The sequence below is a fragment of the Trematomus bernacchii genome, unplaced genomic scaffold (genome assembly GCF_902827165.1).
Source record: "Trematomus bernacchii unplaced genomic scaffold, fTreBer1.1, whole genome shotgun sequence".
NCBI classification, from domain to species: Eukaryota; Metazoa; Chordata; class Actinopteri; order Perciformes; family Nototheniidae; genus Trematomus; species Trematomus bernacchii.
In genome coordinates, this window is record NW_022987698.1 from 13,912,527 (window position 1) to 14,156,319 (window position 243,793).

Consider the following 243,793-nt stretch of genomic DNA (forward strand, 5'->3'; position numbering starts at 1 on the left):
TCTGCACAATGAATACTTTTACTGTCGCTACTTTCACTATATTTTGATAATACTTTTCTAATTTTACTTGAGTAACATTTTGAATGCAGGACTTTTACTGTAACAGAGTATTCCTACACAAGATCTGAGTACTTCTTCCACCTCTGTCTGATTTCAAACTCTTCCATAACACCCTGAGTAAGTTTGCAGCTGTGTGTTTCACTCCACTTTGGTGTAAATAAAACTGCAGCAGCTTGACCACAGAGCGTGAACGTTGTGATCAGATGATTTTGCGCAGTTCTCCAGTGTGTGCGCGGGGCACAGAATGTGCACAGGGGAGTCTCCCACCGCAGCCAGTTGGCGGACTTTTGGCACAATTCTGTTGTTCATACCGACGTTAACCCTGTCTGTGCACACGGCGACCAACTCTGTCGGTTATGTCCTGCGCGGCTCACCCAGCTCCAGTTCAATCAGTCATAGAAAGATTTTTTGCAGGGAGCGAAACGGCAACGTAGCTGCTTAATGTCTTTGGGTTTTTTGACATGCCTAGTAGTTTACTCCATTGAGTGTTGACAAGAAACACGTGTAGACGAAATATGTGTTTTGTTTTGAGGTACGCAAAGGCGCGTAGTGACACAAGTGACGTTACGCAATTCAGATTTGTGCCGCGCATGCGTACCTGCGTACCAGTTATGTGCACCCCTGTTTATATAGCACCTTTCAACACAAGGCAATTCAAGGTGCTTTACAAAAATGAAAGACATTCAGTCGAAGGCATTTAAATGCAGTCATTAAAAAGAAAAGATAATAAAAGAAACATTTAAAGAAAAAATACATTAATAAAAAGTACATGAATAAAAAAGTACATGAATAAAAAGTTACAGTGCAGTTTAAGATATGAATAGTTCACACAGAAGTTCCATTTTACTGATGCCATTCTTTATGGTTACACAACCGCTCAGTTTCAATTAAAAGCAGCGGCAAAAAGAAAAGTCTTCAGCCTGGATTTAAAAGTAGTAAGAGTTGCAGCGGACCTGCAGGTTTCTGGGAGTTTGTTCCAGATATTTGGAGCATAATAACTGAACGCTGCTTTACCATGTTTAGTTCTGGCTCTGGGGACAGAAAGCTGACCAGTCCCTGAAGACCTGAGAGTTCTGGATGGTTCATAATTTAGCAGGAGATCAGAAATGTATTTTGGGCCTAAACCATTCAGTGCTTTATAAACCAGCAGCAGTATTTTGAAATCTATTCTTTGACACACAGGAAGCCAGTGTAAAGACTTCAGAACAGGATTGATGTGATCCACTTTCTTAGTGTTAGTGAGGACTCGAGCAGCGGCGTTCTGAATCAGCTGCAGCTTTCTAATAGATTTTTTAGTGAAACCTGTAAAGACACCATTAGTCCAGTCTACTGAAGATAAAAGCATGGACAAGTTTTTCCAAATCCTGCTGTGACATTAGTCTTTTAATCCTAGATATGTTCTTTAGGTCAGGGGTTCCCAACCCCCGGTCCGCGGACCGGTACCGGGCCGCGGAGGTGTTACTGCCGGGCCGCGAAATAGCTGTGAGTTTATCGTAATATTTGCAGAATTATAAATATATAAAAATATTTTATCATAATATTTTTTTTCAAAAAGTGTTTAATTTTCGCACCTATGCCACCAGTCATATTATCAAATCAAATCAAATCAAATCAAGTTTTATTTATAAAGCACATTTAAAAGCGATTTTTGGTCGAGCCAAAGTGCTGTACATGTAATAAAAACACATTACTACAATCACAATAAAAGACAATAAATTACAACAGATATATATAAAAAATTAAAAAATAAAACACAGGGAATAGTCAGGAGTCGTGCTCCGCTCTGACTAGAAGGCCAGAGAGAAGAAGTGTGTTTTTAGTGTAGATTTAAAAACCCCTAGGGTCTGGGCCGACCTCACATGGAGGGGCAGAGTGTTCCAGAGCCTAGGGCCAGCTGCTGCGAAGGCTCGGTGCCCTCGGGTTTTAAGCCTGGTCTTGGGCACTACCAGCAGCAGCTGGTCAGCAGACCTTAAAGCTCTGGCTGGGGTGTAGCGCTGGAGGAGTTCGGCTATATAGGCCGGAGCCAGCCCATTTAGTGCTTTGAAAACAAATAAAAGGATTTTAAAATCAATTCTGAACCGAACTGGAAGCCAGTGTAGTGAGGCCAGAATTGGGGTGATGTGGTCACGCTTTTTGTGGCCAGTCAGCAAACGTGCAGCTGCGTTTTGGACTAGCTGCAGGCGTTTAATTGAGGCCTGGTCCATACCCACATACAGAGCGTTGCAATAGTCCAGTCTTGAGGTTACAAAGGCGTTAATAACCCTTTCTAAGTCATTAAAAGATAAATACGACTTGGTTTTGGCCAATAGTCTTATTTTAAAAAAGCAGGATTTGACTACGGTGCTGACCTGCTTGTCGAATTTAAAAGTGCTAGTGAAGGTCACTCCAAGGTTCATGACCGAGGGGAGGATGTTTTTTTTGAGAGAGCCCAGAATATCAACCGGAGAGGCTGGAGGTTGGGGTCCAAAAAAGATGACCTCAGTCTTGCTCTCGTTGAGGTTGAGAAAGTTTTTGCTCAGCCAGGATTTTATCTCTGTTAACCTGTTCCACTCTGAGCCTGTTTTTCAGGTCTCAGGCTCGAAAATGACATTCCCAGAACAAATGACCATATCTTCCCTTCTAAAAGGGTTAAATTAATAATCTTTTCTCAAAGTAATGATAAACCTGTGAGTTGGATGTAGAAGTGTCAGAATCAATATAAATGTTTTTTATTTTAAAGAAAATTCAGATTTTACATAGTAAAAAACTGTAAATTATAGTGTCCGTCCAAAAATTATTTTTTACAGATAGTGAAAACTACCCTTGGATGATGGGTTAGTGGACTAAAAGCTTTAGGAATCCAAAGTACAACATATAATAACTACCCTGTATCAAGATTGATGCAAAACAAGTGAAATTTGAACTTTTTAGAGAGATTTAGCCAAAAACTGGGCCATCTGGGGTCATTTGGGTGGATTTGACCTATCTCTGGCCCCCCTTGCTCGATCTGGTTGGTTGACATACCCTTGTGACCGTTAGAGCCAATAGAATCGAAGGAGGAGACTCACATAGACACACATTATAAAGAAAAAATGTTGCCGCTTCGCGTGTGGAAAGCGAAACTAAACTGGAGGAATGTCTCCTTCTGGAGTTTGGAAACTAAAACGCAGTTGTATTGCTTATGGATTATCAGAAATAATTTCAAAGAAGGCACAGACACATAGGATGAACCTATGGATTAACTGCAGCATCGTTTTTTTTATCGTTTTAATGCCATTGAAGACCACTTTTGACCAAGGTGAGCCATATTTACATGTTTAGCTTCTTGGCTCCACATGTGATGATGTACGCTTTCGTTGATAGCGTCGCGAATGTTTATCACTGAGTGTTGAGGTGGGCACCGTTAGATTCAGTGTCTCCAGGACACCAAAAAATAGTGTTTGGTTGTGCATCTAGGATAAGTAATAAGGGAGTTCTGAGTGAGTTTATGTGCCTTTGTCGGTCCCGTTTTTTCGATCGAGGCTAATTCAGAGGCTGAGTGCTAGCATTGTGGGTTTTTTTTGAAAAAAAAAATTAAAAAGATCAGTTAGTTGAGTTTCTTCCCGTTACATGGATATAACACATTCATAGTTTTATTCAATATTAAGATTCCTTAGACGTTGTTTCCTGCAAATGACGCGTTTATCCGCCCGGTACCGGGGGGAAGGCGTGAAACAGGTTAAGCAGTCCATCAACTGCTGTAGTGAGTGTTTGACATTTGCTTTGAGAGGCAGATATATCTGTACATCGTCGGCGTAGCAGTGGAAGGGAATATTATGTTTAGTGAGAATTGAACCTAGGGGCAGTATGTACAGTAGAAAAAGGATGGGGCCCAGAATCAAGCCTTGGGGAACCCCACAGGTAAGAGGGGCTTTAGCAGAGGAGAAGGCACCTAGCTGTACTGAGAAGGTACGGTCTGTCAGGTCGGACCTGAACCATGCAAGGGCAGAGCCTGTGATGCCAGCGGACTGTTCAAGCCGTGACAACAGGATGCTATGGTCCACAGTGTCAAAGGCAGCTGTCAGGTCTAACAGCACCAAGACAGCTGGGCTACCTGAGTCGGCGGCTAGGAGCAGATAATTAAAAACTCTTAAAAGGGCTGTTTCAGTGCTGTGCATGGGTTTGAAGCCAGACTGAAACTTTTCATGGATGCCATGCATGGTTAAAAAAGACTGCAGCTGGGCGTAGACTACTCGCTCCAGGGCTTTAGATAAAAAAGGTAGCTGGGAGATGGGCCTAAAATTTGCGAGAATGGAGGGGTCGAGATTTTTCTTTTTAAGTAGTAGCTTAACCACGGCATGTTTGAAGGCAGCTGGCACACATCCTGAGCTAAGAGAGGTGTTTAAAAGTAATAAAATACTTGCTCCAACTGAATCAAAAACATCTCTGAGAAGGCGAGAGGGAATGCTGTCTGAGGTGCAGTTTGTCGGCCGCAGGTGCTTGACTACATCCGAGAGAGAAGAGAGGGATACAGGCTCAAAGTGGTCGAGGACAGCAGGGCACAGAAAAGGAGCAGGATCTGGGGTAGCACTAGTGTGGGCTAGCCTAAGAGCAGATACTTTTTCAATAAAATTGAAATAAAATAAATGTAAGAAACTTATCACAGAGAGTAGTCGATGGCACAATAGAAGAAACATCACAGGGATTAATGATAGAGTTGAGGACATTAAAAAGAACCTGAGGTTTATGGCTGTTTTTGGAGATTAACAGAGAAATGTGCTCTGTTTTGGTTGCTTTGACTGCCGTCTGGTAGTCAGAAAGGCAAGCACGAAGGATTTCTAGGGAGACATGGAGTTTATCCTTTTTCCATTTTCTCTCTGCACGCCTGCAAGCGCGTCTGAGAGCACGAGTACAGTCATTGAGCCACGGCTCTGATAGAACTTTGGTGCGTCTAAGCGTAAAAGGAGCAACAGAATCCAGTATTAGTGTGCATGTCGAGTCAAACATGGAGATAAGCTCATCAGCATTAAAAGCACAGTTCACATCTAATTTACAGATCGGAGAAGCATTAAAAACATCAGAGAACTGTGAGGCAGTCAAGGGGTTAATCGAACGCAGACGACACGCAGGGGCACGTGATTCGACTCCTGCGGAAGGGATGGGGGTTGTAAACAGAACCGGTAAATGGTCTGAGATACGCGTTGCTGCACATATTTCATCCACAGATACAGACAGTCCAAACGATAATACTAAGTCCAAAGTGTGTCCTTTTTCGTGTGTTGGGCCAGCCACGGACTGAACAAGACCAAAAAAATCAAGGAGATTTAAAAAGTCCCTAACCAGAGGTTTGGACTCGCAACACACATGGACATTGAAGTCTCCGGAGATCAAAACACGATCATATTTCACCATGATCCCGGACAGAAAGTCAGAAAAGTCATTTATGAAATCCTTATTGCACTTTGGCGGACGATACACGACTGCGCAGAGTATAGGCGAGGCCGGGTTCAGTTCAAAAAGCTGAAACTCAAAGCTAGCATAGCTAGTTACAGGGTGAAGCAATCGGGTTTTCGCTCCGGGATTGCCGAAGGTGTAGTGCGTCTCAGCTGACGAAGATGTGCGTGTTGAACGCCGCGCGGGCCGGGAGCAGTCAGTCGGGCAGGAGGAGCTGTCAGCGGGCCCAGCAGAGGCCGCAGCTCCGGAAAAACAGGGCGAATCCATCGATCCCTCACATGGCGTGCAGCGGGAGGGCCATGACATCCGAGGCGTGGATAAGTCCCAGAAGAAGCCGTCAGGTATGCTTTTTGATGGACCAGTGCACCACCACGCTTTCCCCGTCGTCTAAAGCGCTTTCGGCGAGGCAGGATGTAGGGCAACCGGCGCAGGTAGGTGGGTATATCCAACAGTAGAGGGGGGGGGGGACGATTTATGGTTGCCAGATGTAGGTTTGGGCAGCAATATAAACTCCAGTGAGAGTCTGAGGTGGAGGAGAGCTTGGCGATCGTAGACGAGCAGAGCAGAGACATTCTGACAAACATAAAACAAAAACAGGATAGCTAAAGGCAGAGAGCTGAGGGAGCGGCGAGCCGACACAGGCGCCATCTTCCCACACAGTGGTCACAGCTGTACGGGGGATATTATTTCATCCAGTAGCTAGTTAATCTTTCACCAGAAAACCGTTGAAAATGGCTTTTATGATGTTCCGAGGGATTTCCCGCGGCTCAGCCTAAGGTCACAAGCGCACAGGAGACAACCGTTTGATTGCAGACTGTTATGTTTATGTGGGGAAATGGTGGTGCATACATTATTTGAGATATATTTCAAACTCGGACTTCATTTTAAGTCTGGGCATGTCGGCCAGGGGTGTAGAGCTATTTGTTTAAGCACCGGATTGGCAAAACAGGAGAGTAAACCAGTCTGCCTTGATATATGAATTAATGTCCGGGACTCTCACGGTATCTGCTGTCCGCAGCTGTTTTATAGAAGGAAAACCTCCTTCACTTCATGAAATGGCTGCAGCATCAGGAGGCAGCGGGACGTATACTCCGCCTCTGAGAAGTGCAGCACCAGCGCGTAAAGAGCTGTGCCTTTTTACGCACCGCATTCGCTGTGTTTAACTTCATCAGAACAGCTTAAGAGTGACTGCAGGCTGCTACGTGTTAACCACACACACCTCTACACGCATCGAACTGCCCGATTACTCCCCCTTTTATTAGTTTTATGAAGGAGATGTCCAGTCAGTCACCAAGGCGCATGATGTGTGTGTGTATGTGCTCTGCTCAGCTCAGCTCTGTGTGTTCGGTGTGTTTGTGTCTGTCCGACACCGGCATTTGTTTTCAAATGTTTATGAACAGTAATTTACACACATATGGCTAACTCCATATATGCGGCTGTTCCCAAAATAAATTAGTTTAATCTTTAATGCTAAATGCTGTCGGAGTGCACCGGAACGAACAACACTATCATAATATCTTCTGAAAACAAATGCCAGTGTCACACACACACACACACACACACACACACACACACTGAAGTAAGAAGATATGATTCTACACTGTATTGAAGTAAACATATATTGTTTGAACGGGTTTTGATAATCACTTAGAAAAAGAATGTTATTCTCACTTTTAAATTCACTGACTTAGAGATTCTGTGTTTCACACACCAACATTGATCCTTATCATCCCTAAAAGCCAGATGCGGTCATTAAGTCGTTAAAGACACATCATTAAATAGGTGAGGAAGAGTTTAAATGTCGGAAGGAGGGAAGGTTAGGTGAAAATATCCCCTGGGAAAGGAATGTAGAGTAAGATAAGGTAAAGATAAACATTGACTTTTGACCTAGTGTGGTTTGGGGTCTCACTCTGTTCGAAACTCTGATTGACCTCGGCCAGAAGCGAATCCAGCCAATCAGGACACTTGGAGGAGGTGGTCAGTTTAAACAGCTCCTCCCCAGGGGTTCTCTAATTCGCTTGGGAGAAAAGTGGGAAGGAAGAATCGACAAATCTCCGCCCCAAAGACAGATAGAAATACTGACGTTTGTGTGTGTAAAATTGCTTTTTGGGTTTGGTGAGTTGGTTTGATCCCGATATCTGTGTCCGAATCGCATCACAGACCTGAAGTCCAATTTCTTTTTGGTTTGATGAGTTGGTTTGATCCCGATGCATTTATCCGAATCGCATCACAAATCTAAAAGCCCGGGGTACCCGGAGTACTCTGTATAACTTGTATATGTGTTTGGTTTCCTACTAGAAGTAAACTCAGATAATTTGTTATAACTTTGATTCCGGTGTTTTCAATTCCTTTCTTAATTTAATAGAGATCCAGCCTCATCCAACGAACGGCGCGTAGCAGAGGTATTCTACTCCAACAAGTGGTGACTCCCGACGTTTGTGAGCGGATCTCTAGAAAGGAACACCGACAGCCAGGGGACAGAATCCAGTCCAGGGGGAGGACACAGAGATACTGGTGACAACTAAACCAATGGCCATATACAAAAGGTGAGCAGACACCTGTTTTGATTATCGAAAATCTGTGATTGATTATACTAAAAATGTAGAGTTGTCAGCAGCGTTCTCAGTGTTTTTAGTCACGGTGGGAAATACAATACATATTCTAGTTAAATTAGATTATTAGTCCTTAGAGAAGGGTATTCAGTCCTGGATCTAGAGCAAAAATAGTGTTTGAGTGTGGCGGGTAGATCCCAGCCCTTCACTCACTAAATACGAAGGCTGCAAGGCTAGAAAAAGAGGGTTAAATTCCCCGCAGATCATGATAAGATTGATTAATGCGGTTACCTTGCAAGCGCTTTAATTAAAGACTATACGAAGGTGTCAAAATAGGGTTAAATTCCCCGTAGGTCAATATAACATTGATGAATACGGTTACCTTACAGTGCTTTCATTAAAGACTGTAAGGCTGTAAAAGAAGGGTTACATTCCCCGCAGGTCATGATCAGATTGATTAATGCGGTTACCTTTCGTGGTGCTTTAAATGTATAAAATGTCTGTAATTGTTATATGGTGGGTGATAGAGGAGGAGAGAGACGCGACCTCCAACTAATTATTTGGAACGACCGTATCTCATCACAAAACTGTTGTGGGGATAATCAGGCTCATTAAACGTGACGATAAAGAGATTTTGTTGACTGAGTTTTTAACTCTTGACCTGAAGTCGCAATCACCGTGAGGAGATTGTAGAAGCCTACTTCTGGAAGTCACGCTATCTGTTGAAATAAACATCGCACAATAAAAATTTGCCTGAATGTGATATGATAAGGTATGAGAAGCTCTGTGTGATTTTTTTAAAGTCAAATCTGTGTAATACTTGAGAGACAGAGAGCAACGAGAAGGTGGTATAATGTCTGAGACCCTACCTCCACCCTAAGGAGATAAGGGCTCACAAATGCCACTTATGAGTATCCCATCTAATACTCCTAAAGGAAAACACATTGTTAGACCTGATATTCAGGGATAAGGAATGTTGGAAATAGTAATGGAAGATATTGAAAATCTTAAACTGGATCAACCAACCATGTTAGTGAACCCTGCTAATATGGAGCTAAAACATGTAGAAAGAGTAGCAGCAGCTCTGGCAAAGACAATAGGTCCTAGCATGCAAGCACAGAGCGATAATATGATAAGGGCTATTAAACTGACCCTTTTTGGAAATGGGATTTTCCGTTACATAACGGAAGACTCAATTCAGGCCTTAAAGAACGCTTTACAAACAAGTCAGGGAGTGTTAAATGTGGAGCTATGTTGCTCAAAAGGAAGCTTACACTTTTGGGAAGAGATCTCCACTTTCTCTGTCCTGAGGTGCTGCAGTCTCAAAGCAGCATACAGGGTCAAAGACAGGCGTGACCTCTGGAGAGGAAGAAAATCTAAATCTGAACAGACCACAGAGCCCATTAAAAGGTTTTATGGCCTCTACACTGAGAGGAAGATCTGGAGATTGTAAGGAACTCTCCCTAAATATCCACCCCCACACCATTGAGGGGAAGAGTGTTCCTTTCACCGATAAACAAATCATCTCTTAACCAAGTCATATTTCAAAATAGCCATACCTCAAGTTGTTAAGAAAAGAGGGAGATTCAAAAAGTTATCAATAATTGCCCAGTATATTAAATAAATACAAACGGACACGTATCAATATAAGTCAGATAATATAGACGAGGTCAATCATGGAAGAAGGCTGACATTTAATGCCTGATATATAAGTAATAGTAATAATAAATATATAGCTGATATTAAATAACTGATGTATAAGGCTCGATGTTTCTGAAAATAAGAACACCGTTAACGGCGTTCTATTTCAGAAAAAGGGGGAAAAGGATAGGATATACATCAGACAATATGTATGTGAGATTATTACGTTTTTAGGAGAAATTTATCAATTTAAAATACTAGTTATGGTATTTTTTGTTTTGTTTAATTTGTTGCTTTTAAGAGAAATTGATACAGTTAAAATAATCTAGCTTTGGTTATTTTTTGTTTTGTTAGTTTGTTCCTTTTTGTTTTATTTTTTATTTTTGTTCTATTTTTAATTTAATTTTTAATTTTTAATTTTTAATTTTTTAATTTTAATTTTTAATTTTTAATTTTTGTTTATTATTTTCTGCATAGTCTCTTGTCCACACTCCAGTCTAGTTGGTGCCGCCAATAAACACTAAAGAAGTAGAAAAGATGATTTCAAAACCATATTTCCAGCAACTTAAGGGCTTGGTATGAGACTTCTCCACACAGGCTGCTGACGTCAAAAGGGGGACCCGAGAAACACAAGGCCAACACAGCAGATTACGTCTGGTTGGAGGGGACCTCCCATGCCGTCCGCCTAGATGGAAAGGGAGACAACTGGTACCACTGGAGCCAGTGTGCGGTCGGGAAAAACACCTGCGAGGACCCTGGACGACATCAGAACAGATCTGGCTCTCGTCAAGGCAGTCGACCCAGGAGGCGCCATCAGCAGTCCGGAGGAGGAGGATCAGGACATCTCTCCAGCAGTCGACCCAGGAGGCGCCATCAGCGGGCCGGAGGAGAACAATCAGGCCACATCTCTCTAGCAAGCACCCCAGAAGCCGCCGTCAGCGGGCTGGGGGGACGAAGATATGGCAAACCAAGACGGCACAGGGAACTCCATTTCCCGCTGAAACAGGTTGATATAGCCGGTGTGGAACTTTGTCTGAACAATCCATTTTTTTTTTTTGAGGAACTTTCAACTTTATTTTTATATCCCACAATATAAGGGATTGGTATTTTTATTCTACAGAACTATGTGTTACCAAAAGAGGGAAAAGTATGATAATGTCTTTTCTAATTTCTGTGGCTACTTTTATTGCCATTTTAGTGACATGTGGTTGTTGTTGTGTGCCTTGTATCTGCTCATTGTGTGTTAAGACTCATCAGTTCCACCATTGAGGGAAGAGTAAAGATGACTCAGCTGACAAGGACTTTGCTTTTTAGAGATATTTTATTCTCCCTCCACTGTCATAATAAGTTGTTGTTGTGGACTGTTCCTAAAGGTTTAAAGTGCTCTATATCCCAACTTCTGATGGGTTTATATAAATGTTGGGACAGACACAGTAAGAAGAAAATTGACAGTGGTAATGTTTCAAGTGCTATATGTTGATCTCGTGAGGTGAGATCAAAAGAGGGATTGAAGTAAGAAGATATGATTCTACACTGTATTGAAGTAAACATATATTGTTTGAACGGGTTTTGATAATCACTTAGAAAAAGAATGTTATTCTCACTTTTAAATTCACTGACTTAGAGATTCTGTGTTTCACACACCAACATTGATCCTTATCATCCCTAAAAGCCAGATGCGGTCATTAAGTCGTTAAAGACACATCATTAAATAGGTGAGGAAGAGTTTAAATGTCGGAAGGAGGGAAGGTTAGGTGAAAATATCCCCTGGGAAAGGAATGTAGAGTAAGATAAGGTAAAGATAAACATTGACTTTTGACCTAGTGTGGTTTGGGGTCTCACTCTGTTCGAAACTCTGATTGACCTCGGCCAGAAGCGAATCCAGCCAATCAGGACACTTGGAGGAGGTGGTCAGTTTAAACAGCTCCTCCCCAGGGGTTCTCTAATTCGCTTGGGAGAAAAGTGGGAAGGAAGAATCGACAAATCTCCGCCCCAAAGACAGATAGAAATACTGACGTTTGTGTGTGTAAAATTGCTTTTGGGTTTGGTGAGTTGGTTTGATCCCGATATCTGTGTCCGAATCGCATCACAGACCTGAAGTCCAATTTCTTTTTGGTTTGATGAGTTGGTTTGATCCCGATGCATTTATCCGAATCGCATCACAAATCTAAAAGCCCGGGGTACCCGGAGTACTCTGTATAACTTGTATATGTGTTTGGTTTCCTACTAGAAGTAAACTCAGATAATTTGTTATAACTTTGATTCCGGTGTTTTCAATTCCTTTCTTAATTTAATAGAGATCCAGCCTCATCCAACGAACGGCGCGTAGCAGAGGTATTCTACCCCAACAACACACACACACACACACACACACACACACACACACACACACACACACACACACACACACACACACACACACACACACACACACACACACACACACACACACACACACACACACACACACACACACACACACACACACACACACACACACACACACACACACACACACACACACACACACACACACACACACCCTGGCGACCGGACATCTCCTTCATAATGCGCCTTCTCCTCGTTTTCCCAGCATTCACTGGATTATCCGTAAATCATACAAACAAAACCAAAACGTTGATTTATCTGTTTTCCCGTTTTGGTTTAAAAACGGAATAACGTCGGTTTTTTGGTTTTCCGAAAAACCAAAAAACGACACCGGTTCTTTTTTAAACTTTGTTAATATGTTTTGGATGCATATTGTTCTAGTATTTGTTCAGGCTGTTACATACAATTAGCCTCTGTTGCTACCTGCTGGTGGTGAGTAAATATTAAAGGGCCCATGTCATGGCCATTTCCACTGATCATAATTACATTGTTGAGGTATACTAAAATAGATTTATACTGTGCAATTTTCCAAACTCACATTGGTTTCGCATACAGCATCTCTGTAAAGTATGTGTATTCAGCAGTATTCACTCTCTCCACTAAACGACTCGTTGGAGCTCTTGCCCCCCCCTCCCTGTGAGCCTAGTGTGCTCCGATTGGTCAGCTCGGCCACTCTGTTCTGATTAGTCAACCACCAGAGAGGCTCCGCCCATGTCTAACAGTGAGTTTTTCGGCTCGCTCTCTCGGAACATCAGTCTTATAATGGCGTCGGTACAGCCGTATACGCTAACTAACCGAACTGTACCTACAACTGTTGTTATAGAAGAGTGTGACGGCCCCAGGGCCTTTGTGCAGGTGTGTTGCAGGTCTTACGATGGGGTGGAGCTGAAGAGGCTAATCAGCGCGATCACGGACACCTGGCCGGAGCCGAGGTGCTATTAAGCCCAGCTGCCCGGAGTCACACGGCGGCCCCTGTCTCTCTCCAAAGCGGTTGCAGAAGGACGAACTCGGCGATCCTCTCCCCTCGACCACCTATCTCTGCATTTACCACAATAAATGTGCCGTGGTTTTGTAAACTCGTGTATGTCTCCTTGTCTTTCCGTTGTGGCCTACGAGCCGGTCATAACAAAGAGTAAGTTATTTTTACCTGTAATAAACTACTACTGTTTGATGAGAAATCAAATCATGGTTTGCTATATATCAATGATAAGTTATAGGAGCAAATAATTCAGGGAAGAAAGGATAGGCCTACTAAGTATTTCCATTAATCCATAAATATACATATATACACGGTATATCATCAATTCCTCCCCGTTGTCGGCATCTTGCCTATTGCAGCTGGGGCTTTTTAGGACGATGCATCAGTGTGGTAGTCCCGTCATGTATTGTCCGGCAGGATCTGGCTGGACGAAATCAAATGCAAATCACAAAATATTAGAGAAACTTAGTTGTTTTAGATTCGTTAGTAGTAGTTGTGGTAGGAGTGTGGATCTATCTAATCCATCTATCTAATGAACACAGTAAGCTTGCCAGCTAATATGCTAACCTAGCTTTGTTTACTTTGGTAGCTAACACGATATGAACGCTAGCTCGGAGGAACGGCAACTATAATGTAGTGTAATAAAACTACTATGAACAAAAGCTAGTGGTTCATATTAGGCTAGCAATAACGTGTTTATAATTGCAATCTTATACGGGTAGTCTGCTACGTTCGGTCATTCATTGTAACTGGCATGAATACATTGTTTTGCACTAGCATGTATAGCTAGCCTCGTTAGCTATACATGCAGTATGTACATGTACTGTCACAATGTACGGTAAATCACCCGGAGTATACTGTATGAGTATTCCGTGTGTGACTGCAGACATTCTCCTGCCATGACAAACATGTAAGGCCATCTGCTGACATTGTAGTTGATATATTTAAACGCTAGCAATGTCGTTAGCCCAGTAAGCTGGGCTTGTTTAGTGTAATAAAACCACTATGAACAAAAGCTAGTGATTCATATTAGGCTAGCAAGAACGTGTTTACAATTGCAATCTTATACGGGTAGTCTGCTACATTCATTGTAGCTGGCATAACAAAAAAAAATTCCCGAGCAAACCCATGTCTAGCTCCGTTGGTTAGCTCGGTAGCATACACGCTACGCCAGCTATAATGTAATTACGTTTCGCGACTGACCGTACGGCAAATCACCCGGAGTATACTGTCTATGAGTATTTCGTGTGTGAATGCAGACATTCTCCTGCTATGAGATACATGTATGCAAGGCCATCTGCTGATATTAGAGTTGATATATGGAAATGCTAGCAACTTAGTTAGCACAGTTAGCACTGTGTCAATGGCTTAGCAGTCCGACACAGTTTACACATTTAAACAGTCTTGTTTGATAAATACACAAATAACAATGCAAACTTACAGGTTGTGTACCCGAATCTTCCCCTGCTCCAAACGGTCCAAACAAACTAGGAATAGCATCGTCCTTCAGTTTCAAATGCTGTGCATATCCGGCCTCAAACTGGGCAATGTTTTGGAAGTTTTCGTCTGTGAAATGCCGCGCACACAGTAACGTTCTTCGAACCTCTGAAGGAACAGTGTTAAAAAGACATTTCAACCACTGACTTCGTCGTGGTTCTTCCGTCGGTAGGACAAACAGCTCAGATTTCTCCTCACATTTCAGGAAACAGGTCCTTGGCATTGGCATGACTGGATCGATTGTGAACTGAACCAGAGCTTCCATCAGTAAATGTTAGGCTGGCAGAGGGTGCGGCCAGCGCCGCTGGGTGTGGCCATAGCTCTTCGGGATTGGTCCATTTCGTTCCGGGTACCGCATGACATCATGCCATACCCGGAACTAAATGGAAGACTCAAATGGGCAGTGACGTATCTCCAACGAGGCGTTTTGGGGAGGTATTTTCTGTGTTAGAGTTTTACTCGCTACAGGGTGTACTTTGAGGGTTTTGACTCTGCACACCGTTTACATGCATAAAAACCTTCATAACACACAAGGGGACGGGTAATAACCGGAAAAGCATGACATGGGAGCTTTAAAATCAGTTAAAATTGACAACCGGTCCACGATTTTTTTTTTATGTATCTGCCGGTCCTTGGCACAATAAAGGTTGGGAACCCCTGCTTTAGGTGATAGTAGGCTGATTTAGTAATTGTTTTAATGTGACTGTTGAAACTCAGGTCAGAGTCCATGACTACACCTAGATTTCTGGCTTTATCTGTTGTTTTGAACATTGCAGACTGAAGCTCAGCGCTAACTTTTATACATTCTGCCTTGGCTCCAAAAACCATTACCTCAGTTTTGTCTTTGTTTAATTGGAGAAAGTTCTGACACATCCAGTCATTGATTTGTTCAATGCACTTACTCAGTGTTTTAACTGGAGAATAGTCTCCTGGTGAAATGGTTATGTAAATGTGTGTGTCATCCGCATAACTATGGTAACTTATTTTGTTGTTTTTCATTATCTGAGCCAGTGGTAGCATGTAGACATTAAAGAGAAGAGGCCCCAAGATGGAGCCTTGAGGAACCCCACATGTCATATTTGTCAACTCAGATTTGTATTTACCTATATAAACAAAGTTGTTTCTGTCCTTTAAGTAGGATTCAAACCAATTTAGAACTGTTGATGAAAGTCCCACCCGGTTTTCCAGTCGGTCTTGTAATATGTTGTGGTCAACAGTGTCAAACGCAGCGCTGAGATCTAATAATACTAACACTGAAGTTCTACCACTGTCTGTGGTTAAGTGGATGTCATTGAAGACCTTTGCAAAAGCAGTCTCAGTGCTGTGGTTTGGACGAAAGCCTGACTGGAACACATCAAAACAGTTATTTAAATGCAAGAAATTACTCAACTGTTGAAAAACAACTTTTTCTATGATTTTACCTCGAAATGGGAGGTTTGATATTGGCTTGTAATTGTTCATTACTGAAGCGTCTAGATTATGCTTTTTTAAGAGCGGTTTAATGACTGCAGTTTTCAGGGCCTGTGGAAAAACACCTGAGTGAAGAGACTTGTTTACTATATGAAGTAGATCTGAGGCCATGCAAGGAAAAACATTTTTGAAAAACCCTGTTGGAATAATATCAAGGCAGCAGGAGGAGGATTTCAGAAGTTGAATAATGTCCTCTAGGTTTTTATCATTAATCTAATGGAATTGTGTCATGGTGTTTGAATTGATTTTAAGTGGACATAGAGACAACACATTTGCTGTACCTGATACAGAGGCACTGACTGCTTGTCTGATTTTCTGAATTTTGTCAGTGAAGAAGGAGGCAAATTCATTGCACGCCCTGGTGGATAGAAATTCAGAGGCTACTGACACTGGGGGGTTACAGTAGTTAGTCTGTCGACGGTAGCAAACAAGGCACGTGCGTTGTTTTTGTTTTTGGCAATGATATCAGTGAAGAAAGACTGTTGGGCAAATTTCAATTCCAAATTATAAAGGCCAAGTCTCTCTTTATAGATTTCAAAGTGAACCTGGAGATTAGTTTTTCGCCACCTGCGTTCAGCTTTTCGACACTCTTTTTTCTCTGTTCTCACGGTCATGGCCTTTCTCCATGGAGCCCTGGATCTTGAGTCGTGGCTGTGCCTGCTGCTCTGGTCCTGGATCATAAGTCCTGGATGGATATCCTCGTGGATTCGTCTTCTTATTATAGACACATGCATTTCCCAACATTTGGACTACCTATGTTGCAAATGTATTGTCTTTTCAATTTACACACTGCATCTATTGCACGTCTGTCCGTCCTGGGAGAGGGATCCCTCCTATGTTGCTCTCCCTGAGGTTTCTCCCATTTCCCCCTTTAAACTGTGGGTTTTCTCCAGAAGTTTTTCCTTGTACGATGTGAGGGTCTAAGGACAGAGGGTGTCGTATTGTCATACTGATATTCTGTACAAACTGTGAAGTCCACTGAGACAAATGTAACATTTGTGATATTGGGCTATATAAATAAACATTGATTGATTGATTGATTGATTGATTGATTGATAATTTCTTGCCAGTCACTTCCTTTACCTTAGTTGGAGCAATGGCATCTATAACATTTTTAATTTTTGAATGAAAATGATCTACTAGCTCATTTACTGAGATGTTAGCAGGGGCAAGTGTGGAAGAAAACTTCTGAGTAAACATTTCCCTAGTATTTTCAGTTAAATATCACTTTGTGGTGAAGGAAGAGTATCCTCAAAGGTGATAGGGGGGGGTGAAGGGTGGTGGAGACTCCTCCATTTGTGTCCTAGGTCTCCCATAATCAAAACATTCCTCAGGCGGGTGCAGTGATACTTCTTCAAGGTTTTCTGCATGATGTGTTGTGTCTTTCTCCTGTTTTGATTCCTCTTGCCGTTTGTCCTTGGCAGAGGGAACAGATTGATGATGCAGGCAGTTGAATATGTCAGAGATAAACAATTTTACTCCTGACTTGTTCAGGCAAACTCCATCTGCCTTAAAAAGATGTCTGCGGTCCCAGAAAAAGTTAAAATTGTCAATAAAATGGACAGAATGGTCAGTATAGGCAGTTGAAAGCCACGTGTTCAGTGCAAACAATCTGCTGAATCTCTCCACTCCTCTTCTGACTGGCAGTAGAGGGCCACTGAGGAACACCTCCGCATTTATGGTGCATTTCCACTACACGGCCTCGCTCGGTATGGCTAGGCCTCATTAGGACTTGCTCACTTTATGGCGCATTTCCATTACAGTTTAGGAACTGGGGTAGTATCTATAGTAACGCAGTGTAGGCAGAGCCGTGACGTCATCTTCAATGAGAACCCCAGAAAAACAACATCAGCCGTTAGCTGTTAGCACTCACAGCTCACAGCTCCTCATATCTGTTCAGAAACTAGACAAAAGTTAAACAAGTACAAACCACAGACTGTCTGTGTCATGGCGAATACAGTCGCTGGTTTATTTATGTCTGTATAGGCCGTTATTGTAAGTGTGGACGGTCGGAGCATATATTGCGTTAGCTTAGCCAATCTCCATTTAGAAAACACGTATTTTAAAAGGTTTTTCGCCTGCCGTCTGTCTGCAGACTTGTCAAAGCATTAATTCATGGTTTTTACTAACCGGTATCAGTATGTTGTTACTTCGGCATCATTTTGAAACGTGTATTACAATTAAATCACGGTCAAATATGTTCATCTTGTTGTAGTTGTAGCCCCCTTGCCAGCGATTCTCTCTCTAGTTTAGCAAACTCAGCCCGACTCAGCCCTGTTTGTTGGCACCGATAGAACCACGATTTTGTCGGGCCAGAAAAGAGGTGAAAAAGTACCCCCGGGCCGGAACTAGGCATAGTGGAAACGCAACCAAAAACGGGCCCAGCACGACACGGCACACTTAAACCGCGCTCCGCGCCATGGTGGAAATGCGTCATTAGAGAGCTGACAGTTTCCAACAAACATTTAAAGTCTTTTTTCAGCCCTTCTGACTGTTGTTTCACAACATCATTTGTTCCAATGTGCAGTACCACATTCTTCACAGTCGGATGTTCAGTCCCAATATTCAGGATCTTCTCAGCCAAGTCAGAGACCATATCCTTGGGAAAACAGAGTACTTTGGTGTTGTTCTTACTACACAGACTTTTTACATCTCTTACAGCAGAGTCACCCACAATCAGAGTTTCAGGCCCAGTCGTTAGCTTTCCCTCTAGCCTTTTACTTTTGGAGTAGCTATTGGTCCTTACCCTGCTGTGTGAAGAGGACAGGTTATCCAGCTCATCAGAAAGAGATCTCCGGTTCTGGGTCAGCAGAGCGTATCTGTTCTGGATTGGCACAGTTGGTGGTTTAGGAGGATTGTTTGTAGTTCTCCCTTTAGCAGCTGTCCACGACTGTTTCCTAGTATGAAGAGGGGTTGAAGAGGCGCTGTTCCTGGGTGATAACAATGCAGGCCAGCCGGTCGCTTCACAGATTTCAGAGTGCTGGGCTCTGCCTGTTATTCGTTCTCCCAAATCCCATGGAAATGATTTACTCTTAGGTTTTGCATCCAGAAGTTCCAGGGAGGACTACCACTTGTACATTTATTACCCGGTACACAGCCCTCCTGTTCCTTGGAATCCTTGTAGCTGCTAACTAGCTGTAAGTTAGCATGCCCTTTTCCATTCTTTTGCAGCACTGGTAAAGTGGTGTCATTCCAACCTAGTCCATTCACTTCCACGTTAGCTTCCAACCGTTGCATTTTAATTTCCAACACTGCCATCTTCTGTAGAAGTTTGTGGAAGTCATCTGTAGAGAACGGAGGCATTTTGCTGCTAACTAGCTAAATAGCATGCAGTACCAGGCTTTAGCTGTTGCTAGGCCACGCTACTGTAGGAGTCAGGTCGTCGTAAAAATATTGAAATATGGCTGAAACCCTTCATCTATTTACGAATAGTCCCAGTGATAAGTTAATGTCCAGGAGCCGCTGCTCGAAGTTATCAGAAAAGAAAAATAGGAAAATCAGCATAAAAAAGTAAGCAGAGGCAAGAGCAAGCAGAAAAGCGTCTGCACTGTAAGAAGCAGGAAGCAAGAAAGTGGCAGACCATTTACATGCACACAAACCTGTATAACACACTGCATGAAAAGGAAAACCATAAAAAGCACAAGCCCCTTTGAGAAGGCAGCAAGGGAAGACAATATCCTTGAAATTATAATCATTTTTGGATACCAGGCTTAAAAACTGAGGTTTAGCATTATGTCTTATCTCATGATAAAAGGTGAAGATCCTGAAGTCTCAAGTGGAAGTAACAGCTGCTGACTCGATTCTTCTGAAATAAACCGTATTTTTTATGTGTAATTACTTTCAGTCATCTTAAAGGTTGTACGCTGCGTGTATCCTCTTTCTTCTGCTTCTCTCTTCCGCTCTGTTTTTTGTCTCGGGCTCTGGGAAAACATTCGTTGCTGATCATCTATTATAGAGCAGACTCAGCATTTAATTATAAATGACTGCATCCCTTTGAGAGTGCTAATGAATCCCATCTCACACAGCATATTCCCACCGGCCAGCTTCGCTTCCTGTCACTCAATTTGCGTGCTGCCAATCCAAAGAGAGAGAGAATTTAATGTAGATTCCGATTTGCATTCAAAAGATGTGTTGTTTAATTTGAGGAATTTACAATATGTTAAAAAGTTAAGTTAAGGTAGAATATATTAGGGTCAGGGTCATGGGAAAGAAATCTCTGCAGTGGAACTACAAACTTGAAAGTTCTGAGGATTTTAAAGGGGCCCTTTTATGCTCTTTTTCAGGTTTCATCCTTGTATTTTGTGCCTCTACTGTGAGATGTTTACAGGCTTTAATGTTCAGAAAGTGATACATTTCTGTAATACTGCCTGTGCACTCTTCATAATTTGTGTGAAACGAGAGCCTAGTCTGCTCTGATTGGTAATCTGGCCAGTTCTGTTGTGATTGGTCAACCCCTTAGACATCTCCCGCCCCATAGCCATCACGGACAACGTGTTGGAGTGATAGCCAATAGAAGTACGAGTGTTACATATTAATGTCACTATGTTACAGAACAAAGGACAACAATGGAGATGTTTCAGCCAAGTCTCACCAAAATGAGACTTGGCTGAAAACACGGATATTTTAGATAAGGTGAAATTAACATGTTTTAAATGGTAAAAAAAAAAAAAAAAAATAAAAGGTATCTCCATAGCAGGAAACCAAGGGGGCTGGAACCTGTAGGCACATTGGAAGGGAGAGAGGCCCGAGGCCCCCCGGCAGAACTGGTCAGAATGTTGTGGGCATAGTTGACCCACAGGAGCTGTTGAGACCAGGACGACGGGTTCTTGGAGACCATGCATCGAGAGCCGTCTCCATCTCCTGGGATGGAACCCAGACAGACTGACCGTGGCCCGATGCATGCAGGACTCTCTCCAGAAGATTGAAGAGAACTGGGGACCCTGGTCAGAGACGACGTCAAAAGGGAGTCGGTGTAGCCGGAAAATGTGATTTAACATGAATTCAGCAGTCTCTTTGGCAGAGGGCAGCTTAGGCAGGGGCACAAAGTGAGCCATCTTACTGAAACGGTCTACCAGCGTCAGGATAGTAGTGTGACCTTGGGACAGTGGCAGCCCGGTGACAAAGTCCAGGGAGACGTGGGACCAGGGACAGTGAGGCACAGGTAACGGCTGTAGAAGAAGTGGGGAGGGTTTGTACTGATGCAGACAGGACAGGCTCCAACAAACTCCCGATTGTCCTCTTTGGACAATAACTTGTATATAGACTTGAACTGCACTATTCCACATCATCACTTTATTTTATAACTATTTTTCTTTTTGTATTGCTCTTGCTCTTATTGTTATGGTATTATGTTGCATTGTTGGAGAAGCCTGTGACATAAGATTTTCAACTACATAATTACTCTGTAGCTATGTCAGATTGACAATAAAGAACCTTGAACCTTTAAGGGAAATTCCTCAGGGAGTCAGATATGTTTGTCTCCATGGCCTGTCTCTGGGGACCAGCCAGGGAGAAGAGACGGCCACGAGGAGGACCAGGGAGTAAGTATATCGCACAATCATACGGGTGGTTCTGGTGGCAGGTAGGTCGCTTTAGTTTTGCTGAATACCTCGCTGAAGTCGTGATAATCCGGCAGCACCCGCGAAAGATCTAACGGAACGCTGGAACAAGGAACTGAAGACAGCTGGGGAGCGACGGCTTGCTTCAGGCAGACTTGATGGCAAGAAGAACTCCATCCTAGGATTGTCCCCATAGCCCGGTCGATATTGGGGTTGTAGCGATGGAGCCAGGATTATCCCAGTATAAGAGGAATGTGTGGAGATCGCAGGATGTAAAACTGTATAGTTTTGTGTCGATGCCTGCAGCGACCCTTTAGCGGTTGGATTTTGAGGGAAAGAATAGACCACGTGAGGAGGTAGAATTGCAAACCATGGTGACTTTATTTCAAAAACACCACAAGAGAACAGTAGCCAGCATGTAGGTGTTCACCCTTCTCTGTACAGGTTCACCGCCCTGTCTCTGACTGAAGACTGGCTCATTTATAGAGGTTCTTCAGATGACTTGATCGGGAGAAACCATTCACAGGTACACTTAATAAATAAACGCGTCATTATAATTATTATAAAGAAGATCCATAATATAATTTACATAGCATTATTAGTTGTTTATAGCCATCTGTTAATTGAACCCAAGAACAACATTATAACTGTCCATAATAAATATAACTATATTCCCAACTAAGACAGAAACCCCTGCGCCTATCTCGCCACCTGGTTCGTCCCGGAACCTTCTTTGGTCAGTGTTTGTTCCCCCCCGAGGACACTTTGGCCGAACACACTGTAGCGGACACCGGATGAGACAGCATGGGTAAGTGATAGATGTAAACTTTACACAGTGTTCACTTATACAAGTAATGCAACTTTAACGTCATGATATATACACATGCTCAAACATATTATTGCACACAATTATTATTCTCAACCGCTGTCATCCTTACACAAGCATAAACACTTTCGGAGCTCCCACTAACCCCCTCTCCTTTCAGGTGGAGCCGAGTACCCGACCAGCATCTTGCCAATTAATACGGTTTAATCATTTAATACTACATCAATAACTAATATAAATTATATAAAAATGTGCAAATATGCAATGCCAAACTGTACTGTGCAAATCACGCTAATAAAGTGCAAACTGTTCACTACTAAAGTGCTGAGTGACATTATTACTGTGCAAAAGGAAGTTGTTATATAAAGTGCATTCCCACATGTCCAATATTACAAGGGCCCAAAGCCATCAGTCCCAGAGTTCCCGTTAGAATATGTTTTTGCCGGTCAAAATGTCCGTTAAAGTTTAAATCTTCCGGACAAAATTAGAAAAGTGCCGGTCAAAGGTCTTCTTTGTTATTTATTGAGCTTCAAAACAAATTGATATGATTAGATATTAAACAAACTAATTATAGTAGATTAACTACATGTCACTGCTAGGCAAACCAGTATGAACCCAAAAGCACGACTCGACAAACAAAGTACAAAAGAAAGTCTTTACTGAAAAAAGTGGCACTGTGAGCTCTCCGTAGGGGTAACAAGTTATGGTAACAAAAAACACTCTTATGAGGAAAAGGTTAACATAGTATCAAAAATGCAAAGGATAAAGTAAATTCCAAAACTCGGTTCTTAGCAGAAAAAACATGGTCTTCACGCTGGCAGTCAGGCACATGGGACGAAACGAACTGGCAACAAGACAAGGGAGACTGAATCTATATATAGGCAGGCTAAGGGGGAACAGGTGCAGACAATTAGGGAGGAGTCGACAATCACAGTGGAGGGAAAACACACAAAGGGAGGAAGTGAGGTAATCTGCAACAAGAAGGAAAGGTTACTACAAAATAAAACAGGATACAAGACTGAACTAAAAACATTAACTTAACAGATTTTACGAGACATAAAACTACATTATTCAAAAGTGTACAGTAACTTACAATAACACGGGAATAATAAACGGAGCGCGCTCTCCTTCTCCTGACAGCCCGCCAGTATCATGCAGCTCGCAGATCCAGTAATGAGTGACCGGACAGTAAAACTAAACATATCTATAACTAGTTTAGGTAGTTTGAGAGGTAATTAAAATAGCTACGTGTGATATTCTAACCTGAAGTGTGTGTTTTGCTCAGCTCACCGCTGCAGGTGATCATGCAGAGCTGCGTGTCGACTCGTCAGCAGCAGCTGATCTCTCTATTCCGTCAGATTAGACTTTACTCGCGTTTATGTCCATATCGATCAGATCTAGCTCGTTCTTCTAGCTAATGATATGACGACCTGCTTATCAAAAGAGACCTAAACAATAAGCGTCGCTATGCAACCGGGTGAGGCCACAATGTATAGCGCAGCATTATGCATTTGTTTACATGCCCACCGGAACCCCGAGGCATTACCAACAGATCAACGCACAATCAACCCATACAGGACATCTCTTTCTCCACATTAAGTGTTAGACATTAGAATTGACTATTCTTGTCTGTCACGTACTCTTTTGTCTCTCACATACTATTCTTGTCTGTCACATAAGTGGCGCAACTGATGCGGTATTGCGCTAAGGGGAAATTATTTTGACCGGACATTTTGACCCGGAGAGATTTAGATTTGCCGGTCTTCAGCATATTTTACCGGTCAAAGTCCGGTAATTACCGGCTAACGGGAACTCTGGTCAGTCCATAGAAACGAAGTTACCTTCGTTACAATGCCGGACAGGTGCATGCGTACTGTTGTCGTCTGATGAGTGACCCTCCCCAATAAATGTCCATCCAGAGCACTGGCCGGCATAAAATCAGGCAGAGGTACCTGCCCGATCCCCAGTTGGCATGCTAGTTCCTCGTCCATGATCATCGGACCCAGAGTCAAACAGTAGTTCAGGCTTCATTAGTACAAAATGCTTCTTCCTGATGCAAACTCATGATTCAGGGGAGAGTTTTACATAACAAATTCAAACTTTAATCCATCCGCAGCGATGGCACACAGAATAAGTATGTCTGGAAGGGCCCTTCTTTTCTTTTTTTCAATGCTTTTTATTCACTCCCTCCCCTCTCCTCACCCCTTCAGCTCCCTTGATCTCTCTTTAGTCTCTCCTTCCTTCATCCACAGAGAATCATTAAAGCTCAGATATGATAGTCGGGATACATCATAGGGAAGCTGTACCCCCACGTTCTGCTGCTTCACCTCCTCTTTTCAACTCTCCCTCTGCCTTGTCTAATCTCATTAACATTTGACATTTACATTCCCACTTCATCCTCCATCAGATCACTCTGTCTCTGCAGAAAGGCTGTAAAGGGTCGGTGGATCCGATATAGAAGAAACCTGGACAGACTTTAAAAATACAGCTCAAAATACAGCATTAATTTCCACTCAGCTTTGATACTAATATTGTATTCTTTTCACTGGGCATGTGGAGAATACAATATATCAGGTTGAAAAGTTTGTATATGACTTTGTAGGGTTTCTAGCCCATTAAAAGTCATCTGTTAAATGACACAATCATATTTGTTAGTAGAATATGAGCTCATGACTGTTTTCATACACTAAATAATCTTTAATGCTCTTATCTACAAATGTTTCTTACCTTAACACGTTTAAACTGTCTCTTCTACAGAATGGTGCAGTGACGACGTGGTCAATTCATGTTTATGCAACTCAACTGGTTTAGTAGAATTAAATACTGTTCAGTGGAGAAAAAAAGGGCATTATGTTAATATCTGTAAAGTCAAACGGAGCCTAAGGCTTTAATAAATATAAAATAAAAAACAGATTACAAGTAGTCGAAAAATAATATATACGGATACATTTCAATAACAAAATACCTTAATTTTAATCAGAAATTAAATCATTATCCAGTGGAATGCCCTTACCTACTGGCCTAGTTAAATCAAAGTGGTTACTTTTTTTTGGCTGGGCAGTGTAGTTTTACACGCCGTCTTATTTGACTTTCTCAGGACTTAAAACTGTTTTTTGGGGGCAGACCCCCAAAAGAAAAAAATATATTTACACACGTAAGGTCAACATCTTAACAGTTTTTTATGCTCATCGAGTCATCCGTGAGCAGAGCATCAAGTTGGCATGCCTATTACAGCTGAATGTGGCGATTACCATCTTGTTCAGCAAAACGCCTCACAAACTTATTAAGATCTAAAGCTTTAGTGCGTTTTGATTCAATGCTGAGTACAGCCAAACTTGACAGTCTCTTCTCTGTCATTGTAGACCGCAAATACCTCATTCCTTCCGTCTACTTGGGTCCGAATCAAGCGGCAAACTCCGGGAGGCCAATAAGGAAGTGCCTCAAACTGCAGTTCATATAGTGGCCAGTAGGAGCAGTCTGCAGAAGGGAGCAATTTCAGAAACAAACATGTTTACATCATGGTTCAAAAAACCATATTCTCTGTATAGATCAGGGGTGGGCAATTATTTTTTCCATGGGGCCACATGAGAAACTGAAAATATTGTGGAGGGCCGGGCCAAAAGGCTGAACTCAATTCTGCATAATATTAATTGTATTTCTTTATAAAAAGCAGTAAATAGCATTGTTTTGACAAGCTGGTAAGAGTATATGTTATAGTTAAGCAATGAAAAAGTGAGGTTGCCTTACAAAAAAATTTCATTTATTAAATCAAATTTCCCAAAACAATGGCAAACAAAATGAACGTTTTTCACCATTTGTGACTCATATTAGTGAACATTTTCAGTCACATTCACTCAAACACATTTTGAGTTTCATTTACTGTTGGAAAGAGGTTCTTAGCATTCTAAAGACATCACAATATTGTCTTTGTACTCCAAATATTAAGCAAGATACATCATATTGAACTGTCACTAAACATCACTGAACTGTGATTTTGAGAAAAAGGCTTCCAAAGAAAGTTTCCCAGTTCACTGCTAGTTGGTGCCTTTACATGCCAACATTTGTAGTCTAACCACCTCATTTGGTGTTTTTAAGTTCTCTTTTCTTGTTCAGTGAGAGAAATCTAGTCTCTGCTGGGCTTTAACGAGTGCATCAAAGTCAGGTTGAATGTCTGAGGTGGAGATGCGAAGCACAGCTGACAGATGATCATCAGTGAGAGAGGATCTATACCTGGATTTCGTAAACTTCATAATTGAAAATGTTTGTTCACATATGTAGGTCGAGCCAAAGAGAACCAACATCTTCTGAGCATGTCTCCTCATGTTTGGAAAGTTCTCCTCCTTGAGAGAAGAGTAGAAATCCAGCAGAGATCCTGACTTAAAGTGCTCTGCCAGTACTGCATCAGACTGCAGGTCGATGAGTTCCAGCTGAACATCACTGGGTGCATTATCCACACTGCAGGTAAAGGGAGAGGAAATCAGGTGCATTTCATCCTCGATTTTTCTGAGATCTTCAAATCGCCTTGAAAACTCACCATGCAATGCTCCCAACATGGATGAGTACCTGCGGAGGTGATCAGCTGATGGTGTGACTCAGGGGCGTCGCCTGGACCTGAAAACATTCGGGGCTTAGCCCACAGTGGCGGCGGCACTACAGTGGCATTTTTCACTGCAACACTCCCCACACGCACACACACAGTACACCCGCGACTGTTACAATGAAGGCTCGATAATCAGCTCACGGCATATAGGCAGGGGTAAAGTGGTATTTTTTATGAGTGGGGGGCTCACCTCCTCTAGGGGGGTCCGGGGGGATGCTCCCCCGGGAAGATTTTTTTTAAAATATTGAAGTTAAATGCATCAATCTGGTGCACTTTGAGAGCAAAATGAAGAGATCTATGGATACCTCTCTCAACACCCATATGAAGCAGAACTGTAAACAGATGTACTTTTTCTTTATGGATACTTTACTAATCACTCCCCTTTTAAACTCTATTCTTGTTTTACTGCCATATAGTATTTCATAACTGTTTTTCCTTTATTCTCTTATTTTTTTTATAACTATAATGATCATGTGAAGGTGTGCCGCGGAAATAATCTTTTGAATAATTTGTGACCAAACCGTTTGAGACCCACTGAGATAACTTAGACTAAAGTTAACTATCTAAACACTCAGAGAGTCCTTTAGCTCACCTGAGTCTCTCACTCTGAGAGGAGAGGACTCTCCTCCAGCTTCTTGTGGAACAAACAGCTCCTTATGTCCGTTAGTGCAGCTAGCTAACCAGATGCTAACAACACGGTCCATGCCGGTCCCTCCCTCCCCCTCTCTCCCTCTCTCTCTCTATCACACTAAATGCGCTATTGCCACACACACACACAGAGCCGAGCTTGAATGACACAAGCACACGTTTATTTCCATGCAACTCTCTGATTGGTCTGGTGTCATGCCTCTGTTGCATTCACTGAACACGGGAAATTACAGTGCTAACGTCCTTTCTTGTGTCATGATGAGGTTCACGTAAAGCACGGTTAATGTATTATATTATTGAGGGAGAATTGTCCGGGGCTACAGAAAAAACATTCGGGGCTAAAGCCCCGGATGCCCAGGCCAGGCGACGCCACTGGTGTGACTTCTTTCAGGGTTTGCATGTGAGTGAGATTGTTGCTCTCCAGTTGGCTTGAAAGAAACTGCATCTTTGTCATGAAAGCCTTCACCAGGCTGTGCATTTCATGAACAAAAAGGCCCTTGCCTTGCAGTTTGGTATTCAGTTCATTCATCAGTGCAGTCACATCAACAGCAAATGCAAAATCTGCCATCCAGTCCTCATCTGAGAGCTCTGGGAAGTCTTTGCCTTTCTTCTCACAAAACTCTCGAATCTCTGCTTTCAGGTCCCAAACTCTTTTTAGCACTTTGCCCAGGCTGAGCCATCTGATAGCTGTGTGGTAGCCGATGTCACGATGCTCAGTCTCATGCTCCTCCAAAAGTGGTTCAAAGCTCTTGCCCTGATGAAGTTTACTATTTTAGTAACAACATCAATAACATGGTTAATTTTTAGCACTGACTTGCACAACACATGTTGGTGTATAATACAATGCAAAAATACCAGTTTCTGATCCGCGTCGATTTCAGTCACTTTATCTTGCATACGTTTCAAAAGTCCGACATTTTTTCCGGTAAGATTTGGACAACCGTCCGTTGTGACACCTGCCAGTCTGTCCCATTTCAGTCCCAGCGTGTCCATGCACTCGTTTACCTCCGTGAACAGATCGCTCCCTGTCGTCGTCCCTTTCATCGACCGCATTGCTGCCAGCTCCTCCGTAATCTTGAAGTCCGGTGTTATCCCGCGGACGAATACGAGTAACTGGGCTGTGTCGCGGACATCACAGCTCTCGTCCAAAGCCAAGGAGAAAAAGTCGTAACTTGCCACTTCACGTTGCAGCTGAAGCTCCAGATTCCCCGCAATGTCCTCGATCCTTCTAGTCACGGTTCGCCTGGACAGCGGGACTTGCTCAAATGCGGCTTTTTTTTCAGGGCATATTATGGCGCAGTTCCACTGCAGCGCGGAGCTCGCTTTAAGCGTGCCGTGTCGTGCCGTCCCCTTTTTTGGTTGTGCTTCCACTAGGCCAATTACCGGCGCGGCACGGCGCGGGGCCACTTTTTCACCTCTTTTCTGGCCCTAGAAAATGGTGGTTCTATCGGGGCCAACAAACAGGGCTGAGTCGGGCTGAGTATGCTAAACTAGAGAGAGGAGCGCTGGCAAGAGGGCTAGAACTACAACAAGATGGACATATTTGACCGTGATTTAATTGTAATACACGTTTCAAAATGATGCCGAAGTAACAACATACTGATACCGGTTAGTAAAAACCATGAATTAATGCTTTGTCAAGTCTGCAGACAGACGGCAGGCGAAAAACCTTTTAAAATTCGTGTTTTTCTAGATGGAGATTGGCTAAGCTAACGCAGTATATGCCCCGACCGTCCACACTCACAACAACGGCCTATACAGACATAAATAAAGCAGCGACTGTATTCACCATGACACAGGCAGTCTGTGGTGTGTACTTGTTTAACTTTTGTCGAGTTTCTGAACATATATAAGGAGCTGTGAGCTCTGATTGCTAACAGCTAACGGCTGTGTTGTGTTTCTGGATTTCTCATTGAAGATGACGTCACGGCTCCGCCTACACTGCGTTACTATAGTAACTACCCCAGTTCCTAAACTGTAATGGAAGCGCAGCATGAAGTGAGTCGGCCCTGTTAAGGCCCAACGCGGCCAAGCCGTACCGAGCCGTACCGAGTGTGGCCGAGGCCGACCGTGTAGTGGAAATGCGCCATTAGTGCTGCAGAGTCCACCAAGCACTCTTTGACAAACTCCCCCTCCGAGAACGGCTTACTGTTTTTAGCGATTTTGTGGGATATCACAAAGCTGGTCATGGTTGCTGCATCACTGGATGTGTGAAGCTTGGTAAAAAAGCCTTGCTGCTTTTGCAGCTTAGCTAGCAAAGCTTCCGATGTCCGCGCCCTTTCAGCGTCAGTCAAGTTTTTATATTTCTCCGCGTGTTTCGTCTCGTAATGCCGACTCACATTGTACTCCTTAAACACGGCGATCTGCTCCCCGCAAACTAAACACACGGTTTTACCTCCGACTTCAGTAAATAAATACTTAGCAGTCCAATTTTTGTTGAAAACCCTGCATTCAGCATCTACCTTTCTTTTTTTAGCGGACATTTTTTTGAGGGCTAAAGTCGTCTTGTGACAAGGATCCAATAATGTGCACGTCTTGATATACGTATTGCGTCATTATGCACGTGAATAAAAAACAACTTCAAAATAAAAGCAATGCAGCTTTAGTCCATGCATGAGGTAAAGTTAGAAAATATGTTTATTTTGTAATTTCCAATTAGCCTTACACGGGCCGGTCAGAGTCAACCAAAGGGCCGTATGTGGCCCGGGGGCCGTATGTGGCCCGGGGGCCGTACAATGCCCAGGTCTGGTATAGATTGTTAGATTCCCCCTTCATGACTACTGTGTGGGGGGTGAATTGTTTTATAACGCAACCCTTTTAGTTATATTAGGTCTTAAAGTTTTTGCATAAATTAGGGCGTGGTCACCTTGAGTGACAGGTCTCTGCAGTGACTGCTGCTTCTAGCTTTCTGTCTCTCTGCTAGCAGCTCCGTTAGCTCAGTAATCTCCAGGATGCTACAGGGGCTCAACTGCTCGGCTGATCCCGGAAACACAACTTGAACCCGGACGTGTTTGTGCCTGGTGGAGTATTCTTCATTTAAATATCGGACTTATCTTCTGGCTCTGCGGCAGGGACGTGCACAGACATTTTGGGGGGCATGTGCTCAAGTGAGAAAAAGGGCACTTCCCATATTCATTTATAAAAAAAAATGTAAAACAAAAAGTTAAATATAGTTGCACATCTCTGACTTACTGACCAATTTATTTTAATACCCTCACACTCGCGCAATTGTTTAATACTACTGAACAGAATTCTACAAAATAATCAGCTAACACAGAGACAATGGTCTTCTTTAGTATTCACAATGTACAAGAGCAGACAACAAACTAGTACATTTAATAGTTATTAAATGAGCAGCCAACAATCAAAATTATGAAGTTACTGTTTAAGGACATTACAGGCAAACATATCGTTTTTTCATGTACTTGTTATTTTGGTCTATTTTGCTTCCATGTTTTCTTTCACATTTGTTTTACTACAAAGTCTGAATTCATCTATAGGCTAGATTTAAAGCTAATCTGCATTTAAACATAACATTTCAGGGGAAAATACTGACTTGACGTAAGTAACTATCTGGGGAAGTTGTGAGGTGATGTGTTTTTTTGTTTTCTCCTTTTCACCTGCAATGCCTTCGTAACTGCATGCAAATTAGCGCATTTTAATTAGGCCTAGTTAACGCCTAATTTGCATATCAATGTGGGGATTGTGATGACGTTATTAGATACCCCCTTAAGTACAGTACATTAGCCTGTATGCCCATGATAAATTGCCTTAGCTAAACCTTGAGCTAACTTATCCATTAGCAAGTAGCCTACCTTAGTTAACTATATTTGTTATTGTCTTTTAGCTAATTAGCTGTAAACTTGAGGCACTGGCAGTTTAGTCATTTGTTCATCACCCCTCACCTTCAAAATAAGCCAAGAAAAGCCGGCATAACATGGGACAGTAAAGTGGGAGGTGCTGCTACCTGCCTGTCTGAAGGGACTGCCGATGTCCGCATCGCTGTGCAGGAGACGTGGAGGGAGGGCTACGGAACTTCTAATCTCCCGACCTGATAGTTAAATTTTGTATTCAATCAATATATTTTTGGAAAGGGAAACTGTGCGCAAACAGCAGTAGATATATATTCATTTATAAAAAATAAAAAAAAGGGGGGAAAAAGGGCACTTTCTCTGGAGGAAGAAAAAGGGCAGGGGCTCAAGCCCACTTTGATGTCTATGTGTGCACGTGCCTGCTCTGCGGTTAAAACAGACCGTCCCTGAATGCAGTTTCTTCGGTAAGTGAAATTCAAGCACTTTATTTCTTACTGGTCTTTTTATTCAGCTAACGAGCGAGAGGAAGCTACATCTTTGCTAACGATGCTATCCGTAGCATACAAGTTAAAACATATTAGAGAAGTGTAAAACATTAACCTGTTGAACCCCTTCGACCCGCCCCCGGGCGGAAACACGCATAATCTGCAGGAAACAGCATCTGAGGGCTTCTTAATATTTAATAAACTATGAATGTTTCATATCCATGTAACGGGAAGAAACTCAGCTAACTGATGATATTAACCATTTTTAGCAACAAAAAAACACAAGGCTAACGCTGAGCCTCTGAATTAGTCCTGGGCGAAAAAATGCTAACGCCGTTAGCACAGAAAACACGGTATAACACCCTTATTACTTATCGTAAATGCAAATCCAACCCATCGATTAGCATCGTGAGAGTACACAGAATCAATAGGTATATATATCATCACTCCATGATAAGAACTCGCGACTTTATAAACAAAATCAGACATCAAAACACGTGGCGCTAGGTAGTCAAAACGAGAATATGTCTTACCTTGGTCATTGTCTGATAAAAAGTTGTCTTCAATGGCATTAAAACGATAGAAACGCTGCTGAAGGTTAATCCATAGGTTAATCCAATGTGTCTGTGTCACTTTGAAATGATTTCTGTCCATAAGCAATAAACCTACTTTTCCATTTTCAGATTTCAGAGCGTGAGACAGGTTTCGATTTTGGGAAACTGCATGCGCATAGCCCCCACTTGTTTTTGGTAACGTTGGTGTTTATGTGGAAATTCCCCTTCGATTCTATTGGCTCTAATGGTTAAAAAGAGATGTCAATCATCAAAATCGACCAATGGGTTCCAGAGAAACGGCAACAACGCCCATTTCCACCCAAATCACCCCAGAGCTGGAGTTTTTTTTGCTAAACCTCTCTAAAAAGCTCAAATGTCACTTGTTTTGCATCAATCTTGATACAGGGTATACTATTATATGTTGTACTTTGGATTCCTAAAGCTTTTAGTCTACCATCCCATCATTCAAGGGTGGTTTTTACTATAAGTAAAAAAGAATCTTTGGACGGACACTATAATTTACAGTTTTTTACTATGTTCAATCTGAATTTTCTTTAAAATAAAAAACATCTATATTGATTCTGACTTTTCTACATCCAACTCACAGGTTTATCATTACTTTGAGAAAAAAGTTTATTAATTTTCCCCTTTTAGAAGTGAAGATATGGTCATTTGTTCTGGGAATGTCATTTTCGAGCCTGAGACCTGAAAAACAGGCTCGGGGCAGAACAGATTAAGAAGGATTATACTATAGAACAAACAGCTTCTGTGTGAGGTTGGTAAAATGAGGTCATCCTCGTACATTAGTTAGTTTGCTAGTAGATAACTGTATGCATTGTTATTGTTGATTTAAATGTGTAATGCTCGACGATGCAGACAGCTAACGTCACAGTAGTGTTGAAGTCCAGCGTACTGTATAGGAGATTAACCTCACTATAAGATCTGTGTATCTGAAAAATATGAATCTCACATTTCCAGATGGTTCCAGAAATAACGTTAACGTAGATATTGCAATATGGTTTGTTGAGCTGGAGTTGATTATTGAAGCTTACTGGTTAACGTTACCATCATAATAAACGAACGAACCCAAACGTTGTTGTTTTTATTAATATAATTACCAATACTTACTAGGCATTTTATTATCATTACACCGGAGAAACCGACTGATTGCGGCAGCAGAACGTGAACATGTAACTTAATGCCTGCATTTAAGGACGAACAATTGTGTAGTCAATGCTTTAGGGACAAGAAAATGATTTGTTTAAATATTATATATGACGTTATGTGTGCTTCTGTGACAATTAAGCGTATTCATTGCATTACATTTGTTAAAGAAGTTCGTCTTTTACCCTTACGTGTGTGTTACAAATGAATGTGAATATGGCATAGGACAAATATTTAATTTGACTGTCTCATGAAAAACGATTCCAAAATAACAGTAAAATAAAAAGAATCCCAACTATACAATAATACACAATCCAACTGATAAGATACAGTGAGGGCTGTGATATCCAGCACTTTATTTTAAGGATAACCAAAAAGATTATGACATGACGTTTGCATGTAAAAAAGTCTGTGACTTGTTACTTTACTATCTGTTTGTTTAAAGTTTCCAGGTGATGCAGACAGACCAGAGGATGCTGACCACGAGAGACAGACCTATTCCTAACATCAGTGAACTTCAGCATGGAGTGAAATGTACAAAGACTCCTTTCATACTGTACAAAGAATTGAGAAACGTTTTAAGGCAAGGCAAGGCAAGGCAAGGCAAGGCAAGTTTATTTATATAGCACCTTTCAACACAAGGTAATTCAAAGTGCTTTACAAAAATGGAAGACATTTTAAAAATGGCATTTAAAAACAGTCATTAAAAAGAAAAGATAATAAAATAAACATTAAAAGAAAAAATACATGGATAAAAGTTAAAAGTTACAGTGCAGTTTAAGATGTGAATAGTTCAATTAAAAGCAGCGGCAAAAAGAAAAGTCTTCAGCCTGGATTTAAAAGTAGTAAGAGTTGCAGCGGACCTGCAGGTTTCTGGGAGTTTGTTCCAGATATTTGGAGCATAATAACTGAATGCTGCTTTACCATGTTTAGTTCTGACTCTGGGGACAGAAAGCTGACCAGTCCCTGAAGACCTGAGAGTTCTGGATGGTTCATAATTTAGCAGTAGGTCAGACATGTATTTTGGGCCTAAACCATTCAAAGCTTTATAAACCAGCAACAATATTTTGAAATCTATTCTTTGACACACAGGAAGCCAGTGTAAGGACTTCAGAACAGGAGTGATGTGATCCACTTTCTTAGTGTTAGTGAGGACTCGAGCAGCGGCGTTCTGAATTAGCTGCAGCTTTCTAATAGATTTTTTAGTGAGGCCTGTAAAGACACCATTGCAGTAGTCGAGTCTACTGAAGATAAAAGCATGGACAAGTTTTTCCAAATCCTGCTGTGACATTAGTCCTTTAATCCTAGATATGTTCTTTAGGTGATAGTAGGCTGATTTAGTAACTGTTTTAATGTGACTGTTGAAACTCAGGTCAGAGTCCATGACTACACCTAGATTTCTGGCTTTATCTGTTGTTTTGAACATTGCAGACTGAAGCTCAGCGCTAACTTTTATACGTTCTGCCTTGGCTCCAAAAACCATTACCTCAGTTTTATCTTTGTTTAATTGGAGAAAGTTCTGACACATCCAGTCATTGATTTGTTCAATGCACTTACTCAGTGTTTGAATTGGAGCATAATCTCCTGGTGAAATTGTTACGTAAATTTGTGTGTCATCCGCATAGCTATGGTAACTTATTTTGTTGTTTTTCATTATCTGAGCCAGTGGTAGCATGTAGATGTTAAAGAGAAGAGGCCCCAAGATGGAGCCTTGAGGTACCCCACATGTCATATTTGTCAACTCAGATGTGTATTTACCTATAGAAACAAAGTTTTTTCTGTCCTTTAAGTAGGACTCAAACCAATTTAGAACTGTTGCCGAAAGTCCCACCCAGTTTTCTAGTCGGTCTAGTAATATGTTGTGGTCAACAGTGTCAAACGCAGCACTGAGATCTAATAATACTAACACTGAAGTTCTGCCACTGTCTGTGTTTAAGTGGATGTCATTGAAGACCTTTACAAGAGCAGTCTCAGTGCTGTGGTTTGGACGAAATCCTGACTGGAACACATCCAAACAGTTATTTAAATGCAAGAAGTTACTCAACTGTTGAAATACAACTTTTTCAATGATTTTACCTAGAAATGGCAGGTTTGATATTGGCCTGTAATTGTTCATTACTGAGGCATCTAGATTATTCTTTTTTAAGAGCGGTTTAATGACTGCAGTTTTCAGGGCCTCTGGAAAAATACCTGAGTGAAGAGATGTGTTTACTATATGAAGTAGATCTGAGGCCATGCAAGGAAAAACATCTTTGAAAGATCCTGTTGGAATAATATCAAGGCAGCAGGAGGAGGATTTCAGAAGTTGAATAATGTCCTCTAAGTTTTTACCATTAATCTGATGGAATTGTGTCATGGTGTTTGAATTGATATTAGGTGGACATAGGGACAAAACATTTGCTGTACCTGATGTAGAGGCACTGACTGCTTGTCTAATTTTCTGAATTTTGTCAGTGAAGAAGGAGGCAAAATCATTGCACGCCCTGGTGGATAGAAATTCAGAGGCTACTGACACTGGGGGGTTAGTTAGTCTGTCGACGGTAGCAAACAAGGCACGTGCGTTGTTTTTGTTTTTGGTAATGATGTCAGAGAAGAAAGACTGTCGTGCGTTTTTCAATTCCAAATTATAAAGGCCAAGTCTCTCTTTATAGATTTCAAAGTGAACCTGGAGATTTGTTTTTCGCCACCTACGTTCAGCTTTTCGACACTCTCTTTTTTCTGTTCTCACGGTCATGGCCTTTCTCCATGGAGATATTTTCTTGCTAATCACTTCCTTTAGTTGGAGCAATGGTATCTATAACATTTTTAATTTTTGAATTAAAATGATCTACTAGCTCATTTACTGAGATGTTAGCAGGGGCAAGTGTGGATGAAAAATTCTGAGTAAACATTTCCCTAGTATTTTCAGTTAAATATCGCTTTGTGGTTACCTCTTTCTGAACATTTTTGTGAACAGAAATAGAGCTCTCAAAGAAAACACAGGAATGATCAGAGAGTGCAACATCAGTCACCACAACCTTTGAGATATTCAGACCCTTTGAGATAATTAAGTCCAGAGTGTGCCCCTTATTGTGCGTGGGCTCCGCCACATGCTGAGTCCGTCCATAGTTATCAAGAACACAAAACAGTTCTTTAGCCCCTCTGTCCTGGGGGTTGTCAACATGGATGTTAAAATCACCAACAATGACTAAACGGTCAAAGTCAATACACACTATAGACAGCAGTTCAGTAAAATCATCAAAAAAGCTTGCACAGTATTTGGGTGGTCTATAGATATTTAGGAACAGAGCTCGAGAGGAGCATTTCAGCTGAAGGGCCACATATTCAAAAGAAGCAAAGTCCCCATAAGATGTCTTCCTGCATTGAATGGAATCATTGAACAAAATAGCAACTCCACCCCCTTTCTTATGCATTCTTTCCTGACTCATAAAACTAAAGTTGGGAGGGGTTGATTCGATAAGAACAGCTGCACTGTTATTTTGTTCAATCCAAGTTTCCGTTAAAAACATAAAATCGAGATTGTGCTCAGTGATAAAATCATTGATTAAAAATGTTTTTCCTGCCAAAGACCTGACATTTAATAAAGCTAGTTTAAGTTTGTTAAATACACTATCAGTAAAAAATGTTGTGACAAGCTGTGGCTGACATGGAATCACTGCTAAATTTGATAACCTCACACAAACGTTTGAGCACTTCCTGTTTCTAAGCTGATTTACCGCTCTTAATCTATTACCTATCAACACAGATATCGGCAAAGCTACTGGCAGGCAGGGCCCCGGCATGTGCTGGAAAGAGTTGAGAGTGCCATATGCCCTTGAGCCTGGACCCAGCACATATCAGTAAAAGTTTGTTGCGTTTTGTACACACACATCCTTATCAGGCTTCGGAGACTGCAGATGCTTTCTTGAAGGGATGGGAGGTGGTTGACGTAGGCACGGTGATGAAGACGGGGGAGATGGTGCGCGTCTCTGCTTCTGTGATTTTGGTGGGCGTTGTGGAAGGGCGGGGGTAAAGGAGATGCTGCCAGGGGGGGGAGGTGGTTGACGTAGGCTTGTCTTCGGTGATTTTGGTGGGCGTCGTTGAGGGGCGGGGGTAAAGGACATGCTGCCAACCCTGCATCTCGCCTTCATGCGGTCATCGAACTCCAGGGGGGAGGGCGAGGGTGAAAGGGTGAGCGGAGAGTAGAGAGAGCTGGGGGATGAATGAAGAGTATCCTCAAAGGCGTTGACAGGGGGGGTGACGGGCAGTGGAGACTCCTCCATTTGTGTCATAGGTCTCCCATAATCAGAACATTCCTCAGGCGGGTGCAGTGATACTTCTTCAGGGTTTTCTGCGCAATGTGTTGTGTCTTTCTCCTGTTTTGATTCCTCTTGCCGCTTGTCCTTGGCAGAGGGAACAGATTGCTGACGCAGGCAGTTGAATATGTTAGAGATAAACAATTTCACTCCTGACTTGTTCAGGCAAACTCCATCTGCCTTAAAAAGATGTCTGCGATCCCAGAAAAAGTTAAAATTGTCAATAAAATGGACAGAATGGTCAGTGCAGGCAGCTGAAAGCCACATGTTCAATGCAAACAGTCTGCTGAATCTCTCCACTCCTCTTCTGACTGGCGGTAGAGGGCCACTGATGAACACCTCCGCATTTAGAGAGCTGACAGTTTCCAACAGACATTTAAAGTCTTCTTTCAGCGCTTCTGACTGTTGTTTCACAACATCATTTGTTCCAATATGTAGTACCACATTCTTCACAGTCGGATGTTCAGCCCCAATATGCAGGATCTTCTCAGCCAAGTCGGAGACCATATCCTTGGGAAAACAGAGTACTTTGGTGTTGTTCTTACTACACAGACCTTTTACATCTCTTACAGCAGAGTCACCCACAATCAGAGTTTCAGGCCCAGTCGTTAGCTTTCCCTCTAGCCTTTTACTTTTGGAGTAGCTATTGGTCCTTACCCTGCTGTGTGAAGTGGACAGGTTATCCAGGTCATCAGAAAGAGATCTCCGGTTCTCGGTCAGCGGAGCGTATCTGTTCTGGATTGGCACACTTGGTGGTTTAGGAGGATTGTTTGTAGTTCTCCCTTTAGCAGCTGTCCACGGCTGTTTCCTAGTATGAATAGGGGTTGAAGAGGCACTCTTCCTGGGTGATAACAATGCAGGCCAGCCGGTCGCATCACAGATTTCAGAGCGCTGGGCTCTGCCTGTTATTCGTCCTCCCAAATCCCATGGAAATGATTTACTCTTAGGCTTTGCACCCAGAGAGTTCCAGGGAGGACTACCACTTGTAGATTTATTACCCAGTACACAGCCCTCCTGTTCCTTGGAAACCTTGTAGCTGCTAACTAGCTGTGAGTTAGCATACCCTTTTCCATTATCTTGCAACACTGGTAAAGTGGTGTTATTCCCACAACATAGTCCATTCACTTCCACGTTAACTTCCAACCGTTGCATTTTCATTTCCAACACAGCCATCTTCTGTTGAAGTTTGTGGAAGTCATCTGTAGAGAACGGAGGCATTTTGCTACCAACTAGCTTAAGCTAAATAGCATGCAGTAGCCTACCAGGCTTTAGCTGTTGCTAGGCCACGCTACTGTAAGACTAAGGTCGTCGTAAAAATGTTGAAATGTGGCTGAAACCCTCCGTCTATTTACGATGAATAACTGTCCCAGTGATAAGTTAATGTCCAGGAGCCGCTGCTCGAAGTTTTCAGAGAATAAGAATAGGAAAATCAGCATAAAAAGTAAGCAGAGGCAAGAGCAAGAAGAAAAGCGTCTGCACTGTAAGAAAGATTTTTAGTTTAAATAGATAAAGTAACAACTATAATACACTGATATACATTCCATTAAACATGACTAAATACTGACATCAGGGAAGTTGACTGTTCCTTCCTAAAAGTTACATTTAGATTTTAACAAGCAACAAGCAACATGATTTTGTTGTCAGCTTTCACATGTCAATGTATTTAAGGCAATTATTATTTTACTTTGTGAAAATTACTACCATTTGTCTCTACATATTGTCTGTAGAAACGTGGTAAAAGTGGTTCTTGCAGTGAGACAACCGAACAGCATGACACTACATTTACACTAAGTTCTGATAACAGCTGAATATTCTTTTAATAATAACATATTTTAATGTTGATTAACTGCAGACTGTTCATTCATAATCTGATTATCTTTGTAGTACAAAGTGATGAATTTCAAAAACACATTCAAATAATTTTGTATTTCTACAGCCCTCTAACACACCTCTTTCATAAATAACACACTTACTCTGCAATAATGTAATATGTTTTATGTTTCTTGTCATTTCTGTTAGGAAAGGACATACCTGAAGGACACAACTGCCTCACCGTTTTCTCCGAGGGGCAAGAAGAAAATGAAAAGCTGATATGAGATTAAAGACCAATACAAGCAGGGACGTTTTTTGGCATACATGTAGGCGACATAGGCGGTCGCCTATGGGCGCCAGATATGGGGGGGCGCTGCGCTGGTAGTTCTGGGAGGGAAAAAAACATTTTTGACTGTTTGGCTCATCCTAATTTTCAGCCTTGATGTAACAACATTCATAATTAAGTCAAGGTAATACCCTTTTCACCCCGGTTACACTTTTCAGGACCATCATTTGTTTGCAACCTGGTCTCACCAGAATGAGTGACTCCACCACGACTCCTTAACACCGCAGTGCGTGGTGGAGTCACGAACTTTGCTACATTTACGTGTCTGCACCACGCAAACAACCCCAATGTAAAGTGAATGAGGCTCCTTTGTCGTGGTGCACACACGCATTTCTACGACGTCCAACATTGAGCTTTTATTCTATAAAACGTTTTTAAAATCTACTTTATAGCTTGTAGTAACTCACGGGAGGCTTCTTTTATTTTATTTGTATTCATAATAATTTTTATTTTTCGTCAGAATGTATTATGGTGCATTATTCACCAATTTTTGTTCTCAAAAAACAGTGCATTGTGTGTAATACAACTGTGATTTTTATTAAATTAGTTAGTTTTTAAGGAAGGCCAGAGCTTCAGCTGTGTCAAATAGATTGTTCCTTTTAGTTAACGTTATTTAAAAGATAATTATATTCCTATTTGATCAAGTCCCCTTTATTGTATTACGGAGAGCAATGTGAGCGTCCATTCCCATTGGATAACGGAGGATTTTACACCCGGAAGTAAGTATTCTCCTTACTGTCGATTGATTTTATTTACAGTGATATCTGCACTACTCATCAACTCAAAAACACCAGATTATCGTTGTTAATTACACAACATTGATTGGTTTAAATTGTGTACAATGCTTTTGGATTTTCCCCTTTCGATTCGGAGAAACAAATATTTTTTCGTAGTGTGTGGATGGCAGAAGACACTACACTACCCAGAATCCTCAGCTATTGTTCCGCTTTGCCTCAAGCTCTGTGATTGGTTGACCTCCAACTGCATTCCATATGAAAAAAAAAACGTTTCGTAAAAGATAAAATCATACTTTATTCAGCAGTGCTTGCTTTACTCTTTGAAAGTCATCACATGAATGCATTGTAATGAATGGTTTGGCTGCATTAAACATTACACATCTGTCGTAGTTCTTTATTTATCTACAGAGATCGGGCCTCAGAATAGACCGGAAACTATTCTTTTACCGTTCTGTTTTAATTTCACAATAAAGTTAGTAGTAATAATTTGTTTTGATATTATTGTTTTTTATTAACTACTAGACCGCTGAATCATGTTAAGACCATCTTTTCTGTGTTGCTGTGGGTTTTTTACATCGCTTTTGTGTTACAAATATCAAAACAATAACAGAATATATCCGTCGTAAACTAAACCAGAAACAGCAGTATATTTTATTTTGTTAACACTGTAAACTTGACAGCTTTTTAACCCGCACCTCCTACTGGTTAAAGCACGTTATTACACGTTTAGAGTAATTGCAATGCAGGTAGATTGTGTTGCTTTTTAATGACTGTTTTAAAATGCCTTTTTCTTAATGTCTTTCATTTTTGTAAAGCACTTTTGAATGTGTTATATTTGATGGAAACATTTAAATATTAAGAGTACATACTCTTAATATAGTGGGACAGTGGAAGGTCAATGATATAAATAATATAGAATAGAAAATATCAAGAAGATACTGTAAGTGATCTCTACAATAAAACAGTTTAGTGCCTGATAGGAGGATGTGCAAAACAGACAAACTAATAAGGCTTTATTTAAACATTAAAGAATACTTTAGGTTAAGGTCTTCTTTTAAAAAGCTTTGGGGGTATCTACAGATATTAAGCCTGACAAAGTACTTAACGTCTAATATATCGCATGGTTTGTTTTGGAACTTGACAATCAACTTTCCTGCAATGTTAACTATGTTGAAACACTTATTTTAACTGATATTATACATATTAATTATACTCTTATAAGATGTATGTAGATAGTATAAGAAATGTGCAGAATATGTTTAATGGTGGAGGTACACAGATATCGATAGATGTCTTGTAATGCACTGTTGAGGAACCTGTGACCCAAGTTTTTCATTCATTGCATAACCACACCGTAGTTGTGTATATGATATGTCAATAAACCTTAGAAAATCTTGAAATCTTGAAAGGGATGTGCAAAATAGCCATTATATACAGTTTTTAATTAACTATTAGTAGAGAATAACGAGTAATGAATATGCTTTATAGGGATCTGCAGATAAATATTTAGTCTTCTCAAGCACCCACTACCAAATATCTCGCCTGATTGTTGGCTGAATTGACTGAATTTTACTCAGGTGTAACTAAAGTCTGATTTAAGGGTTGTTTATATTTCACATCATTAATCCAAATCTGTAAAGTAACTAAAATCAATGTAGTGGAGTAAAAATACCAGGTTAACCTTAAAGAAAGCCCTCAGGATTATAAAAGACCCCCATCACCCCAGCCACAAACTGTTCTGTCTGCTGCCGTCTGGCAGGCGGTACCGCAGCATCCGGACTAAAACCACCAGACTCAGGGACAGTTTCATCCCACAGGCCAGAAGACTATTAAACACCTGAACTTTGAAACAACATCCATAACATTCATCTGGCTGCTACTTAGAAATTATTTATCTAATATATCATATTCCAATCATTTGAATATAGACTCTTATTGCACTCTTTCACTTTTTACTATTTTACTATTTTTCTTTTTGTATTTACTTTATCTGTTTTATTGTGTTGCACTGTTGGAGGAGCCTGTGACCTAAGGGGGGTGGGGGGTAGGACACGTTCTAAGCACATGGTGTAGTCCCATAGCTGAGGATTCTGGGTAGTGTAGTGTCTTCTGCCATCCACACACTACGAAAAAATATTTGTTTCTCTGAATCGAAAGGGGAAAATCCAAAAGCATTGTACACAATTTAAACCAATCAATGTTGTGTAATTAACAAGGATAATCTGGTGTTTTTGAGTTGATGAGTAGTGCAGATATCACTGTAAATAAAATCAATCGACAGTAAGGAGAATACTTACTTCCGGGTGTAAAATCCTCCGTTATCCAATGGGAATGGACGCTCACATTGCTCTCCGTAATACAATGAAGGGGACTTGATCAAATAGGAATATAATTATCTTTTAAATAACGTTAACTAAAAGGAACAATCTATTTGACACAGCTGACGCTCTGGCCTTCCTTAAAAACTAACTCATTTAATAAAAATCACAGTTGTATTACACATGTTGGAGTAGAATACCTCTGCTACGCGCCGTTCGTTGGATGAGGCTGGATCTCTATTAAATTAAGAAAGGAATTGAAAACACCGGAATCAAAGTTATAACAAATTATCTGAGTTTACTTCTAGTAGGAAACCAAACACATATACAAGTTATACAGAGTACTCGAGTACCCCGGACTTTTTAGATTCGTGATGCGATGCGGCCAAAATGTATCGGGATCAAACCACCCATCGAACGAGAAGAGAGTGCCTTCTGTCAATGGTGCGATGCGGATACAGATTAACGGAGTCAACCAACTCACCAAACCCAAAAAGCAATTTTACACACACAAACGTCAGTATTTCTATCTGTCTTTGGGGCGGAGATTTGTCGATTCTTCCTTCCCACTTTTCTCCCAAGCGAATCAGAGAAGCCCTGGGGAGGAGCTGTTTAAACTGACCACCTCCTCCAAGTGTCCTGATTGGCTGGATTCGCTTCTGGCCGAGTTCAATAGTTCTCTCCAGGACTTGAAATTCCAAAGTCCCCTAAGGTCAAAAGTCAATTCTTATCTCCGTCCCGATCTCCCCTCCCTACCTTTTCCAGGGGATCTTTTCCTATTTTACGATGTCTTTAACGACTTAGAAACAGCATCTGGCTCTTAGTGGTGATAAGGATCAATGTTGGTGTGTGAAACACAGAATCTCTAAGTCAGTGAGTTTGAAAGTGAGAATAACATTCCTATTCTATATATAATTACCCAAACCGTTGTGATTACATAAAACAGTTCAAACAATACATGTTTACTTCAATACAGTGTAGAATCATATCTTCTTACTTCAATCCCTCTTTTGATCTCACCTCACGAGATCAACATATAGCATTTGAAACATTACCACTGTCAATTTTCTTCTTACTGTGTCTGTCCCAACATTTATATAAACCCATCAGAAGTTGGGATATAGAGCACTTTAAACCTTTAGGAACAGTCCACAACAACAACTTATTATGACAGTGGAGGGAGAATAAAATATGTCTAAAAAGCAAAGTCCTTGTCAGCTGAGTCATCTTTACTCTTCCCTCAATGGTGGAACTGATGAGTCTAACACACAGTGAGCAGATACAAGGCACACAACAACAACCACATGTCACCAAAATGGCAATAAAAGTAGCCACAGAAATCAGAAAAGACATTATCATACTTTTCCCTCTTTTGGTAACACATAGTTCTGTAGAATAAAAAAATACAAATCCCTTACATTATGGGATATAAAAATAAAGTTGAAAGTTCCTCAAAAAAAAATGGATTGTTCAGACAAAGTTCCACACCGGCTATATCAACCTGTTTCAGCGGGAAATGGAGTTCCCTGTGCCGTCTTGGTTTGCCATATCTTCGTCCCCCCAGCCCGCTGACGGCGGCTTCTGGGGTGCCTGCTAGAGAGATGTGGCCTGATTGTCCTCCCCCGGCCCGCTGATGGCGGCTTCCGGGTCGACTGTTGGAGAGATGTCCTCCCGATCCTCCTCCTCCGGTCTGCTGATGGCGCCTCCTGGGTCGACTGCTGGAGAGATGTCCTGATCCTCCTCCTCCGGCCCGCTGATGGCGCCTCCTGGGTCGACTGCCTTGACGAGAGCCAGATCTGTTCTGATGTCGTCCAGGGTCCTCGCGACGAGGGCCAACTCTGTCCTGATGTCGTCCAGGGTCCTCGCAGGTGTTTTTCCCGACCGCACACTGGCTCCAGTGGTACCAGTTGTCTCCCTTTCCATCTAGGCGAACGGCATGGGAGGTCCCCTCCAACCAGACGTAATCTGCTGTGTTGGCCTTGTGTTTCTCGGGTCCCCCTTTTGACGTCAGCAGCCTGTGTGGAGAAGTCTCATACCAAGCCCTTAAGTTGCTGGAAATATGGTTTTGAAATCATCTCAAAAAATAAAAATCAAAAATCAAAATCAAAAATCAAAATAAAAATAAAAAATAGAACAAAAATAAAAATAAAACAAAAAAAGGAACAAACTAACAAAACAAAAAATAACCAAAGCTAGATTATTTTAAATGTATCAATTTCTCTTAAAAGCAACAAATAAAACAAAACAAAAAATACCATAACTAGTATTTTAAATTGATAAATTTCTCCTCAAAACGTAATAATCTCACATACATATTGTCTGATGTATATCCCATCCTTTTCCCCCTTTTACTGAAATAGAACGCCGTTAACGGTGTTCCTATTTTCAGAAATATCGAGCCTTATACATCAGTTATTTAATATCAGCTATATATTTATTATTACTATTACTTATATATCAGGCATTAAATGTCAGCCTTCTTCCATGATTGACCTCGTCTACATTATCTGACTTATATTGATACGTGTCTGTTTGTATTTATTTAATATACTGGGCAATTATTGATAACTTTTTGAATCTCCCTCTTTTCTTAACAACTTGAGGTATGGCTATTTTGAAATCTGACTTGGTTAAGAGATGATTTGTTTATTGGTGAAAGGAACACTCTTCCCCTCAATGGTGTGGGGGTGGATATTCAGGGAGAGTTCCTTACAATCTCCAGATCTTCCTCTCAGTGTAGAGGCCATAAAACCTTTTAATGGGCTCTGTGGTCTGTTCAGATTTAGATTTTCTTCCTCTCCAGAGGTCACGCCTGTCTTTGACCCTGTATGCTGCTTTGAGTCAGCAGCACCTCACGACAGAGAAAGTGTGAGATCTCTTCCCAAAAGTGTAAGTTCCCTTTTGAGCAACATAGCTCCACATTTAACACTCCCTGACTTGTTTGTAAAGCGTTCTTTAAGGCCTGAATCGAGTCTTCCGTTATGTAACGGAAAATCCCATTTCCAAAAAGGGTCAGTTCAATAGCCCTTATCATATTACCGCTCTGTGCTTGCATGCTAGGACCTATTGTCTTTGCCAGAGCTGCTGCTAGTCTTTCTACATGTATTAGCTCCATATTAGCAGGGTTCACTAACATGGTTGGTTGATCCAGTTTAAGATTTTCAATATCTTCCATTACTATTTCCAACATTCCTTATCCCTGAATAACAGGTCTAACAATGTGTTTTCCTTTAGGAGTATTAGATGGGATACTCATAAGTGGCATTTGTGAGCCCTTATCTCCTTAGGGTGGAGGTAGGGTCTCAGACATTATACCACCTTCTCGTTGCTCTCTGTCTCTCAAGTATTACACAGATTTGACTTTAAAAAAAATCACACAGAGCTTCTCATACCTTATCATATCACATTCAGGCAAATTTTTATTGTGCGATGTTTATTTCAACAGATAGCGTGACTTCCAGAAGTAGGCTTCTACAATCTCCTCACGGTGATTGCGACTTCAGGTCAAGAGTTAAAAACTCAGTCAACAAAATCTCTTTATCGTCACGTTTAATGAGCCTGATTATCCCCACAACAGTTTTGTGATGAGATACGGTCGTTCCAAATAATTAGTTGGAGGTCGCGTCTCTCTCCTCCTCTATCACCCACCATATAACAATTACAGACATTTTATACATTTAAAGCACCACGAAAGGTAACCGCATTAATCAATCTTATCATGATCTGCGGGGAATGTAACCCTTCTTTTATAGCCTTACAGTCTTTAATGAAAGCACTGCAAGGTAACCGTATTCATCAATGTTATATTGACCTACGGGGAATTTAACCCTATTTTGACACCTTCGTTAGTCTTTAATTAAAGCGCTTGCAAGGTAACCGCATTAATCAATCTTATCATGATCTGCGGGGAATTTAACCCTCTTTTTCTAGCCTTGCAGCCTTCGTTTTTGCTCTAGATCCAGGACTCAAATACCCTTCTCTAAGCACTATTAATCTAATTTAACTAGAATATGTATTGTATTTCCCACCGTGACTAAGAACACTGAGAACGCTGCTGACAACTCTACATTTTTTAGTATAATCAATCACAGATTTTTGATAATCAAAACAGGTGTCTGCTCACCTTTTGTATATGGCGCCTTGGTGTAGTTGTCAACAGTATCTCTGTGCCCTCCCCCTGGACTGGATTCTGTCCCCTGGCTGTCGGTGTCCCTTTCTAGAGATCAGCTCACAAACGTCGGGAGTCACCACTTGTTGGAGTAGAATACCTCTGCTACGCGCCGTTCGTTGGATGAGGCTGGATCTCTATTAAATTAAGAAAGGAATTGAAAACACCGGAATCAAAGTTATAACAAATTATCTGAGTTTACTTCTAGTAGGAAACCAAACACATATACAAGTTATACAGAGTACTCGAGTACCCCGGACTTTTTAGATTCGTGATGCGATGCGGCCAAAATGTATCGGGATCAAACCACCCATCGAACGAGAAGAGAGTGCCTTCTGTCAATGGTGCGATGCGGATACAGATTAACGGAGTCAACCAACTCACCAAACCCAAAAAGCATTTTTACACACACAAACGTCAGTATTTCTATCTGTCTTTGGGGCGGAGATTTGTCGATTCTTCCTTCCCACTTTTCTCCCAAGCGAATCAGAGAAGCCCTGGGGAGGAGCTGTTTAAACTGACCACCTCCTCCAAGTGTCCTGATTGGCTGGATTCGCTTCTGGCCGAGTTCAATAGTTCTCTCCAGGACTTGAAATTCCAAAGTCCCCTAAGGTCAAAAGTCAATTCTTATCTCCGTCCCGATCTCCCCTCCCTACCTTTTCCAGGGGATCTTTTCCTATTTTACGATGTCTTTAACGACTTAGAAACAGCATCTGGCTCTTAGTGGTGATAAGGATCAATGTTGGTGTGTGAAACACAGAATCTCTAAGTCAGTGAGTTTGAAAGTGAGAATAACATTCCTATTCTATATATAATTACCCAAACCGTTGTGATTACATAAAACAGTTCAAACAATACATGTTTACTTCAATACAGTGTAGAATCATATCTTCTTACTTCACACACAATGCACTGTTTTTTGAGAACAAAAATTGGTGAATAATGCACCATAATACATTCTGACGAAAAATAAAAATTATTATGAATACAAATAAAATAAAAGAAGCCTCCCGTGAGTTACTACAAGCTATAAAGTAGATTTTAAAAACGTTTTATAGAATAAAAGCTCAATGTTGGATGTTGTAGAAATGCGTGTGTGCACCACGACAAAGGAGCCTCATTCACTTTACATTGGGGTTGTTTGCGTGGTGCAGACACGTAAATGTAGCAAAGTTCGTGACTCCACCACGCACTGCGGTGTTAAGGAGTTGTGGTGGAGTCACGCATTCTGGTGAGACCAGGTTGTTTGTTTGTGACAGCTGTGCCCAGTATGGGCTCACAGATGCAGTTAGGTGGTTTCTTCATCAGGCCTGGTCCTCCTCCCAGAGAAAGACCGCTCTACCTCAGTCCTCTCCGGCCAAACCCACAGACAGGACATCCGTCACGCTGAGGTTTCTCCCAAAGTCTCTGCAGCTCTCTGGACACCACGCTGTCTCAATTGATCCACACTGTGAATATGAGAGGGGAACATGTGTGTAATAAATGCTTTAGACATTAAGAAATATGAAGTTAACTGTAAGGAGTGGCTCAGTTTTTTAAAATAAACAATACTATTACTGTATTTCAATATCTCACGTCTGAAAGTTTAATTTAAAAGAAGAAGAGGCACCTAAAATGAAGATTGTTATTTCAATACATTTAGTTTATTTTGTCTTTTTAATTGTTTAAAGTAAAGTAGATATAACTGGTACTTAAGAGTTGTAATACAGTCTGGTTATGGGTGAGGCACACAGGTAAGAGCACTAACTAGCTACCATCACATGTTACTAATGTCACGATCTGTCTGTGTTGTGTTTTGTCTTGTCTTTTTCTGGTTTCCTGTTTTGTTTTGAAATGTTTTCCTCGTGTCTTCTCTGTTCCTTCTTCCTGTGTTTGCCTTCCTGTCTTAGTTTCCCTGGTGTGTCTGATTGTTTGATTGTGTTCACCTGTTGCCCTTGTGTTTCTGCCTCCCTTACCCCAGCTGTGTCTCGTCTTGTGATTACCCCTCTCTGTATTTAGTCTTGTCTCTTCCTGTGTTCCCCTGTCGGTTCATTGTTTGTTTCTCCTGTCTCCCACCATGTTGGTCACGGTCAGTTTTCTATAGAACCTATGTGTTTCATGCCATGCTATTGTTCAGCTTTAGAATAAAGCTCGTTTTTGTTTCGAGACCGTTTACCTTTTCTGATAGTCTGCATTTGGGTCCTACCCTTCCACGCATCCTTACAGAATGAACCGACCAAATATGGACCCAGCGGATTTTGAAGATTTTAAGGTAGATCTGTTCGATCTAGACTTTACCCTTCAATGTTACTATGTCGAGTGGAGTGGAACCTCGTCAAGACAGGACAAAGAGGCTATCCTCAAGAAGGCACAGATGGCGATGTCTAACATGCCATGGCTGAGGAGCTCGTTGCCTGAATGGCTCAGAGTTTTTGCACGTAGCCCCGAGTGCCAGTCTCCATTCTCTGACCCTTTTTTGGGATCCCGTCTGGCGTTTGGAGGTCCACGGAGCCTCCAAAAGACCTCAAAGAAACGCAAGGTCAGGAAGCCAGCTCATAATCCAGTACCGGCCCACACAGCCATGGATCCGTGCACCAGTACTCGCCCACACAGCCATGCTTCCGTGTTCGATTACCTGGCTCACACAGTCAGGTTCCAGGCTTCTGTTCCATGCCCAGCAGCCAGGGTGCCTGCTCCAGTACCGGCCCACACAGTCATGGTTCCGTGCACCAGTACAGCCCCACACAGTCATGGTACCGTGCTCCAGTACCATCCCACACAGCCATGGTTCCGTGTTCCGGTTCCGTGCCCAGCAGCCAGGGTGCCTGCTCCTGTACCGGCCCACACAGCCATGGTTCCAGCCCCAGTTCTGGCCCCAGCAGCCATGGTTCCGGCCCCAGCAGCCATGGTTCCGGCCCCAGTTCCGGCCCCAGCAGCCATGGTTCCGGCCCCAGTTCCGGCCCCAGCAGCCATGGTTCCGGCCCCAGTTCCGGCCCCAGCAGCCATGGTTCCGGCTTCAGTTTCGGCTCCAGTACTGGCTCCCCGGCCGACGCCAGCCCCCCGTGTCCTGTCGGGGGTCCGGCCGACTCCAGCACCTCGTGTCCTGTCGGTGGTCCGGCCGACTCCAGCACCTCGTGTCCTGTCGGTGGTCCGGCCGACTCCAGCACCCCGTCTCCTGTCGGTGGTCCGGCCGACTCCAGCACCTCGTGTCCTGTCGGTGGTCCGGCCGACTCCAGCACCCCGTCTCCTGTCGGTGGTCCGGCCGACTCCAGCACCTCGTGTCCTGTCGGTGGTCCGGCCGACTCCAGCACCTCGTGTCCTGTCGGTGGTCCGGCCGACTCCAGCACCTCGTGTCCTGTCGGTGGTCCGGCCGACTCCAGCACCTCGTGTCCTGTCGGTGGTCCGGCCGACTCCAGCACCTCGTGTCCTGTCGGTGGTCCGGCCGACTCCAGCACCCCGTCTCCTGTCGGTGGTCCGGCCGACTCCAGCACCTCGTGTCCTGTCGGTGGTCCGGCCGACTCCAGCACCTCGTGTCCTGTCGGTGGTCCGGCCGACTCCGGCCCCCCGTGTTTTGTCAGTGGTTCGGCCCACTCCAGCCCCTCGTGTTCTGTCGGTAGTCCGGCCGACTCCAGCACCCCGTGTCCTGTTGGCTCTATGGCCGACGCCTACCCCATGTCCTGTGATGTTGGAGGTCCCACCGACTACTCTTCTGCCGGGGGTCCTGCCAACCCTATGTCCTGTGATGTTGGAGGTCCCGCCGACTACTCTCCTGCCGGGGGTCCTGCCAACCCTATGTCCTGTGATGTTGGAGGTCCCGCCGACTACTCTCCTGCCGGGGGTCCTGCCAACCCTATGTCCTGTGATGTTGGAGGTCCCGCCGACTACTCTCCTGCCGGGGGTCCTGCCAACCCTATGTCCTGTGATGTTGGAGGTCCCGCCGACTACTCTCCTGCCGGGGGTCTTGCCAACTCCATGTCCTGTCCTGTTGGGGGTCCCGCCGACACCTGTCCTGCCAGGGGTCCTGCCAACCCTATGTCCTGTGATGTTGGAGGTACCGCCGACTACTCTCCTGCCGGGGGTCCTGCCAACCCTATGTCCTGTGATGTTGGAGGTCCCGCCGACTACTCTCCTGCCGGGGGTCCTGCCAACCCGATGTCCTGTGATGTTGGAGGTCCCGCCGACTACTCTCCTGCCGGGGGTCTTGCCAACTCCATGTCCTGTCCTGTTGGGGGTCCCGCCGACACCTGTCCTGCCAGGGGTCCTGCCAAATCCATGTCCTGTCCTGTTGGGGGTCCCGCCGACACCTGTCCTGCCAGGGGTCCTGCCAACTCTGTGTCCTGTCCTGTTGGAGGTCCCGCCGACACCTGTTCCACCGGGGGTCCTGCCAACTCTGTGTCCTGTTCCGTTGGGGGTCCAGTCGACACCAGCCCATGTCATGTTCAGGACCCCGTCTACGCCTGTCCCGTCGGCTCCGGTTCCTGTCCGGCCGATACTGGTTCCTGCTCGTCCTCCGGAGCTGTCCCGTCGGCGCCTTCCTGCCCGGCCTCCGGAGCTGTCCCGTCGGCGCCTTCCTGCCCGGCCTCCGGAGCTGTCCCGTCGGCGCCTTCCTGCCCGGCCTCCGGAGCTGTCCCGTCGGCGCCTTCCTGCCCGTCCTCCGGAGCTGTCCCGTCGGCGCCTTCCTGCCCGTCCTCCGGAGTTGTCCCGTCGGCGCCTTCCTGCCCGTCCTCCGGAGCTGTCTCCTCGCCGCCTTCTTGTTCGCCCTCGAGCCCGGCCTCCTGAGTTCTCCAGCCGCGGTCTTCGCCCTCGGGCTCGGCCTCCTGATTCTTCCAGCCGCTGCCTTCGCCCTCGAGCCCGGTCCCCTGAGAGCCGCTGCCTTTGCTCTCATGCCCGGCCCCCTGAGTTCGCCCGCTGTGGCCGTCGCCCCTTTTTGGACTCTGCCTTGCCCCCGGGCCGTCCGCCCGGGACCCCTTTCGGGCCCGTCCTCCGGACCCCCTCCACCCACCCTTTTTGAAGTGTTAGACTATGTTTTTTGGGACGTCTGGGATCCGTCCCTTGAGGAGGGGGTTATGTCACGATCTGTCTGTGTTGTGTTTTGTCTTGTCTTTTTCTGGTTTCCTGTTTTGTTTTGAAATGTTTTCCTCGTGTCTTCTCTGTTCCTTCTTCCTGTGTTTGCCTTCCTGTCTTAGTTTCCCTGGTGTGTCTGATTGTTTGATTGTGTTCACCTGTTGCCCTTGTGTTTCTGCCTCCCTTACCCCAGCTGTGTCTCGTCTTGTGATTACCCCTCTCTGTATTTAGTCTTGTCTCTTCCTGTGTTCCCCTGTCGGTTCATTGTTTGTTTCTCCTGTCTCCCACCATGTTGGTCACGGTCAGTTTTCTATAGAACCTATGTGTTTCATGCCATGCTATTGTTCAGCTTTAGAATAAAGCTCGTTTTTGTTTCGAGACCGTTTACCTTTTCTGATAGTCTGCATTTGGGTCCTACCCTTCCACGCATCCTTACAACTAAGCCTGAATTGAATTTATTAAAAGTATAATTAAGTAACAGCAAAAAAATCAATAACTAAAATCATGCACATATTTGAATCTTTGCTGGATCCACTGTTGAATTTACTGCAAGATATATATTTTAGAAAAATACAAAGATTTGTATGCAAGTATTATCCCAAAAACTCAATACCTTAGATTATTATTGAAAGTTCCGCCTCTTTGCCCTTATTTGGATCAGGCTGGAGCAGGCGGGAGTTACGGCCCCTACACACGGCGGCATGCGTTGACGCTTCAACGCTTCTGCCCATTCACTTTGAATGGGGTGACGTCACGATTCGCCGAACTGCATTCTGGGAGCAAAGCGTAACTTTTCTCGCGGTGCTCGCTGCAAAAGTAGAGCAATGTTCTACTTTTGAAGCTGAGGCGGAGGCGTCAGCCAATCAAATCCCGCATATGCAAATCTGCCAGTACAAGCGCTAGCCAATCAAACCGCGTGTATGCTGAGAGAGCCAGACCGCAGTTCATTTCCTCATATGCCAAAAAATGGAGGAGAAAATAATCGTAGCGGTAGGGAATCACCCGGTGCTTTCAGTCCCTGTTCACCTACCGGGATACAAACCGGAGGAGCCAGGCATGGAGGGAGGTGGCAGAGACAGTGGGTGAAACTGGTAGGTTTTCGCCTGTTTGGGGAGTTTATATCCAGTGTACTTTGTTTGAATGGACAGCAGGCATAGACAGTATATTTAGCCACCATGCAATGTTGCATAAAATAGCACAGACATGAATTAAAAATTGCTTTTTAGACATTAATGTCTATGGTGAGATTCATACACGGGAGCCTTTTTAAAGCCTTTTTACCCCGCTGCAAACAGAACCCCCCCCCCCCCCCTTCCCATCACAAACTTTACACAGACCCCCCCTTCCAATTATCAACTCCTGTCTTGTTTCCGCAAACTCTTGTGTCCTGCGGCAGCTAAAAGTTTTGCAAGCCCCCGTTCGTTTAGTACCTAAAATAATAGACATCGCTTTTTCCAGCTGACAAACCCGACTTTCTGGTCACTTCTTCAATTTTCCAGCCCTAGGGGGATGAAATGAGCCATCTTGGAGAACCGGTCCACCACTGTCAGGACCGTATTATTGCCTCTGGATGGTGGGAGTCCTGTCACAAAGTCCATGGAAATGTGTGACCAGGGACGTTGGGGAACAGGCAGCTGCTGAAGCAAGCCCATCTGGACCTGGGACGAAGTCTTATTACGAGCACACACAGGACAGGCCGCTACTTACTCCGCCACCAGAACCACTGTTTAATCATAAACATGGTTCGTTTAACACCAGGATGGCACGTGATCACAGACGTGTGAGCCCAGTGGATTATCTTGGAGCGAAGAGACACAGGGACAAACAACAGGTTGCTCGGACACTCGCTAGGTGCCGGGCTCACAACATTAGCTTGCTTCACGTCTGATTCTATTTGCCAAGAAAACGCTCCGATCACGAGGTTTAGTGGAAGGATGGTTTTGGGTTCTACGGCAAGTGGTTCTGGGTCGCAAAGGTGAGACAGAGCATCAGGCTTCCGATTCTGGGTCCCGGGGCGAAAAGAGAGCGTGAAGTGGAACCTACTAAAAAAGAATGTCCACCTGGCCTGGCAAGAGTTGAGGCGTTTAGCTTTTCTAATGTACTCCAGGTTCTTATGGTCTGTCCAGACTAAGAAGGGCTGCTCTGCCCCCTCTAACCAGTGCCTCCATTCCTCGAGAGCTGCTTTAACGGCTAACAGTTATTTATTTCCCACATCATAGTTCTTTTCAGCTGCTGACAACTTACGCGACAGGTAGGGACACGGGTGCATCTTGTTGTCTTCCACAGATCTTTGAGACAACACCCCTCCAATCCCCTTGTTGGAAGCGTCGACCTCGACCACAAACTGGCGCTGGGGATCCGGAATGGTGAGTAAGGAATGTCAAATGGACTCCACAGTGGGGTTAAGTGCAGGGGTTAAATTGGGCCGGGGCTGTCCGGGGCTGAGCCCCGGCATATAGGACGATGCTCTGACGTCATCACCCTCGCACATTTGTCATATGTTTACAAAAAACGATATATATGTTAAAACGTTTCTCGTTCTTAATATAGACTATATTTAGGGTCGATATGTGTTGACTTTACTTTAAAATAGCAGATCTCGGTGACCGGATATAGTTTTTTCTGCTTAGTGAACGTGTGTCTCTTCCTTGGAGGAGCAGCGTCGCCTGGACTCCGCGGCTCCTCCATGCAGAGAGTCTGCAGCGGTGTGTGTGTCAGCGACGTGCAGTCAGGGGAGGCAGGGGAGGCACAAATTGGCCATCGGAGAGTCGGGACTTAAACTTTTTCTTTCGTTACATTGGAGTATGACAGGGGAGGCTCTGCCTCTGCACGTCGCTGGTACATAGCTACAGTGTAGTTATGTCGATGAAAATCTTAGGTCACAGGCTCCACCAACAGTGCAACACAATAAAACTGAAAAACTGAAAAAATAGTGCAAGTAAATACAACGTCCCTCTGCAAGATATTGGGTTAAAAAGAACACAATGGTGCTCTAGGAGGAGATTCCGGTGATAAAGGGGGGGGTTACCTTGGTTGGTTATTGGCTAATGGTTACACAAGCCAAAAAATCGTTATGACATCATAAAGTGGCCAAAATCTGATCAGCTCATTTTCAGACAGGTTTTTATATAAATGGATCAGGACAAAAAGAGAGAGAATCTTTTTTCCTGAGACTTTCAGAATCTCTTTAGACAGAGGGGACACATTTTATGTATAAAATACATGAAAAAGTGGATTTTGCATAATAGGTGACCTTTAATGTTAAAAAAGGTGTTTTTATTTTCTCTAATACAGCCTGTGCTGCAGCACCTCTTTTCACCCTCTGTCTGAAACCAGAGCCCAGTCTGATCTGATTGGTTAGCTGGCTGGCTCTGTTGTGATTGGTCAACTGCTTAGAGATGTCCCTCCCCTTAGCCTATCCATACAATGTGTTAGAGCGCTAGCCAAAAAGCACAAGTGTTACGTAGTGATGTCACTATGTTGCGGAAGTAAATAAAGGAGTACAATCGAGGCGTTTCAGGACAAACTCCCTCTCGTGTCAACTTTGGGATTTCAGACTTTGCAGACCACTCACTTGCACATAAAGCTATACAACACACTCTCACTCCCTAAGCGTCCAGGAGTGACGCTTGGTCAGGGTCCCGTGGCGTCCAGTTGTGACGCGCCGAGGCTCCTTCAGCTTCATAAACGGACGCAAAGAGCTTTCAACTGATTGCAATGTATTCCCATCGGCGTCGGTATTTGACGCTTAGGGAAGCACGGCATTCGTTTGTGTCGGAGGCTGTTAAAGGCAATGTGAGCGTCCATTCCCATTGGATAACGGAGAATTGTACACCCGGAAGTAAGTATTCCCCTTACTGTCGATTGATTTGACAGTGATATCTCCACTACTCATCAACTCAAAAACACCAGATTACTGTATCCTTGTTAATTAAACGACATTGATAGGTTTTAGTGTGTGTACAATGCTTTTGTCACGTTTTCCCCTTCAATTCTGAGAAACAAGTCGTTTTCCATGAGTTTTGGATGGCTGAAGACATTACATTACCCACAATCCTCTGTAGCAACCATAGACTGTATAAACAAATTAAATAATACATTATTCCGAGTGTGCTTGCTTTTCTCTTCAAAAACACCAGATTATCCTTGTTAATTAAACGACATTGATAGGTTTTAGTGTGTGTACAATGCTTTTGTCACGTTTTCCCCTTCAATTCTGAGAAACAAGTCGTTTTCCATGAGTTTTGGATGGCCGAAGACATGACATTACCCACAATCCTCTGTAGCAACCATAGACTGTATAAAACAATTAAATAATACATTATTCCGAGTGTGCTTGCTTTTCTCTTTGAATGTCATCACATAACGGCATTGTAATACACGTTTCGGCTGCATTAAATATGACATATCTGCCGTAGTTAACTCTGCCCTGATGACAAGACTTCTAGACAAACAGGAACTGCCGCCAAAACGGAAAACTTGACGTGGATCTTAAATATATAAGCAATTAAACAACATCTTACATTTCTTTTCACACAATACGTCTCCTTGCAGTATCAACACTAATTCGGCTGACTTTTATATTTGATCCAATTGGTAGATAGGCTGTATTTACGCCATAACGGTGCACAGCTGATAGAAAGGGACACCTACTGGTTAAAGCACGTTATTGCATTTTATAATTTTATTATTAGATATTAATAGGATCCCTATAAAGTATATTCTTTACTCGTCATTATTCTCTACTAATAATTAATTAAAGACTGTATATAATGACTATTTTGCACATCCCATTCAAGATTTCAAGATTTTCTAAGGTTTATTGACATTAAAGACTGTATATAATGACTATTTTGCACATCCCTTTCAAGATTTCAAGATTTTCTAAGGTTTATTGACATATCATATTATACACAACTACGGTGTAGTTATGCAATGAATGAAAAACTTGGGTCGCAGGTTCCTCAACAGTGCATTACAAGACATCTATCAATATGTGTGTACCTCCACCATTACATTGTCATATTCTGCACATTTCTTATACTATCTACATACATCTTATAAGAGTATAATACATATGTATAATATCAGTTAAAATAAGTGCTTAAACATAGTTAACATTGCAGGAAAGCAATATATTAGACGTTAAGTACTTTGTCAGGCTTAATATTTATCTGTAGATACAAATTTCACTGTGTGTGCTGTGTGCTCTGCATGTGTGACCATCAAAGAGGGTTTCATCCCTCCATATTCATCTTCTATACCCCCAAAGCTTTTTTCTTATTCAAAAGAAGACCTTAACCTAAAGTATTCTTTAATGTTTAAATAAAGCCTTATTACTGTAGTTTGTCTGTTTTGCACATCCTCCTATTAATATCTAATAATACAATTATAAAATGCAATAACGTGCTTTAACCAGTAGGTGTCCCTTTCTATCAGCTGTGCACCGTTATGGCGTAAATACAGCCTATCTACCAATTGGATCAAATATAAAAGTCAGCCGAATTAGTGTTGATACTGCAAGGAGACGTATTGTGTGAAAAGAAATGTAAGATGTTGTTTAATTGCTTATATATTTAAGATCCACGTCAAGTTTTCAGTTTTGGCGGCAGTTCCTGTTTGTCTAGAAGTCTTGTCATCAGGGCAGAGTTAACTACGGCAGATATGTCATATTTAATGCAGCCGAAACGTGTATTACAATGCCGTTATGTGATGACTTTCAAAGAGAAAAGCAAGCACACTCGGAATAATGTATTATGTAATTGTTTTATACAGTCTATGGTTGCTACAGAGGATTGTGGGTAATGTCATGTCTTCGGCCATCCAAAACTCATAGAAAACGACTTGTTTCTCAGAATTGAAGGGGAAAACGTGACAAAAGCATTGTACACACACTAAAACCTATCAATGTCGTTTAATTAACAAGGATAATCTGGTGTTTTTGAAGAGAAAAGCAAGCACACTCGGAATAATGTATTATTTAATTTGTTTATACAGTCTATGGTTGCAACAGAGGATTGTGGGTAATGTAATGTCTTCGGCCATCCAAAACTCATAGAAAACGACTTGTTTCTCAGAATTGAAGGGGAAAACGTGACAAAAGCATTGTACACACACTAAAACCTATCAATGTCGTTTAATTAACAAGGATACAGTAATCTGGTGTTTTTGAGTTGATGAGTAGTGGAGATATCACTGTCAAATCAATCGACAGTAAGGGGAATACTTACTTGTGTACAATTCTCCGTTATCCAATGGGAATGGACGCTCACATTGCCTTTAACAGCCTCCGACACAAACGAATGCCGTCCTTCCCTAAGCGTCAAATACCGCCGCCGATGGGAATACATTGCAATCAGTTGAAAGCTCTTTGCGTCCGTTTATGAAGCTGAAGGAGCCTCGGCGCGTCACAACTGGACGCCACGGGACCCTGACCAAGCGTCGCTCCTGGACGCTTAGGGAGTGAGAGTGTGTTGAGCTATAACACACTACAGAAAAGGGAAGCCCCTGAAAAGCATGATAGGTCCCCTTTCATTTTAAGCAATTATTTCATAACTTTTATACACCTCCAGGGCCAGATCTTGGTGACCTCAATGGTGGGTAAGGCCTTGGGTGTGGACTGACGAAATGAAAAGCCGTTTCCTGTGTTTAAATCTGATGATTTGTTGACCCGTCTACTCCAACCTTTTGCTAGCGTTGACTTTAATACTCTATAATAATGTCAGCTTACTCTCCCCTTTGCAGCTGTCATAATTACTAGTAGGGTGCGCTGCCACCTGACTCTAAATATATATAATTTTTGGGGGAAATTGCTGATTTACTGACTTTTAGTAACCATGACGCTGCAGTATTAAAGTTTAGTTAAGGGCAGCAGTGAGACTTACGTAAAGAGCATGGAGCTGGCATTGTGTGATGGATAGATTTTTTTAAAGCATCTAAGTGAAATGCATTGACGCACCAGAACTGAATTTAAAATAGAGTGGAGTCACAGAGGTAAAGAGACAGAAAGCGCTCTAATCCTCTCCTCACCTCCTTTTGTCATTCACATCGTCTCCCAGTTTCAATCTCCAGTCTTCCTCCTCTTCCTCCTCTTCCTCATTCTCATTCTGCTTCCTGCTCCGTCCCGTCAGCTCTCTCTCTTTCAAAGTCATTGTTTTTCTCCCTCTCTCACCCAGGCCGGCCCTCTCTGGCCCTCTCTCCCCACTCCCGCCTCCCTGACAGGTAATCAATGAGCAGGCAGCTGAGGGGGAAGAGGCTTTCGGCTGCATGGATTTCCAATGGGACTGTGGACCTGGTAGTGAGAGGGGTACCGCTGGAGCATGCCACAGAATACTAAATGCACCACTTAATGTGTGTGCACAAACACACTCACACACACATGCACTGTGTTGGGCCTCTGACACGTACACAGGGTTCTGAGGGTTACTCTAAACATTTAATAAATCACAATTACTAGTTACCTTTAAAAAGATATAACATCAGTAACCTAATTTGAATTCACAATATAAAAGTAATTCATCCTGATTACTTTCCGTTATTTTTCGATTACTTCAATATCAAATACAAGAGAAAAGATACATCAATAAGGTGTTTTTGACTTAAGTGTATTATGTAAGTAAGACAATAGAAAAATGTTGACTTAATAAAGAAGAAACCATGTTATGTTGTATCAAAAATGCTGCTCAGTATTAATTTGTTTAAGAAACCTGCCTGCAAATGTATGTGGTAGTGTATAAAAAACAATGTTAAGCTCACACGATATTTTGTGAACCAATGGGCCATAAAAAAGAAAAGAATTATTTTAAATTAAGGCTGTGATTATGAACTGAAATAGTATCTATGGTTTCACTCGAGAATGTTTTCACTCGGTAAGACTCCTAATGTGCGAATTTCCTCAGTAATGTATATTTCTTTATTTTAAATTGTTTTAAATAACAATAACATTGTAATCCTTCTAGTAATCAGATTTTTTTTATAGATTCAACAGTAGCTGATTATGTATTTTTTACATGTAACTGTAAGGGAATTACCTTTTTTGTGTTTCTGATTATGTTATCCCGTTACATGTCGGGTCAGTTCATATGCCTGCATGTATGTGTGAACAATTATCTCTTCTGTTCTATTGCAAATATTCTTGAGGCCTCGTGCTTTGAAGTTTTGCGTATTCCAGCACAAAATTGTAGTGCTCTATCATATAAAAAAACGAATATATTGTACACATTAATAAGGTATCTAAACGTTTTGTCTGACTTTTGCAGTACTTTATTACAGTGGTTTTATTTGTATTATCCAAACATCCAAATATATTGTATTGCACCAAAAAGACTACGCAAAATCCTTATTATGTAAACAACTACTTGGCAATAAACCTGATTCTGAGAATAATATGTATTAATGTTGGATTCATTTGCACTTCTGCACTTCCTCATCATAATTATAAACTCTGTTTATATACAGATGGAGCATCTTATTTCAGACAGTTTGAAACGCGAGGGTCGTGATCGGCCCGTGATCGGTTCGTGATGAAGAGCCGGCCCCCAGTCTGACTTGATACCGCCCCCGTGATAAATAAATGTAATTATTGTGAAGCCAGCTGCAATGGATCATTGATCCACCAGGGGGTGCAGTGGGGTTCCACACTGGAGCTCATGTGAAATCAACTTCGATACAGTAAACTGGATGTACAGTATGTCTGGTACTAATGTATAGGGGATCTTTGTTGAGATCCATATGTCACGGATAGGATCATAGTCTGTGCTAAATAAGACATGTAATCATTTAAAAAACATCACCAAATTATTTAACAAAATAATGTTGTTTAGTCGAAAAAAACGAACGAGAGGAAATGCAGCCGGCTCTCGATTTTTAATCCTAATTTAATCATCATCTTCACCACGATCATTTATGTTTATGTTCGCCGAATTGACATGAAATCACTGACAAATATGAATATACTGTATTCAACTTCATTAAAATGTTATTAACGTGCCTAAACTCAGTAATTCACTAAAAATATTTATATTTTAATGGAGCCTTGTCAGGCAGATCAAGATCCGCGTAGCGGAGGGATCTTGATCCCTGGGTGTTATTTTTCCCCATAATGACCAAGTCGCTGCAAATTATCCCGCTTATTACATGGCCACATTCTCAACAAAGTAACGACATGACTCCCAATATTAATTGAAATGCTTTTATGGATTTAGAAAATGTTTTTATTGATTTAAAAAATAGTTGTATGTATTGATTTAAATTGACATGCATCCGCTAAGAAAAATAGTCCGTTGTTACCGTTTTTTAAACAGTCAGAATGAAACGGCAGCTCTCAGCTGTGTGTTTACACACCTAATGGCCCATCACCCACAGCTCTCTCCCCCCCCTGATCTTTCTTTTCCAACAGTTAAGTTAACTGTAGGTTACTCTGAGTGACAAGCTTACAGTTAGTGAAGTAACACTTTTTTTTTGTGAGTCACGACCTGGCTGTTTCATTCTAACATAACGCTCCAAATATGACTGTTTCCACTCGGACTTCAATACAGCAACACCATTGTTTGGTTTCCATGGTAGCGTGTCTCTTTAGTAGCGTGCACTCCTTTCCTGTAAATTACAGGTCCAGCCAGGCAAAACAGTGCACTTCTCTTTCCCGCACTACTGTGACAGACCATGGGGCTGGGTCAGCCACTAACATATTCATATTTCTCTTCTCAAAAAGAGAAATATGAATACTGAAATGATCAAATAAAGTCAAAATGTCACAGTGTTTACAAACATTGACCATACCGTTCACCAGCCCCCACCCCACTATGTTGAGTAGGCTATACTCTTTGTTTAAAACTAATTGGCCATCGGAATGTGTGTGTCCCAACCCCCCCCTGTGATATCTCTTCTCCAGCAGTCTGTAGGTTTGTGTTCGCATATTTATGCTGTCGCAGTTCCTGTTGTTTCTATCGCGCATTGCCGGTGTCACTACCCGAACGGTCCACCTGCCCGATCTGTACTGCGCATGTGCGAGATGGTCCGCCACTACATACGGCAACTGTACTAGGACACTTGACACAGTGGCTTTTGGCAAAGCAGAAAAAGAACTGATAGAGATGAGTTATTGTTATTACAACGTGACTTCACTATTATTTAACAACTCTTTTTATTGGGTTCTTTTATGTGGGGTTAAATACATTGTCAGAATAAGTGAGACATGGATTTAACTTCTGTTAGACAGCTATATGCCATACATTTTTGCATACATTCAGAGTAAATATTTATTCAGTATGATAGCTGTCTAACAGAAGTTAAATCCATTTCTCACTTATTCTAACCCCAAATAAAAGAACCCAATAAAAAGAGTTGTTAAATAATAGTGAAGTCACGTTGTAATAACAATAATCTCTCTCGGTTCTTTTTCTGCTTTGCCAAAAGCCACTGTGTCAAGTGTCCTAGTAGAGTTGCCGTATGTAGTTGTCCAATATGGCGGACCATGTCGCACATGCGCAGTACAGATCGGGCAGGTGGACCGATCGGGTAGTGACAGCCGGTATGAAAGGGTCTGTGCCGGAAATATCAAGATAACACGGCAGGGCCCGTTACAGTTTGTTTTCATCTGATTTCAAATAAACAAAGTCTTGGCTTTCAGAATATTAAACTTGTTTCGGCAAATTTAGATGATAAATACAACTATGAAGCTTGTAACGGCATAATTACTTAAGCGGAGAACGGAGTAATTTAACGTTACAGCAGGCATAACAACAGCCGGTGTTTATTTTATTATTATATATAGTCGTTATTCATTTGTTTTAAAGCTCAATAAGGAAGATTTAAACTTTCACACACGTTGACCGGCGAAAAACTCTGCCCGGTTCCCTCGGCCCCCACCACGTTGAATAAACAGAAGGCTGCTTTTGTGGAGGAAGTTACAGCGCTACGTAAAGGCTCGGCATATGCAGCTTTTTCCAGCAGTATCCATAAATCTCTTAATTTTGACCTCAAAGTGCACCAGATTGATGCATTTAACTTCAATATAAAGAAAAACATCTTCTGTTGTAACAACAATAACATTATAAATAGTAACATAGCTGAACATGGTATTGCACATTTAGCTTTCAGTGTTACTGGCCTGAGATGTTTTTATTACATGAATTAAGGTGACTGAGCCTTTTTAACATAGACTTTTCCAATGTCTGAGTGTAATATCTGCATTTTCTATTTTGGTTTGATAAGGACACATCCTGGGGATTGTGTTTACAAACATTGACCATACCGTTCACCATCCCCCACCCCCCTACTGCATGTTGATTTTGATTGCCTACATGTAAATGGATGGCATTTAGTACCTACCCCCCTCTGAGTGAATACCTGTTGTACCTGTCCGGGGCTAAGCCCATAGGACGATGCTCTGATGTCAACCCCCCCCCCGTTGACAATTCACGAGCGTCTAACTCTCTCCCCCCTCCCCCTTCGCACCTTCTAACAGAGCCCCCCCACATATCAAATCCCAATTTAACCCCTGGCCTCTGGAGCAGAAATGAAAGAGTTTTAAAAATGTTTACGTTTTGGTAAGTTTTTAGGGAAATGTTGTAATATTGCAATGTTGGCCTTAGGTGGGAGCAGAATTTCTGTATTTCTACTCACATTGTCTGAATAAATATATTGAACAACTAAGGGTTAATTTGCAGGATTGATTGCTTACTTAGCCCTATATCAGTATATAGCATGAATAATAATCACACATCACTCATATTTGTTATGAATAATCATTTATCCTTTATTAAATAGTAAGTCGCTTTGGATAAAAGCGTCAGCTAAATGCAATTTATGAAAGCCTCACTCAGGATTTTTTTAACAAGTGTTTTTATTGCTCTTGGGGCATTAAAAACAAGATTTTAACTTTAGTTTTTTATATAATATCTGCATTTTCTCTTGTGAAAAACTAAGTCTTAGTTTGGCCATAGTTATTTAATATATAGCGCCATCTCCTGGTTAAATCCTGAAATTGAAAATCTGGCAACGCCCTCTTGGAAAATAGTGGGAGGGCTTAACATTCCCAGATACTGGTCTTTGGCAGGTCTTAGGCAGGTAACTGGCTGGTAGTAGGCAGGAAGCAGTAAGCTGGAGTCTGAAATAAGATGCTCCATCTGTACCACCTGAAATTTACTGGAACATGTTTAATACACGCAGAGAATTAAATGGACCAAAAAAGTAACTGGAACATAAAGAAATACAGAGTCAAAAAAGTTAAAAGAAATACGAATCAATCAATTAAAAAAGAAAACCAGAAAAAGTTTTTGAAAGTGATTTAAAAGACCATACGGAGATTGCAGCCCTGCGCCTCTGAAGCTAAGTGTCAGTTTGGCATTTTCCTGACATGAAATGAGCTCTGCTTGTCTCTGTGGTGTTTAGTGCTTGGTACACTCTGCACAGGTGAGAGGTTCATTCAAATAAAGCAAAAACAATGTTTACATTAACAATCTGCAACAATTTCATTTAATTTCAAACCTTTATTTAACCAGATTGGTCCCATTGAGATCATAGATCTCTTTTTCAAGGGAGACCTGCAAAAGTAACAACATAACAATCTGCACTCAAGTGTTCATTAGAGCCTTAATAGTAAAGTGTTGGACTAAACAACTAAGACACTGATGACTTAGCTTTTCCCACAGACTGCAAGTATATTCATGTCAATCCCATTTGCTTTATTTGAAATGGTTAAAAGGGCAGCCCTGATTGAGCGAGGCTGTGTCAGTTTCACCTGCTGAACGTTAATCAGAGTCAGCAGCTGCAGTTCATTTACACTAATTAGTGAGGAGAGTGAGGAGTGAGCCTTTCCCAGGTTCATGTCTGTTCTTCATCTTTCTCTGAGTTTTCAACATGCCTTTTTCTGCAGCTAAAAGTGAGTACCTGGTATTTAACGGCAGAATTAGCAGCTTTTATTTGTCAGCTTAGCATCATGTAATTTGAACTAATGATGGCTAGATTAAGCCTTATGAAGCTTTGAAGCTTTACAGCCAATTGGTTCGCAAAAGGGTTCATCTCATGAGGCTTCATTTGAACACAAACCCCCCTGTTGGTCAAAGTGTGTAAAACAGGCAGATTTGACATCTCAACAGTGTGCTCTATCTCATACCGAGTTCCCAATGAGTGAAGCCTTAGAATAACTCAACGAACATAAAATCATATTTTCATGTTAACAATATTGTATTTATTCCAGTTTAATGATTGTGATTGAAAAGCCTGGGGTAAACATTGCAAAGAGGGATTTGTATTCCTTAATAATATTCGTAAACTTAACCATGTTGTAGCCTGAGAAAGGCTAAACCATATCAAAGAATACATTTATTAACTGCATTATCTAATTTAGCTGTAGCTTTTATAAACAAACAAAAAATACTTATTGACCAGTCGTTGAACCAGGGACCCTGCGGTAAAGAGTCAACTGCTTTCTAGCTGAGCCACAGCCCACACACTGATCTACTGTACCTGAAAACACTGTATACTACTTATTCCTGTATTTATTCATTTATTCATGTTTTTATTCCTACATTTATTTATGCTTTTATTTATTTACACTTATGACATGTTCCGACCTCTATATGGGTCTGAGTTCTCTTAAAGCTCCCATGTCATGCTTTTCCGGTTATTACCCGTCCCCTTGTGTGTTATGAAGGTTTTTATGCATGTAAACGGTGTGCAGAGTCAAAACCCTCAAAGTACACCCTGTAGCGAGTAAAACTCTAACACAGAAAATACCTCCCCAAAACGCCTCGTTGGAGATACGTCACTGCCCATTTGAGTCTTCCATTTAGTTCCGGGTACCGCCTGATGTCATGCGGTACCCGGAACGAAATGGACCAATCCCGAAGAGCTATGGCCACACCAGCAGCGGCGTGTTCCTCCTCCAGAGGTTCGAAGAACCGGCATTTCACAGACGAAAGCTTCCAAAACATTGCCCAGTTTGAGGCCGGATATGCACAGCTTGTTTGGACCGTTTGGAGCAGGGGAAGATCTGGGTATACAACCTGTAAGTTTGCATTGTTATTTGTGTATTTATCAAACAAGACTGTTTAAATGTGTAAACTGTGTTGGACTGCTAAGCCATTGACACAGTGCTAACTGTGCTAACTAAGTTGCTAGAGTTTCCATATATCAACTCTAATATCAGCAGATGGCCTTGCATACATGTATCTCATAGCAGGAGAATGTCTGCATTCACACACAAAATACCTATTGACAGTATACTGCGGGTGATTTGCCGGTCAGTCGCGAAACGTAATTACATTATAGCTGGCGTAGCGATCTAACACACGGAGCTTGAGCTAGTTTTGGTCAGAAAAAACATTTTTGTGATGCTACGTTGCTAGCGTTTAAATATATCAACTACAATGTCAGCAGATGGCCTTACATGTTTGTCATGGCAGGAGAATGTCTGCAGTCACACACGGAATACTCATACAGTATACTCCGGTTTACCGTACATTGTGACCGTACATATACTGCATGTAGCTAACGAGGCTAGCTGTATGCTAGCGCAAAACAATGTATTCATGCAAGTTACATTGTATGGTAGCAGAATACCCGTATACGATTGCAATTATAAACACGTTATTGCTAGCCTAATATGAACCACTAGCTTTTGTTCATAGTAGTTTTATTACACTGCATTATAGTTGCCTTTCCTCCAAGCTAACGTTCATATCGTGTTAGCTACCAAGGTAAACAAAGCTAGGTTAGCATATTAGCAGGCAAGCTGTTCATTACACAACTACTACTAACGAATCTAAAACAACTAAGTTTCTCTAATATTTTGTGATTTGCATTTGATTTCGTCCAGCCAGATCCTGGCGGACAATCCATGACGGGGAAGGGATTCTACTACTACTGAGGCGTCGTGCTAAAAGGCACCGCACCGCACCGGCTGTGCGCAGGCAAGAGGAGGAGGAATGGATGATATACCGTGTATATATGTATATTTATGTTCATTTGTACATTTCTAAAATAAAGTTTAATGGAAATACTTAGTAGGCCTATCCTTTCTTCCCTGAATTCATATATAGCAAACCATGATTTGATTTCTCATCAAACAGTAGTAGTTTATAACGGGTAAAAATAACTTACTCTTTGTTATGAGAGTAGCTCGTAGGCCACAACGGAAAGACAAGGAGACATACACGAGTTTACAAAACCACGGCACATTTATTGTGGTAAATGCAAAGATAGGTGGTTGAGAGGATCGCAGAGTTAGTCTTCCTGCAGCCGCTTTGGAGAGAGACTGGGGCCGTAGTGTCCGGAGGTGTCCGTGATCGCGCTGATTACCCTCTTCAGCTCCACCCCATCGTAAGACAAAGGCCCTGGGGCCGTCACACTCTTCTATAACAACAGTTAAAAATATATATGTATATAAAATATACCGCTGTACCGACGCCATGATAAGACTGATGTTACGCTGAGAGCAGCCGGGAAAAGCACTGACATGGGCGCAGCCTCTCTGGTGGTTGACTAATCAGAACGAGTGGCCGAGCTGACCAATCGGAGCACACTAGGCTCACAGGGAGGGGGGGGCAAGAGCTCCAACGAGTCGTTTAGTGGAGAAAGTGAATACTGCTGAATACACATGCTTGACAGAGATGCTGTATGCGAAACCAATGTGAGTTTGGAAAATTGCACAGTATAAATCTATTTTAGTATACCTCAACAATGTAATTATGATCAGTGGAAATGGCCATGACATGGGCCCTTTAAAGCTCCCATGTCATGCTTTTCCGGTTATTACCCGTCCCCTTGTGTGTTATGAAGGTTTTTATGCATGTAAACGGTGTGCAGAGTCAAAACCCTCAAAGTACACCCTGTAGCGAGTAAAACTCTAACACAGAAAATACCTCCCCAAAACGCCTCGTTGGAGATACGTCACTGCCCATTTGAGTCTTCCATTTAGTTCCGGGTACCGCCTGATGTCATGCGGTACCCGGAACGAAATGGACCAATCCCGAAGAGCTATGGCCACACCAGCAGCGGCGTGTTCCTCCAGAGGTTCGAAGAACCGGCATTTCACAGACGAAAGCTTCCAAAACATTGCCCAGTTTGAGGCCGGATATGCACAGCTTGTTTGGACCGTTTGGAGCAGGGGAAGATCCGGGTACACAACCTGTAAGTTTGCATTGTTATTTGTGTATTTATCAAACAAGACTGTTTAAATGTGTAAACTGTGTTGGACTGCTAAGCCATTGACACAGTGCTAACTGTGCTAACTAAGTTGCTAGAGTTTCCATATATCAACTCTAATATCAGCAGATGGCCTTGCATACATGTATCTCATAGCAGGAGAATGTCTGCATTCACACACAAAATACCTATTGACAGTATACTCCGGGTGATTTGCCGTGCGGTCAGTCGCGAAACGTAATTACATTATAGCTGGCGTAGCGTGTATGCAACCGATCTAACACACGGAGCTAGAGCTAGGTTTGGTCGGAAAAACATTTTTGTGATGCTACGTTGCTAGCGTTTAAATATATCAACTACAATGTCAGCAGATGGCCTTACATGTTTGTCATGGCAGGAGAATGTCTGCAGTCACACACACGGAATACTCATATAGTATACTCCGGGTGATTTACCGTACATTGTGACAGTACATATACTGCATGTATAGCTAACGAGGCTAGCTGTATGCTAGCGCAAAACAATGTATTCATGCAAGTTACATTGTATGACCGAACGTAGCAGAATACCCGTATACGATTGCAATTATAAACACGTTATTGCTAGCCTAATATGAACCACTAGCTTTTGTTCATAGTAGTTTTATTACACTGCATTATAGTTGCCTTTCCTCCAAGCTAACGTTCATATCGTGTTAGCTACCAAGGTAAACAAAGCTAGGTTAGCATATTAGCAGGCAAGCTGTTCATTACACTCCTACCACAACTACTACTAACGAATCTAAAACAACTAAGTTTCTCTAATATTTTGTGATTTGCATTTGATTTCGTCCAGCCAGATCCTGGCGGACAATCCATGACGGGGACGGGACTTCTACTACTACTGAGGCCTCGTGCTAAAAGGCACCGGCTGTGCGCAGGCAAGATGCGAGGAGGAATGGATGATATACCGTGTGTATCAGAGTTCCCGTTAGCCGGTAATTACCGGACTATGACCGGTAAAATATGCTGAAGACCGGCAAATCTAAATCTCTCCGGTCAAAATGTCCGGTCAAAAATAATTTTCCCTTAGCGCAATACCGCATCAGTTGCGCCACTTATGTGACAGACAAGAATAGTATGTGACAGACAAAAGAGTATGTGACAGACAAAAATAGTCAATTCTAATGTCTAACACAAGAAAGAGATGTCCTGTATGGGTTGATTGTGCGTTGATCTGTTGGTAATGCCTCGGGGTTCCGGTGGGAATGTAAACAAATGCATAATGCTGCGCTATACTTTGTGGCCTCACCCGGTTGCATAGCGACGCTTATTGTTTAGGTGTCTTTTAATAAGCAGGTAGTCATATCATTAGCTAGAACTAGCTAGATCTGATCGATATGGACATAAATGCGAGTAAAGTCTAATTTGACGGGAGAGAGAGATCGGCTGCTGCTGACGAGTCGACACGCAGCTCTGCATGATCCCCTGCAGCGGCGAGCGGAGCAAAACACACTTCAGGTTAGAACATCACACGTAGCTATTTGAATTACCTCTCAAACTACCTAAACTAGTTATAGATATGTTTAGTTTTACTGTCGGGTCACTCATTACTGGATCCGCGAGCTGCATGATACTGACGGGCTGTCAGGAGAAGGAGAGAGCGCTCCGTTTATTATTCCCGTGTTTTTGTAAATTACTGTACACTTTTGAATGATGTAGTTAATCTACTATAATTAGTTTGTTTAATATCGAATCATATCAATTTGTTTTAAAGCTCAATAAATAACAAAGAAGACCTTTGACCGGCACTTTTCTCATTTTGTCCGGAAGATTTCAACTTTAACGGACATGTTGACCGGCAAAAAAATATTCTAACGGGAACTCTGGTGTGTATATATGTATATTTATGTTCATTTTGTACATTTCTAAAAATAAAGTTGAATGGAAATACTTAATTACTTACTTAATTATTTGCTCCTATAACATATCATTCATATATAGCAAACCATGATTTGATTTCTCATCAAACAGTAGTAGTTTATTACAGGTAAAAATAACTTACTCTTTGTTATGACCGGCTCGTAGGCCACAACGGAAAGACAAGGAGACATACACGAGTTTACAAAACCACGGCACATTTATTGTGGTAAATGCAGAGATAGGTGGTCGAGGGGAGAGGATCGCTGAGTTCGTCCTTCTGCAGCCGCTTTGGAGAGAGACTCCGGGCCGCTGGGATTAATAGCACCGGCTACGGAGGTGTCCGTGATCGCGCTGATTACCCTCTTCAGCTCCACCCCACCGTAAGCCCTGCAACACACCTGCACAAAGGCCCTGGGGCCGTCACACTCTTCTATAACAACAGTTGTAGGTTCAGTTTGGTTAATTAGTATAAAATATCGGCTGTACCGACGCCATTATTACACTGATGTTCCCCGAAAAAAGCGGGCGGAGCCTCTCTGGTGGTTGACTAATCAGAACAGAGTGGCCGAGCTGACCAATCGGAGCACACTAGGCTCACAGGGAGGGGGGGGCAAGAGCTCCAACGAGTCGTTTAGTGGAGAAAGTGAATACTGCTGAATACACATGCTTGACAGAGATGCTGTATGCGAAACCAATGTGAGTTTGGAAAATTGCACAGTATAAATCTATTTTAGTATACCTCAACAATGTAATTATGGTCAGTGGAAATGGCCATGACATGGGCCCTTTAATTCCATCGTGTCACCGGGCCCGGGTACAGGAGGGGTAATATCATTCTTATTATACATCCATGGGTAATATGAGCGTTGTGGTTCAACCGATCTAAAGCCCTTTCTGAAGCAGTCACGTGGTATTGAGGGGCAGCGAGGCTTCGTTTGTCATCGGTGACGTCACTGGCCCAAAACGATACAAGCCTCGATACAAGCTTCACAAAAAACTTCCGGGATTACTCAACACACGCTCTGAAGCCTCTGCGCAATACGTAACATCACTCATTTGAACCCCCTTTCTGTAATCATTGTCTTCACTAATGCTATGACTATATGTGAGCTATTAGTGCTTTGGTTTATTTAATGGGGTGCTTCAACTCAAATGTGTTGAATCCACATGTAGCTGTAGTACAAGAAATAGTTTCGAAAATGCAGTATAGGTCTAAACTACTAGCGTTAGCATGCTAGGCTACCTGGCCTATAATCTGCAGTAGTATTTTATGATTCAGAAGAATTAAGAAAAGTCCCCCTTAAAGACAAGGACACAGTGGTACTTTTTGCTAACGTTAGCAGCTAATATGCTTAATAAAACAGGATTACCCTATTTACTTCAGCATAACTCTTCATTTAAAAATAATTCTGTTTCAATATCAGCATGTTTTGTGAATTTTATTTCGTGAATACTAAAGACTATGAATTTAGTCACACATATTCATTCCTTAGGAGTTTATTTGGATTATAAATCTAATTTGCACCGACTATGGACTGGTTGCTCACAAATGTGGCTTAAATTACATGTGTTATTTGGATATAGTCATCTAGTGGGCAGACTGAACTGTTTATAGTGTTCCTTCTAACTCAACTCTAAACAACCACATATTAACAAAAACAAATAGCAAAATCCCTCTCATTCTGGGAAGGCTTTTAATTTGAAACATGTGTTGAGTTGTGATTGAAAAAACAGCAACTGGTAGAGGGAAATTGAAAACATTTTATTTGCATGAAAACTAAAACGTAGGTATTAAAAGTATTGTTACAGAGCAGTCTATGAAAATAGCATGGATATAATGAGTCTATAACGCCAACATTTAGTGATTTCACGATGTAGACATGTAGACACTGAAGAGCAGGAACACACAGTCCTGCACTCGGTGATTTTGATTTGTTGTGGCACAGATTTTACCGCCGGTTGCCAGACAGATGTGGCAGGAAGTGGATCAGCTACACTTGTGAGCAGGAGGTGGAAACGAAGTTGCCCTTAACTGCACGCACTGTAAGACGTCCACATGATGAGTCTCTGAATGTAAGAAGATGCTGAGTCAGGTCTTATTAGTGTTTCAGGGTCCTGCGTGGCCTGCAGAGCCTGATGGAGGTCGAAAGGCTGTCTGATGTACCACATGTCAACACCTTCCTCATTTTTCTTTAAGTGTGATGACACATTGCTGACGGTGTTTTTATAAATATCTAGAAGAAGAAAGCCGAAGACAAACAGGATTTTCCAACAAGTCCTCCAACTCATACGACCAAATAGGTCGATTGTTCAGCAGCTTATTACGACCTATAGTCACGTTTTAAAGTTTAGCACATCTAGTGGTCGTGTAAGAAACAACAATTTGCGGCAATTGCAAACGCTCCGGAGGGTCGTATATTCACAAATAACCCTCTCTGGAAAATCCTAAATTGTAGAATAGTTTGGCCATTAAAATGCTATTTGATTTGATTTCTAGTGAGAAGTGTATATTGTACTTTTAGAATCCACGTCCAGTGGATGTGTAGGATCTATAGTTTGATAGATATCACGAAGATTATTTGAGGTCTCGCCAGGAGAACGTGTATTATCTTTCCCCCAATGTAAAGTTAGCGTCAACCCTTACGGGGTGAAAACAGTATTTCCGGTCTCGAAGTTTTCATAATAAAACCGTATTCCCCTCACTGTCAAATGATTTCACAGTGATATCTGCCGTACTCATCCACTAAAACACATCAGTTTATCCTTGTTAATTACACGACATTAATTGGTTTAAATTGTGTACAATGCTTTTGTGTTTTTCCCATAGATTTTTCCCTTTTGATTCTGAGAGACACATTTCTTTTTTCAGAGGTTTTGATAGGCTAAAACATCTACCTACCCATAATCCTCAGCTATCGTTGAAGCTCGGTGATTGGATGTTTTAGCCGCAATGCACGTTGGGATATGGTGTTTATGCGATGTGAAATCCGAAAACATTTAAAAAAAGAAATAATAATACTTTGTTCCGAGTGTGCTTGCTTTTTTCTTTGAAAGTTATCACATAACGGCATTGTAATACACGGTTCGAATGCATTAAATATTACACATCTGCCGTAGTTCTTTATTTATAGAGCCCTGATTAGAAGACCTTTGGACAAACTGTAAGAAATGCCGCCGAAACTGAATATGTGACGTGTATCATAAATATATCAGCAATTAAACAACATCTTCAATTTCTCTTCAGACAATACGTCTCCTTGCAGTATCAATACTAATTCGGCTGACTTTTATATTTGATCCAATTGGTAGATTATATTTACACCATCCCAGCTAGCGGGGAACGTTCTCACAACTTTGGCTAACATTACCTACAGGTTCTAATAATGTTTTAAAGAAACGTTTTAATCTGATGTTCAAAGAACCTTTTTAGGATGTTTATTATTTCAAATAATGTTCCTATAAGGTTTAAGGTTAACTAAGACATTACGTTTTAACTGCAACATTCAGAGGATGTTTTCAGTATGTTATTGAGGCCTGAGATGACAGAATCTTTTTTAATAAAACGTTCCTTTAATGTGATATGTTAACAAAGGTGGAACGTTTTGCCTGCAACATTCTAAGGATGTGTTTTGGACGTTGTTGGGGTAACACATTAAAGATGTTCTTTATAAAACGTTCCCTCAATGTTACATGATAACAAATGAAGAACATTCTCCAAGAAACATTCTGAAAATGTTTTCAGGATGTTATTCTTTTTTTTATAAAACGTTCCTGTGATGGCAAATATTAACACGGTCATGGTCAACGTCAGATTTATTTCTAGAGCGCTTTAAAAAACAAATGTGTTGCTTATGTTTGAAAAGGATGTTTTAAAAATAATCTGATGTCACCATATTTTCTTTTTGAGAAAAACAAACAAGCACGTAATTCATGATAAACTGTAAGCAGATATTGCATGTTTGCGGTGGCATGTGTGAATTCCCAGCTAGACATTTTTGGTTCTCAAAAAATTCTAAGAATGTTACCATTCATTGTTCTAGGAATGTTTTCAGCAGGACGTTTTATTTTGGTTCCCAGAATGTTCTTCTGAAAGGTAGGATAACGTTCTCTAAAAACATTCTTAAAATGTTAGGTGATAACCTTCTTAAGATGTTTTTGATAACCTTCTTAAGATGTGTTTGATAACCTTCTTAAGATGTTTTAGATAACATTGTTAGACATTATGCCCTATTGTTCTTAAAACGTGTTCAGCGGGACGTTTTATTTTGGTTCCCAGAATGTTCTTCTGAAAGGTAGGATAACGTTCTCTAAAAACATTCTTAACATTTTTGGTGATAACTTTCTTAAGATGTATGAGCGCATTGAGACAATGAATAGGACGTATAAAAACGAATGTGCATGCCAATATTCACTCACATGCACTTATAATCACACTAAGGTATGTAGGCCCACAGTATTCATAATATCATATGTGTAAAATATCAGAAAATAATCACACTTTTTTTCTGACTATAAAGGTTGTGTCTCGTATGTAGGTTCTAACTGTTAGATAAGCTATCTGGCCGTGTGTGGTTTGTGAGGGCTGCGTATAAACAGTGTCCGCTGTTTATGCATATTGGATACAAATCATTATTGCACCCTTTAGATTTGAGACCGACAGACATATAGAAGAACGGACCGACTGTCACTGCCCGTCCCTGAAACCCCTGTTAGTGTTTGTATGTGTTTGTTTCTACTGTGTGTCTCTCTCTCTGCCTGCTGGTCTGCTCGACACGGCTGGGAGCAATCTCCAATCAACCACACCTGAAACCTGCTCATCAGCCACACTATGAAAGCCTGCAGCCTGGACTCATTCCCTGCCGGATTGTTGCCGTGAACAGTTTGTTGCGTGCTGCTCTAGCTTTTTACCAGCATATTCTTTGACAACTTTGCCTGCTTTTGCCTCACACTCATTTTTATGTCTCTCCCAGGAGGAATCCAAGGCCTTCCACACTCCCAAGACCAGCCAGGCCTCTCCACCCTGGAACAACTGTTTACCACTGCTGCCATAACCAACCTCCACTCCCAGCTCCTCTTTTCTAATAAACAAATGTTACTTTCACCAGCTGATTCCGATTCATCCTTTTACATGTGTTAATAGTCAAATTCCAATAGTTAAGTAAACTATCAAAATCATCCTAATGACCACAGTGGTCAGTCCACTTACCCAGGAATTTTGAGTTGAACAATTACAGGAATATTATGTCTTTATGTTCTAATAATGTAAAAATATTTTAGTAAATTGTTACCACAGAACATTTGCATAATGTTTTAAACATAAAGCATGTTATCCTTCTCTAAAATAATAACATTCTGGCAACATAAAAAAATCTAACTTGCAGCTGAAAACATTTTAAGAACAGTAGGGCATAATGTTCTAACAATGTTATCAAAAACATGTTAAGAATGTTTTTAGAGAACGTTATCCTACCTTTCAGAAGAACATTCTGGGAACCAAAATAAAAGCTTCTGCTGAAAACGTTTTAAGAATAGTAGGGCATAATGTTCTAACAATGTTATCAAAAACGTTTTAGGAAGGTTATCACCAAACATTTTAAGAATGTTTTTAGAGAATGTTATCCTACCTTTCAGAAGAACATTCTGGGAACCAAACAAAAACTTCCTGCTGAAAACGTTTTAAGAATAGGAGGGCATAATGTTCTAACAATGTTATCACCAAACATTTTAAGAATGTTTTTAGAGAACGTTATCCTACCTTTCAGAAGAACGTTCTGGGAACCAAAAGAAAACTTCCCGCTGAAAACATTCCTAGAACAATGAATGTAACATTCTCAGAATGTTTTTAGAACCAAACATTTCTAGCTGGGTCACCAGTGGTGGAAGCTTTTCACTTTATTAGGTAAAAGAAGCAAAACTCTGATAGTGTTGTTGCTTTACCTGAATCACAGGCTGGAGGAGATGTTTGTGTGAATGAGACCCTGTAAAGAGGAAACTGAATAGTACTCAGTCCACAAAGCTCTCTCACACACACACACACACACACACACACACACACACACACACACACACACACACACACACACACATGCACACACACACACACACACACACAGTATCTCTGTCTGACTCTTGACAAAGCTCCTCGCTGCTGCAGAGTGCAGATATGATTTCTCGGCTTCACTGTCAGCTCCTCAGGCTGGAGATGTGTCTGGTGGGCGGTATTGATCGGAGGAGCATCATCACCCACACTCTGCAACATGTTCAGCAAAGGTCGCCAAAGGTCGCAGAGTCAGCTGTGAACCCTGAATACTTTCTGTTTATATTGACTTCAGACTCCTCTCTCTCACTGTTTCCACAGGTCAGCTCAGATAATAAAATGTTCTGCAGGACTCGTCAGGGAGGAATTGCTGCCGGCAGTATTGATAAAGTGATGATCTGAAATAATTTAACTATAACATATACAAACTCTTCTCACTTTAAAACTGCGCTGTCACGGTTCGGATTTCAGGGGAATTACCTCAAAGTAGTGGTGGACAAAGTAAATATTTTAAGCAAAAGTAGTAATACCAAAGAGTAGAAATACTTTGCTATGATTAAATCCTGCATTTACATTTTAGTTGAATACAAGAAAGGAAGACTTGTGTGATTGAAAAAAGCTTACATGGTAGAATTCACTGTGACACAGTGGACTAGTGCGTTGGTGTTCGGATCAGGGGGGTCACAGGTTCAAACCCCACTGCAGTCAACATGTCATTGTGTCCCTGGGCAAGACACTTCACCCCAAATTGCTCCTGTGGGGATTGCCCACAGTATTGAGTATGTAAGTCGCTTTGGATAAAAGCGTCTAACAAGTAACATGTAATGTAATGTAACATTCAAAAGACAGTAAAGGTCAAGGTCAACAGGTATCAGAACTCCAAACAAAGGATTGAAGAAAAACAACAAAGGAAGTTGGCAGGTACTTGTAAAGGCCATGTTATTTAAGGAGAGCCAACAGGTGAGCAAGAGGTTAGGTGACTGCAGGGCTAAAGTGTCCGAGGTGAAACTAACAAGGCTTGTGCAGAGAACTTCCTTTTAGCGAGTGTTTTGACTCAGACTTGACTTGTCGTTTGGGTTTTTTGGGAAAGGCTCCTCTCAGGGCTGTTTGGACTGACCTGTTCACCAGGACATGTCTCTGTTATGTTAGGTCTGACTAATCCTGTGCTGTGTCTCAATCTGGATTCTCTCCTTAGTACACTAGAAAGCATACACTGTTAACACTTGCGCTGTGTGTGAATTTCGATGATGTAGTGTTGTCTTAAATCTGCTGCCATGCCCTCACCGCAATTTACCATTCCCTCTGTTAGCTATAGCTAGCATTATCATTCATGGGAGCAATGCTTTACGGACTTCTCAAATAACCTATTGACAATTGTTCAACATCAGCACAGTGGTATGTGTATTGTGTATATATAACAAAAATTCACATGTATAACCTATTTTTGGAAAGTGTTGTGTTGACCGAAGCAACCATAATCACGGATGGTCGCGTAACTTTGGTAACGTAAGATGTTGAGTGCGACACACTTTGACCATTTTGAGTCATTTGGTGCGTTCACACCGGAGTACTTTGGTGTACTTTTCCCACAATAGTTCATCAGAACTACGATATATTTGCGTTCACACCAAAAAGCCCCAGGAACTAAAGTAGCTCAAATTAGTTCGTCAGACCCGCTTTTCAGTCCCTGCTAGAGAGCAGGGACTGTCGTGGGAGAAAGTAGTTCGTACGTCTGATTGGCTGTGCGGAATGCAAACCACGCCCGTTTGACTCTGAATTTTTTTTTGGAAGCGGCCATTGTATTTGCTCGCTTCGGCAGAAGCTTCTACTGAATGCAGTTTCCGTGGCTCAGCAAAGTTAGCAGACCTGGCAAAGTCATGTCGGGACGACTACGAAGGTAAAATAAAATACATGCACTGCACTGTTTTAATCTGCACAATACTGGTCTTAGATGTACTTTTATTTGCTCAGTAGATCGAGCTAGCCATGCTAGAACTTGCTAACGTTAGGTCCAAGCTGGCTAACAACATCTAGCTAGCTAGCTATTCTCAGCCGTGCCCGCTATGAACACGTTTTGACTTGTGAATAAGTGTGCAATGTTCTGTAATTTGCTTCACAAACTCATGGCACTAATCGTGTGTTTCAGGCGAGGTGTTTCTCTCAGGATTAGAAACTAGTTTTCCCCTCCGGGATAAAACGATAATATAACGTTAGCAATTAACATGCTAGCTGGACATAATGCTACCTCTGTATTCTTACCTCTAACAATACATTGTAGTTGCTATAATTTCAAGTAATTTGCAACATTCATTCTACATGTTAATGGTAAAAGCTTAAACAGTTGATTACCTGCATGCCACAAAGACTGATGTTCTAATATTTTTGCACATTTAAGTAGAAATGTAATTGAAATTCTATTTACTGCCTAAACATTGTTCCTTGTCATAGTATTATCCTAAATAGTTTGACCTTGTTTCCTCAGAAGGCTTCTCAGACTACATGGAGGATCCCTCAGAGAAACACAGTTTCCACGTTCAGTTCCCCCCCGCTGAGAGTAATCAGCTCCACACCCTGCGCCCGGTCAGCGGACACCATCAGGACTACTATCTGATCACAGAGGATCCCATCCTGACCGCTGCTGCCATACTGCAGCAAGCAGGAGGGAACGGAGGTGAAAACACACTTTATACATTTAGATATGTGGAGCACAAAGAAAAGCATTGCTAAAAAACATTTAGCAGCTAAACTGTGGATAACAAGTAAACCACATTGGTTTGTTATTCAATATGGCCGCCAAAAGCTTTTTGAATCATTACATGTCACTTGTTAGACGCTTTTATCCAAAGCTTACATACTCAATACTGTGGGAAATCCCCACAGGAGCACTTTGGGGTGAAGTCTCAGGGACACAACGACATGCTGACTGCAGTGGGGTTTGAACCTGTGCTCCCCTGATCCGAACACCAATGCACTTATCCACTGCGCCACACGCCTCCCTATCATGTCCTGAGAGCCCTCCATCCCCCAATTGCTAGTGCCTTCACCATTTAAAATGTTAATAGTCAAATCAAAGGTGTTCCCCGTGTTCCTCCTGTTGTGTGCCTGCAGAGACAGACTCAGAGGTGGAGATCGCCCACAGTGATGACTCTGACGTGGGGGGCTCTCTGTTATGGGCTGCTCCCCTTCCGGTATTTGGACAATGTTGTCTCGTTGTTGCGATTAAACTGATCTTGTATCTTGCATATTTCACCTTAGGAAAGTGGGCACGTGATGACAGCTTCCTTGACACCATCATGGCGATGGACCGCCGTGCCATGGTCAGCAAGGAGAATGAGGACCTGCGTGCCAAGGAGATGCACGACGAATGGCTGCTGCATTCACACAAGGCCCAGAAATCGAGGTGGAGCAACAAAATACCGTCGTTGATAAACTGTACAATGACTTGTTGGCAGGCGTGTGGTGCAGTGGTCTGGTGCGTTGGTGTTCGGATCAGGGGAGCACAGGTTCAAACCCCACTGCAGTCAGGATGTTGTTGTGTCCCTGGGCAAGACACTTCACCCCAAATTGCCTACACCTGGGACAGTTAATTTTGTATTATTGTGATTATATATATATGCCACTGTTATTAATACTGACACCTCATTTTGCACTAAGGTGTGTCTGCTGCTGAGCCTACCTATTGTTATTATATATATATATATATATATATATATTGCCACTGTTATTATATTGTTTTGATACTACTGACACTTATTGATCTGCTGCTGATAAATAAAAGAGAACCTACATGCACAGCACTAGCATCATGATTGTCTTTGTTTAAACCAGCAGCAGTGCAGCGGTACACAGACTAACCTGTGTGTGTGTAACGTAGTTCTTCAGGTGTGTATGCTTAACATGTATGTATTTATCACAGTAAAGATGGTATACAAAAGCTTTTTAAAGAGCTTTCAACCTCATCCCATTGTCTTTAACACACATTTAACATAATATACTCATATTAATATACAAATATACAGTATGAGTACTGTTTTGATTCTGACATTTCATCTTTGCACTAAGATGTGTCTGCACTATTGTAATTATGTCTGTTGACTGTGGTAAATAAAAGAGAGAACCAAATGCACTGTACAAAAGATCAGCTTTATTGTCAATTTACAATTTCCATGCTGTTCAGATGCCTCAAGGGCTGTGCGCGTGTCTTGCCCCGTGGCGATTTTTTTAGGTTGCGTCTCCCCAACGTTGCTTCCAGGCGAATACAGAGGAGTTGAAAAGATCCACTTTGATCCACTGCACATTGGTGTACGTTGGCAGTGCACCACCTTCTCCCACCAGGCCGAGGTTCTATTGTTCACCCAGAGAGAGCGTGGGACACGACGCGTTCCGTAGTATTCGCATATCTGGAATACATACAAAGACACAAATTAGCCCTACATAACTCCATAAATCCTACATTAGATAGTATTAATGTGATTTAATGAACGTACCATTGCTGTTCTTTGGGTGTGATAACGGTCATCATGCTCAGCTGTCCTACGGCGAAACATGTCCATAGCGTGTGCTTTTCGTGGTCCAATCCTTTTGTTAAGGCTTCTTAACCGCCTTCGCCTCCGACTCAGCATTTCTATTGCATTTTAAATGGTCGATCTGTATTTGTATTTGTGGCTGAGTTATTGGCTTAAATAACTCAGTTACGAAGCTGTATAACACGACCACCAAAACGTCAACTCCATACCGTGTCTGAGGTCGGAAGGTAAACAGAAGCATACAGCGGAAGCGGAAGTTTTTCTTCTTCTTCTCTCGGTTTTTTTGGCGAATTGCAACTTTAAGGTGCATACCGCCACCTACTGTACTCGCCGTGAAGTTGTTTGCGGCCTGCCAGTAAACCCAAAGCAGAAGAAGAATAAGTGACGTCAGCGGCTCATTTGCCTAATCCACCCCCAGGAACTCATTTTGGTGTGAACACGATATGCTTTAGTTCATCAGAACTAAAAGAACTCTCATGAACTAAAGTTCTCATGAACTACTGTGGGAAAAGTACTTGGTGTGAACGCGCCTATTAATACTCATAGTGAAATTTGCTATGTTTAATTTGGATGCACTCAAGTTAACACAAGTACTGTAAGTGCTTGAATTGAGACACAGTGAAATTATTGTAGATGTCTCTACTCTGACATTTTGCTGTCTCGTGGATGTTTTGCCACTGACTAGTCTCGGGCCTCACAAGTGTTTTGACATGTTATGTTAAAATGTTGATTCTGCCTTAGATGTAGTTAGATAAATGAAATTATGCAACAACTTTCATCTCGTAGGTGTAATGTTGGAATAATTGTTTCGAATCAGATATAAATTCATGGTAAAGGTCATGGTTACACTAGTAGGTGTTTTACCTCTGACTTTAATTGTTTTGTCACTAACCTCTAATGTAATCTTGGGCTGGATTTGTTTTGTCCTTCCAAAACTCTACGACTCCAAAAGTGCGCTTGACATGAGCCAGTTTTGTCTAAACACTTTCCTCCTTTCTCCTGTTAGTGTGTCAATTTTAAAAAGGCGGGATTGGAAAGAAGGAAAAAAAAAATAGAACACGTATTAGAATTGGAGGAAAGACTTATTCATATGCATATGCTATTATACAGCTGGAGCTAAATCCCAGAGGCAAAACAATGAATATATTTTCTTATTTTTCATTTTTGAGCAGAGCTTTGATAATTCAGCAGCAATGAACTCTGTTGGAGAATAGGAGATGTCTGTTTTAGCTCCGAGGGATGAAAAACATAATCCGGACGGCTATGGACTCCTGAGACGGTAGAAAGCGAGCGGCTGCAGATACTGCAGGGCAAAATGTTGTTCGTAAACAAGCAAACAGCATAATCAGGCCAGCTCCCAGGCTCCGCACACTGCAAAAGTGTTGCAGTGTTTTTGGAAAGAGTAAAATATTACTCGTAAGGTCTTTCCTGGAAGCAAGTGATTGTGTTTGGATACGTGCCCTGAAAAACTGGATTCGCATACAAATGTAGGAGTCAAACACCAGGTAAAGTATTACCATCTCAAATCCTAAATTCCTTTATGACGTATACTAAGACAGCCTTCAGTCTCTTTTGCCCTTTTTTTATATAGTTCCAGTTAGCGATTAACTTTAATTGAAACTACCTGTAATGTTGATACAAGTAACAAGCCCAAGCATTACAGTACATTACATCTTCAGTGGGTACTAAATATTGTTTTATGATGAATACAAGTCTAATGTTCATGCTTTTTAGCTCTGCTTTTGGTTTCCACCAACTACTGAGAAGATTATGTTTCTTAAAGGTCATCTATTATGCAAAATGCCATTTTTGATGTCTTTTATACATAAATATGTGTCCCGGTGTGTAAGAAGACTCACAAAGAGTCAAATACAACCCTCTCTTTTCCTCCTTACCCACAAATTATAAAAACGGGGGTACAAATACCTAATTGTCGTCATTATCTAGTGAAAATCTCCATAATTTGGGGTTGTTTGTCTTTGGGTCACAGCCTAAAAAACAAACAACCCATCAGATATGTGTCTGTTTTCTAACATTTAATTACATTTTGAGCAGTTAGTTAGTCCTCTCACTGTTCATGTGTATGGCTCATTAAACTAAAGGGGAACATTTAATCTGTGAATGAGAGATAGACAAATAATCCTGTTCTAAATTTAGAGAGGATATTCGGTGATTGAGGAATGTTTGGACCAAAAAACTAACCACGGTGACGGAGCATCGGTGACAGAGTTTTTTCCTTGCCCCACAGGGCTTTATTTAATTTGTATTCTTTTACTAAACACTTTTTGCATAATATTGTTATCAGTCTCTGCTAATTTGAAACGTGTATGTGAAAGCATTAATCCGCATGACAAGCTGTCTCACCCTCAGTGACTCGTAACCTTTTTCTTTAATAACAAGAATTTATTATGAAATACATTCAATGTGAACATATCAGTGCTCAAAGTGACAGGCCCACTTTTAAAAACATCTTAAGAAGGTTATCAAAAACATCTTAAGAATGTTTTTAGAGAACGTTATCCTACCTTTCAGAAGAACATTCTGGGAACCAAAATAAAACGTCTCACTGAAAACCTTTTAAGAACAGTAAGGCATAATGTTGTAACAATGTTATCAAAAACATCTTAAGAAGGTTATCAAAAACATCTTAAGAAGGTTATCACCAAACATTTCACGAATGTTTTCAAAGAACGTTATCCTACCTTTCAGAAGAACATTCTGGGAACCAAAATAAAACGTCCCGCTGAAAACATTCCAAGAACAATGAATGGTAACATTCTCAGAAAGAAGAAAACCGCATACATGCAATATCTGCTTACAGCTTATCATGAATTACGTGCTTGTTTGTTTTTTTCAAAAGGAAAATATGGTGACATCAGATTTTTTAAAACATCCATTTCAAACAAATGCAACAAGTTTGTTGTTTAAAGCGCTCTAGAAATAAATCTGACGTTGACCATGACCGTGTTAATATTTGCCATCACAGGATAGTTTTATAAAAAAAGAATAACATCCTGAAAACATTTTCAGAATGTTTCTTGGAGAATGTTCTTCATTTGTTATCATGTAACATTGAGGGAACATTTTATAAAGAACATCTTTAATGTGTTACCCCAACAACGTCCAAAACACATCCTTAGAATGTTGCAGGCAAAACGTTCCACCTTTGTTAACATATCACATTAAAGGAACGTTTTATAAAAAACTTTATGTCTTCTCAGGCCTTAATAACATCCTCAAAACATCCTCTGAATGTTGCAGTTAAAACGTTATGTCTTAGTTAACCTTAAACCTTATAGGAACATTATTTGAAATAATAAAAATCCTGAAAAGGTTCTTTGAACATCAGATTAAAACGTTTCTTTAAAACATTATTAGAACCTGTAGGTAATGTTAGCCAAAGTTGTGAGAACGTTCCCCGCTAGCTGGGTATGCTATTGCCTAAAAATAGCATGATAGGTGACCTTTAAAGCTCCTTTTTCCGCTACTACGAATAGGACCACTTTTATGATTTGTCAAGGGGGCGCAAAGGCCCAGCATAGAATGAAAAACGCTGCCCTAAGATACCTTTAAATCTGAACATGTCTCAACCATATAGATTTAGTTTTGACTCTTATCAGTATTAGAATCTGAATACTTTATTCATCCTGTGGGAAAATGGGTTTCATAAACGTTGCTCCATTTTAGGCTCAAAGAAAAAATAAGATGAATATATTCATAATACATTTGAAAATATATATGAAAAATAGTTCATATAGGTTAGTACAAATATTAAATAAAATAATTAAGAACAAATAATTTTTTTATAAATATAATAAATTAGAATAGAATAATAATGTGTAGAAAAACAATAACTAATAATGTGCACAATGAACTAAAAATATATAACAAAATATAGTGTGTATTGTATATACTTAAATGTGGGGTAGGTAAGTTTGAGAAACCGGCTCGAGATACACTTTTTGTTATATTCCATGGAATGCTCTTAACATCCCGATAGCAATGAATATCTTAAGTGCTTTGACAAAGAATTCATAAAAAAATATCATCTGTGGAAGACGTAATACTGTAAAAAGCACGACCAATCATTTTAGCCGGCCCGGCTAAAATAACTGGATGGCCTACCTGCCTGTCAGCCTTCCATCTGTGCACAAACTTATCTCGTGCCCTCATTGGTCATGTGCGCATTCGTGTGTGTTGGAGGAGGGGCTCTGTAAGGAAGTGGCAGATTTTCTCCGGCTGAGGCTGCATCTCAGGTCGATTAAATGGAATCCTTGCGTCCCTCACTTGCGTCGTTTCCCTGCGTTTAGTCCCTCCCACCAGGGAAGCATGGAGAGACGCAAGGAAACCACGAGAAGCAGGGAAATGAGTTTTAAGAGCAATGGAACGTCCTTTCCTCCGGAGCGTCACGTGAAGTGACGTCCGTTTGTGATGACGCCGCACAGCTGTTCGTCTGACAGCAGCCAGCTCTGTCCCCGTTATTTTCACAAACACCCCCGCCTCTGTTAGTACACATTTACTGACACAAACATTTGTATCATCTGTTGTAGACCCAAATACATTAAATAAAATAAGAACTCATTCTCAAAAAAGATAAACGCCATTCTTAAAATGTATAAACGAACAATAGTTGGATTAATATTGATTAGAGTGCACAATAGAAATAAAATAATTCAGAGAAGAAAAAGAGATATGTTATCTATCAAAACCCAGTTAGATTAACATTCATTGGACTGCACACTTTGTTTGTGTGGATATGTAGCAAATTAACATGTTAAATAGCACTTAATGACTGACTGAATGGAAATGACAATAAATGAAAATGTAAAACGAAAAAGCGATCATGAAAATGTTTCCAATAAATGAATACAATAATTTTTGACCACTTTGTTGTTCAGATATATCACATATTTGTAACTGAATGATGCATTAATTGAAACAAAACACAGTATAAACTGTGGAGTGAGTCCCGTGAGTTTCATGTGTTTTCTTCACTCCGCTGGGAAACTGCTCTCATGTCAAGAAGCATCAGATCAATGCATGTGCTGCATCGTCCAATCAGTGAGCGATACACAGTAAGGGGGCGGGGAGAGTATCTGAGGATTTCACCGGAGGATGGTCTGGTGGTTCCTCGGTTATCGCTCCTCGCTCCTCGATCCTCGGTCCTCCGGCAGAAATAAGAGCCATGGGACCATGCATGGGACGCTACTCAAGATGGCGCAGACAAATCAACTTCCGGTGATACCGAGGACCGACGAGCGAGGAAATGAAAATAATCGACCTGAGACGCAGCCTGTGTATTTTCAAATTCCAGCGCACTCGAACTGGTTTATCCAAAATTACCTACCCCACCTTTAACACAAAAAGTAAGGACATTTGTGTTTGGTAGATGATTTCTTTGTTGTAACAATGCTTCTCGGCAATAAATCTTATACCGTTGTAAAGCGAAAACCATTTTCTTACCTTCCCAATGGTGCCACATTTGTGAGGAACCTGGTCATATCAGGTCGGGTCGGGAGATTAGACTGTGAAGTTCCGATGCTCTCTCTACCCTCCCTCCCTCCACGTCTCGCGCACAGCGGTGCGGACATTGGCAGTCACTTCAGACCGACAGGTAGCAGCACCTCCCACCTTACAGTCCCATGTTATGCCGGCTTTTCTTGGCTTGTTTGAAGGTGAGTGGAGATGAACAAATGACTAAACTGCCAGTGCCTCGAGTTTACAGCTAATTAGCCAAAAAATAAAAACAAATATAGTTAACTAGGGTACTAGCTAATGGATAAGCTAGCTCAAGGTTTAGCTAAGGCAATGAATCATGGGCATACAGGCTAATGTACTGTACTTAAGGGGAGACACTAAAGGTGAATACAGTAAAATGTGTATCTAATAACGTCATTACAATCGCCACATTGATATGCAAATTAGGAAATTAGAAAACAGGCTTTCCAACGGTATAAGATGTATTGCCAAGAAGCATTGTTACAACAAAGAAATAATCAACCAAACACAGATTTCCTTACTTTTTGTGTTAACATATACAGTGGGTTTCTTAGCTTTTATAAGATACTTATGCCTGTTTAATGCATTGACACTAATGAGATGCATCATGAGAGGCTCAGAAGGGTCTTGGATGGTATCAGTTTGGATCAGATGAGGGCAGCAACTCCTCAGGTGAGTCGGCGTCGATTCTGATCGGTTTGTCTTTTCACTCTTTCACTCTGATCGTCTTTATGTAACGACACAGCTTTGTGTTGTTGCCATGGCTTCGATATCTGACACTCTGCTGCAGCGCCTACATGATTTAGGTGGCACAGTCACATCTGAATCAAACACACACACTCACTGTATAACAGAAGTGTGTGTGTGTCATAGTGAGGGAGAAAAGAGAAAATATTTAGTAGCTTCTGTCTTTGTGAGCTGCTTCATTTTAAATGATTTCCACTTCTTTTACACATAGAAAATTAACACAGAGGTATATGATACAAAGATTATTTGCAATATGTGTACAATTGTATTTTAACTTCTATTGGTAAAAGAAAATGCTCCTAAACCAAAAATGGGTTTGCATGCTGGTCATGAAAGCTCAAAGCACTCCAAATGAAGAAACATCTTTTGGACAAGACATACATACTTTTTTCAATCATAAATCATCTTCTCAAACCTCAGACTCCCTTACACAAAGACACCAAAGAGAAGCAGTGTGATCATTTCATCACATTCTTTAGGAAAAAAAAGACCATCCACTCTCTCCTCTCAAATTCCGCTGCTCCACCAGTCCTGACCGTCAACCCCCAGCCCGGACCTACCCAGCCTCTTTGTTGCTTCACTGACATCTCATAGCATGAAGTTGAGGCCATCATCAAAAAGATGAAACCCTCCACCTGTGCCCTGGACCCCTTTCCCACAGCCCTGGTCAAATCTAACATTGGTGCCATAAGTCCCCTGATCACTTCAGTGATAAACCACTCCATCCAGTCTGGTCATGTTCCATCCCCATTAAAAGCTGTTGTCATCAAACCACTCCTCAAAAAAACCTAATTACAGACCCATCTCCAACCTGCCATTTATATCAAAGGTGCTGGAGAAAGTAATTGCCACTCAAACTCAATAACCTCTTTGAAAAATTCCAGTCTGGTTTCCGCCAGGGCCACAGTACAGAAACTGCCTTAAAAGGGCCTAAAAACGCATCTTTTTAGAATAGCCTTTTACTAGATTAAAAAAAAATAACCCCACTTGTTGCCATGCCTTAGTGGTGTTTTATTGTTTTATTTGTTTTGTTGTTTTGTTTCAACCATTTTACTCTGTAGCACTTTGAGTTTTGTTTACTCAAATAAAAATTGCGCTGATAAATACAATTGATTATTATTATTATTATACATAGCATTTAAAAACATTTTTACTAATTTGATTTCACACGAAAACATGAATTTGACGTCACATGCACAGCATCTTAATGTTGGTAAGAAAAATGTAATCCTTAACCTGTTAAGCCCGAGAGACCCCGGTACCGGGGCACTGCCGCAACATCTTGCGGGAAACAGTGTCTGAGGGCATGTTCATTTAATAAACTATGAATGTTTTATATCCATGTCTAACTGATCATTTTTATTTATTTTTCAAAAGAAAACCCACAATGCTAATGCTGAGCCTCTGAATTAGCAATGAGCGAAAAATGCTAACAGATTACTGCACCAAAAATCACTCACAAAACCTTATTATTTATCTTTTCTCCACATCCATGACATCGTGAGGTGACACAGAATCGAAAGGTACCCTCATTATCACTGAATTATATGAAATTGCGACGTTATAAACAAAAACAGACATCAAAACATGTGGCGCTAGGTAGCTAAAAATGCTAACATGGTTACCTTGTCTCTGTAGTCTCTCCAAAGTGGTCTTCAATGGCATTAAAACGATAAAAACGCTGCTGAAGTTAATCCATAGGTTAATCCAATGTGTCTGTGTCCCTTTGAAATGATTTCTGATAATCCATGAGCAATAAGACTGCTTTTCCGTTTCTAGATGTCAGAGCGAGAGATAGTTTCACTCTAATGCAAAATTACATGCGCAAAGCCCCCACCTTTTTGTTTTACAACGTGTGTGTGTGGGGGAATCCCCCTTCGATTCTATTGGCTCTAACGGTCAGAAAGAGGTGTCAACCATCAAAATCGACAAAGGGGGGCCAGAGATATGGAAGAAAAAAACATTTCCACCCAAATCACCTCAGAGGTGGAGTGTTTTTGGCTAAACCTCTCTAAAAAGGTCAAATGTCACTTGTTTTGCATCAATCTTGATACAGGGTACTTATTATATGTTGTACTTTGGATTCCTAAAGCTTTTAGTCTACTAACCCATCATCCAAGGGTAGTTTTCACTATAAGTAAAAAATAATTTTTGGACGGACACTATAATTTACAGTTTTTTACTATGTAAAATCTGAATTTTCTTTAAAATAAAAAACATCTATATTGTTCTGACTTTTCTACATCCAACTCACAGGTTTATCATTACTTTGAGAAAAAAGATTATTAATTTAACCCTTTTAGAAGGGAAGATATGGTCATTTGTTCTGGGAATGTCATTTTCGAGCCTGAGACCTGAAAAACAGGCTCAGGGCTTAACAGGTTAAAGGTCCGCTATTATACTGTTTTTCATCAATATATTATAGGTCTCAGATATATACAAAACATGTCTCTGAAGTGTTTTGCTCCAAATACCAAACAGATCGTGCATTATAGCATCCCATAAACCCCTCTGTTTTAGCCCTGTTTCAAAAGTGCTGATTCTCTGTCTGTTACTTTAGATGAAAATAAGGAGCCACGCCCCTCTGAGAGATATTTGGTTAAAAAGAACACAATGGTGATCTCGGAGGAGATTCAGGTGATAAGGTGTGGGGGGGGGGGTTACCTTGGTTGGTTATTGGCTAATGGTTACACAAGCCAAAAGATCGTTATGACATCATAAAGTGGCCAAAATCTGATCAGCTCATTTTCAGACAGGTTTTTATATAAATGGATCAGGACAAAAAGTGAGAGAATCTTTTTTCCTGAAACCTTTCAGAATCTCTTTACACAGAGGGGACACATGTTTATGTATAAAAGACATGGAGAAGTGGATTTTGCATAATAGGTGACCTGTAAAAGGACCTATGCTTGGTTTCTGAGAATGACCGTGATATGGCCCCTTTAATCCTAAAAAGTTCACATTCTCCCTAACAGGCAGAAAAAGAAAAAAAACTATGAATGCAATTTGCAGCTTAAATAAATTATAATTTCTGAATCAATGTCTTGTTCACCACTGAAACCACCAAGTGCTTTGAATGTGCTAACGTTTCTTTAGTTTCTACGTGTATGAAACATCAAGAGCTTTTAACTAAAGTGGTGATACAGAGCGCAGGAAAACACTGCCCAGCCTCACAGTGCTGCTACAGTAGCTTGACTAGATGTTTCAGCAATTTCTCAAATAATATCAAAAATCAGCTTTAAACTCAAGAAAAAAGCACTTATTGTTTTATTAACTGGTGTTTTTCATGTTTCTGTGTAATTTGATCGGAGTATGAAGGTAAAACATCTAGAAAAACATGATTTTGAAGCAGTAAAATGTCCCCCTTTGTGAATCTAATTCCACTTTCTAAATTCTGCTGCTACAAAAAGAAGTCATGCTTCGTCATCCCTGTCACCATCATCTCATTTCAGCCTTGGTAAGAAATAAATAAAGCATCTCCTGGATCCTAAGTGTATGCAGCCAAACCAGGAAACAGAGCGAGGAACAGATTGTTGTTTCTGTGACGTCAGGTCATTACTGAGCATTTACACCGATGTGTTCATAACGTTACTGTATGTACACACACACAAAAACAAGTACAGTAAGAATGCATCTTATGTCATTAAAAGAGCATCTTCCATCTATAACATCTTATTAATCTAATTAATGCATTCTTCTTGTGTTCCCGCCAACCCCCTAAATGTTGGGTATGAATGTGTAATTAGAAAATACCATCTGTGAAGAAGCAGAGATCAGACCCAAGGTCGCTCCCACACAGGCCCGGTTCTACGGGGGTGCATAGGCATGCATTGCACCCTCAGTTGAATGTTATGCACCCTCTATTCAAAAAAGAGAAGAGAGCGAAAAATATTATGCAATATAATACAAATTGTGTCAGGTGCGAGTGACTTGCGCCGCTGCGCGTGCATCATTTCCAAAGTGCTTCCACAGCAGTGACACACATCTGTGGATAATCATGGATATACAAAAATGGTTAAAGCAACCATCACTAAACGCCAGCAACACTGCATCTACTGCAGACAATAGCAACAGGTCAGATGGGGACATTACGTTACCCGCAGTCGTGGACACTAGTTTACTCCCGCCCGACTCGCCCCCGGAGCAGCAGTCTTCGTCGCCCGAAACAACGCCACCCCTCGGAGGCCCGCAGGTGCCAGGGGACCTCGGCAAAACAGAGCCTGCCAAGGTAGCCTATATCTAAACAAGTACCCAACTCGCCTGTACAGTGGGGTAAGGCGGTCATTTTGCAGCTTGTGGTATAAAAATAGACAATGCCTAGAATATTCATGTAAAAATAGTGCCATATTCTGCCATGCCTGTAGAAATGTAAGGTCAAATAATGCATACAATAGCACAGATGCCTTCACCACGAATGGCAACAAAAATATCTCATATCCCAAGCTTATCAACAAGCTAATGTTGCAGCTGAAATGTTCTCCAGGTCACAAAGTCAACCTCACATGATGTGATACCAGTTTTCAAGCACAGTAAATATTCTCTTCCCAGAGTATATGATGGGACCAAGGTGATGATGTACATGGTTTTAATAATACTTTTGCCTTTCAATGTTTGCCATTTCAAACCATGAGCTGGTTCAAATAATATTTGCCTTGATTTACAATATGTTCTCATTTGTTTTATCAGTACAGATTTGAAGCTTTCGTGCTTTTCTTTCCCATAGTCCACTTTGGACTGGATGAAATATTTCAGGATTGCACTTTTAACACACTTGAAATGTTCTCACTTGCTTGGTTTCAAAACATAACAAATGCCATAATCTGTTCATTGGGGACCATAACATCAATGCTATTTTTCATTGCTGCAGCCACTATTGCTCATGTAAACCTACTACTGCTGCACCCCCTGTAATCTCAGATGCACCCCAAGTCATTTTGTTCTGGAACCGGGCCTGCTCCCACATCAATCCATGGAGGATCAACAAACTGCAGAATGCCTTATCCTCATGCCCATTATTTCCAGGACCAGTGAATGTAACAACCCCGACGTTGCTTATTACATGGCTTAGTTGAATACTCTATGATGAATGGTTAATTTGGAACCTTTTGCAGTCTACTCTTTTTCGCTAACAGACTGTTGCTAAGGATAGCCGAATGTTGCTATCGAGGAAACTTTGGCCCAATTCCAAACCGCCCCCTACACCCTACCCCTACACACTAGCCCTCCGTTTGCACATTCCGCCACATTAAGGGCTGTTCCAAACCAACGAGTGTGGATGGGGAGTGGGTTACCAGCCCTCCAACAGCGAGTCTGCATCGGTCCTGACTTCACCTGCTGCTCTACCTGACAGGACTCAATGCTGTGTGTGTCCGTCATGAAACACGCTGTTTACAAACAGTTCCGTGGAAACATTCACTGATAAACTGCACAACAAGAGCTATTTAGTATCTTCATACAGATGTTAACAACTTCATGGTTACCTCGTATTTGTTTGAACTTAGGATCATTTACTCATGTCTAGTCTAGAAAACTGTCAAAGTTGTGTATATTTACACAGACTTTTGCTAAAACTAAGCAGCTTATAAACATCAGATTTTAAAACAAAAATATGTTAACAAAAAAAGTATGCCATAAAAGATTTTTAGAGTTTTAATTTTGTTATTTTGAATCCAAGAGATGCTGATTTGAAACCGTTGTTACGAAAAATGATGGCATTTCCTGTTTCTGCCGGAGGGAGGGGAGTTTGTCCCAAAGCTTGCTGCTGTATTTACACCCTCCATCTGAAAGAAGGAGCCTCTTTCAGCTGAGAGTGTGACTACAGATGGAGTTCACTCCCTCACGGAGGGGAAGTGGGTAGGGTGTGGTTTGGAATTGGGCCTATGATGCGCTGTCATATCAACCCTAAAGGCCCTGACACACCAGGCCGAAATCGGCCATTTTCGTTGGTTGGACGACGAAGCATGCCCTGTCGCCCAAACTCAATTTGGTGTGTCCCGCACCGTCGGCCGTGACACGCCTTATTTGCATACTTGCCAACCTTGAGACCTCAGAAATCGGGAGCATTTCCAAAACCACCGCGGGGCGGGGGGGGGCTAGTGGGTCGCCGGAGCTGTATTAGATTAACATTAACATTATTGTTTATTATTAAGCTTATTGTAGTTGTAAGTGCACTGCCTTGCGGCCTGTAGCACCATATGTGTGGGCTGGACCTGTATTTTACAGGAAAGGAGTGAGCAGAGGGTAGAATTGTCGATTCTTGTTCTGTTTGCTGTGACTATCTTCCTCACCCTCTCAGACTTTCAGTTGCGCGTGCTACGCTACCATGGAAACCAAACAATGGTGTAGCTGTATTAAAGTCCGAGTGGAAACAGTCCTGAGTAAATCTGATTTTGTCAGAAATCGGGAGAAATGCGGGAGAAATATGACCCCGGGAGGAAACCGGGAGAGGGCAATGAAATCGGGAGTCTCCCGCGAAAATCGGGAGGGTTGGCAAGTATGCTTATTTGGCCTTTCATGGCCGTGCGTCGGCCACAGGCAGTCGGACAAAGAAATCACTCTGATTGGCTGTTCAGCTAGCGAATCAGTGCATGAGAAGCGAAACGGTTGCTTGAGAAGAGTTGCTTTGTTGTTTGTTTAGATCACGCAGTCTGTTCTTCTTCTCTGTCTTCCGGTTGTTGCCTCTTTTGAATGACGAATACACACTACCGCCGCCTGCTGGTAAGGAGAGTTATTGCCACTCACGCATGCGCAGTTCATATGTGCTCGGCTGAAGTCTTTGCGGTGTGTTCCAGTGCGACACATGGCCAAGACGCAGGAGAACACGGCAACCAGAGTTGGGTGTAACGCGTTACAAAGTAACGCGTTACTGTAATAATATTACTTTTGTCGGTAACGGAGTAGTGTAACGCGTTACTTTTATAATTCAGTAATCACACTACAGTTACTAACATTGCCCCGACACGCGTTACTTCGTTACTTTTATAAAATCAGTCATAATCACACTGACAGACAAGAGGGGTTTCCGCCGCAGGTTTATATGTACGTAATCTGCGCGACTTGCGCGTCCACATCTCCGCGTGCAGTGCTGCATAAACATGGCTGAGTCAGCGATAACTTTCGAGGGGTGGAGGTATGCCCATTATTTTGAGTTCGTCCGAAGAATAGACAGGAATGTGACGGTGAGGTGCAAACTGTGTCCAGGCCAGAAGCTGTTATCCACTGCTGTAAACACCACGTCAAACCTCAACAAACACCTGCAAAGAACACATGCTAAGGTGAAGCTAATAGCTAAGGACCCCCGAACCCAGAGTGAGGATGTTGTGAGTGCGCCGCCGCAAGAATTTGGAGGACCGGTAACCAAAGCAGAGATGGACAGGCTTTAGCATCCTTCATAGTAGAGGTAATGTTGCCCATTTGCACAGTGGAATCACCATCGCATCGTTCAGAGATATACTGCGCAAAATACAGATAGCAGGAGACAGAGGACAGCCATGGTCAGAGCTATCTGGATCAGTCTTATGCGACAATGGAAACTGAACTAAAGAGAACATTTGAAACTTTAGCAGTCTGCGTGATCTGCCTGTAGGGAGGGGCGGGCCGGCCCTGCGAGTAAAGTAACGAGTAAAGTAACGAGTAAAGTAACGAGTTACTTTATGTAGAGAGTAACGAAGTAGTGTAATATATTACTTTTTTTTAAAGTAATATGTAATATGTAATATATTACTTTTTTTTAGTAACGACCCCATCTCTGACGGCAACACAACAGTCGGCGTCGGTGTCGGCGAGTTCTCTGGTGACTGCTTGGTGTGTCAGGGCTTTTAGAAAGAAGTCCGGTCAATTTAACGTCACAAGTTGCCATAAAAACAAACATTAATTTTCCTTCGTCCGGAAACACTGTGGATTACTTTTTTTAATGTTCATATTTGTGAAGAGCACGAAACTTCGGATTCATGTTGGCTAAACTGTAAAGAGTAAAGAAAAGAAGAACTACGCAAGAGAAGGAAAGAGTTTAAAAGACAGAGCACTGGAGGACAGAGAAATCTGCCGAAGAACAAGGACAGGAAGTAAACACCAACAGGAACACACTATGGGCTCTGTTTAAATACTGGGTAACGAAAAAGATAATGTTAACAGACTTGGACATTTACAGGAAACATTGTTCAGTGAAGCCGTCATTTTAGGTTCATTGCCGCAGTTCCAGCCGCTGGTACGCAGTGGAACGACGAATGTTTTCTTTGCGGATAAAATGTGTTAATTATTGGTTAATTTAGTACAAAGCTATGTAAAAAGGGGGATAATGTGTCATGAGGCGGTCATTAATGAAAAAAGATCACACATGGTGATTAGGATCCCAATGCAAAGCGGAGGGATCTTGAGCACTCTGCCACTTCCACAGCTTGTGTGATGTTTCTGTACTCTCTAAGCTCCTAGGACTGACGTTTGGCAATGCTCAGGAAGTGATAATCTACTAAATCCAAGTTGCAGGTAGGTTCTAGGGAATAAACTTGGTATAACCTGCATTTACTGAAGTACTTTACTTTACTTTACTGATTTACTTTACGTGCGTAGCTAAGCACTGCAGGGAGAGTGTGTTTTAATATATGTGTTATGTACTGTTCACCAAGAAAAGTATATGTTTTAATGTGACTGTATAGCAGAGGCTTTTGGTTGTCAGGATTTAAGAGTTGTCAGACTGTGATCCTCTGCCGATGGTTGGTCAGATCCAGGTGAGAAAACTGGAAACATCTCCCATGACTCTTTTCAGATATTTATCCAAAGGCAAGACAGTGTCAGATTAACTAGAGCTTGGTGCTTGGCAACTGTAATATATCACACTGTAGATCTACATTTGGACAATCAGATTCCTCTATAAAGGGCTGTAATATGGAACACATTACCCAACGATATTCAATAAATAAATAAATGCCTTTACGACAAAAGTTAGCAAGTTGTATTGTTATTTATGTATGTGTATTAGTTTGTTATTCTATATTTTTGGTGTAATAGGGGTTACTGCACGTGTAAAAGCCCAGCTGGGACAAGAGTTTAACAACAGCTATAAACTCACAGTGCATTACAGTTTCATGACTTGCATTGGAAGAATGTTAAATATTATTGTTCCTATAAATTAAATATACATACTTAAAATAAAAATATTTGTATGATTTTTTTATTTCCCCTAGTCATTGGAGTACAGTATCGTGACATGGCAATAATGGATTTATAGATAATTGCAGGATTAGTTTGTGTTTGGTGTGTTGATAGTTGTGGGTGTGGGGTGGGTGTGGATTTGCTAAATTGACAGACCTTGTTTTAAAATGTTTAACACTAGTGGTGGAAGAAGCACTAACCTTTATCAAGTAGCAATTTTTACTAGTAATTTTACTAGTAAAGGTCCGTAATTCAAAATCTCAGTAGGTTAAAGTACAAAATCATAAGCATTACAATTTATTAAATGCACAAAATGAAAAAGTTATTACAAAATTACCCATTTCAGAATGAAAAATATATTATTGAATAATAATGACTGATTATTCACGCATCACTTACATTTTGCAGATCATTTGAAATGACTTTATATTCTGTTGAGTAGCTCAACCTATGATAATATATAATAATGTCTTAGGCCGTGTAGTGGAAATGCGCCATAATGTCGCATTTCCACTACACGGCCTCGCTCGGCCTCGCTCGGTATGGCTAGGCCTCGTTAGGACTGGCTCACTTTATGGCGCATTTCCATTACAGTTTAGGAACTGGGGTAGTATCTATAGTAACGCAGTGTAGGCGGAGCCGTGACGTCATCTTCACTGAGAACCCCAGAAAAACAACACAGCCGTTAGCTGTTAGCACTCAGAGCTCACAGCTCCTCATATCTGTTCAGAAACTAGACAAAAGTTAAACAAGTACAAACCACAGACTGTCTGTGTCATGGCGAATACAGTCGCTGGTTTATTTATGTCTGTATAGGCCGTTGTTGTGAGTGTGGACGGTCGGAGCATATACTGCGTTAGCTTAGCCAATCTCCATTTAGAAAACATGCATTTTAAAAGGTTTTTCGCCTGCCGTCTGTCTGCAGACTTGTCAAAGCATTAATTCATGGTTTTTACTAACCGGTATCAGTATGTTGTTACTTCGGCATCATTTTGAAACGTGTATTACAATTAAATCACGGTCAAATATGTCCATCTTGTTGTAGTTGTAGCCCCCTTGCCAGCGATTCTCTCTCTAGTTTAGCATACTCAGCCCGACTCAGCCTTGTTGTTCCTGGCCCTAGAACCACGATTTTATGGGGCCAGAAAAACTGTGAATTAGGACCCGCTAGCCGGTACTAGGCCAAGTGGAAACGCAACCAAAGACGGGCCGCTGACGTCACAGCCCTCTTAAACCGTGCTCCGCGCTGTAGTGGAAACGCGCCATTAGTTGGTTTTGTATAATAATCTTAACGTGTAGAGTAGCTTATTTGCTCCAAAAGAAGAATAATCATTAAGTTATAAAACGTAGGTAAAGTTCCCCTACCTCACATTTGTCCTAAATTACAGCACTTCAGTCAATGTTCTTATTAACATTGCACCACTAATTTCACCAGTTGAAAGGCATTCCATTTTTTCAACCCTGTCTCCTAAAAATTACGTTCCCACAGAACTAAACTGCATTCTCAATTACGTTTAGCTAGAAACGTATTTTCTCCCACATTACGTTTGTTATGAACGTATCTTAAATACATTTATTTTCTACATATCTTTGCCATTTATTGTCTTGCTTATAATAATGATAATAGTCATTTATAAATACCATTTTAGAGCACACATTTGAAATCGACGATCGGGCTCGATATATGGTTAAATTAAAATCAGTAGGCGAGGCTGTAATTTCGCCAGCTGTTACTCTCATGAGCGAGGCAGAAAATAATAGTTTTAACATGCCAAAAAGCTGCTGTGTCATTTATTGCGCCTCAAACATTAAAACAAATCCAGAGTTACGTGTTTCTGTAAGAAAGGACAGTAACAGAAGAGCTCTGTGGCTTCAGGCTTGATCGCCGTTCAAATGACAGCGTTGGTTTCCCCAAAAGTGGGTGGGGCTGTAAAGTGACGTAGATTTGACTCTCATCTATTATTCAAAACCATTCTATTTATTCTAACGTAAATTACATGCCAGTGTTTTATCTTTTATTTAGCGATTTGTTTTTGCACTGGGAATGTTTTCATGTGGAACCAGAAGTACGTCACTTCACTTTGTCTTCTTCGTCCCTTTTACGTTCCAGACAATGCATGGCTCAGCGTAACAGACTGAACAGCGACCCCGGGTGTGTCTACATTGGAATTACATCTTCATTACTGAAGGAAAAATACTTTACCTAGTGTTTGTTAACTGGGTTTTTAATGCAGTTGGCTTTTCTTAATGGTTACAATATTGCTATGAGTTACAGTATATCTGAAGCAAATTATGTTTCTGAAGATGTGTAGTCAATTCCACCCTTCAATGTAGCATAAATGTGAACTCTCATTACAGGAACAATACCGGAAACAGATGTAGGAAAGATCCTCAGCTCGCTGATTGGATGTTTTAGCCGCAATGCACGTTGGGATATGGTGTTTATGCGATGTGAAATCCGAAAACATTTAAAAATAAAATAATACTTTATTCCGAGTGTTCTTGCTTTTCTCTTTGGAAGTCATCACATAACGGCATTGTAATACACGGTTCGGCTGCATTAAATATTACACATCTGCCGTAGTTCTTTATTTATAGAGCCCTGATGAGAAGACTTCTGGACAAACAGGAAGAAGTGCCGCCGAAACTGAATACGTGACGTGGATCATAAATATATCAACAATTACACAATATCTTACATTTATTTTCACAAAATACGTCTCCTTGCAGTATCAATAGTAATTCGGCTGACTTTTATATTTGATCCAATTGGTAGATAGGTTATATTTACACCATAACGGTGCACAGCTGATAGACAGGGACTTGTAGTTTTTAAAGATATTACTGATTTTCTTTGAATATAAGAATGTAAATACTGAGTTGAGAGAATAGTCAGGGGATTTGGGTGATGGGAGACACATCTATGGAATCACAATTTCAATAGCTTACCATTAAATGACGGATATACCTTTCTGTCTGTGATGTTTTACAAATCAGATATTAATGTGTAGAAGTAAAACATGAGAAATAGTATAGCAATATCCTGTACAACATGAATAAAACTACACATCTTCAGATGTTATACATACATAAGTGTCCTACACTAATAATACAAAGTTATTATTAGTATGCTGTGTGTACCTTGTGTGCACCACCTAGTGGTTAAAGCACGTTATTGAATTATTTTTGTTGAATAATGTTATTTTTGTTGAATAATGTTATTTGATGAAAAAAATATTAAGAGTACATACTTTCATAGGGGGAAAGTAGAAGGTCAATGATAGAAATATAGAATATAAAAAATCAAGAAGATACTGTAAGTGATCTCTACAATAAAACAGTTTAGTGCCGGATGTATAAAGATATTAATAGGAGGATGTGCAAAACAGACAAACTAATTAACCTTTATTAACACATTAAAGAATGCTTTAGGTTAAGGTCTTCTTTTAAATAAGAAAACAGCTTTGGGGGTATTTACAGATAAATATTAAGCCTAACAAAGTACTTAACGTCTAATATATTGCTTTCCTGCAATGTTAACTATGTTGAAGCACTTATTTTAACTGATATTATACACATTAAGTATACTCTTATGTACGTAGATAGTATAAGAAATGTGCAGAATATGACAGTCTAATGGTGGAGGTACACACATATTGATAGATGTCTTGTAATGCACTGTTGAGGAACCTGTGACCCAAGTTTTTCATTCATTGCATAACTACACCTTAGTTGTGTATATGATATGTCAATAAACCTTAGAAAATCATGAAATCTTGAAAGGGATGTGCAAAATAGCCATTATATACAGTTTTTAATTAACTATTAGTAGAGAATAACGAGTAATGAATATACTTGATAGAGATCTGCAGATAAATGTTTAGTCTTCTCAAGCACCAACTATCAAATATCTCTCCTGATTGTTGGCACTTGACAATCACCTTTCCCTGAATTTTACTCGTAACTAAAGTCTGATTTAAGGGTTGTTTATATTTCACATCATTAATCAGAATCTGCAAAGTAACTAAAATAAATGTAGTGGAGTAAAAATACCAGGTTAACCTTAAAGAAAGCCCTCAGGATTATAAAAGACCCCCATCACCCCAGCCACAAACTGTTCTGTCTGCTGCCGTCTGGCAGGCGGTACCGCAGCATCCGGACTAAAACCACCAGACTCAGGGACAGTTTCATCCCACAGGCCATAAGCCTATTAAACACCTGAACTTTGAAACAACATCCATAACATTCATCTGGCTGCTACTTAGAAATTATTTGTCTAATATATCATATTCCAATCACTTGTATATAGACTCTTATTGCACTATTTCACTTTTTACTATTTTACTATTTTTCTTTTTGTATTTACTTGCACTATTTTTTCTGTGTATCTGTTTTATTGTGTTGCACTGTTGGAGGAGCCTGTGACCTAAAGGGGGGGGGGGGGGGGGGTAGGACACGTATGACTGTATAAATGGACGTAGGGTCCGTGACGTCACCCATAGGATTCTGCAGAGTTGCCGAGAAGCCCTTAGTAGGCGGAGTCGGCCACTAACGGCTCGACAGTGGCGTCAGAGTTCCACTCCCGCCTGCTCCAAATAAGGGCAAAGAGGCGGAGCCGAGGCGGGACCTGCTGCCACCGGGCTGGAAGTTCCAGAGCTAGCTGAAGCTACCAAGCTAAGCTAACATGCTCCCCATCTGCACACTGCCGTCGCATTTTACGTTTCTAAGGTAATCGGACATGAGACTATTCAGCAAAACTATAAATAATAATCTAAATTGAGTTTTTAGCATAATACTTCAGAATCTTAAAATCCCTTAACGTTTGTATGCAATTGTGCTAAATTAAACACTGGAATCAAGCAAATATTAATATGTTTGCATGACATTAGTTATTTATATTTTGCCATCACTTAATTATACGTTTAATACATTTAAGTTAAGCTAAGGTACATGTGATGATAGCTAGTTAGTGCTCTTACCTGTGAGGCCTCCTCCAAACAGCATTATAACCAGACTGTATCATTAAAACTACAAGTACCAGTTCTAGATCCTTGACTTTAGACAAACAATTCAAAAGACAAAATGTATTTAAAGACCAATCTTTATTTGAAGGTGCCTCTTAACCTGAGATATTAGTTATACAGTAATAGTATTGACAATCTAAAAAAACTGAGCAACTCAACAGTCAACTTTATATTTCTTATTGTCTAAAGCATTTATTATTTTCATTTTTCCCCTCTCATATTCAGTGTGGATGGATTGAGACAGCGTGGTGTCCAGAGAGCTGCAGAGACTTCAGAGAGAAACCTCCGTGTGATGGACGTCCTGTCTGTTGGTTTGGCCGGAGACGACTGAGGGTCTTTCCTCTGTGAGGAGGACCAGACCTGATGGAGGAGCCCATGCATAGCTGATACCACCTGATCAGGCCTAGTCTGTCACTTTATTTGACTAAATGTGTTTACTTATACATTTAATAGGTTTACACCTTCTGTCCATATGTGCTTTTTATTTAAAACATATTTGATTAACTTTTGGTTCACATTTCAATAAATTGAATTTGTATTTGCACTCCTTTTGTCCATTATTCTTACTGAAAATGTTAGATTACACATTCACATCCGACTGAAGATTGGCCCCATTTATTTGCGTTGCAAACTCTGCGGTACAAGGTACAAGTGATGTGAAGCTCATAAAGTGAGGCAAATAGAAATAATCAGCTGATGGAGTGTAGATGTGGAAATAGGTGCATTCGATCAGCTGACTGTGTTTTCACAATAAAAATAGTTTCTTAGTGAATGTCCTGTACTGGTCTTAACATCTCATAACATCAGCTTTTAATTTTCCTATTGGATGTTTTTCTTGACCCTCGGAGAAAGAGGAGATGCTGAGTCGTGTCTTTCAGGCATGTCCTTTCCTAACAAAAATTACAGGAAACAAAACATATTATTGCAGAACAAGTGTGTTATTTATGAAAGAGGTGTGTTTGTGTTTAGGGGCTGTAGATATAATTATTTTGCAATTGTAATGTTTTTTTTTATTTCAACAGTGAGCTACAAAGACAATCAGATTATGAATGAACAGTATGAAATTCATCAACATTGAAATGTATTTTATTATCAAAATAATATTTAACTGTTATTAAAACAAGCTTGCTCTGTTGTCTCACTGAAAGAATAACTTTTACCACGTTTTTACAGACAATATTGAGAGATAAATAGCAGTTGTCACTATGCGTTAAATATCTTTGCCTTCAATACATTAAATTAGAAAGCTGACAGTCATATTGCTTGTTAACATCTAAATGTAACCCTTTGCATGGAAAAAACCCTCAACTTCACTGATGTGTAGGTGATCTAGTATTTAGTATTGTTTAATGGAATGTATAGCAGTGTATTAAAGTCAATACTTCATTTATTTAAACCAATATCTTTCTTGATTCTTTGTACAGTATGAAAAAAGAGTATTTGTACCTGTGCTGAAGTTCACTGCTGTGAGGAGTCCAGTTCTGTCTCTCACTCTCTGGTCCAGCCTGTCTGCATCACCTGGACACTTTAAACAAACAGATATATATGTAAAGAACCATGTGTACAAACAATATAACTTATTATCTTCTGTTGAACATGTTGGATTGTTTTTATTTTACTGTAACTTTGGAAGTTGTGTTACCAATGCTTACTGTTTATTTGATACCAATTTGGTAATGCAATTAATAAAAACAACAAGGTTTGGGTTCGTTCTTCAGATGACTGTGATGTTAACGTGTAAGCTCAATAATGAACTCCAGCTCAACCAACCATATTGTAATATCTAAGTAATCATCTTGAAATATGACATTAATAATTGTAATATACACACATCTTATTGTGAGGTTGATTTCACATACACTACTTCGATGTTAGCTTGTCTACATACTTGAGCATAGCCAATTTAAATTAACCTTAGCGATGCATACAGTTCCTACCTACATAATAAAATATCTCTAAGTTACAAGGATGACCTTATTTTATCAACCTCAAACAGAAGCCTTTTGTTCTACAGTATTATCCCACTTAACGCTTAACACTTGTCTATTTCGTTTTAACCTTTATATATACAGTCTATGGTTTTAAGTTAACTTGGAGGCTAAGATTAGCATCGTTAGCACCGATGTAGCTACCACTCGCTTACACGCTAACCCAAGCCTTAACATTCATTACGTAGCTGATTGAAATCATAAACACATAAATAAAGTACTCGAATTTCACTTACCGCAAAACGGCATTCATGCACCGTCTGTTTTAACCGCAGAGCGAGTCACAATAGTCCGATATATAAGCATGAAGAACAAACAAACACGGCCGGGGTCAAGTTGTGTTCCCTGGATGAACTGAGCAGGCAGAGTCCCTGTAGCTTCACGGAGACGGAGCAGCTAGCAGAGAGACAAGAAGCTAACAGCAGCAGTCACTTGACAGAGCTGTCACTCAATGTGACCACGCCCTAATTTATGCAAAAACTTTAAGACCTAATATAAATAAAAGGGTCATGTTAGAAAACAATTCACTCACAGATTCATAATCATGAAGGTGGAATCTAACTATATACATAATAATATTTATTGCATCCAGGGCTAGAAACGTTTTTTTTCTGCTGTGAAATTGGGCATTTTAACATGGGGGTCTATGGAAATTGCTCCTTTCTGCAGTCATCGCCTATCGGCCAATATATGAACTGCAGTTTGTGGCACTTCCGTATTGGCGTCCCGGCTCTTCCCCAGAGTTTGCCGCTTGGGTAGGACACGTTCGATTCCTGTTTTGAATAGTGTGCCGTCGATGGGTTTCATTCTTTATATATACAGTCTATGGTTTCATTCCATTTCAAACTGCTGTTTGACGCTCGGTGTAAACTTCGCGCACTGCCACTCCAACATCCAATCACAGAGCTTGAAGACTAATCACGGGGTTTGTCAAGCAAAGCACATGGTGTAGTCCCAAATGATAGCTGAGGATTCTGGGTAGTGTAGTGTCTTCTGCCATCCTAAACTCCGAAAAAATATTTGTTTCTCCGAATCGAAGGGGAAAAATACAAAAGTATTGTACACAATTTAAACCAATCAATGTTGTGTAATTAACAAGGATAATCTGGTGTTTTTGAGTTGATGAGTAGTGCAGATATCACTGTAAAATCAATCGACAGTAAAGAGAAGACTTACTTCCGGGTGTAAAATCCTCCGTTATCCAATGGGAATGGACGCTCACATTGCCTTTGAGACTGTGTTGAAATTACACCCTCGCCTACTGATTTTAATTTAACCATATATCGAACCCGATCGTCGATTTCAAATGTGTGCTCTAAAATGATATTTATAAATGACTATTATCATTATTATAAGCAAGACAATATATGGCAAAGATATGTAGAAAATAACCGTATTTGAGATACGTTCATAACAAACGTAACGTGGGAGAAAATACGTTTCTAACTAAACGTAATTATTGAGAATGCAGTTTAGTTCTGTGGGAACGTAATTTTTAGGAGACAGGGTTGCATTTTTTAGGCATATCGGAACATTTACTGTGTGTTTTCAGACTGCAATGAAAAACCCAAAATATACAATAGAGCTGTTCATTCATTTTTCTGCTCGTACCCCCTTTACCGAACGTGTATCTTCATGTTAATGTGGTGCAGCTGCAGAGGCTCTGTTGCTATGCTCTAACCTCCTCCTTTATATCCAGCTCAACACTCACACTGAGCCTCTTTGAATCTGTACTTTGGAAAGAAAGTAAGAAAAACAAGAAAACATTCTGAAAAAGAGTGCAGGTTAGGTGTGTGTGTGGGTATTTGTGCAGCGCTCATACCCTGTGGGTGTTTAACTGTGTGTTTATTTTTGTGTGTGTGTGTGTGTGTGTGTGTGTGTGTGTGTGTGTGTGTGTGTGTGTGTGTGTGTGTGTGTGTGTGTGTGACTTACTGTGTGGGTTGAATGTCAAATGAATACATCTCATTGACATGAACAAAGTGCTTTTCCTTCTTTACCTTCTACTGTTATGATATATGAATAGACTACATGGTCATGTAGTCTGTGTCGCTTTGTGTGTAATTTTGTAAAAGTGTGTGTGTGCGTGTGTTATTGTGTGTGTGTGTGTGTGTGTGTGTGTGTGTGTGTGTGTGTGTGTGTGTGTGTGTGTGTGTGTGGGAGCTGAGTTTGTGCTGCTGTTTGAAGTGAGCAATGGGGTGCAGGCAGCAGCGCAGCTGCTGTTTGCATGCTAATGCTGCGGCAGAGCTGGAGGACGTGGGAGAGGAGGGGAAAAGGCCAGAGCCCGCCCACACACACACACACACACACACACACACACACACACACACACACACACACACACACACACACACACACACACACACACACACACACACGCAATCACAATCTGAATCTGCCATTTCTCACTACTCCTGATGGAGAATCAGAGAACCTGCTGGATATGTTTGTGTTGCTCACTGCAGAGCAAACCCACCAACACATCTATGGACAATTGTTGAGCTTCTAAGTGACCAGTAATGGAAGAAGTAGTCTGATCCTTTGTTTAAAGGGCCCCTATTATACTCCTTTTCAACAATATATTATAGGTCTCAGATATATACAAAACATGTCTCTGAAGTGTTTGGCTGAAATACAAAACAGATCCTTGTAGCATGCCCTTTACCTCTCAGTTTCAGCCCTGTTTCAAAAAGGCTGATTCAAAAATTACAATGGTGCTCTAGTACCCCATTCACACCAACGGTGTTTCGGGACCGGTTCGGTGCTGGTGCTTGAAAAGCACCGGGTTTTCCTGTTCACACCGCAGCGGAGCAGCCTCTAAGCTCCGGAATCCGGTTCGTTTCGAGCACCAAAAAGTTGTCGGTGTAGAAGCAAGAACCGCTTACGTCGGAGGGGGGCGAGATTAACCTGAGATAACAGTTAAGGCGAGTACGGCAAATAAAAGTTGTAACCAGCAGTAGTGCTGAGCAAAGTGACTAGAACGCAACCACACACTTGTAAAAAAAAAACACGCTTTATAAAGTCAGGCAACACTAACCAGGCTTCGTGTGATTCTGTTTATTTGTACCTTACTTTGACCATCCGTTCGCTGTTATTGATCATTGTGGAGAGCAGGCAGACGTTTTGTTTGTTATTATAGCAGCTATCGGATGGAATCAATACATGGGCTGCACAGGTTGTCATGTCCGACTATCACAAGTAGAATCATAATGAAAAATACGCCGGTAAAAAGTGCCTGTATAAAACGGCTTAGCAAGTAGTCAGTTTAGCTTCGGTTGCTATGCTAACATCACCCATGTTATACCAGAGAAACTTTCATAACAGCGTTGTGATGCCAAACAGCGTCAATTCAGACTGACACCAAACAGCGTCAATTCAGACTGACACACATTCACTTAAGGGGAACTGGGGATATGTAACAGCTGCTTGTGTGACAGTCAGACAGTGAATACTTTAGAGCCGTGTGAGCTAACCCGGAGCTAACGGGAGAATACACTCCCGTTGAAGAGCAGTCAGCACTGCAGCGGTCGGTAAATGCCGCTGAAACACATTAATAAACAATGAACCACGGCACTCTGGAGAAAAGTATAAGGTTGGAGAAGTCGTTATTTAATTTAATCTGGCTTCGTATGATTAAAAGCAACACGATCATCGACCCGACACAGTCCCCGGCCCGTTGTTGTTGTGAGGTGAGCTCCGTTGGGGAGAAACTCAGCGACGTAAACTGTGACGTCATGACGCAGCAGCGGCAGCACCAGTCGGGCTCTGAGCGGTGTGAAAAGAGCCGGCGCTAAACCGAAGAACCGGTTCTGAACCAGAAAAGCTCTAGCACGGAGCTAGAAGGGGAAAAGCCTTGGTGTGAAAGGGGTATAGGAGGAGATTCAGGTGACAAGGTGGGGGGGGGTTACCTTGGTTGGTTATTGGATAATGATGGCACAACCCAAAATAACATTGTGACATCACAAAATTGCCTAAACCAGATCAACTCATTTTCAGACAGGTTTTTATGTAGATGGTTCAAGACAAAAAGAGAGAGAATCTTTTTTCCTGACACATAATCTCTCAACACAGAGGGGACACAAGTGGATTTTGCATAATAGGTGACCTTTAAGTAAAAGTATTATTACTAATGGGTAAAAATATTCTGTTGGTGTAAAAGTCATTCAGGCATTCAGAACACCAAAATATACTTTTACTTTCAAAAGTAAAAGTTGTCATTATGCAGAATGAACAAGCTGCAACCTCCAGAGGCCTGTACTACGAATCCAGTTCAACATATATGAGTTATCTGGCTTAACTAACCCAAAACAAACATGATCTCGCTAAGCGGTCCTACGACGCTGGTTATCAACTCGGTAACTCAACCCTGGGTTTCTCTGTCCGGCTGAGTGCGCGTTCACATGAAAGGATAGCAACATTTGACCAATCACAAACATGGACAAGCGTACTGACAGCGCAGCGTCATACTTCCTGAATGAAAAGTAAACTATAATATTAGGCAAATATGAAGACGTTAAACTTGAAACATCCATGACTTAAACACTTTATCCAGGATAAAAGCCACATTGCACCTGCAAGGTGAATACAGCTGGTAAAAGAAAAAGTGTTTGAATGCGTACATTAAAAGGTTTATGATATCACTGGCACGCCGTCTAAGGCCCCTGCCCCACGAGGACGCATACGGTAGTTTCCATTACAGTTTTGTGTCATATAGACCGTTCGGCCACACTAGGACGACAGAATATGGCAGTAAACGACTACGGTAACGATAACGGGTCCCGAGGTGGATAGAACGGCATACGCAACGCTCTGGGGGGTCCAACGGCTCCGTTATTACGCCCTATACGATCATTTTCAAACCCAGAGTTTACCCTGAAGTTACCTCGCTAAGCGAAAATCCGGCTTCGTAGTACAGGCCTCTGGTCTGCAGAGTAAACCTGCATTCTCTCTAGTGACCAGCAGGGAGACATTTCACTGGTTGCAAAAAGAATCCGGTTGAATTGAAGTCTATAAGAAAAATACCCTACTTCTCACCTGATTTATTACCTCAGTAAACATTTTCCTGATGAGTTTATGGTCTCAATCACTACTGTAGTTTCAAAATGTATTCAACACAGCATGATGTTCATTTTTTAAAGTATGGTCCCATTTAGAGGAAAATAGACGTGGCTACGTTGTGATTGACAGATACAGATATTGTTTTAGTTAACTTTGATCCTTTAACAGTGTGTTTTAAGTTCAAGAAAGTTCTTTGTGACGTGCAGTTGTACTTTATTCCACCCTCTTGTGTCACTTCTGGTTCCAAAAAACGAAATGATGTGGTCCAAAATGCAACAAAAAACATCAATGAGAATGACCCATTTCAGAATCCAATGAATTATCTAAAGGTATTATAATTCTGTTGAAACTTTGCAATTGTGTAAGATATTCATTAACAAATGCTCAATGGATGTGCATAAAAACATTTTAAAAGGCTATTAATTCACAAACATAAATCTAAAGAAAACGACAAAAGAAAAAAAAGTGTAAGACAGCAGAGTGAACAGCAACGCCCACTTTATAGTAGACCATCACTACATTTACAACGTTTGCATTCATCAGACACTACAGAGTAAATAGAATATCTTGTACCAGTTGTTCACGAGTCTTCTGGATTAAAACCAAACATACCTATTATTAATTTTACATACAGGCGATATAAAACAATATATAGTCAAGTGTGTAAGCCCAAGTATGATCTGTGCATGCAGCAGCGGAACAAAAACAACGTATTTTACTCTAAGTTGTTCCTATAAATGGTAAAACGGATAGCTCAGCTGTGGTCTCTGTATAATATACTACTGCCCAAAAGGTAAATATGCATCATAGATCAACCCCCTGCCCATCATTCAAATTCTGGGCAGTGCAGCACACGGCTGAGCAAATTACATTTTTAACCTGCAGAGATGGAGGAGTGTATTTCCAGTCCTTAGAAGTATATGTCTCTGAGCACATGATTGGCTGTTGAAGTGAAAGCAGCTGATGAAAAGTTAATGGTAGCAGGGAGCAGTCCCACCCCCCGGGCAGCTGTAATGACGGGGTTGGACTACATGTCAGGAACCACCAGCAGGGGACTCCTCTCCCTGGGTATCCATCAGCTGTGTGGCCCTGAGGATGATGGGAAACTCCTTGAGCAGGTGACAGGGATTGATGTTCGATCTGGAGCAGCGTCACCTCGTATGGATTCTCTGCTGACCTTTTACCTCGGCTGTCGCAGGCTTTATGTCTTCTCCGACAAGCATTGAAACAGCTGAGGGAGAGATTAAACTGCATATATTTAACATTTTATGGTTACATTTAAATAAATTCAAATTCAGTTCAGTTCAGAGCGAGCTCAGTCAAGCTCTGTTTATAAAATCTTTTTTATTTTACTGATAATCTGAATACCGTTAAAAAATATATAGGTGTAAATAAGATTGTAAACGTATTAACAGCTTCCTCTTGCAGGAAAAAAACCACACAATACCATGCGTGCTGGGACATACAATTCAGGTATTGCTCTTATTTTAGAACATTGTGGAAGGTTAGGCAATGTACTAAAGCCCCAGAAAACCAGCTCGAAATCTGCAGTTGCTCTCTCTATTGGTAGATAAGCCACAACCAAGGTTACAATTTGGTTATACTATATCGATTATAGATTTTTTCATTTGTTTGACACTCAAAAACTCAGTCAATCTTCTTCATCAGGACTGTGTGGGTGTGGGTTGATCAGATACATATGATGAAAGTACTGGGAAGAAAAACAAACAACCTACAACAGTAATCTAATTTAAATGTAAACAGTGCTTCCCCCTGATCCCCTTCAGATAAGCACAGACTAATAAACACAAGAATACAGTTATTTTAATTAGTGGTTCACCATTTGCATGGGTGCTGCCTTTGTTGTGTGAAGTCTGCTTCTTCATGAAGTCGGGGTAAATGGATTTTATGCAAGTTTTCTAGCATGTCATTGTAATATCTCCAGTAGGAAATGTAAAAAATAGTTATATTTGTCTTGAACGCAGCATAAGAACAGCATCACATTCTGCTAGTATAGCTAGTTTAATTGATTGGTTGTGCTGCTAAATACAGCTGCTTTTAAGATAACTTAAAGAGATTGTTTACCATAAGCGACATATTTTGACAACAATTAACATGCAACAGGTATTGAAGAGGACATGTATTTTGTGTCTCTACTGTGACATGTCTCCATGCTTTAGTGTTCAAAAAGCTCTTTATTTTTCTCACACTGCCTGTGCTGCAGCACCTCTTTTCACCCTCTGTCTGAAACCAGAGCCCAGTCTGCTCTGATTGGTTAGCTGACCGACTCTGTTGAGATTGGTCAACTGTTTAAAGATGTCCCACCCCTAAGCCTATCACGTACAATGTTTTTGAGTGCTAGCCGATAGAAGCGCAAGTTTGACATAGTGATGTCAATTTGTTACAGAAGTAAACAAAGGAGTCAAATTCAGGCAGGGGGGAGTGTGTGGGAGAGAAACTCCCTCTGGCGGGAACTAGATTTTAGCTTTTGCAGAACATTTACATGCACAAAAACCGATATAACACACTACAGGAAAGTGAAAACCCCAAAAAGCACAATAGGACCCCTTAAAGATTTGATTCTTCCATGGAAGCTGTCATCAAACTAATTATGAGTCGCAATGTACTTTTCCAGATTGTAGGACGGACATATTTAAGTGTACAGTTGTCTTGAATGCACCATGACTCTAGCACCACATAGCTGCTAGTGGAGTGTAGACTGCAGTTTAATGGATTGCTTGTGCCGCTACATACAGATCCAGCAGTAAAATCATGATGAATCCTGCAGCAAACCTCTAATAAGTACCTTAAGCATACATTCAGCATCACCTCATGTCCCACCTCTTCATTCACATCCAGAAATATGTCCCCAATGCAGGCAAAAAACGGTTTGGATAGAAGTTATGTAACTTAAATTATCTGTATGTAAATCAGCTCTATGTCTGTGTATCTTCATCACTTACATCCACAGTCAAATGGAGCAAAATGACAAACTATACCTCTGAATTGTGAACCAGATAAAGTCACATCAACATGTTGATGAAGACCTCTCTCTGTGTTATCAGGCCTGTTTGCTTTTGCTCCCTTCACATAGAAATCCGTGTATATCATGTTAGCAGGAGGCTCGGTAGGGAAAAACAGAAAAGCCTTTGTGATAAAAATAATACAGATTACGTGAGAAGGTAGCCATGGATACAACATCCCTTGTCAATGCATATATGGAGAGATTTCTTGTGTTTCCACCTCAAGTAGTTGTCTAAATGCTGTGTGTTGTCAGATAGCTGCAGTGTAGGTGGATCCTGACCCCAGGAAGTCACAACGTTACATAAGCCTGATGGATTTGAATCACAGCCTCCATTTCATAATTAACATTAATGCTGTAAAGTTTATCTTGGAAACTGCACCACAGCACTGCTGATCAATCATTTAAACATGATTCAATCATGGTTTTCACTCCTCACTTTCATGTTCGCACACAAATATTTCAAATACGAGATCAGAACTTATAAAAGTTGAAGAGTTTAAATGTTGTTTTAAAATGCGGGCACATTACTATGAAACGTTCAAGGACAGTTCAGCTTTTTACAACCTATTTCAACATTTATATCCCGTCTGAAAATGTTTTACTAGCCAAGGATGCTTCTGAAATCTCTCCCTCGTTCCCTCATTCACTAACCTTTACATAATGAACACTCAACAGTTCCTTAGTGGCCATCATCACTGAGAGGAAGTACATGTCAAGTACTCTTGTTTTTGAGGGTACTGTAGTGCTCAGAATACAGACACTCAAATAGAATGGACAGTAAGTTTTGTATTGTCAGTTGTATCCTTTGCTGAAGGAGCCAACAAAGGGCATTGTAGCTTTTTTTCTTAGCATTTAAATAATAGAATAGTTCTAACACCCTTAGCATTAGCATTTGGGTGCTTCCAGGGTTGCTTGTCTCAAAGTCAACAATTTTTTTAAATGTGGATTTTGTTAGATGTCTGAAATATTGTCTGTGGTTTAGACAAGCTTAATATAATTACAGGTTGTGTGCAATGACATAAAATATGTAATAAATACCTCACTCATGAACATCTAAAGCTTCTTTGTTTCCTCAAAACAGCAGTTGCTGACAAGTATCCAAATGAGACTAAACGTCATAACATTAGCCGCCTTTAGCTTAGCGGTGGTGTGCAGCCATGCTACCTATGTAGTTTGTTCATAGCATAATGTTAGCATTTCACTTCCGGTGATTGCATTTCCTCTTTAAAAATCATAAAGGGATGTTGATATGTGGAGATTATCCTGCTGAACATAACAGTTAAGTATTCTAAACGTTTGTTACCACAGAGCTTATTTTCTGCTCTAATCTAAAACCCTATGGAAAAAACGTTCTGTCAATGGACTCATGCGATGCTTTCTTTCAGTTCGGCCTACAAATATACATAATCCTTGCACCACTACTCTAACAGCTCTTATCATGGCTGCCACATAGTTACTTCTGGGTAATTTCACTCAGCTAGGAACCTTCCTGAACTAACAAAACTATTAAAGCAAAATCTCAGATATGCTGCTAATCTCCAAAGGAGGCATCGCAAATACAGGAAATGTATTCTTGAATTGGCGTATTCTTTCTAAACTGTCTCTGCTTGATACCTGACAAGACAAAATTGATTTTAGTGTGTTATTGTCAGAAAGGCTGTGCAACCGATGCGTCCTTAGCCATCCTGTTGAGTCCACTACTGCATTACATTAGGTCAGACATTTACAGTTACAGTAAAGACTTTTGTAAGCGCTACATGGAAATCCTGGGGATTCAACTTTTGAGGATCCTGAAGGTCTAGACTTCATGATAATCCATCCAACAGTCGCCATATTTTACTCTGAACCAGAGTGCTCAGAGTGATGTTGCTCAAAATAAAAGAGGAAATAGTCCTCTTTCAATGAAAAGTCAGCCACAGCTGCTCAGTGCTGCAGTAACTCTGAGCTGCCAGTGGAATCACTCTTTGGTGTCTGTGAAACGGCAGGCCAGAGGCAGCAATAACACACCACACCATGATGTACGATGCTATTACACTGCAGACAGAAGATCAGTCAGCATCCGGCTTCAGTCTCTGCTGCACCGAGCCAAATGCAGCGCACGATGATTTCTACCATTAACACATTTCTTTAATGGAACCGTTCATACATGTCTAATAATATTCTGCTCATTATGTTTCTGTTGAGGGATGAGGTCAAGCTGCAAGTTTCCTTTATACTGAAAGAAGGAAGTGAGAAGAACCGATTAAAAGTACAACTCTGAGATCACCTATTGTACTTTCCATTTTATACTGCTTTACTATATCTCAGGGGGATGTATTTTACTTTTTACTCCACTGCATTTGTCTGACAGCTTGAGTTACTTATTACATAAAAGCATATGATATACTTACCTATCATATTACTGCGCGACACAATATTCCAGTATAAAGTATCTGAAAGATACAAAAGAAGTAAGAAATTAAAGAAGATAATGAAATTCATGTACGGTACGGTATTTTAATTATTTTCATGCTAACTCTATTTTACTTTTACCTGAGCTAGATGAAAGGGAGAGTTTTACCTGTATCAAAATATTTTAAGTGTATTAATATCGTAAAATATCAAAATATTTATTCAGTGGTGACAAATGGTGCAAGAAAATCTGTCCTTTTATAATTGCAGTTTTATGCCGTGCCATGCCTCTCAAAAAGACATTTTGCCCCTGCTGCATTTGAAGCCATGAACAGATGGAGAGGTGACTTATTTGCCCTGATCTGAGTCTCGTAGGACTCTCTCCCTCCAGGCTCTGGAACGCCTCCAGCAGCTAAATAAATGCTTTAGCCAGTCGAGGTTATCCATCAAGGGCCCCTTCACAACACTCTTTAGGCTTTCTAAGTCAGGAGGAACTCGTGGCAGTGTTAGTCCCAGGTAACGATCAGGTATTTTTCCACCATTTTGCGTTCACACCGGACGCGATGCGATTTTTGGGGGCGGCGCGATTACATGTAAAGTCAATGCAGAGACGCGGACTGACGCGAATTCGCTCCGACGGCGCGCATGAAGCGGTGGACGCGGCGGAATCACGCGATTGAGGGGATTTGAAGGGGGGCGCATCAAACGCGAGAGTTCCATTTTTTCAACTCGAGCGTCAAATTCACGTGACGCGTCCTCGCGAAAGCCAATCAGCGTTGGGATTCCCTTTGACGTCCCTCTGACGTCCTGCTGTTGATCAGTTGTAAAGATGGAAGAGATGATCGTTGTGGCTGTGAGTGGGTTCCCGGAGATTTACGATACAATGTCGTAGCCTATATCTACCGGGACCGCAACAAAAAGGAGCTGGCTTGGAGGAGAATAAGTACCCAGACACGGCGTTTGTTGCTAGGTTTGTAGGACTTCCACAGAAGGTACAAAGCAGCAATAGTTGTTATATCCTCCATAGTCAAGGACAGAAATAACCAAAACGATCTTGCATGGAAGTGTAAACAACCTCAACTGTCCGTCAACGGCGCGGCGCGTCAACGATATGTCTGTTTTGAATGACGCTATAAAACAAACTGCAAGCCGCGGTGAAACTTGAGCGACTACAATTATGACAATAATGCGAATATACAACTAAGCAATGTCTACAGGAGCAGTTTGAGCTCCCAAAAGCTTTGCATGAATTCAGAGAAATATTCAACAAATAAATTAAAGCTTTTCACTGAGAGATAATTTAATCCTACTTTGCTTTTTGGGTTTTTCTCTTCCCTGTAGGGTTATATAGGTTTGTGTGCATGTAAATTGTCTGCAAAGGTTAAAATCCCAAAGTTCCCACCAGAGGGAGTTTCTCTCCCACACACTCCCCCCCCTGCCTAAAACGCCTCTATTGGACTCCTTTGTTTACTTTCGTAACTTGGTGACCTCGCTATGTTACACTTGGTTAGCTTTCCAACTAATTGTATGAGAAAAATAAAGAGCTTTTTGAACATTAAAGAATGGAGACATGTCACAGTAAGGGCACAACATACACATATAAACCTGAAAATGTGCATGACATGTACTCTTTCAGTTTCAATTTAATAATTCCCAACTATGATAACTAAATAACCAAATCAGATTTTATGGCCATCACTTGTTTGTGTTGCCATAGCTGGATCACACCAACAATCACACCCTGATCCTTCTGGTGTCCTCTTTACATTTTATCTCCTATACGTTTATTTTAAATTAAGTGGACCTCCCTCAGTCTCTCTACCCATCTTTGCCTCTAAGACTAATCTTTGTGGTCAGCATTTATTTTTCTCCAGCCTGTCGTTTCTCGGACTGCCTCTGCAGGATGTATTGACAATAGATACACAGGTGTGTTGTGACAACAGTCTGTTCAGGGGGAGGTGAAGGACTGCAGCGAATCACGCAGGCAAGACTGACACGGCATGATCTGCTGATCTAATTTATAGCCGGATGGAGGCCTCAAAATGTTGCATAAACATTTAAATCAGTGGTGGAGGAGAAATTCAGAACCTTTACTGAAGTAAAATAGGGTAAGTGAAAATCCTTCATTGAAAATGTGAGAGTAACAGCCAAATACTTATTAATATTAAAAGTACCAATGCAGAAGAAAATTCCCCCAAAATGCCCCCAATTATGCATTGATAATTTTCATGCATTAATGTAAGAGCGGGATTTTCTTGAAGTAGTTGGTTGAGGTGTAGCTTATTATGTTGTAGTCTAGGGGTGTCAAACATATGGTCTGAGGGCCACAACCGACTTCAAATCAAATCCGGTCAACCTGATGACAGGTCATTTATTCATTACATTATTACATTACATTGCATTTAGCTGACGCTTTTATCCAAAGCGACTTACAATAAGTGCATTCGACCAAGAAGATACAAACTTGAAGAAAACAGAATCATATAAGTACATCAGGTTTCATAGAGCCAAAAAATGTCAAGTGCTACTCAACTGGCTTTAGATAAGCCAGTCCTTTGTTAGTATATAAGTGCTCTGTTAGTAATTCTTCGACTCGAAGTGGAGTCGAAAGCGATGAGTTTTCAGTCTGCGCCGGAAGATGTGTAAGCTTTCTGCTGTCCTGATTTCAATGGGGAGCTCATTCCACCATTTTGGAGCCAGGATAGCAAACCGACGTGTTTTTGCTGATGGGAACTTGGGTCCCCCTCGCAGTGCTGGTGCAGCGAGCCGTTTGGCTGATGCAGAGCGGAGTGCACGTGCTGGGGTGTACAGTTTAACCATGTCCTGGATGTAGGAAGGGCCGGATCCATTCGCAGCATGGTACGCAAGTACCATTGTCTTGAAGTGGATTCTAGCAGTTACTGGAAGCCAGTGAAGGGAGCGGAGGAGCGGCGTGGTGTGGGAAAATGTTGGAAGGTTGAAGACCAGACGAGCCGCTGCATTCTGGATGAGCTGCAGAGGTCGGATGGCACATGCAGGTAGACCAGCCAGGAGGGAGTTGCAGTAGTCAAGGCGTGAGATGACGAGAGCCTGGACCAGAAGTTGCATCGTTTTCTGGGTCAGGAGGGGACGTATCCTTCTGATGTTGTAAAGGGTGTATCTGCAGCAGCAGGTAGTAGAAGCGATGTTTGCAGTGAAGGACAGTTTGTTATCTAGGGTCACACCCAGATTCCTAGCAGTCTGAGTCGGGGAAACAATAGAGGTGCCGATGTTGATTGTTAGGTCAAGAGTGGGACAATCTTTTCCCGGAAGGAAAAGCAGTTCAGTCTTGTCAAGGTTGAGCTTGAGGTGGTGAGACATCCACTGAGAGATGTCAGCTAGACAAGCAGAGATGCGTGCGACGACCTGGGTCTCTGAGGGGGAAAGGACAGAATTAATTGGGTGTCGCCAGCGTAGCAGTGGTATGAAAAACCATGCGGGCTAATGACCGATCCGAGCGAGTTTGTGTACAAGGAGAAGAGGAGGGGACCAAGAACAGAGCCCTGAGGGACCCCTGTAGTTAATTGACAAGGGTCGGACTCGGACCCTGTCCAAGTTACCCTGTAGGTACGGTCTTTGAGGTATGAGGTGAGGAGGGAAAGTGCAGAGCCTGAAACTCCAAATTCTTGGAGAGTGCGAAGGAGGATCTGATGGTTCACCGTGTCGAATGCAGCAGACGGGTCCAAAAGGATGATGACAGAGGAGAGGGAGGCTGCTTTAGCCGTGTGCAGTTCCTCAGAGACAGCGAGGAGGGCAGTTTCTGTTGAGTGACCTGCCTTGAAACCAGACTGGTGCGGATCAAGAAGGTTGTTCTGATGGAGATAACAGGAGAGTTGTTTAAAGACAGCGCGTTCAAGTGTTTTAGAAAGGAACGGGAGGAGAGAGACAGGCCTGTAGTTTATAACATCGGACGGGTTGAGAGTGGGTTTCTTTAGGAGAGGGTTTACTCTTGCCTCCTTGAGACTGTTTGGAAAGTGACCAGAAGTTAGAGAAGTGTTGATGAAATGGGTGAGAAACGGTAGAATATCAGGAGCGATAGTCTGAAGGAGGTTTGAGGGGATAGGGTCCAGAGGACAAGTGGTAGGACGGGCAGAGGTAATGAGGGTAAGAACCTCACTTGGAGAGAGAGGGGAAAATGAGGTCAGTGTGTGGGTGAAAGCTGGGTCTGGTGACCCAGTGGTGAGTAAAGGTGAGTCAGAAAAAGAAGAGTGAATATCATCAACCTTTTTTTCAAAGTAGTTAACAAAGTCGCTTGACAGAATGGAGGAGGGGGAAGGGGCTTTGGGGGGTTCTAAGAGGGTGGAAAAGATGGAAAATAGTTTTTTGGGATTGGAATAGGAAGAATGGATCTTATCTTGAAAGAAATTGGTTTTTGCCTGAGAGATCGAAGCAGAGAAAGAGGAGAGGAGAGCCTGATAGGTTAGGAGGTCGTCATGGTGTTTGGATTTCCACCATTTCCGCTCAGCTGCCCGAAGGATGGTTCTATTAGCATGCAGTGCGTCATTTAGCCAGGGAGCAGGAGGGGACTGACGAGCCTGCCGAGATGTGAGAGGACAGAGAGAGTCCAGAGAGGATGAAAGAGTAGAGAGGAGAGTTTCTGCAGCAGAGTTTGGAGGCAGGAGTTGGAACGAGTCAGAGGAAGGGAGGGCTGAGAGCACCGATGAGGCAAAGGTAGAGGGGGAGAGGGAACGAAGGTTATGGCGGACAGGTGCAGAATTAGAACAGATTAGTTTGTTATGTTTGGAAAGGGGTAGAGAGAATGAAATGAAAAAGTGATCGGATGTGTGAAGTGGGTTTACAGAGAGGTTAGAAGTAGTGCAGTTCCTTGAGAATATGAGATCAAGGGCATTGCCAGCTTTATGAGTTGGTGGGGATGGAGACAGTGAGAAAGCAAAGGCGGTTAAAAGAGATGTTAGTTCAGATATCTTCCCTGTCTGGAGGTTGAAGTTTCCGACAAGTACAGCGGGAGGGCCAGTTTCAGGGATGTGTGAGAGGAGATTATCTAATTCCTCCAAGAAATACCCCAAGGCGCCAGGTGGACGGTAGAGAACAACAATGGTTAATTGTATAGGATGGGTTACTGTGACGGCATGGAATTCAAAGGTGGAAGGAGTGAAGTTAGGTAGCTTGAAGAGGGAAAAGCTCCATGTGGGAGAGAGCAGGAGACCAGTGCCACCTCCTCTGCCAGTGGGTCTGGGTGTATGGGAGAAGGCAGGGGCGGACTGGCCATCTGTAGAATCTGGAGAACCACAGAACGGCCGGTCGTCAAGGGCCGTTGACGGCCGGCCGGCCCTTTAAAATTGTTTTATTTAACGTCATCTTTTAAGTTGCGCTGACGGCCGACAGAGGGCGACAGCGGCCGCTAATGCAGTTGTGTGGTTCTTATTTGTCAAATAATCACACACGAAGAAGAAAAAAGACCGGCCACACGAAGAGAAGGGATTAGACAGGGAGAATGAAAAACATAGATACAAATCAAAGAAAACGGTGAGGGCGAGAAGGCAAGAGGAAAAATGGTGAAGTCACTCGCAGGTGAAGCATATAAATGTCGCAAATTGACAGACCTTTTTGGCAGCAGCGCTGCCACAAGCACTATCATCAGCAGCTTAGAACAAGTGCAAGATGATGAAGAGAATGATGAGGGCGCGAGTTCAGATATACAGCCAGCCTCCTGCGTTCATGATGAGGGACAGAGTTGAGCTGGTGGAAGAACCAGATACAAGAGCAGGGCAAGAGCAAGAGGTGGGTGAGAATTATCCCTTGAACTGCATAAATGCAGCCTAATAAACAGCTGATTTCTAATAACTAATAACAAATAGTACTGTATGTTTGTGTGTTTACTGTTTTACGATGTCCCATGTGTTTAAGACATCTGAGGAGTGTCCGCCCTCTTTAGGTGAGAATTATCCCTTAAACCAGGCGGCGCTTGAGGCTCAGGTTTGGGAAGGCTAAATAACTTTTTTTTACCTGACGCTGCCCGCCTCCGGCGTATATAGAAAAGAGATCAACTCAGTGAAAGCACCGCCTGCTGACCAATTAGAGCTCAGTGTGCGAAGTTTAAATCTATCAAGTCATATTACAGAATAAAGGAAATACAGTTTAAACTGCCGTAGCCTATGCAGAGAAGACGCCGACATGTCGCACTTATCATTCATATCACATCATCAATCAGATCATCGATCATATAATATCACAATATTTCCTTATCTGAGTCAGCTTCTTGAGCCGTATCTGGCCGTGCAACACTTACATTGTCACATATACTGTATGCAGAAGTATTATTTTAAGCAACACATTAGGTTGACTCAAATGTAATTAAAGTCAGATCCACTCGTGTCTTATGGGGCAGTGATATCATAAAACTGTTGTACGCATTCAAACACTCGGTAGCCTAGTTTATTTATTTTTTAACCAGTTGTTATATATTCACCTTGCAGGTGCAACTATGTGGCTTGTATCCTGGATTATATGTTTAAGTCATGGATGTTTAAAGTTCATATTTGTCTAATATTAGTTTACTTTTCATTAATGAAGTATGATGCTGTGCTGTCAGTACACTTGTCCCTGTTTGTGACGGTCAAATGTAGCTAACCCCGCCCCTTTCACGTGCTCTCAGCTGGAGAGAGAAACCCTGGCTTGATTTACCGAGTTGATAACCAGCGTCGTAGGACCACTTAGCGAGATCTCGTTTGTTAGGGTTAGTTAAGATAACTCAAACATATCCAGGGTCTGTTGAACTGGCTTCGTAGTACGGGGCACAGGTGGCTGCATAGCAGCGCTAATGTCAAAGACACAAACATTATACATTATATTTTTATTTTACCAGGATGCAGTGACACAATTATTTAAGGCTTAGCCTTCCCTAGCCTACAGTACCCGCCGCCCCTGACTTGAACTGCATAAATAGTAGGCTATTGTAAAAAAAATTCTGATGCCACCGCTCCCACCCCCCGAATGTGGCTGGTCTGGGTCAGATTCCAGGGCTGAATTTTAGTCCCAGTCCGCCCCTGGGAGAAGGAATATGCTGTGGAGAGAGCTGCTGGGGTGGATGTGTTGGATGGTGTAATCCAGGTCTCAGTGAGAGCAAGGAAATCCAGAGACTGCAGGGAAGCGTAGCCAGAGATGAAGTCAGCCTTAGGAACCTATTCCAGCTTTAAACTTCATAAAGTCCACTGCTTTTTTGTATTTGTCCACCAGGGTCAAGCTGTCAGAATATGGGGGAAACAACACCACCTCCCTATAAACGATACTGTAGCTCATCTGCAACGGCTTTTTCCATTGGATTTCCAAAATTGTCCAAAATAAGCCCTGTGGCACACATACATTTAGGATACTTACCAATTTTGTTCGGTAGGATAGTCTCTTTATATGAACTCCACTTGCAATCGTCAGAAGTAAAAAGCTATCTTTTAGCTTTAAACATACTACCTCATGGTCTGATGGCTACGCATTACCACTAAAGGTGGATAACTTTCGATTTAGTAGTCTTGTTTAGTCACTTCTTAGCAACAGGTGTTTTTATGACACATAGAAGCTTCAGACATTCACAAGTGGGGTATTTACTGATATATTTTATGCTGTAGAAGAAATTGTTAAAATCTCTTCAGCTAGTGTTAACCATAAACCCTTGTAAAAAGTAATATCAGGTTTAAGGACTCCTTCCTGCACCACTCTATAAGCAGGGGTGCACATAACTGGTACGCAGGTACGCATGCGCGGCAACAATCTGAAATGCGTACCGTCACTTGTGTCACAAAGCTTGTGAAGCTTTTCCAGAAGGCGGTTAGATCATCGGACGACAGAGTCGGTCTCCGTGTGCACAGACAGGGCTGCTGTTAACGTCGGTCTGTACAGCAGCCCTGCGCTAAAGCGCATCACAACGTTCACACGCTCCGCGGTCACGAAGCTCTGTACTCCACTACTACCCCCCCCCCCCCCGTTGACAATCGCGAAGCGCTGTACTCCACTACCACCCCCCCCCCCCGTTGAGAAGAAGTTGGAGTACCAAACACTGACTCCGGGTACACATCTGAGTACCTCACTGAGAAAGTTGTGTGCACCCCTGTCTATAAGAACACAATACAGTGATGCTTGTTTTTGCTGCCACAAGTGGCCAAAGACAGTTACTGCTTCACGTTTAGGCATCATGTCTAATGCATTTACAGACATTTAGAGAGTTTCTATACTTTAATGCTTTCACAAATATTTGCTCTTGCTGGTTAAATAATAAGTCGCCATTGATGGTGAATGAAAATGTTGTAAAATGTTATCAGTGTGAGCATTTATTGATAGAAAAAGCCAAGTTATCCTACTTGTGAATCCCTGCCAGAGCAGAGTATACCAGGATGCATTGCATGCAAGCTTCTGATGCCCAGAGGGGCCCTCAGTCATGTGCTTTTGCGTGGCTAATACAGCTGCAGCCTTGGCTTCTCTCCGCTGCATTTTCTTATTGCTATTAAATAAATATAGCTGATTATCCAACTCATCCATAGCACTGTTAATATATTTTCATCCATAATATTTTCATTATTTTTTTACTTTTGGGATGCCATTCAAGCTGTTGGGAACATAAGTGAAGAGGACCAGGAAGGTCTGTTTTTAAGCGACACGTAAGTTAGAAACTAGGGAAGCATTTGGCAGCAAAAGAGCCACACGTTCCTCTCAGTAGGTGTAGGTGGAGACCAAACTTATGTATTTGATGGACCGAGATATAGACTAGAAATCCACTCTGAAATAGTTTTCCTTGCACCCAGCTACGTCACCGTAACTTCAAATGAGGATGAAATACATATTTTGAAGCAGGAGAACTCAGGTGCACTAAAGTATTATTGCTTCAATTGACTTCATTTACCAGCAACACTGACATTGTGTCCTCCCTATTTTTGAAACAATCCCTTTAAAAAACAATGCTTTTATAAAAAAATTATAAATAAATGACAATAATAAACACAAATGCTGTGTTAATATTTGTTTTGTATGTATGGTGTTTAACACAATTCTGCTGGAAATTGTATTCCACTATTTGAATTATTTTGATAACTCCTTTCAGAAAAAGGCTCAAATTGTTAGAGTAGTCTTATACAGTATAAACCTCTAGGAGAATGGTTGATCGGTATGAGAATATTTTGCGTACCATGTGTAGAAACATTATTTAACAAAGATGACAGTATGTGCAGTTTGAGATGCAAAGTACTGACACACAGTAAAGAAGAGCAGCTGTGATGAGTGATGGTTACTTTGGGAATCAGTAGCTCTCCTTCTTCTGCAGTCTCTGTACTGAAAGTGAGGCAGTGTACTGTGCAGTTAAATGGCAGCCTTAACCACCTCTCTGCCTCTCTGTCATTAGCATAGCGTAGGAGGCAGAGCTGATTGAGTGGCCAGTTGGCAGTCAGAGAGACATTTCTTTTCAGATTCTTTGTTCATGTACTGCGTTTGGACAAACAAAAAAAATCACCACCAATGAGCACAAACAGTCTTTATCAAGCAGTTTGTAGATTTTCATTAAAACAGCAGTTAAAACTTCCCAGCTAAAAATGTTAAATTAAATAAACCTCAAAATCACCTTTAAGGACAAGTATCTTTTCTTTTTTAAATATTACATTGATATAGAGATACATGATCAGGATCAGAGAATGGTTCAATACAGCGCCACTTAAGGCCAGTGCTTCTTGTTATATTAATCAGCTGAGATTCAATTTTACATTTTTCATTCGAATGTTGAATTTGTGTGTTTAAATTTGAACTGGCAGTAACTATTTTGAAAGAACCGTATCTAGACTTTGTCTATATAAAGGTCCTTGTGACCAAAACATATTTTTTAATGAATCAATGCAGACTTGATAAAACTGTGGGAATTACCTTTTTCCTTTGATATTTGATCTTAAGAGAACTTTTGTTTCCTGCACTACAAAAGAGACAAAGCTAGTGATCTGAGTGTTGCCCTACATTCTACTTATAAGAACATATTTTCTCTTTATTCACAATATTTATTACAAAATGGCTTTCCTGCTTTTGTTTGTCACATTAATAATTGCACACAAACGACAGTATGATCCTTTAAATATTTTGACTTGTATGTCGCTATAAGGTTCCAATCACACAAGCATGTATTCTATTTATTTATTTATCTTCAATTATCATATTATTTATTCTAATTTATTTTCTTATCTTATAAATTCAAAAGTTCAAAACATACAACAAAGTATGCAAAAAAAGAGCAAACAACGCCCAAAAAGTGAATTTGTCGATATTAATTTCTCTCTGTTCGTCTTCTGATACATCCATTTCCAATTCCTCCTTCTATTTTGCTTTGGTCTTAATTTCGAGTTTTTTAAGTTTTGGTACGTTTTTTTTTTCCATTTCAAACTCACTTTCTCCTTTTTGGATGGCGGCAATCACATCCTGCACACTGAATCGAGGACCTCTCTTTGCTGGTGGCATTCTAAAATGGAAAATTAATTAATACATATGCTTATTATATTGTAATAGATTACCTGAAGGAATAGATAGGGTGGTGGAACAAGTGTTTATTCTGTCTGGCTTAGCCTATTATCATACTAAAAGGAATGCATGCACCACCCCCTTCCAGGTGTCCCGATGCAACAAGCATCTGATCATATTTACATTGTACACTTAAGTCACACAATACTACCTGGCTTAGCCTATTATCATAATAAAAGGAATACCTACACCCACACATGCAGGTAAACCAATGCAGCAAGTCACACAATACTGCCTAGTATCATAATAAAAGGAATACCTACACCCACACATGCAGGTAAACCAGTTCAAGTCACACAATAGGCGCTTTCACACCAAGTACTTTTCCCAGGAATAGTTCCCGGAAAATAATTCCCCGGAACTCTTTAGTTCCGGAACTATCTAGTAGATCGCGTTCACACCGGAATAAGTCCCTGAGGAAGGATTACGCAAATGAAGCCGCTGACGTCACTTCTTCTTCTTCTGCTTTGGGTTTACTGGCAGGCCGCAACAACTTCACGGCGTATACTGCCACCCGAAGTCGGGTGGCATGGGTAAATCGCCAGAAGCACCGACACCTCCTCATCACTCCACCGCTCCCACGTTTTATTTTGTGTTGCCATAAGTTAGTCTCTCTCTCTCTCCGTTGGTGCGCTGGGTTAATGCTAATACTAATAATGCTAATGCGAGCAAATCAAATGGCGGCTTCACAAAATCTTTTCTGAGTTTTACGGGGCGTGGATTGCAATTCGTCCAGCCAATCAGAAATTGGAACCTTTTCCTCCCCAGGAAAGTACCACCTTTCAGGGACTGAAAAGGGGTGAAAAGGGGTGAAAAGGTTTGCGAAAAAAAGTTCTAGTTCCAGATCTTTTTGGTGTGAACGCAAAATCCCAGGAACTATCGGAACTATTCCTGGGAAAAGTACTCCGGTGTGAAAGCACCTATACAGACAATCAGACACACCAGGGAAACTAACGACAGGAAGGCAAACACAGGAAGTAGGATCAGACAAGACACAAGGAGGAAAACATTTCAAAATAAAAGGTGGAAAATGAAAACATAAATCCAAAACCATGACAGTAACTAATTAACTGATAAGATACAAGTAGAGAATATTGCTAGAGATATCATTTCACATACTGCTATCAGAAATAAATAATGTATTCATTTATTCAATTCTGGTCTTAATTCAACATCTTAACAGAGGACACATTTAGAACTTAGTTATAGTGAATTATCAAATACATTATATTTCTATTTGTGTTTTATTTCCACATGTGAACATGTCAAGGGCAATGTCCATGACAGGTGCACATGCTATTTTGACTACCACACTGACCCAGGTATGTAATATTGCAACAAAGACATAAGCTGCTCAAAATCATATTTGATGAATGTATTCCACAAAAACTGAATATGTACATGTTCTAATCTAGACATTGTAATAATCACACAAAAAAAATATTTGAGGCATTTTACTTACTTGAATCCGGGCCGGCTAAAATGATTGGTCGTGCTTTTTACAGCGCTACGGCTTCCACAGATGAAATGTTTTATGTATTTATTGTCAAAGCATTTAATATATTCATTGCTATCGGGATGTTAAGAGCATTCCATGCAATATAACAAAAAGTGTTTCTGAAATAAATTACATAGGCCTACCCCACCTTTAATATTTAATCTATTATATATATATTTTTACTTGATTCTCAAAAATATTTTCTTACTAACAGTGGCAATACATTCTCCTGTATCCTAGAAAAATACAATGAGAGCATAGTATTTAATAATAAAAGAGAGACTGTCTCATAATTTGATTCTCTGCAGTTGGTGGAAATGAGCCTCCATACATTGATTCATAGGAGAACCAGATGTATTAATATACATTATGTTCTTCTTCCTCTTTAAGTAGACAGCTTTACTGGATGTTCCTCACCCCGAAGTTCTCAATAGCAAATAGCTCTGTTTGTGCCTGATTACCTAATTAATTCATAGATCCACCTTAAAAAAACCAGGGTAATCCCGGGCTGGCCCCTCCCTCTTTTGCGGTCTCCAGCACCAGCTCACTTCCCTCTCTCTCAGTTCCCCCGCCACCAGGAAAAGACGCTCACCCGGACTTTGGGTATTTTCTCCGGTCCCTTGTTTGTAGACGGACCCCTCCAGTCCCACCCACTGCTCTTTGTTACCACAGCATTTGCCCCCTCCTCTGCTTTTATTCCACATGAGAAAGAGTTAATTTCTTCCTTTCAGCGGATTGATTCCTGACTGCATCTGGATTGTTTTCCCTTCCTCGGGGGGGGGGGGCTGTCGCTGCAGGACCAGAGCTTGATGCGTCCTCTAACGCAATTACTGCAAAGAAAACTGGTTTAAACGTCGGAACAAAAGGGACGTTGAAGATTTTTTTCTACACCCCCCCCTTACCCGGGTCTGTCAATCAATTTGCACCACTGCAGTTGTCAAGTTGGAGCCCTGCTGGGAAATGGACAAACCTCTGAACTGAAGACGCTGCTCTGCCTCACACACTACCACAGCCAGGACGTGATTAGGACAGGATTCCCCGAGTGGAGGTAACGTAAATTCTCTATTTTAAAAAACTTTATTGGCTAAAGTCCTGTTTCATTCAATTCACTTGTGGCTGGTGGCAAGAAACACGCCGTGGTTTGTCTCCCAGTATCCATTAAAGTGATTTTCTAACGTGTTTTCTACTGTCGTGTCCCCAGTTGTCCGCACTGCTTAGCATCCGGGTGATGTGCTCAACCGCTGTTTCTTTACCTTGACACCCACTTATTAGCAACAAGAGGCACATTTGGGGTTTTCCACAGGTGTGAAAGCACAACTATCAGGCTCCAGGGATAATATACCTGCTATTGTATCGTATTTCCTTCGATATTTCCCCAAACAATGTCTCACAAACCCGCCGGGGCACGTTTTCTAACCCGTTTCTCCTCGTCAAACGTCCCGACAGTTAGCTAGGTTACAGCCCCGAGACGTGCCTCTGTAGTCTGCACTGGTCAATGCTGTCAAGTCTCCATTCAAAAAAATGTGGACTTGTAAACGCCAACTTGCATCGCTTGAAGACTTATCAAAACACCTGTTATATGATCTTTAAGACAATAATTAATCTGTAATAGATCGAATATCACTTAATTTCGACAAAATATCAACTTTTAGACATGTTACGCAGTGCTCCTTGCTAGTCCCTGTCGCCCACCTCTGTTTGTTTTCCAGCTAGGAGACCGTGAGTATCAGTTAGTAAAGTTATAATTTCAGTAACATATCATGTTTATAAGTGCACTGGAGGTATGCCGAATTGAACGGCTGTTTCTACTGATTCTTACGGGGGGTTTAAGATCTATAAAATCTTCACGTCCACCATTTAACGAGGAGGTTTATTTAAATGGTGAGTTTCTGAATGGCGCTGTTGTGGCGGGGTCTCCCCGGCGACAGAGCGGCACGTATCGACTGTTGCAGTGGTTGCGAGGCAGGAATCAGACCGCCTGCGAGTGTCTGGAAACAGTTTGCTCATAGTCCATGCCTACAGTGTTTTGTTTTCCGACCGATATTTCCCCATGGTAACCAACATAACCCTTTGCCATTAGTACATTACATTGTCTCTCGTAACTTCATTGAAAAAGGCGGCTTTTTTCAGCGAACACTGGTTGCTGCGGTCCTGTTTTGATATTAAAGGTATGTGTTTATGGTAGGACTATCCTCGCACTGTCGTCATGAATGCGGCGCCTTCAGGGTGAGCTTGTTCAGCTTGTTGGAGTGGTTTTCCCACATTTACATTGTAAATAGCACTTCTGCTTTCCAGGCTGTCATAATGACGGGGAGGCTGTGAACGACGGTGGAGACAAATAATCGTTACCGAGCTCGTTTTATTTTAATTAACGGGCGTTGAGCTCGCTAAGATCCGTCCTTACGTCATTCTGCAAAGATGGGCGGATGAGCACCAGTAGCAGCTCTGCTCCTTTTCACTCCTCATTTCATCCATCTCATCCTTCTCCTCCTCCTCCTCCTCCTCCCCTCTCTATCTGGGTGTGTCCTGCCTTATTGCGTTAGGAAGGAGGGGGGATCCCGCATCTTGGCTCATGGTGACTCCTCAGCTTGTGACCTCCAAACGAGGGCATAGCTCCTTCTGTTTTCCTCTGCTGCTAATTCACCAAACAAAGGAGCTCTTTGCAACATAAAATGAATTGCAAGGGAAACTTTGGCATCTTTCTATGGATATAGGTTACATTTTAGGGGGATTTTTCACGAGAGTAGTGGCAAGATGAGGTTTACTGCATCCCAAAAGGACTAGTTGATAACATTTCCCCATTTTCACTGATGAATGCATCATATTTCACCCACTGAGTCCAGAGGTCTGACATGTGCTATGTTTTTTGAAAGCAAATCATTAGTAATGCATTGGATCAGTACGATAAATGTACTTTGACAGCGCCTTTCTAGTCTTCAAACCACTTAAAGCAGTTTTACTCTACATGCCAACATTTTCCACTTAAACACACATTAATACACTGATGACAGGGCTGCTATACAAGGTGCCAAACTGCTCATCATCTGATCTAATGCTTGTGCACACTCACACACACCAATGGCAGTGCCTTCGGGAGCAATTCAGGTTTCAGTATCTTGCCCAAGGACACTTCGACATGCAGACTGGAGAAGCCAGGGATTTAACTTCCCTGACTCATTTACAAAACAATATAAATGTGACAGAGTCTATACAAAGTCTTTTTGACAGGTGCATTGGATCAGAAACTCTCACTTTATTTGCTAGATGTCAGACCCCACACATTTATTATGTAATGATAGATACAAGTGATTAACAACGTACAAGATTCTGAGGGAATTTCACAGGAGGTTATATTAAAATGTACATTCTGATGACTAGTATTCAGGGTTTTCCCCATGAAATGCTTCAGCTGAGGTGATCCACCACACAGATCCTGACGCATATTGTCTTGTGATGTTAACAGATGACGGCCTTAACAATTAGCTACACTCCATATAATGACTTTGTTGTGAGAAATGGCACCTCTGCTCTTTTTCCCTTAGGGTTAATGTTGTAATTTTGAATAAAAGAGTAATTGTTATTTCATGACGTTAGCAGAGGTGGTCTATGCTTCAGGCAAGGGTTTCTACATCTGCTATAACTAGAGGAGAAATGATTAGTTGATTAATTGATTAACTGACAAATAGTAATTTTTCAAAAAAACACAATTTCCAATTTGTCATCTTTTGAACATTTTAGCTTTTCTCTGATTTATATCACTATTAACTTATTTTGGTTTTGGTATATTGGTCAGACTCAGAAAATATCAACAGGTCTAATTAGTACTGAAAGTAATTATTGGTTGTAATCATTAGTCTTTGTAAATACACATAAGGAGGTGAACGTCTCCCAAATCTCAACAATGCAAAGTGCAGATTTATGTCTCAAGCGAGCTAATGGTTGATCAAATATCCTGTTGCAAAGTTTTCTCTTTTGTTCCTGTCAGAGTGTGGGTTGCAGTTACATGTTGTTCTAATCTTCTAGCAGGGCAGCAAACTGAATATCTACTCAAGGCTTTTAGTATTGTTGCCCGTATTGTCATTGTCCGATAAGAAAGCCATATTCAAGATCTTTCACTTTTTCACTGATGTACTTGTTTATTTTCTGATTGTTTTACGCTCTCGGAACATATTGGTTTGCTAAACGTAGTAGGACCAACAGAATGTAGACTGTGTGTAAATGCCTGCCATCGGCCGCACATGATCGTAGGAATTGGTCTGACTTTCTATGGGACACGTGTTACCCTCAATATTCCAAACGAAACGCACGTGAACATGAGCGACAACCATTTATGTTTGCTAACCACTATGTTTGAAGAAGCCAAAGTCCAGCTTTGTGCACCTAAGAATGGGATTGGTTTCCACTATATTCTTTCAGCTTTAATTGGTTGGCTCTTAATGTGGAAAATCAGCAGGAAATGCTTGATGTAATTGGTAGTAGCTTCACTTTAATTGAGAAATTACACCATGAAGAGACCGGGAATAGTTAGTGAATGGAAAAATAAAATTACTTCAGCACAGAGTTTATTTGTTTTTGCTTTTATTTGAGACTTCAATTACTTTAACATTGTCTTTTATGTGAGACTTCACTGTACAAATATCAGCCCCATAATGACTAGTGACCTGCCCCGGTGTGTGATTGAATGCAGCCTCAGACTCCCTGCACAGGATGATGGATGCTTATAGATTATTGATGGATGGAGCCACTAGTGGTCCAACATTTCATTATCCTAATAAATAATGCCTGAAAATAATGCATGATGGATATTATCTGTCCAACCTCCATGCTGAGGTTTACCTGTATACGGAGGAGCGCTCTGTTTGTTTCTGGAGCTGCAGCTGCTGAGCTCCTGATGATGACCACAGGAAGTGACGGGTGCTGACTCAGTGGGCCTTTCTCATTTCACTAATTTCCCCTCCTCGACTCCTTCCTCGTGTCTTAGTCCCGCCCACAGGAGATGCGAGCCGAGGAGGGGAACCGGGGAGAGAGGAGGGGAAGCAGCAGGCGGTTAGAGAAATGAGAAATCCTCTCCTCTGAGCGGTCATTTTAAAGAGACGTCCATTAATGATGACAGGAGGCACAGCAGCACTCTGTCTGATGGACAGAACTGTGTTCATGATGACTTATATATTTACTTTTAATTCATTCACAGTGCGGTATAATGAGACAATAACAGGCTACAGATGCGGACATACACACACATATATATATATATAGGTATATATATATATATATATTATATAAATATATACAATTTCAGAATCAAACAAGTACGAGAGCACTCACAGCATAATAACGTAACACTATCAGAGACTGGATATATTCCCCCCCCCCCCCCCCTCTCTGGTCGCTACAATAAGGAAATTAAATTACGGGCCAAAAGTTTTATTTACAAGTATTAAAAGTAAGCATCGGACACCAAACCAACTGAGACCTGTCTGTCCGCCGCATCTACGCACACACATACACACACTGTACAACACACACCTACAGCTCCTAAAGCATATAATATCAGGCTACAGCCATTGTGTATTTTATTATGTGAAGCACTAAATGGTTTTAGACAAATATCGACTCTTTGTTTGTAGATATCTACTAAACTAAAGCAAATAAAGAGAGGAATGTAGGCCTGTTATACTGAGTGATATATATTTTACACACTGCTCTGCTTTCTGCACGGACCTCACAGCTGTTCTCACTGTAAACATCGCGTCGCGATGAAAGCAGTTAATAAAATAATATCCAGGGGATGCATGCAGAGCTGTCATTGGCTGAGATAAGTCCGGCCGTGCGTCACGACTCTTTTAAACATCACTGTTGCCGGAAATGCATCCGCGGAGGATCCATCAGTGTATCCTCGATTATAGCTCCTCCAGAGAGCCTCCTCGGCGCTCGATCCTCGGTCCTCGATGTGCATTTAGAGAAATGAGATGTCCTTCAACATGGCCCGCCAAAAACCATTTCCGGGTCACTACCGGAGGACCGAGGATTCCAGGAGTCGAGGAGGGGAAATTAGAGAAATAAGAAAGGCCCAGTGTGTCCGTCCTCCTAACGTCCTGCAGGAGGAAAATAATAGATTGTAAAATTCATTTTGATTTATTATTAGTCAATGGAATTCTGTACCTCGCGGGAGTCACAGGGTGCATGCAGAATGCATTTACATGTAGCTTGAGGCACATACTGCGAAACAAATGTTTACAAACAAGAATTTTGCTTCGAAACCCTTAGCTGTATGCCGGTAGCAACGTATGCGTGTGGCGCAGTAGATAGAGCCTTGGTATGGGGATCAGATTCAAACCCCACTGCAGTCAACATGTCGTTGTGTCCCTGGGCAAGACACTTCACCCCAAATTGCTCCTGTTGGGATTGCCCACAGTATTGAGTATGTAAGTCGCTTTGGATAAAAGCGTCTAACAAGTAACATGTAATGTAATGTATGCCAAGGTTAACAAAACAAGCATGTTGGTTCCTGGGCCTAAATAACAAGAAATAAGTAGTTTTTGTGTAAGACGAGGAGGGTGTGTCTGTGTTGCTCCACGGTTGTAGGTTTTGTGGTTGTAAACACATCCATAATTCACCAGCAACCAATATTTTGTGTTTTCAATTATGAGATGCTTTTTAGTCTCATAGCCAACGGTTGTCTTTTGGAAGTGTTTTTTCCCAGTTCATACAGTGTAATGTTGAAGTGTGTTTTGAGATTTTCCTCTGTTTTATTTCTGTAAATGAAAGAATGAAGGAACCTTTAGTTGCTCGTAAAAGGATTTGGTCACATCATGTTCCTACCGCTTAATCAAACTCACCCCCATCCTTGTCTCCTACACCCGGGTATGAACAGAACCCTGTCTATGCGAATAATATTATGTTTCTTGCATGATCAGGGTATTTTTCACTCAGCACAAGTACTGTTAGGGTATTCACGATAATCCCAATGATGGGACTTGACACTATGAATCTGTGCTCAAATCCTCTATCTATAATTACAAACTGATGCTCCTCTGAACTGTTACACTTCGGAAAAAGCAGATGATGTGATGTGTGGCTGCACTGAACTGTGGGTGGCAAGCAGTGTTTCCGCCAGACCAGGGCTGAGAGGGCGTCCACCCCGAGAGCGGGAGGTGTGACGTCACGTTGTGTCACGTGACTTGAATTTTGAATTGAGCTGTCCCTTTATAGATACTATCTCTTTACGTATTAGTGATGGGAATTCATGGATGATGGATTTCTCCCTGTGTGATTGTCCAATGTTGGTTTTCAAAATGGCGGCTTTATAAAATTCTCTTTGACTCTAAATCTGCTGTCCTGGAGTTATAAAATGCAATGTTCATACTACTTTGCACTATTGGATCGGAGGCTTTACCACCGCTTTATTTTTGCCCGTGTGGTTTCTGGTGGAGCTGGATTTGAAATGTGCCAGACCAACCTGCTACTCTGACATTGAGGCTGTGATGTGGGATCTCAGATTTTCAGACCTGTAGACCACAGAATGAGTCTGAACCACGTGGCACTTACAGATCAAATCGAATCGGTTCCTCCCTCGCTGCTGTCGGGTCTTGAGTCGGTTTGTGACTTTCTAACTGTTTTATGATATTCATGATGCAGTTCATACTCAGACACAAATATTGCTACATGACTGCTGTCTGAAAAGTTGCAAAAAATCTAAAGTAATGAAAAAAGAGGCATTGCACCACACTGGCTCATGTTTCAGGTCATATTAATAATTTAATAGTGACATATGTTTTATCTTTTTACTTTGATACATCTGAGACATACAGAATATGTAATCTAAAATGTTTTTTTACAGTTCAAATGACAAAAATGTACTTTACATTGGTTGAGCGTAGTAAACTCTGTCTATGATTGAATCCTGTAGCTTTATAAAATATTATAAGATATGACGAGAATCATGTCTGTTGCTCGGCAGATTTTCACATTCAATGAATTCTCCTTGGTATTCATGACAAAACTGAATAATACAAATACAAGAATCACTTTACCTTAGTCATACATTTTATTTTGTATTGCATCACAAGAGGATGTAAATCCTTTTTTTAATGATCAATCTTTGAACAATGAGATTAATCGAATAGAAATTCAACAAAATAACTTATTAATGTTTTTGATCAATATCCGTGATATAATCTGTATATCTTCCCATGGCTAGTCTTGTGAGCAAGTGAATCCAGTCTAGAAACTTCTCTCTACTCTGATCAAAATGCGGACGATGTGTGTAAATGATAACCTCCGTCACTGAGTCAACACCACCTACAGAGAGTCATGCTCCCATAGCAGCAGAGTGGATATCGTTCACAGCTGAGTGAATTGACCAAACATACTGGACGTTACGCTGATGTGGACAGAGGTTTTTTTAAATTCAGTGAAATGTGGAAACCCCTCTGCAGAAGGAATCCCTGCCTGTGAAGCGCATCCTGCAGTGCACACTTAGTCTCTTATGTAAGTCCACATCAATTATTAATGGCCCAGCCCTACATTTAAGATATGGAAGCTCTCCTCAGTATGTGTGCTTATAAAAGAGCTGTTGGCCTTTATCTTTATTTTATAACCCTCTTGGCAGAAAAGGGTTCACCCCAATTCAATGGAGACCTACTGAAATATGACCTTGTCTAATGTTTTATTCATTAAGCTTTTTTTAAATGGTTATCTTACATTTTGAAAGCCTCATTTAGAATAAAAACCCTTTTTTGGCTGCAACGAGAAGCTCCATAGCTCTGTCTGTTGGTCGGTCCAAAAAGAAATCCCAACTGTTTTGGCGGCCTTCTGAGGCAGACATATGGCATTTGTTAGAGATTGTGTCGAATGCATTAATATATATGAATGTTTATGCGCACGTAGTTGCAGATATTTAACTAAACATTCATAGCAGACTGGGCTCTGGTTTCAGACAGAGGGTGAACAAAGGTGCTGCAGCACAGGGAGTATGAGAAAAATAAATACCTTTTTTGAACATTATAGCATGGATACATGTCACAGTAGTGCACAAAATACAAATATAAACCTGAGAATGAGCATAATAATCAGGTTAACAGTCTTTAATGTCAGGTATATAAAACATAGAATAAATGTACAGGGTTAGAACAGTCTTGAAAGTTACAAAACGGCTACATTTTGAACAGTTATGTTGTAAATGTTAGTGTTACGGCTGTATGTATTCCCTGTTTCTTTTTCCCTTTGGTTCCTCTACCCAGGTGTGCTGCATTGCTGTAACGAGGTTCAGACGAGGTGCACCTGGAGAAGGAAGTGCTTAAAAGCTCCAGTGCAGCAGCAGAAGAGAGAGGCCTCTGGTGTGGGGACTGCTGTGTTTCTGCCTCTCATCCTAGGATGGATAGTTAAACATTTGATGTGTTGGTTTTAATAAATCCTATGGATTTGATGATTTTAAAGGTGTCTTTCGTGTTCTATTTGGTTCAGTGGTGGAATTTTGTTAGCCCCATAGGGCCATTTTAAGGGTGGGGTGTAACAAATGGGGGCTCGTCCGGGATTGAATGTCCATGAGGTGTGGTCAATTTGTTAGCATTTGTCTGTATCTAGTGGCCGTTTGCTTTGTGGAGAGATTTTGTTTGAGTTGATGTGTGGTTGTTGCTGTTTGTTTAGTTGGGCATTTAATTGTTTCACCAGCTTGCAATTTCAGTGTTGAGCACCCTGACTAGTTAGTCACCGGGCAGGTTTGAAGATCTTGCCCGGTGGTAATCCTGAGTGGGGGTACGCTTCAGTGTATTGCTTTAGGCTATATCTATGGTCTTCGGTGATGCACTGAGTTCAGCGTTTAAAGTCGCCTCGAGCTCGGCAAGCCACTGAAGACTAGCTAGGTTAGTTAGCCATCTCCATCAACAGCTCAGGGTTGGGGTGCCTCACTACTGCTTGTTTTCCCAGTTTTTGCACAGCAACTTTTGACTCTACTTTTTTTTTGGCCACTCTGTGGAGCTATAATAAATGCACGTTCAGTAACTTGTGGTATGTGACTTTTTAGGTGGTGGTATCTGCAGTCCACATTAGTTGGGTCAATTTCGGGTTGCTGCTTAGGTGTAAGTAGGCAACATTTGTGTGTAGTTTACTACAGTGTGACCATGTGTGTTGTGGGTTGTTGCAGTCCACTTGTTGGTGGTCACTTGTGTGTTGTTGCGGTCATGTATTTAATTGTAGCAAATTAGTAGTTTGGTGTGCTCATGCCGGTTCGTCAAGTGAGCTTGTGTTGCTGGTTTCCTGCGTCCATCACAGTAACTTGTGCATGTGGTTGGAAGATCACATGATGTCCATTTTTGTGTTGTGGTAGTGGCAGTTCACTCGTGTTGGATCATAGTGTTGCTATTAGTGAATTTCATTTCATTTCATTTCAAACCTTTATTTATCCAGGTTGTATCCCATTGAGATCATTGATCTCTTTTTCAAGGGAGACCTGCTCAAGTAGGTTCCACATGAAACATTAAAAACATAGACAGAACAACAAAAAGGACATCATACAGTATCATTACAGGGATTACAATTTACATAACTATCCACATGAACCAACAGCTTCTGATTGAGTAGCATCCAACCAAGCTTTAAAAACATTTAGTGGCACCAGATTGCTCAGTTTCCATTTCAATTGCAGACTATTCCAGGACAGTGGAGCTGCGCATCTAAATGCTATCTTCCCTAAGACAGTCCTAGCAGTTGGCACATTTAATAAAACCACAGCATGCGATCTCAGGCAGTAGCCACTTACAATTCAATTTGAATGGCAGCAACTTTGTAGTTGGTCTACTTGTGGTGATCCTTTAGGTTTGTGGCTGTTGCACTCCACATTGTGTTGGACATGTCTGTTACGGTTTGTGTGTTGGTAAACGCAGTAACTTGGTTTGGCTTTGTAGTTTGTTTGTCACCTCATGGTGGTAGCCATTTTGTTTCATTGATTTGGCTACTTGTGTGGTTGCTGCTCATTCTGTGGGGCAGCATCTTAGTTGGCCCTGTTTTAGAGTTTGAATATATCTTCTTGTTCCACATTTGACCCAGGTTGACACCTTTTGTCAGCAGTCCTTAATCTGTTGTCTGATCTAATGCATTCATTTCATATTGATATATTAAGTCTGGTGTGCTTAAGTGTATGCCTGCATACAGCCTTGATAAAAGTCACTGAAATTCCACATTCATTTCAATGAATAGAATAGTATGGTGTTAGTTTTCTATTTTATTCATTGTTTTAAGGGTGGGGGTGTTACGGCTGTATGTATTCCCCGTTTCTTTTTCCCTTTGGTTCCTCTACCCAGGTGTGCTGCATTGCTGTAACGAGGTTCAGACGAGGTGCACACGAGGTGCACCTGGAGAAGGAAGTGCTTAAAAGCTCCAGTGCAGCAGCAGAAGAGAGAGGCCTCTGGTGTGGGGACTGCTGTGTTTCTGCCTCTCATCCTAGGATGGATAGTTAAACATTTGATGTGTTGGTTTTAATAAATCCTATAGATTTGATGATTTTAAAGGTGTCTTTCGTGTTCTATTTGGGTCAGTGGTGGAATTTTGTTAGCCCCATAGGGCCATTTTAAGGGTGGGGCGTAACAGTTAGGTATATGATTGAGTTCGAATACATTCCTTAAAAAATGTTAGCTAGCAACATAATTCGTTTTTTGTAAATGTGATGATAAAAGATTATCTGTGTGGAAATGTTTGGTTAAGGTGCTTGAAAATGTCTCTAATTTGACCATTTTAAACATACCGAACTCTGAAAATAAGAATTTGTTTTTAATAAAATAAATCCCCCCTGGTAATAATAAACCGGTCATTTAGACTTCGTTGTACGTCATCTCACATGCATCAGAGGGATGTGCAACACGTGTTCAGCGCTGCACAACGTATCTTAAAGTGCAGGTAACCATAGCAACAGTACTGATGCTTCAGGCTGGTGAAAAAAACCTAACCGTGGGTTGAACTGCCTACAAACACATGATTTAAAGACAAAACGATAAAGAATCCTACATAGAGACGATAATAGCAGCGGTGTTGGAGCTACAGGTTGTTAACGATAATCAGGCCGACTGTAAAAAGTGCTAATGTCTCTGGATTCTCAGCCAATAGAAGTGATTACAGATATCCTCATGACAGTTTTTGCACTGAGACCCCTTGTTGCTGATTTTTCACCCTGCACCTGCTTTTAACGGAAATATCCACACAGATGACATGGAGGCGTCAGCAGGATTGATGATTGTGTCAGGATGAGAGCATTCTCAGATTGACACACACTTACATAACGCCTGTGTGTTTGTGTGTAGGTGGCAGGTGTTAAGTGGGTGGGAATGTCGAAGTGTGTGTGTGTGTGTCATTGAAGATTTCTGCAGCAGGATGAACTTTCAATAACAGCTTTTTCCTCGACACAGTTTAAAAAAAGACAAATTCAGATAAAGATTTATGTCTTCCTACCTATAGGGTATTTAATCAATTGAATTATCAAATCTAATTATGTTAAGCTTGCATCAGTAACTACATTTTTTAAATAACTCAAAGATTCAATTTAGATCCGTAATCACTTTTATTGGCTGAGAAACCAGACAAAATGGTCGTTTTATGTGTGGCCTAATTTACAGGGAAAACCTGTAGCTCCAACCTGAAAATGAGATGAGAAGATAAATATCGAAATGTTGTATTTTAGTATCACATTAAGTCCAACAAAGTTAAAACAACCCTTATGCACCCAACTCAAAGGGTCCCATTTATATGTCACAAGAGGAACAGTAGAGGCATAAACTACAAATATAAACCTGATTAGCATAATAATGCCCCTTTTTAAAGTTAAACAAAAACACTCACCTTAAGTTCATGTTATTTACCGTCCTTAGACCAACATCTGGATTTCTTTTTAGCTTGACACAAGCAGCACGTGCTGATTTGTATACCACATTCAAATGAGGTAGAAACAAATCCAACAGGCAGACTGCTAAGTATACAGGAAGCTTGAGCATGTCATAAAGCTAAAAGAGAAAAGCAATACATCTTCAATAAACAATCAAAAAAGTAATATTAATAATGTAATGCAGCTGTGAGTATAAAGATGTAGTAAGGGGGCGGTTATTTCCTGGCTGCATGCATCCTCCCTTCTACAATATGTGAAATAATGATCTGGTTAAAAGTAACATCGAGATTATCAAAGAATACAAAATATAAAACAAAATGATGTGTGTCGTGTTCATGCATCTTTAAATTGATGATTTGAAAAGGAGGATTTTCGAGAAGCGTCTGTTTCATTTTTCCCTCTTGCCGGTCTAAATTTAACTTTTCTCACCTCCTGAAGGTGAAGGTGCTGGGACACCTTTGAGTGCGTGTGTGTGTGTATGTCTTAATCCTGATGAAGCTGTACTGATGCAGAAAGGTGTTAAAGCTTGTTGTGAATTTGATGAGCTGCAGTGAGCTAAGCTGGGTGTGTGTGTGGGGTTGTGTGTGTGTGGGAGAGTGTGTGTGTGGGAGAATGTTACATGCGAGTGGATTTCTTTTTCCACTGTATTTATGTTGCTATGAAGCTCAATGGTTCTTTTTTTGTGAGCTTTCTCAGCCGATACTCAGTCACAACATATTGATATGTCTGTAATTGATCTGGTGGTGAGCATGAATAATCCTTAACTTTTTTTTTGATTTTCTGAATATGCACTTGACGTGTATTTTAAGTCAAATACAATGGTCGCTTCTACGTGTTGGAGTTACGGAGATACCACGTAGAGACAGCAAGGAAACTGATTGGATGCTTTAGTTTTTTTCAACACATGTGTAAAGCTGCAAAGAATGATCCGAGTTAAGAAAACGTGAAGCAGCAAGTGAACTTACTGTTTCCTTCCAGAGACAGATACTCTAAGGCCCCACACACCAAAGAACACGTCCCGACGGAACACGACTGTTGTGTCGCCTCACGTCTCCTGCGTCTTGGCCAAACAGTCGCACTGGAACACACCGCAAAGACTTCAGCCGACGGCCAAGTAGCACGTACGAACTGCGCATGCATGAGTGGCAATAACTCTCCTTACCAGCAGGCGGCGGTAGTGTGTATTCGTCATTCAAAAGAGGCAACCGGAAGACAGACTGCGTGATATATACAAATAGCTACATGCTACAGCTCGAGCCAAGCAGCACAGGGATGAACTATGCCAATATTTTAACAGTATTGGTGCAGTGCCTTTTCAGTGGGGAAAGATATAGCAAATATGTGTGCCTATCCTGCTATTTGTGTTTATTCTTTTAATCACACAGCGTTAAAAAAAAATTAAAATGTGCCTACATAACTGTCAGTTGCAGCCCTAGCATTAGCATTATTTAACTAGCCTACTAACAGTATATATTTAAAACATTTTAAAATTACCATCTTGAACAGCTACAACATTAAAATACTTCTAGGCAGATTGTGGACAGTAACAACCTACATTTACTTGTACTGTACTGCTCCTCTCCCATTCAGGCAAATAGTGTTTCGCTAAGCTGAACAGCCAATCAGAGTGATTTATTTTGCCGACAGCCTCCGCAGGCGTCGGCACGGGACACACCAATCTGAGTGCCACAGGACGCTCATCGACTCATGTAGGGGCCTCTAAAGCTGGCTACACACCAACCCGATTTTGGGAGTCAGAGGCCGTCAGAGGCATTCGGGCATTCGCGGCGCCCTACTCAGGTTGGTGTGTCCCGCACCGTCGTCTCTTTACGGCACCTTTTCACACCTCCCGTGGCCGATTCTGCATCCCGACTTTGTAGCGGCCTGTGTAGCAGCCTTAACCTGTTAAGCCCGAGAGACCCCGGTACCGGGGCACTGCCGCAACATCTTGCAGGAAACAGTGTCTGAGGGCATGTTCATTTAATAAACTATGAATGTTTTATATCCCTGTAACGGGAAGAAACTCATCTAACTGATCATTTTTATTTATTTAAAAAAAAAAAAAAAAAATGCTAACGCTGAGCCTCTGAATTAGCAACGAGCGAAAAATGCTAACAGATTACTGCACCGAAAATCACTCACAAAACCTTATTATTTATCTTTTCTCCACATCCATGACATCGTTTCACTTCGTGAGGTGACACAGAATCGAAGGGTACCCTCATTATCACTCAATTATACGAAATCGCGACGTTATAAACAAAAACAGACATCAAAACATGTGGCGCTAGGTAGCTAAAAATGCTAACATGGTTACCTTGTCTCTGTAGTCTGCTCCAAAGTGGTCTTCAATGGCATTAAAACGATAAAAACGCTGCTGAAGTTAATCCATAGGTTAATCTAATGTGTCTGTGTCCCTTTGAAATGATTTCTGATAATCCATAAGCAATAAAACTGCTTTTCCGTTTCTAGATGTCAGAGCGAGAGATAGCTTCACTCTCATGCAAAACTACATGCGCAAAGCCCCCACCTTTTTGTTTTACAACGTGTGTGTGTGGGGGAATCCCCCTTCGATTCTATTGGCTCTAACGGTCAGAAAGAGGTGTCAACCATCAAAATCGACAAAGGGGGGCCAGAGATATGGAAAAAACCCCATTTCCACCCAAATCACCTCAGAGGTGGAGTTTCTTTGGCTAAACCTCTCTAAAAAGGTCAAATGTCACTTGTTTTGCATCAATCTTGATACAGGGTACTTATTATATGTTGTACTTTGGATTACTAAAGCTTTTAGTCTACCTTACCATCATCCAAGGGTAGTTTTCACTATAAGTAAAAAATAATTTTTGGACGGACACTATAATTTACAGTTTTTTACTATGTAAAATCTGAATTTTCTTTAAAATAAAAAACATCTATATTGTTCTGACTTTTCTACATCCAAGTCGCAGGTTTATCATTACTTTGAGAAAAAAGATTATTAATTTAACCCTTTTAGAAGGGAAGATATGGTCATTTGTTCTGCGAATGGCATTTTCGAGCCTGAGACCTGAAAAACAGGCTCAGGGCTTAACAGGTTAACGCAAGGCAAAACTGAACTGAACTAATGAGTACATGTACAAAAAGTCAGGTGATTTCAAGGCTAATGGGGAACAGGTGGAACCAAGTAGCAGGACAAACAATCAAAACAGGTGGGAAAACACGAAAAGACAGCAAGTTAAAACAGACATGATGTTGTCAATATAAAACGGGAAACTAAAAACTAAAAAACTAGGACCATTACAACTTGTGCCTTTCCCTACAGACTGCTGATTTTCACCTACTGTACTCATCACAGGGTTTTTGTTCAGTTGATGTTTTGGTGAAGAGGTACCTTAATTATCTTTTCAACCTTATTTATTCAAAAAAATACAAAACAAGTTGACATCAGGGTACGAAAGTTAAAACTAAACAAAAATGTAAAAAATAAAAATTATAATATTCAAAATAAAATATTTTTCAAATACATAGTTTGACCATATTTCTATAATTATAGGTAAAATGGTGCAACATTTAGTTGGAGTTAGTCCATCTCTTATTATCCTATAAATACAATTAATTTCATTATTTTATTTATACAGTCATACAATTAATGACATAGTTTCTTCTTGTAAATTACAGGAAGTACGAGACTGTTCAATAACATTTTCAAGTGTCATTTTTGCAGGGTATTTTGTATGTAACATTTTGAAAGAGACTTCAACCCTGTTATTGATCAAAGATGTGCTTCCAACTCACCATATTTCTATGCAATTGATTTCTCAACTAATTAAAGCCTAGAAGAATCTTTCTGGGGCAAAATGACACTTTGTAAGCAAATCATCATGTATTTAGTCATCAACTTCATAGAGGAATGTACTGCCTTTTTTAAAGGATGAATCACTGAAACCTAAGTATCTGAACATCTAAACGTCTGCATTGTTCTGCAATGTTCACATGAAACAAGTGAAACTTTGGCCAAGCCAGAAGGCAGTGTTAAATAGTCACGAAAGAGACTGCATGTTTACATCAGAAGCAAAGCATGCAGGGACACCAACTGCTCTCTGTCTGAACATTTCTTAAAGGTCCCATGTCATGCTTTTCCGGTTATTACCCGTCCCCTTGTGTGTTATGAAGGTTTTTATGCATGTAAACGGTCTGCAGAGTCAAAAACCCTCAAAGTACACCCTGTAGCGAGTAAAACTCTAACACAGAAAAGACCTGTCTATGCTGCCCCAAAACGGCTCGTTGGAGATTTCTCATTTTCCATTGTTTTCTTCCTGGGTTCTCTGACGTGTGAATACCCAAATCAACAACAAATGACCGGATTGGCCCATTTGGACCAATCCGGTCATTTGTTGTTGATTTGGAGCACCTCACACACCAGGATCCCTTGGCTAACTAACAGGGAGTCCCCATTGACTTGCATAGAGCTCCCTGAACGCTGGTAACAGACGAGTTGGGATCGCGGAGAAATGCTTTCCGAAGACCCATTCTCACAGCGTTATAAACCTTTTTCTTACTCAATATCAAGCCACACTTATTGTTTTTACTTCGGCTGTGAGTGTTTGTGTGTGCTCAGGATGAGTTTCGCTTGTTCTCGCTGTATCGCCGACCTGGAAACCTTTCCGCTCCTCGCAGCAGCGAGCCTCGCAACGTCCCGACCAATCAGAGCACACTGGGCTCACATGGAGGGGGGGGCAGGAGCTCCAACAAGCCGTTTAGGACAGAGAGTGAATACCAGGGGCCTCATTTATAAAGGGATATACGCTCAAAAAATGGCGTACGCCAGTTTCTACGCAATGTTTGCGATTTATAAAATACTAACTTGACGGGAAAATGTGCGGTCCTCCACGCAAACTCTAACCCATGCGTACGCACTAAGCACAACAACGGGAGAGACGAGAAACTGCGACACCGTTGGCAGAAGGAAGAATGGAGAGAAATATGTGGAAATAATACCATAAATAAAATGTTACCTCATTTATCATTTATGAAGAATTCATTTTCAAACATTGATTAAAGCCAATCTTAAAATGATTAAACAAACGCCTGTTTGAGACTCCTCAGTGCACACAAAAACATAACTTGGAGAAATAAATAAATACGGATATGTTATTTAAAACCACCTCGAATATGTTGTGTTAATGTTATGAAATGTTTTCTCATAAATGATGCGGTAAGCAGGAGGACAGAATTACGTCTAAACTGACGCCGTTTTGCATTTCTATAGGTTGTAGATACGAGCATGGTTTTATATACTATCACGTTTAATCGTGTTTTATGCCGTTTGCCAAGACTTGATAAGTCGCTCGTAAAACACAGGAGGTACAGTATGGAAACTAAGAACACCATATGTGGTAAATTGTACAGCTAATATAACACAATCCATTAGTTGTATTTCCTTTAACTGGTGGATTATGGATATATAGTTGCTGATCGACAGCTGGAACACAAACCACCAAATACAACAAAATAATTCAGATCCAGTCGTCATGACTCCACTCCGGAGGGATTCCCCGATCATTTCTTATAGTTTCTCATCAAGGGGGTGTCTCCTGTCCCCGGGACAAACACACTGCCTGAGGAAGGTTAGGTTATGTGTATTTTTTTTGTCATTAACTTTTTTCGGACCACTTATTTATTTATTTTGGTGACGATCCGACCTCCATGCTGCTACTCTGGTTCAAACTGCATCCACCAAACAATATGATTTATCTCGACCTCCCCAAAATAACCAAAACCTGACACGGTGTAAGATGTCTTTTTTAGCTGTTCGGTCGTAATTTCCTGCGATCTTCTTCATGCAGTCAGTCAAAATGAATGAATGAATGGGCGTTTCTTTGACTATTTATAGGCAAATATGGGCGTTACGTGAAGCCTGCAAAAGCTGCGCCGCATTTCGAGTTGATTGTGATTCATAAAGGGAAACAGGCGTAGGAAGTGCCGGTACGCACTTCCCTCGCCGGTACGCAATGTTTTGTGAATCGGAAAATGTCGGAACATTTCTGTACCTATTTTTTTGCTTTGTACTACGTAAGCAACCTTCTCACGTCAATCCTACGCAAGGCGTTATAAATGAGGCCCCTGGTGAATACACATACTATACAGAGATGCTGTATGAGAAACCTATGTGATTTTGGAAAATTGCACAATTTAAATCTATTCTAGTATACCTCAACAATGGAAATATGATCAGTAGAAATGGCCATGACATGGGCCCTTTAAACCTTATATATTATTCATTAAACAGACTGCAGCAAACTGAGTCAGCTCCAGGACTGAGCAGCTGTTTAATTCAGACCGGTTTTTGTGCAGATTCTGTAGGCCACTGTGTGTATTTGTGTATTTGTGTGTGTGTGTGTGTGTGTGTGTGTGTATTCAAAGCTGGCAGCTTACTTGGCATCCCTCTGCAGCATGTTAACAACTGATAAAGATGAGAGAATAAAGAGAGCGATGCTGCAGGAGAGAGAGAGTATCAGAGCAGAGAGGCTTTTACTGATAGGCCTGCAGAACTGAAACAAGCTTCATTATATCATCACTGTCTGAACCAACATTTTTAGAAATACAGCATCTTAATTTGTCATAACTGTGTGTTTGTGCGGTAGCCATTAATGTTGTATTTAAATGAGGTTTATCTTTGGAAGTTACTTTATATGTGACGTCTCACTCTCATCACAAACTGTATGTAGCTCAAGCTAACTAGCAGCTGAAGAATACTGTCTGTAGTAACCTTGCATGGCAGCTGGATTCTTGCAAAATGACAAGGCAGAATTACGTATCACACAAAAATGTAACTTGTCAGGCTTCAATGAACTTGTTTGTAGCTACAGGTGTGGTTTAGGTGTGTTGAAAGAATAAAAAAAACAATGGCATGCGGCTCCTGAAGAGGTTAGTGTAGATGCTATAATAGCATCAGTTATATTTACTAGGTGGGTTTAAAGAAGAGCAAAGAATAGAACTTGGGTTTTTTTCTCAGTAGAAAATATATTTTTTCCCGATCTTGTTCCGACTGGCCTTGGAAAGAGTTTGATTGACAGATTGTTCATGAAATCAGCGTCCAAAGTATTTTACAATGTTTACCATGGCTTTTAGATTGTTCTGTGTAAACAAACCATTGGCGCATTGGGTTATGTCTTTGTCCTAATGTAGTATATAAGGATTTTTAACAAAAGAAAAGGGATTGGATATTAAAATAAAAATGCTATCACAAATGAAGGTTTCATTAGGATTAAGTCCATATCACATTATTCGGAATTGTATATTCATATTTTGTTATATAGTTAATATTCTGGAAAGCTAGTTCAGAATCTGACGAAAAGGTTTTCTCAATCCAGCTAATTTATTGTCTAACATTATTTACAATCAGAGACAATAAAGGGACAACAGCAGAACCATGGTACATTTACTTTCAGTCTGAGGTTCAATGATCTACGATTTCATGTAAAGAGTGTGTGTTGGTGATTTGTACCATCTCAGAGATATTCAGACAAAGGTTTCGGTCAGAGGAGGAAGTGAGCAGATGGAGGGCCAACAGGAAGTGGAGGCTTGATGGTTTCCTCATGTTGTGTTGGCAACCATCAGGATTTCACTTCCCTCTTCTAAACATAGCCAACAGGTGCTGTTTATGTGTGTGAATATGTGTATCTTTGTCACTTTTTAGTCCAACGCTGGTATCTTTTTCACCTTTTCAATACCCTTTTTAAACAATTAAAGTGCAAGTTCATTGGTTAAAGATCAGATGAAGATGGCATATATTAAAAACTACTTCATACAGCTTTTTGTTTGTACTAATTCTGACTTCTGTCACACTGCAATTTAAAATCAGTTTATAATCCCGGTTTGATTGATGGTTCAATGCTGCACAGTTGACTGGTAGTCAGAGGCACAAGGGTCAAAATATCCCAATATGAATATTTTTCCAAGATATTGGCAAACTGAATACGTTCCTTATTGTGTTGGTGCCCCACTAACATTTTCAGAAATAATCAAATTGTAATGAAACAAAAACTTCAGTAAACATGAGCAGTGGTACCACACCATGCTGTACAGGCCACCAGTTACATACACCATCATTTTGTAACCACTGATAGCACATAGTATCTTTATTTCCATATTCATAGTGTGTCGTGATTTAATGATTCTGAAAGCTGAAAGCCACACTACAGTCAAAAGTTGAAAATTAAAAAAGTGATTAACTCTGTATCACTTTCATGATCTGTATTAGATCTATGTTAAATTGCATCAAATGAAACACATTCAAATGCAGGACATTGTAAACCCACTGCCAGTCATTAATCAGAGCAGCATGTGGCAGTGTCGGTACAGATTAACTGATACAAGAGTTGCTAGTTTGATTACATCTATACATATCCACAGATTTCACCTGCATCCTGTGCAAAATTCAGTGTACTGATGGCACTACCAATTTACAGTTAACCCAATGCACTTCTAGCTATTTCTAACTGCTCCTGCTTGTAACTGATTTTATTTCGAAGGACACTGTGTCTACTAAGTGTTGTTCCTGAAATTAAAGTTAAAATAGACAACTATTTAGCATCTTAAAACGCATCCCTGTTCGTATTGTGTGGAGGGAATGTCAAGGAATATCCATTCACGCTGAATAATAATGCGCACTATAAGTAAATTGACTTTGAAATGAAGGCCGTCATAGCGTTAAGTATCAGCTTTGCATTGCTGACCAGACGCATATCAACGAAAAGCGGATCCTCCCATGTCAGAAGTAGATTATTTTCAAATAAAAAAACAAATGTATTTGATTGTTTAAGCAGTGCTGCCATGGTTTCCGTGTTTTTTTTAAACATCACCTCGGCAGGTCAAGAGACAGATGAGTCAGGATGTGTGCGGCTCAACAGTTTTGTGGGGAATCCCTGCTGACACTCAGTCCTGGTTCCTGCTCAGACTGCAGACGCTGCACAGAGTCCCTGCTGGTTTGTTTCCTGTTGTCCTGTCAGTGTGATGTCGGGCTTTCAACCCGGAGCCCTGCCAACAGGGAACTCTGCAACACACACACTCACACACACGTCCATCCACCAGGTCTGAATCCTGTTGGTCCTGATTTCTGGTGTGTGTGTACTGGGCTTGTTGGTATGCAGTGTTTGTGTTGTAGAGCTGGGCATGGCTCTCTGTTGTTCCATGGTGACTGCACACAATCAGCACGCAGCCGCTCATCACAGAAACACACATTCTGCTGTCACAGCCCAGACGCTCCAAAACTGGGACAATCTGTTAATACATAAAAAACATCAGAAAGGAGCAGGGACCTGCTCGCTCCTCTACTGTTTGGGGGGGGAAAACTACTTTTGTATAAAGTTTATTTTATACTCTGAAAGTCGTTTAAACTTCAGATCTGGAGGTTTGATCTGTGACCTGGGGTCGTGTTTTTCACAGTTCAGATCCTTTAGCCGCGGCGCTGTGAGATCATGTGCTTAAAGAAACTGAAGTGGCTTTTCATTTCAAAGTTCACTAGGAAAAAAAGGGCACGTGAGAGTGTGTGTGTGTGTGTGTGTGTGTGTGGTTGCACATAGAGCATTTTGTCATGTGACTTTTTAAATATGACGATCTGATGAGTTCGGCTTTCAGCTTTAAAGGTAGACATTATGCTACGTCTAAACAAAAGTTTGACCTTGAACAAGACACTGAGCCATCATTTGTTCCTGATGTGTATTGGTAGGAAAATACATGTTAGTGGCTCTGGATAAAAGTGTTTCTGGCCTTGAAAACATATTTATATAGTAGTAAAATCTGGAGCTGAAGCACTGTAAAAGGTTGTGGCAGGTGAGGTTAGTGTCAGAAATAGTTGAGGGCAAAAGGTCAAATTGTCCAGGAATGAGGGGTTATTGCCCCATTAAGGGGACACATCATCATTCATAGTTATTTACCTATTCCTGCGTTTTACTTACACTGTAAATGCTTTTTGCACTATTAAATTGCAAGGTTTTATTTGTATTATACTTTATGTTGCATTGTTAGAGGAGCCTGGGACTTATTATTTGTATTGCCCGAACAATCTTTTTGTGCTCTTTGAATCATTCTGTCAGGTACCTGCAGGACTCTGACATGTCATCATGTCGACGGTGCTGTAGATCCTCTTACTGACCACAGAGAACAATGTGTCAGTTATCACCTCCTTCATCACATTCCTCTCCTGAATAAGACCCTGTCACACTCAGCTGATCTCTGATTGGCCAGTTAGATACACCTCCTCCCATCCATCCACATGAATGGCAGCTTGTGTTTTCTGCTCCGCTCTATGACAGCCCGAACGGTTATTTCTCATAAAAAAACTGGAATGTTTGGTTTTACATTGTCCAACAAACAGCAGACTGTGAGGCTTTCCCCCCTCTCTGCCTCTCGGTCACAAGATGCTCCAACAACAGCAGTCATCTGAGGCTGAGTAATGTGCTGTCTCACCGCTCAGGGCTGGAACAGGCTCTTGGGTGTTATGGGGTGTTTCACTGCACAGTAGGAAAGGAAATGTCCTCACAAATGTGCACAACAGAGTGTGTTTGGACTCCAGGAAGTGCAACAGTCAGATTAGGTTGTCTTGGTTTCACTGTCGTAAAACAACAACCTTTAGTCCTTACCTTCATGTGTTTGTCTTTTTTAAGATGTCTTTCTTTTTTGTTGTTTGTATGTAATAAAAAAAAAAAGTTTGGTGTAGGACTCTAACTAATAGGCGCGTTCACACCGCAGTACTTTTCCCACTTTAGTTCCGATATAGTTCCGAAATGTCGCGTTCACACCAAAAAGAGCCGGAACAAAAATTAGTTCATCAGAACCTTTTTTACCCCCTGCTAGAGAGCAGGTACTTTCGTGGTAGAAAAAGGTTCCTATGTCTGATTGGCTGGGCGGAATGCAAACCACGCCCCGTAAAACTCCCAAAAAGTTTTGTGAAGCCGCCATTTTGTTATCCTCGCATTAGCATTATTAGCATTAGCATTAGCCCAGCGCAGAAACGCAGAGAGACTAACTTATGGCAACACAAAAGAAAACATGGGAGCGGTGGAGATGAGGAGGTGTCGGCGTTCTGGCGATTTACTCGGAAGGCTTCAGTAGAAGCTGCTGGGAGTCCCAGCAGCTTCTACTGAAGCCAGTCCCCAACTCCAGGACTTCCGGCTGGGGACTTCGGGTGGCAGTATACGCCGTGAAGTTGCGGCCTGCCAGTAAACCCAAAGCAGAAGAAGAAGTGACGTCAGCGGCTTCATTTGCCTAATCCTCCCCCAGGGATTTATTCCGGTGGGAACGCGATCTGTTCAATATCCGAATATTCGGGTTTCAATCTCGTTATTCTGATATTCTTTTTTTTAATTTTTTTTTATTTTTGATTGAATTTATTGAAATCTCTAATATCAACGTAAGAGCTTGTGCCTCTTCGGGGGGTGCTAACACTTAACCATAAACTTTATTGTTTACTTTCTCCGTCTTTATATGTAGATATGACTTTTCTCCGTTAATCTCCGTCACGTTGTTTTCCATAGCAACAACAACTTCCTGTCAACAGCGCTAACTCTCCTTCAAAATAAAAGCATGTCCATAACAAATAGGAAGCCAAGCCAAATTACACTTAAGACATATACAACTGCAACAAAAGTAACAAACACAATGCAATATCCTTTTCAATTTCAAAGAACACAAATTGGGTTGTATACATTAACAAATAACTATAAAACAACAATACTGTAGAATAACAAAATGAATGCCGTGAATAAACCGAAATACACGTGTTGAAGCGGTTTGCTGCTGATTACTACGCAGCATATGTTATACATATGTATAGATCAGTGTGACATACACTTTCTGAGGAAGTAGTTCTCTTAAGTCCATGGAAAATAAAAGCCTATAAATAGTCATGAGTGCATTTCAGAAAGGAACTGCTCATACCTTATTCAGCATATTTGCATTGGTGCCAATTTGCCAGAATGTTAACACAAGCTGAAAATATTACACTATGTTCCTGCATTAGAGGAGAGCTGATAAAGACCAGGAGTTCCAAAGATGCAGTTCCCCTTGATAGTGAAAGAGGTGTGTTTTTCTGCCTGAATCTCCCAGTTTGGGTCCTGCTGGTCTGTAAGGACATTTAACTCAAAGAGTCTGCAGCATGAGTCTTCAGCAGAAATCAATCTGTTGGACAGGGGGACTCTCCTGAGACAGCCCGTCATCTTACGGATGAATAATGACTCCTGCTCTATGATGTAGACCTGACCTCCTCTGCTGATGGTCACATTGATTTTTTCTCTTTTCTTACTGGCTCTTTCATTTATTCCTTTGATTGACAGGATAAATGTAGCTTCTATATATTTTTTAACAGCCTGTCCTGGGGCTCTGTGTTTTTGTTGTTTCCTGCGATGTACCATCATTGATTAGTCCTCCAGCCCAACGGAGAACAACCTGCTGCTGTCTGGTTGCTGGCTAACAACAAAACAGGCCCCTGAATATCCTTAAATACAGTTCGAAGAGAGATCCCCTTTCAGGAAGATTTCATGCATTGTTTCACAAGAATGGACTTATCTCCTATTTACATCAGATATGAGATCAGTTGTTGGTCAGCTCCGCCAAAGCATCCCAGACCTCTAAGTAAACCAAGAAAAGTAAAAAGTACCTCCATAAGGAGTTCAGGAAGGAATGTTTCTATTGATTGATTTATTGATTTGATGTGTCCACAGTGAAAACCAGAAAGCTCTTAGTGATACTGACGGCCTCATCCATCACTGTAGTTAATAAGACAGCATGACATCTGTGAGTTTTAACGTTTGGCTGTGAAGACTACACTTTATCAAACAGTACAGTTAGTGCCAACACTCTGTCAGACAGTAGACCAACTTTCTCAGTTCTACAAATCTGTCCTGCTTATAGCTGCAATTAACATTCATTATTTTTTGTTTTACTCAATTCTGAATGGAAAAAAACAACCACATTTCTCTGTCAAGGCCTATGGTGTGTCCTCTTGCTCCACTGATGGTGCAATTCGGACATCTGTGTGGCACATCAGAGCTGGGCTCTGGTTTCAGACAGAGGGTGAGAAGAGGTGCTGCAGCACAGGCAGTATGAGAAAAATAAAGACCGTTTTGAAAATTAAAGCATGGAAACATGTCACAGTAGAGGCACAAAATATGAACTGAACATATTTAAGTCTAATGTTGAGTCAATATGGAAAGTGGAAATATGTTTTATTTCTACATGTTTATATCTGCTCCTGATTTCCACCTTGAGGCGGCGTTCACATGAATTTGTATATAGGGAACTCCAGGGTGCGTACGGGTGCTGGAAATCCTTGAAAATGCTTGAAATTGTACGAGGTGTTTTCAAGGTTTGAAATGTGCTTGAATTTTGGGAATGGTGCTTGAATTTGGGATAAAGTGCTTGAAATTGTAAATGCTTTACTTCGCTTTTTAGATTAAAAGAAAATAAAGAAGTCGGAGCGCGCTTAATTGCTTCGCTTTTACATAAAACAGCTCCGCTCCGGCCTTCCCGCGCTATGCGCGTGACCGGCAAGTGTTTTTGTTACGTGTGTGACCTGGGCATTCTGATGAGAGTGATAGATGACAGTATGCCAGGAGGTTGCCGTTTCAACGAGCGTTGGCTAGCAGAAGACAAATACAAGCCATGGCTAAGACGAGGGTCAAGCGAAGCCCAAGAGTAGCCTCCTGCAAAGTGTGCAACAATAACGATGCGAGAGTCTGCGCTGACGAGCCACACACCACACGAAAGGTACGCCAGAGTAGAGCATTTTAGATTAGGCTATCGTTGCATGTAAAATACATGACACTTTTCTCTGTGCGCGGCAAAACAAGCTCGCCAAAATGGCTTCACTAGTCTGGCAGTATTTTAAGTGTCCGAAAATGACAATAAAATAGCGGTATGCAACGTGTGTGTGAAGCAGAAATCCTGCAGCTCCACCCGCTGTGACGGACCGGTGAGCGGAGCAGAACACACATTAAGAGTTAGACCTAACACACTTAGCTATTTTATCTACCTCTGGAACAAGCTAAATTAGTTATAAATATATGTATTCTTCACTGTCGGGTCGCTCATTACTGGATCAGCGAGCTGCAGGAGATACTGACGGGCTGTCAGGAGAGAGAGAGGGGGAGAGAGGAAAAGAGAGCGGTATCGGCCGATACTGATTCCGGCGATCGGCCCCAAAATTGGCGATCGGAGCATCCCTAATAATTGTATATGATATGTTTTATAAAGATTGATCATGAAAGTGTTATCAAAGCTGGTAAAGTTGCAGCTAGTTTGAATGGCTTTGTATACTACAGAGTAGCTTGTGAATTTACTCCAGGTGGAACTAAAGTCTGATTTAACACTTGATTATATTTCACATCATTCATCCACATCTGTAAAGTAACTAAAGGTATTAAATACATGTAGTGGAGTCAAAGTACACCATTTACCTCTGACTTGTGTTTACTGCCAACCTAAAAGTACCTCAAAAATAGTAATCAATAATATATTGAAAGGTTATTTGGCTGATTGTTTTATATTGGCTCAGCCAGGTTATATGGGATGCCCAGATGGGTCACTCATTTTGAAATATTAAACTTAGTTTTCTTTTCTAACATTTTTAATTTTTCATCCTCATGTAGAATGCTATTATGAAACACACATTTGGTTGTTTATAGCATAAAGAACATCTGATTTAATGTGAGGTAGGGAAATAATCATTTGAGTATAAGTATGTGTATATAAATATGTAATTTACAACAGCTGTAAGATGCTTGAAAAGCTTGAAAATGCACCTTGAAAATGCACCTTGAAAAGTGCTTGAATTTGACTTTGGAAAAGGTGTAAGAACCCTGGAACTCATTTTCTTTCAAATGTTTCCACATTGGTTGAATGCAGCACAATTTCCCTTTCTAGCAATGTTAAGTGAGACATAACATACCAAGAAAGCTGGTGACCAGACGGGTCAGACAGACGCTCATCATCAACAAGTAAACAGTATTTATTTGTCTAGTAGTTTAGTAAAGAAACAGGATCATTGTCTCTGTTGGCATTTGGAGCATTCCTCTCGGCATGTGGACTTTTAATTGAGATGTGAACGAGAACAGACTATGAAAATGATTTTCCATGACTTGTATTGAGAACAGTTTCTCCTAGAAGAACAAAGTAGATTTACAGAAGTGTGTGAGTGACATGGAGAGCGTATCTGCTGCACGTTAGATAACAGCCACTGTCTGTCGTTGATAAGCAGGGCACACCAAGTGGGACACAGAAACATTTTCCTCATAAGGTGAATGTAGAAGAAGGAACAAAAAATATGACTGCACAGGTCGGCAGACGTCGAGACGAGATGACACAATGTGACAAAACAACCTCAGCATGTTGCTATATGAGAGGGTTTGAGAAGTGCAGGACGAAGTGTGTCTCTTTGAATATGTCACACCGCAGATGTTAGCGCTTCATTTGGATTTAATGATCAGATTTGTTTGTTTTTAGGGCTGGACTGAATCCTGCTTTTTTGACGACTACATACTTTCTAAATCAACTGCTTGACTCACAATTTTGATTTAAAAATGATCGTATTGCATCCACTAAGAAAAAAATAGTTTATTCCATTGTGTACCAAGAGCTGGAACTGCGGCGACAGCAACGTCGTTTAAAATGACGGCGGCACTGATCGAGGTTTTCTGTAACTGTCCAAGTCTGTTCACATTTGCTTTTCCATGAACCCGTTTTTAAACATTGCCAGAGCCCATACCGTGTTCCTGTTACTGTTTACTTCCCTTCTGTCTTCTGTTGATTTCCCTGATGTCCAGCACTCTCTAATTCTCTTTTTATTTTTATTTACTGGGGACAGTTTAGCAATTATGAATCCACAGTCTCATGCTCTCACAAATATAAAAGTAGATATTCATAAAGTATTCCATGTTGTTTTTCTGATGGAGAAAACTAATGTTTGTTGTCCAAAGCTGACGTTAAATTAACAAGCACTACTACTTTCTGCAGATTGATATGACTTCCCGTTGTCCCTTGATCCTCCTTAGCAATGGTCTGTTCTCCTTAGCAGCAGTATTTTAGCAAAAATTAGCTGACCTCTGGAATTTCCATATTGACCAATAAGACTTGAGCATTCAACTAAGCGTTGTAATAAATACCAATAACGCTAACGTAAGCACGCAGTGGTACAGGAGTAAACAGGGAGGCAAATAAAGTTGACTTTGTCGGTTTTAATTATACGTTGATGTACATTGGAAGCCATTAGATTAGATTTAGCAAGTTTTGCCAGCAATCTTAATTCAGTCTGTAAAAGATCAGTGTTTATGTCAGGTGACCTGTAGCTGTATAAAGCACACAGTTTGTGACACAGTTCAACAAGATCAGGTGTCAGCAGGAACAACGTCATCTGCTGATCAGACCCCTCGGACAACTGTGAATGGAATATGGGATTCTTCTTCAATGGGTCATTATCATTATTTTGTATTGCATCACACATAGGAAACACATTTTTTATTTATCATCCTTTTCAATTATTATTAGTACAATTTCTTTAATGTAATATTTTGTGAATTATATTTTATCCCCCTGCTTAAATAAATAATTAAAAAGTCGGAAAAAAAGCCTTCCCATCTCTAGTTATTACATGCTGTTTGAGAGGCCCTGAGCTCTGAACAATAAACATTTTTTAAATATGATGACTGTTTTAGGTCAACAGGCTCATTATGGGGGTTAACGCAGGTACAGTCCAAATGAGGAGGTGCAGCACCTGAATGAATGAATGAGTGTGAGTCATTGAGCTGCTTCACATGTGATCTGCAGCTCTGGTTTTAACAACAGGGCGAACGGCAGTGATTCATAAACAGCTGTAGGAAGCAGCTTATCTCAATCTTTAAAGAGCAGCCCTATTAGCCTGACAACTTCCCCAAACATATACGACCCCCACCCCCCTGCAACTGTAGAAGCTTCCGTCTCCAAATCACCACTCACTGTTTCTGCTGCTGCTTATCAAGAAGGAAATGTCGAGCAACAATCGGCTTCTTTTCCTTCCCTCTCAGCTTTTTCATGTTCCACAAGCTGCCATTCCTCTCATGTACAGTCCCTCCCTTTTTATAATCTGTTATTTATTACACAGCCGGCAGTTTGTACAAACAGAAACAGTCCTGAAACCTGAGTCATAGCATTCAGCAGCACTACCAACTGCAGCCAACAGCCTGAGAGGTTAGACATGTAGCAGGAGAAAGGAGCATGTCATGGCTCTGATGTGGGGTCGTAAATATTCAAAAGTCAAACTAAACGTATCAGAAAGGTCTTCAAATCACACATTGGCAAGCTGCAAACACATCTGTGCATGCATCTAGCATTCACACACACACTCAAAAACATTTGACCTCCATGCCAAATTTTCGGTTCTTTGACGCAAATCTCAGAAATAAATGTGTGTAGAGACCGACAGCAGACTATAGAGCAGCTGGTCGCAGCAAATAAGATTAAAAAAAACATAATCAAAGTACAGTGCATTTGAATGAACCAGGAGAAAAACTACTAACAACAGTAACTTCTGAGTCCTAATTTGGTTATTTCATTTCCTCTTTGAGTTCATTGCCAGCAGTATATGGAGGGAAAACAAAGGATGAGTCACTGGAAAATCTGACTTTTCAGAAAGACATAATGATCGGTGTGATAGTGTTTGATTAAAGGGTTTTTATTGTGCATGGGGCTCCACCTGTCAGCTGACTCTGAACCCAGCTGCAGGTACTTCACCTGGGCCACATCAAAGCTGGGACCCCGCCCTGTGGCCCCATGGAGCTCGTTACAGTGGCAGATAATTGGGAGGGTCTCCTCTGCACAGATGCTGACGCACTTCAAATGAGTTCCCCTTCAAAGAGCATGCCGGTTAGAGTGGGAATAGGAGGAGGAACATGAATATTATGCATAAAGAGTTTGACTCCTGAGGTAGAGAAGAACCTGGAGAGGAGGTGCCCGTCTCCACAGCATCCTTTTTTCCATTGATTCCAATGAGAAGAGAGCGCACGCCAACCCTGCTTTTTTTTGCTTTACGCCATTTGTGTTGTGGCCGCTCCGAGCACTTCGAATTTGAAAGTGTTTCAACTTTCTCCGAAATTGCTGGGGACGTCACTGTTGTAATTGGAGGAGAAGCTTGTTTTTGACTGTGCCTTTCAGACAAAATCTATCAAAACAAAGACCAAAAACCTGTTTATTTGAGCAGATCGGCCGGCAGGTGTTGTACTTTTATCTCTGTACCAGCTCTACACTTGTCAGACTGAGCAGTGAACCTCGTTTATACAAAGTGTGAGAGCAAGAATCTTCCGGTGGGTGATCTTGGTTTATGTCAAATAAATACGTGGTAACCCTAACAGATGATAAAACCCATGAGGGCAAACGATATCTCAACACCATATCACCATGCAATATGGTGTTGAGATATTGTTGTCGTAGAAACAATAAAAAAGCTTGTGGACACAGGGAGTGAATTATTGTAGAGAAATTATGCAGATCTGCAGATCCGAATTGTATGGATGGGGTTGAGGTCAGGGCTTTGTGTATAACAGTCAAGTACTTCCTCACTAAAATTGGTATACCTTTTTTTCCCTTATTGTGCTGGCTTTGTGCACAGCGGGCGTTTTCATGTTGAAACCGGAAAGGGCTAAACACAAACTTGGACATTGGAAAAACATTTCATTTCCTGCTGCAATATTAAAGTCACAGTGACACGGCAGTTGGAGCATCTTTATCTCCTTTCATGTGAAGTTTATCTGACTGAAACATAATCTGTGGGCGGTGTGTTTCATTCATATAATTCACATTTAGTTTCTGTGTGTTGCTCAGCCTGCATGTCTTACAGCTGTGTTTACTGTTGAACATGAACACAAACACACATTCACTCACATTACTATACAGGGCTCGACATTATAAATGGCCCGCTGGCCCGGAAGCACTATTTAGACACCCCGGGAATTTTACCCTTAATGTCTACCCCTGCTATACATTTTTAACACACTTCGTCAATCACTGCACTTGTGGAGGACCTCATCTCCCACACACTCATCAATTTAGCAACTTTAACAGAAAATACTCATTACATTTCAAAAAAGGGATGGTTTGCAGTGCGTCTAATGTTGCCAGTCTCTAAATGTTGTGGCGTTTGTTGCTGCAAAGCTGAGCAGCGTTTACAGTAAACGTTCCTCTGGTGGTGAGGTCAGACCTGGGAACTCCTGCTGAGTCATCGCAGTCATTAAAAACAAACGCTTAACCTGTTTTTGCTCAAGATAGCATCCGGATAATCTGTTTTTTCCCACCGTTTCTTACACGGAATGTCCATTCATTTTCCCCTCAGTCTCCAATCGGACATATTGTCTGTTTTATTAATTTGTCTCTAACAGTGTTGTAGTCAAGTGACCAATTCACGAGTCCAAGTCACTCTCGAGTCACCACTCTTCGAGTCCGAGTCCAAGTCCGAGTCACCCAAGGAGTGTCCGAGTCGAGTCCGAGTCATCATTACCTGTGTTCGAGTCGAGTCCGAGTCATCATTACCTGTGTTCGAGTCCGAGTCCAAGTCCGAGTCACCCAAGAAGAGTCCAAGTCAAGTCCGAGTCACAAGTCTTCATGTATTAATCTTCGTGGATATATGTGTTGAAATGTAGCTGCTCCTCTACATTGCTTTTATCCTGTCATGTTGTACTAATGTGTCTATTGAACTGCTGTGAAGCGAGTTTGGCTACAATTCTTGTAATAGGTGCTATACAAATATAAAGCTTATTACTAATATTAATATTATTAGGGCCAGAGCACGAAGCACTAGACCCAACGGCATCCTAGCACGAAGTGCGAGGAACCTATTGTTATCCTAGGTATTATTATTATTCCCCCCCGGTATCCTGTTTTTGAGGGCCTTAGGATGCTTCAAAAGTTGTATAATTTTGCACGGACGCCAGGACCGGTGAAAAATTTGACATTCTGGAGTCAATGGGTTCAAATTGTCCAACATGCTCGCTAGCGCCACCTATATGTAAATCATTTTGAAAAAAATGACATAGTCGCACCGTAAGTCCGTTTGACCTGATATTTTGCACACTTATCCGGGTGAACCTGCTCTACAAATGGTCCTCTTGAACATCTAAGCTCCGCCTACTTTGATTTTTTAAAATTTGCATAATGTTCAAAACAGTGAAATATTCACTTAAATTTCCATTTTTAGTTTTTCAACACCAAACTTAGTATACAGCATCGATGGAGGGTCACACACATTACCCTAGGATATGAGCATGTTCAGTCGATAAATATGGCCACCATTAATCAAAACGTATTTGCAAAAAGGCGGGGCTTAGAAAGAAATGCTCATAACTCATCAACAATGTATACAAATATCACAGATTTTGGTGGATAGGTTCAGTCTGTCTTGGGGAATAGGCATGTTGGACTATAGGGGGTGCCAAAAACACCACAAATGTATAACTCAAGAACGGATGGACGAAATATATTTTTTTTCAGACATACTCTGGGGGAGAGTATGAACTGAGATTTAAAGTATCGCAATGAATGACGAATGTGGGCGTGGCCTATACATTTTTTTTTTTATTGCGATGGGTTAAAATGAGCTTCGGACGCAAAACTTGGGACACACGTCAGAGCTACATATTGCTCTTATGATTGCGGACATATTTCAAATTTGCTTTTATTAGCCCCGCCCCCCAGGAAGTTGGCCATATTCAACAATGTGCGTTTTTCATGCATTTTAATCACATTTTCGCGAACTTCTCCTAGGGAAATGATCGGAAAAATTCAAATCCAGGACAAGTTCAGCCCATATCCAATCTGATGTTAAATTGCGAAGGAATAGTCGATCGCTCAAACGAGGAGCTCGTAAGCTAACGGAGAATGTACAATTTTTGACGATTTACATGTCGCAAATTACTCCAAACTACTCGCATATAGTTTTTCCTATATTCACGAAATGCTGTATACACATTTCTATTATGATTGCACACATATTTCAAATTGCCTTCCATTAGCCCCGCCCCCCAGAAAGTCGGCCATTTTGAACAATGTGCGTTTTTCATTCAAAACACACCTACACATTGTACAACAAACAAAAACAGCTCCTAAAGCATATAATAAATATCAGGCTACAGCCCTTGTATATTTTATTATGTGAAGCACTATATGGTTTCATGAAAAATATCTACTGTTTATTTGTAGATATCTCCTAAAGCATACAAATAAAGTGTGTAATGTAGGCCTGTTACATATAGTATTGAGCGATATATATTATACACACTGTTCTGCTTTCTGCACTGACCTCAGCAGCTGTTCTCACTGTAAACATCGCGTCACAATGAAAGCAGTTGTATTAAAAAAAAAAAATAGCCTAACATCCAGGGGACATTTCATTAGTGAGTAAACAAACGGTAAAGGGCAGAAAGTTTGATGCACATTTGATCATCTTAAATAACTTATAATCACAACGGGAACAGTTTGCAGAGCTGTGCTTCGTTGACATAAGTCCAGCCATGCGTCACGCCTCTTTTAAACATCACTGTTGGCTGAAATCGACTCCGGAGAATACATCAGTGTACCCTCGGTTATAGCTCCTCCAGAGAGACTCCTCTCTCCTCTAAATCAGTGTATCCTCGGTTACGGGCTCCTCCAGACAGCCTCCTCGATAATCGATCCTCGACGAGCCTTTAGATACATTTGTTTTCCTTCGAGACGGCGCGCCGACATTCATTTCCGGGTCGCTGCCGGAGGACCTGGGAGTCTGGGACGCAAAAATTATAGAAATGACAAACGGCTATTTTCGGAGGACTCGCGCGTCTGCTTGACGCCGGGACGACCGGCCGCCCTCCCCGACAGGCGCACGGACGCGAGGGCCCGCTCATCACTGTGCGCACTTCTGTGACCGCAGTTTTAATCATTATTATTATTTTTATTATTGTAAATGACCTTTAATATGTCTAACTAAATTTAAAATGAGTTACCTTTTAGAGAAGTGATTATATTTGTATGCCAATATTTTCTTATGGTAAAGTTTTCGTTTTGCACTTTTATTTTGATAGTAATAAGATCGGGACTCTTATTTTGAAGGAACTTTTACCGGAAGTCAATGGACAACGGAGCAGTGTAAACACACATTGTGGGTGTTTCTCAATGTCGAGTAAAGCTGCTGCAGAGCCACTATTTCAAGCATACTACGTCATCGAGTGCCGCCGAAGTACTGTTCCAATCTCCAGCATACTTGGAAATCTACCGAGCCCGGCGTACTCCGTTTGGAGAAATATCGAGGCTGCACATGAGTAGACTCCGCGGTCTTAAAATCCCCACAATGCTTTGCGCACGGACCAATTTCCCCAAATCTGTGGCGGAAGATGTAAGGCGGGGCCTCTCATATGACGCACACCTGCACACTTGCTAGCGTGTTCCACTCTTTGTTTTCCGAATGGCAGGAAGTATTCTTGCCTCGCTTCTGAAGCAAGATGCTCGGCAGACATGTGCTACCAAGCAAGCGTACTCGCGATTGAGAAACACCCATGTATAATGACGGATAGATGACGAATAAATTAACATATACTAAATAGTTGCATTCGGCATTGGGATATATATTTTTTAAATCCTCTGGAGCAGAGCGAGGAGCTGTGGATTATTGTTATTGATTAATGCATCAGTGTTTCTTAGGGTCAAAAACACTAAACTCACAACTTAAAATGAAAGCGTTTAGTTTATTTAATAAAAGAGCACATGTTCAATTTGAAAAGTGACAGTAGATATAGATTAGTTGCAATATGGTGCTATATATATATATATATATATATATATATATATATATATATATATATATATAAAAATATAAATATATATATATATTTATTAAAAAAAAGAAATTATAAAAAAATGTTTTTGTATAATATATATATATTTTTTAAACACCTTGAATTTCAGGGGTGGCGCGGGGCTCCGTTGGCGGGGCTCCGTAACAGAGCCCCGTTGGCGGGGTTCCGGGGAAACACTGTAATTTGGTTTGCATCAAGTCAACAAAAATCCAGTTGCATTGCCATTATTTGATAATAATCAGTATTATCACCAGACATGGACATATTCTGCACTCTTTGTCCAGTGGAGGAGTTTACATATTGCAGAAGGCAATATAACAAACAGTAACAGCCACAGTGAGATGAAAATGGCTTTAGGCTCCAACTGTTATTTGTGACTAGAAAACCTCCATCCCATCATTGAGATAAAGTACTTGGCTCGACTGCAGCATGACTACCTCCCCTACTATAGAAAACCCTAAAGCACAATACTGTTGAATGAAAAGCACAAACATTAAAGGGACAGGGCTCTACATTTTTCCGTCCCGCTGTGAGTTTTCCTTCATCTGCTGCGACAATGGAAGCTTTATCTGACTGCTCCTCGTGAACATTCACACCTGGGGACTGACCAGTGCCACCAGTGTCTGATGTGCCTGTCCAACACACACAATCACTCACACAAAGAGGTATTTTTCAGTGCATTTGTATGATCAGTGTGGATCAGGATTCTGCAGTAAAGGCTGAGCTTCAGGCTGTAAACAGGATTATTAAATCTCTGGACGCCCTCCAGATGTTGCTGCTCTGCTCCGTTCGGATCTGTCTTCTCCTCGATGCTTTTCTTTGGTTTAATACGACATGAAGGACGCGTCCTCTATGCCGCCGTCTCCTATGTCCTTCTGAGTTTATTAGCAGTGCTCCAGCTCTTTGTCTCGATGCCTTCGGCCATTCCACTTACTTTATCTGATGAAGGGAATCGCTGTAAACAGGCACTCAAGTGCCTAACAAATACTTTCATCATCTACTAATTTGATGATGACTTTCTCTATTAATCAAGTCATCATTTGATCTTTAAAATGCAAGATAAATTGTGAAAATGTTAATTACAAATTTGCCAAACTCAAGTTGACATATTATAATGTCTAGCTTTGTCCAACACAAAGTCCAAAACCCAAGGTTATTCAGTTTCCTGAAATACAAAAACAAGAATACCAGCACCAACTAGTTTAGAATATTGGCGATCAATGACTCAACTTCTAGTATTGACTGATATTTGGAATGGTTGCCAATTATTTATTTCTGCCATTTTTCTTATCGATTAATACATCTTTTCAGCTCTCAGTTTTATTGCTTTGTTTTAAATGTCAAAATATGCCATTTTAAAATATTAAAAATAGGATAGCGACTAGATACTCCCACAGAAGCTTTAAACTAGACTCACTTAATGGTAAACGAGTAAGTTGATTTTTGAAAACACTGGCGAAGGAAGTAAATTCCACAGTTTTGTATTTAAAATGTCTTCATAGCATCTAGTCAAAACAGGATGGGCTTGGTAGTGCCAGTGCATGACATGCAAACCTCAAGGACTTGATATAATCTCAATGAGACCCAGATATTTGCCTTACTTTACTACTTACTTTTACCTTTTATATTGACTATTTCTTCTGTGGCAACGTTTTTCATAGGTATTTACAATTACATTTTAGCAAACATTTGTTTAAGTGTTTTGGGTATGCTTTTTGTTTCCTGAAGCTGTCTAACCCTTGTCTTTCATGCAGGTGTTTGTATGGGTGCAGCATTGGAAGCCCTATCCACATTTCTGAGTGTATCTTGAACATTGATTTGCTGCCTAGGCCTTTTCACACGTTCTTGGCGTGTTCAACTGGTGCGGTCATGAAGTTTAGTATGTGGACCGTGCGTGCGGACATGAGCAGATGAATGAATGTGTTACTCTTGGACTGGGATTCATTCATATGCTTTTAATGTCTGAAGACACATCCTGTAGTTTGTTTTTTCAAACTACAGGTCTTTAAGCTTGCCGTAGTTTGATGCTCTGAGCAGGAATGGGAAAAGATTAAAGAATAGAGGACTAACACACACACACACACACACACACACACACACACACACACACACACACACACACACACACACACACACACACACACACACACACACACACACACACGGCAGTACAATGGACTGTGGGGCCTCAGGTTGTGTAAACTGTCCAGTCATCCAGCCAGTCAGCTGGAATCCCAGGTATGAGCTTTCAACAGTGGACCGTGTTTTAACACAGCTATGAGGACAAACACAATGAGCTTGTTGTTTATGTCTGGAGTGTTTTTAGATGCCTGTCACTTGTCTGTCAATTCTGTTTAATCCATTTGGAAAGGTGATAGTGATGATGATGGTCTTGCTGTTAGTTTGCACACCCCACTGGTAGTTTAAAGTAGGGCTGATTAATTGATTTGAAATCGAAATCGCGATTTGAAATGATGCGATTATCAAATCGCAAAGCCTGCGATTTAATTTAATAATAATTAATAATTAATTTAATTTTTTTTTTGGTTTTGTTCTTGTGTGTCAGTTATCCGCACCAATCAGAAGTGCTGTGCCCCACATGTACCAGCCATTGTTAACCAATCAGAAGTGGCCCATGATAGAAGGTGATAAACAGATTGATCCAATCACCTGCCAAGTATTTTTGAAAGTGCCTGCCCTTTTCCAAATGGCTTCCAATGGAGCTTTCATAGATGGTTTAAAATGGTCTTTAAGCTCAAACCTTAATACCTAATGTACAAATCTCTGCTCATATTTGCTTCTGTGTAAGCACTCAGACGAGTATTTGTATATATTTGCAACCTTCAGTTCATGTTTGCAGACATCAGGTGGAGAGATTTAATAATTCACACAGCTCTCACTTTCATCACTCATCATCAGTATTGTGTATCCCAGTGAGAGCACTTGACGAAACAATGATTGTTGACACCAGCTGAACCCTGAACAAACATCAACAGCAGCTCCTCAGTGTTCAGTAATGTTCAGGTTATCAACCAATCAGGATGCAGAGAGTCTTTGATTTATCACCAAGATGAGCTCACGCCTGATCCAAAGTGGATCACACGCTCCCACCCATTTTTCATTTACATAACATATTCAAGATCAATCTCATTTAATCCCATACAGACGGTTAATTTGTTAGATTGTACAAGTTATCTTTATTTTGTACAAAGCATCCCTACAAGATCTTAGAAGTAGATTATATGACATCTTAGTTTCATTGAGCCATTCCAAGACACGTATCTTCGAATATTCAGATCCACAAATTCAGACCAATTTATTTTGCGGGTTGTAAACCTTGCCATGCATATTATTATTTTTTAATAAAGTTCTCTGGGTTTGGATGGAGTTTGAAAAAACAGCTGCACTGCGTGCCCAGTGAGGGTTAAGGGGCTAAGAGAGCAGGTTACATTTAACAAAGAGACAAACAGGAAACTGGCAGCGAGTCCACACTAGTACTGTTTCCTGTGATGACTCATTCGTGACTGTGTGTGTGTGTGTGTGTGTGTGTGTGTGTGTGTGTGTGTGTGTGTGTGTGTGTGTGTGTGTGTGTGTGTGTGTGTGTGTGTGTGTGTGTGTGTGTGTGTGTGTGTGTGTGTGTGTGTGTGTGTGTGTGTGTGTGCCTCTCTCTGCAGTGTGTGTGTGTGTGCCTCTCTCTGCAGTGTGTGTGTGAGCCTCTCTCTGCAGTGTGGGGATTTCCTTTTTCCACCCTGGTCACATGACTGCAGATATGGGTGTGGTCTCCTGCATTCCTGGCCCCTCTCGCTCTCTTGTTACTCTGTCTGGCGTGCTGCGACACTTTCTCTCTCTCTCTCTCACAGTCACTTACACACACACACACATACACACACACCGTTGTCTAGACCAAAACACACTCACCAGCTCGGTGTTGGGTGTTTGACGTGCCCTGCATGCAGACATGTCTGTGTGTAGTCACTGAAATGTTTCAATGGGATTATGTGTGTGTGGGGGTGAGATCTGTTGCTGGGTGCAACAAGAAAAAAAAAGTTCCTCTCCATGGGGAAGGTGTGGCCAGCAGCAAGTTTGCATAGTGAGTGTGTGTGTGTGTAGGAGGAGGGAGGTGCAGGCTGCTTTTAGTATGCAGAGCAGGTGTGTCTGCAGAGGCAGAGAGGAGGAAGAGGAGGGAGGAGAACAGCAGCTGAAAGGGGACGGTCTGATGGAAGATAATGAAGAACAAAACCTTTTCATGAACTAAAACTGATCGTGGTTTTTCTCATTCATGTTAAAAAAAAAAAAAATGAGTCTGAAACAAGAACATGTCACTGGCTGCAGACAAAATATTATCTTTGTTCCAATCAATATTCAAAAGTTATAGTTACCACAAAATGAAAAGGACTAGAAAAGGGCCATTGAAATTAAACTCCTCATAGATAAATCTGATTGAATTTCATAAAGTCTTAACCAGGCAGGAGGAGGCAGTGACCTCGTTTAGGGAGGTTGTTTGTTCATGTGCCTGTTTTATAACCGCATGATGACATAGAACACGCCACTGAAGGTAGGACGCTGATTGTAAAGACAGTGATTAATGACAGTCGAGTGTTTGATAAGAGGCAGTATGTTTTACAACCTTGTGGAATGCTATTGTTAGCCTGAACGCTAGCTCACATAGTTACAACCCCAACCAGCCTGAACCCGTGACCCTGCACCAAACAACATTAACTGCGGTCCCACGTACTTTACAAAATAAAAGTAGAGAAGAGAAGAGATATACTATCGCTTTATAAATACTATCGCTTTACGTATATATGCACACACACACAATTTTGAATTGCACCGTTACTTTTATATACTGTCTCTTTACACACACAATAGACAATAGTAACGTAACGTTTGTTACATGATACATAATGTACCTGTATCAAATCACCGCTGCCGGCAAGGACACCGCTCCTTGCATGGTCCTTGGAAAATGCAGCGGTGTTTTTCCACTCGAAACTTTTCCAGGGCTCTGTAGAACTTAATTTTCCAGGTTCCGACAAACTTCTTTTTGTTGTGGCTGACCGGTTTCTCTTCGTGGCTTACGGGTGTAGAAGTGACATTGTCGGATGGCGTAGGCTCTGGATGGGGTGGGAGGCTAGATGCCGACAACTCCGGCTCCGGGGCGCCTGCACGGGCGGGGGATGCTGGCGGAGAATAGGATGGTGGCAACTCAGGCTCGGGCTGGGAGCCAATGGCAAGGCTCGCTGGCAGTACACTTTTTTCGTCACAGGAACCGGCTTTGCTAGCGGCGGAAAAAATCCCACCAGCCTCCTTTGCCCCTCCAACAGAGGAATGTCATTTTCCTTTTTCCTTTTTGTAATATAAACGATAAAAATTGTCTGTTTTTTTTTTTGGACGGCCTCGGCTCGAGTTGAGGGCGTTCCGAGCTGAAAAAGGGCGTCCAATGACGGCAAGACGGCCCCCTGGCGGAAACACTGGTCTGAACCACATAGGGAGAACTGACGGTCCTCCCTTCTACAAAACAGTAGTAGGGCTGAACGATTAATCGATTTTAAATCGAAATCGCGATTAGAAATTATGCAATTATCAAATCGCAAAGCCTGCGATTTTTTTTGAATTTTTTTCTTCTTGTGTGTCAGTCATCCACACCAATCAGAAGTGCTGTGCTCCACATGTACCAGTCATTGTTAACCAATCAGAAGTGGCCCATGATAGTAGGTGATAGACAGATTGATCCAATCACCTGCCAAGTATTTTTGAAATACTTTTCCAAATGGCTTCCAATGGAGCTTTCCTAGATGGTTTGGTGAAACAAACCATCTGGGTCAGGTTAGTAATGCTCCATCACATGTTTCTATTACAGGGTGAATCTTAAACTGAAGCTTGATTTTAAAGCAACCCAACGGAAGTTTCATGTAAGTTTAGTTCTTCCACTCGTAGCTCGGGCTGCGGGGGTGCTAGAGACGAGAGCACGTTGATACGACCTTCCTAGCCGGAGATATGGCTGCATTTTACAATAAACTTCCGTTGGGTCGCTTAAAAACAAATATCGCGAATCGCAATCGCAATATCTGTCAGAAAAATCGCAATTAGATTATTTCCCCAAATCGTGCAGCCCTAAACAGTAGTATTGATTTTTCCTCCGTTGTTGTTAATGTTTAGATCTGCTTGTGATGGTTGGTCTTTGTGGTTTTTTTCCCCACCCTTCTTCACTGTGATGAAATAATCGCAATTAGTTATTTTTTTCCAAATCCTGCAACCATGGTTTGAACCAAATATGAAAAACCTTCGACCCTCAGTTGTAATACACTGCTCTCCGATTGCCAATTATTAAAATTAACACATAAAATGGAGCGGACTCAGCTGTTATGAAGTGTGGAGCTCCAGTCACATGATAACTGGAGAGGGATATTGACCCAGGTCTCTACTGTAAGATGCTATTGGATGGATCAGTTTTTAATATTGGATTATGATAACAGCTGATTGATACTGTCCATGAGAGAATTTTGGCACTGTTAATGAAAGCAAAACCCCTTTTTAAAATGTTTTTATGAAGCTAATGCTGCTGTGTTTATACTTTATGCATCAGATTGCCTAATATTAACATCATGATGGATGTGATGGTGTCAAGTGTGAGTCACTCTGCTTCTTGGTTTAGTTTAACCAAATGTAATCCTGGAAAGCAAACCCTGCACTCTGCCAAAACACACATCAGTTCCTTACTAAGGCGGATTATTCCTTACGTGCCTTTCTCCGATCTATTTAAAGGTGTTTTTCAAAAGATTTATATCGCAAGTGAAACACCAAAACACTTAAATGTAATATCTTCTTCTCCTTCGACTTTACCGCCAGCCTCTGCTCAGCGTTTATGTTGCAGCATGGAAGGAAAATCCAATGACAATAAACATCCACAACTCATAAACATAGGGATCTTTCCATTTCTACATGATATGATCACAGCATGAGACGGGGTGCCTGTGGGTTTTGTTGTAAAACAAAATGTGAAATGTTTAAACCACACGACAACACAAATGATGTTGAAAATAAATCTGTTCCGCTCGGCCTTTTTTATTGGCCGTTTTCTGCACACACACTCATTGGATGGGCTCTTGTATCCCACACACACACACACACAATCGAGTGGCTGGCAACATGGTGGCTACAGCATAATTTCATCTGGAGTCAATAACAAACAGATAACACGGACAAAGAACAGACATACTGGCTCTCAGGCACTCAGACGCATACACTGAAACTCTGCTCGCCTTATGGCACAGATGCCCCATCTATATATAGAGGCAGCTAAAGACATGACATCACTTCCTGTCTGGCTTATGTAACCCTGAACAGTTTCTCATTAAGGCTTTCTTTAAGGTATCTGCTGATGATGTGGCTCCAACTTGCTGATACGATAATACTTTATTGTCAATTTCGTAAACTATTTAAGAAAAGAAATAATCAAACGGACATTGAACATAACATTACCATCCCTGCAGACAGTATTTACGAGACCCTTTAACCATCATTTCATCTTTTTTTATATTTAGGATTTCCCTTATGATTAACTGCAGTGTTGAACACAATGACATCCAGAATTGTTGTTCTTCCTCAGTTCTTCACTAGTGAGATTCCAATTAGTAATGATGTTTTTTTTAATTAAAACAATATATATTTGAACACACATTTGAAAATCAGGGCCTTAAAGTGGACCTATCATGCTATATTTAAATGATATATTGTAGGGCCATACTTATATAAGGTATATTTATACGTTTCTGTTTTCAAAATACCAAACAGATCATGCATTTTAGCCATGCCTCATTTCGCTCTATGTGTTGTTTGCTGTCTACGGGTCTGATTCTGCTGACCACGCCCCCCTGCAGGAGAGGTGAGACGTGCTCTGATCAGCTGCTGGGCTGTCAGAAGAGGGGGAGAAAAAGAGATCTCCGTCCTCCGTGTTTTATTATATAGAGTCGTTATTCATTTGTTTTAAAGCTCAATAAATAACAAAGAAGACCTTTGACCGGCACTTTTCGAATTTTGTCCGGAAGATTTAAACTTTAACGGACATCTTGACCGGCGAAACAAACTGAAACTGAAACTCTGCCTCACGGTCCCCTCCCTCGTTCCTTGGAAGAGGCGGAGAGGTGGGTGTTTGTCATCTGCTGGTGGACTAACCGGAGAGAATTACAGTGCTTGCCTCGACGGGGAGGGATTGCATTGAATTAAAGCAGGAGGAGCAAACGCTTGCCTCGGGGAGGGAGAAAAAAATCCACAGCGGAGAATAAACAGAAGGGTAACCATGGTAACTATGGTCGGGAAGTCTTCTTCGCTGCTTTTGTGGCAGACTACAGCGCCACTTACAGGCCTGGCATATGTACTACAGCGTCTCCAGCGCTTTCGAGCGGCAATGGCCGGCCGTGGCCCAACCCCACATTCCCCTGATAGGTGGAGAGTTGGCCCAATAGCTGTAGCGCCACCGTCCTGACGTCAGGACAGTGCTCAAATCTGGATCAGTTTTTATCAGATCCGTTGCAGCCCCTTTTTTAGAGATTTGGGTATGGAGGAAAATAGAGAGGGTTGTGTTTTCTGACACTTGGTGAGTTCCCTGGAACACCGGGGACACATATTCATGTATAAAAGACGTACAAAAGTGCATTTTGCATGATAGGTCCCCTTTAATTGATAGAGACAGACACATCTCGAACAGAGATTTAAAGTTGCCCTTTTATGCTTTTGGCGGTTTTCCCTTTCCTGTAGTGGGTTATACTGTATAGGTTTTTTTTGTGCATGTAAATGGTCTGCTAAGGTTAGAAGAGGTGCTGCAGCACAGGCAGTATGAGAAAAATAAAGCAGTTTTTAAACATTTAAGCATGTCACAGTAGAGGCACAAAATGCAAATGTCAACCTGGACATTTGCATAATAAAGCCCCTTTTTAATATTACAATAAAATCCCATCTATACATTTTAACATATATTTTGATCTAGGATTGAAGTCCTTTTTTTAATTGACATAGTTTTTAATTGTACCTATATTAAAATCCAGTTTTGAACGGCATAACATCCTACAAACTATTTGTTTAGTTAACTCAGCTTCTAACATGAACATTTTAAGTAATGTATTTTAAATAGGTAATTATTTAACAGCATGTTAGCCTGACTGAGTTAACTCTCATTTGAAAAATGTGTCCTTTATCTAAGTGACTGTAATGCAGCTGGATGACAGCACCATCAACGCTAGTGTTTACAGGGTTACAAACCCAGGTTTACAGCAAAAGAGTTTAGAGATTGAAAACGATTAAACAGGAAGCAGCTTCTTCAGTATGCGATTAAGATCAGCTGTCTTGTGCCTTTACAAATAATTTCCCCTCTTTCTCTATTGAACATGCATTATATCTTCATCTAATGCTACGTGTCAAGCAAAGTGCTTTGTAACTGGCAGAGTTAGTGGAGCATGTTATCAGTGTGTGTGTGCGCGTGTGTTCTCATTATTTTTGCGTTAATCAAACAGTTGCTCGTTAAAGCATAACAGCCATTGAGGTGTGTGTGTGTGTGTGTGTGTGTGTGTGTGTGTGTGTGTGTGTGTGTGTGTGTGTGTGTGTGTGTGTGTGTGTGTGTGTGTGTGTGTGTGTGTGTGTGTGTGTGTGTGTGTGTGTGTGTGTGTGTGTGTGATCGATCAGGTGTGTCATCAAGGTCTAAAGCTAGGAATGCTAACCTTTGGACTAAAGTGGGTGTGTGTGTGTAAGAAACTATAAGTGTGTGTGGGGATTATGTTGTAAAACTCCACCCAATACATGCAACTTGTGTCGTTCTTTCTTTCATAATCCTCCCAACTTCTTCTTCTCACAGCTCACAGTAGGTATAAGATTTTAATATTGCGATTATTGCGGTCCATAAATATCATGGTGAATGGTCATATTACTATTAAACAATGACATACTATTGCATAAAGGTTAGATATATAATATTATTGTCCAACTTAGTGGAAATGTGTCTTTCACTTCTCCCAAGTACAGTAAAAGTACATACAATACACCATTAAAAACATTAAAAAATAAACAGTAACACAAAGGTTAGTTAATTATTGATTTATTATTAATCATATCAGCTTTATCAGCAAGGTGACAAAGTGCTTCAGAAGCAAGCAAGGCCATAAAAAAGAAACAAACAATAAAATATACTAGACCTTAAAGGGGCCCGGAAATGCTTATTTTCAGGTTCATATTTGTATTCTGTGCTTCTACTGTGACATGTCTCCATTCTTTAATGTTCAAAAAGCTCTTTATTTTTCTCATACTGCCTGTGCTGCTGCACCTCTTTTCACCCTCTGTCTGAAACCAGAGCCCAGTCTGCTCTGATTGGTTTGCTGGCCGGCTCTGTTGTAATTGGTCAACTGCTTAGAGATGTCCCGTCCCTTAGCCTATCACGTACAACGTGTTGGAGCGCTAGCCAATAGAAGCAGGAGTGTTACATAGTGATGTCACCATGTTACAGAAGTAAACAAAGGAGTCCAATGGAGGTGTTGTTAGGCAGGGGGGGAGTGTGTGGGAGAGGAACTCCCTATGGAGGGAACACAGGGATGTTAGCCTTTGCAGACCATTTACATGCACTTAAACCTATAGAACACACTACAGGAAAGGGAAAAGCCCAAAAAGCAGAATAGAGCCTCTTTAAAATATGAAAGTGAGCTGCTTGTTTAAAGCTCAACAGAGATTGAAGATTGTTACAATATTTTTCTGATATATATATATATTCATATTCTGACGTGTTTTGTGTGGTAATAGCTGCTTAAGAACCAGACAATCCGGCACACTCATACTTACTTCATTAAGCAGAGGACATGGATTCAATGTTACTGCTCAGAGTTTATGATCCACTCCATATCAACATCTTATAGTGCTTTCTGTCAGGTATTAATAAGGAAGAAGACAGAACGTTCAAACATTCATAGCAATGGACCTCAGCACAGTTCTCCTCAGCTCTTACAAGCTACTAGCACCACTCACCCGTCTCCACGTTACCATCAACATGACCACAGCCAGGGTTTAGTGCTGACCCCGGAGCAACGATGATAAGTCAGGTCATGTCATTGTCAGTCATGTATAATGCATTTCCTCTCACTTTACGTTACGACTGAGCACCCGTACAGTAGCCTCGCTTCAGTAGGTCGACTACAACTTCTTACTGTGACGTAACTCCAAAACTGTTTTGCTGTATTATCTATCGTCCTTTTTTAAATGTTATCAAATGTTTTAAATCTCAAACATTTTATTCTTCTGATATGTTTTTGTTTGAAAGCTTTCTTGCCTCATCTAGTATTCGATCAGTCAAGGCAAGAGTAGATACAGCTAAACCAACAGAGTCAGATTTTCTACTTCTATAGCGACTACTTTGTCCTTTTTTTCGGTAGAAAGGCATCTTGAACTGGCCTCATCAAATTACAACTACTGAAGAGCAGGAGGACCGTGTTGTGTTTGTGCAATTCAGTATTACAGTATACAGTAGATAGCTGTGTTAATTAAAGCTGCAAACTGGTACAGTATTCTATAATGAAATACTAAAACAAATGTGGTGGATTAGGTCGTATGATATTTGCTTCCAAAATGTAGTGGAGTAGGAGTAAAAATGTTTCATTCTCTAAAAATGTACTCCACTACTCCAAAATTGTTCTTAAGTACACTACTAATTGTGGGGGAAAACTTCTGTGTAGCAATGCAGTGGGAGTCACCGACTCAGGAAAGAGACACGGTGAGAGTTGGAGCTTTGATGTCAAACACTGATGGGTTTATTCAGAGTATTCGGCCGGAGGATTCACATCACAAATCACGAGTCAGAGGGTCTGACTTCACGGGAGAGTTGCCACGTCAATTCTGAAGAGCCTCTCTCTATGCTAGACCTTTTAACTGGTTCACAGAGAGTAATCAACATATCTGAGGAAGTAGACTAAACAGCTGGGAACACTGAATCACCTGCGTCCGACACTCATGGCCTCAAAGATTTCACACCTTAGAGTCCACAAACACCGATAAAGAAGTGCCTCAGCGTTCTCACAACAAGTACCATTCGTGCCAGACAAGTTGACCGGTCACAAACTGGTGACAACAACACATATGGCACCAAGGCCTTTCCTTAAAGGAGATAACAGACGTCAGAGTAGATCATAAAACGTCACAGAGCAAAAGGTTAGATATCTGGAAGAATTATTCCTTAACACTTATGTTCTACTTCTAAAGTTGAACATTAGCACATAAGTGTTGGTTTTTCATTTTAATAATTTGAGAAAAAATGTGTTAAAAGAAGGCAAAATAAATCAGATGAAATGGCTGTTAAGCTTCTTATTTAATTATTAGTATTCATAAAGTACAATCAATATTCCCATTAATGATAAGCTAACCAATTATTTTACCCTAATGTTAATCCCATTCATTAATGTAGAAATATGTACTTTTAAAAAATTAAATATTTGCACACTCCATGCAAATAATTAGTAGTTAAATATTTGTATAATCAAGCAATCTCATTATCTATAATTAAGAAGATTAATTTCAACGACATCACCAACTATCTGTGTAAAATAACTTACAACAAACATTAACGTGGTGATGTCTGTGGGCAATGTATTTCTGTCATTGTAATGAATCCACTTCTGGTCAATGAACATGCACATAATTAGTGAACACTGAGAGACGGCATTTGTTGTCTTGCTCTGTTAAAGATAACACACACACACAATCATAACAACAAAAAATATAAAAGACAGTTCAAAACAAAAAACTGAATCTTTAAGCATTGTGTCAGATATATATGAAAACACGCTTTAATTTGAACCTAGGTGCCTTACAGAATATATATTTTTAAATGCTGATTTTGGATGGACATTAAACTCACCATTATCTCCTGATTTCATCCTGAACTCTCTGCCGAAGTTGGCTCTTCATGGCTATTTTTCAAATCACCAGAACCCTGTTTAGGGTCTTTGACAGAAAACAACCGTAAATTAATAAAGAAACAATAACTCTGCTGTTATGGAAAAACTGACACTAAATGATCCTCTCTTGAATTTACCTGATTATCACTGAAAAAGCAAACACGAATGTGCTGAATGGACGTTCAGTTCCTGCGTTTATGTCTTGTTTATCGAGTCTATTTAATGAAAAGTTAATGAGTCCTGACTGTAGTTCCTGATTTAGTTCCGGGGTTTAGTTCCTGAGGGAGATACAGCAGACTGTCTCCCAGACACACAGAGGCTCTGAGACGGAAACAGTGGAACAAACCAACAAAACCCAGCAGTGATTAAAGTGACGGCCCCGGATGTTTTGGTGCCCTCGGCAAAGTCTCGTACAGTGCGCCCGCTGTACAAATTAGGCTAGTCAGATATGCAATAGTGTGCACTTACATGTCCAAGACAAGCCTCCAGGAAGAGCTGACAATTCTCGGAGTGGCCAAACGTTGGAATTACAACTTCCTGTGCCAGTTACAGGATTCCATAGAGAGGCGAAGTCCCTCCCCTTCCGGTGGACCTCCATGGGACCTTATTTCGGAAAAATTATGTATTGAAGTCAATGGCGAGAGAAAAGTTATCTTTCGATCCCGTTTGAATTGTGCCACGAATTACACATATGATGTTTGTCAATTTAAAAGATAATTTTTGAAGTTAAAAAAAAAAGTTTAATAGCCAAATCCATAGTCACATTTCTGCTTGCTCTGGCTGAAGAAGATCGCTGGGTTTTTCTTGTTCTCAAAAGTTAAGGCATTTTGGCTTTAAGTGCCAGTGAACAACTTCCATAGGATTGAACAGGGCCTGCCTCCAATGCGGTGTCCTGTGTCTTTATACATCCATGGTCCTAGGATATGATTTCTGATTAATAATATATCCTTTTAAGTTGCTTGCCTGTATTTCCACAAGTGTCAATATCTGTGAATTAATAATTTGAGCGCCAGGTTCAGAGGAAATGAATACCACATTATAGGAATGGACAACAGCGTTACTGAATCCTGTACTGCGTTTTATCAATCTAGATTGTTTTGATTTGAGTTTCCGAGTGTTGGAGATGTTTTCCACAGAGATTTCTGCCTTCTCTCAAATATAATCGAACTAAATGGCACTCCACTTGGGTTGGGATGAAAAATACTTTTACATAGCAATGTCTCTTTCCAGAAGTCATGACCCAGCTACTTATAATCTACAGATTTTGTTTGGAGCAGTTTAATGAAATTAGAACTTACTTAAACTATTTTCTTTTTACTTTACTGATGGACAACAGACTTTTGACAGCCCCAGATGTGGATATTAATAATGTCCTTCGTCATTGCCATCTGGTTCCATTATACTTAAGATAAGACAGACATCTGTACGGAGGATATCTCTACCAATCTGCAAGTTCAACCAAAAAAAAAAATCTAAATTGATTACTAGCACTACATCTAACAGGGAGAGACATATTTCCAATGTTGGTGTCACTGTCCCTTTAAATGCTTAAAAAAAGAAACCAGCCATGTTACGTATTCAATGTTTTCCACTTTATTGGCTCTCAAAATGACCACAAACTAGCACTCAGTGGGTGTGTGGGTGTGGGGGGGGGAACGCAACACTAAACAGTGAGAAATGGAGGACAGCCTTTGATGTGCACTAACATAATCCGTGCTGATGGGTTGGAATGTCACACTTTGGCCACACACACTTTATCTCTCTCACACACACACAGACCCACTGGAACCCCCCCTTTCATTCATGTATTGCCTCTGCTTGATGTTGATTGGCTCTCTGACTTGCAGTTTGTTCATTATCAGGACAAATGAATCCAATTTCCTTGTTACTGTACGCGTTCATTTAGGTTTCATTCTAGCAACTAGTTGTCGTCTGATCACTGTAATTGATTTGAATTCACAGACTTCCCGTCATGAGTTTCCACCTCCTTTCTTCAACCTTTTTTATTTGAAGTGTGTTCAACCCGCTTTACAGAAAAAAACGCTTTAAAGGACCTTTATGTTTTGTGCGTTTCATGGTTCTGTGGTTGTTTACTGTCTATCTGCAAAGAGACAACAAATGCAAATTAGATGCACACTAACTCTGTTGCAGTAACTTTTAATTGTGCTTTGTCCCTGAAACAATAAGCAGTAAAAAATATATAAAATACATACATAAACATGACTGTCATTAGATGTACTGAGTTTGGGATTCAGAACTGTCCAGCAGGTGTATTTGTTGGGTACATTAGGTTGTCAATTGTTTTATATTATTTGTCTTTTCTTTGCAAAAATGGATAAAAGTGGTAATGGGAGTATTAAAAGCTTGAATTTAAAAGGTTGAATAAAAGTGTTTGTTTCTGTTTTTTTCCGGTAATGCCCTGGATAAAATACTGTTCTTTCTACATCAGAGTCAAAAAACCTCAGAGCAGACGGTATCTCAAAGGAGCAGCATGGCAATAATCAGTTTATATCTTAACGAGCTCAGTGATTCAGCGGACTCCTTTAATAATCTGCAATGAGAAACTCTCCTCTAATTGGCTGTAATTGGCCTCTGCGCTATTAATTAGTAAAAACCAAACTGATCTGTCTGCTGGTGATGATGTTGGGACTGTTTCCTGTCTGGATCTGGTTTATAAAACCTTGTCTTTCTGTTTCCTCTGCAGCGTCAAGAACGATGTTTACTCCCTTGTTTCCGTGGTAACCCGAGAGGAGCATGCACGACCGGGTCAGGAGTTAACCTCAACGTTCATCTCCACCTGCCTCCTGTGAAAACTACACTACCCACAATACCTGGGAACTGACGACCCAGTCTGACATTTAGAACACTTTAAAAAAAGACACTCAAAAGGGACAAAACTACAAAAAAACACAAACGCTGCTGTGAAGAGGACCAATATGGCCAACAACACGGCGGAGCACCCTCCGGGGAATTCGGTTGCAGAGGGCAACCATGACGGGGACTTTGGGGTGACGGTGATGGACCTGAGGGAGCTGATGGAGCTGCGGAGCGCCGAGGGCGTCAGCAAGATCCAGGACACGCATGGAGACGTGCAGGGCCTCTGCCGCCGTCTGAAGACATCCGCCATCGAAGGTGAGACGCATGAAACACACCATACCCACACTCCACATCACCAGGAAACATTTCCTAGATTCTACTTCGATTTAGTTTTAGTCACAACATAAAGATCAAACGTTTTGATAAAACTCACACTCGTTTTAGTCCACTCCCAAGGCTTGGAAATCACTGTTTTGATTCATACTTAATTTAATCAAGATATTTATTGATAGTAAAGTCAATGATTTGAATCGTCAATAGGAGAGCTGCCAATTTGAATCTCATGCCATTGAATCACGGTTGTCACGTTGATTTGTCAACAGAGCAAAGAAAGTCCTTCGTCCTTGTACAGAGATTAACATACGATAATGGCATGACAAACTCTTCTGTCTCAACACACCCCTAAACTATTTTACAATCAATGATCTTTTACAAAGATCTGTATTTCTACACTGTGTTGTTGCTTATTTTACTTAAATACCAAAGTATGAATTAGCAATGTGTTTGTTTAATATAGTTCGTATTAATCCTAATCTGCAAAGTAATTAGTTTCTGAAGCTGTCAGATAAATATAGTGAAGTAAAATTATGAATTATACTGTGATGGAAGTATAAAATTCTATACATGTGAATATTCGAGTAAAGTATAAGTACATCAAAAATGTACTAAGGTATAGTACAGGAAATGCATTTTGTGTGTATTACTTTAAGAGAAGATAAGATTTACTTTATTGATCCCAATTTGTGATTTATTTTTCCTTTCCTACATTTAAAGCTAGGCAAGTTTATTTAAAGCACATTTTAACAACAAGGCAAGCTGTTCAATGTTTGAATAGTTGTGTGATTTAATAAATAGCATTGACATTCAAAAAACACACACACACATTTTAGGAGCTGACAGTGTGTGCCATTAAACAATGATAATATTACAAACAAACACACAATGCATGAGCACACTCTGCATTTGTGTTGATTGATGATCAGCTTGGATTTCAGTCAGAGCTTCATGTGACGCCAGAAAATGGCTGACACGCCATGGCTGACACACACACGTGTGTGTGTGTGTGTGTGTGTGTGTGTGTGTGTGTGTGTGTGTGTGTGTGTGTGTGTGTGTGTGTGTGTGCGTGTGTGCGTGTGTGCGTGTGTGCGTGTGCGTGTGCGTGTGCGTGCATGCGCATCCATGGGTCCATTCCAGGATTGAAATTAGTTCCAGCCCGTTCCCCTAATGGCTCCATAGATCATTGCTCTGTTTCATTTGGTAATCAGAGGACAGCTGTAGTCGCGTCCTCCACGCAAGAAATTACTCACTTTAATGAAGAAACTGTAATTATATTTTCACACCGCAGAGAGGAAGAGGAGGGGGGAGGAAAGAGGGGGGAACAAGGGGAAACCTAAATGTAATGTTGAGGGCAAACACCATGATTGTCTGTTACTGTTAACTGAGGTGATACAGGATAAATGTTTTAATCCACCTGCTGTCTTTTTGTATCCATACGTCATAAGAATAATTTTCAGTTATTTTGTTAAAGGGGCTTTATTTAGCTTTTTTTTAGTTTTCCCTTTCCTGTAGTGTGTTATATAGGTTTCTGTGCATGTAAAGCATCCTGGCCACATTAGACCAGGTCTTGATCCAAAACCACTATAGCTAGACTCATCAAATCTGGACTGGATTATCCCAGAGAGGCTAAACATTCTTTATAACACAGTTTTAGATTTGTGAAACCTTAATTCTATTTGTGAAAATACAAAAAAGAGAGATTTCAGTGCTTTTTTGACTGCTGCTCCAGGTGAGGCTGCAGCAGCTCTGTGCCCTGATGTGAGCTACATCATCTGTCTTTTGGAGTATGTGGTGTTCTAAGGCTCTGTGCCTGTTAGCATGTTAGCTTAGCTCCTGCTGGGTGACAGACCCTGCAGTTTGTGATGGAGTCTTACCGCTGATGCACTGGCAGAAAGAACATAATTGCGAGGCCTGGTCTCCTGAAAAGCAGGTGCAGCCTACAAACAAGAGCAGGGAGGTGGAGACACATGTTGACCTGGTCTAATGTGGTCTAGATGTAAAAAAAGCACTGAAATCTCTCTTTTTTTATTTTCACAAATAGAATTAAGGTTTCACAAATCTAAAACTGTGTTATAAAGAATGTTTAGCCTCTCTGGGATAATCCAGTCCAGATTTGATGAGTCTAGCTATAGTGGTTTTGGATCAGGACCTGGTCTAATGTGGCCAGGATGCTAAAAAGCACTGAAATCTCCCTTTTTTGTATTTTCACAAATAGAATTAAGGTTTCACAAATCTAAAACTGTGTTATAAAGAATGTTTAGCCTCTCTGGGATAATCCAGTCCAAATTTGATGAGTCTAGCTATAGTGGTTTTGGATCAGGACCTGGTCTAATGTGGTCTAGATGTAAAAAAAGCACTGAAATCTCTCTTTTTTTATTTTCACAAATAGAATTAAGGTTTCACAAATCTAAAACTGTGTTATAAAGAATGTTTAGCCTCTCTGGGATAATCCAGTCCAAATAAATCGGCTATGCAGCGATTTAAGAGGTTCAAACACGGAGGATTGTTCGCTCAGTGCTGTAAATTAAATTTCCCTTAACTTTCCCCTTAACTGCCGAATCGGAAGCTCTGAATCGGAAGCCAACTTCAGCGTCGTGTATTCTCCGCTAGAGAGCTTCACCTCAGCCATTTCGAATGTGGCGCGCTCAGCAGCAGATTGATGCGCTGCAGAGGTTATGATTATGCGCGGTCCCGCGGGGAAGAGGTCTGAAGAATCTTTAAACATTAAATTAAATTATTATTATTTAAATATATTTATTATGCAACACCCGCGACCCGACCCGCATCTTCTTTGTTTTACCCAGAACCGAACCCGGAATTTTTTTTTTGAAAAAATACCACCCGCGAATCACTTTTTTTGCGGGTCACCCGTCGGGTACCCGACCCGATGCAGGACTCTGATCCCCGCATCATCCACCTGTGCGCATCCAAGATGCAGACTCATCGTTCCCACTAAAGTAGGGGTGAGTGTAATAAGGAGGCAAAGTCGACGTTCAGTGTGTTGCCGGGAGCATATAAGGATTTATCCACAATGTTGAAAATGAAAAAAAAAAATGTTAAACATAAAGATAAAAAGGTTTAAAAAAGTTATTGTTTAATGTTTTAAGGAGGTGACGCTACTCAGCCAATCAAATCGGTGCAGTCAGTGAGTAATTTCAAATGGCGTGCTCAAAAAAGAGAAAGGTAGACAGCGAAAACAGAGCATTAATTAATTAATGACATGTTCTCTGGACCTCTTTGAAATGCAATTGAATACCCCTGCATTATAGCAACAACAACAATAATAATAATAATAGCAATAATAATTGGGAGGGGGGGCGCAGCTGTACTTATGTTCTCTGAGGGGAGGCTCACCTTCCCACACTTTGAAAACCCCAGAGTTCACGTAAAAACTGAATTCAAAAAGACAAAATCATTGAAGCACCCATATAATAATTCACAGAGCTAGAGAAAGGAAATGGAAATTCCTGGAGGGTTAGTTTCTTCCTCCACAGTGACTGAAGTCCTTCCAACCTTTGTTTTCACTATAGAACTAACCCTGACTTGTTAATTGACTTTGACGTGTGAAATCACAGGAATGGGCCCTTTAAATCTATATTTAGGTTTCTGTGTCATGCCCTATGGTTGTTCCAGTGTAAGAACTGATTTTCAGTTTAGTTTTAATGTGTCGTAGATTATCACACTGTGTCCGCTTTAATTAATTGCATCTCCAGGGTAATTGTTACAGTCTTTGATTCACTTTGTGGCACTGAGTGGAGAGCAGGATGTCAGCAGTGGGATGCTGTGGCTCGTATCGTTACAATCTTTTTATCACAGTATATGTACCGCAAGATTGCTTTTAATTGTACTACAGACAGATATATACACCCAAAGGCCAATATTATCACACAGCTTTAGCTTTTCATACATCCCTATCACTGTATATATCGGGCCAGATTGTAGTTCTGATTTGACAGAACAATCTTAAGCCAATATTTATCAGATTTTAGATTACTTTATTGTTCATTAGATTTGCATAAAATGGAAATGTCTCTCTGTTCCAGTAATACAATACAATACATAACAGTTGTGCCTTACTTTACTTAAACTGAGTGACCAAGTGGTAGTCGTAAGAGTGCTCAGTGGTTTGTTCTTCCACTGGCAGTCAGTCCAGCCCAACAACATTACCCCGCAGTATTTAACAATGAACTACAAACTAAATAAAACATACATGAATAAACAAATGAATAAATGAATCGATAAATATAAATTAAAATTAGCTATGGAGTTGGTTGTGTAATGACCTAGAAAAACAGCCATGATGTTGGGTGGGGTTGGGTCGGGGCTTATGGGAAAGATTTGAGATGAAAGGGTGTGTTTAAGTGTGGTCAGAGAGTAGATGGGAAAATGTAAACGGCTTCTAACAGATGATGGTCACAGCAAAACCACTTACTGAGGTGTTTTTGTCGAGCTTCCAATAGTTTTTACCAGTCTTTAGCTCAGTGGTCCTCCAGATTGGCCTCAAGACTTTCAAACAAAGCACCATCAAGACCGCTTGTCCATGTTGGATAAAAGGTAACAGCTACAGAGCTCGCATGTGATCATCAGAGATCAGAATACTTCGAGTATCCCCTATCGAAATTGGGTGATACAGTTAAAAGATTTTAAAATCAAACATGTAAGGTGACAATTTGTGTTGAAAAGTGGAGTGGACATATGAAACACATAAGGGATTTTTAGTGAGTGAAATCCGGGTCAGTGTGGTGGGTTGGTAAAATATGGCGCATTGAAAGTGCATAGCCTAGAAAACAAAATACGTAAATATTCAAAACACACAATGTTTGCCACACAGTTAACAGTAACCCATATTCATCAATCATAATAGAAGAAACTGTGTCAATAATTTGACACAAGCTTGTTTTTTGGGTTATTTTAGAACCTGCTTATGTACTTGTTTGGACAATGCACATGTTTTTGTATCTATATTATTAATGCATTGAATGTTTTCTCTTCTGAATAGTGAGCCCCCTACAGTTGTTCACATTAAGCTTTATACAGAAGTAAAAACACATCCCTGAATTAGTTGCACCTAACACAAGCAGAGTATCTAATCGATAATGTGCCATAACATTATAGTTAAGTGATGTGATGATCCAGGGTCTCATGAGTAATTCCAATTACATAATTTAAATGTTACCTTGACAATCTGTTTAAAGTACAGCCAAACAAACTTGGGCTGAGAGGATTCCTCACTTCATGTTGTTTTATTAAATAAATAAAAAGTCAATAATTGGTCATTGGCCTTTAATTAGCCTGATGATTCCATGCTGTGCACAGCAGGATAAAAAGAGTTGTTTACTCTGATGATGCGTTAGAGGTGTGCCTCTCCAAAAACACTCATTTGCAGCTCTTCATCAAACAGCTCGCTCTCAGCAGATCATTAAAAATGAACTACTGACATAAATTGCAAAAGAATAGTGGTTTTTAGATGCCCTCAGTCGCAGCCGTTGCACTGCATTTTCTTTGGCTGTTTCACTATATAAGCCCCCCTGTGGTTTTCCCATTTAAAAATGTTAAATGTAAATAAATATTAGCAGAAATTGTGCATGAACTACCCTCACAAAACGTTGTGCCTGTAAATCAAAGGTGGAATAGCACTCATATATTGTACTACTATCATACTACAGTGTAAAAATACAAGTCCAGCATTCAAAATGTTCTCCAGTAAAAGAGTAACAGCATTCAAATATACTTGGAAGTACGAAAACTGAAAGTACTCATTACGCAGAATGGCCCGTTTCAGATTCATATATATTGAATTATTGGATTGTAATTAGTGATGCATTCATATGTTCATCACTTTAATGTTGCACTTAGTAGAGAATTACTTTATTAACTATTCGGTAACTTAAAGGTGGGGTAGGTAAGTTTGAGAAACCGGCTCGAGATACACTTTTTGTTATATTCCATGGAATGCTCTTAACATCCCGATAGCAATGAATATTTTAAGTGTTTTGACAAAAAATCCATAAAAAAAATGTAATCTGTGGAAGCCGTAGTACTGTAAAAAGCACGACCAATCATTTTAGGCGGGCCGGCCTACCTGCCTGTCAGCCTTCCATCTGTGCACAAACTTATCTCGTGCCCTCATTGGTCATGTGCGCGTTCGTGTGTGTTGGAGGAGGGGCTCTGTAAGGAAGTGGCAGATTTTCTCCGGCTGTGTATTTTCAAATTCTAGCAATCTCGAGCTGGTTTCTCCAAAATTACCTACCCCACCTTTAATTACAGCACTTGAGTTAATCTATAGTTACAGTTCACCCCTGCTATGAGCATTTGCAGAAGCTCTCATGCATGTTTAAAGGCCCTGACACACCAAACTGACACCAAAGAACACGTCCCGACGGACCCGACTGTTGTGTCGCCTCACGTCTCCTGTGTCTTGGCCAAAAAGTCGCACTGGAACACACCGCAAAGACTTCAGCCGACGGCCAAGTAGCACGTACGCACTGCGCATGCTTGAGTGGCAATAACTCTCCTTACCAGCAAGCGGCGGTAGTGTGTATTCGTCATTCAAAAGAGGCAACCGGAAGACAGACTATGTGATATATACAAACAACAAATAGCGTGCGTTCCATTTTCACTCTCGTCCATCACAGACTGTTTCACAGACTGTTTCTCATAACGACTTATAATCGAAAACATGTTTCGTGCGGTACTGGAAAATGAAAAATAATAGCCGTCTGTGTGTGCCTTCTTCACTTCCGTTTCGCTTCTCATGCACTGATTCGCTAAGCTGAACAGCCAATCAGAGTGATTTATTTTGCCGACAGCCCCCTGATTCAACATGTTGAATCAGGGGGCGGAAGGTGTCGGCACGGCCGAAAAGACACAACGGTGCGGGACACACCAATCTGAGTAGGGCGACAGGATGCTCATCGACGGCCAGACATCTATCGACGGCTGAAATCGGCTTGGTGTGTCCGTGCCTTAAGATGTTCTATAAGGCTTTTTGGGGCTTTCCCTTTCCTGTAGTGTGTTATATAGGTTTGTGTGCATGTAAATGGTCTTCAGAGGCTAAAAACCCAAAGTTCCCTCCAGAGAGTGTCTCGGGGACTGAAATAATGAAGCTGTGATGAGTCATTGTTTCTCACATCTCCAAACCCAACAGAAAGCCTGTTTTTCTGTCTGAAGCCAGCTGAATGTTATCTAAGTGGATCAGCTCAGTAGCGGCAGCATTATGTTAGCAGTTAGCGACTTCACACAGTTATATTTAACTGTGTTTCTGTATCAGCTCACTGTGCTGGCTGTGATAATCACTTGTTTCTTCTTCAGCTGCTTTTACTTTCCGCCTGTTAAATCAGCTGCTGATTGCACGCTGACCACACTCACACACTCACACAGGCTCAGCTGCAGGCACGCCCCCCCGCTGGTTAATGTGTATTGATGAAACTGACTGCTGCCTCTTTGGAGGTCATTGATCGTTCTCCTCATCATTTTACTAAATCCGTGTATTTCATGTTGGGAGGACAGGCTGCCTCTTCGCAGGAGACTCACAGTGAGTCGTAAACTTTATTTAAACTTGGGTAACAAAGAGCTTCACAAAGAGACGCGTATAAAAATAAACAACTATTTTAGGAAAATGCTAATGAAAAGCAGCGTGATATGTCACCGCTCAGGTGAGAAGACGTCAGGAGATGATTTATTTTTGTCTCTTTAATGTCAAAGTTATGCTTTCATGTAAAAGAGTTAGTGTCTTCAGAGGAAGGAGAGCTGAAACTGGGAAAAAAAACCCGATTAAAACAGTCCCTGACATCAGCTGATGATCAGATGTTGAGTTTTCTGTTCATTTAGAGAACAAACCGTGTCGACATTTACTACTTTTTCTGTCATGTACAGATACTAGTACCTTAGGTTAGATCTACAGAGAACATGTGATCAGAGGATTGAAATATTAAAGGAATATTTTACACCCAAAATAAACATTTGTATATTAATAACTCAATCCGTGCTACTTTGAAAATGTTTTTCTCGAAAGACATTGACAGAAGAATCAGAAAACATAGATACGTTTTTCTGAAAAGAATGGGAGCTTACAGCAAAATTGTATTGAAACATTAGTTGACAAACTCTCACACAATTGATACACTTTAGTCCAAGTCTCATTTATCCAGTCATATGCTCACTTATTAAGAGGGAATTTTATTAAAATGATTCAAACTGTTGTAAAAAGTACTTGTAAGTGTGTACATCAACACTTCTGCAGACTCCTGCTTTTCACCTTGCATTATGAAAAGTAAAGGGTCTATTCAGGATCTTTTAACTGTGTATTATTGTTATTACTGGCTGCTAGTTTACTTACTTGTATTACACTTCTAGATGTGTACATATTTGATTTCATCACGTGTTTGACCCTTCTATTTAATATGTTAAAAACCTACTTGTTTTATTTTTGCCTTTCATCTGCTTTGTCCCATTGCTCGATTCCTGATTAATGATAAATCAGTGGATGTATTTCTATTAATTTCTATAACTCTTAGAGGGCATAACAACTGTTATCGGTCAGTTTGGACTGGAGTGTCTCCTCCTTTGTCTTTTTTTTTTACAAACTACACACGCCATTTAAAGATTTTGTGACAAAGCAAAACAATTGCTGAGCTGATATTGGCTTTGTGAGATCAATACCAACATTGGTTCTTTAAAAAAATAGATAATCAGATAACCAATATTATCAATATTGTTGAAACCAAGATATGTATAGAGAAAAGACATTCAGTTAGGGTTTAATGTGAGCTGTAAATCATATCCACACACACACACACACACACACACACACACACACACACACACACGCACACACACACACACACACACACACACACACACACACACACACACACCACACACACACACACACACACACACACACACACACACACACTTTACAGTAGTGTAAGTAGGTTCAGAGGTTTCTCGGCCTGCTTGGCATGTCGGATCTTTTCGAGCTCTGTGGTGTGAGAAGTCAGCAACCAATCTGAGCCTCAGCTTGAGCTGCGTGACCCGGGTCTCATTCACTGTAGTGCACACACACACACACACACACACACACACACACACACACACACACAGCCTCAGGTCATCCATGTCTGCCAGTTCAAGTAGAAAACTCCTCTTAGCGATCAGCGATAGAAGGAAATACACCACACATGCAACGCTTTTCATGTCTTCCCTTTCCTTTTTTTTTACGCTCCGTCACACCTCTTATAATAAATTAAAAATAAACCGTTATCTGCAGTCGACTTCACCCTCTGAAACTATCTCTCCACACTTACCAAAAACCTGAAAGGAGGCTGAGAACCAATCATCCATTAGCTGTACCCACTTATCCTTGATGTCCCAGCGGACATTGGGGCGGGAGGCGGGGTACAGCAGTAAATTACAGGGGCCGAGGAAAACGAATCTAAAATATATGTAAATGTGTAGTGTAAATGGTTCCTGTTTTATTTGCCTTAGGATTAATAAAGCTCGGTCATTGCATCAGAGGATGTCAGTGACTGTGTGAAATGAAGTTTTATCTCATGTAGTGTGTGTATACTGGAGAGTGAAAAACAGACATCACTCTCCAATGCTGGAAAAAAAAAAGCGATATTATTATCATTAATAATTTAGATCTTATCGTAATATTGCCAACAGCAGTATCTGGATCTGAGGAGATCTTGCCTTCAAGGGTAGATGATGATGATTCCATTCTGTGTGTATTACAGACAACAGTTTTTCTGCAGTTTAGGCGATGTCTACAGTCAAAGTACAAAAACCTGTTTTGTTTATAGTGTCTGTGAGTTTATGCTCATATTGTCTGGGTATTATTTCCCTAACTGCACAGTTAATACTCTGAGAAAGGCAGTCTGACTGCAAATGAGGCTCCAAACACCAAGAACTCACTGTATTAATCCTGCAAAAGGATTCTTTTTTGGTGATAATCCAGAGGATATGGGGTTTAGTGAGTTCCTTTTAAAATGTCCGGAAATCTTTGATGGACTTCAGGACTCATCCTGAGGACACTTCTGTCCTCGGAATAATCTCACAGCATATTTTTACAATCTGAAACTTGAGTATAGTCTTCTTTTTGAACCAGCTACAGTGCCGACTTTGGCTTCATGTGCCAACATTACATTTGATTCAAAGAGCTAAGATAGATGCTAAGCTACATTCATAACAATTCTCATTGCTGTTCTTAATGTATTTTCCTGAAATCCACAAAAACAAGTTTTACAATCATATTTGCTGCACATTCAAAAAGGTTTTCACAAGATGCACCTCTTTTTCTTAAACAAAAACAAAGATGATTGCTGGAAATCTCAATTTTTTTACAACCAAAACTAAAATAATTATCAGTTACGTTTATTAATATATATTGATATTTCTTTACAATGCTTCATGGTTTCATACAAAAAGTGTGAAATATTAAATGTTGTTTTACATAAAGGGACAGCACATTACATTACATGCATTTTGTAAAAACGTTCAATACAACTGTAAGATTTGTTAAATAACCATCTGGGTTTTTAAAGATCACCTGGAATATTATTTTTTTCCAATTGATGCCTAGCTCAGTTTCTTATAAAAAAGATAAGCTGTGTGTGTGACGTGTGTGTGTGTGAATGTACATGGGTGTGTGTGTGAATGTACATGGGTGTGTGTGTGAATGCACATGGGTGTGTGTGTGAATGTACATGGGTGTGGGTGTGGGTGTGAATGTACATGCTGCGTGACCTGTGTGTCACCACATACCAATGCATGCCATTACGCCACATATCCTCATGCATTTTTAAACCGAGTGAAATGGCTTTTTTTCCATTAGACGGAAGGAGAAATCACAGTAAATGACATGTGATATAAACATTCAGTACAGTGATGGTAACTAACTGTAGGTAGTTCAGATGACTGTTGCAGAGAAAAAAAAAGGAAAGCTGTTACAGGAAAATGATGATAACCAAATTGACTATGTTGGTTTATAGTGCGTTCATCAAGGGTTGCACACACAGTAAAAAAGAAAAGAAAAATAAAAGCAGTTCAGGCCAACAAAAGAAATATTCCGTTATTCAAGATCCTGATTAAAGGGTTTGTAGGTTTTATAGAAAAAAATTTCATGAGTGCTGAAAACGTATTAAACGGGATGAAATACCACTAATGATATGAAATTCAGATACTGTACTGTATGTGCTTGCATTTTTACGTTTGACCGAAAAGGTTTACAGATCCTCAACTAACAACTTTGTCACCAACTGCCACATAATCTTATAAGCCTCTATTTAATAGTCAGTTTTGACAAAATATTTGAATAAGCGAAAGATCTAACCAACAGATGCTATTTTCTGTAAATACAAACCATTTACACTATAAATGTAACTTGAATTTTCGGGATAAATTAGGAATTTTCAATTGAACTGTGATTAAACACAATAAAAATATACATACTTCAGTTCAGAATTTGTGACTGAATCTTATCACAACACAGAGTTTCTGTTTATGGAGTTGACCCTCAAGCCTCATAAGAGTCATTACCCCTTTCACACCGGCGCTTTTCCAGCTCCTGCTGGGAGCTAGAGCCTGAAAAGCGCCGGTTTTTCCTGTTCACACCGCAGCGGCGGCGCGTCATAGCTCCGGAATGCGGTTCACTTCCAGCTCCAAAAAGTTGTCGGTCCAGAGGCAAGAGCTTCGGAGCTATGACGCGGCGTCGCTTACGTCTCTTACGTCGAGGCGTGCAGGAAACCTTACTTTGACCATCCGTTCGCTGTTATTGATCATTGTGGAGATACATGGGCTGTACAGGTTGTCATGTCCGACTATCAGAAGTAGAATCATAATGAAAAATACGCCGGTAAAATGTGCCTATAGAAAACGGCTTAGCAAGTAGTCAGTTTAGCTTCGGTTGCTATGCTAACATCACCCATGTTATACCAGAGAAACTTTCATAACAGCGTTGTGATGCCAAACAGCGTCAATTCAGACTGACACCAAACAGCGTCAATTCAGACTGACACACATTCACTTAAGGGGAACTGGGGATATGTATCAGCTGCTTGTGTGACAGTCAGACAGTGAATACTTTAGAGCCGTGTGAGCTAACCCGGAGCTAACGGGAGAATAAACTCCCGTGGAAGAGCAGCCAGCACTGCAGCGGTCGGTAAATGCCGCTGAAACACATTAATAAACAATGAACCACGGCACTCTGGAGAAAAGTATAAGGTTGGAGAAGTCGTTATTTAATTTAATCTGGCTTCGTATGATTAAAAGCAACACGATCATCGACCCGACGCAGTCTCCGGCCCGTTGTTGTTGTGGGAGAAAATCAGCGACGTAAACTGTGACGTCATGACGCAGCAGCGGCAGCTCTGGGCAGTGTGAACAGAGCGGGAGCTGAAAAGGGAAACAGGAGCTGAACCAGAAAAGCTCTCGCGAGGAGCTAGAAAGTGAAAAGCGCCGGTGTGAAAGCCGCATCAGTGACCCTGGGGATGTGTATGTAGATATAATTGCACCGACTCTAAAGGTTGCTTTGTGTTCTCTCCGAACACATTAACATCTGAATACCCTGATGTATTTGTCATAGACTATTTGTCCAGCTGTGTCAAAGCAGTAAAGATGAGATAAGGAAACTTTACAGTCCTTTACATTCCATGAAATGGAAAAAATGCCTCACTGAATACAGTAAGGGGCAGATAGAATACATAACATATTCAACAGCTAATAGACTTTTTGTGTGTGATGAGAGATGGAGTCATGTTAATAATTCTATGTTAAGGACAGCCACAGCAGATGGCACATATTACTTTTTAGTCTTCAAGATACCCGTACTCGGGTTAGCACAAACATGTTTATTTCATTACTTAAATATGTCTTGCTTTTGAAATGTATACAAATATTTCACTGCAAAATTGGTTCTTTGAGTTGATGTTGGAACCTTCCCACAACCGAAGTAGTGAAAATGGGGCTGTCTGCTTCCCTGCATGTATCTCTGGAAATAATGATCAGTATGTCACAACATTTTAGAGCTTCACCGTGAAGTATGGCATTCAATAAAACAATTTTACATCAATGCCTATGTCCATCTTTGTAATATATACATTACATTACATGTTAGACGCTTTTATCCAAAGCGTGTTACATACTCAATACTGTGGACAATCCCCACAGGAGCAATTTGGGGTGAAGTGTCTCAGGGACACAACGACATGCTGACTGCAGTGGGGTTTGAACCTGTGCTCCCCTGATCCGAAGACCAACGCACTAATCCACTGCGCCACACACCTCCCTATATATACACTTAGACATACGTGAATTACGGGCGGAAATTGTATAGGAAATAAACTATCCCAGAGGAATGTATATACTTTTACATTTTCACTGTTTTCAGTTATGGGAAAGGACCAAATGTTTAAAACAACCTTCCATTTCAAAAACTTGATTGATTAAAGTAATGAAAAAAATAGTTGTGCTTTGTTCTACCTCAGGTAGGGGTATCTCAATTCCTCTACTACAGTATGTATTGGTCTTGCTGGCCTTGTTGGTCAGCTTATATCTGTGGTTAGGGTTACTGAGAGGTTTCCACGCCAGGAGACAGGGAGAACACTCGGAGAGGGACTTAACAAATTAAGCGATGCACATAATTGATGAAGGCAAAGATATAAATGGTGGATGAACTGCAGAGATGATAAACGTAAAGCAGTCCTGAAAACATCGAGGAGAGAGAAAGCAAAACATGTCCTCTGTATTAGTTGTAGGGCTGGATAATATATTGATATGTTATACCTAGACATCATTTAATGTGTATATTGTAAGTGTAATGACATTTTATGAATTGAGCAGACTGTTCCGTTATTTCCCTATTGCTCTTTGTGAAAGCATGAAATGGTCATGCTACAATTTCGTCAACATATCGATGTATCCTGTCCAAAAAATGTATGATATATAAGTCCCTCCATATTACATAGCCCTACTTTGTAGTGGGCTTCAAACGTATAGAACAATGAGGCTGGACATTAATCCCTGCTGCAGAGGGAGAATGAATGGAAGTGAATGGTGCTGTATGGGAAAGGATTGAAGCTGCACGTCGGCTGATAAAGCTGTGAATTGGAAGAGAGCTCGTTTTGGACCAAAGAAGTCCATTTGTGCTGTTGCTGAAGCTCATAAACATCTGTGACAGGCGAGTGTGCTCTGCCGTTTCTGGAACATCATCTCGGAGCTTTAATCTGCATCTCCACGGGGACGCTCAGCAGATGAAACCCGCCGCCGCCTTCGCAGCACTAAACCAGAAAACAGCAGACTCATATCGATCAAACAGCCCGTAAAGGTGCTCTGAGGGTCACTTCTTCTTTATTTTAGTGTGACAGCAGCTTTCAGCATCAATCACTGGCTCTAAAATGATGAAACCAAACTTTGAACTGAACCACAGAGTGATGAAAGATGGATGATGATGACTTTGACAAGCGGTGTATTTTTAAAATCTGTTTGTACACCTTGTCATGTTTCTGCTGTTGCTCCGAACCACAGAGAAGCTCTACTGTCGCTCAGATAGACATGCATATCATTTATATATATATATTCACTATGTATTCATACTGTACACTCAAAGTCTGTCGTATTATGGTATCGTGTTACTGTAGCTTTTAACTCCTTTCATCTCATGTCACCAAAAATGACCTCGTCTCATTTAATTCCATCGCTTCACCTCCTTTTATCTCGCCTTATTTGATAAAACCATAATCCAAAATTCATTGGGACGAACTTGCAGGAGCAGGTGCTTTTAACTTTACTCCATTTGGGAACGAGCAGTCATCAAATGAACTGTTGGCCCAGGAACTGGTGCTTACACGATGGATGGATTACACCAATGTGGTTAATAAAGAACATTAAAGCAGGTGATTCAAGTACAAAGCAGAAGCAAGGAGAGTCTGATATTTGCAGAACATTTCCCTGATTTGATTGACAAACATGAAAACAAACTGGAATTGTTATTTGCCACAAATGTGCAAAAGTGTTGATCCACAACAGGGACAAATGTAGCATCTCTGGGTTGGGGCAGCATACCACACATACAATCATTTTAGAAAAGGGGCACTATTATGCTTTAAGGGGTTTCCCCTTTCCTGTAGTGTGTTATATAGGTTCCAAGACATTATAGGCCCCCTTTAAAGCAAATATATAGAGTGTAATGTTGCTGTACAACAAGTGTCATTATTGGACTTAAATAGCTGTAATTATGCATGAGAATATAGTTCTAAGCTTAATAATTATGGCCTTGAAGCCATCTAATTTAGATGAGGAAAATAGTACCTGTGTTGCATAATACTTAAAATGGCTTAAAGCTGGTATCTGATTATTTCTCCTGAATAATGCATCAAAGGAATAAAGGGTAATAGAGGAAGTCTTCCTTCAGTCTGTCTGGAGAGAATCACCGAGAGAAGGAATTGGAGGCCATTATTATTCAAACTCATGAAGGCAAGAACATGTTCACGCTGACTTACAGAGAAATCCTGGCAGTGCGGTCTGTCGACATTCACATCACGTTCCACTGCACATCTCCCCGATTCCTCCAAGAATCCACGGCAGCCATGTTGTGGCCCACACAGCTGTGCAGGGGAAGTCACAGTTATTCAAAAAAGGAAAAGCAGCGCATCAGGTCAACCGGTTAATTCCGACTACATACGAAGAGTTGCTGCAAATAAACTCTTTACTGAAGTTAATGAGGTGCTTTGGTGCTGAGCATATCCTCTTCTAGTAGAGAGTGATAAACAGATAAACACAAGATAAATACACGCTGCACAAGTACTTGGCAATAAACCTGATTAAGATTCTGATAATAAATGAACTACAAATGGTGTTCTAAGATCAGATTTGTCAATTATATAACTAAACTTAGAAGTTCCCCAGACAAAGCCCTCCTGCTCTGCTCCCTTTGTAACATCCGGGGCGACTGTGAGATCTCTTTGTTTTTATCTTCTTTGTATGCACAGTAACGAGCGGTTAGATATGAGTCACCGCTGGAAAATGACAGTCATGGCTCTGGATTCAATAACTCACAGATACTGTTTGGTCTTCAGGGAGCAGAGCGTTGCTTTCTGCAGAGGGGCAGGAAGAGAAACATCAGACGGATGTTTTAGTTGTCCTGTATTATCAATCAGTGGAGAAAGTCCTGTGATATTTAGAGAAGTTTCTACAGTACATGTTCTTTGTTATTTGTTCAGACCATGGTGTGACGTTGGCTCTGGTGGAGCAGCAGATTGTGTGTCCAGCAGGGCGGGGGGGGTGGAGGCAGTTCAGGCTGCCATGAATGCATCGCCACCACTGACGACACACAACAGTGGTTCTCAGCCTGGGGGTCGAGGCCCACACAAGGGGCCACTTGATAAACCCGGAGGGGTCGCAGGATGATTGACAGGAAGGGGAACCTACAGAAAACGTACCTCTGGTTAGGGCTAGACAATTTTGGAAAATAAATCTATTTCTGATTAGTTTGATTGGGTATGATTTACGATATTGGAGGTAATAAGAATTTGTGCATCATTATTCTCATCTTCAGTGAAAATCAAAATGATCATGTTTTTTTATTTATTTTTGCAACAAAAATAATAATAATTTCTTAAAGGAGAGGTGTCATGGCCATTTCCACTGATCATAATTCCATTGTTGAGGTCTTCTAAAATAGATTTATACTGTGCATTTTTCCAAACTCACATTGGTTTCTCATACAGCATCTCTGTAAACTACGTGTATTCACTGAATTTCACTCTCTGCCTTTAACGGCTCGCTGTAGCTCCCAAAGCTCCAGCCCCCACCCTCCCTGTGAGCACAGTGTGCTCTGATTGGTTGGAACGTTGTGAATCGCGCTGAGCTCCGTGGAGGTGTTGTTTCCTTGTTTAGGATACATAGCGAAACACAGCCAAACTCATCCTGAGCACACACAAACTCACAGCCGAAGTAAAAACAATAAGTGTGGCTTGATATTGAGTAAGAAAAAGGTTGATAAACGCTGTGAGAATGGGTCTGCAGAGAGAATTTCGCCGCGATCCCAACTGTCTGTTATCAGCCTGCAGCCAGGGAGGAGAAATCAGCTGAGCTGCCTGCTCCCTGCACACAGATGTGTGTGTGAGGAAGTCCGTGGATTGGTCAATTGGGACCAATCAGCGGGGGCTTAACGTAACGGCTCTGCGGACGTAACGTAACGGCTCCACGGATTGGTCCATTTCGTTCCAGGTACGGGTTGACATCATGCCGTACCCGGAAGAATCAAATGGACAATGACGTATCTCCAACGAGGCGTTTTGGGGAGGTATTTTCTGTGTTAGAGTTTTATTCGCTATAGGGTGTACTTTGAGGGTTTTGACTCTGCACACTGTTTACATGCATAAAAACCTTCATAACACACAAGGGGACGGGTAATAACCGGAAAAGCATGACACCTCTCCTTTAAGTCTTCAGAATATTATTTGTAGGCCAGAGCATCTCAGCTATACCTAAATACTTAATTTAGAATCGTATTATGCCGTTAACAAATATTGTTAAATGCAATTCGGTTACTACACTTCCATATTTAAATTTCAATCAAATGAATCGTTCAATCTTTTTTTCTGATATTTCACTACCTTTTTCTTGTGAATTACTGGATCGTTTCAGCTTGTCAAGCCTCCTAAAATTATCAAAATTCACAAGTTTAAAAAAGGAGAATCACTGCTTGATACAACAGACAGAGGTGTTTTTTTGTGTAAACACCTGAAAGCATCATTTCTCAGTATTTACTTTTTTACTGAATCTCCATGGAAGTAGGAGGAAATATAATGAATACAGAAATACGTCATTTCTGTGGGTGGAACAAATCTGTGTTGGTGTTCTGCCCAAATAAACACTGTATATGGAAACACTGCAGTCTTTCATGGCAACAGAAGTAGGTCATGTTGCAAAAGTTCTGCTTATAGAAACCTGTAATAATCTTTTCATAACTTCTGTGCATCTTCTGCCTTCACTGCGTGGAGGCGCACAGCTACAGTGTGCAGAGAGGTTATCACGCCTCCAATAAAGACATAGGATGGGAGGTTCTCACTGGATGCAATGGTACAACTAAAAGCTTTATTGAAAACTACATTACAAGTACTTGAAGGGGAGATTGACTGTATAACACATACTTAATGCTTAATGAATCCAACGTTTATCTCTAAATATTTCTATATTCACATACATATCTATATTTCTTTGAATTTAAAACATTTTTTATTTATCATCCTATCTTTTTTTAAAGTTTTTTTGTCATGATATGACCTATATACTGTTTGCTTTCCTCGTAGCTCAGCAAATACAAACTACAGTTATTTTGTATTATTAATAAATAAATGAAACTGGATTTGCCATTTCCCACAAATCCTATATATAATAAAATCATACAATAATGTTGAAAGAACCTCAACAACCACGAATGCACACAATAATAAACATAACCCATACAAATCATAATATTTAAAAGAGGAAATGTATCATTGATGTGATCATGAATGTGTTGTCTTTGTGTCTGCAGGTCTCTCTGGTAACCCCGTTGATTTGGAGAAACGTCACACTTCGTTCGGGAAGAACTTCATCCCTCCCAAGAAGGCCAAGTCGTTCCTGGCGCTGGTGTGGGAGGCTCTGCAGGACGTCACGCTCATTATTCTGGAGATCGCCGCCATAATCTCGCTCAGCCTGTCCTTCTACCATCCACCAGGGGGCGACAGCGAAGGTCGGTACAGTCATCGCCATTGGTTTTATAATCTATATTTAATTCTACAATTAAAGCACATGATGGCTATTTATTTATGAGTGTTTTTATTTTATTTTATTCTGCACTTTTTTTTAACAATCCCTTTGTAAGTTACAGCAATTTTATATATTCATTTACTTACATTTTTGTATCTATTTTGGGATTTTTTGGAGTTATTTGTCAAATTCAATCATTCTTTTTTGTCTTATTTTCAGGTTTTAGATTCCATTTGATATCTATTCACATTTATTTTATTGATCTATTCTCCTATTCACAATATAATTATGACATCAGTATTGACACAATCCTAGCTACAGCAACACAGATGTAAATAAAAAGATAAAAAACAAATAATGTTTATAAGACCGGTTACAATTAGCCTAGGATTGAATACAAAATATTGAAGCATTTTCTTTATTTTTTGATTATCAAAATGTTTTTTGTGAAAGCTATTTGTATTCAACGCTTCCTCTTCGTCTCGCAGCATGTGGCCAGGTTGCGGGCGGCGTGGAGGACGAGGGCGAGGCTCAGGCTGGCTGGATCGAGGGCGCCGCCATCTTGTTCTCCGTCGCTATTGTGGTCCTTGTGACGGCTTTCAACGATTGGTCCAAGGAGAAGCAGTTCCGCGGTTTGCAGAGTCGCATCGAGCAGGAACAAAAATTCACCGTCATCCGCAAGGGCCAGGTCATCCAGATCCCTGTGTCCGAGATCGTGGTGGGAGACATCGCTCAGATCAAATACGGTACGAGACAGCAAACACCAGGCAGAAAATAAATCAAAGCTGCCTATCTGCCTTCCAAATTTAAGACGGATTCAAAATGTCTTTAAGCCTTGAGTCACAAAAATGTGTTTCCCCTGCAGCTGATTTTAAGAAATGAATGAAATTGAACTGCTTATCTCTGTGCCTGCAGGAGACCTGCTGCCTGCTGACGGGATCCTCATCCAAGGCAACGACTTGAAGATTGACGAGAGCTCTCTCACCGGAGAGTCCGATCATGTCCGGAAATCTATGGAGAAGGACCCCATGCTGCTGTCCGGTGAGTGCCTGCTCACACTGATGATTCTTCTTTAAGTGTCTACTGATACTACAACTTTTAAATAAACTCATCCAATGGAAACGGATATCACTCATCATCAATCAAAATGCATTTGATCCATTTCACACTGCACCAGCTGTTGCCGTTAATGTTTTTTGAGCACCTTAATACAAGTTAATGCAATACAGAGTACAGGCAACTGCTAAAAGGAAAAATATCAAATATGAAAAGTAAAACAATTTCCGGGACCAATATTTATGAGGCCAAAAAAAACATATCAAATCACTTATAGCTGTTAACACTGTTATTACATTTAATTTAAGTGCAAATTCACTTATTGTCTCGGTGCACAAACAAAAGGGCAAGAGTAGGTCCAGTAAACTCAGATTTTGTGGTTATTTGATATCTAATAGGCTAAGGGAAAGAGGACAAACTCTCAACATATGTACATGAATGCTTATCTTGGGCATTTAGATAGATGTTTGCGTCTCCATCATGTAGCCTCTATGTCCAATTTATGGACCATTTTTGGTGTTAAAATATGGGACACTCAGACGTTGAGTTAATTTTTTTTTATCAAGGAGTTGCTGACCTAGAGTATAATTGACTGTGTAATATGTCTGGTCAGTAACATCTTCAAACTGTCAAAACTGTTTATCACACGTCAAAAGTATGAAATCCAAAACAAATCTGAGCCTCAGGAAAAGCAAAACACCTCTTGATCATCCTTGTTGAACTGTCAAATGTTTGTAACATTCACAGATAAACATTTATATCTAAAAGGAGCAACAATTAATTCTGTGTCATCAGAAGAATCATCCACATATAGCTGTGTATCATCAGCATCCTCATACATGCATCACATTAAGAAGTACTGGCCCTAAGATTGATCTGTGGCGACCCTGAGTTTGTTATATTAGCAAAGTATAACACAGATTACAGATATTACGCAGAGACGGTTGCAAAGAAAAGTTCCAGTTGTGACCCCAGCTTTTTGATTGTCTCCTCAGGGACCCATGTAATGGAGGGATCAGGCAGGATGGTGGTGTCGGCTGTCGGCCTCAACTCTCAAACTGGCATCATCTTTACTCTGCTGTGCGCCGGCGACAACGAAGAAGTGAAGAAGGTCAAGAAAAGTAAGACATGAGACAAAGCCTGTCGCACACAAAAAACACAACTCATGTTGAAGTGCTTAAGGTCATACGAGACACAAAGTGTGTGAAGTGTTGGGAGGAAAGAAAGAAAGACAACTACCATCGTGTCAGCTTCTGAATATTTCTACTTTACTGTTTGAACAGTGCAGATTGGAAATATTTGCACGCTTTTATCAGCTGGTGTTGATTTGAAGTTGCTCCTGTCGTACTAGCCGTCTGCAGGTAGAGGTCATCCAGTCTGAGCTGATCCCAGCAGAGCTGTTTGAAGGGTCTAACTATAATATTTTAACATTACATCTGATCACAAAAGCATCATCAGTGAATAAATGAGACCATGGGTGAGTTCATATGTAGTGATCTTATCTGCTTACTACACACAATTCACATAAGATGTTTACAACAGAAAGCTTAATTGACGGTTGACTAAACACCTGGAACCCTTAACATATATTGTCCAATCGTAGCTGAGCAACTTAAACAAGGCACAGCAGGCATGTCATTGTTTGGATTTCTGCACCCGTTGAACCTGTGTACATGGCGTTGTAATGAGATATATACTCTGCATCTGAATGGTTTATAGGGCAGTGCAATCAATTAGCAGTCAGCTGATATCTTTAGCATGCCTGGCTAACTGGCTCATTACCTACTGTTGTGATCAAGGCTATACCTGAAAGCCAAAATTGGAAATTGGAAAAATATGCTAAATGACATGAGGAGTAATCTGAAAACGATGTATGTGACCATATAATGCTTATTTAGGAGTCTTTGACATGTTTCCATCTGGTTTTTTAAATAAGAAAACCATAAGAAAGTCCTACTAGAATCAAACTACACATTTTAGGTAGAGTAATAAAAGCTTGTAAAATATGCCAGCCATTTTGTAATATCAACAAATTGGTAGATAATGGAGACGTGTTATCTTCTGTCTGATATAAAGAGTTTATACTTTTAAAGCATAGACAGACAAATAAAAAATATGTTTCCACACAGACCTTAATACAAAATGCTGTGTCGGTAGTCTGATAAACACTACTGCACATCGTGGTCTCATTTATTCATGGTAGTTTATGGCCGAAATACTGAGGTATTGATTCGACAGGGACGTGATGCTGGTTAAAAAACGTGAAACGTACCTTCTCTGTTTACATACAGTTGCTTTTTGAAGTGGAACCCTTCAAAAAGTGCAGATGATCCTTGTACTATCACAGAGCAGGTTGATGTAAACCAACAGGCTTCTGCAGTCGGTCTCTATTGCTTTTGATTTGCTTGTGATCATGCTAACCCCCTTTTACTCATGTCTTTTTTTCTTTAGTTTGTTTTTTGTCTGATCATTTGTTTTATTGGCTAAAGTTTGAGTTTGTCAGGCATTCATTGTGAACTGACTGAATGTACAAGCTCAGCGGAGAGAGACGCTCAGGTTTACATTTCGGCCTCCAGTCATTCATTTAAATATAAACAACCTTTAATGAATTCCTAATGAGGAGAACCAGAAGACCGATTTCAGACAACTGAAATTAAACTGAAAATGAGCAGAAGAAAAGAGCATTTTCATCAGAATCACACACACACACGTCTGTTCTCCCTCACTTGAGAGGACCCTGATTTTCATAATACATTTCTGAGCCCCTAACTGTAACCTTAATATCTAATCTTATTATAATTATAATCCTAAACCAGACCTGAAACCTTCAAAAAGCCCCTTGGAAAAGTGAAGAATGGCTAAAAACTTCTCTGAACTGACTTTTTTAATCCGTAATCACAAAGATAGGAGTACAAGAATGCACACACATAAAGCTGTTGTATGTCTCTTGAGGTACCAGCCGACACACAGCAGACTTTACCGTCACACATGGCTGCATCAACCCTGAACACACACAAATAGACGTTAAAAAACACACACATATACACACACATTCATGCATACAAGTAAAGTCACATCTTAGAGTAAGAGCCTCCAGTATGTGCAAACATAGACACACAATCACACACTTGCGGCAGTTTAGCTCTTGTCATCAATCACACACCACGGGCTGAATATCAAAGAGCTGTTTCAGTGTGTGTGTGTGTGTGTGTGTGTGTGTGTGTGTGTGTGTGTGTGTGTGTGTGTGTGTGTGTGTGTGTGTGTGTGTGTGTGTGTGTGTGTGTGTGTGTGTGTGTGTGTGTGTGTGTGTGTGTGTGTGTGTGTGTGTGTGTGTGTGTGTGTGTGTGTGTGTGTGTGTGTGTGTGTGTGTGTTGGCTTTGACCTTGCTAACAACTCCTTTCACCATAAAAGCAAATAGCTCCATATTAGGGCAACAGGAAGTGAATGTCCCTAAGGGAGGAAACACACACCTGACCTGCTTCTTTTACACATCTTATCAAAACATGACAAAAATCAATAATAGATGATAAGATCCACAAGGACTTGTGCAGCCATAATATCACAGTTTATATACCTGCAGTGAAGGAAGTAAGCCACATCCATCACTCAAAACAAACTCAACACAACCAGTGCACACATTGTTTGAAAGAACTTGTAGGTTTGTCCTTAATAATTATTTAGAAACCACAACCTCTTCCTCACATCACCATCCAATTGAGAGCAATTTTTTTTTGCATTGACTTGTCTTGATTTATTTTACCAGTAATGAAATAACACATACATGAAATGTACATCATTAAAAAGAAAACAGCTCAGATTTTCAGACATGCAGTATCGACACATCGGGAAATTAAATAAGAGATAAAAAGGGACAACTTTGAACCAGACACACTGAAATCAGTGATGTTGTCAAAAAAGATACATGATAAATGATGTTTAACTCATCTCCCGAGGGTATGTATGGTCCCAAAAAGAATTGAGTTGATCAATTGCATTCAAGAAACCAGATGATTGTTGAAAGTATAAGTATCCTACAAACGATAATTGTCTTAAAATAAAAATAATGCCATACAGTAAAACAGTAGTGTATACATTAGTTATGTAGGTGAATGACAAATGACCAAAAGGAGCATGTACCCTCAACAATGTAGCAACACCGATGTACATTGTGGGAAATCATTCAAATTCAGATCACTTTAGTGTCCAACACATTTGCATAAAATGGAAATCACATTTCATTTAGTTGACGCTTTTATCCAAAGCGACTGATAATAAGTGTAAGTGTGAAATGTGTCTTTGGCACCGACATATAAGACAGCACTCACCATACACAGCACTACACAGTTCACACACAGTACACAACCATTATGCATCATAAAGTCTGTAAGTGACTAAGTGGTGTTCATACTAAAAGTGCTAAGAGGATTATTCTTCCACTGACATGTCTCCATTAAAATATCACAACAGAACATTATACTGACTATTATTAAAGTTGGTCATACCGATAATGTATATTTGTTGAATACATTATTGTTTAAAATTCAACTGAATCAAATTCGTATTTAATTTGATAACAGAGGTCTTGGTTTTATTAGCTCTTTTGTCAAACACTGTTGGTTCTCCGCAGCAGGAAGCGGTGCGTCTCTCTCCTCTGATTGGTCCATTCCTGCCCACAACACACACACGACACACACACACATGTGGGTTTCTATCAGTTTGAATTTTGTGTTCTCCCTCAGTTTGTTTTGATCTTATTTTTCTTTTGAGCCATTTTATCAGCATTCCGCCCTCTCTCTCTGTCCGAACAGGTAAAAAACAAGGACCCTCTGAAAATCGCAACAAAGGTAACCCCTCCATTCATCCATCTGTCCCTCTCTGTCCCTCCATCCTCCCTGTTACTCACCCCCTCCTCACTCCCCTCCACCCAGCGGCAGGAGGGGAGTGTCCAGTCCATGTCTCTCTCTCTCTCTCTCTCTCTCTCTCTCTCTGCTATATAAAGGGGGACGTTCTCTCGCCTTGCTTTACCTGTTTAAGGGTGCAACTCTCAACCTTCAGTCTTTGACAGCCAATCACAGCGTCTACAGTTGTCATGGTGATCTGTGATAGTGGGGTTAATACAGTATAGAGTTGTATTTGTGCCTTCATTTTTGAGAGTGTGTCTGGACATTTTAAGCACAAGAAAGAGTTCTTGCAATCACATTATATTTATTTCATAGAGATATGATCCAGAAAAAAAAGTGTTGTGCTCATTTAATATATGGACTATTGTTACCATTGGCTCAAAGAATAAAGAAAATATTATATTATAATATATATATATTTTTTTTTAAAGAATGAGCCAAATAGCTAATTAAGCTAGCTAACTATATAGGCTTGGCTAATTTGATGTTTTCCATTTAAAAAAACTTGTGTGCGCTACATTTATTTTTAAAAACATGTTTTTGTGGATTCATTAATCATAAGTGTTTTTTCCAAGCTTAGATTCCAAACCTTCTTGGTGCTGGCTTTCTTGGATGTACCTGGTTGAAAACTAGTTTATTTACCTACTGCTAATCTGGCAGAAGATAGCTGACGACCTAACAAGATAACTATACTGAAAATAAAAAATATGTGTTATATAAATACACGTCTGAACAAGATTGAATAAAGGTAAAAATAAATAAATAACTTATCTTGTTTTGATACGTTTTAAGTTAAATTAAGAAAGAGCAAATGAGTGTGAGTTATTAGCTTACATTAAATCAACACATACTAATTGAAAGTCCTTTTGTTCACAGAGAAATTGTTCTTTTATATACATATATATATTGCTAAAAAATAACGGTATGTGCTTGCAAAAACTAAAATGTCCTATCCCGCTCTAAGAATTGAGACACAAATATAAACTCTACCAGAGGTCTAACATGTTAGTTTGACCTCTGATGTGTCCTTCTTGGGTGACGCAGTGTTGAAATCAAGCGCTCCCTCGGTGCTTCCCTCCATATTTAATGTTTCAGGGTTTATGGCTGTGTGTTTGTGTTGATGACGTCTTTGTGCCAACTTCCCAACTCGAAACAGCCAACCGTCCTCAATGTCCCGTGTGATCCAACACATGTCCGACTTCCTCTGCAAGCTGTCTCCGCACACACACACACACACATATACACACACACACTCGCACACACCCCAATACACTCCACACACACACTCACACAGCTCCCTTCCTCCCGACCTCCCATGGTTTGAGCATCTGCTGCGACCAGAATGCTACTTGATGTACACACAAACACACACACATACAGACACACCACACACACACACTTCTGGCACTTTTGCACAAATATATTTAATATTTTTCAGACCTGCAATCAAGAATGACCTCCACTAAAACGCATTAAGATCAAAATCTGCATACATGCCTCAAGTCAGATACACAACTTTGTAACTTAACGTTAATTTGATCTCCTTTATATACTGTTGAGTAGTTTAATGTACAGCTATGAATCCTACTCAATGAGATCGTCATATATTCATAGTGGTACTTACCTGTGAGAATGAAATACCTCTTACAGTTCAACTTTACTGAGTTTCTTTCAGCTTTGTGAGGATGCCTTTTACAGCGGAGGCTTTTCAAAATATTTAATATTTTATTTATTTATTTGATTTAACCTATAAAGGGAAATGTAATAGTTTAATTTACAACATAACATATGTCAGTAAAATAGTGAGGCTTCTATTAATTATGTTCTATGAATCTAAAAATGAGCAAATGCGGTTGCTAACAAGTGACTAAATCAGACTACTAAACATCACCACGCATTATGCGCCTTTAGCTTAACGCTTGTGACAAATAGCCATGGGACTGGGGTGTCGTTAGTTTATACTCTCACGTAAGCTTTTTACTTCTGCCGATATTTACTCTTTAAAAATGATAGTGGTGTTGATATGTGGAGATTATCCTGCTAAGTAACATAAACGTTTGTTAGCCACAGATCTTATTATGTGCAATATTCCAAAGTCCAATGGAAAAATCCCATGCCGTTTGTCGAGGGAGCGCTTACGACGCTCATTTCTGGGTTGCCTAGATACATACGTCATCACTGCACCACTACTGAACTCATTCTTTACGCTCCTAGTTTAGGTTTCAACGGACGCCTTTTCACACAGCTCCAGTGGGATGATGATGCTTCTTTGATTCACTGGATGTAGAACGAGGCTGTGTTTTGTGTTTTACAATATGTCAGGATAGTGTATTTGTCAGACTATGATTAGCTTTCTTCTGCTCCTTAGTGTCCGAAAAAACACTGACTGCTGCTTTAAATTTAAATCCTTCAAAAGCTGTAACTTTGCTGTTTTTTTTCCGATCACTGTTACGCAACTTCCTACAGGTGATTGATGAATAATATTTCCATTTCAGTTCCCTAAAGCCCAATTTCACATCTAAAAAAATCTGGAAACAACCTAAAATATCACTTAACTCAAATAGAACAAATCCCCTTGAATGAGATCCTGTAACAAACCTGAAATATAATAGTAGATGCGCTGATTGATAAATCGGCTAATTGTTGAATATCTAGGGGAAATTCTGGCTTTTGAAACATCTGTACAGGTAGTGAACCAACAGCAATTATACACAAATTGAAGCAACTGAGAAAAAAATGACTTAATGAAAACAGTTTCAGTGCTGGCAGAGTGGTGAAATGACTCTTATTGTACAAATGTGATTGATCAATAACACATTAAAGTGGAGCAGATCAGGCAACAGCGAAACCTTTTAAAATAAATCCCATCAGTATGACAACAGTCCCCACTCTGATACTGCTTTAATTCCCTCAATAACCTCTACCTTGCCAGCTATTACTGTTAAATAAGCATTCATCAAACTTCCTGCAGATGTTTCACATTATAAGCCCACCAACATAGGGGGGGATTTGTCCTTTTGAGCAGCTGGAAGGCTTTTAATGTGAAACATCTGTGCAGGAGGTGTTGAGTTTCGCCGACAGCAACACCATTTTCCCATCGCACATTTCCACACATGTATCCACTGACTTGTGTTGACACTGCTCAGAAAAAGACAACGGTGCCGGGATGTGTTTTGGCTGAAGCGAGGCTGTCGGTGTTTGTGGGAGTTGCACCCTTGCAGTGTTAGTGGGCTGTGGGCTGTCGTCTGTTCTGTGTTCCTCAGTTTCTTTTCTTTTGCCTTTGACTCCTCTCATGTCTTTCTCTGTTGCCTCCTTGCAGGGTGTTGCTCAGGACTCCATGTTGTCTCGTATTCACTGTTTGACTCTCTCCCTCCTTTCGGTTATTTTTTCTGTCTTGCTGAAGCCTCCTGCAGCCTCCACAGCTCTGCAGCCTCCTCTTCCTCCTCCTGTCAATCTCTGTCGTGGTTCTGCATCGCTGTCGTTTTCCGCTCTCTGGGGTGATCCTTTGTCTTCTGTTCGGTTGACTTGCTTTCTTTTATTGATTTCTTTTGGTTGTCAGACACCCTCCTCCCCTCTGCCCGCCGTGCGCTGTCCCATGGTTCAGTGCTGCGCCTGTTTACAGTTCTGTGGTTGGTCAGTGGGTCTCAGTCCTGTTCATGTGAAGCTGTGTCAGTTGATTCTATGTTGTGGCTTGTCTTCAGAGTGGACCATGTGCATAAAGCTCCACCGCTTCCTGGTTTGACACCGACTCATCCCCACATTCAGAGTGTTTAAATGTCATGTGGAGGTCATGCTGCCATGAAAGGACTTCCCTATTAGCAGAATACAGTGCGGGGACTTCTGAGAGAGGCAGTTAAAATGACAGTGAAAATGTTTTTGGGTAAATATCACTTTTTAAAAAAAACATAAGAGGAAATATTGGTTATCAAAGCCAATTTGTCTTTTACAGACTTGGAGCCCCACTCAAGAACATTGTTCATATTCTAAAACCTTTTCATCAGGTTTTCTTGCACAATTGTTCAAACAAGTCTATTTACATACCACATTCCGGAAAGCCAAAGTACATCAATCGAAGGCCAAAAGAAACGCACCAAAATAAAACAAGTTCAAATGAAAAAGACAGGTAGGTGTTAAACACAAGAATGAAAGTTACAGAGCTGTGTAAAATGACTTATTATTGTATTGAACAAAAACATCTTCAACTTGATTGAAAGTAACTGCGAGTTGTTGCGTTTTGTTTTTATAAGAATGTCACCCAAGAGTAAATAAAAGATCACTTGGTATTGATTTCCAATTCTGTAATAGCTAATAACTTCTTCAAAATAAAGGAATAATAAAAACATCTTCACCATAAAATATATCATGTACAGCCCAATGCCATAAAACTCAGCATAGATTTCCCCTCGGTAAGCCTCTCTGCATTCCCACCTTCACACTATAAACCAGAGAGCACAATAATATCCCTCCAATATCTATTTATCTGTACATTAATCATACAACAGGCTAAATCCCTGAATGTAACAAGTGCTCTAAAAACATTTTAACGACTTCTTCCTGCATGAGGTCCAATCAATCAGTTTGTATTACTATATGTTTTATTTCAATTGATGGTGGAAAACGCACTGAAGAAATGGCACATAAGAGGACTAGACATTAATAATATTAATATAAGTAATAATTGTTGTAATCAGTTTTATTATAATTATTTTTGTTATATACATTTAAAGGTGGGGTAGGTAATTTTGGAGAAACCAGCTCGAGTGCGCTAGGATTTGAAAATACACAGACGGAAAAAATCTGCCACTTCCTTACAGAGCACCTCCTCCAACACACACGAACGCGCACATGACCAGGGCCGGCTAAAATGATTGGTCGTGCTTTTTACAGTATTACGGCTTCCACAGATGAAATGTTTTGGGATTTTTTGTCAAATCACTTAAGATATTCATTGCTATCGGGATGTTAAGAGCATTCCATGGAATATAACAAAAAGTGTATCTCGAGCCGGTTTCTCAAACTTACCTACCCCACCTTTAATGTTATTATTATTACATTTTTTATATTTTTGTAATATTATAAAAAAAAAATGTTTTTATTATTTGTAGGGAGTAGGAGATAATAAAATAGGAACAGGTTCTCTAACAGACGTTTCCCTCATCACTTTTTTATAAAAAATGATTTTCGATATTAAGCATCAAACACCTATTTCTTCTTCTTTTAAAAACGTCTCACTGGTCATCCAGGAATCTAAATCTGCTTTATGTCCATGATCTGTTGGTATTGTTGGTTCCAGAAGTGATGTTGACAGTGTTGCCAGCAGTGGCTCTCCAACAGGGATAAATACAGTTAGCTGATGGATCTGAACACTTTCAATATTTAAAGCTAATAAATCCTCCCGGTGTTGTCAGCTCAGTTGTTCATGAGGACAAACAGAACATCAAAACTCAGATGAGTGCACATCTGCTCTGTTTACATTCATCGCCAACTCACATTTCTTTGGTATGGAAATATGACAAACAGCAGGGGGTGGAGGGAGAGCAGCTGAATCCAGTGTAAGCCCTTGAGCAGACATCAAACAGATCAAAAAGCTCCACGTTACAGTACTACAGTCCAAACAGCATCCCAGCTGATGAAGTGAAATGCAAATACACCGTTTGTTTATGCAAATGAGGAGCAAAGCTGGCGAGCAGGACGTAAAACCAGACTCCATAACCGAGCCTCGTTCCAAACCCTGCGCTCTGATGTGAAAGTGTGTGTGTGTGTGTGTGTGTGATTGACAGGTTAAATCCTCTCTGTTGTTTCTGCTGTTCTCTGTTCTGTCTGCTGCTCCTCATTATGAACCGCTGCGTGTCTCTGAAAGCTACTTGGACCTTTTTCATGAATGTGTTGTGATCATAAATAGATGATATGTGACTCTCTGCATTCAGTAAAAGGGTCAACTCGTTAATGAAGATGTCAAAGTATTTTCTGGGAATGTTGTGTGTGTCGTCTTCAGCTTTCCTTCCAACTGAATCTTTAATGTTTTCTCTGCTTCTCTGCCCTTCATCCCCAATTCTGCTCCATCCTCCTTTTTGTAATTTATTATTATTTATTCATTTCATTCATTTACTTTTTGTCAACCCGTTCTAAATTCCTCCCCTTTTCCTCTGCTACCATTTTTGACCTCATCTTTATTTAAAAAAACATCTGCCTCCTTAACATATCCCTCCTCATCCCTCTTTCCCTCATTTTTCACCTCTTCGTGTCCAAAAACTTTTCTTAAACCTCTTTCATCTCTTTTTACTTTCCATCATGGTCCCACCTTTCTCCTCCTCCTCCTTTTACCTCCAAACCACCAACGTTTCCCCCCCACCCCTCCTCCTCCTCCCAGCCAAAACCCAGGACGGTATCGCCCTGGAGATCCAGCCTCTGAAGAGCGAGGAGGCCACCGAGTCGGAGGAGAAGGAGGAGAAAGAGGAGGTGAAACCAGTGAAGAAGGTCAACGTGACCAAGAAGGAGAAATCGGTGCTGCAGGGCAAACTGACCAAACTAGCTGTGAAGATCGGGAAGGCTGGTGAGTAAAACAAACACACCTATATAAAATATCACTAACATTACATAGAGTCCAAGATCTGTTTAGCCTAGCTTAGCACAAAGACTAGAAGTTGGAGCAAACTTTAACCTGGCTACATCTTCAAATATGTTTTAAATATCTACCTTTTATCACATTTTACGTGAAGTCAGGTCAATTTAAAGTTCATTAATTTATATTTGACAAAAATGTTTGCAAAACTAAACAGGTTTAAGAAAATATCAGCAAAACATGATGTCATATAATAGTTTAGAGGGACTTTAATAAACACAAGTATAAAAAAATACAATTATAAAAATATACGTAAGACAGTATTTAAGGAGTAAGTACACCCTGAAACCCTTCAACACTCATCAGTGTTTTTTAGCTACATGATATGTTTGCATAACGTAACATGCATACAATAATGATGCTAACATTCTGATGTTTAATGTTTACACTCTCAATGGCTAATGTGCTCTACAGAAAGTAAAGCAGAGTTAGTTATTATAGAGTAAAGTTATAACAATTCATCCGGAGGCAGACCAAATGTCATCGTGATCCATTTATTAGGTGTTTGGATATTTAAGTAATTTTCCCCTCACTGAAAATCATGAATGGAAAATATGAATTATTTAGGTTTTTAGCTTTAACTCACTGGTCGAATTAATCTATTCCTTACCGGTTGGAAATTCATAAATGAGGGAGAGCATGATTTGCGAAGTCTCTGATCATGTCCTTATTAATGAGATTGTATGGACATCCATTTCTCCCTCGATTACTTGACGTGACCCTATTCAAATCTTTTTTTTTTTTAAAGAATTTATTTTTACTTTAAATGTGATTAGCCGATTACAGAAGGGGCTGGTGATAGCATGGTGGCTAACATAACAGAAGTTACATTTGAACCTTTTAGTGGCGCTAGGCCAGCAGTTATCCCCTGCTTCCAGTCATTTGCTAAGCTAGGCTAACATGTCTTTGTACTGGACACTTTTACCTGATACCCGTCTTCATGTCTGACTTTCAGCAAGACAAAGAGAGGATTTTGAGAAATGTAGCGCTGTTCATTTAATAGCTCACAAAGTGATCAGGCAGTAAAAGGATAGGCAGTGCACTCAGTGTTATTGGACGGGTGTTTTATTGGGAGCAAGATTCATCCCGGAAGTGAAGGTATTTTCTGTGTCACTTCAATTGACCTTAATACATTGAGGGGCTTTCAGGACAGGATGAAGGGGGCGGGAGGGTGGGGGGCTTCAGATATCAGTTGAACTACAGAAATAGAATCTGGGCCAAAACACTTTGACAGAAGGTGACTGACGTGAAAGGTGAAGCAAAACAACACGAGCCGTTGATTCTTGTCCTACCTGATCCGGATGATGTCGGATGAATATTATATATTATAATATAATGAAGAGAAAGAGACCACCAAAGTTCACAATCAAAGGGACATTGTGATGACATGATTATCCTTTGTTTATTTTCTGTGAATGACTTATTAATGATTTATTTCAGAACAGCTTCATGGCTTTTCAGCAAACTGCCATTGGCTATACAGTAGGACATAGGATTGTCCCTGAATGCACCACGAAACGTTTAAAAAGTGTTTCTACAAAAAAAGAATGCTAATGTAATTGAATTCTAACAGTATGAGATACAATACTTTGAAACCAGTGGTCCCTTACATAGTAAAACATGTGCCATGAAAAAGGACTTGTGTTTAAACTCTTCTTCTTGTCACCAGGTCTGATCATGTCGGCTTTGACCGTCATCATCCTCATCCTCTACTTTGTGATCGACACCTTCGCGGTCCAGGGCCGATCCTGGACGTCCGAGTGCACCCCCATCTACATCCAGTACTTCGTAAAATTCTTCATCATCGGCGTGACCGTGCTGGTGGTGGCCGTCCCTGAGGGTCTGCCGCTCGCCGTCACCATTTCTCTGGCTTACTCCGTTAAGGTAAGATTATGGGAAATGTAAGATAAATGGATTTAAACCCCCAAAGAATCATGTTTGTGTAGCATTCGATAACTACGAGTCATGTTGTGTTTAAATAACAAAGTCCAAATGCAAATCTCAGCCTTTAACTTCGCTGTTCGTATTTTAGAAAATGATGAAGGATAACAACCTGGTGCGTCACCTGGACGCCTGTGAGACCATGGGCAACGCTACAGCCATCTGCTCGGACAAAACAGGCACGCTGACCATGAACCGCATGACGGTGGTGCAGGCCTACGTCAACGACACGCACTTCAAAACTGTCCCCGAGCCCGATGCCATCAAACCAGAGACTCTGGAAGTTATGGTCAACAGCATCTCCATCAACTCGGCCTACACCACCAAGATCCTGGTGAGACCTTCACTGTCACAGCAACCACCAACCACAACACTAACAAACATGTAACCGTAACCTTAACCTTGCTCTCTGAAGGTGTTATTAATCAGGAACAGCAACAGTGTTCAGAAGAACCGGAAGCTCTTAGTTCGGGACATTTTGTTTTTTTAGAGAATTGTAAAAGGATCTGAAAATAAGACACGTTTTCAGATCCAGGTTAGCTTCTGTTCGCTTCTGACTTAAAACTTGTGGGCTAACAACCTTTCAAATCAAACACATCTGTACATGCAGAAGTAGTGTTGGTGCTAATGTTGCCTGATAATGATACAATTCTAAACATTACACCCAATGCTTTTGTCCCTCCTCAGCCTCCGGAGAAAGAAGGAGGCCTGCCTCGCCACGTTGGCAACAAGACGGAGTGCGCTCTGCTGGGCATGGTGCTGCAGCTGAAGAGGGACTACCAGCCAATCAGAGACGAGGTCCCCGAGGAAAAACTCTACAAGGTTTACACCTTCAACTCCTCCCGCAAGTCCATGAGCACGGTGCTGAAGAACGCTGATGGAGGTTTCCGCATGTACAGCAAAGGAGCGTCGGAGATCGTCCTGAGGAAGTAAGAAAAGAGAACAAATAAACTGAAAATAATTATAATTAGTGATCGTTTTCCCCAGTCTGAGGGAAGAGCTGTCGATCGATGACATGTTACCCTTAATGAGCTCCTCCCTCCCTCTCCTCTCCCAGATGCTCTAGTATTTTGGACACCCAGGGTCAGCCCCGCATCTTCAAGCCTAAGGACCGTGACGAGATGGTGCGCAAGGTGATTGAGCCAATGGCGTGCGACGGGCTGAGGACCATCTGCGTGGCGTACAGGGACTTCCCCGCCGAGGCCGGAGAGCCCAACTGGGAAAACGAGAACGAAATCCTGAACGAACTCACCTGCATCGTGGTTGTCGGCATCGAGGACCCCGTCAGACCTGAGGTACAGAAGAAACCTCACACCACCCACGCAGATATCCACCGGAAAAGTAGTTCACACTGACACTGGGTTATGTAAATGGCTTGGGCCAATGGGTATTATTGAAGCGGCTTCAGAAAACATCATATTTCACCATCGGTTCATCTTTAAGTAGTTTTCAGCAGCTAGACTTTTGCCTAATTTGAATGGAACTAAGGGAGAGGACTGGATTTTTCGCCACATAACCTGACTTGGTGTGAATGCAGCCTTAGTAGGGATCAGTCCTAAAGAGGCACTATCATGCTTTTTGGGTTTGTCCCTTTCCTGTAGTGTGATATATTGGTTTTTTGTGCATGTAAATGTCTGCAAAGGTTAAAATCCCAAGGTTCCCTCCAGAAGGAGCTCTGTAACACTTGCGCTTCCATTGGTTAGAGCTCCAACACATTGTATGTGATAGGCTAAGGGGCGGGACATCTCTAAGTGATTGACCAATCACAACAGAACCAGCCGGCTAACCAATCAGAGCAGACTGGGCTCTGGTTTCAGACAGAGGGTGAAAAGAGGTGCTGCAGCACAGGCAGTGTGAGAAAATGAAAGAACATTAAAGCATGTAGACATGTCACAGTGGAGGCTCTACATACACATATGAACCTGAAGGTGAGCATACTCATCCTTAAATAAACGATATAAGGGTTCAAAATGAAGAGGAGCTATGTGTAACTCGGCTCCTCTGAAAGAGACAAAAGATCCCTAGAAAACATGTTAGATATTTAGGGAGAGCTCTATATCAGGGTTTCCGCTAGGATTTTTTCTTGCCTGTTAAATGTCCGGAAATAATTTATTTTACCGGACAAATTTGAAACTTACCGGTCATGTTTCAATAATAATAATAAGAATTGTGTAGCAGAGTTTCCGTTAGCAGGTAATCACCGGACTATGACCGGATATGCTGATGTTTAAAACTCAGTTAATGGGAGTCATTTTTATATTGCTTCAGTTTATAATCGTAACAGATCGAAAAGTTCAGATTCATTTTTCAATAAATGATGCGCTTCCACAAACAACAAACAACATCAGTATTACATTCAAACAAACTACTTATAGTAGATAAAGTACATTATTCAAAAGTTTACATTAACTTAAAGTTTACATTAACTTTGGATAATAACACGGGAGAAACGGATCCTCTCTTTTCCCCTCTCCCTCCCTCTCTCTCCTGACAGCCCGTCTGTATCTCATGCAGCTCGCTAAACAGTGGGCGGGGCTTCAGGTGATCATGCAGAGCTGCGTGTTTCCGGCAGACTCAGCAGCTGATCTGATCTCTCTCTCTCTCGCGTCCGGTTAAACTTCACTCGCGTTTATGTCCATAATATCGATCAGATCCAGCTCTCCTGATCGGCCTTTATAGAGAGCACCGATCAAACTATTAAGAGTGAATATCGGCCGATAATGATCGGCGGCCGATCGATCGGAGCATCCCTAATTATTACCGGACATTTTGACCGGCAGGTTTTGAATTTACCGGTTTTTAATAAATGTTACCAGCTAAAAACCGGTCATTACGGGCTAACGGAAACCCTGCTCTACATGTATACCCTTATATAAATACTAGGCTAACCATAAGGTTCTCAACATCTATCTTTATTTTTGCACAACACAATCTGATACATTCGGTCTGATAAACACTGTACTGTGTATTGGCATTGCAACATTACCATTGCCTGTCCAGTCTGTGTGAGCATTTTATGATCAACAATCAGTGATATATGACGTTTCTTTTAGCTAGTACTTAAATGACTCTAGTTTAGCTTGAAATGCACACACTGTAGGCATGACGTGGAGTGACTACGTTGATTTTATTTCTGAAAGAACAGAGGAGAACATGAGGCCAAGAGTGTTACTGCACTGATCTGACTCACTGCTCATAATTATATTAGTGTTATAAGGAGAGGGGGAAAGTGTTCAATAGCGCGTCAATGAGGTGAGATAAACAAACCGTTTTCTCCAAACAGACACGCTGAAGGTAGTCGTGGTCAGGTGTGCGGATGCTCTGAAGTGTTAAATGAAGTAATGAAGCTCAGACAACATCAGTGATGCTGCCTGCTGCTTTAATGTCAGAGAACAAAGAACACACGCAGGATGGAAATAACTGGAGAGCAGCAGGAGACAGTCAGCAGATCCACAGTTATCCAAAAACAACATGTGATGCCACCAAATTGATATTTCGGCTACTTAGGCATACATTAATTTACATATTCATGAAACATTGTACATTTATCTGTGACCTGAAAGGGTCTACTTCCACTTTCAAAACAGTGTAGCAACTGTTCAATTTCCAGAGACAACACACAACAACTATTCAATAAAGCAGCCCGAATCAGCCCCCCCTACTTCTTACTTTACGATACGATATACTTTATTTTCCAGGTTAGAACATTTGCCTTGGGTAATATGTCTCACTGTGTGAGTGTGACAAATGACCCATCCTAAAGAACCCCCCACCAACCATTGTTTCACCCGGCCGGTTTCTTTCCTGGTGCAGCACATTGAAGATTCAAATATTCAAAGGCTGTCTATCTATAGTCATAGTCATATAACAGGCTCCTCCAACAATGCAACATGAATATACATAGGGCACAAAACAATACAAAATAGTGCAATAAAAACAGAAATACAAATAAAGTGGTGCAAGACGGAGACCAATGTGCAAGTTAATGCAGAAATAAGTAAACTATATACAGTTACTCTCCCTGAGGTTTCTTCTATTTTCCCCATTAACTGGGGGGTTTTGACTTGTCCAATGTGAGGGTCTATAGAACAGAGGGATTCATATTCATATGTATTCTGTAAAAACTGTAAAGCCCCCTGAGACAAATCTAAAATGTCTGATTGTGCTATATTAATAAACTTTGATTGATTGATACATCTAAAGTAGAATAAGATCAAATTAAAACAGAAAGAAAAATGACATACTGTGGAGTGAAATAAAATACTGTTAATTGTAAAAATAAATAAAGACGTAACCAGATGAATGCTATAAGCTAAGGCTGTCACACGTTAAAAAGAATGATTCAAATGACCAAGTTTGACCCAGACCCAGTTGGCTAGTAAATAATATCATCTGTCAAGCATTTCTTTATTACAATACCATACAGGTATCTGTTTTATCTTTTATAAGTAAAAACTAGTATTTTAAACCTGTGGTTAATAATGAGTAACCCCTCCACTGAGGTGAATCAAACATAGGATGTGTGTTTGTGCAAGTAACACAGAACTCCTGCTGTTCTCCATCAAATGTCTTTTGACCCCCCGCTGAGCAGAGGAAGCTGCTTTCTGATTGTCCACTGACCGTCATGTCACCACAGACAGGGTTGCATATCGTTGACTTTTTGTACGATACCGATACCACTGAACGATACCGATACTCAACCGATACATATCGTGATACTTTCATGTTGCATAAGGGAAACATTTTATCATCCCGCAATTACTCCCATGAAGCGCTTTATGATATAGTTAACATGTCAAATTAATATTAAATTCAATTGTGGGACTTGGACCTTTTAGTACTGAACAAACAATGAAAAACACGTTATCTATGAAGAAAATTGATTCTGCAATATCATTTATATCAACAATCAGGCGTGAATAGTACATCTTGTCAATGGAAAAAGAAGATAGCACCAGGATAATCAATATTCAACCTGAGATTCGACTGACCAGAGAACACATAAAGGATCATGAGATCTCGGTATTGCACATAAAACAAATAGCATCATTAAAATCAACATTTGCCTGATGAAAGAAAACTAATCCCATCACAGTTCAGTTTTGTGAATATCTGCTCTCTCTGGATCCAAACGGGCCCTTTCACAGCGTAGCATATCACCTGCTGAACTGAACTCTCTCTCGCTTGGCACGCTGCTTCCCTGAACACAAAGGTACTTGGTTGCCATATGAGACAGCATTGGTTGGAGGTTGGATGTGTTGCCGCCTTTCCCAGAAATAAACTTCTTGCAGTGGTTACAGACCCCACCATTCAGACTGGCAGTGGTTACAGACCCCACCATTCAGACTGGCAGTGGTTACAGACCCCACCATTCCGACTGGCAGTGGTTACAGACCCCACCATTCAGACTGGCAGTGGTTACAGACCCCACCATTCAGACTGGCAGTGGTTACAGACCCCACCATTCAGACTGGCAGTGGTTACAGACCCCACCATTCAGACTGGCAGTGGTTACAGACCCCACCATTCAGACTGGCAGTGGTTACAGACCCCACCATTCCGACTGGCAGTGGTTACAGACCCCACCATTCAGACTGGCAGTGGTTACAGACCCCACCATTCCGACTGGCAGTGGTTACAGACCCCACCATTCCGACTGGCAGTGGTTACAGACCCCACCATTCAGACTGGCAGTGGTTACAGACCCCACCATTCAGACTGGCAGTGGTTACAGACCCCACCATTCAGACTGGCAGTGGTTACAGACCCCACCATTCAGACTTGCAGTGGTTACAGACCCCACCATTCAGACTGGCAGTGGTTACAGACCCCACCATTCAGACTTGCAGTGGTTACAGACCCCACCATTCAGACTTGCAGTGGTTACAGACCCCACCATTCCGACTGGCAGTCATATGCAGCCACACTTTAGATTTTCTGAAGTGACTCGTTTGCGGAGTTTCACGGCGAAATTGACATCGTAATTCCGACGGTCTGGGCGCGAGTTTAAGGATATTACGCCTCACTTTTATTAAAAAAAAAGAAAAACGGATCTGATTTCGGTACGGTATACCGTAGCCGCCAGTAACCGGTATTTCGGTAATACCGGGAACCGGTATGCACCCCTAACCACAGACTCCTCACAGATGTCTGTCTCTCTTTTCATTCATTCTGTTATCTGAGATGAATGAGGTCTCTGTTAGGACAAAGAGCAGCCACTGTGCAGAGCCTGTGTGGTTCCACATGTTTGCTGTCTGAAAATCTGATTCTAGATCTGTCTTATCATGCAGCACTTCAGTTTAATAAACCAGTCTAAGGAATGCAGTTTTAAGTAGAGATGAAATGCTTTGCGGTCGATCGACTCAAACGTAATGGACAACTGTGATAGTCGTTCAAAGTTATTTTTTCATCTTCTTAAGTATGGGGCTTTTCCGGGTCTTTTGTTGTGTTTCATCTTAAACTGAATATCCTTGTGTTTTGGCCTGACAAAACAAGACATTTCAAGACATCAGATAAGATAATCTTCTTTAGTCCCACAACTGGGAGATGTGCTGTGTTACAGCAGCAAAGGGACTACAACAAGCAGGTGCAAAGGTACATACAGTATATCATATAATATATAAGTAAGCAAAAATTGACATTGAATTTAAATTATTGCACATATACAGTAATGTATTATTTATTTATTTAATCGTTTATTTGGCAGGGACAATGCACAGTAATGAACACTTAAAACATTCAAATGTGTCAAGCGTAACAGTGCCAGATTTAGCTTTGAGCTAATTTCCATCCGCAGTTATATTACACAGTGTATCATATTGCACATATTGCACATGAATAAATAAATAAAATATGCATTAGTATGTGCGGTCTACTGGCACCAGTGCTGATGACACAGGCTGACAGCAGCAGAAAGGGAAGATTTCGAGACATTTGGGATTCTCTAGCCCAAATGATTAATTGAATAATCCAGAAAATAATGGTCAGATTTAGCGATAATACCTATATACAGTCTATGGATAATACAAATAATCGTTAGTTGCAGCATTGGTTTTAAGATGAGGAGCTTTTCTTTAAATAACCTTTAAACAGATGTATGAATCAGGAAGAGAACCTGGCTGTTCCTCTGAACATCTGAGCTCGTTTCACATCTTTTTCTGACACTCTTCCAGGTACCTGATGCTATCGTTAAGTGCCAGCGTGCCGGCATCACTGTGCGCATGGTGACCGGAGACAACATCAACACCGCCCGCGCCATCGCCATCAAGTGTGGCATCCTGCTGCCCGGGGAGGACTTCCTGTGTATGGAGGGCAAAGAGTTCAACCAGCAGATCAGAAACGACCAGGGAGAGGTGAGCCACATGCACAGATGTTTATTTGTATTATTACTATGTCTTTATTGAACAAGGTCCATGCATAACGATACATTCATCACGAAAAGAGAAAAGATGATTCATGCCAGATTTGTGCTATTAGCTCATTTCCATCTGCAGTCCTAGGGCATGTACACACGTAACGATCGAACACTAAAACATTACATTACTCTTGTTGCTGAGAGTCTTATTTTATTGATTTGCATTTCTAGGTGGAACAAGAGCGTCTGGACAAAGTTTGGCCCAAACTGCGCGTGCTGGCTCGTTCCTCACCGACAGACAAACACACTCTAGTCAAAGGTGGGTTCAGTGTTGTAACATGTGTGTTGTTTAGCATGATTTACTGCTACCCACATGTTTATTTGCAGGGTTGGGAGGGTTACTTGAAAAATGTAGTCTGTTATAATCACTAATTACATGTAAAAAAAATGAATCAGTAACCTTTACCTCAATATCAAATGCAAAGCAAATAAATCTAAATGGGAAGGCTTTAACTTAAAGGTAGGGTAGGTAAGTTTGAGAAACCGGCTCGAGATACACTTTTTGTTATATTCCATGGAATGCTCTTAACATCCTGATAGCAATGAATATCTTAAGTGCTTTGACAAAAAATCCATAAAACATGTCATCTGTGGAAGCCGTAGTACTGTAAAAAGCACGACCAATCATTTTAGCCCGCCCGGCTAAAATAACTGGATGGCCTACCTGCCTGTCAGCCTTCCATCTGTGCACAAACTTATCTCGTGCCCTCATTGGTCATGTGCGCGTTCGTGTGTGTTGGAGGAGGGGCTCGGTAAGGAAGTGGCAGATTTTCTCCGGTTGTGTATTTTCAAATTCTAGCGCACTCGAGCTGGTTTCTCCAAAATTACATACCCCACCTTTAAGTGTATCATATAAGACAACAGAAAATGTGAAAAGAAGAAACCAAGATATTTAGTATCAAAAATGTGTCTTCTTAACTCACCCTTAACCCTAGGAATAGTTAAGTTTACAAATGCAGGTTTGGTTTAATACATGAATTGAAACCAAACACAGGATTTTTTTTTACGAATCAGGTGTTCACCTACTGCATAAAAAAAAAAAGATATTTAAAATAAAAAACAATAAAGTAGCCTAAATGAAAACCAAAAAGAACATTCAGGCAGTCTCTTGCTATACAGCTGTAATAAATAAATCGTTATTGTAAATGTATTGTAACACAGTAATCCTGCTAGTAATCCAAAATATATTTTTTTAAATGTACCAGTAAACAGGAATACACTTTTTGATATAACTGTAAGGAAATACAGTTACCTTATTCTATCCTGATTACATAATCCCTGTACATGTAATCTGTACAATAGTCGTAGTTTCAGTCCATATCTCTTATTGGTTGACATCTTATTGAACTACAGTGATATCATTGGATTTCTTTTGTGTTTTTAGGTATTTTTTAGTTGTATATACATGTAAGAAGGGACAATGCACATTAATAACATGAACAATTCAGTCCATCATGTTAATGTGCCAGATTTAGCCATACAGGTTGATGGCATTAAAAGCAAACATACAAGAGCAAATAAGGCAAAAACCCATCGGCACAATAAAAACACATCAAACACAAACGCTCTGACAAAAATAGAAATTGTATTTGTTCTTAGTGTCCTTTTTGAAATGTATTACCCTGATTGAAACGGAGAATTGTTTGTGTTGCAGGTATCATCGACAGCACGGTGTTAGAAACCCGACAGGTGGTGGCAGTGACGGGAGACGGCACCAACGACGGCCCCGCCCTCAAGAAAGCTGATGTCGGCTTTGCCATGGTAACCACTTCTTCATGTTTGCCACAGCTCTTCACTCCTCTGCTGCTCCAGTTAGCTCCACGTTATTCCCAATATTGAAAAAAAAATAAATTCATTACATTTTTAAAGTAGTCATGAAAGAAGGTTTTTTCTCCAAACGTCATCCACAATAACTCTTAGTTTAGTGCCATGAAATCATTAGGAGAGCTGTGTAATGGAAAAATAAATCAATAAACACCGAACCTCGGTGCTCATCAGCACAGCGGGGTCTCACTTTGCTGCCACGTTACTGAGACTGTTCTCCAAAGATCAACTCACAGAGAGGGAGAACATTCTCTCTGTTATATTAGTAATTATTCCTGTTTTATAAACAGTCAATAATATCAGACATTATATCCATCTTGACCAATATTATCTCTGAAGATCTTCACCTAAATCTATTTAATAACATGCATATATAGTTTTAGGATTAAGCTTTTCCTCTATTCCCAGAGTGGAATGGTTTCCAATCAATCATGTAAAATTATCTTTAAAAAATAAACTTTAGAAAAACATACATTATTATATTTCTTGGAGCCTAACATGGTCTGAAAATAATCATTTATGACATGCTTTTAGACGTTTAAGGGTGTCATTAAACCTGCAAAAACGGGTTAGTGTGCTACAGTATGAAGCTTCCGAAGGTTGTTCACTTGAGATCAAATATTGTGGAAATAAAGACAAAGACCTTCATTTAAACTTTAAGCAGCAATAAAGGTAAAAAACTAATAAAAATGTACTCAATGCCATAAATGTGAAATGTTAACAGTAAGGTGTATAATCCAAATACACCTTCCAAAAATAAATCTTAATGGAGAAAATCATAAAAATGAAATTGTGTTGGTTTCCAAGCTGGCTTCAGAGCTCAAATAGTTGCACTGAGCAAATGCTCAGCTGAGGTTACAGTGGATACTGACACATTACAATGTGGAGGAGCTGAGTAACATCAGCTGCCTCCTCTCTGTTGTTGTTGTGACCTTTGCTTTGTGAGGAAAGTCATCGGCACGCCAGCGTCCCCTGCAGACTGCTGAGCAGCTGCTCTGCGCTCAGACAACAGCTACTGTTCCTGAACACACCACAGAGGCAGCATGGGGATTTCAACCGCAGACCTTTCAGTGCTAACGTGTCCCATTTGGAATATTTTCAGTTGACGCCCATTTGTCCCAGTGTAATTATCACCTGTTCTGCTGGAAAGCGGACACGATCCACCTCCATCGGCAGAGACGCTGAGATTCACAATATGTTTTTTGAACACAACACACCTTCTCCTGGTTTAATTTACCAGATGATTGGGTTAAAAAAATGGTCCCTTCAAGCTTTGTACACTTAAGCTGCATTATCCTTTAAACCAGAGGCCCCTTGTCAGGTTTTCTTTTAAAGGACAAACAGGTAAAATGGAGCCTCCAGTAATTCGTTGTTTTCTACATTAAATTGAAACATTATCCACTCTGAAGCCGAGCAGCTGGTATTTCCCTCTCCTTGTGTTTATCAGACTGATATAAAGGCGAAGAAGAATACTGATGAGTTGTATTCCTGAGTCATATTAAACTCCATAAAAAAAGAATCTGAAACTCGTGAAATTGTGCGCAAACTAGACCTTATCTTTTAGGTTTAGAAAGTTGACCAGTTGCACATAAGATACAGCAGCTTGGTCCAGCCTGTTTAGCTTGTGACCCATGAGATGATTACAACATTTTCTTGTGAGCCGTCATCGTATATTGTATACAAGAGGGAAGAATGATCTTCCTCTCTCAGAACTCACTACTCCTCAGATTTATCTTGCAGAAACTGGCATTGAATGATCGGATCAGATTATACTCTGCAATGGAGCTCTATCATATTGTAACAAGCTGTAAGCTGTTTTTTTGTCTAAATGAGATAACACAGGATCTGAATTTCCACTTCCTGCTCCTTCTTTTCAGGGAATCGCCGGCACAGATGTGGCAAAGGAGGCGTCTGACATCATCCTGACCGACGACAACTTCTCGAGCATCGTAAAGGCCGTCATGTGGGGAAGAAACGTGTACGACAGCATCTCCAAGTTCCTGCAGTTCCAGCTGACCGTCAACGTGGTGGCCGTGATCGTGGCGTTCACCGGCGCCTGCATCACACAGGTAGGACAGCTGCACACTAATCAGGATAAGAAAATACTCAATTTATCCTCTGAGGGAAATCCTTTTTTAACCCTTACTCCAATTTGAGAATAAGATCAAATAAGATTAAAACATTGACATATTTATGTATACATAAGTGAACATAAAATGTATATTAAACTACAATATTTAACAACAATCAGTATGTACAAATGTGTTTAATATGCTTTTCAATAATCTAAATAACCAGCAGGTTTAAACAAGCCAATAAATTCCTTCACAGTGTTTGTAAGTGCGATTCGGTCCCAGCTGTCAACATTGGGGTTATTATGGTAGTCCAAACATCATCATAAAATGAATCATATAAATGTTCGTGGAAATAATATGGAAAATATAACATTCAACATTATTTCACCCTTTCTGCCTCTTGTTTTAGACTATAGTTGTGACTTCCTACACACAGAGTATAATATCAGTAGGAATACATTGCTAGTGTCTCTACAGTCAGTCACCTGGTTTAACCAGATTTAGGGATGTACATTAAATGAGAACTTGAAAACAAGGGAAAAGACTGACCGGCTATTTTACAAACGATGGATTGCCACCGCAACAGAATGCAGCCGCAAGTGATGTAACATTTTTACAGCTTGGTGCAATTTGCTCTTTTTTTTGTTGTCAAATCGTTATTTTCTCTGTGGCAAAGTGTAAATGTAGCCTTTGCATCAAAGACACAGTTGGCAGAACAAAGGAAGAGAGGAAGAAAAATGAAATATTCAGATTGTGACCGACGGGGTGCAGAGGCATTCCTTAAAGAGGCCCTATTATGTCAGGTTCATATTTGTATTCTGTGTCTCTCCTGTGACATGTCTCCATGCTTTAATGTTCACAAAGCTCTTTATTCTACTCATACTGTCTGTGCTGCAGCACCTCTTTTCACCCTCTGTCTGAAACCAGAGCCCAGTCTGCTCTGATTGGTTAGCTGGCCAGCTCTGTTGTGATTGGTCAACCGCTTAGAGATGTCCCTCCCATTTGCCTATCACGTACAATGTGTTGGAGCGCTAGCCAATAGAAGCACGAGTGTTGCAAAGTGATGTCATTATGTTACAGAAGTAAACAAAGGAGTCCAATGGAGGTGTCTCAGGCAGGGGGGCAGTGTGCGGGAGAGAAACTCCCTCTGGAGGGAACTTTTGGATGTTAGCCTTTGCAGACCATTTACTTGCACCAAAACCTCTATAACACTACAGGAAAGTGAAAACCCCCCAAAACATAATAGGGCCTCTTTAAAAAAAGTTAAAGGTGAAAATGTAAAAGTGACAGAGATTTAATAAGTGACATAAAATGTCAGTCCGTGTGTTTAATGCACTTTGGTTACCACCAACACTTTGAAGAGCTAACAGTTTCACTGTAACTACGTGTGGCTATAAGTGCTTTGAGCATTATACTGTTTTGCAATTAGGCTTATTTGCATGGAAGGGGTTTTTGTGCCAAAGGTGTGCATATTACATGATTGAAATACTGTATGTGCAAATAGGGCAGGAGCATCAAGGATATATGTTGCTCAGCTGTTAGTGAATCCTACCTTCTTTGTAGATGTTAAGGGTGGAACATGAACAGGAGCTTCTGTCTTGGTAGTTATATTACATTTGAACACTTACTCTCGTGTTTGATGCATCTGCTCTTCTGTGGATTTATTTTTGATCAAATCAAAAGTGTTTTACTTTGATGTGACCGTGTGAGGCAGCCGTGTCACTTTCTTCTCTCTTTTTTTCATACCGTGTCTCTAATAAGGAAACTGAACTCCTGACACAATATAAAAAGTAACTTGCGGCTGAGTATTAATTGAAAGCCTCACAGCTGGCAGGACAGATAACAAACTCGGCTTCAGAGTAAAGAACACAAAGTAGGCTAAGATACAGCCTGAAACCATGGCAACACGTCACCATCATAATCCTGAAATACAGCGGGGACTCGGCAGGTCTCTGCGCTGTGTTTATTCTCACTGATCATCCTCTGACATGTTGGCACAGATCATTAAAAGATGGTAAACTGATTTATGTCTTTATTGTATACACAGAGGGACTGCTCTGGGCGTGGGTTTGGTATCACAAGTGGCGGGGGTCCAACTAAATGTGTGTGTGTAAACGCTTTTTCCTGTATTTTATATGCATTTGAATCAGCCTTGCAGACAACACGCTAGGATATAATTGGTTATTATTATGGTAGTGTGACCAAATATATAAATGCTATGTAAATCTCTGTATTGTTAATGTACCACTATACTTAAAGGACAACTCCACCATTTTAGTACTGCTGCACGTTTAGAATAAGTTATGCTTCTGGGGTTTTCACCTCCCTGTGGTGTGTTTTTATATCGTTTTTATGCATGTAAATGGTCTGCAAAGGCTCAAATCCACGTGTACCTTCCAGAGGGAGTTTCTCTCCCACACACTCCCCCCCTGCCTGGAACCCCTCCATTGGACTCCTTTGTTTACTTCTGTGACTTAATGACATCACTATGTCACTCTCTCGCTTCAATTTGCCAACTCTCCAACACATTGTACGTGATTGGCTAAGGGGAGGGACATCTCTAAGCAGTTGACCAATCACAACAGGGCTGGCCAGCTAACCAATCAGAGCAGACTGGGCTCTGGTTTCAGACAGAGGGGGAAAAGAGGTGCTGCAGCACAGGCAGTATGAGAATAATAAAGAGCTTTTTGAACATTAAAGCATGGAGACATGTCCCAGTAGAGACACGAAATACGAATATGAACCTGAACATTAGTATAATAGGCCCTCTTTAAAAGAATTAAAAAAACATGTGCTGTAAAGTCTGATCACTTTTTACGTGTGTCAACCCTTGGTTGAGGCAAATACGTTTTATGCAAAATGAAAAACAACAAAACAAACTATTAAAGATGAGCTTTATATTATCATTAGCTGATTCTAGCACAACGAAGGGATCCCTAACCTGACCGAAGTCAAGGTGCATTATGGATAATGTACGTAATGTTGGCAGCAGGACTTGGAGGAAGAAAGTATAGAATAAAAAAGACTGCATTTCTGATTCTGCTTTATTAATTATGAACGTCCTTTTTAACTGTCTGTTTTGAGATTGTGATGGAGTGTTAAAAATAGGGCTGTAATTACATCCAAACGCTTCTATTGGAGTTTTCTAATAAAGCTTCTTAAATCTGTTGCAATGCTTTTTCTACGCATTTAACTAAAAAAATGGGATAAGAAATATTTGTTGATACATAAATCTAAATGTTGGTGCTGAAAATTATTGAGGTCAAATATTTGTTGTTGTGAGTTTGGAAATGATGATGAAATCTGTATTTCTCAAAATGTGAAGAGATGGAGTTGTGCTGTTTCCACTATTCCTGTAAATGAAACCCCTGACCTCTCCTCCTCCTCCTCCTCCTCCTCCTCCTCCTGCAGGACTCCCCTCTGAAGGCCGTCCAGATGCTCTGGGTGAACCTCATCATGGACACTCTGGCTTCTCTGGCTCTGGCCACGGAGCCGCCCTGCGAGTCTCTGCTGTTACGTAAACCGTACGGCCGCAACAAGCCTCTGATCTCCAGGACCATGATGAAGAACATCCTGGGCCACGCCGTGTACCAGCTCACCATCATCTTCACCCTGCTCTTCGCCGGTAAGTTAAACAAACCTACCACATTTGAAGGCAAAAATTTGTTTTGTGATTTGAATTATTTGTGTATATTATTTTTATTTCCACTGAAAAATGTCCTTCCCATTTTGTAAAATATTTAGCCTGTGGATTTTATTGTTCAGTCTTTCAAAATCTGGATGTGAATAAATGTTGTTAAAAATAGATATTTATTTTGTGTTTCTCAGGCGAGACGATCTTCAACATCGATAGCGGACGCAACACTCCCCTGCACGCGCCGCCCTCGGAGCACTACACCATCGTGTTCAACGTGTTCGTCATGATGCAGCTGTTCAACGAAATCAACGCCAGGAAGATCCACGGAGAGAGGAACGTGTTCGAGGGCATCTACAAGAACCCCATCTTCTGCAGCGTGGTGCTGGGGACCTTCATCCTGCAGGTAACTCCACCACCAACACCATCAGCTAGTGCAGTCATTCAATAACTGCATACTGTTTCTTTTGAGATACATACAGCAGGTTTTCATTAGATCATTTATATGAAGGCGTCATTTCTATTTAATAAGGTCATTGTTTAGTATGTTATGTATTAACTGAATTCATGTTGGACCAGATGTGTCACCATCTGTTTTAAGTTGTAAGTTTGAAACTCAGGATAGATATTCTTGTCTTTGTTCCGACACGTTTGGTGCAGCTGAAGACATACATCATAAAAAAAGCTTTAAAATAAGTAATATAGAAGGCTCAATTATCTTTTAGAATGTGAGAAAAAGAACTAGAATTTGAAGAATAATTGATAAAAAAAGAAATGTAGGCAGTGAATTATTCTTATAATAATTGTGGACATACATAGAGCTCTATGGCAGAGAGGAACAGATATATTAGACTTTGACTACACAGACGGTACTTGTTAGTGGATCAATTCATTGTTAGTTTTGGTTTCCATGAAGGATTTTCTGACTATAAGACAAATACAGAAGAGTAATCCTTTAAGACTGAAGCAGCGCTCAGCTCACACGTCCCGTATGTTTCCGTTGCTCCTCAGATCGTCATCGTTCAGTTCGGAGGGAAGCCGTTCTCCTGCACGGCGCTGACCATCGACCAGTGGCTGTGGTGTGTGTTCATCGGAGTCGGAGAGCTGCTGTGGGGACAGGTGAGACCAGAACCACAACCAGAGGATCAGTAAAGTGAATGCGCAGTGGGCAGTTCTTTATTGGGAAAGGAACTCCGACCCTGTAGTTGTTCCTTATGCAATAATGACCTGCTCATTGCCAATGGTCCCGCTTATTACACTGCTACTTACAGCATAAATCAATCATTTATTTATTTAAAAAATGATTGTATCTCTTCTCCTAAGACAAAAGAACCGTCTCTTCAGCTGCGTGTCAACGGCTGAACTGCAGCAATATCAACGTAAAGTAAAAGGACGGCAGCACTGATCCAGGTTTTCTTGTGTTTCGGGCTTTCCACAAATATAGAAAAGAAAACAAATAGACTGCTGATTGTCCAAATTGAAATATCAGAATCGATTTTTCAACTAGGTGGTGTTACAGATTGATTGCATGGGCTCCCACAAAAAAATATTTCCATTCGACTTTGGATTATTGCAAAAAAATAAGCTCTTTGGCAACTTAGTTTTTTTGAAACGTTTTGTTCAGCAGTAGGATCATCTCCACGTATTTACACCACTTTTATGATTTTAAGCGTCTATGCAATCGCCAGGAGTAAAAAACATAAAGCTGAAAACAAGCTACAGCACGATCACAAACTTCACATCACCACCGCTAAGCTAAAGGTGGCTAATGTTTTATATTGAAATATGTTAAGTTGTAGAACAAACCCATAAATCTCTGTAGCCTTTGTTCACAGCAAACCTTATTTCAGGCGTCTAACCAAAACCGCAGTCAAAAAAACGATTCATTTCATCACTCATTTCCAGGGTTGAGGACTCTTTCCTGCACTGTTCTGTGGGAAATGAGCTTCACTTAAGAATAAGCCACATTCACTGAGAGGAAGATGAAGAGGTGGATATTTGAGGTCTGTGGCAGCAAACTGTTGCCTGTCACACTTCTTGCTGCTGCAGCGTTGCCATCCCAACCATCGCCATGGTAATGAGCGCGGCACATGAAAGCAGCGCCTGTTTACGAGCGCCGAGGGAAAACAAACCCAGCGTGTCAGTCCCTCTGTGGATACACACAGGCTTAGAAAGCATACATTGAACAGAAAGAAACTAAAGTTGAGTCGCAGGAAGCCTGGTGGGTTCAGTTGGAGGGCAGAGAACAGAGAGGCGGGAAGATGCTGACAGAAACACGCTGATCTGAGGCTGTGATTTCTTTTAGACCACTTTGGTTTCTAACAGAGAAGGAAGGTGACAGGCGTAAAAATGTGCAGCTGCAGCAGGAGGCTGGGTGTGACTCTCTCCTTTCTTTTTTTATTTGAACAATGAACAAGCAATAATCAGAGCAACAATACACGTTACACAATGTGATGTACAGAGACATCAGTACTCCATTATACATATCAGAATCAGAAATTCTTTATTAGTCCCACTGTGGGGAAATGTACATTGTTCAAGCAAAGCGAAATTGCATATAATAGGCAAATTTAAGATTAGTATACTAATACATCATATAAAGAGGTGAGCGCATGTTGTAATCAAATCAAATAACTCAGCAGTATAAAAAAAAGTAGGTGAACATACAAATATATTGATGAAGCAGCCACTAATAACTGTGTAAAAGTGTATCTTGCAAATAAAAGTTATTATGCCTCAATCTTTTTAATCATAATAATTCATTTATTATTAAGAAAAGATAAGTACAAATTATAATAGTTAGAAAAGAAAATATCAAAACAGGGTTTACATTCCAAAACAAATCTAAGAATAGGTTCAGGATCAGGTTAAGATGTTGTTTTTGTCAGACTTCTGGCAATAGCATTCTATAGTAAAGAAAGAAATAATATATATATATATATATATTTGTTGAACTTTGCGTGTATTTCACCAAAAACATCCTTAATGATGTTGATTCACACCACTCTTAAAGGGGCACCTTCACAAAAAGGAAAAGACTGAGTCAAAAACACTTGATCCTACATTAAGCCATAATGCACTTGTTAGCATCACTTTGGTAAAACAACAAAATGTTCAAACTCCACACTCGTTTATTCGCAGGTTCTTTATTATAACTGTATATTCCTAAATCTTTCAAAGGCTGAGTGGGACCTACAGTTTTTTTTTTTTTAAATCAGCGGACACGGTTTTAAAAAATGACGTTTTCTTTTTTTCAGCTGATCTCTGCCATCCCCACTCACCACCTGAAGTTCCTGATGGAGGCGGGGCACGGCACAACGAAGGAGGAGATCAAGGATGAGGAGATGGCGGAGGGAGCGGACGAGATCGACCACGCTGAGATGGAGCTGCGGAGAGGCCAGATCCTGTGGTTCAGAGGGCTGAACCGCATCCAGACACAGGTACGACCCCCCACCCCACCCCCCACAGGCGCACCGACAGTCTAACTTTTTACTTTGTAAAGTTTTTTCCCATGTCAAGTTTCCAAGGCGGGGACTCGGCTGTCAAAGGAGCTGCAGAAGGCATCAGTTGCCATGGCGATGCAGGAGGCTCTAGAATAAAAAATATGATTTTTGTTGACTTATTTTTGTTTAATCGATTTCTTTGTTTTCGTGTTGGTGAATTGTTGTTCAAACCTGAAAAGCTTTTCAGGTCAAACTCTGAGAGCTGTCGTCTTTAAAAACAAACCTCCTCCTCCTCCTCCTCCTCCTGTTCTTCGTCCTTCCAAAATCAAACAGAAGTAAGATGCATCAAATGGAGGTAGAGTCATCTGTTTCATGAAGACAGTGAGGAATATTTATTTCACTTCAAAAACATTTCTAAGAGCTGGAGTCGGCAGTGAGAAGCTGCTTTAGCTCATCTTAAATGTGTGTTATCGTGTACTTGTAGTTGCAGAAACAGTAGAACACAAGGTATTGTAACAAATATATATGTTAATAATGTAAATATATATATTTGTGGGATTTATTACAAACTCAAAAAGTAGCAGATAATAGTTCCTGCAAATCGTGGAAACTATCAACTGTAATCTTGAACAAAAACTCATGAGGTCAAAGTTAGAACAAAATATTATTTTGGGATTTGAATCTTCAGCCCATATGATCGCACGTGAGGAGGCCTCACTGCCAAAAAGATGCTTGGACTTTAATGTGTCCTTTACTTTAGGCACATTCAAATTCATCGTGAGTGCAGAAGAAATGAGCCAAAAATAAACGTCATATTCATATTAGCTGAATGATCAAATGATAGTAGCACTTCCACTGTGTTGTTTCTACCTAAGCTTTTGCAGCCAAGACACACAACAAAACACAGCCAGTCATTCACAGACAGAATCAGAAACAGACACCTCTAAAAATGTTTTGAAAAACTGAATTAATTGAAAGAGACAAGGCTTTAAAGTTTAATTTGGCTTTCAGTCAGCTGCATGTTTAAGGTGCAAAAGTACTACACAGAAATCTTCCCTCGTTCACCATTTCCTCATTATGTAACTAAATATTTGACATTCCTTAGATCTGCTCTATGAACAGTGTTTGTTTAATTTTAGAACAGATGAAATACACTATGGCAGCTTTTTGAAACATTTCTAAAGAAGAAAGACGATGTGGAGTTCTCCTTCGAAGCACCAGCCATTTTGTTAGCGTAGCACACAGTGATGGGTCTGATGATACTGTCCTGTCCTGAGCCGCAGGGCACAATCGTAAATGTAATTTGAAGGTGGAATGAGCAGTGTGTCAGTGCAGAGTATCGTCTGATTGCTCAATAGTTTTCCTAGGATTATGAAGGAAAAAACCATCAATCTTTCTTTACACATAAACCACACTAAGCAGGATATCAAATGTCTCCACTCAGAGATTATGCAACTGCAAACCAGAGGCTGAGGGAGAATGAACACTTGATGCATCTTAAATGTATTTTGGATGAGAGGTTAGTGTAGTGATTTGTCTAAATTCTGAAGCAAGCGCTTAAATGTTTGCGCCGTCACATACATATTTTTAGTTTATATTCACCTTAAATATTCACTGCTCACATCTGTCCCACGTCAGAATCTGAAATACTGCCCAAGAACTCTTTCATAACACTTCAAATCCAGTTGAGACAAGCTTATTGTTTCTTCATTTCCCAACCATCCTCCACATTTAACATGTTCAGCCACGTGTGTGTGTTAAATTAAAACACAGTGAAGTGTGTGGAGGCTAAAGTGGAGATATTTAACACGCACACATTGCGGTTGTCCAGTTAATTTCACACTGCTGCAGAGCTTTGGTGCAGACAGCATCCAGCGTGGGACAAAAAGCTTATAAGATATTTGTATTCTTCAGTTAGTCAGTGTAGGAGCCTAGCAGCAGCACCTTAACAGCGCCGTCTTCAGCTGTGACTCATCTCACAGTCTGCAGCGTGTGTGCGTGTGTGTTTCTCCTCCTACAGGATACATCTGCACTCAGTGAGCATTAGCATGTCCACAGGCAGTCCTATTCAGTCCCTATGGGGTTCATTAGCCTTGATGCTAACGCCCACAAATACAGTAACAGCAGCCAGGGCTCTGCTCACACACAAACACACACACACACACACACACACACACGCATAAACAGTCAGAGAGGTCAGGTGTTTTCCTCCGGGCAGTGAACTAACTTATACTTATTGTTGCAGTCGGAAAAACACATCTGAATTAATAATAGCTGATATCTTCTCCAGCTTTGACCTCTAGAGTTTTTCAGTTTGACCTCGAAAAAGTCTCATAGACAGAAACTCAAGACTTTTCTGACATCTAAATATTTATTTTCTGATACCTTTACAATGATACCTACTTTACAACGTCTTTGCAACAATCTTATTTCATTTTGATTGAAAGTGGTTTATATATAAAGGGACAATTTATAAAAAGATAATATGAAAAGAAGAAATGATTCTAGAAAAAGAACTGGATCTGTAAAAACGTACTGTTCTTTCTGTTAAACAGACAAACCAATGAACATAGTGGTGCGTTCATCCATTAGAAAGACCTTTAGGAGTTAGTAGATACCAAATAGACGTAAAGAAGAGTGAATATTGGACTTACATTGATCAGGTGGACACACACGCGACTCCAAGTGAGTGTTCATGTTTCTCCTAGCTGCTGGATTTCACTGATTGACATATTGAATGAAAGCACGACTTGTTCCCAATGCAATCAGGTGACCAAAAAAGAAGCATCACAGGTTAAAAGCTTATTTTTGACCTGGAATTAGAAAACAGAAAATCTACTGAAGTTTGATTGACAGCTTGGTAACTTCACCTACCAATTAAGATCATTTGATATGATCAGAAGGGGACAGATACAGATGAGAACCCTGATTCTGATGCACAAGTATCTCAAGTTAGCCACGATATTACCTTAAAAGATTACATATTGCCCCCATCCTCAAGTGGCCAACAAATATGTAGTGTAGGTTAAAAGCTCATTATTGGCTGGATGTCCTCAAACATTTTAGTTCAAACCTTTACAAGGACAATTTGACTACTCAAAGATCATGTGATGCGATCAGAGGTTTTGAAATGGACGTGGGGGGTGCAGACTGGGAGGTGGACAGTGTCTCCACCTCGTCTTTCGTGAAGCCTCAGGGCCCTGTGAAAGGAGGGAGTGATGCGAGGAGAAATCCAAATAAAGCTCTTCAGTCTCTACACCGTCAGACACGCTGCGGAGAAAAGAGGAAGCTGACTCTCCTCTCTTCCTGTCTGTGTATCTGTATTATCAGTCTGTCGTCCTCCTGGGACGGGAGGAGGGGAGGAGGAGGGGGTGGAGGGGGAGGCAACGAAAGGCTGCAAGCTAATTAGGTTCTTATCTCTCCACGCTCCTCTTCCTGTCCTCCTCCTCTCTAATCCTGGTGGGCAGCGCTGTGCCGCTCAACGCCTCGACAGTCAAACACAGAGGGGGAATAATTGGTACAAGCAGCACCTCGCTGCAGAAACTTGATCAGTCATTCAGAGCCACACGTTTTCCTCTCTTTCTCCAACTCACTCCTTCTCTCAAAGGTCTTTCAGTCCGACTCAAAATCTCTTAACTCATTGTTGCGTTTCCTCCTTCGATCCCTTCGTTCTCTCGCAGCTCCTTCTGGATTCTCATGTATTGTCTTTCACTAACTTAATTACAGCTCTCTTCTTTGTGCTTTTTTTAGATTTTCAAACTTTCTTCCTCTTCTCCTCACTCCTGATCTCTTTCTCGTGTACTACTACTTCTTCATGTTGTCCTTGTCTCACCTTCTTCTGTTTCTCTGTACCCACTTTGAACCAAGTTGTTGACAATGACCTTTACATGCTCAAAATATGAAAATATACATTATGCCCTTATTAAGAATAGTTCTAGTAAGCTGTTTATATGGGCGATTAAAATATGTGTTCTAATACTCACCTGTTTGCATATTCCATGCATACTTTTGTTCCTATGGCTAGGCTCTGTAAAACACAATCTGCAGTTGTGGCACCCTTATAGGCCATATTATGAAATCAGATGCACTTCCTGTCTCCTAAGTGGGCTGGGGTCTAATATATTTTTGTATATTGATCTATGTTAATCTTCTATTATAAGATATTTAAACAGCTAACCAACGTATTAATTGTTATACATAAGGAATATAAGCTAGGGCTTTATCCAACGTTGGGTTGATGTTAGCTTTACATTTTGACAAAGTTTGATTAATATTAACGCTCTTTGATGGCAAATCTTGAGTGTTAAGCTCGTCGACAAACCTACGTGACAGAGATACAGGAAATGACCTCAAAGTGCGCAGTCTCCTTTTTAAACTCTTATTTGTTTGTGTCAAGACCCCAGGGCCGTTAAAGCAAATGTTCCTAGTGGCCAAGCACTGGTACTACAATTTCAGCGTCAGCCAGTGACATTGGCTCACATAGGGAAAGATACGTCTGTCATTTATTGAGGTAAATCAACCACCTAGTACGAACACTTTTACAGCCCTTATTGAATCATTACGGCGTAAGAGTTGTAAAATGCGCTCCAACGCAGTATCCACTTCTCAGTCATAAACAAACGCAAACTGCGCGGAAAACCCAAATTAAGACTCATATTTCAAATGCGCGTTACAGAAGCCCAAAGAATGCTCCTAAAGCCTGAATGTCAGCATATCCCACTTATTTGAATGAGAAGATGCTTTATCAAACTGAAGTCTAACTCTGAACACTCAAACGTAGAATTCTGTCCACATAAGCCGTCTCAAACTCAGTATATTGTCATTTTCGTAATAATATTGAAATATTTGCGTGCATGTAAAGGTCTTTGAACTGTACTGCACTGTAGCATGAAACATGACTCCTGTCCTAACTCTCAAATGGAAAACCTTCAAACTGTCTCTTAATCTGTAACCTCTCAAAGGGCTTTCCTGTCTTTTCTTCCTTGTTTCCTTGCTCTGTCTCCTCCCCCCTGCCTCCTCCCCCCTGTCTCCTGGCTCTCTAACGGTGTGTTGTGGCTCCCTTCAGATGGATGTGGTGTATACCTTCCAGACGGGCCAGGCCCCGGTGCCCGGTGCCCTGCGCCGCCAGCCCTCCGTGGTCAGCCAGCACAATGACTCCACCGCTGCCAAAACTCTCTCTAGCCCCACCCACGTAGGGCTTAGCGCCTCCTCCTCTCTCACCAACTCGGCCGGGGCTGTGCCTCCTGCTGCCGCTGCTTCCTCCTCCACTGCAGGCAGTGAGTGGGTGTCAGAGGCCAGCTAACACCTCCTTCACCCAGCTGGACTCTTCCTTTACTCTCTGTGTTTACCGCATGAACGCTGCATGACTCACCAACACTACAACTCTGTCTCTGTAATATCTGCACATCCTTCGATATTATCCTAAATGATCTGAAACATCCTAATGATAATATAGATAACTGACAGTTGTAATTTACATGACGTTATTACAAATACTACATTGGTTTGGGTAAGGGTTAACAGTAAAGCTAGCATTGACTCAGTATTAGTTTTTCCATTGTTTCGCCTTAAGAGTGTCTCCTTAAAAGGATTTGAATTTGGTCACTCACAGGTCAAAGGACACTTGGTAGTAACTCTTTTATCATATCCAGACAGATGTGAACACTTGAAGGGAGGTATGGTATGTTACAAATGAAAGGTTTTCCAGTGGAAAGCTTTAATGTGAAGCAGGAAGTGCTCAGTTTGCTTTTGTCGTAATGAAAACATCTCAAACATCTGTAGGAAATCTAATATGTACAGTATTAAGACCCCAAGAGATTCAGTTTGAAGATACAAAGCTACTGAGGATAAACATAGCAAGGCATTTAAGTAGTAGTACTTCCACATTCTGAGAAAAACACTTTCTGAAAGTGATTTTGGAAGATGTTTATTAATATCACATCTGTGCATTAAGCTGGAGTCTGGACGTGGTTAGCTTAGCTTAGCATAAAGACCGAAAGCAGGGGAACAGCTAGCCTGGCTTTGTTTGAAGTAAAATAATACACCTCTAAAGCTCACTTGTATTGTTTACCTACACAAAACCAGAAATGTGAAATCAAGGAATGTCAAAGAGTCCTGGTCTTTCCATGTGATGTTTTAAATATAAGACAAAAGTAGAATATGGCCAGCGTCATTCCTCTGAAAGCTCTCTTTATTATCTCAAAGTGCAGACAACCTGATCAGCTGATCTGTTTCCATCTCTGAAATCCACTTCCTCCCTACTTGACCTTCCTCTGCTGTAGATTCTTTCTCTCCATCTTAATCTCCTTTTCCTCTGTTCTTTAAATGCCTTTTATCACTTTCCTCTGCGCCTGCTGCCGCTCCTCCTCCTGCATGTTGTGGGGATTGAAACTCTTGAACACGCGTCTGTAGTAACCCTGACGTGACTTGCTGGCTGACAAGTCGATGACAGATCACAACTGTTTGCCCACAAGAGGAGAATTAAGCTGTGAACTGCTCTGATTCGTGACTGAGAGAAAAAGAAAATCCAGCTTTATTTCCTTTGTTTTTCTTCTTCCTCTCTGAGGCGACATCCTGGGCACGAGATAATTGTATGGGTTAATCCAGAGCAGGGTTCAATCTGTCAGGCTCAGCAAGTCTCTCATGGGTTAACAGCCGAGAGCTTTTGAACATGTACGCTTGTGTGTGATGGTTGCATGTGTTCTCTGAGCTGCAGCGCTCGGCCTGTAGCTCTCATGCGGTTCAGTAATAGAGAGCTTTGAACTGCAGGGTTATTAATTATGATGAAGAGTGTGTGCTGGTGCGTATGAATCAGTGTGATCAGCTGCAGCCTCTGTGGATTCATGACAGAGGAAACGACTTAAGGCAGAGAGGAGAGAGCAGCTAGAGGACAAAATCATTCTGCCTCTGAATGTGATTACAAATACTAAACAGTGCATGTGTTGTTGCATTGTGGGTTGATTACTGGGGCAGGGTATTGTTTGAAAGTGTTAAAGGCTGAATTGATAGTTGGGAAAGCGGCCTCAGACCCCCAGAGGACACAAGAGTAACACTATTCTTGCATATCAACTGTTATTTAATGTTCTATCTATATTTATTTATGCATTCAAATGTGATTGAATGCAAATATGTTAGTGATGTTGCACTGAAATAGCACACTGAACAAGATATCATGAGGAAAAGCACTTTCTACAAGTGATTTATTCCTTTCACATCTGTCTGGAAATGGTTAGCTTAGCATAAAGAAAGTGAGGGGGAAAGCTAGCCTTGCTTGGTTTGCAGTAAAATAATGCACCTATAAAGCCCACTACTTAAAACGACTTATACCATAGAGTGGTATATATGTATATATTGTTAATTTTGCTGCAAAGGGAACTACAGTACTGCACCTAAATGTTATTTAAAAATATATATATATATATTTTTGACATTTATGTTAACATTTTAGTTTGGCCTAGGACTAGCTAACAATTACATGTTTAGAAAACACAAACAAATGCTAGTAATACCTGTTTCAACAACTTTGTATACAAAAAATAACACTTAATAGTTTTCGTAATATGACATCCTGAGTTAGGCTGCTGAGTGTTACACTATTTAAAATCCAATAGGCCTAGGACCCCAAATAAAGCCCCCCCCCCAGCGCCTAGTATCACAAAGTGTATCTGATTTGAGGTCGTCAAAAGTGAGTGAATTGCACACGTATACCCTAAAATCATATCACATTTACTATGAAATGTACAAAAACGTCTGTTTATAAAACTATTTGGCTCTCCTCACTGTGGTCAGGTTTGATCACTATTTTATAAATGAAATCATATCAAATATGGCGGGTGGGGGGTTAAGGTTTTTCAGACTGGTTCCTGTTTTAACATGACAATGCTCCGTGCTCAGAGCCAGCTCGTTAAATCAAAGTTTTTTCCAGTTCAGTGTGAGAGAACTCAATCTCACACCTCTGGATGAAGCAGTGCCAGACAACTGTGAGTCAGACAGAACTGGTGGAGTCAGAAACCATATTATTTTACAGATATATAAAAGTCAGCGGTTCAAACCCTATGTGTGCGCATGCGTGTGTTGCATCTGATTTGGTGGATTTTTGGTCTCCTTCCTGCACTCCATTATCGTGTTGACCTTTTTTTTTAGCATTTGTGTTGATGTGTTTTAGAATTGTTGTTCCCATCCACTTCTCACGTGTTGAAATTGTGTTTTTTTGCACCTCCCTGCCAGATTCAGCCATTCAACCACCATGTTTCCCATCAGCCCCCGCTGCCTGTCATTGCATCACACTTTCATTCATCTTCAGCCCTCTGACGTCTTCTCTTCTCCGTCTTTGTTCCAGATTAAGGTGGTGAATGCGTTCCGCAGCTCCCTGCACGTGGGGCTGGAGAGCCCAGAGTCCCGTAGCTCCATCCACAGCTTCATGGCCCATCCTGAGTTCGTCCCGCAGTCGGAGGAGGAGGCTCGCATCCCCACCATCGAGGAGACCGGAGACGAGATCGACCCCCTCCCCAGCGCCTCCTCTTCTGGGGCGGGGGGGGGAGGAGAGCCGCCCAGCGCCTTCCCCCACAGCTGCGAGTCATCCATCTGAGCCCCTCCTCCCACCACCCCCCCCCCCCCCTCCTCTTATCATTCGTCATCCCACCAACCGAACTGTCGCTGAGCAGGGGAGTCACATCTCATCCTGCACTCACACACACTTCACATCGCCCCCCCGCCGCCCCCTCAGTCATTCCTGCCACGTTGTGTTTTCCATACTGACTGTGGTGTCGTTCTGCCTGTAAGTTTGTCCCCCCCCCCCTCCTCCTCCTCACACATGTCTCAGTAGAAGGTGGAGTCTCCACCCTGGAAGTCCATTCATGTATATTTTTTACCTGATGATCCTTTTTTGACAAAGCTTTTAAACCACGTGTGGTTGGATCTCCGGGGGTCTCGCAGCATGTTCTGTCCTCGCTCCATCCCTGCGTAACGCTCTCGGCACAGAACTCTTGAACGAGTGATTCTCATGTACATACGCCCCCCCCCCCGCTCCTCTTCACAGCTAACAGCCGGGTTTGGTGATCAGAATTGTTTTTAGGCAAATGCAAAAATTTAACCTTTTTTAATCTTTGTTTTGTTTGTTTTGAAAACTAATGTTAATCGATGGTTGATACAAAAACGCCTGAGAATGTCTTGTGAGTGTGACACTACGGTCTTCAAGGTTCAACTGTTAAAAAAATGTTCTTCCCTTTATCGTGTCTGTATGTGTTGGCTTTTCTTTGATCAGCTGTGTTGCATGTGGAAGGACAGAATGTTTACTCCCCAAGTATATCCAACATGGCGGCGTCCAGGGAGGTCTCGTCCTCATCTCATGCAGTCAGGGTCCCGGCTCTCTCTGCCCCCCCGCCCAGTACATCCACAGTGTCCATAGGAAACAGGAGTGTGGTTCATGTTTCCCGCTCCAGTAGGATGCATGTTATGTTTCATCTGTGTTGAGTCGCATGATAACTTTAGGAATGAATATTTGGGATTCTGTTAAGACGACCATATGTGTGTTGAGTCTGCAGCAGCGTCTGATCACGACTCCTTCGACTTCCTGTCTTTAGGACTGGATTTCCTGTCAAGACAAAATACAAAGAGAGGCTCTTCAATACTGGAGCAGGGCAGTCAATAAAGGAAAAAAAAGACAAGTGGATGACAAGTAATCATGCCTTTGTCTCTTCAAAATAAAAGTCCTTCAAGACTCATTCCTTGAGGTATCTCTTTTCCTGGTGGATCGGTTCCCAGACCAGATTGGATGCATAATCCCTGCAGAGTGTTTTCTGGGTCTGACCCGGGGGCTTCCTCCCCAGTTGTCCAGTATACGCCTACAGGGAGGATTCCTGTAAACCTCAACCACCTCAACAGGAACTCATAATCATGGATAAGGGTGTAAACACCGATCTACTAATAGATCCGTTTTTAGGGGCAAATACTCAATTGTCCATAAAAAGAATGCTCATCAACTGTCAATATCCTTTCTTTATTAATTCGCCCCCCAGAGGATAATGTCAAAAGTATTGATTGAGTCTGTTTTAGGTCAAAATACAGGAAGTTGAATTCTAACAGACAGGAAGTTGATGGATCTCTGAACCGCGTCTGGACCGTCTCTCTGTGTTTAAGACAAATCTTAGTACTAGTTCTTGTTTTTCGTTCCCTCGTTTGTCAGACTTTACGGACAGAAACTAAATGGGTTGTCACTCAGTGACATCACACAGCGTCAGCAGAGCAGATGATTGATCATCTCTGTCTGCCGTGCTCTGTTTTAATTGACAGGCGTCAGTGTGGTGGCCACGCTGAGGATTATGGGAGACTGACGATGTCACCAATCAGTCTTTATGAGTTCAATCGACTTTGTGTCCACGCTGCCGCTTAGTACTTCCTGCCTGCCGTTGTCCGCAGATTACTGTTTTAAAAGAAGAAGGAATCATCTTCCAATCAGAAGCAGCGAGTGTGTAATCCCCTCTTAGTCTGACTAGCAGCCTTCAACCTATGTGCTACTACTGCCATATTTCCAACTTTTCATGACTAGGTTCTTCCTCCCCCCTCTGTTGAGCTTTTCTATGTCACTCAGAGCCATATTTTATAGGTTGTCTGTATTGTTTTTTTATCTCATTGTTATCGAGGTTTCCTTTGGACTTTCTCACCCCTCGACTTCCCCTCCCCCTCCTGGCCCTTTACTCCAAACACGACCAAAAAGCAAGGAGAAAATCTTCAGTCGTCACTGCCGTACCAAGTTTTAAAGGACCTCTACAATGTTTACATGAAAAGCAAGTGGGTGGCAGTTCGCCTGCGCTTCTCTCATCCGACCACTTCCCTTTCATTCCCTTGCTTTCCTGAATCTTAGAGTTACTATTTAACTAAATGGGGAATCTTTCTTGCATGGTTTCCATATAAAATTCAATGTTTTGCTCATTTTTTACAATTCTTCTGTATTTTTATATTAAGTACTTTTTAATATTTTGGAGATATATGAATATATATGTATAGGCTGAAGAGTTTGGTGACGGTACAGTACATGAATGAGAGGAATCTAACGTGGACTCTGTCTTTTTACAGCTCTCTAAATATTTATGCCACGTGTGTCGTCTTGGTCACCTGATGTTAGGGCTCAGAAACCTGCAGTGACTTGTTTACTTCCTGTTGGGCGCTCAATTGGAAACTCAAAAATCTAGTCTCATCAGCCCCCTTTTACATGAGTATATTCACTTTATCTAAAATGTTGTGAAACACTACACGCTATGTGATTACGCAGTTATTCAGCTCCATTAGAGTTCAGCCAATGCAACGTGAATACAGCTAACTGTATCAAACATTAAATGGGAGTGTACCATTATTGATCCAACCTCTGGGTTTCTTTGTTTCTGTATTTTGAAGCTACTGCGATTGATTTCTTTGAATGAGTGGACTGATGCTGTTTTCCAACCGACTGTTGTCGGAGCTTTAAGGAGGATCACAGCTGTGTCCCACTTCAGGCTCCGCCTCCTTTAAAGGGGGTGTGGCCTATTATGGCCTGCCTCGTCCGAACTGAGCTCCGACCCTCGACCTCTCTGACGAACCAAAACTTGAGAAAGTGACCTGAGGACCAAAGACCAGTCATAAAACAAATCAATGAGTTGCTTTGAGCCCCACAGCTTAGAATTCATCAAAGCGGACCCAAGGGGAAAAAAACCAAAACCAACATGCATTCATCATCAGCTTGTAATTCAAGAAAAATAGGCCAATATCAAAAAGCATCTTGAGGTTAAGACGATCTTTTGCCATATTACCACTGCATGGTTTGGCTCAACTCACTTTAGGTGCCAGCTCCTTTTCTCCATTTACCTCAGCAGATATTACCCAATATCAATTATTAGCTGAAAACTTAACCCGCATCAAAACTGCCGTGAAATCATCACCTCTTCTTTAAATCATGAAATCAGCAAACAAGCGGAGGAAACGTCTGCCCTTTGTCAATCTTACAGCCTATTTTCTGGGTTGCAATTTCTTGAGTGATATCCATTACTTTTGCTAATGGAAAACCAAAAAGTACAAATTGAGTCGAGTTGAGTAGAACCGTACCATGCAGTGAATAGGCAGCCTCCCTTTGTGGGTCTATGGACTCTGATTCAAAGTTGACTCAAGGACAGTTAGAAGCAGGAAGATTGGATTTCCTCTAAAACATGATGAGTCATAGGGCATTGCAACGTCTCCCAATTAGACTGAATATACTTTGGACCCAGCTCGGCTCTTGGGTCAGGACCCATGCTAAAACCTGATGGTACCCATAAGGACCTCCACAAAGTGGCCCATCAAACAGACACTTCATTTATATGTCGTAACTTTATTACGCTGATTACGATAAATATCTATGACTAGCTGCAGTAATACCTTTGAGAAAAGTATGGGATGTCTGTTGACATTTCAGTGCTTTTGCACTTTCAACAACGAGAACAGTTTTTTTTCATTTGATATTGTTTTATCTCTGATTTGATCATGATCAATTGTTAACTGTTGCTTTTTAAATACATGATACTGAGGGGTCAGGGGGCTCTTTCTGACAACAAGAAGACGGCACATTTCTGATTTGGTTGTGAAATATGGACTTTGAGGGAGGCGGAGCCTGTGAGGGACACAGCTGTAACTGTAGATGTCATTGCCATTTTATACGAACTACCAACTTCAGAAACATTTCCGGGGAAGAGCGCAGGACTGTTAAAGAGCTCGTCCTCTTCCTGCCGTGTGTCCGTTGGCTAGAAGCGAGACGCACCTTTCCAAATGATGATTTATTTATTTTCCTCTTTGTTTCTGTTCAACTGCTGAATCGGAAAGATTACCTTTGCTCCTGCAGTCAGTGCAATGTAAATATTGTCATATAAAAAGTGAATGAACCTGCTGTCTGTGTCGGTCACAGGAAGTGGGAAAGAGGGCAATCAGCCAATCGTCATCCAGCGAAGCTTTAAGGATGCCAAAGCTGTTTTTCTCCTTTCCTTTTGTCTTCTGCACAAATTAGTTTGACTCCCCCTCTTTCTTTCCTCCCCCCTCCCCCCCCATGCCGCCTGGATAAGACTGTCCCTCTGCTCTGGCTGTGGTTCTGTTGGACTGGTTGCCCTCACATCTCACGGCAGGTGCACCGTACAGTGGAGAAGATCGCAGTTTACCAACAGGACTTCTGAATGGAAAAGGAACTCGCTTCTTATCCAGTCATTGTTGCATTTTGACTGCTTCCTCTTCAGAGCACTGCCTTTTCTCAGAACAGCTTCCTGTGGTCAGATCTTAAGGAATATTTTGGAGAAACTCCACTTCAACGTTAACAAAATATATAAAAATGAATCAAACGAACTGGAATACCACAGTTGGAAAAGTCATAACCACTCAACATATATATCTATATATTTACATATTATCTTTATGTGTCTATATCTAGTATATACGTGTGTATATTAGATATAAATACATAGATATGTATATGGTTTCTCAGTTGAACTTCATTGCAAGAAAAATATTTGTTTTCTGTAATTACTATGATACACAGTAATAGGCGTTGGTGTTATTTTTGTATAAACATAATATCATCTATGTGGCATGCATGACATATATACAAAATTTGGTGGTTTAAAGCAATATGTCCAACCTGGTGCGATTGGTTCTGTCGTGTTCTGTGTAGCCTAAAGCCACTCTGTGTGAAAAGAGATGAAAAAAAAAGAGAAACTGCATTTGGATAAAACTAACTGTTCAGTATATGTGTTCAATGTTCTGTGTTCTGCATGTTTTAGTATGGAATGAAACATCCCAAAACGTTGACTTGTTTTTACCAAATGAATCTCAAATACACGCCCCAAACACATGCAACATTACACACACACACACACAGACACACACACACACACACACACACACACACACACACACACACACACTATTGCACTGTGAGGTGAAACACACCGAGGAAATTCAAACTGTGTGACTTCTGATGGATGGATTGATGAAAGATGAAAAAAATTCTCCTTTTCTTTTGTTTCCATCGTTTCATTTATCCAGAAACAAAATGTCCCATGTCCATCCTCCTGACCCAACATACAAACACACACACATACGTTTACACACACTCATCTCCCACTCTTGTGTGCAGTGAGAGGAGGAGGGAGATGATGACAGTTAACCTGAGACATTCAGGATGGCTTCATCATCGTCATCATCATCATCTCACATCCAATCATCTCCATGGATCCATCTTCCTCCTGATTCTCTGCTGCTGCAGGTTAGGGGGGACATGAGGATTATGGAGTTGGTTGTCACCTGTAAAATGTCTGTGTTAGTGCCCGACTGATATCAGCTGATTTTATTCATCTCAGATCAAACAGTATACTGTGTGTCTCAATATGTCTTAAGACATGTCAGAACTGATTTGTGTCCCTGAGGAGAGCGCACTGAGGAATTTACGTATGGCTGCAGCCAAGCATTGTTCTCAGTATTGATATATCT

At 41.0% G+C, this 243,793-nt stretch overlaps 1 protein-coding gene across 5 annotated transcripts; it reads left to right on the forward strand.

Moving 5' to 3' along the window:
• Positions 1 to 126,415: 126,415 nt before the first annotated feature.
• On the forward strand, positions 126,416 to 243,049 carry LOC117489423 (plasma membrane calcium-transporting ATPase 1-like). Of its 5 annotated transcripts, none has more exons than XM_034138670.1 (22): positions 126,416 to 126,918; positions 177,201 to 177,628; positions 196,191 to 196,388; positions 196,894 to 197,151; positions 197,321 to 197,446; positions 198,457 to 198,582; positions 202,270 to 202,305; positions 208,733 to 208,915; positions 210,654 to 210,868; positions 211,017 to 211,259; positions 211,613 to 211,854; positions 211,983 to 212,220; positions 218,098 to 218,277; positions 218,511 to 218,598; positions 219,994 to 220,100; positions 222,041 to 222,232; positions 225,650 to 225,863; positions 226,067 to 226,278; positions 226,884 to 226,991; positions 229,130 to 229,312; positions 234,381 to 234,476; positions 237,660 to 243,049. In XM_034138670.1, exons 2-22 carry the CDS (start codon positions 177,433 to 177,435, stop codon positions 237,900 to 237,902), a joined length of 3,684 nt encoding a protein of 1,227 aa, XP_033994561.1. In that variant the 5' UTR covers positions 126,416 to 126,918; positions 177,201 to 177,432; the 3' UTR covers positions 237,903 to 243,049. The 5 variants fall into 5 exon arrangements, with proteins under 5 accessions (XP_033994561.1, XP_033994558.1, XP_033994560.1 ...); XM_034138667.1 differs by having other exon boundaries at positions 234,381 to 234,591; positions 237,654 to 237,912; XM_034138669.1 differs by lacking the exon at positions 202,270 to 202,305 and having other exon boundaries at positions 234,381 to 234,591; positions 237,654 to 237,912.
• Positions 243,050 to 243,793: the final 744 nt, after the last annotated feature.

Coding starts and splice junctions, on each gene's coding strand:
- LOC117489423 (XM_034138670.1), top strand. CDS start 177,433: ATGGCCAACAACACGGCGGAGCACCCTCCGGGGAATTCGGTTGCAGAG. Junction 225,864..226,066: donor CTTCACCCTGCTCTTCGCCG/GTAAGTTAAACA, acceptor TGTGTTTCTCAG/GCGAGACGATCTTCAACATC. Junction 226,992..229,129: donor GAGAGCTGCTGTGGGGACAG/GTGAGACCAGAA, acceptor TCTTTTTTTCAG/CTGATCTCTGCCATCCCCAC.